The sequence below is a fragment of the Streptopelia decaocto genome (assembly GCF_964273445.1).
Source record: "Streptopelia decaocto genome assembly, chromosome: Z".
Classification (NCBI taxonomy): Eukaryota; Metazoa; Chordata; class Aves; order Columbiformes; family Columbidae; genus Streptopelia; species Streptopelia decaocto.
The window spans coordinates 30,159,525-30,447,882 of NC_138657.1; the positions used below are offsets into that span (position 1 = coordinate 30,159,525).

The 288,358-nt window shown below is 39.6% G+C and overlaps 6 protein-coding genes across 24 annotated transcripts; 2 read left to right on the forward strand and 4 right to left on the reverse strand.

Moving 5' to 3' along the window:
- Positions 1-17,056: 17,056 nt before the first annotated feature.
- On the reverse strand, positions 17,057-97,361 carry AGTPBP1 (ATP/GTP binding carboxypeptidase 1). Of its 9 annotated transcripts, none has more exons than XM_082075395.1 (27): positions 97,267-97,361; positions 81,285-81,416; positions 80,194-80,264; positions 76,134-76,264; positions 75,515-75,582; positions 75,052-75,115; positions 74,540-74,686; positions 74,135-74,266; positions 71,218-71,311; positions 70,031-70,068; positions 68,301-68,509; positions 67,673-67,850; positions 65,554-65,651; positions 64,418-64,534; positions 55,495-56,204; positions 51,743-51,826; positions 51,377-51,463; positions 51,141-51,289; positions 49,506-49,593; positions 48,665-48,809; positions 45,117-45,270; positions 44,233-44,413; positions 42,626-42,755; positions 42,148-42,279; positions 40,314-40,490; positions 34,640-34,800; positions 17,057-20,483 (listed from the first exon to the last, which is right to left on the reverse strand). In XM_082075395.1, exons 3-27 carry the CDS (start codon positions 80,223-80,225, stop codon positions 20,306-20,308), a joined length of 3,684 nt encoding a protein of 1,227 aa, XP_081931521.1. In that variant the 5' UTR covers positions 80,226-80,264; positions 81,285-81,416; positions 97,267-97,361; the 3' UTR covers positions 17,057-20,305. The 9 variants fall into 9 exon arrangements, with proteins under 9 accessions (XP_081931521.1, XP_081931519.1, XP_081931520.1 ...); XM_082075393.1 differs by lacking the exon at positions 97,267-97,361 and adding an exon at positions 91,500-91,687; XM_082075394.1 differs by lacking the exon at positions 97,267-97,361 and adding an exon at positions 91,221-91,373.
- A 1,635-nt stretch (positions 97,362-98,996) lies between these two features.
- NAA35 (N-alpha-acetyltransferase 35, NatC auxiliary subunit) lies at positions 98,997-130,477 on the forward strand. 4 transcript variants are annotated; one of them, XM_082074761.1, is made up of 23 exons: positions 98,997-99,114; positions 100,542-100,694; positions 101,679-101,712; positions 108,260-108,374; positions 109,408-109,482; positions 110,717-110,884; positions 111,726-111,792; positions 112,484-112,527; positions 113,133-113,183; positions 114,017-114,100; positions 115,911-116,025; positions 116,515-116,693; positions 117,763-117,822; positions 118,856-118,962; positions 119,197-119,263; positions 120,816-120,914; positions 122,184-122,362; positions 124,204-124,340; positions 125,727-125,794; positions 126,040-126,180; positions 128,477-128,599; positions 129,429-129,509; positions 130,126-130,477. In XM_082074761.1, the coding sequence occupies exons 2-23, from the start codon at positions 100,571-100,573 to the stop codon at positions 130,183-130,185; spliced, it is 2,178 nt and encodes a 725-aa protein (XP_081930887.1). In that variant the 5' UTR covers positions 98,997-99,114; positions 100,542-100,570; the 3' UTR covers positions 130,186-130,477. The 4 variants fall into 4 exon arrangements, with proteins under 4 accessions (XP_081930887.1, XP_081930886.1, XP_081930888.1 ...); XM_082074760.1 differs by having other exon boundaries at positions 99,008-99,110; XM_082074762.1 differs by having other exon boundaries at positions 99,022-99,110; positions 100,553-100,694.
- A 1,773-nt stretch (positions 130,478-132,250) lies between these two features.
- Positions 132,251-167,266, reverse strand: GOLM1 (golgi membrane protein 1). 4 transcript variants are annotated; one of them, XM_082074767.1, is made up of 11 exons: positions 167,109-167,266; positions 161,610-161,656; positions 158,992-159,164; positions 156,633-156,812; positions 147,377-147,431; positions 146,262-146,364; positions 141,404-141,542; positions 138,437-138,566; positions 137,428-137,706; positions 135,259-135,372; positions 132,251-134,911 (listed from the first exon to the last, which is right to left on the reverse strand). In XM_082074767.1, the coding sequence occupies exons 3-11, from the start codon at positions 159,118-159,120 to the stop codon at positions 134,847-134,849; spliced, it is 1,194 nt and encodes a 397-aa protein (XP_081930893.1). In that variant the 5' UTR covers positions 159,121-159,164; positions 161,610-161,656; positions 167,109-167,266; the 3' UTR covers positions 132,251-134,846. The 4 variants fall into 4 exon arrangements, with proteins under 4 accessions (XP_081930893.1, XP_081930890.1, XP_081930891.1 ...); XM_082074764.1 differs by lacking the exon at positions 135,259-135,372; XM_082074765.1 differs by lacking the exons at positions 135,259-135,372; positions 167,109-167,266 and adding an exon at positions 165,105-165,123.
- Positions 163,378-172,057, forward strand: LOC309450937 (uncharacterized protein; the record flags this gene model as incomplete). The annotated part of the gene is made up of 3 exons (XM_082074181.1): positions 163,378-163,451; positions 166,883-167,550; positions 171,950-172,057. The coding sequence occupies 3 exons, from the start codon at positions 163,378-163,380 to the stop codon at positions 171,991-171,993; spliced, it is 786 nt and encodes a 261-aa protein (XP_081930307.1). The 3' UTR covers positions 171,994-172,057.
- Positions 172,058-192,033: 19,976 nt separating this feature from the next.
- On the reverse strand, positions 192,034-198,356 carry ISCA1 (iron-sulfur cluster assembly 1). The gene is made up of 4 exons (XM_082075115.1): positions 198,182-198,356; positions 196,640-196,693; positions 194,824-194,929; positions 192,034-192,490 (listed from the first exon to the last, which is right to left on the reverse strand). The coding sequence occupies exons 1-4, from the start codon at positions 198,311-198,313 to the stop codon at positions 192,342-192,344; spliced, it is 441 nt and encodes a 146-aa protein (XP_081931241.1). The 5' UTR covers positions 198,314-198,356; the 3' UTR covers positions 192,034-192,341.
- Positions 198,357-201,870: 3,514 nt separating this feature from the next.
- TUT7 (terminal uridylyl transferase 7) lies at positions 201,871-236,666 on the reverse strand. 5 transcript variants are annotated; one of them, XM_082075669.1, is made up of 29 exons: positions 236,566-236,666; positions 233,986-234,512; positions 227,521-227,693; positions 226,839-226,955; positions 225,652-225,829; positions 225,236-225,324; positions 224,100-224,151; positions 223,311-223,380; positions 222,322-222,448; positions 221,454-221,573; positions 220,646-220,777; positions 219,734-219,914; positions 218,241-219,367; positions 217,965-218,115; positions 217,165-217,251; positions 216,216-216,316; positions 214,893-214,950; positions 214,065-214,168; positions 212,981-213,070; positions 212,777-212,890; positions 212,591-212,668; positions 210,903-211,080; positions 210,153-210,200; positions 209,946-210,037; positions 209,353-209,468; positions 205,313-205,635; positions 203,348-203,424; positions 203,107-203,170; positions 201,871-201,993 (listed from the first exon to the last, which is right to left on the reverse strand). In XM_082075669.1, exons 2-29 carry the CDS (start codon positions 234,479-234,481, stop codon positions 201,929-201,931), a joined length of 4,608 nt encoding a protein of 1,535 aa, XP_081931795.1. In that variant the 5' UTR covers positions 234,482-234,512; positions 236,566-236,666; the 3' UTR covers positions 201,871-201,928. The 5 variants fall into 5 exon arrangements, with proteins under 5 accessions (XP_081931795.1, XP_081931796.1, XP_081931792.1 ...); XM_082075670.1 differs by lacking the exon at positions 203,107-203,170; XM_082075666.1 differs by lacking the exon at positions 201,871-201,993 and having other exon boundaries at positions 202,000-203,170.
- Positions 236,667-288,358: the final 51,692 nt, after the last annotated feature.

Genomic DNA, 288,358 nt, shown 5'->3' on the forward strand with positions numbered 1-288,358 from the left:
CTAACATTTTATGGACAGATCCAGAATGGAGTAACATGGCTTTTCATTTTGTGAAGAGTTTTTGTATTAGCCTCACTTCAAAAATCTATTTGCATAGTGTTGACATCTTGTTTTGATTACCACAAAGGACATTTTTTCATGCAAGTTATTTTCAAACTTTCTGTTAAACTTGTAAAATTTGCCATCAAACAGAAAGCCTGGTTCGTGTACAATCACTGTCACCGAGTCTGTTTTCTGTTGTACAAGGAATCTGGCTCATGAAGGGCTGAACTGAATTTCAATCTATGTCTGGGAAACACAAGGATTAAGTAACACAAATATTCTACAAACATTGTATTAATGTGATAACATGATTACTTTCACATTAGATGCAAACTCCTGTGATTATGATTTTTCCCCTTTATTAATAAAGTCCTGCAAAGATGTTATTTGTGTCTATATCTCATTGCATCAGATTAGTATGTTAGTTTATGCCTGTGAGTCATCTGAGTGAGTTAAAATGATACTGCTTCTGTGAATGTTCTTGAAGAACAGAATAATAGGAGCCTGCAGGGAAACTTGATGTTCATAAAAGCCTCTAAGTCAAAGAAATGTACTGGTGGGCACATCTTAAAATACTTCTCAGCAACACTGAAAAGCAGTACTTCACAGAAGGCAGTTTTTTATTCATTGATTTGGTAGAACAGACTAAAACATCTCCAAAGAAGATGGTGAAGAAAATCACACAGCCATAGTGCAAGGGGCATCAGCTTCTATTTGCAGTTATGGTCTCATTTTCTTCCTGGTTTCTCTTGCACACACAGTGTTCAAACTTAAAACTAGCCAGATTTGCTTTGATAAATAAATATATACTCCATTACTTCCTTCTGCTTACTTCAAATAGCCTGTGATGAATGCCTGATATTAACTAAAAAGAGAAAATAAAGAGGTACATCTGTCAGAAAAAGGAGGTTATATAACAAGAACTACGTGTGGTTTCATGCTAGCGAATGTGTCAGGTAGATTGCTGGCCAGCTGTATCTGGGATCTCAAACCTCCAGATTTGTTTTTGTAGGCACACCCTCTTTTTATTGTCTCTCCTTACACCTGCACAGTAGTCAAAGTTCATCCACCCAAAAATGAGGTTGCAGGCATTTCTGAAGTCTTTGTTGGCTGCCCAGATCTGCAGTCCCGAGACAGAGCGAGGTTAGTATTGGTATCTGAACTCAACAATAACCATCACTAATAACCCTTTGGTTTGGGGAACATTCTCAGTACAAAATCATAATCAGAGCTGAAGATCAATGCATTGCAGTGTACATTTGCCAAGTAGTGCTGTCCATCTGCTGGTTATCAAAAAACCCAGCAAAATGAGAAAGTAATCCATAACGTAGTTTGACTGCAGGTGGACCAGTGTGTGTCACAGACAGATCAAGGTAGTGCTCTTAGGAAAACCTAAAGGCTGAAGCCTCTTGAATTTGGCCTCTTGAACACAAGGAGCAGCTGCAGCTCCTATACATGCAAGCAATAGGCAATTCTGGCATTTTTCCCAACTATTTGAGGGAACATTTCGCTTCCGTTTACCATAAAACTAACAAAATAGTTATAGGGAGAATTTTGGGCTCACAGTAGGCTACATCTATTGCCACACAAATTTTAATCCTCCCTAACAAACTCAGCCTTGCTGTTTTTTCAGCTGGGTTTACATAGCTAAGAGTGAATCACTGGATTCAGTTCATGAGCTGACAGGGAGACATCAAAAAGGGACAGCAATTTACCTAAATGTCAGACGGTAATCAAGACTGTAATTGCATTTTCACTTCTAGACTGAATGGATCACATACCTCACTGGATTGAACATCTGTAGTGAAATCCTGCAAATGGGCAGGTGGAACAGCCAGCTTCCGCTTCAAAACCTGTTTGTGTAGACCTTCCTTCCTGGCATCAGATACGGTTTGCTCTGGAATCCCCTGACCCAAGGGCGATATTAAAGTAGCTGCTAAATGAGGGACAGAGCCTTTCCACCCGCTCAGGTCATCCATCACAGATAATTACTACATTGTCCATAAAATAAGGTTTTTCTATTTTTCATTGCTCTTACAGCTGCAATGTCACAATGAGCATCTGTGACTTTCCTACATTTACTGTTGAATTAGAACAGCAATACTGCATTAGTCAGTCAGGAGAAGAAACATTATAAAAGAGAATATTAAACACATGCAGCAGGAATTATAAGAAAGACAAGAAAATTAATGAGGATATACATGTCCTAAATGTTTGAAAGTATTTATATGCATGGATTATAGAGCTCTGTGAAACAGAGATCCAATTCCATAGACTCACAGAAGCCATAGTAACCTTGATAATCCTTTTCAAAAGACAAATACTTTCAGCAAGTCCTGAAAAATATTTTCTTAGTGAGTTTAGAGCAAACGGAAGCAATTCTTGTTACACAGAACATCCAAGTAACCAGGGTTTTCCTTGGTGTGTGCAGTTGTTTTATGAATTATGGCTCAGACAGTACGATATCTGCTAACTGATAGTAAAATAAGTTCTGCTCTCATGAGAAACCTTAATGTAACATGGTAGGGTTACAGGATATTGCTCAGGCCCAGAGCACATTGCATTATGGAATGTAATCTACAAAATTTCTTCACATGCATTAGTATCAAGCATTTGCAATTTGGTTTATTTCTCAGAGAGCGTATCTGGCAGTTTACTAGATTAACTTAAATCTTTCTGCAGTGTCCATTCTAGTCAAAAAGAAACACTGACATTTTTATCATCTGCTGTTGTCTCAGGTCATGGTATTGCTCACACAATAGCTGTGCACAGGTTTCACTGTGCTGGTCTCCCCATTACAGTGTTAAGTCCAAAAATGAGTAAACAAGAGAATGTTTCAAGTGAAACAAGCAGTTACTAGGGTGTAATCTGAAAAATAATTAAAGGCTAGTAGAAGAAAATATACACTCAATGAGTGTTGAGAAGGTATGGCTTTGAGCCAATAACATTAAAAGAAAATGAAGCTAGTGAGTTATATTTGAGGTGAGAGAATGTGGCACTTGAGCAGAAAACCTGAATCTGTATCATAAAGTAATGCTTTTACAGCACAGGATCAGACTGATACCATTCTGACTGCCTGCTTCTGGTGCCCCACAAGGACAGCAGACTTTAAAATGCTTCCCATTTGTGAGAAAAACAGAGCTGGTTCATAGAGTACTGTAAATGGTGAGGATTGTTCAGATGCACATCCCAAAATAGAGTAGGAGGAGATTTAGTGCTCCTTCTGCTACCCCAACATTCCTGATCTTTGGCTCTCAGCATTTCCTGAGACAGCAGGACACCCCTTGAACAACTTCGCACCACGCATGAACAACTTCATATTGCACAGAGCTCACTGCAGACCTTGACTTTCCCTGGGGACGCTGGCTACTGCTGGACTAGCAGCAATCACGGCCTGAGGCTGCCCCCTAGGCACCAACAGACCCCTGCACAACCATACAGACACCAGCCAGGCAGATCTCCAGATCTTCCTCATCAAGGGAAAACTTTTCCAAGCAGTGATGAACAGCAACAGAACATTGCTCTTTGAATATGTCTTCCCTACAAGAGTTATGAGCGATATGCAACTCCCCAAGTTTAAGAGCAGGATTCTTGGATCCTAGTGCACTCCACACAAGTGAAAAACCACTTTGCACCTTGCTGCCATTTCTGCAGGCTTCACTCGCAGCCGAGATGAGCTGGGCTGGGGAAAGTCCTGCAGAGAACATGCAGGGTCGGGGTGGGGGAGGTAGTGCTGGGGAACTGGCGGTGCCCATCTGCTCAATAGGGGTCTTTTCCAAGTCAAGGCACGGAGTTGCAGCACCTGTGCAGCAGAGGCACTGGGTGGGCTGGGGAAAGCTGGGAATGAGGAGCTGGAAAACATGAGGTTATCCACTAGAGATGCCTCTCAGCACTCAGCTCTGAAGACCAGTTCCAGCTCCCAGATCAGCCAGGGTAGCATGGGCTTGAGGATTTCTGGGTGGTCCCAGAACAGGGGAACCCAGATGCAGGGGTGGAGGCCACCCACTGCAGGCCTGAGCACCAGCCATGCAGCCTGTGGCTGGGAGGCTGGGGGAGGATGGGGGATGTGGACGTCCATGAGGTCTCCCTGCCCCCTGGATGACAACTGATGGCTCTGCACGGGGGATGGAGTTGACCTCTGACAAGTCATCATCTGCTTGCACCGAGATCACCATGAAGCTGGTGCAGAGGGGACAGTCAGTTTTGATCCCTGCCCACACCAGGATGCTACTGCAACAGAGCTGGAGAAGGCATGGCATTACGTAGACAGTGTTGTCCTGGGTGTCAAGGCAAACAGGGCAGTGGCAGTCAAACTCCGCGTCCATGCTCACGGTGCACTGAACGGGCAGGGAGAGGTGGGAATGAGGAGCTGCTCCCCCTTGCCAGTGCTGCAGCAGTGCGTGTCACCTTGCAAGGGGAGGAGAGGCCATGGTCATTTGCTGGCCCAGAGAGGGGTGGAACAAAATTCTCCTGACTCCTCTGCAGCTCGGACATTTCGTGTTCCCCCAGGGAAGGGCCAGGTTCTGGCTGTGTCACAGGCAGCTCCCTGAGCCCCAGTGCCCATGTCCCACAGCCACCTACCTCTGCTGCTGTGGGCACACCTCCTGCACACCTGTTTGAACCTGACGGAGCCGGGGCAGATCGTATGACAGTTCTGCGATGGGCAGTGGCAGCCGCTGTCAGCAGCTCCCAGAGCAGGACACCAGCACCAAGCCAAAGCCTTGCTCTGCCCTCCAGGCCTCACAAGACACACTCAGCTGGAGTAAGGATACAAGATATCTGGACATCCATATTGGCATCCATATTGGACATCCATATTGGCAGCCAGGGCTGCGTGGTCACAGTTGATTGCTTGAGGATATCACAGACCGCTTCTCCAGGCCACCGCGATGGGCCATCCTCACCACCACCGCTCGCCCTGGCAGCAGTCCTGCCCCAGCACACGTGACTCTGGCTTCTGCAATGATAAAGATATTTTACTTGTTACAAGCAACACAGAAAGCAAAATCCAATAATGATGCCCTTTTTAAGGACTATCTCATGACTTATGTGAAGAAAATATTTCTGCTGTATTTATCAATTAAGGAGACCTAAATTCTCTTTCAATATACTATATTGTAAATTATTCAAGTGTTCTCTGGAAATATTTTTGTAACAAGGAACTGTAAAAATAAAAATCGGGTGTTCTGTAACTCAAGGGTGTTGAATACAGAATAAAACCCACCTCTTTAGTACCCCTGTACTCACAATGGCTTCTGTTCAAAAATCCACGAGGAAGATGTGTACATGCTGGCATAGATACTTAGATGTATCAAAAATTAGGTGTTTTATGTCATGGGGCAGACAGGTTCTGCTGACATGGCACAGTCAGCAGTGCACCCTGGCAGCCATGAAAGCTACCTGCATACTAGGCTGCGTTAGTAGGGCTGTCAAGAAGGCAAAGGAAGAGATTGCTGCCCTCTGCTCTACACCAGGGAGAAGGTATCTGAATTTCTGGCTCTTCCACTGCAAAACAGATTTTGCCAAACTGCGGAAAATGCAGTGGAGGCCACTAACATCATAAGAGGGCATAGAGCACATGGCATATGAGGAGAGGTAGGAGGTGCTGGGCTTGTTTAACCTTGAGATGAAAAGGCTGAGAAGGATCTTAGAGCTGCCTTCAGGTAATGGAGCCATAGCAGAGACAACTGGCTGGAGGACAAGAGGCAATGGCCCCACATTGGGGCAAGAGAAATTCTGATTTTACATAAGAAGCACAAATTTTCACCATGAGGTTAAGTGCTGCAACCACGTAACCAGAACAGCAACGGAGACTTTCTCTTTGAGGAATTTCCAAAGCAGATGAGGTCCTAAGGAAATTGATGCAATTTTGAATTTGACCCTGCTTTGAGGAGGAAGTTGGATTAGAAATGTCCAGAAGTCCTTTCCAGTCTGAATTATTCTGTAATGCTGTGATGCATTGAATGGTCTTTCACTCAAACTTTATCATCCATTAAGGTGCTTATGTAGAAAAGCCATCAAACATTCTAGGTTATGCAAACAGGTAATGTGAAATGTCTGCAGAGGGAAAAGTTCTAGAGGAATAAATGACTTTAAATCTGCTTATTACCTCAAGTATGTCATCAAAGGCCTAGGTAGTACCCTGTAGGGAAAGGGGTTAGGTGGCATAAAAATTCTGTTTCCCCTAAAATATATATTAGGCAACAGCTGCATTAAAGTAATTTAATATGTATCTGTGATTTTTGTGCCTTTAGTATAATTTCTGTAGTTTCAATCTGACCAGTTTCTTGTTCTGGTTTGCTTTCAAAACCAATTTCTGCACCCAGAAAATTACATAGGTGTTTGTTGAACCACTTGGATCTAACAGAGTAAAGGTGGTAAATGTCACAAGAGAGCTTCAGGTTGAATTCTGCCATCATTTGAAAGTTGGCTGGGTTGAACCTGATCTTTCCCACAAAACTGAGAGGGAAACTGGCTAAAAAAAAAAAAAAAAAAAAAAAAGAAAGAGGAAAATAAAAGTGTTCACACCACCCCCACCCCCAAACAGGTAATTGGTTTGGGTCAGACTGCCAAAGCACATTGCACAAGAGCAGCTCTGAGTGCTTCCCTAGCCTGAGGAGTGCAGTAAGACCCCTCAAGACCCCTGAAGGCTGCTGCACTCACACATCACCTGGTCTCCAGAGAGAGCCTGTCTCTACCAGAACCGCAGGGTTCTCCTCCCAGCACAGACTTCTGTCACTCTGTGCAGCCCCAGCACGGTGGGGCTGACCTGCCCTCGCTGTTTTCTACCTGCCTACCCACAGAGCCTCACCCCGCTCTGCTCTTCCCCACGTTCCTGCTGCGTGCCCAAGGCATGCAGGGTTACCTCTAGCCCTGCCATTGGGACCCTGTCATCTCCAAAGCCCCAGCCCAGCTGCCCAGGACATGTTTCCCCAACACCTCTCTCCACATGCCCAGCTTGCTGTGCACAGGACCTGGCTGTGGGCAGGCAGCGTTTGCCCTCTATGCCCTCCATCACAGCCCCACTGACACCGTATCCTCTCCCAAAAAGGATGCCATGTGTCCTCTCTGGAGAGGGATGCCGGCACCCGGCCCAACACAGCCCCCCAGAGCACTGGACAGCTTATGTTGCAGCATCCTCGAGGTGAGAGGACAAAGAACATGGCTTTGCACTGTGGAAACCAGCTCAGAGCATGACTGACATCCCTTAAATGGAGAAATCCACTTGCTTTCTTCTTTTTTATACTTTTACTTTTCTGTATAAAGAGAGTACTAAATCAAGTATCTTGAAGGAGGGAACTTGGTCAAGGGAAGTATCCTGTAAACAGGCCGAGCACTTTACAAATTCCACTATTTCAATTGTCACCTTCTATACTGGGTAGTTTATGTCTCATATGTCTCAGAAGACTTCACAAGTAAAGCAAGTGCTTTTTTTTCTTTAAAAATAATTTTAAGATTCTGTCCAGGACCTAAATTCAGGACAAAGAACTTATTCTGCTTCCACTCAGAACACCATTAACAGGATGTTGTATCCTCTGCAAAACTGGGAAAAGTTGAGGACAGCAGCTCTGGAGTTTTTTCATTATAAAGCCACACATGGTCCCAGTCTTGGTTTTTAGACATGCTGAATCACCGAAATGCTGTGTTCTATATTTGCATATCTTCTATATTTCTCGGTTATTTTTAGCAATTTCTGTAGGGAAAAAATAGATGAAATATAAGCATTTAATTTTTCATGTTCACATTACAAACATCCCAAGTTTAATTCTCTCTCTGTGGTCAGTTTCTAGGTCCTGAATGACCTTTTTTTTTTTTTTTTTAATTTGTGACATTCAAGACAGCTACTTGATCTATTTGATCTTTCATAACCTCAATTAGGATGCCAAACAACAAAAAACCCTTCAAGTTTGCAATCCTCCTTCTGCTTTCTAGATCTTTGTGTCTTCCAAAGTCTGTGGAAGGACTGAGTACCCCTTTTTGCTTTGACATAAAGAGCAGACAAGAGTATGAATATCAGCCTATATGAAAACCTTTAAAATAACAGCAATTTATGTTCAGACCAAGTAGGGGATTTAACATTGGAGGTGAGTTTCCTTTTGGCACGTTACTGTTTTTTTATTCTGCTTTAAACATAATTATTTTGCATACTTTCCTTTGAAAATAAGCACAAGATAAAAACAGATGTTAGAATTCTTGCATGGAGATATTTTAGGGAACTTTGAGCTTTTTTATTATGTAAATAATCTAATAATATTTTACAGTTACCTGTCAAAATGTCTGTGTGCTCTACATATGTTAATACAAAGATGAAAAAGTTCTTGTCAGATTTTTTTTTTCTTTTTTCAACAAGTATAAGCTGATGGAATCATTTGAAGACACTGAGATTGAAACAGTATTTGCTGGTTGCTGGAGTGCAGTGAAGGACCTAACTCTATGATCCATATAAAATTGCATTAATGTAGTAATAATGCTGTATTCAAGAACTCCAAAGTTGCCTGCACACAGACTCGTTCAGCCCCCACGTGCTTTCAGTATAAACTTTGCTTTTTCCTCACATTTATGCCTCATTCACTGCGTAAAAGAGACTGTTCCCTTAATGGGCAACTCTCTGATATGCTGTTTCATCCCTGTCGTTCAGTGCAGGACCTGCTGCCTTATTAACTTCACACTACTCAAAGTATTCTGAAACCAAAACCCTCAGGTTCATCACAGGACTCTTAGAGACAGATTTTTTAATAAAGCGATGCTTGTCATTGTATTTCTATTTAGGAAACTCAAAATGTTAAGTAAGAGAGTGGGGGTTTTCCTCCATTTTTTTTAGGTAGGACCCGGAGTGTTGAGAATTCAAGGTGCAAAATAACTACAAATGCTCAGTGCTCTATGAGAAGTGTGAAGTATTACACCCCATCACATTCATTCAGAAGCAGCTTCCACTGTTTTCAACATGCATCCTGGTGGCCACGGGTCAGGCATTCAGAAACTGACACTCAAGCCACTGAGACACCAGAAGCAGGGACCTGGTGAACTGCACAAGGCAGAGGCAGCAGCAGGCCCCACGTCTGGATCTTCAGGCTGGCATTAACAACTGAGGTTGTTTTGGTGACTGATCTGTGCTTTATTTGCCACACAACTCCCGTGATCAACACAGAAGAGCGCTTCTTACTTACCTAAGTCTCACTTATGACCTCTAACTCATTTCCACACCACTGCTTCATATTTTTAATAGGCATTAAATATTAAATTAAGTATGAGTCAATTTTTTAAGTTGTTTCTACAATCTGCCTAAATTTAAGTTCTCATAAGTTTCAATGTAATTTTAAACAGGCGTATTTTGAAATGCAAAATTATGCTCAGTCGATTTTTAAATTCAAAAGCTGTATATAAGTCTCTACTTTTTGCAAGAGGAGTAGAGAGCATATTCTCCAAAATGGGAATGTTCACCTGCTGAATACAGAGTAGATTGCAAGACTAGCTGAGCTCACTAGTTTTCCTGCTCAGAAGTTCAAGGTCAGACATCAGGAAAATAAAAAAAAAAATAATTTGGAACTGCGACCACTTTTTTGGAGAATAATAACACAGGCAAAAAGGTTAAAGTCAAGTCAGATAAACTATGTGAAGTGTCAGTGCAGAGACCATGATATGGCAGAAGCGAAAAAGCTGGTATAGTGCTGCCCGCAGCATCAGGGAATTTGCGGATACACGGCAAGGCTACCATACGGTCTCTGGTGACCACTCCTGAACAGGAGCTGGTGACCCAGAGACCACTCAGAAAAAGCTGTGAGAATGAATCCAAGTTTAGGAAGATGCTTTACAGGAAAACAGCCCAAAGGAGTGCAGTCCACTTGCTTCAACAACGGAAAGATTGAAAGATGACTTCCTTGTAGTGATTTCTGAACTGTAAGCAGGCAAAGACAACATTAGATCAAGTGCTGGATATCAACAGCTAGATATACTCAAACTAGAAAATGGTAATTTCCTTGTCAGTCATCAGAAGTAATTAGCGATTTAAGAAGTTTCCTTGGGATTCGGTAGCTCTCAGAGTCTAATACAGGGCTGTACTACAAATACTGCTCTCGGCCACCACTGACAGCCTGGGACAGGAGCTGCTTGATGACCCATTATGCAGCATTAATGAAAGTAAGGTATAATAGCACCTCTTGTTCTTAAAATCTATGAAGTTTCTGCTAATTTGCAAGCAAATAATATGAATTATATTTAAAAACAGTTTCCAAATCAGCTCTTTTGAAACTTTACTGCATGGCCTCATGCCACTGTCCCGAATGTTAGAAAAAATGTAATAATGCGGATCTTCCAGGTCTGTGAAAAACTGGAAACTCACAGAACTTGCAGGCATTTGAACAGAAAGGAGGGAAGGATGGATTTGTGCTGTTAGCTGTCATTTCTCTCCCTGAGAGCATTGCTTCCAGCTTGGAGGCCAAACTACTTGAGTGCTGCTGTCCTGTCTTCCATTGTTTTACCTGCTTAGATTCCTACCTGTTAACTCCAAATTCATGGTGATAGTTCACTGGCATCATTAGCACATCTGTGAAGTCTTAACAGGCATCCTGGACTTTTACTGGCATGTGACTGTACCCATGTCCACCCAGAAATACAAGATGCAGACTGTGGCCATCTGTGGTCTCAGACACAGCGAACAGGGAATATTCAATATAACAGAAAAACTGTATCACGAGACTTTCAGAGGGATAAAACTGATGCAGTGCTTCAAGTGAAGATATTAAACAATATTGAAAACAGCAGCGTCTGCATGCGCTATGTAAGCCTGGTCAGTTAATAAAGGAGAAAAAAGAACCCCTATTTTGCTGCAGGGTTTTAAACAATCTCTGGATGCTAGGTGTAATTTTGTTCTGGCTGCATTAGCCAATAAATGGTTCATCATGTCTTTCCTAGAGCTGTCAACACCGGCCGATGGCAGAGATGAGGTTATAAACCATTTCTGGGGTTCAGTGGCACAAGTTCTATGTCTTTTCCAGTCTGTGAGGAAAGAAAACTGCTGAACTAAAAATCATGCCAGTATAGAAACATACTGGACTTTTTTTTCTATAATATGGGTAACTCTAATATCACCTCATTCACAGGTTAATCACTGACTATTCAATAAATGTAACAATGAAAACAAACCAGAGGAAGAAAATACAGAAAAACTTGATTTTAACGATTCCTGGTAGCATTTCAGGGTCAATATCTATTGAAGGGCATCTCCTTCACCAGTTCATATAGCCAAGGCCTGCCTTATCATTAGAGGTATCCACTCAAAAAGAGCAGAAGAGCAGTCACCAGGGAAACACAATATAAATATGACCTTCAGCTGTCACTCACAGGGCTGCCTACAAATGCTTCTGCCTGCAAACAAGGAGCGTTTTCTTTCCTCCTCCAGCACTGCTACAGTATGTAATCTTCTACTGTTTATTTGGCTGTAAGAGATTAACTGGCAGCCAGATGTGTATAGTGAAAATAGTGGAATTTAGGATGCATAAACAGAAACTCTGTGTAAAAATACGATACAGCTTCTCCTCAGAACGGTCTTGCAGCTTTGAAACATGCCGCACTGCTGGATGCCATATGGACTACTTTTTCACTCCTTTACAAGCTTTCTCAAGGGATTATTCTAATAACTGGCATCATGTGGGGATGTGAGTCTCTTACATATGTAATGCTATTGGGCAACGCATTCTAACTGTACTACCAGTCATCACAAGCTTTTATTATAGCAATCAATATTTTATACCATTACATGATGTAATATAACAGTACTTCCCAATTTACAAACACTGGGCTGGAAAATGGTACGTTTCTTCTGCAGTATTGACCTACATTATCAGTGAAACTTTAAAGGCCATCACTAAAAAGAAAAAAGGAAGAATGGGCTTGGGTTTGCGCTTCGTGTGGCTGTAGCCTTGAAGTGGCAGGTGGTCTTTTGTAGGAAATAGTACCATTTCTTCTGTCAGTATATCAAGAAAAAGAATTGTTCCTGTCAAGACAATACTGAAATTTAATTAGATTAAAAATTAATTAACTTGAGAGCCTGAATTTTAGAAATTCAGAGGCTTAGTGATTGCAGAAATGATAGGGAATTTGTTGTACTTAAACTGTGTCATGTCCCCCTCTCCCTTTCTTTTGAGGCATTAAAAATAAGTACATTTAAGCTATTAGGATCCTCTTTGCCATATCCTTGATTTGTAATACCATAACCCCTTATCTACCTCTTTTGGTATGGCTTAAATTCTTAGCTCTTAGAGGCATATAGAGCCTTTCATTTGGCAGTAAGAAAATACCTTTCCAAACTTCCTGAGAGTTACTCAGCCTCCCGCAGACACATTTGGTTTAAATGTCTCTTCCTGCACACCCCAGAGCTCAGTCAACATGTAAGGCTTCCTGCATTTATTCTTTCCACCCTCAAATTTAACAAATATTTCTGAAGTTTTTTTAAGTATTCCACTTATATTTTTATATTCCCATGAGTACCTGCTAAGGGTGAACGTAAATTCTTGTTATGTAGATCACTAAATTTAACAGGGATAACTTGGTAGATGGATCCTGGTTTTAAGGTGATTCTAAGTTATAAGAGATTGGGACATTAACGATACAGCTGGCAATAATTAAAGATCAGTATGAATATAGGAGGAAGAGTGGTAGAAATAGAACACGAAAGCCATAATCTAGAAATAACAATTACTTGGGAGCCCTGTCCCTCCTGCCCACAGAACCACATGCCCAAGGATCCTGCTTCTGCAGACTGGCAGCTCTGCTCCAGAAGGGTCAAAATTTTGTATGATTCATCCAGAGGGGTTGATCAGTAATTGTAAGACATGTTATGACCATTTTTTTTGGGTTCATTTGTTCACACGTCTTACTGTGGGTGCAAAGAGATGCTACAAGCAGGATATACGCAACATAAAAGCATAAAGCAATTTCTGAGTGGCTGGCATGCACAAAAGGCAGCTGGGATTTAGTGAGCTACTGGGCAAGATGCTAGTGTGGCGACTGCCCCAAGAAGGCTTTGGGGGCCTGGTGGGCATTGGTCCCACAGGCAAGGTGAGCTCCTGTGGGATGCTCAGCCCCACGGAGAGGCACCTGCCACCCATGCACTGGTGGCTCAGCCCAGTGGCTCCCACCCAGCTGCCCTCTGTTTTTCCTCTAAGATTTCTAGGCTGGTGTTTTCTTTTCTTAAATCCTTGACCCATGAATGATGTTATCTCAACAACCCTGCTCCTGCCTCCAGCATTACCTTCCATACTGCTGTGTCAGCAGCCTGGCCACGGGTCAGGCAGTCCATCAGGACTCCAGCACCCAGCCAGCCCTCGTCATGGTGTGGAGGGAAGCTCACTGCAGGGATTGTGGAGAAGGACTTTCACAGGCTGCCAGAGAGTTTCTTGGGCCCCATTTGCCTCTGCTGTCCACAGACTAGAAACAAAGGAGATATTTCCTGTGTTCATCTTCCATTTTCCTTCACCGCTGATAGGTGCTTTGCCCATAGCCACCTTGCCCTGGTGGACAAGCCACAGATGAGGGTGGTCGCTTTCAAGCACTTGCCTAGGTAAGCCTCACGATTGTCAAGTCATAAGTTATCCTTCTCTCCCTCTCTCTATACCACAGAGCACAGCTCAAAGGCAGAGGAAGATCTGCCACAAATCTCTAAGGTCTGTGAGGCAGACACAGCCAGGTGAAGAGCATTAAGGTGAAGACTTCTTCTGCTGTGAATTAGCATTTTCTCCTCAACACCAGAAGCTGCATGAGACAGTATGCCAAGTGACTTGGCTTCTTATAGAATTAGCTAACCAGGAGCTGCCTCTGCTTGAATATGTCAGAATTGATCTTCCCAATTAAAATATGGTTCCAGGTGCCTAACATAAAGGGGTTTTTATAGTTAATATCTTCCTGAATACACTGATTCCAGTAACATTGATCTGAAAAAATATTACTTTGAAATGCAGTCTACAGCCATCCTAGACATCCTTTGGACAAAAGAAACAAGTATCTGACATACTAAGTAATGAGTGACTGTATTTAAAACAGTTGACTGGGGGCTTCTTCTTTCATTCTGGAGCACAATCAAAGTGTACACTTGGTAACAGCAGAGTTTCAGGCAATCCTGAATGATGTGATTCATAACAAGAAAGCTTTTGTCAATGGTAAGGTCAAACCCAAAGGAAAACGGAAATGTCACTGGCTAATAACATAAGCTAAAGGACTGGCTTGACCAGGCTGGATGCTTTAGAAGAACAGAGTGACATAGAGCAGGTGTGGATTAAGTTGAACTCGTGTACGAGTGTACACAAGCACAAGAGCTGCGTAAATTGAACTTGTCCCTTTTGCGATTATACACGAGCTCTAACAGCAGGATAACTGTTGCAGAGAACCTGCAAATTTTCCAGCAGTCTTCACAGGACAAAAATCCCCAGGCACACGTTATTTTGGAATACTGTCTGACCCAGTTAAGGACTTTTCATTTGGCAGTGTATTGTACTAAATTAAATTAAGTGGGATGCTGGATCAAAGTCAAGTATTAAAGCAGACTGTTGGCTGAGGGTTTGTGCAAGACACCCATTCCAGTTTGCCTTCACAAAATTTACAACTGAGCCATTTTAATCTGTGGGATCAGCTGGACTGCTTATATCATTCATAAGATTTATGTAAATATGGTACAATTAAGCAAATATTATAGAACATATTAAAGATCATCTGTCTTCCTTACGCTGTGCTTCATGACTTCTTTATGCTGAAATATTTACATGTTAATTTTCTTTTGTGGACAAAGTGAGCATGAATGCAATGCTGCCATCTGAGAGTGGTTTATGTTGCCTTATAAATTAGTCAGAGAAGACAACAGTTCTGATTTAACCCTGACAGGCTAAGTGAGGCTTACTAAGGAGTGTGATCTGCAACCAATCAAGGGATGAAAGACCACCCCAGTGCGAAGCAATTCAACTCCAAGAGCCAGTAGCCTCCTAGAGCTGTTTCAGGTGCCAAGGTTAAACACAAGCAGACCTCAAGCTGTTAACGGAACATGGGCTGTGTGACACAGATCTTGGCTTTAGCCTGCATGACCTTTCCCAGCTGTCTGGAAGGCAAACAATCTTTGCTTCATTTTCAAATTTGAGGGGGAAACTACTCTCATGCCTCAGACTTTCCTGGGCTGTGGACCTACACGTTCCAGGGCAAATGTCATTATGACCTTGACAGCTTTTCTAATGAGATTAGAATTCACCTTGAGACACCTTATGCAGATTAAGCATGAAGTCTTCTACAATAATATTCTATCATTTTTAGCATCCAGTTGCATTTTCATGCAGGATGTGGGGGGGGACAGGGGTGTGGGGAAAGAGTAATAGAGTCAGTTATGCTCTAAATATGCAACAAGCAAATCTAGACCTTTTATTTTGAAGTGAGTAGGAGAACAGATAAGTAAGGGTAGTCTGGGGTTTCAAAAAAAAAGGTAATAAATTGTGGAGATCCTTTTGCACATTTATTATCTTACCTTTGTAAGCTTGGAGGAACAGTGCAAAATCCTGTTTCAGGTCATTATAAGTGAATCTTTGCACTTCATCTTAACAGCAGCATTTCATGTATGGAAGCACTGTTGTGGAATTTTGTTAGTTAGGTTCTTTTTTATTTAGCATTCAGTCCAGTGAAAATTTATAATAGTGCTATATGGTGCTGCTAGTTTGAGTAAGTGTTCTTCCAATCTCCCATGAAAAATGATGCGTGTTTAACCCCATTCCAAGGGAGAAGGGCACACACTAAGCACAAACATCTCAAGGTGAGAAGGCTGCACAGGGAGCAAAAAGCAGGAGCTGGTTGACATTTGGTAACCACATAATTTAGATCAACAAATCCAATGATGCACTGTTTCCTTTGTTGCTAAACCCATAATTTTCAGTAATGATTCTTTTTGAACCGCTTCAAAAGCTACACTATGATGCTTTTTTTTTTTTTTAAAAAAAAAGCGCACCTAACTTTTTCTAATAACAGAAGAATTAAAAGGTTGTCTTTCATAGTTATGAAGTATTTTACAGGGACTAAAAAAATTCTATATATGATACTATTAGTAACAGCTAAGCCACCCATAATTTCAGATAATGTATTCTTCACTAGATGTCAAAGCTGTTTGGCATTTCATATTTTGAAGCTTTTCTTTCAAAGCAATCTACATTTAGTTTATTTAAGCAAACAAGATGCAAGGTCACATCTCAAATGATTTACATTCCAAAGACCTTAGAAAATTAAATCAAAGAAAGATATCCTTAGACTTATTTAAGAGTCACTATGACTCTTGTGCACCCTACAGTATTTTGGACAACAGAGCTTGTGAAGGAAGTTGTTCAACTTAAACTAACGTGACAAATATATTAAGTAAACTTCATATGTATTTGCAAAAGTGACACTGGTGATTCCTAGTAACAACTTGCTCTTTACACGCACCTCCATACAACTAGAAGACCTGGTTTTATCTTAAGCTTTCCCTCAAAAAATTTGTCTTAAATGTAAAAATTGCTACCGCAAAAATAAAGATAGTAAAAATAAGTTAGTCCTCAACTGCAGTGTGAGTTGAATCATAAAGGGATGACTTACTGAAGACGGAACTTGTGCCTTTCCTAGACCAGATGTAAAGTCTGTTAGCTGTGCAGGAGGGCAATACTCTCACCAAGAGACTCTCCTCTTTGGTGTGTTCTGCAACACTCTTCATTGTGGTTCATCCAAAGTCTTCATAAGTTTTGCACAAACAGAAGAATATTAAGCTTTTTAAGAGAGTTATAATTAAATCCAGTAATATGCAAATGGTATTCTAAGCCTACAGCACACTGACTTTGACTTGACAGAGAACAAAAATATCCTCCTTTCTGAAATGCTAAGCACCCCCCCAGTTCTTATAGGTAGGTACATCACTGCAAATGCTATGATGAGAAATCCTTTAAACATTTCTAACCAATAATAGGGAAGCAAAGTGAATGTAATTAATTCTTTATTACATATTTTTATTAATAAGGATTGTTATTTGGGGCATGCATAATACCACTGCAACAATTATATATATCACAGCATTACAACAGAGACTGAAACCTTTAATTTCTTGCATTTTGTGAACAGTGTTTACTGCTACTGCAGTCCTATTTGAGACTCAGACCTGTTCTCCCTGATAAGTCAGGCTGATAAATCAATCCATCTCCAAAAATGACCAGGCAAGATTTTGGCACAAACTGCAGTCTTAGCTGTAAGTTACATTACACCAGGGGATGTCACCAGTGAAGACACAATACCAACATTTGTGCTGCAAATTGAATTATACCTGGAAACAAAATAATTCATCATCCAGCAATTATTTAGAAGCAAGACAGTAAATAACACAGATTTAATTATTGTTTATAATCTTATTTGTTGTTATTACTGGAAAAAGATATAAGAATACCTTCTTCCCTTATACAGAACCAGTCATGCTTATAGTAAAAAGCATCATTTGAAACCAGAAATGCATTGGAATGCCAGTGCATAAAGACAGTCAACTGTCTGGGATAGGCTGTGCTGGATGAATGATCTGTGTCAGTTCAAGAAGATGCCACTCTTTGCAATCTGATCTTCCCATTTATTCGGGGTGAAGGCCCAAGTAACAGAATGGAGCACGTGCTCAAGCCTCGGATATTCCATTCTCAGCTAAATACTAGACTTCCAACCAAAACAGATAAGAAGGAGATACTGGGGTGTGTTTGCCAACAATGGCAACATGTAACAGAGAAGGGATAAACACTGTGAAGCCACCTTTGAACTGGCATCCCCTTGAGCACGAATGGAGGTTCTGCCTTTCAGAAGGCACAATAACAAGAGCTGCAAAACTTGTAAGAGGTTACAAATGAAAGGCAAAAAGGCTTTTGCATTTTCCATAATGGGTAGGATAAGGACAAAGTTTCACTTTTGCATCGCAACTGCACTGGTGGAAGTTCAGGCTCACAACGGCTCGACTGACATCTCATCTAATCAAACGCATACATCTAATGTAATGCGTAAGTGCATTAGACTCTAATGCACAAGTGCAATGCTCTTGTTTTAGCAAAGTGCCTGTTATCCTGAGACATTATGTAAGTCATTCATAACTTCTTTGCATCAACTAAAAGCTGTAGAAGACATAAGAAGAACATATATGCATATTTACTCAGGCTGAAAAGATTATTTTGTACTACTAAGCCACAAATCTAAGTCTTTCTACATTTCTAGTCTTGCCTGTAGTATGAAAATAGTGTTCCAGGATTAATATAGATGCATATGAAAACTAAGGAGAAATGCATAATGGGGTAAACTAACATGTGACATCCTGCACCCCCTGAAATTTAAGTCAAAATTATTTATTTAAGGTACTGAAGTACAAGTCCTTAAGGATGAAATCTTATTTTTACGTGGATAACTAGCATAAGACTGACACAGCAATATGAGCATGCTGCATTGCTCTCAGTGGGCTGACTTAAAACACAGTCCAAATTTTGTGGCAAGGTTAATCCTTCCATTTGGCATTCCCAAACTCCTCTACAGTTCAACTAGGTATTAAATTAATAAACTTTCTTATTTATACTATGCTGTTCACAGAACACAACGAATGATAATTTTTGCTGGAGAGAGAAATTTATAAAAGGCAATAATGTAAATGTTTACATTATACACTTATATCCCCAAACTGCACGATTATTAATATAAAATCCATTAAACAAAATACAGTAGCATACCACGAGGGATAAAAACCCTTCCCCAGATTCAGAATCAAGATGGTATGGACAGGCACCAACAAACAATGCTGCATTAAAACAGCAGATCCTGGTGAAAATGTATCTCCTGACTCAGAATCACTGACATAGTGAATTATCTTCAATTGCTTTTTATCCTTCTACCAAAGGCAGCCTTCCCCTCCAAAATAAAGTTTTATATGCAACAGTAAACAAACCCAAAGTTCTCGTAAGTTAAAAACCTGCTGTAACTTAAAAGTGTTATTCTTTATGCTCTTAAAGCCCTTGCACATGCAGCAGAAAATGAATGCCACAATTGGGTCACGACAAGTAAAAATCATTTTGCAACAATATTTTTCATTGCAAAACATGTCAGTTCTGTAAACAATGGGGTACAACTTCATCTCTATATTAGATCTTGTTCCAAGCAGAGGCAAGAAGCAATAAGGATCAGCAGATGACAGGAGAAGTGTAAATCCCATGCCTGACAGTTTGACTTTAAACATGAAGAATACGGAATCACACAGTAATTATTCAGGCTGGGCGAGACCTCTGGAAGTTACAGTGCTATTTTCTTCTCAGAGCAGGGTTAACACTGGACTGAAACCAGGCAAAAGATGTTAAAACTAAAATGCACCTTCCCTCTTAAAGCACTTGAATTGGGTATTTAGTTTATGTGCCCCCAGTAAAGTACATTCTTTTTAACTACATGCATATTGGACAGGAAAAACTGAGCAACTGAATAGCTGAACATACATAAGGTGTATATACGTAAACACTTCTTGTGGTCGTGTACACTTAAAAAAAAACCCTTTCATATTAAACCATGCCTATTTTATGTGAAATAGTTTTATACAAGTGTGTATCCACAGGCTGCATTTGTCACTCTGCAAAATTCCTGAACCGCGAAGAGACGTTATGTGTTTTCACCTAGTACTGTGGCAAAACTATATAATCATCAGAAACAAGAAACAAGTGCAACAATTCATACATCACTTTTTCATTTTTAATTTAGTTATTATTGAATGGTTCCAGAGCAGGCACTACATTACTTCAAAACACTGTCAAGTATCTTTGAAATAAAACTGAAAAATAACCTCTTCACTTCAGTATACATACGCGCATATACACACACATACATAAATTAATTTAGAAAATCTGTACATACGTGTTTTTCAGGAAGCAATTCAAAGAACCGTACCACAAAGAATTAGTTTCTGTACTCTGACACACCACAAATTATAACTCATTTTTCTGAATATAGTGTTTAAGGACACAAAATGCCATGCGGTGCTATTTAGTAGAAAATGAACTGGTAAATAATCTATTCAGTGCTAAAACAAAACACAGACCTCCTTAAATAAAACAAATGCAAATTTATCGGAAATCAGAAATACTTATTGTCCTTGAGTTAAGCAGGCCCCAGGTACTTGTGTTTCCTTAAGCCTATATCCCCTTAGTAGACAAGAATGAGGAAGTATTTGACTGTGAAAATCCAGAATACTTTATTTCCTATTACTGGCTGCAAAGATGGTTCAAGAAAGGAATATCCTTGTTGAATCTGAGTCTGAAAGTCCATCTTCTTGATTAACTGCCTCGTAATCACCCACATTTTCAGCTAATTCAATGTCTTGATCATCATTACTCTCTGCACTGTAATCAACTTCTTCAAGGAAACGAGGCTCATCTTCATCCAAAACGTATGTAGTGGGGCTATAACGAATAAGAAATTGCATTAATATAATGAACAAGAAGTTACGTGATTTATGTTAAAAGTTTTACTTGGAACAATACAATCAGACAATGTCCCCGTCTCTTATCCTGACATACCATAATCCAAAAATTACCTCAGAAAAGAGGTGGTTTACTTGAAATTGTGTTGATTTTTTAATTGCACTTAAAAACAGCTGGGACCCAAAACCACATTTGTAAGACCTTGAACTAATTAGTCAGTCATACACAACTCATTATCCAAATGTGCCGTGACAAATGAGCTACACATTATAGACCTACACTAATGGCCTGTAAGAACTTCATACAAATATAGCAATATCAGAAGTTGTTGCAGAAGGGTACAACTTCATCAAGAAATAGCAGTAGCTATAAGGTATAAAGAAACTCAAAACCAGATGTGAGTCTAAAAATTCATTTGGGAGATCTCTGTATTTTATTAAAGCACACATTTTACAGAAAAGTTTTGTAAGCAGTTATACTGAACATTTCAGAGACGACAAAATAAGGAGTCACATTTCCACCTACAACTAAGTTCATTTATGAATCACCTGACTCATCTCAGTTCCTCACACACTTGTATGCTGCTAAACTTTAAATGTTTATGTTAAGCCATGCAGCTCAGAGGCACTGGATTTATGGAACTGAGGCACTGCCCACAGAATGGTCTATACCCTTGACTAATGGCCTCCAAGAATAAGAGGACTAACACCTTTAGCGTTAGCTGGATAAAGGTTAAAATACAAATTTCTGATCTTCTCACTTACCTTGGACACAGAAAGAGAAAAAAAAAAGTGTTTTCCAGACCCAGTTTTACAAACATACCTTTGGACATAAAAAGCTATCTGCTTAAAAGCACTTAATATTCCTAAGTACTTCATAAGTAATTTTGTATTCAGGTGAAGTCCAAAGGAGGTTTTGTAATGCATTTTACCTAATAATCAAATCATATAGAACTCATACAAAACAGTGAGAATGTTCTTATTGAGAAAGATCACAGGGTACTTGCAGAAATGTTTGCATATTAATTTTGATGGATCTTGTCTTACGGCACACAACAGCCTAGCTTGGCTGTGGCTTTATAATTAAAAGGATTAATCACTGCTTCTTTCTAAAGGTCTTTTAGGAGCTTAAGTGGACCATCAGAAATCCGCAGTGCAATCTCTACTCAATATCAATACTTTTCACAGTATTCTTCCTCTACCTGTAGGCTCAATGTCACGCTACACTGTAATGTTTGTGCTGTTGACAGTTTAATTCAAATATTGGGAGAAGAAATGAGAGGAATTGTTAGTCCCAGCTTAGAAAAAAAAAAAAAGGACATAAGACCTAAAATAGTAAGAAAATAAATTACCAAATTTCAATTCAGTCATGGTCTCTGGATTTACATTTAAAACAATCTGTATCATGGTTCAGTAAACAAGCTCATACTTACTAAGCATGTAAAAAGGAATGCCCTAGAAAATTAAAAACTTTTAAAGATTATTTAGGCTATAACCAGGGCAACAACCCACTACATCGGTTAATGAACTGGGTGTTCAAAACAAAACTGCTTCCATTTAGGAGAGAAAAAGAGTGAGGAAATTAACCTGTATCTTTGGTAAGATGCATCTTTCATTTTACAGGTGGGGAACTCAATATACTATAAGGATACACATTTTGCATGAAGAACCTGTGGAAGAACCTGCAAAGGGATACAATTTTTCTGTGTTTTCATCCTGTGATGGTTTCTGCCCTATGAAGTCACTACCTACCAACACTTCTTCTAAGAAAAAAAAAAAAGGAGGGGGGGGATGAAAGTTTAAATGTTTCATTTATTTAAAGAACAAAATGAAAGGAACTTCACCAAATATATCACATTCCAACAAGTGCACAGCTTTCTTGCAATTTCTATTTCTAATCACTTAACACAGTGTGCACAGAGCTTGACTGACACCCAGGCTGATCAGTGAGAATATTCCATCCCATTAGCATCATGCTTCATATTTAAGAAAAAGTCAGATTTTTTGGCTGCAGAGACCTGATCCAGTTCTGCTCTGTTTTGGTTGAATTCCATTTGGGAGTTCCTTTAGTTTCGCCTTTTGCCGTTCTGCTGTTTTGCAGTGGCCTCTGGGCCTTTCTGCCTTTTTTCTTTGTGCTCCTCCCCACCCTCCAGATCGGCTGTTCAGGACCAGGGTGCTCTGTCTGGGACTGGCTTTTTGGCATGGACAAGGTTCATGAGAAACGGCACTGAGTATCTTTTATTTTATATTCTATTTTCCATTTTGAAGATTATTATTAGTAGTGTATTATTTTGTTATTTTATTAAACTGGTTTTATCTCAATCCACAAGTTTCTCCCTTCTTTTTCCAATCCTCTCCCCTCCTTGGCAGCGGCGGATTGAGTAAGCGACTATTGTGGTTGCAATTGCTAGCTGGGTTTAAATCGCAACACTGAGGTATTGATTTGTTAGCGTTTGTATGGGAGGAATCCACACTGCAATCGCAGGATAGACTGTGTAATTCAATTCATGGGAAATGGAGCTATTAAATCTGAATGTTGGCCCAATATTAACTAATAATTCTGAATAGTGAAAGAGAAAACTACAATGAGCTATGTCAATGACAAATATTTTATCAACCACTAACAATAGGATATTAATGCATTACAGTAGGCACTTATAAAAATTAATGTTAGTGAGGTATAATATAGAACAGTAAAGCTCTTTAAAAGTTCTATCCACTCTTTGTCATTATTGGAAATTAAACTCACATAGCTGACCCAATTAAAAAGAAAGCAACCAAAAAAACCTGTTTAAGGAAAAAGCACAGAACCGGACACACAAGCAAACCACATAGTTCATCTCTTCAAAGTGGCTTGTCAGTTCATAGGATATGTCCTACTTCATAATGCCTTGAAAATCAGACAGGTATATGTATTAAATATAGACTTTTCTTTCATTTGTACAAATTTATTTTATTTATTCACCTCCGTGTTAGCATGTAAGCATACCCCTAACTTCTAGAAGTTCAGTCACTGTGCAGTCTTGAAGACAGTATGTCTGATGTAACACATTTTAGACATTTCCTCTGGCATGCGTACATTCAAAATTCTCAACCAAAACTGAGTGGTGTTTTCTATGGCATTTCCCATTTAGTAAAATAAAATAAAAATTAACATTATAAATTACTTTCTCTGTTCAAGAAAAGTACCATTACTTCGCAGTTTAACATGAGCTAGCAATCGCAACCATGATAGCCACTCACTCACTCCCCCTCTACACCCCCAAATAGGGGAGGAGAATCAAAAGGGAAGGGAGAAATTCATGTATTGAGATAAACACAGTCTAACAGAATAACAAAATAGTACTAATATACCACCACTACTAGTAATATATATATATATATATATATATATATATATATATATATAATGGAACTATAAAATGGACTAGTGGATTATAAAAAAGATACTCAATGCAATTCCTCACAAACTCGGTCTGTGCTGAGCAGCCAGTCCTGGGAAGAGAGAGCACCTGAGTGCTGAACAGGAGATCCCAGGGAGAGAGAAAAAAAGAGGCCACTGCAAAATGACAAAAGGGCAAACTAAAGGAACCCCCAAATGGAACTCCACCAAAACAGAGCAGAACCTGAACGGTCCCTGTCTCCCCAGCCAGAAATTCAGCCTCCTGAAATACAAAGCATGATGCTAATGGTATGGAATACCCTCACTGATCAGCCTGGGCATCAGTTAAGCTCTGCCCCATCCATGCCCGCCTTCCCCGCTGCCTCACATCTGCAGACAGAGAGTCCAGAAAGACCTTGGCTCCTGGACCACAACTAAGATATCAGGAAGTTCTTACATTCTCTTTGTTCCAATCCAAACGCACTGGAAAGTTACTTAAGAAAAACATTAACTCTGTCCCGGGTGTTCTCTTGTTGTTCTCAAACTAAATCCAAACAATGACGGTGCCAGCTACAAAAAGGGAATGTTTCTAACTACATGAAGAAAATTAACTTGCTTTCAGTCAAACCAGAACAAATTAGAGTAGGTGAACTTACGTCATTTTCAAAGCTACATAAACCTTTAACACAAAACTGGCTCTGATCACAGTATCACAGTATGTTTGGGATTGGAAGGGACCTCAAAAGATCATCTAGTCCAATCCCCCTGCTGGAGCAGGAACAACTGCCTCTTAGCTTTCTTAGCTTTCTACTACCTTCCAGGGCAATGCAACATGATTCTCGATAATTTATTATTGAAAATAAATATTGTGATTACAATTACTAACATTATTTTTTCACATTCCCGTTCCTGAGTCTTCATTCCTTACGTAATGGTATCCGAATACTTTGTATATTCAAAGGAAAAACCTGTGTCACATACAAATCACGTCCATTTGCCTTCACATGTTTTCTTCTGATCTAGCAAATGTTAACTTTGGATATTTAGCTCTCCAGCAATCTTTATTCTAAAGGTTGTCATGAATCTGCAAAGTGTAATTATTACTCTCCTGTTTTGTTGAGGCTGGGTCACAAGAAATGTAAAAATCAAAACAACTGAAAAAAATTCTTGCTGTTTAATCAAATTCTTTATTTGCCTCCCTGCCGCTCCCCACCCTCGGCATATGTTGTGACAATATATTTTTAGCTGCCGTCATGCTGATTCTATGGATTTTAATTTCCTAACTTTTCCCTTGGGCTGTCTCTAATTAACTTGCTCAATAATTCCTCTTCCTCTACCCCTACACCTCCCGCTTCTCCTTTTAAAAGGAAACCATTATTTTTCTCAGGTTAGCAGAAGTTGTTTATTACACAACTACAGTTCTGTAATGTAAGGGGTGCCATAATCTGTGTATTTTCTTTGAAGTCACAGCAATTAAAAGAGAGTACAATATGAAAACCTGAAGTTTTGAAGACTCGTTTACCTAAACGACAAGTTATAGGTAAAAAGATGAACTCCTGATTAACACACTTTATACAATACTGTGGTCATCATCCCTTTCATTTAAGGAAAAGTATTTTCTACATCACCTGCCATTGAACACACTGCATTTAGGAAGGAATACAACTTTTTACAATTACAATATCTTGCTATGTTTTTTCTTATTTATATTAATGCTACAAACATATTAAAATATACTATGTTAGTGAATAGGTTTATTTTTTCAAATTAAAATTGTATTTGTCCCTCAAATGATATACTTGGATTTTTCATTATCCATATGACTCAATTACAGACAAATTAATGCACAAGCCAGATGCAACCATGACCAATTTCAATCCCATCAAGATCAGCAGTTTTCTGAGACTACAGGGGAAGTATATACATTTTAAAACTTTGAAAGAAAAAAAATTACAAATATTCCCTGCCAAACTATGGAGAGTTGCAGCTACTTGAGGAGCTGGGAAAGGAAGGAGAGAAAAAAAATGAACAACTAATGATTCCTTTTAAAACCGCATTTCCAGGGGTGGGAAGATTGTAGAGGAGAAAAGACAGTCAGGAAGCATCACAAGGGAACTGTTTCTTCATACTTTTCCTTTTAATTTCCCTTTATGATCTACAGTGTCTTCTAGGGATCAGCAATGCTGCTGCAGTAGGCACCTCACACATGCGGGTACATGTGCCATCCCCTTTAGGAGCTCTTCACCTATGTGTTTTTCCCAAGTAGTAAGGATATTTCCTCAAGGGAATTTCCAAAGCTAAAGAGAAGAACAACATGTCCAACTCTTTTCTAAGCCATAAAAGCTGGGTATCCATATCCTCACTTTTGGAGTTAAAAAATTTCACTCCACAGCTTAATAAAAAGTAGTATTAGCACTTTCTTTGTGCTGTTGCCCTGAAATAGTTCTTGTGAAACTCAAAACTATATTAAATTAGTTGGATTCAACAATCGTTGACTGTAGTCCACACTAATATTTGCATCATACCACCAGGAGTGGAATAAAAGCTTGAAAGACTGTATGAAGAATATATAACAACTTGTTCATCATACTTTGTTTCTCTCCTATATTACTAGTTTCCTTATTTTTCCCTAAAGAAGTCAAACAGTACTCTGATGCTACAGCCTACACAGAACCAAAACAAATCACTTCCACTTGGGTCAGAAGAAGGTCTTGGTGCATGGGCACTGTCACCAGGCCCACCAGTAAAATTCTGGGTCTTATTTTTGATAGCTTTTTCTTCCAGCCTTGTGAAAGGGACAAACAGGACAAAAGTTGCAGCATAAAATGACTTATTTTAAACTAAGCTGTACTCCTTTTAAACTAAGGTACTGGAAGGAAGGCAAATAAAAGCCCAAATGCTTTGAGAGTAGCATGCAAAAAACTTTTACTCCCAGGTGAAGGGGATTAGGAGTATGCAAATGTCTGGGCAAAGTTATTAAAGAGTTATTAAGGGGGAGAGAAATAAAGTAGGACAAATCCAGTTTCCTTCTGACAGCCTAGAGAAAGACCCTTTGCAAAATCTTGGACACATTCTCACCGCATGTACCCCCCACCACTTGCCCCACCAGTCTGATGTCTATTCTCAAGTGTAAGACTAAGTGCAGGAAATGGATTTTTTATCAGGTTTTTTCTTTCCCACGGCTCCTTTTGGCTGTCGTCTTTTTCTACCATTTTCTAGACATGCTGGGTCCCAAAAGCTCAGTCTGCTTCTCTGCTGTAATTAAATGAAATTAACAAACAAAAATACACCATGTTCTAGAACACACCAATAAGCCTCAAAACAATCAATGAAATGACTAGAATTTCCAAAAAGAGGTCAAGTTATTGCGCAAAGGATAATTTCAGTAAGTCCTAACATTTAGGCTGCAGTCATGTGTTTTTGTTTCAGTGCATACAGACCCTATCAAACCTGTCAGCATAACAACTATAATTCTTACTACAAGATCAGTATTACATTTAGTCTAATCTTTTCCATTTGGAACTTGGGAGGAAACATTGGCAAATGGGTTTGAAATAATTAAAGAAAAATAAAGTGTCTAATTCATCACTTAAAATGTTAAAGTGCACTGCCAGAGGGAAATAAATCTACTTACTGCTTTATTTTTCTTTAGTCAAATATGTTTCAGACATAGTTCAAAATGAACTCATGGAAACTCAGCCTATGTGTAATGAAATACAGGTGGTATATTTTAAAATATTAACATTTACTTGGTCATTTTAAGTACAACCAATACAACTAAAATGAATTTGAGAAACCCTCAAAGTGCTTCTGTGTGTTTAGTCTTGAATGTTTAAACTTGCCTGCTCATGCTCTGAAGCATTAAAACTGTGGTTTTGTATGAAGCAACATCAGTAAAATCCAAAATATAAAGGAAATAACTACAATCATTTGTTGTCTACTCTAATATTACAGAGACATTACCACTATGTAAAACTACTCTTTCATACTTCTTATTAATGAATTTTCTACCTGCATTTTCTGTGAGTAGCTTCTCATTCACCTCTAATGTTAAGTAGTGAGCTGTGAATCATGTAAGTACAAGGAAAGTATAAGCAGTACTTTTGTTATAATAGAATAATGGGAGTGCAAGTCTGTGCATATAAAGCAAGGAATTATGTGACTGTCTTCTGATCCATGACTGCCTCTGAAGAGAAATAAAAATTAGCTTTATAAATTTTACTAAACAGAGGCTCTTTATATATTCCCAGCACTCAAGTGAACAGATACCTAATAAATACATACCTCAGCTGATAGATATTTTTAATATCTTGCCTAGAGCCATGCAGCAACACTGAAACTTCAGCACTTTGGATATAAGGATTGAATGGATACATGGATGAGAAATGGACAACATACTGCACAGACTGGGCATACATGTTTCAAGAGGTGTAAATAATAATCTATTTTTAAAGCAATAAGAGATAGGCAAAATTAAATTAAAATATATTTTCTGTTAATTACAAAGAGAGGGACTTCTGCTGCACAGAAAAAGCAGACAGTTCCTTATGGAGGTGAGAGGGCAGAAAGGAAACCCTACCAAGCAAACACTTCCTCCAAACAGCAGTGAGGTCTCATGCAGCCAGGTAGCCCAATTCCGTGCTTCAGCTGTAAGGGTACCTAGAAATACCAACCACGTGCTTCACTACATTTCATTATCATTGGACTGCGAAGTGGAAAAAAGAGCTCAAGAGTTTGCTGAGCCTTATTAGGTGTCACTAGGAGCTGGTACTCATCGTATATCTAAGGAAATGAGTTGTAGCCTTCTAGCAAACTTCTGGAGGGCCTCTCAGACCCCAAGATGACAAGAAAAATTACTATTACGGAACCTGAGTGAACTGCAACATCTAGAAGAAGTGACCAGTCTTCTTTTTCACTGTACAAGGGAAACAGAGCATCATTTTGAAAACTTGTTCAGTGCTCATATAAAAATATGCTTCAATAGAACATAACCTCCTCCCCCCAGCAAACCCCAAACAAACTATGAAAGACCAGGCGGAAATCCATGCTGAACCATACTTTGGCTGTTAAAAACTGAGTATTCCTCATGCTTTCATTTTGAGAAGGCAAGATCTCAGCAATACCTGTCTACTATTTCCTCATCCAGTACATCCTGAGACAGTACAAATTACCAAACAACGACCGTGCCAGCTACAAAAAAGGAATGTTTCTAACTACATGAAGAAAATTAAATCACGTTCAGTCAAACCAGCACAATCCCTTTACAAAGAATAAAAAAAGATAATGTGCAAACATATATGATTATAAGACATTTTTACTGCTAGTAGTGGAGGTACTGTGAACAAAATTATAGTTTCTTGCTTAAGGAAAAATGATGTACACACATGGCTTCTAAGGCACATTGCACAGATATAAAATTATAAAAAATCAACCCAGTTAGTTGCACAGCAAATGTCTGTTATGCATAGACATGGGTCATTTCTGTCTCAGAAGGATACGACAGTAATAATGAAAAAAATTATCTCTTCATATTGTTCTAGATTTACTAGAGAAATATTTTGCCAGGCTAAGTATTAGGTGCTAAAATATTTTCCACTGTTTCTAATTAGAGATGATTGCGTAGTTAATTTTGGTTAAACAAATCTATCTAACAATGCACCAGCAGGTACAGACAAATCAGTGGCTGTACATAAGGCTGCCATAGTTATGCATAAAGTTTAAGAAAATTCACCCTTGAAAAAAAGGGACAGTGTGATATTAGGTCAATATTCCAGTAATGAAACTGACAGGAGTACAGTTTGCACTTTTCTCTGAAGAACTTTCCCTTTTAAATGTCTGATTCCACTCCCACTTTTTAAATAAAAAGCATTTCCATTTAATTCAATTAACTAAGTCTCTGTATAAATCATTATGATTATCAAATCACTTTTAAGATGGAGTCAGAACGTATAAAGTCAGGTACAAATACATAGCATATTTCAGTTTCAATGCCACATTTTAAAGACAAGTTGTTGGAATTTACACGTTTAGTTTTTCCATCACAGAATCTCACATACTTTATAAAGTATAATACTTTATATTTATAAATGTGCACTGAGAGCAAGGTACCTATTTTCTCACTTTATGCTACATATTTATCTATTTTAGTGTTATTAAAGTACATTTATATTAATAGATATATACTTACTAAATTTAAGATATAAAGCTATCAGACATTAGCAAAATCTAAAGTGTTAACAGATTTCTTCAATCAAGTGCAATACTTCCTATGTCGATGTTCCTTATCTGATAAAAAAATGTAACTCTAACCATGCACAGAATCTGATTTTTTCCGTGATCTTCATTTCTTTAGCACAGAAGCATTTAGTTAATACCCTTCACCATCTGTAGCAGTGTAACATGCAAAGCTCAAGATTAGGGGAAAATACTTTTTTTAACTTTTTCTATATAAAAATTAAGTTTCAAAACACTGAATGAAGCTATTCAATGTTCTCTCTCCAACTTACAATTTGTCTTGCTGTACAATTACTTTTGCAATTTTCATGACCTGGTCTTTTGAGATGGAGACTGAACCTTCCTGGTTTTTTAAGTTCCTAAGTACCAGTTACCTTCCTCACAGAACAGGATTATAAACAATCCCATGTACAGTCTCAATAATATTTACTTTATTATGAGTCTTATATTATTTTTTATCTATGCTCACATGTGCTAAGTCAACTACATTATGTCTTTGCAGTAGTCTGTTATTATTGCTTTCAGTAAATCCAGTATAAAACAGTCCCCATGCCCCTCTCTTCCCCCAACAAAGCATAAATTAAGTCAGAAGCAGTTTTCCCAATCTCCAGCATGGTCGGACTTCACATGCAGTTTACATGCAACTCATTTTGGTACATAAGAGTTTTTCAAAGAAGTTGATCAACTTGTGTGCAGACTAACTATCGAAACCCTGTTCAGAATCAGACCATAACCATTACCTTTACTGTAAAGTTTAGTTTCACTGAAAGTGGAAAATCTCTCGATAAATGACTGTGCTGATGTCCTGGTTTTGTCAAAAACAAGACCGGTTCTCTTTTAGTGATTTTTCTTTCAGCTAAGTTCTTCTAGGTGGCTGTACTTTTCTGAGTTTTAGCCTGCATATTTTTCCTAGGATGCTGTACTTAGTGCTGATAAGAGACCAACGGAATGCTGAAGAAGCTCGTGTTTAGATTTATTACTACGGTAGATAAGAAAACACTGATAAGTTTTCCCGCGTTCTATAGCGAGAGGTGGCGTGTTTGAGGAGGGGTGGATGGAACAGGTGACTAGAACTGACCAACGGAAGTATTCCATCCCATATTCGTCATACCCCCTATATAAGAGGGTGATCACGAGGGTCACTCTCTCTTCGACCACGGCCGGCATCCAGAGAGGACCCTGCCTGTCTGCCTGTGATCTACAGGCCTCAGGCCCTGCATCCCTGCAACCAGGTTCCAGTTTGCTGTGAAGTCCCACCCATGACTTCCGGGGGCCTGAGCTGCAGCTGCTGGAGCTGCCAGCTCCGCATACCCATGCTGGAGTGACACCAACTCTACATCGAGCACTTGAGATTGGTTTTGTGTATTTTATACATATATTCTCTATTTATTAGTAGCATTAGTAAAACCCTCTAAAACTCTCCAACTTGAAGTCTAAGTCTCTCTTTCTTTCCCTTTATCTTTCTTATCATCTTTCCTATCTAAAGGAAGGGTGGCGGGAAATGAGGGGATAACAGGGAGCGTCTGCCACGGTTTATTGCCACCTTGCCTTAAACCTTGACAGCTGATCTACTGAAAGGTTCAAAAATATTAGAAAACATTAACTCTGTTCTTAGTTTAACATAAGAACTAGCACCAACATTTAAGCCAGGCACCAGTGCTTCTTTAACACAACTGCACCTAATCGTCTACTGTTTGCAGATCAGTTAACCAGAGCGCTAACACATAACCAATTGCTTCTGCCCCCCACTACCCAGGAAAGGTCAAGAACTATATTTGCATTTCTCACTCACTTTCTTCAAATGTCCTTAGAACTGAATTTTTTGTGCATGTGTTCATGTAAAGCCGTATATTAGAAGGCTGACTGGTACAGGACTCCTCATCCTTTTTTATCCCATTCTGACACAAAAGTGTTTCTGATGTCTTTAGCTCTCCAGCAGATACTATGGACTCATGGATAACATTCCTCAATTCAAGAGGTGCTATTTTAAGGCCACTCCATCATGAGTAACATTAACAAGCTGAGAAAACCAGCACATAATGATTTGCCAAAGCACAGCCACTAACTACCTGTGAACTGGGATGCTAACTTTCTCCAGAGAGACAACATAAAATACAAATTCTGTATCTGAGGCAGCAATTAGTATCAAGATATGTGGAAATCTGGGTCTGTTTCTCAATTTCACACTGATTATTAATTACTCACAACCACATCCTGATTCAAAATGCTGTAATTGAAGTTTAGTATTTAAAAATATACATTTATACTGAATGTTTGTTCTACTAAAACTGACAATGATGTAACACTTTTGAATGGGAAAAATATACTCTTATTAACATATAATAGTAGCTGCAAATGAAAGAAAAAAAAGTAAAACTTTAAAAAACTGGACAGTATTATAAAGAGGCATAACATGTCAGTATTAAATTTTGAAGTTCAGCATGTTGCCCCAGTGCACACAAGGAAGTCAAGAAAGCAACACATGCCTACTGTTTAGAGGCTATCTACAGTAGCTGTCAAGTGAAACTGTCTTACAGCCAGCCTGTATTTATGGATTAATTTGTATTTACAAAATTATTAAAGAACATATGGCAGAAATGCCAAGGCACGAGTAGCTTGGCTGTGAAAGTTCTGAGGGAAGAGAAATGCAACTAGATCATGATGTTAAAGCCTTGTATTCTCATTACTTAAACTAGCACTCCAATTTGAAGCTGACCACAACACCAGCACTCAGTGTCTTTTGAGGACAGACTTAAAGACTGCCCCTTCGCACAAACAGCTGAGGTGGGAAGGGACCTCTGGAGGTCATCTTGTCCCACAGCCCTGCTCACACAGTGCCACCTACAGCAGCTTGCCAAGGATCACATACAGAGAGCTTTTGAATATCTCCAGGTATAAAGACCCCATATCCTCCATGGGAAACTTCTTTCAGTGTTGCAGCACCCTCGCAACAAATACATAACACCATCATATATGTATATACCATGCTTAAATTTGCCTCCATGCTTAAATGGAGTTTCCTCTATAGTTTGTCCTCATTGCGTCTTAACCTGTCACCAGACACCACTGGAAAGAGCCTGGCTCTCTCTTCTTTACAACCTCCCTTCAGGTATTTGTACACCTTGATAAGATGCCTTCTGAGCTTTCTCTTCTCCAGACTAACAGTCTCTGTTCTCCCAGTCTTTCCTCCTATGGGAGATGCTTCAGTGCCTTCATCGTCTTAAGGGCCCCCCACTGGACCCTCTCCAGTATGTTCATGTCTCTGGTACTGTGGAACCAAGAGTCTGAAACAATACTCCAGGTGTGGCCTCATCAGTGCCAAGGAGAGGGGAATAAACACACCCCACAACCTCCTGGCTGCACTTCTCCTAATGAAGCCCAGGATATCATTAGCCTTCTTTGCAGCCAGGGCACATTGCTGGCCCATGTTCAATGTAGCATCCGCTATGACCCTCACGGCCTTTATCTGCAAAGCTGCTTTTCAGCCCCCAGGATGTACTAGTGCATGAAACTGCTCCTCCCCAGGACTTCGTACTTCCTGCTCTGGCAGGGGGATTGGACTGGATGATCTTTCGAGGTCCCCTCCAATCCCTAATATTCTGTAATTCTGTGAGTGTGTGCACACTGTGGAGCATTGGTCTTGTGTGGTCATACAGTAATAACAACCCCAACTGGTATATCAAACCTCTAGTTTATTAAATATTGCTGGAGTACTGACTGATTTGGAATTCACCTCCCAACCCCCCACTACAGCTTGCATTGGTTTCTGTAATTTGGTTGCGGTTTTGGTTCTGAATTAAAGGTGATTTAAGCTTATTATTTGCTTGGAGTTGCTTTGGGGTTCCTCTGTGACACATGTGGATATTTCAGTGAATTATATGAAAGGAAATTAGCAATAGTACACATACTTTTGCAAGCCTAGCTAGAGCTTTAGAATTGGCAACTTAATAAGCTCGCTACTGATCAGATACATTTCTTTTGTCACCCAAACCTTATTTCACATCTTAAACTCTTTAAATGTTGTTATAGATCTCTACCAAAGTGGAAAAAGTTTGAAAAAAAAAAGTTTGGAAGAAAAACTTAACAGTTATTACTGTGCTTTTAACTCATGTACTTTAAGCTTGTCTAAATACATTTTTAATACTATAGACAGTAATAATAAAAATGTTCTCAGAGACAATTGAGACCTAAGACCTACTGAGTTATACTGCATATATAACTCTCTGATGACATTAAAATTGCCAGTGTTTATCCCAGCAACAAATGTGACACAGAGTCTAACTCCATATTTATAGTTTTCTTCAAAAGTCTGAAGCAATTGAATTAACACAATAGATTTCATATATATATATATATATATATATATATATATATTCAGATTGTTGTTACACTAACAGGTCACAACACATGAACATGATTTTTGACAAGTACAAGAATATTTTTGAGAGAATCTTTACCTCACTTGAGAAATTGATTTTTTTCCTGAAAAAAAAGAAGTAAATATAATAAATGTGTACTACCTTGTCACTTTACAGCTCGACTCAATCAGCTCATTTTCAAGATCCAACAGACTAGAAGGCAGATCATATTCCAAAGGTGAGGACATTCTTTTTAAACGCAGCAAGCCAACGCAGAACTTTGCTCCCATCTCTTCCAGTTCTCTTGTCCCTATCTGCAATCCCTAATTTAAAAATAAGATTTAAAAATACAAAATAGGTACATGCAGATGGGCCCACATATACTGTAGAATTACTATTTAAAACACATTGTTATTTTATTTAATATACACTGTTGCTTTAAAGACAGAACAAATAATAACTGTAGAGTAAACAGAAAGGGTATCAGCAAAAATTCAGAGAATAACTACAAGATTCCTCTAATGCTGAATGGACATTTCTGGACACATTCACATTTCTTTGGAGCTTCCTGGTCTATTCATGTAGCACATCAATATTAACAGGGCTTAACCCAGTGGTATTGGTAGAGTGACAGAGATCGTGTCCAAGTTTGCAAGTATAAATGATTTTTAAAACCTGAGACAAAATTTACAAAAAGGGATTTCAAATGTAAGATTCTTCAATGTAAGTTCCATCAGAATGAAAAAATGAAAAAATGAGTTAATTTATATTGTAGCTGTAATCAACCTAATTGCTATGTTCTGACACCTAAATAAGACTATTTAAGGCAAAAAAGTTACTCCTTCACATAAACTTCTCTTCCACTCCTATAAGTTAGAAGCTACATGTGTTAATTCTGAAAGCATTTATTCACTCATTTAGTAATTAAAAATAACAAAGTATCAAGAGCCATAGCTGTTTTCTAACTTGAATGACATATCAAGGCATTCTCCTCTGCAAAGAGTATTTAGGAGGCAGAAATTATATAATATTCTCCAAGTTTACTTATGTGATAAAGCCTCCCATCAGACAATTCTACACTTTTAACTTAGCAGTGTGATATGTAGGGACAGAACCTCTGACCTCAACTACTTTATGAAAAGAGAATGATATTCCAGAGTGATCCTGAACAATTACGGAATTGGCTAGTATTGACTGTACATACATTAACAGATTCAATGTCACAACCCAATTCAATCTCACCCTTCGCAAATACTGTATCTCAGGAGAATTTCAAAGGATTTTAGTTTGGAACTTCCTAAGCCTCTTAAGGTAAAGGGTAGTTAAAAAGAGTTTTGACAAAACAAGCAGGGAACATGAAGAACCAGGAATTGAAGCTAAATCACCAAATAGAAAATACATGAAGCCAAAAGAATGGAGTAGGATTTTTTTTACTAAAAGCTAAAAACCAGACACGTATATGTTGCCAAACTGACACTGTATTTTAAAATGCAAGTTTTAAAAGAAAGTGTTATGTTGCTCTAGAAATGGTACAGTCTGTACATTCTTCAGGTACTTTTGTTTTGAAGATACAAACACAATAAATGGCAAGCTGGATTTTATTTTTCATGTGAGTTCTTTTTTTTCCTCTGTACTCTTCATAAAGAAGGTGCCTTTTAGTTACAAAAAAGCTAAAGTTACATCCACTATTCTAAACAGTGCTGTCTCCAGAAAAATGGTGCAGAAGAAACCTGTTAGCAGTGAACAAGAGTTGGATATTTGAGTATTATTGTTAATTGTAATACTACTTACCTCTTTTATAATGCTTCTGTGCTGTAGGTTTCAAAGCACTTTATTAATAAAGGAAGAATTATCCTCACTTTACAGATGGAGAAATGTAGGCAGAGAGGGTTGAAGCGATTTGCACAGTGTCTCACAGCATGTCACTGACCCCGCTGGGAACAGAAATCAGTTCTCCTCACTCCCAGTGCAGTACCTTATCCACAGAGGCCAATTTTTTGATTTTGTTTTGTATTTGTCTGCACGTCATTAACATTCGAAGACCCCAATCATAGCTGGGGCTCCACTACGCTAATCACAGGAAGACACAGTCCCTGCCCCAAAAAGATTAAAATAACATTAAGGACAAGAGGCAACAAGTATGCAGAAGAGGAAGGAGAAGGGTAACAGTAGTTTCACTGTTACACAGATTACTAACGTGCACAACTTGATGGTTCAGAAACTTTTCCAATCATTGTCTACATCTGTTGCTGAAGAAGTTATCGTTAGTTGGCAGATTCTTCATAGACAGTGTAATAGGAGTGGCTTTAAGTCGAAAAATGGCAAGAGTACAGTATGAAAGTGCAAAGACAGTTGTTAGAAAGATATATAGCGTGTGCATGTTCTGTGGCTGCTATTTTCAGCACAGCAGAAAGAGGATGTAACTACAGAGAGACCTAAATGGATCATATTGGAGGTGGATAAATGTGAAATGTTTGGATGATAAAGTCTGAAGGGTCTACATACTTGTAGGCAAAAGCCCATGCCAAAGTCTAGATTGGCTTCTCTAATTTCTTAAAATCATAATGGAGAATGCAGTACCACACAGCTGCCAAATACCAAATTTCTTAATCCACTGTTATCCTTCCATCAGCCAAATCTCTTCATTTCCAAGAAACAAGAGACACAAATTCTATTTCAGGAAATAATAATGAAGAATTGCCCTAAATGAGAGACCTGAGGTGAAGTTAATTTTCACTGAAGCCTTAATTACACTCCTCTTTCTTGATCTTCTAATCACCTTCATCTGTTGTTCTAGTAACTCTAACTGTGGCCTATTGAAGTTCCTTAAGTCTTACAATCACTTATTTCAAGCACAAGTTACCTGGAAGTAGCTGCTCTTTTTTTTTTTTTTTAAAAAAAAAAAAAGCACAAAATTTAATTCCTTTTTCTTTATATTTTATATAACTATCTTTCTTTTAGATAGTAACATTTTGGATGGCTGGTTGAAGTCTTCCTTACTAAACATTTCATGAAAACATCTTCATGTGAATGGAGCATCTTGGTGATGAACTTTCACAGAATCATAGAATTATAGAATCATTTCAGTTGGAAGAGACCCTCAGGATCATGGAGTCCAACCATAACCTAACCTAACTCTAGCACAAACACATGTCCCTAAGAACCTCATCTAAATGCCTTTTAAACCACCTCCAGGGATGGAGGTGTTGCTACCTGAAAGCAAAGATGGAAAACAAAGGCATAACAGACTGTGACCTCAAGTTGAGAGGAATATTCCTGTAATATGTACTCCATAAATGACAACAGCCATAGTAAGATTTGGAGAAGTCAGTTAGACAGTATAACATCTTGTTCTTCTGCCTTCTTATTAGGCAGAGCCTACAAAGATGTGATCATTTTTGAGAACTCAAAATCCAGAGACTGAAGAATCATGGTGATGAAGTTGATTGACTGAATTCTTGTCTCCTAAAGTCTTATCTTCATGTGCATCATAAAATTGCCAGATAACAAAAGCTTGATTAGCTTAAAAATTCAATAATACCCTCAAATGTATTAATCTCCAATTAGGAAAGGAACTGGTTTCAGTTTTCAAGTGGTCTGAATTATTGAAAAAATTGTTCTTTTGTCTAGCATCTTAGTTATCCCTCTATAGCAGATACTGGAGCATCTTTTCATCTGAATGTTTGCTGTTCAATACCGTGAATCCCAGATGACTGAGTAACATTTGCTGCTCTACAAAGGCCCAAGGCAAGCAGTTAAAATAAGATTGCTTCCACCAATAACTCTGTCACCAGGAATCCTAAATTCAGGTAAGAATTGCTAACTTCAGTTCAACAGCTTCCTGGCTGGACAGTCTAGCATAATCGTCTGAGTAAAATGAACGAGAATAAAAAGAAAAAATGATGTTCTGATATTATCCAGCTTTTGCAAAGACTCAGCATTTCTTCTACAAAGAACAGAATTGTTCAGTAATACTCTTTGTACTTTGAACAAAATTCAGCGATTATGTCAAACCAGAAGAAGGCTGGAAAAGTGCTTCAGATCTTTAGATGATACATAGCCCAGACCCTCAGATCTGAATTGTCACGTCCTTTTGGGTGGGAAGTGGAAAGGAAGGAAATTTCTACAGTTTGACTCCTGTGTTTCAAAATAACATATTGTGGTACTAATTAGATGACGTATTTCCTAAGTTTATTCACAGAGTTCCTTGCCGCGTTCTCTCCATCAGAAAAAAAAAGACTGTGCCTTTTCATGTCTTTGACCTTCTCATTGGAGAAAGGTTTCTCTTTTCCTGTCCTGTCTAGTCACTTAGGCCTCTTGGATACATCTTCTTAATAAGTCTGAGCATTATCATAGTGAAGAAAAAATGAAAAATCTTCCTGCATGTTCACAGGATGACTAAGACCTCACAAATTGTTTTATCCCAAATAAAATGAATGTCAGAACAGCAGTTTGATCTCATCAGCTAGCTTATATTACATAGAAGAATGTTCTTCCGAGTAAATGATTTTTCCACAGAATTCAGCCATTTTTTTTACTTCTTTACTGAAGAAGGGTTTTGCAGGTTAAGTATCTTGAAAGTTCGTCCACAAAACATCTTCAATTCACCTTTCTTAAGAACTTTCTGCAGCAACACTGCTACAGTGGTGAAGATTCATGTTTAAGAATATTCTGGAAGTTTCAAAATAAGCAAGTTGGATGAGTTATTTTTTAAAGCTCCATAATGATATTATCTGAGGAATAATAGAATATTCTGACAATAGCAGGAATGCTTCTGTTGTTAATTCACCAAACTTACTTATTCATGTAGTAGTTACAGAAATTCCTGCCAAAATATCTGTATCCCTTCTGTCTAGTGAGATAAGCATGGGTGTTGCAGCATACATTAAATATATCTTGTTCCAACTTTTTTTGCTCCTGCCCTGCCTGCCTGCCCCCCACACCTTGATCCCAGCCTTGTGATTCTCTTTTTGTGAAGAACCTTATTTGAGGATTGTGGTCATTTTCTTGATTAGCATTCCTAAATTCTGTTTTCAAGCAGAGGGAACCGTGACTTCTTCCATGAATGTTGATTTTAAAACTTGCTTCAATTTGTAGCTAAATTTAACCCAGTGACTAAAGTTGAAGATCAGACATTAGGGTGGTTTTTCTCCTTTTTTTCCCCTAAGAATATTTTATTTGAAGTAAGTTTTTTACTAGTGAGATACTACAAACTGAATCGCCATGTGTTTTCAAATATCCAGCCCTGTTAACACTTTGGAAGGAGACAACTTGAAAGCAAGTTTGAAGTCAAGAATACAAACAACTATGATGACTTCAGAAATGGGTAATTTGTAGTCCTGGTAATCTGAAAGTATTTTGATTCATGAGCCTGTTTCTGCAGCTACACAGGAAAATTCTGTAAGGGACACTACTAAATATCTGCTGAAGAACCATGAACTGCCACGGTGAAGTCTGAAATTGCCGCATGTAAAGAAATTTTTATTCTAGTATTGACATTTATTACTAGTGATTTTAACAATCTACTGGAAAGAACAGTTCTGATTTTTTTTATTACATGCATTCATATGTGTTACAAGGAATAATTAATGTTTGTCTTGTTAAAACAGCCAATACACAGAACATACTTGTGGGGTGGGTTAAGCGACAGATGAAGACTATTCTGCAACCTATGATATTGTAAAATACGTACTTTCACTCTAACATTAGTGTACACAGATCTTAGAAGAGTTTTAGAAGTTTAAAGCAAGCAAGCACGTGGCGTTATAGAACAAGATAGCAATGCAAATGGAAGAAACTATAAAGCAAGCACAGTTTAATGGTTATATTTTCCTACCTTATATTTGCCCTGGTCACATCCACATAATGTGCTTTCCATTGTGTAGCTCCTTTGTACTCCTATCTCTCTCCACACAACAACTCGTGCTGTTGATTCCTTGGACTTTTCCACTACAAAGCTGCAGCTGCCCATGCAGAATGCTGGGGCAGTTTGACTCAGGATCTTGGGGAGTGCCTGCAGGACAAGAATTTTGAAAACACTGTGACTATTTTATTTCACTTACAGAAGCAGGAGGACACTTGGGGAATATGCAATCACAAACTGTTATCAGAAAATTCTGCTGCAAGTTCAATTAAAAGAATAAGAATGAAAACATTTTTCCATCTTGAGTTTTCAAAACCCAGTGTGTTCAAGTGACAACAAGTTTGCTATCTCCTACTTACTAAAATCCTCTATTTCAGCTTCAACCACTAAAACAGAGTGTTAGTCATGTGGGTAAGGAGCAGGATACAAAAGAATTCTTCAGGTGATAACCATCTCCTCCTAATTCACTGAGATAACTTTGCTAAACTAAGTGTACTACACACTCCATTTGATCCAGTTTTAGACCACTTCAACAATCCAATTTTCAGATTTAACACAGGTAGTATTTTATTAATATGTAAAATTCATCCAAATTCAGCAAAGCACTAGGTGCATATTTAACTTCAAGAACATGAATCAAAGTTCAATATAACTGTTTACACCATGGCTTTGGAAAAAGAAACCATTTTGCAAATGTATGTATCTGACTAATGCTAAATGACTACATTCTCTCCAGCTTTTACTTGCATCAGTTAAGCCAAATCACATGACCACTTTGAATTCACTGTTTCAATAGCATATATACCATTATTAGTGTAAGCTTGCCCAAATATTTCAGTTCACCTTTTGAAACCAAAAGGCTTTTCCCCACAACTCTCATTGAGTATTGTCTTCTACACACTGCAACAGTGCAGCTGAGGTGACAAAACCCCACATAAACATGTGGAGCAGCAGCCATGAATGGCACCAGATTCAGAATTCAGGAAATGACACAAGAAAATCAAGGAGAGAGAGAACTTTTGTAAAAGTGAACAAGAGTTGAGAAAAATCTGAAAGCATCTGTACTCGTTTCCATTCACAGATGCATAGCAAGCGCTTTAACGTGCATTCACATGCTTTTCAAGTTTAACTCTGCATCTCCTCAAAAAAAACACGGCCTTTGGAGGCATTAGGTTGCACAGATTTGCAGTTGCCACAAGGCGGCAGTGGAGTTACACAGAATAAAGAGGCAACAATTCTTAAAATCTTTCGGCATTTTTGAAAGCTTACACAATGCAGTGGGTGTTGTTTGTGCTAGTTTGTTATCTATATATATTACAGGCACATGTCTTAACTACACATCTTTATAAGAGGAACTTTGCCTATTTCCATACACAGAAATGGACATTTCCCAGAGCATTTCAGTTTTTTATTTTCTTGCTGCTAGAATATTGTTTGCTATGCTTAAATGGCTTTTTTTTCATTCAGTAACTGCAAATGCACAGAAGCATATTTTCCATGTATTTACTCTAACAGTAATGTTGAACAAAAAAAAAAAGCATATATTTGTACAAAGACGCCCCTGCCCCCCCCCCAAAACACTCTACTAGCATCAAATCCTTAGCTGTATTAGCGCACAATGCTTAAAGCTTTTTTAAATACTTTGAAGTACACTCATGAACTAAAAATATTTCATTCTAAGTCTTCTTATGTTATAAGGTCACTATGTGCACAGAATAATATCGGGAAGTTATCTGAAAAGTATATTACAAAGTGAAAAAAAATACATATATTTTACAAGTGAAAAAGATACAAATGTCAAACTTACCCTGTAACCAGGGTCTTCCATCACGTCACAAGAGGCAGCATTAACATTTGTGTGCCACATTGTCTCTTTGACGCTGCAGCCATACATAAATACATTCTTTTTACGAGAGTGACCATGATAATCACAGTAGACCTATAATAAAAATGAAGGCAAGGCATACAGAATTAACATCTTATAAAAGTAATAGAAGGACAAATAAAAATTTTTATTTGTACTACTGAAAGTTCCAAAGAATGAGGAACCTATATAATTTACTTGTGTGTTAAGACAGAAAACATAGGATTCATCTCAGGAAGGTATAACCTTCTACCCTAGCAAATGCGACAATTTTAGATCTAAAGGTTTGCAGAAGACTGGTTCTCCAAGTCAAATTTAACTGTGGCACAGTTTAGAAGACCATATTAAAATGTTTACTTTACAGACTAGCTACACAGACAAGGTTAAAAAGATTCAGAATTGCTTACACACATATACTCACCAAAGGTAAACGTTTTATGGCAGCCAGATATTGCAGTAACCCTTTAGCATGGTAAATAGTGGGATGCAGATCTGGATTTGGATTTTGCCACTGCCTGTTTAAATCTTCTCCACTTAAAGAGCAACGGTGGCTATTGTGGGGGGGTGGAAAAACGCATCATGTAGTCTGTATTATCATACTTTTAAATAAGCCTCCCCCCCACCTCAATTTTCCTTGTCACCACTGCTTTTTTGGAAGGAGTCTGGTAACAATAAACTTCAGTTTTCTAACATCCCAAACAATGGAAGGGTTTAAGGTTTTTTAAGTTATGTTACACAAAACCTAAAAATAAAGTAGCTTCTTATATGAAGTCAATTGTAATCTTGCTTAATTGCTGTTGAAACAGAAGTGTTGTACTTCTACTCAACTTCTAGTTCAAAATCAGTAATTTCGAATATATGCTATCTCGACAATTTTGGTGTCTTGACCTCTGTAATACAAAAACTAACGTCAACCAGAAACCTATGACTTGAAATATGAAGTTGCTAGGAGACAAGCAGCTGTGAGAAAAAAAAAAAAAAACAACAACAAACAAACAAACAAAAAAAAAAAACCAGCAAACAGATAAACATCATCTCCGTATTCAGTCAATTATCAGCAGTAACTTTAAACTTGCAGAAATTTGTGTTCACACAGTCATATTTGGTACATTTGTCTTTATATTGTGTCTGTTTAGACAGATTTCTTAATTGTCCCTGTACTAAGCTTTCGCCTGTATTCAGAATGATTTAATTCCAGGTGTTATGTTTTACACATGTTTTTACATATATAAAGATGGGGTTTCATTAAAATCCATAATTGGTTTGATTTTTATTATTTCGTTCACAAAATCTTCCAAAATAACCACCAATAATTACATAAGAAAGAACTGTAAATTCACCATTCCAGAATTTCCATATCATATGAATTCCCTGTAACCAAGGAAATATAGACTTCTGAATGCTTACTTATCACAGTATCAAAAGGTTCTGAAATATCCCTTAAATTTATTAAGAAAAGTGGTAGCAAGTGAAAGAATTACCATAAATAACTTTAATTAAATCAGGATATTTTCTTACCCTTTCTCTTGCACACCTATTAACTTTCCCCCTTTTAATAACATTTCACAACAGCCATTTCCATAACATCCTGCTAAAAACTATAATATAAGAAAGAGAAAAATTACATAAAAAGCTTTATCAGATACAAGGACTGTTCTTTTTCATGAGAACCACAAACTTGTTCAGTTTTTCCTCAAAGAAGCCGTGCTGTTATATAACACTATACCTACCTAAGACTGTAGTTCAAAGAGACAATTAAAATGCCATGTCAAATCACATAGGAATGTTTATCAGCCATGAATAAATAAAAATGCATTTTATAAAACTGAAATTCATGGAATAATGCATCTGCCTTTAAAAAACAAAAAAAAAAAAGGAAAAATCCTAGCAATTCTGGAAGTGGGTTTTTTCATATTAAGTATATTGCATTTGTATGTTGCTGGGATTAGTGTAATTTTTTTTTTTTAAATAACAGATGCAAAGACTCAGTAGTACAAGTTACATATTTGTGAGTAAACTTATGCTTACTTTCCATTGATGACACCATCTGGATTGAGCATGGGAATAATTTTGAAAATGTAAGATTCTCGTAAACATTGGGCACTTGGATTATTGCTCATAAGGTATTCCAGCGTTCCCTTCATAACCCAGCTCGCATTAGTCTCTCCAGGATGTACACGAGCAGAGAGGAAAACATAAGGACGATTCCCTAAAAGAAGTACAGAAGTACAGTTTGTTCATTGAAAACAGGCAATAGCCAGCCTCATTTATTACAAGGCAAAATACAGTACCAGTATTATTGATAGAGTGTACCAGTGTTATTGATAGAGTTTGCCAGAACATTGTTATAAGGACAGTTAATTACATAACTCTCACAATGGAGCTCTACATTCAATCAATTATACAGTCACAACTAGTTCAAGCCAACAATTATGATGACTTTGATGCCTTTTTTCCTAATAGCAATACTGGGGTGGAGGAACAAACCAGGAATGTTGTCATAACTAAAGATCCTTTCAAATCACAGTAGCTTAGATATCAGCCTTGTGCAAGATTTTTTGGCAAGCAAATAACCTGAGCATTTGGAGAAAAACATTACTCAGAAACCAGGTATTCTTTTCGAAGAAGTGTTGTCTGCAAAATGTAACATACAAAAATATCTAGCAACTGATTTAAAATATATTAATATATATTCTCTTATATATCAAGACATAAATATCCTTATTTGACTACCACAAATAAATATTAAATACAAAGTAAATCCTGAGTATTGATGCCTCTTAATTTCATGAAATTCATTAACCTTGTTTTACATTGTTATTTTTACAATGCACAACAATTACTAATATTTTGATAACAGAGAGATAGTTTTACGTTATTTTCAGATGATGACAAAGAAAAGTCATACTTACTGAACTGACAGATATGTTCATAGTAATTGGACTCTGGCATGGCTGTAATAGTGACTAAGGGACAACTGTTGCCAGCCAAAGTCTCACAGAGAACATCTTGCCGAAAATATATCTGTTGAGGGTTGTGCATAGATTCCAGCTTGTGAAGGTGCATCTTCATCCCAAAAATAACAAAAAAATACTTCAAATCTTTTGCAGTCACATACCGCAGCCTATTCCACACATACTATTTAATCAATCTTTTTGTTTTTCTAAACAACGTTCAAGTTTCCATCATACATGAAATAGCATCCTTTACAGCTCTGACTGACTGAATACTTCTCTTTCAGAGTCTGTTTTTCAAACTGCTTCAAGAAGATGAAGGCACAGAAGGAACATTATTTTCTAAAAGATGATACTGTAAGGGTATGTGGAAAGTAAGAACCTCTGCTTCATTAAGGTTATCTGATTAGGGACTTTCTACTGCAGAAGGGGATAACAAGTAAATGGAGAAGCAACAAACAGCAGAGGGAAACAATCCTGGCAGACCACCATAGCAAAGACTGAAGTCTCCAGTCTCGAACTGACGGGCCATTAAGAATCTACAGGCAAAGCTTTGGAGAGGGGTACCGGAGGGATAAGGAGAAAACAAAAGGAACAAAAGGATTTGGGATATTCTAGGGGAGCCTGTGGAGCTACACAAAACATATGCACCTGATCCTTACAGTCTGCTCTGAGCTACCTCTCTGTGCAGCCCCACTCCCCATCCCATGCATTCAAGTGCTGTCTGGACTAGGTGTAACTAACAAGACAGGTGTGAGTGGATTTGGGATTGGTAACTGGAATAATCAAAGCTCTCAGCATCAGTAGCTGCAGAGGCTAGAACTTTTGGGAGCATCTCTGTTGTCACCACAGACTTTGTGTCCAAATTGCCACCTACTATTCGCATTGAAGTGAGTGGACTTGGTGCCAGCAGCTGGAGCCGTAGGCAGTGTTGGCATACTTCGTTCTGTGGTGTCAGCAGCAGAAGCAAGAGGGGATGTAAGTGCCAGCTGCTGGAGTGGGTGAGGGTCCTGGTGTCCAGCCACTACAGCAAGAACAGTATGGGTCCCAAAAACTAGCTAGTGGTGTGATAAGGGTGAGTGAAGCAAGGGAGGGTGTCTCAGCACCAGCACCTACAGTAGGAACAAGGGTTACCATCCCATGTGCCTGGTACCAGCTGTCAGGGGTAGCGGGCAGAACAGGCCTCTTCCCTGACACTAGTGTGCATGGAGAAGTGCATGTGCAATTTGCCAGCAAAATTCAGGGTCAATTACCCAGCAAGTGTGAGGCCCCAGGTTGAGACAGGAGTATCAGGTGGGCAGAAAGTCCATGCTGGCATCTGGGAGGAACCACAAGTGCAAGAGTGCCTGTGAAACAAGCGTGTGAGTGCACACATCTGTTTGATAGTGACCATCAGGCTGGATTACCCTGCAAGTTGGATGCCTGCACAGCAGGTAAGAGAGACAGGGATCTAGGCAGGGGTATGGCATGGATGGGCCACGCCAGTCATCCACAAATGTGTGTGTGCTTGTTATTCTAAAGAGTGGGTGGGTGTGTACTTTTGACTAGTGAACAGCAATACTTATCAGCGGAATACTACTTGGGTGTCTGCGATTACCTTCTAAGCAACTCTTGATAGTGTTACACATGGGTGCTGTTGAAGGCAGCACCTTGTCACAGAATCACAGAATCGAGTGGGTTGGAAAAGACCTCAGAGATCATCGAGTCCAACCCTTGGTCCAACTCTAGTCCGTTTACTAGATCATGGCACTAAGTGCCATGTCCAATCTCAGTTTAAAAACCTCCAGGGACGGCGAGTCCACCACCTCCCCGGGCAGGCCATTCCAATGCCTGACCACTCTCTCTGTAAAGAATTTATTTCTAATATCCAGCCTAAATTTCCCCTGGCAGAGTTTAAGCCCATGCCCCTTGTCCTATTGCTGACTGCCTGGGAGAAGAGACCAATCCCCACCTGGCTATAGCTTCCCTTCAGGTAGTTACAGAGAGTGATGAGGTCACCTCTAAGCCTCCTCTTCTCTAGACTAAACAAGCCCAGCTCCCTCAGCCTCTCCCCATAGGTCTTATGTTCAAGTCCCTTCACCAGTCGTGTTGCTCTTCTCTGGACCCGCTCCAGCACTTCAATGTCTTTCCTGAACTGAGGGACCCAGAACTGAACACAATACTCCAGGTGTGGCCTCACCAATGCAGAGTACAGGGGAAGGATCACTTCCCTTGTCCTGCTGACCACGCTATTTTTGATACAGGACAGGATACCGTTGGCCTTCTTGGCCACCCGGGCACACTGATGGCTCATGTTGAGCTTCCTGTCAATTAGTACCCCCAGGTCCCTTTCTGTCTGACTGCTCTCCAGCCACTCTGCGCCCAGCCTGTAGCTGCAGGGGGTTGTTGTGACCAAAGTGCAGCACCCGGCACTTGGCCTTATTGAACTTCATCCCATTGGAATCAGCCCATTTTTCCAGTCTGTCCAGATCCCTCTGCAGAGCCCTCCTGCCTTCCAGCAGGTCGACACTCCCTCCCAACTTGGTGTCATCAGCAAATTTGCTGATGATGGTCTCAATCCCCTCATCTAAATCATCAATAAAGATGTTAAACGGGACTGGACCCAACACTGACAACACTGTCTGGACCCAACACTGGGGAACACCACTAGTGACTGGCCGCCAGCTGGATGCAGCCCCATTCACCAGCACTGTGCATCCAGCCATGATGGGGTGGGGCGGCATGTGCAAGTGCATGTGTATGTGTCTCTCTTTCTCTCTCTCTCTTTGGGATACATACTCATACTTGCTAGTGGCTGAAACTACATGCAAGGAGTAAAGCAGCAGTCATGGTCCAGCAGCCTGGAACAGACACCCCCAGGTCCTTTGGCTGGGCTCCAGCAGCCAGGCAGGAGGAACCACCAGGCCCCAGCGCTGTTGGAGGCAGCAGCTGCTCATAACATCCCTGAACAGGTACCTCTCCCAAGTGCAAGCATGGCTTAGTAAAAAGCATCATTCAATGCTTTTGCACAGGGGCCACTGAATCCTCAGTTCGCTATTACTGCTAGGACAGAAACAATCAAGAGACATTGTAGACAAAAGTTTTGCTTAGTCCTAAAAGCTTCACAACACTTCTTTGGCCAATTCATTATCCTAAAAAGGTTTCTAATTGTCTTAAATATAGTAACTTGGATAGGTCAGTTATGAAGAGGTATATGTAGAAAAGCAGGATATGAGTCATTTGACTCAAACACAAATCTTTCGTTCAATTAGCACTGTTTCCAGTCAATTATGAATTACGATGCCCAGAAAACCCATTTAGCCTACAAACAAATATCAATTTTATTTTTCCAGGGACTGTTCTTTAGAACAACTTACACATTTCACCAGTCTAAACACTAATATTTTATGAAAATTCTCCATTTTTACAAGCATTTTGATCTTTATAAAAATAAATTAAAAGAATTCACTTGTGAATGCTTATGTTTCACATTGCCCAAAATATGTAACAGATCATAATCTTCTCACCTTTAAAGTTGAATATGTATATGGATAATGGTAAGCAAAGTAGCAGACATCATCTTTATGCTGAAAAGTCACTGTGAATGTAATTGTGTAATAAGATTTTCCTTTCTGACCTCCAGCAGCAATTGAACTTCTTGAAAAGTGATTCCTAAGTGTAAAACAAAGATAATAAACACATTAGAATGTTCTTTATTAAGATCATTGATTATTCCTGAACACACATTATAAGACCCAGGAAAATTTTTAGTGATTGTCTTTCTTGTCTGCTCACATCCAGCTTAAATACACTGGTTCCCACCATCAGTAAAGATACTTCTTTATAGCAGTGATACACAATCATTCATATTGGAAAAAGGCAAGTAAACAAACCAAACAACAAGAACTACAACAACAAAGAGGAAGCAAACAACTGTTGTCCAAGAAAGGTAATGTGTGGATATGTTTTATCACCTTATTCTGTGTTCCAGGACTGCTCTACAGTGATTGCACCACAGAATACAGAAGCCTAATTACAAGCACCATGTGATCAGTATTACTGGAAGTCACTATTAGGATTTCAAGAAAGCATGCATATATATGTTCCCCTAAAAGCTTCTCTGGAACAGTATGCAATTTCTGACAGAAGTACAGAAGATGAACAGTATAAATGTGCTAAAAAAGTAAGACTCTATATATCTTAGCCACTTCTGCTAATCTCGGTGGTAATCCAGGAAGAAAACTCTGTTTAAAACTGAACTACTAAAATAGAATTATCAAACTCAAAAGCAAATATTTCTCCTCAAAAATTGTACCTCATACTAACCTTCAGTGTAAGATTTGCTGTATGTTTGACTGGTGTACTTACTTATAGTAACAGATATCTGTCCCAACACGAGTCCAAGATGGTCGAGAATTTAATGCTTCTTGAACAGAATACATGAGGGGCTGCATACCTTAAATAAAAAATGCATCTCACTTTAACACTTAACATCAACCATCAAGATCTTAGCAGTAATGGACAACATCAACACTTACATGAAAGTCTCTGAACTATCTATACTCATTAACTTGCCATCATGGAGTATATTTTCATGAATGTCTGAGTATTGTACACTCTTTCAACCAGGGGACAGAAGATTCTTCCCTATCTCCCCTCATCACGTCCAAATTTTCAGAAAATAACAAATTAAAGAATAAAAAAAATCAGATCTACAGAAGACCAAAAATAAAATGTTTAAATGAAAGATGTAGTTACCATGAATGGTAATCTACAAGAAGTCTTGGGTCCTCCTACAGCCAACTCACCATTACGAAAAGGATTCAAAGAGAATATTAAAAAATGGATATTACCACCCATTCGGCTGGATAGCTGCGAAAAAAACTGATCTCTAAGGACAATTTTTTTCTAAAACAGTAACTCTTTAAAACATATATTTTTGGAGACTATACTTACATCGAATACTTAATATTTAGTTGGAGTAGAAAATAATACATACTAATTGAACATTGTTTACTAGTTAAATTAGCCAAATATGTTCAAATTAGCCAAATATATTCAGTGATTCAGTCAGTGTACTTAAAAAAAACAAAAGTAACCATCAGGTAAGTATATGCAAAAATGAATTAAGACCTAAACTGACGAAGATTAGTAAATATTTAAAAGCATCTTATTACCAGTGAAACTACCTGATATTCTTGGATTTTATCAATGTGAATTGTACAATTATGAGAAAAAAAGAGAGTATGCTGTTACTCTGTCCTAAGAGTTTGAGGTTGAGGTGGGAGAGGCAAGCTTCTCCTCCTCCTTCCTAAAGAACAAATTTCAGAAAACCCAGCAAGAAAAAAGAAACAAAACAAACTTCACAAAATAAATGGTTTTAAGCTGAATGACACATACACTCCATCCGCTTCCCAACAAGTGGAAAATAGGCATATTCAGTAAGCCAGTACTTTCGGATGAGGTACATGCAGCAAACACTACTCGCAGGAGACTGCAAGGGTCACCTACAAAGGCCAGCATTTCAAAGGACACTTACTTTTCCTTCTCAAATAATGTGCCTCTCTTCCCACCAATAAGACAAAACTATTTGAGAATGCCTCCGCTCATTTTCACGTCTGAAAATACACCTCTATTCAGAAAGCAATTAATGGCAGCTGTCATTCTTCTTGCACATATATGCATCAACAGACTTTGATGCTGTCCCCCTGACAATGGCCTTAGAACAAAGTTTAGCTGCTGCCACCAGTAATTTCCTTCTGCTTTGGCCTGACTTACAACAAAATATCATTTAAAAACTGGCAGCCAGGGTTGTAAGACATTTTTCTTCTTTTTAACGGAAACTTGTCAAAACATTTTCTAGTAATACTATTAAAAAAATAATCTGATCTGACAACATGAATATATTACTGATCCTGAGGCAAAGGGAAGGAAACAGCTGAGCTGTTTAGCACAGGTATTTTTCTACATATTTCTTCTCAAAGTATGGGAAATGTATCTTACCGTAGTTAAATTGACTGTTTGACTTTTCACAGTTAATGATGTTAAACCGGTAACTGATGCCAGTTTTCATTCCACTGACTTCAAAGTAAAACCATTGATGATAATGATTGCTATTTATATCTGAGTTCAGAATTAGATCATACTCATTTCTAAAGATAAACAAAAACAAATAAATGAGTCTTTTAAAAGCAGAAATAAAGGCCTTATGTGTGAAAAGAAGAGCTGAATTATCTTACTTTCTGATCTGAATAACTTTGCGCAGGTTTCCAGATTCAAATTTGGAATTAAACTTCAAAACATCTGCTTCCTCTGGTACTGAACAGCTATGAGCAAAAAAAGGGACCAAAATGAAAAAAAAACAAACTTAACTAGAACAAACTCATTAAGTCTATTTTAGCCCTCACTTGGTAATTCAGAAATTATTTTGAAGCTTCCTCTAAATACAGCCTGGACAGAAGAAACAGTTACATCAGATGAAACTTTCATTGAAGTCTGTCAAAATAGTACTGCTTTAAGTATTGTAACACAAATCGTGTCACAGAGGAAGCAGAACAGGCTTAGAAAATGCACTGAGTATTTTTTTCAGAAGGGTAAAAACTTACCTGATATTATCAAGGTCATATACAACTCTGTCTATAATGTCATTTTGATGAATCAGTCTTTCAATATCTTGAGAGATTTTTGTCCTAAAATAAAAAGCAGAGTTCCCATTTAAAATGTTGCATACTGTTTTCAGTCACAAAAGAGGAACTACCTCATACAAGAACATTGACATGAAGACATTGGGACAGATTTTCAGAGAGATCTCAGCCTCAACCCCACTTATGTGCACAAGCTGTAAGTGTACTTAAGTTTGAACACCTGCATTCACAGCTGACTGAGTCCAACATTTTTATGTGGGGGAACGGAGTTTTCATGCACACAACCCACTGGGTTTTATCTTATGGAAAAAAATGCAACATTTCATACTTTATACTAGAAGCAGGAATTACTCAAACATTACTTATATTAATACTTAAATCCAGGACAGCACTTGGTAACATTAGTAACTTACACGAGTCCTACCATAACTAAAATTAAAGAGTTTTAGAAAGTAGGCCGTGCAGTGAGTGTGTTAGTGCACTAGCTTTTCACCTCTGGAGATCTAGGTTCATTTATCGACTAGGTAACAAATAAGAATGAATTTGGTGATGTCAGCCAAATGCCAGGTGAATGTTTATCCAGATCATAAAACCATTGCACAACTGGCAGTATCTAGGTCCTGGTTTGGAAAAGTAAGAAATTGCTGCAGTTCAAGAATGAAATATAGTAGCAGAGCTGTGTTGAAAAGCTTGCACAGCACCTGCAATAAGAAGAAAAGGAAGCAGATTAACAATGAAAATAGAGGAACAGAGTGGCAAAGTACGTTCAGGCTGGAAATTCTTCATTTAATTAAAATAAATATTGTTAACAAATGAGAAAAAGAAGGTAAGTGCACAACTCCAGTGCCTTGTATTAAATCAAAACTAACTAGAAGAGAAAACAAGTCATGACTCCAGTGTACTGACAGAATTGAAAAGATGCTGACACACCACAATCTATCTGATCAGGTTCAGCTCAGGGCAGAACTACAGATTTTTGATCTTGCACTTGATCTTACACAACTCCTTAGATCTCAGTATGCCTCAGGTCTAAGGGGTCGTAAAACTTCCTGTCATCAGAGGAGTTTTGCCAAGAGAAAATCCATTAACGAATGTGAGGCATTCAAATACCAGAGCAATAACCAATGTAGACAAAAAGAAAGAAGAAATAGTTTCAAGATGCACACAAAAAGGAAAGGTAGCACCAGACATTTTCAGATCCAAAATAAAAAAAAAAGGGGGGGGTGGGGGAGGGGTGCGGGGGTGGAGAAAATAAAATCTATTTTAAGATAATTAAAGGAAAAAAATACAAAACCAACACTGTTGATGTGCAGCTCTGTGCTTATAGATTAGTCCTTTGTAGATCCTGATTTACCTCATGATCACTTTTAAGTGTCAGATGATCAGAAAATACTTAAAGTGACTAGAAAATACGAAAGCGTGCAGCAAAAAAACAACCTAAATTTTTAAGGAAAGGAAAAAACTAGGAATTTAAACTCAAATGTGCAGGGTATTGAACTATATAATAATTCCTTCCCTAAAAGGTAGAATGATATAAACCACTTCAGTTATTCTCAATGACAATAGTAATTCAGTGAAACATTTGGAGAAAATTACATGTTACTAAATGTAAACAAAAAACCAAAACCACTCCAAAGCACGAACTCAAAAGCACTGCATCTCTGAGCATATTGCGAGACTAAATCTCCTACCAAAATTCCACACATTTGTCTAATAAAAGTAAAAAGAAAAAAAAAAACACAACCTAACTCCCCACCTCGGCTCCCCCCTAACTTTTTCTTAAATTGTAATTTGGATGGATGGATGAAGGGAATCATTTGTTTTTTAAGAAAGACTTAGCTGATAAGCAGTAACTACTTACATTAAGGAGAGCATAAATCCCACTGAATGCCAAAAATATGTGGACAGAGCCTTAGAAGACATAAAAGCTTCTCCATGTCCCCCTACCAAACTCATTTTCACCACCTACCTGTAAACTATAAATTTCTAAAAAGATTAAGCCCTCTTTAAAAAGGTTTCCTTTTCAGAAATTTGTTACATTGCAGTAACAAGACTGAGTCATTTGTAGAAAACTGAATTCTTAGAACAGTGTGCCTTTAAAAGGTGATGCAGGATTTTTGATTGAAGTTTAGCAGTATTACCTGATATTTCATTATTGTTTCACACAAGACCTAAGAAAGTTACTTTCAACATAGAAAAGACAACAAAAAATAAAACATTTAAAAGTTACACTTAAATATACTCTAGAATTACCTTCGCAGTTTAGAAATCAGCTTTATGTATAGCCACACAAGTACTGTTTGTTGGTTAAAAGTCAGAGTTAATAAAGTGCTTTATATACACAAGAATAATGAGCATTGGAAATACAAATTTTATCTGACTTCACTGAATCTCACTCAGAATTAATTCAGAATTACTAAGTGCTACAAAAACATACATGAAGATTTGCAAGATTTTCTTAAAATGCAGTTCTTAGGTGATTTCTGACTCAAGACTATCTCCCTTCTGATTCAGCTGAATGTATTTAAGAAATAAGCTTATAGGCAAGATTCTTCTTCAACACTAAATGGTGTTTTCTAGTAACAGTATATTCAATACGTTACTAGTGTTTCAACACTTGATCATTTCAGTAGAAAGAACACTTTTTTACAAAACTGGTGAAACAGCCAAAGGATTTTTAATTATACCACGTAAAGACACTTAATCTCTTTATCATTTTAATAACTAAATGTAAACATGAAGAATCTTATGAAACTGGTTGAAGTATGAAGCTGAAAGCATTTAGTCTAATAATTAAGCTAGTGCTAAGTATTATACCTACTATTATGCATTCTGCTAACATGTTCATTTGTCTTCATAAGTAACTTACTATCCGTATGAGTCAGCTTGTCATACCACCTCTGCAAATTATTCTTAAAAGTCACATCACCCTTCCTCATCTTCCAATATGTCACAGTGAAGAAAGCAAATAGGTGCTTTTGTTGGTTTGTTTTATTTTTCATTCTGTGTTTATTGCGCATCATTCTGCAGGACCTAACACAAACTGAATCCTCAGCATTTGTTACCTCTAAATTCCGTTATACTGCAAACACTAAGACAAACACTTAAGTGTATTAATTTTTTTTCATTTTTCACACTACATTTTCCTGAAAGACAGCTTTGTTAGAACAGCAATGAGAAGAGCTGAAGTACCTTTAAACCACTAACTGTCCAATCTTTGCTAAGACTTGAAGAGAGCATTCAGGTTGGTGGGTTTTGTGTGTTGTTTTTTGTTGTTGTTGTTTCCTTTTTTTTTTTCTTTTTGTGTGTGTATTTATTGTTGTTGTTGTGTTTGGGGTTTTTTGGGTTGGGTTGGGTTTTTTTGTTTGCTTTTTGTGTTTGTTTGGTTTTTCATTGTTGTTTGTTTTTTGTTTTTTTTTCCAAACTACAGAATTGAGATGGGAGATGGTGGGAAGGCAGAAAGGGAGACTATAAATTAAACAGTATTTAGAAGCTGAATTACAGAATTAGCAATTACAGAATCAGATTGTGTTCTTGTTTATGGCTCTGCATCGATCAATTCCAACTCACCTACCTTCAAACTGCTTCAAACTATTCAATTAAATAGTTTTAGACACCAAAGTAAATATTGTCTATGTGCCTGTTAATCTTATCCTAAAGATTGTTTCTCAAGGGAACAAAAACTACAACAAAAAAGGAGTATGGTAACTCACCTCTGCACTCCATATGGCCTTTCCAGAATAGGCTCCTTAAATGGGGGTGGAATATGGCCAAAATAATCTGGATAGGCCACTTCTGAATATTCAGGAATAGACTTTGTGTTTTTTACCATTTCAATATAAAGATCACAGTCATGAACTGGTGACACATCAGAAACCTCAAGCATGACTTGTTCCCCAGATGAACTAGATGTGGAATCCTCCTCCTCTGAATCCACTCCAGCGCAACAGAGTTTTCCCAGCTGGACAGATGATCCTTCAAAGAGGCTACTTCCACAAGGCGAAACATGTTCACAAGGTTTACTACAAGCAAGTGTGGTAAGGCTAGCTTTGCTTTCCTTCTTTATCACAAAACTTGTACCATAGTACTGATCATTTTTCGCATTGTTCTGCAGACTGATTCTGTCCAACCCTTTCACAATTTCTTGGCTTAGACACTGGTATGACGGAAGCAGGTTTCTTTCATCATTTTGCTGATGTAAACTACTGTCTTTGATACTATCTTTCTTTGGTAGTTCCAGAAAGGCTGGCCTTCTGTTGTATTCCTCCGTCAATAAAGGATTGCTCTCCTTCAAAGCAACTCCTTTCATTGACTGCTTTGCTTCAGTAGGGTGCTCCTCTCCTGCGGTAGGAACAACAATAGGCCCACTCATATTTGCATCAGGTACAAAAGGCTTTGGTTCCTTGGAAACTAAGTCACATTCCTTAAATAAAAGAGAAAAAAAAATAAAAATAAAAAGCTTCATTTGAAAAAGTAGTAAACCGTTCCTAAAGTTTCATTCATATTAGAAACCTTTCTCTTTCATTTTTTCTGAGGTATGTTTTGCAAAAATTCAAAATAAGTGTAATTTAAAAAATACCAGTTATTATGTTTTAAGCTTATATAAATCTAGCAATAAAGTTTCAGCTTTTCCAAGAAAAAGGTGTCAAAGCAGTAAACAAGTACATAATCAATAACAAATTATCATGTAATTCCCCAGCTATTTTAACCAACTACTTTAAAGAACTGCACAGCATTTAAGGAAATATCTAATGCAATGAATCTTTGTCAAAAGTCTTGTGTCCTTTCTTACCATTTTGCTTTCTGCAGTGCACAATAATCACAGAATCACAGAATTGTTTAGGTTGGAAAAGATCTTTATGATCATTGAATCCAGCCATTAACCTCACACTACAAAGTGCACCTCTAAACCACATCACATCTTTTAAACACCTCCACAGATGGTGACTCCATCACTGCCCTGGGCAGCCTGTTCCAATGCCTGACAATGACTTTGGTGAAGAGATTTTTCCTAATATCCAAACTAAACCTTCCCGGCAAAATTTGGGGCCATTTCCTCTCACCCTGTCACTTGCTACTTGGGAGAAGAGACCAACACCCTCCATGCTACAACCTCCTGTCAGGCACCGGCAGACAGCAACAAGGTCTCCTCTCAGCCTCCTTTTCTTCAGGCTAAATAGCCCCAGTTCCCTCAGCTGCTCCTCATCAGACTTGTGCTTCAGACCTCTCACCAGCTTCAGTGCCATTCTCTGAACTCTCTCCAGCACCTCAAAGTCTTTCGTTTAGTGAGGAGCCCAAAACTGAACACAGGATTTGTGGTGCAGCATCATCGGCAGGGGGACAATCACTTCCCTACTCCTGCTGGCCACACTAGTTCCAATACAAGCTGGGGTGCTGTTGATTTTCTTGACCATCTGGGCACACTGCTGGCTCATTTTCAGCTACCTGTTGACCAACATCCCCATGTCCTCCTCTGCCAGGCACCTGTCCAGCCACTCTTCGCCCAGCCTGTAGCGCTGCCTGGGTTTATTGTGACACGAGTGCAGGACTTGGCACTTGGCCTTGTCGAACCTCATAAAACTGCCCTCACTCCATCAATCCAGTCTGTCCAGATCCCTCTGCATGGCCTTCCTACCCTCCAGCAGATCAACACTCCCACCCAACTTGGAGTCGCCTGCAAGCTTACTGAAGGTGCACTCAATCCCCTCATCCAGATCATTGATAAAGAGATTAAACAGAACTGGCCCTAATACTGAGCCCTGGGGAACACCACTCGTGACCAGTAGCCAACTGAATTTAACTCCATTCCCCACTGTTGGAGAATGGCCAAGAGAGAAAGGGCATGAGACCCTCTCTACGGAGAGGATCTCTTCTAGTTAACATGAGTAGGCCTCAGTTAGCATGAGCTGAGCAAGGGTGGGTGAGAAGGTATTGCCTGGGAAAGGCCTGCATAAACAAGTCTCACAGTCTCAGGAGGCAGCTCCTGAGAAAGTCCTGGACAAACAAGTACCAGGAGGCAGCTCCGAGATAACGAGGGAACTCACATACCAGGGGGGGCCACAGAAGGGGATGGACTCATTATGTATGTTGGGATGGGCTCATTATGTATGCTATCAAATCGGTATCTGACAAGTAGGCATAGTTAATAGAACTGTTATAAAAGCTTGCGCTTGTGTCAATAAAGATGAAGCATGTTTATCATCTGCATCAGATGGCTGCATTTCTTCCTCCGTCGCCGTAGGCCCGAACCCATGCCGGGGTCTTGACCCCCGACATTTGGCGCCCGAACAAGCCGAACAACGGACCTAAAGGTCGAACAACGGACCTGAAGGCCGAGCCTGGACCTGAAGACCTAACGGGGACTTAAAGGCCTAAGGAGGACTTAAAAGGAGAACTTAAAAGGATTAACGGGGCGACGGAAACGACAGCGGCGCCAGAAACAGCGACTGGCGGGTAAGAGCGACCGAACACTGTGCTGCGGTGTGTCGTCTCCGAGGCCTGAACCGATTAAAGTTCGCTGCTGAAGGGCTACTAAGGGGCACTACAAAAAAAAAGAGGTATCGCTGTAAGTAGTTCCATAAGAGGATACATAAGAGGATACATAAGAGGATACATAAGAGGACCGTGCCAGTAGTAGTATGGATAAGGGCGGCACGGAAAACGGGAACATGAATTTAAAAGTAGCCCTAAATCTTTTACAGTGCTTTTTAGGAAAGCGATCTTTTACGGAGCTTTTTAGAAAGCGAGGGGTCGATAATAGTTGCGTTAAACAGCTAGCTGGTCTAGTAGCAACAGGGAGAACTAAGGGGTGTTTTCAGGATCCTGATTTATTGTTTGATGAGGGAGAGTGGATCAACGGAGAACCTCAAAGGATTATTAATTTGGTGCAGAGGCATGGGAACTGTGTTGTGGAAGGCAGTAAGTCACCGTGAAAGATGAAGCAATTAAAACCTGAAAAGACTGTTATGAGCATTAGTGATTCAAAATTTGAACTTTGGGACAATATAGAGCAGAAAAAATGGGATAGAGTCAGCAATGGAAATCATGGGACTGTCTTAGAAGATCTTAAGGCTGAACAATCTGCTGCTGCCGGAATTTTTGCAGCGTTGCACTCCGGGGCGGGGGGAGGAAAAATGCCGAGCGGGTGGCCTCCTGTACCATCATCTAACAGCAAGTCCAGGAGATTGGAGTCGGACAACTTATTCAAAGACCCTGTGAAAGAGGAGAATGCTAAAGTCGTAAACAAGTGTACTGTCAATCCTTTTACCAATTTTACCAGTCTGCTTTTACTGTCTTTCAACCCTCTAACCCCTACGAGAGAGCAGAAGGAGTCGCCGGATAAGAACTGGGCAAAAGAACTCTGTGAAAGGTAACAGCTATAGATCATTTAGGACAGAACTATGTGGATTCATTGAAAGAGGCAGGTATCTTACAACTCCTGGAAGAGACACTAATTGATACACCGCAATCAGGGTCCCAATAAGACTTACATGCAATTTATTGACTATCTCCAAGAGGCCGTCAGTAAGCAGGTTGAAAACTTAGATGCTGAGGAAGCACGAGTGTTGAGACTGGCAGTAGAGAATGCTAATGTTTGCTATCAACATGTTATTTGCAAGTTTTACAGTACGTATTATGTGCTTCTGTGTATTGCGCCTCTTTGAAAATCAAGCAGCTTGTCAGGAATGTGCGCTTCCCCTTCCCCTTTCCCCTTCCCCCCCCCCTTCCCTCCCTCCCTCTTTTCAAGGTTTTACTTGCAAGATGGGGTCAGGAATAGTTGCTTTCAGTTGTGTTCCTAGAAGATCAATGTTGGAAGGTGTTTTAAGGCTTGGGAAAACATTCGGAATTGTGAGGAAGGAAGATCTTGTTAAATGTTGACATCGGTGTTTGTTGCTGTATAAGTTAAATGATTAGGAAAAGTGTCCGGAGGATAGAATCTTGTTGCAATTAATGTTGTTTTTGAGGCCAGCAGAGCAGGACAGAATAAATCCCTGCAAGAGGTCGTTAAATCATTTCGGACAGCTGAGAGCGTTAACTGATAACACACAGGTCACAGCAAACTTGTTAAAGTCTGCAAGATTCTCTCCTCATTAACTTGTTTTCTTTGAGGGTATCTGTTTAAGTATGTTGCAATTTTGGTAGGTCTGTGCTATATGGTATGATAAGTTCGTACTCTGTTAAATCGTGAGAATCCATTGACTCAAAATGTGCATTTTGTGATGGTTCGGAAGATCATGAGTGATTTGGTTCCTTGCTGCGTGAATGTGGTCGTAAAAATTTTGCGTGTAGTAGCTGTTGTTTTTCTCTCTAGCGTACTAGCCTTATTCCAATATCCAGACTTGCGCAACTCTGTGACAGGCTGTCTCTCATCTCGGTACACTAAATTTGGCTTTTTCATATGCACATCAAGTAAAGAATCCAGGTTTTGGACTAACAGTTATAGCGCACCAGATGAGACACTGAAAACAAAACAAAGCAAAAAGGAAGGCCTTGCCCGGTTCAGCTCATTATGATGGCGGGGGGGCGAGTACTGATGGGGGTCCAGCGCGCACTGACTTTTTTTTGTCAGGGAGACCCAGAGGTACCTCCACCTGCCTGAGCAGTGAGCGGTCCAAAGGTGCAATGCAAAAATTGAGGTATTGTCTTCAATTAGTGTAACTGTGATCTATCTGCATATTTGACCTGGGTATTTGGTTTTCACGTCTGAGCTCAGTATTTTAATTTGCATATTTTTAATGGGAACCGGTTCCATTGCTAAAATTCCGCCTTGCTTCACCTTAGGATTGCATCCTTACACATTGGAGTACTTGCTTAGTGTTAAAGTGTTAGTGTAAAGTGTTAAACTCCGCAAAAAAAAAAAAAAAAAAAAAAAAAAAAAAGTCAAACTTGAAATGATACTTTAAATGCTATAATGGATGTGAACTTGGTATTGTATGAAGTTATGAAGTTGTATTTAAAGGTTGCTGGAATATGAACTGATTTGGATCTAGGACAATAGAATAGTGGTTGATGTTTATTGTGCTGGTTTATACTGTTTTTTAACATCTCTAAATCGTAAAAGGTAAATGGAACTAAGGAATGTGTAACTGAGAAGTTTCCCAGAGCCTCCTACTTCGTACCAGCCATTATGCCAGCTGCGTGACCTTGGTTATCTCTAAACTGCAGCACGAAGAGACAGAAAAACAAAAATGGAAAAACCTGGCTGCCTGTTTTTGAAGCAGTGAAAAGGGGGGGTTCTCCCCCCGCACTGTGGTGATGTAGTACTGAATGGAGCAGTCCGAGGATGCAGTTTGAGGTTATGGGAGAAAACGTAAGAAAGGCTGTTTTTTGAGACAAATGGAATGCCAAATTTGGAACAAAGTTTTAATACATGTATTCTTATAGTTGCCAGAAAGTCCTATACCTCTCTTAGGTTAAGATTTGTTAAGTAAATTGTAAGCTCAAATAACGTTTTCTGAGAATTCTGTTTAGTTGCATGGCCTACAAGAAGCTGCTGGGATGGTACGGATCTGCTTGCTGCAAGTGAGACATCTCCAAGGAAATTTCAAATGCTATTAACAGCCAATGTTGCGATAGAACAAACTCTACACTGATAGATCTGAAACAGGACTTCAATCTGGTAAGGGAAAGCAATATCCAATAACTATGACAGCCAAAATGGAGTTAGGAACTTTGAGGAATGAATTTATGACAACTTTACAGGCTGGCTGCATTTGATTGGACTTGCAGATTTGTCTATTTCTAGCTACCACCTAGAAACAACCTGTGGCTATTGTGGGACAGTATGATGAGATTGCTAGCAGACTAATATACCAATTGTCACTCTGATCAAGAAAATGCAGGGAATTAATTTAAGTCTTAATAGGCCATGATCCTTTTGTCATATATGTACCATCTGTGAAACATAATTCTGATTTCTTTAGTTTGTGATCTATGTCTTTATAAATTGCACTAGCTGGTTTTCTTAACAGCACAGTTTTTGGCATGCATGTAAAATGTAAATTGCTGCAGAACCCAAAAGTCTTTAACATCAGGTCATAGGTCATACTTGTATTTGGTCTGATCTTACATACTTGCAAAGTTTTTATTGCTGATTCTGGGAGGTGTGAAGATAACAATTGGCATCATTCTGTAAAAATTATTGAAGGCTCAACCTAATTGGCAGAACTTGGCACAGCTTTAAATTACTTAGGGCTTTTAAGGAGGAACCTCTAAATTTGATTTGTGATTCTGAGTACGTAGTCAAAATCCAACGCACGTATCTGATTCTGCACTGTGCTTTTGTTTTAGTTTTGTTCCTTCTTAAAAGAAAAAGGGGGCAGAAGTAGGGAAAACATCACAAAAACAATTGTCAAAAGCATTGTATGTGATGAAATACTTTGCAAGTGTGACCCAAAACCATGCTAAATCAGAAAGAACCTACATTAGTTATGGTCAAATCACTAGTCAATGAAAAGGCCACATCAATTGATAACCTGGGGGAGAGGTTGTGCTTGTGTCTTTACAGATCAAGGGCCGCAATGGTTGCCAGCACGAAACGTGAAACCTGTGTTCCAGCTGCTGTGTTTTGAATGCCTGCACAGACAAAGACTAACATGTGGAGTATTTTAGCCAACATGACTGACCAGGACTCTAAATGCCTAACTACGACATCTACGGTAAGACCGTTCTATATATGCTTGGTTGGCATCGCCCTTGATGACTACAGCAGCATCACACAACTGTTTCAAAATAGTGGTCAACGTAAAGGCATTGCAACAAACTGTAATAATACCAACATGGCACTTTGGATTAATTGTCTCCTGGAAATAGACATTGAACCACAGGAACTGGAATTGCTGGGATTTGTGCCCATGGATGCTTGTATACAGCTGGTTTGTAAAAAGTGCCAGGACAATATGCTAAAGCATGGATGGATAAGACTGCAAAATATTAATGCTACCCTTGGTGACTATAGAAAGGAAACTCGATGGTGTAATGCCTCACAGAAAAATCCGAGGGATGTCATTGATAGTGTGGAACAGACTGTATGGTGTATTCTTGATCTATGAAGATAGAGCCTAACCGGGAATTCCTTCTAATGCTGTTGAAGGACTGTGTAATTTGGGACTATTGACTCTCTTAACACCCAATGTTTCTATGATAATAGGTCACAGAAAGGTGATACGGGAAAGACACCTTTTGCATGCATATAAGTCAAAATGTGATGATAATGTAGATTTTTGGGGGTTAAGGTTAAGGGTTTAGGATCACTTGTATCTGGTGTTGGCACAGCTACAGCTTTAAATATTTTAGAAAGTTAGGATGTTGGCTAGTTAAGCAAACTAACAGAACTTCAAAGGCTTTAAGTGGACTTTTGTTAGATGTAGATTCTGTAAGACATGCCACACGGTAGAGTAGAGCTGCGACAGACTTTTGTAATTGGCTCAAGGACATGGGTGTGAAGGATGTGATGGTCTCTGCTGTATGGATCTAAAAGATGAACAGATTTCAATCCATAAGGAAATTCAACAACTTATGGACCACTCACAAAAGGATATGGGGTTTTTCAGTCTAGAAAGTTTGACGAACTGGCTGGGACTGGAAGGATGGGTCAAAGACCTTTTGCAAAGTCTGTTAGCTATTGTGATTATTGCAGTTATTAGGCTTTTGTGTTTAAGCTGTATTTTATCCTGTATTAAGAGAATATTTGAGCACACGTTAAGACAAACTCTGCTCATCCTAAAAGAAAAAGGGGGGAGATGTTGGAGAATGGCCAAGAGAGAAAGGGCATGAGACCCTCTCTACGGAGAGGATCTCTTCTAGTTAACATGAGTAGGCCTCAGTTAGCATGAGCTGAGCAAGGGTGGGTGAGAAGGTATTGCCTGGGAAAGGCCTGCATAAACAAGTCTCACAGTCTCAGGAGGCAGCTCCTGAGAAAGGCCTGGACAAACAAGTACCAGGAGGCAGCTCCGAGATAACGAGGGAACTCACATACCAGGGGGGGCCACAGAAGGGGATGGACTCATTATGTATGTTGGGATGGGCTCATTATGTATGCTATCAAATCGGTATCTGACAAGTAGGCATAGTTAATAGAACTGTTATAAAAGCTTGCGCTTGTGTCAATAAAGATGAAGCATGTTTATCATCTGCATCAGATGGCTGCATTTCTTCCTCCGTCGCCGTAGGCCCGAACCCATGCCGGGGTCTTGACCCCCGACACCCACAACTCTTTGATCCTGGCCATCCAGCCAGTTTTTTACCCAGAGAAGAGTACACTCATCCAAGCCATGAGCTGCCAGTTTCTCCAGGAGAATGCTGTGGGATACAGTGTCAAAGGCTTTACTGAAGTCTAGGTAGGCAATATCCCATATCCACTAAGTGGGTCACCTTGTCATAGAAGGAGATCAGGTTGGTCAAGCAGACATCAGAAAACAATTTTCCTTTATATCTTCACACAGACCCCTTCTCTGATTAAAGGAACCCATAACATTTTACTAAACAGTTCACTATATAGCACTCTCATATGTAGCTCTAGAACTGCAGACTCTCACTTTTTGGCTAGAGGAACTACCCACTCAAAAAAGATTGTCAAAGTGTATTCCAGAGTTAACCCATCATGATGAGGAACGCCCTGGGAATGATATACTTTACCTGAAAGTTTTCTGAAAGTTCTGGGAAAAACTGCTCATACATTTTCAGTTCTTCTATGGGTCTTCCCAATTCCTGTCTAGGTTTCAGTTTATCGATATCAGTCTCAATATCATCATTCTGAAAGAGCACCAGAACAAATTAATTTTCCATCCAGAATAAATGAACTTCTGAAATAATTACATTCACCTTTTACTTCTGACATGGTGATGCTTTAAAAGCTGAATATCACTATTTGAAAATTACCTAAACTGCATCTTTCACCATGAAGGTTTAAGCAGCTCAGTTTCATTAGCATGCCAATGCCTCCATTTCACCAGAAATATTAAAAACATCTCCATTTTCTTCCTTTCATCCAAGTGTATGATGCACAGACATCAGACATCAGACTGCATTTCACATATGTCTTTGCATAATCCAACTACTGCAACCTGGAACACGGAGATTTCATCTGACTGCAATGACAAAGGAATAACTGTTTCTATGGAAGATACTCCCCTCATCAGGGCTCATGAGAGCCTTGAATAATATTTATCTTTCCAGTCCAGGGACAGGCAATTCAGTTCACTCCTGAATATATGTAACATAAAAATACAGAATATGGCAGTCCTGACCAAATGTCCTTTCATGTCCTGACTGGCAGCTGGAGTGCAGAACAAGACCTTCTCAAAGTGATACAACCATGAAAAGTCTTATCTGTACCTCTACAGTTTGCTGAACTTCAAAGCTACCTTACTGAAACACTGACCTAGTCCAGAGTAATGGAAAATGTCAGAGTAGTTCCTACATACTGAGCAGCTTAGGTGGGAATAGCAAGCGGAGAGAAACACACATCAGCAACAGAACACTGCTAAAAGAGTATGCTGTTCTGTTCCACCATACTCCAGACACACCACGTGTGAAGCAAACAGATTTTGATAAAACTCTTGAAGAAACCTGAATAAAAAAGGCTGATATTTTCAAGAAGTATCCACCATCCTTAAATTTCATTAGTTCTTTTTTAGTTTTAGAAATTGCCCTGAAAACCTCCTCAAGGTCCTTTTAACACTTAAAACATATGGCTGCATACATGACTCAAGCAATTTAAATAAACTACTGTTATACGTGAGTTTTGTGTATTAGTTTTGTCTCATACCAACCTTAAAATGTTGGTCCTTGTCATCATCATTTTCGGTTTCAATTTCTGATTCTGTTTCAGCATCGTCGTTATCATCACTTTCATCTACTACATCATCCACTATGGTACAAAAAAGTTGTGCAAGGCAGATTATATATTTTCTGCAATACATATCCTCAAAAAATTTTTCTGTGTTCTGGGTTTATTTTCTTTTTTAGTTACCACGTGAGAAAACTGTGTAAACCAGCTAGTAAACATTAATTACTATTACCAGATCTACAAAACAAAGTGCTTGTTTGACAATACGGCAGACTCAATTTATTACATTTCCACTCAGTCTTAAGTCAAAACAAAGATTTCTGCTTTAAACAAAAGAAAAACAAAAAAACACCAAATACCTCCCCCTGCCCCCAAAAAGACACAAAGAAACAAACAAAAACATCAGCAAGACAGATGGACATTAAAAATACTTCAAAATGTGAATGTGCCAAGAACATCTCAGCATGGCTTGAGGTCCACAAAAAACAAGATGACTAATACATTTTTCCAAAGTAATAATGACTGTGTAAAAAAAAAAAAAAACACCAAACCCTCAAGTCTCAGCAGCATTTAGTCATATGAGCTATTGGCCCAGTATCAAAGAAGAGTGGGACAGAGCACCCTCTCTACCTTTTTTGGCTTGCTTAAACGGGCCCTAACAATTTAAAAAAAAAAAAAAAAAAAAAAAAAATCAATCTGAAACATGTCACTGGACATTCAACCTGTTAGGAAAATACTCAAGAGTGGTCACTGCAACTGCCTAGCATAGACAGGTTGGGAACTTCAGATTATCTCCAAAGCATAAAGCAAGATGTTATTTTTCAGGCATGTGGAACTATTTGGATACTAATGATTAATTTCTACTAGAGTTAGAGACACAGTACACTGAAGGATCTAAGACTTCCTCCTTTTTCAACAAAGAAAAACAAGAGGAAGCAAACTGTTACACGTGACTAATGAGAACTGGGCTATCTCCCTAGTATGTGGAAGTGGGCATTAACTGGTTATTCTGACACAGACTCTGCTCATTAGTGAAAAATTTTATCTTTTTCTGGGTATCTCATGTAGTCTGAGTGTCAGGGTTTTTTGTTATGTGTTCTGAAAGAGTGTTTTCCATGCAGGAAATTTGCTGATATTCACTTACGGATTACCCAAAATACTGTAATAAGTAGACGTTTAATTTCTGTGGATTTTGGAACACACTTCTGAATCTATTTTCTATTTTGAAGACAAAATGAACTCATAACACCTGCAGCTTGAATCTGACCCATATGAACCCCAATCAGACAGCGGTCTTCTTCAGACTAATATCACATTTTGCTTCAGGAGATACTGCGAATAAGAAGATATTATCGAGTCTGACTTTGCCTCTTAATTTTAGAGTCACTTTCTAACAGCAACTTCAACAGTTGCTTACACACGTACCAAGCTGTTTCACCGTATCTGCAAATGCGTTAACCATTAATTACCCAAAAAAAGAGAAAGGTGTTCACAATAGGATGAATTTATTTTCTACAAAGCACCATAAAAATGCTTTGCAGACAAGTGCTGCCTGAGAGACCACGACAGTCCAAGAAGACAGCTCTACTTTTCTCACCATGCAAATGAAGGAATAACCACAACAATTTTAAAAAAACAATGCTTAAAATGGCACATGTTAATCTGAATTCACTACATCCACTTTACCGAAGTGACACAGAAATCAAAGAATATACGCTCCTGTAAAACAGGATGTACCTATATTACATTTCACATAGGAGAACATATACGGTGAGTTAAAAAGAGAGACCATTAAAGTTTGTAGACTAACATGTACAGTTTGTGCTCTACACTTCAGAGTTTGAGAAACACCATGTTTTAGTTCCGTTTTTGTATTTCATACCTTGGAAAAATAACTATATATGTGTAGACAAAATTTTCATCAGTTAAAACCTAACATTAGAAATTAGTGCTCCACACTAACAGTCGCAGACCTTGTGCTAGCTAAAAAGAGTCTCAGAATCCAAGTTTTAGCGGAGAACACAAAAAATTGCTATTAATTTCACCTCACATAAAGCAATGTTAGACATACTCAAAGACAAAACATTACAAAATTACCATACCGTCAGGAGGCAAATTGTACAGCTGAGCCACAGGACCACTGGTAGGAATAACTGGGAGTTGGAAATGGAAAGCACTTTTAATCGTTGGTAAAGGAAGACGATTTTTAGGAAAACATTTTCTCATTATTAGGCTGGATGTGTTGACAAGGGGATCAAGAGTTCTTACTGCAAGGCACTCCTATTAACAGGAAAATAATTAAGACAACAGAAAAGTATCTCTCAAACTAATAAACAAATGACATTTCTTTTACAGATTTCTAGAATTCGCTAACAGCAAAGTATTTTGTTTACAATAAATTTTGTTAGTATCTCCTTTGAAGACCCGAAGAATTTACACCAACTCAAATTCACTTTTTTAAAAAACCCAAGCTTCTAAATAAAAACACTCCCCTTCAGTTTTTCTAAATTATGTTCAACAGTCCCTCCCAGAGATAGTCACAGCAAAATAAGAGCAAATGTGAATTTAATTCTGTATTCTTTCATTCTGCTTTAGTCAAGTACAGAAAATAATCCTTACCCCATAATCAGGAATGACCACGAATATCATAAAATAGCAAATTTGAGGTCAGGATGTGTTTTTAAAGCCAAAGAGGCAAAAACAACAAAAACAAAACTGAGATAAACTTACTTGTGAAGTGTTGTAAAGAATTTTCATCCCATTGGCATCAATGAATGCTTTTCTTCCCAGTTTGATACTTGTAACACTTTTAATGCACTGTAAAACTCCTTTACGTATCAGCATGTATCTGTGTCGACTATCATGACGGTGCCAATCAATATAAATCGTTAAAAGCACCTGCACATATCCTTTGTCTACTGCTCTCCTGGCATTTGTTTCTTTATAAAAAAAGTTAGGAAAGAAAATTAAAAATTGCCCACAGACTTCACTACTGTTTTCAAATAAATGTTAAAATTATTATTTTTACTCAAGTAACTGAATTGTTTCATTTTAAGTAGCATTTTAGTCATGCTTAGCAGAATTTTACATTAACCTAAACAGAAATGACTGAATAACTGAGGCCAGCAGTCCACACTTCATTCTTCAGACCAACATTGCGTGTTATTTTCATGGTTTGCCAAAACAGTGCGTATTAGACTTAAAGTTAATTGTAAGATACCATCAACTAGCAAATTTAAAAAAAAAAAAAAAAAAAAAGCGTACCTATCTCCATGCACACACACTGTGTGTAGAAACAAGATTTGAAACAAACTTCTTACCTACCACTTGTAATCCATACAGTTTTGCAGCAACTATAACTCAAATTTGATAACTCAAAATACCTCTACCCCAAATACTGGGCAATCAGTATGACAACTGGACTCTACACACCAGAGATCAGTGTTTTTACAAAAAGATTAACTTATATAAAGTGTAGGAAGTTACAATGCCGAAACTCTTCACAACTGGATAAGACATATCAAACCAAACACACAAGAACTCCTGATTTAAAGACACACTTTTTCAACATTTCATTTCTTTCCCCAACATTAAAGTTGCCAATTTACAGAATACTGACATTAATTTGGAAATATTTCTTTCCTTAAATTTCCCGAGGAGAAATTCCAAAAATCAGTAAATACACAAATCTGTAAGACCAAAGTATCACACTGATGAAACATAAAAAACCTCAGCATCCTGTAATAATCGGTACAAAGTTTCCTGTCATTTGTCTGAAATGGTTTTCTGCAAATCTAATCACGCCTCAGTTCTCCTCCAACTCCACTAAAACTACTAGGAATGCTGTATCTTTTATTTAACTGTTTGGAAAGAATGGGTTTTTAATTGCCTTGTCAGTTACAACACTGGTGCAAAATCTGCAGAGATTACATTTGTCAGAACCCACTGCTGCGAGCCAAGATAGCCAATGTCTGGGAACAAAGCATCATTTTGTTACCCTTGGTTCCACTTCATAACTGACAGACTTGTCATTAGGTCCCAAGACGCAGTTACTCAAAAATGTACAGAAACCCTGTATTTTCCCCTGCAGGTATTTTCAGATGCATATATAAAGAAGATGCACCGGAGTTAAGCTATCACTATCCATTATTGAAGGGCTGAGGTGAGTAACTGTGAAAAGTTATTTCTCCGCCTTGCATCCGGATCAGTTCCGCAGAAGCAGTACAGCCTTTCTGCTGCATAACTGAAGAGACAGTAACTAATTATTAAACATATATGTATATACCACACAAATCTTAAAGAACCAGAGACTGCAGATAAAACTGTAGCCTTATTTCTAAATTTCCTAGCCTTGATTTTGTTTTGGTCACAGACTTAATATTAGTTTTATTCTGTGTATATGTATACACGCATATATATATCTCAACTAAACAAACAGTTTCTTGTAGTCAAACACTTACTTGATTTTAGCAATGCAGCAAGTGTGTCTAAAGCAACCCTGTCAATATAACAAGAAAAGTCAAAACAACAACCAACCAGTAAGCTTAATCTACAACACTGTGAAGCTATACAAAATATTTACTGCTAACAGTTTTATTTGGCATCTATTCTCATGTTTCCCTAGGTGCACTGTATCAGACTTTGCTTTTAGAATTTGATTTTCCTAAAATAGCATGCATCTCCACTATATTTGAAGTTGGACAGTGAAATTTAAAAATATCAATGCAATGGCTTGACAAACTTTCAGCCTTTTCAAAAAAACCACCATAATTGACAATGTTTATGAACCATACTCAATGGATGAGACACTTCTGAAACTCCTGTTTTTATATTAGCAGCAGAATAAGTACTTCCACAAAGCAAAAGACACCATTTTAGAAAACTGTAGGTCAAAACTGGCAGCATATGGCTATATTGAGGAGTAACGTTAATCAATCTGTACTACAATACAGGATTAACAGTGTAGGATTTTTCTTGTACACAGAGATCTTGCCTCAGTTAACTCAATATGTACAACTAGAAAATGTATATATAGTTATTTTTACCCTGTTTGTAAAGATAGGCTTCACGCATCTGATCTTAGACCATAAACAAGGATATCATGATTACTCACATCATGGCATAGATAGTTCACATGTCTAATTTTAGCTGGGGCTTAAACAGGCAGGGCATTTTTTTTAAAAGATACTCCAGTGACCACAAATACTAGATTTAGATAATATAACACTATTTTTTGTACCGAAATTAGAATGTGAACAACATGAGATTATTATTTTGCTAACCAGATGAAAAATTCAGTTTTCTGCAGGTATGTACTTCCAGAAGATGGTATTGTATAAAGGGCTACCTCCAGCTAGATCCACTTATCTACTTTTATCCTAAATTCACTTTAGAAAAAAGAGAGGGGGAATATTACAGACAAAAAAAAATAACATTTATATTCTTTTAACAGTACTAATATTTTGTGTTACTCAACTGGGTAAATTTAAACTATCAGATTTGTGGTTCTCCTTCTCACCTCCTTTCACTTCAGCTTTCCAGTTATGAGTTGCATTCAATTTATCTGATATTAATTCTTCATTTACATTTAAGTTTTGAAATGCATCTATGGTTTTTTCATATACTATATTAAAGAGACCTTACTTACTTCATAAGGCTTGTGTTCTTTTTACTAAAAGGGCCAATGATCTTAAACATCAGTTCTACTACTCCATTCTTTCCCAAGGACACTGCATTTACAGCTGTAAGAGTTAAAAGCAATCTGTTTTAAGATAATGTAATAAGAAAAGCAGAAGAAAAAAAAAAAAAAAGATCAATATACTCAAACTAAAATCCATGAGATTTAATTTTGAAGTACAAACCATGTTAGACATGTTTGTGCTTTAACACATACAATGACAAGCAGATGCTGCTCTGCACATAATTAGTATGATAATCAAATTCTGATAAAACTTGGAAAAGACCAAAAAAAGCCCAAACCTTTACAAATAAAATAATGTACTGCTTCCAATGCTTGCTTCTGCTCTTTTTGTTGGTAAGATAAACTAGAAAAATAATTTCCTTCTAAAAAAATATCACTTTTTATCAAGACAGCAGGGTTTCTAAAGCTTCAAGTCTAACAAGTTCTATGACTTGCTATTATCCTTCATTACCAGGATAAACAGGCACATCCACCAAGATTTGAAAGCCAGGTGTTCACTGTAAAATTTAGAAATGCCATTGGTATAAGCTTTCCTGAGCTACATTACGCATGTATGTCCTCAGAAAAAAAAAATAAAAATAAAAATAAAATACTTGAAAGGGAGCAAATTAAAAGAAATGATGTTAAGACCTACATTTAAGAAAAGCATTCTAGTTGTAAATATAGCTGACGTCCAATGCTCATTGAAAACACAAACTGCTGAAACAGGCACAGAAATTCAATTCCTGACTTGAGTTTAGCCATATGCAGTCCTAACAAAGAAGGAAGAGAACAACTAATAATTTAACTCAATGTTTCTATAGACATATCAACAACAAAAGGGGCGCTAAGGAGAACCTCCATCCTTCAGTGGATGCATGGGGAAACATAGTGACAGAGGACAACAAAAAGGCTGAGGTACTAAATGCCTTCTTTGCCTCAGTCTTCAACAGTCAGAACAGTTGTGATACACCGCCCTGAGCCAGAAGACAGGGACAGGCAGTAGAATGAAGCACAAATAATCCAAGGGAAAATGGTTAGCAACCTGCTACACCACTTGGACAGAGACAAGTCTATGGGATCCATCCAAAGGTACTGAGGGAGCTGGCAGAGGTGCTCACTGAGCCACTTCACATCATTTATCAGCAGTCATGGTTAACCAGGGAGGTCTCAGTTGACTGGAGGTTGGCAAATGTGATGTCCATCTACAGGAAGGGCTGAAAGGAGGATCTGGGGAACTACAGACCTGTCAGTCTGACCTCAGTGCCAGGGAAGGTCACGGAACAGATCATTCTGAGTGACATCACATGGCACATACAAGACAACCAAGCAATCAGTCCTGGTCAGCATGGGTTTATGAAAGGCAGGTCCTGCCTGACCAACCTGATCTCCTTCTATGACAAGGTGACCTACTTAGTGGATGAGGGAAGGGCTGTAGATCTTGCCTACCTAGACTTCAGTAAAGCCTTTGACACTGTATCCCACAGCATTCTCCTGGAGAAGCTGGCAGCTCATGGCTTGGATGGGTGTACTCTTTACTGGGTAAAAAACTGTCTGGATGGCCGGGATCAAAGAGTTGTGGTTGAACGGAGCCAAATCCAGCTGGAGGCCAGTCATGAGTGGTGTTCCCCAGGGCTCAGTATTAGGGCCAGTTCTATTTAATCTCTTTATCAATGACCTGGATGAGGGGATTGAGTGCACCCTTAGTATATTTGCAGGCGACGCCAAGTTAGGTGGGAGTGTTGATCTGCTGGAGGGTAGGAAGGCCATACAGAGGGATCTGGACTGACTGGATCAATGGAGTGAGGCCAGTTTTATGAGGTTCAACAAGGTCAAGTTGAAACAAATCCTGCACTTTTGTCACAACAACCCCAGGTAGCGCTACAGGCTTGGGGAAGAGTGACTGGAAAGCTGCCTAGTGGAAAAGGGCATGGGGGTTTTGGTTGACAGGTGGCTGAACATGAGCCAGCAGTGTGCTAAGGTGGCCAAAAAGGCCGACAGCATCCTGGCTTGTATTGGAACTAGTGTGGCCAGCAGGACTAGGGAAGTGATCGTCCCTCTGTACTCAGCACTGGCGAGGCCACACCTCAAAGCTTCCACATTTTTAAAGTATTGAGACTTCATGAATTACATGTGCTCATGTGAATGTCCTAAAAACGTAACCTTATTGATCATCAAATCAGTTCTCTTGGAGGAATGTAGTTATGTTTTCCATTTCTTCCACTTACTTAAGAGGCTTAATGGCCATTTTGAGCTCGAAGGATAAACTTAAAGAGCACCTGGCAGACAGCAGAGATACTACAAGAACCACACTGTTTTCATCAACTTCCTACCGCCTGCCCAGACAACGAATTAGACTCTTGCAGTACACTATTAGTCCAAAAGTAGGGCACTTCAACACAAAAACAAGGAAAAGGTTAAATAAAGAAAAAAAGTATTTTCTCTGTGAACCAAGTTTTAAGTTAACAACCAAGAACAAAATAAGAAAAAGCAAAAAACCCATGAATAATAAGGAGAACAATTATTTAATCTGAAGCGCTTTTGCAAGCACAACACTAGCATTTTTTAATCTTAAAGCATCAGCATTTATGCAAATTAGATTACTCAAAATGTCGCACATCCAATAGCACTGGTCAAAACAATCTCAAATATATATAAATGTACACACACACTGAACAAAAACCAAAGATACACAAGAAGTACAAACATGCTTCACAGCTTTCATTAGAATTCAAATAATTTTATATGAAAAGCAAATACTCAGATAAAAATAATTACTTCAAACATCAAACATTAAACAAGCACTTAGATCCATTTTTTAATCATATCTAGGTAAAAATTTTCATATCACATGGGAAAGAAAATAATTATCTGCAATACTTACAGTTAGTTGAGTAAACTCTTAATACTTGAAGACATGGTAATACCAGCCTGTGGTTCTGTAAATTCTGCCTCACTAAATTCAGTGGTATGTTTAGGACACCATTAATTCTTGCTTTCATGCCAATCTTTTTGTCTGACATGAAAGAAATGCAAAATCAATCACATTAATTTTGAAATCATTATCAAAATATAAAAAATAAATCAACTGTGAATTCTTTCTACTGATAATGTCAACTCTGTGTATCTTCTTTTCATAATTCTTTCCTCCCCTCTATTTTACTTCTCCTTTTATTCTCCTCTACCAATTTTGAATACATGGATGTTTATAAACCAGAATTTTTTTCTTAAGTTTCAAGTATAAAACTGTGAAGTGTTAAGCAATACTACTTAAGTATATTATCATCACCTTTTGGACCAATTTTTGCAAGAAGGGTATGAAGAAGCACCATTAATTCTTCGTTTAGTGGAGAGTCTTTGCTAGCAGTCAACAGCAGCTGCAGTAAGATCTGTGTCCCTCCTTTAGTGACCAAGACGCTTGCTCTCCGACCACCACCTAGAAATTAAAACTCAACTGATTTCTCCAAAGCTAAAGAACAACTAAGTACCTAACCTGTAGTTATCATAAAGGAAGTCTTTAGAACAGCAGTATTTTCTTCATATGTGACTATACTATACAAAAAAATGCTGGACTTAGACTCATAGCAACATAAATTGTTTGCATATAATCATGTGAAAGATTACCTCAGTCTTCATGATCTTTTTATTCTGTATATAAATCAGCTTTAGCAAATGTCAGAAACAAGCAAACAAACAAAAAAACCCACCACCAAACACATGCATACACACAGAAAAAAATCCCCAAAGGCTGCAGAAGAAAACAGGAATACAATCACAAATTGCTTCTTAATGAAAACTTACCAACTGAGACTACCTCAATGAGAATATTCAATATATTTAGAATAGTTTGAGGATCTTTTGTATTCTGCAATAGAAACCACAGAGATTTCTTTGCTAAATGTAGAAGTTGAATACAGTGGTTTAAATACTTACAGCTCAAACAAATTACCACCACTAAATTAAATAGAACTTAAGATGTAGCCACCCAGCTAACCATCCCAGTATGAAGCCTGAATGAACCACAAAACCAATTAAAATCAAGTTTGTAGCATAGCATATTAATTAGAACTGATAGTCACCAAATCATTTCTTAAAATATTTAAAAATAAAGGGATAGAAATTCTCAAAGACCATATCAAATCATTACACTACTACGAAAGTTTTGGAGACTAGCTAGGATAACAACATATTTAATAATATGGAGCCCAAGGATAAAAGGAAAATCTGCCATGTACCCATAACCACAAAAATTAAAAGGTTTTACCTCTAGGGTTGACAGAATGACGTCTATACCAGTGGAGCCCTTAGAAGTCATCTCCTTCCTGGTTTTTTCTGCCAGCAGGAAAAAGATAATTTTTCTTTTAATATATTAGCTTGAAGGAAAAAAATGTGTTCATATACAGATTGATCAGAAAATCTACACTGCAAATAATAAAACCTATTAAAAATTGCAAATATGTACATAAAACTAAAATACATAAAATACTTAAGTGATTTTAAAACTCATTTTTGCTTTCACTTGTTCAACAATCTTGTCATGCCCTAGGGAAAAAAAAAAAAAAACTGTAAAGAAAAAAATCTCCAAGGAAGCTCTCTTCCAGTTACTTCTGCCACTCATATATATGTGAATACACACATATATATACACTGTGAACTATTACTTAAATTGTAGCTGATGATACAAAATTTACTCAGTGTAACCAATACCATCCCAGATAGCACTGAACATGGCCTTAAACAGGTGTTATCAACAATCAGGGACAAAACCAGATGGAAAATCAAGTTCACCAAACAGAAACAAAAATTAAAAGTCTAGCAAGGAAAAAATACAAGAAGTAAGGCTCACAAGGAAAACTACTGAAACCACAAATGTAGACATTTACCTTGACTCTGAACCAGATGAAGGATCTTTGAGGTAACATATCTGGCATTGCCTCCTTCTCCTGATACAGAGTCCAAATTGATCTTCTCCAGCTGTGACAGCAAAGATGTAGTCCGAGAGCTGGCAGAAATACTACAAGAAAGATTTTTTACATTAATTTTTCCATCTAGATCAGAAGAAAAAATAACAACAGAAATCCCATGTCAGTAAGGGGAGTGGTTAATGTGCCTTCATATTTTATCTCTATCGGAAAAAAGTCTGAATTTTCCTTAATTCTGGCAAATTTACTGATTTTGCAAAGCCTGCATTACAGCAGACTAATTATATACAACATCCTCAAGAGTAACTGTGAACAGAGAAATCAGTTGCAGCAAATAAAATCCAGATACAGGTACAAATGTTGTTTACCTATGTCAATTACCATAACTTACATTTAGTATAATTTATCTTAAGTATCAGGATACTGTATCAAACCTGTCATTCTGGCCACAAGACTGCTTGTCTTACAGGCTGGTGTTTTGAAGTGAAAGAAAAGATTATCATTCATAAAGTGAGCAAACCAGCAACCACCAGAAGAAAAAGAACACCATTTTGAAGAAAAAAAATTGTAGGATGTCCAAAGCTATCATCAGAGTCTGGATTCACTTTGTACACAAGGTTATTTTGGTCTGACATAAAATTGCCTTGAAAATGTATTTTAATATAAGAAACAATTTCAAACCTCATTTTCATATACATAGGTAGACTGCAGAGAAAGAATAAATGTAAATATTTACAGTATTCAAAATAAAGTCAATCTAGAAATTGTTTTGTTTGCTCTCCAGTTTTAGGTTATAACAATTATTCAGAATAGTCTTGAGATTCACATTCCCACATGAAAGTAAGTTTTAGATAAATGTTTAATATTTGAATTATAGTCATGTAATTAGCTAGAGGAAATAATGGTTTCCAAGGATTAAACTATCTTGGCTTTTCACTTTTGTAACATTAGAGTCCCGAAATAATCAACACTTATTCATATTAAATACATACTGTTCTGACTATCTGCAATAAAACTTAAGTATCTATCATCAGTTTTATAAATACCGTCCGTTTTGTTTATAACAATGAGGAATTATTACTCCATAATATATATTTTACATCTGTGTAAAGGTTTCACGCTTAGAGTTAACTCTACTAAAATAATTAGTTTAGATGTGGACAAAAATGTTAAAATCAAGGAAAAAAAGTAGATGATGGCAAAGGATGTATTGCTGTGAAAGTAAATTGGTATAACAGCTGCTGAGGAAACTGCTTCCACCACTTTTATTTTTCCGCACTGACATCTAAATAAGAAGCAGAAGCAAAAAGTAGTTTTGGATTACAGATACTTACAAGATGCTAACATCAGTAATAAGAAATGGTTATACTTACTACAGAACTTAAATAAAAATAATTTTATATTGTGAAGTATATCACCTTTGCTGTTATTTGATAGGTTATGATTTTAAAGCATCTTTCAGTGTAAAATAAATCTGTTCTGGTTGCTGAAATACTACTTCTTTTGTAAAAGTAAAGCATCATCCCTACAAACTCTTCTCATCGTCCATATGTTGGTAAAGCTTCGAACACATATGTTGTATTTTAATGCCACTGTCTGGCTCATGGGACCTGTTACGCTCTCATATATGAAAAAACAGATGCATTTTCAAGAAAAACTCTAACCACCTTTGACTGTTGGCAGCCTCACACATTTGGTTTGTTCTTCCACGATCTTCTGTGCAAAGAAGATAAAATCATTAACCTACAGCTACTCAGTTTCTGCTCCTTGACTCCCACGGACACAACCGCCAGGTTTGCCATCTCTGTCTTTCACTACTTAACCCAAATCTCACGAGTTCTGAAGGCAACCATAACTACTATCCTGGAAAGGATTTAGACTTTCTTTGAACATCCTAAAGTAAAGTTTACATGGCTTATTTGATGCCATAGACTGCATGTCTCCGTAGGCATGAAACTCCTTCTCCATCCTATACTCAAACGCCATAGCTCAAAATGCCCCTCACACCACCACCTCACTTGCAGAAAGGAAGCTTGCCCTTTCTCTCGACTGTTGCCAAAGTATATAGCATGACTCTAGCTAACCAGAGAGCTTTGTGGATTTCCTTGTTCTCTGATTAGGAAAGCTATGAGTAGATATAGAGGAAGCAACTGCCCAGACAGTGAGGAACATGGGACTTCAGGGGTTCACACTTGAAACAGAACTCCCTCAACAAGAAAACATCTTCTCAAAGAAAATTTCCTCACTGCAGGGACATTTCTTCCAGTCCCATCAGCTCCAAAAGGGTTTAGGCATTCTTACTCTGGTTATGAAGAAATGCTAGATTCACAGCTCTCCATTACTCACTGTACACTACCTCCACTACACAAACGCTATAACACATCATTACACCTTTCTAAGTGCCTGCTCACAATGGTAACTCTACTGTGGCTGTCATGGCAGCTCATAAAAACTCAGTTACGTTAGAATAGTTTTTGGCTATTCGTCTTGCAAGAATCCTCCCAAAAGATAACAGTCAAATGAAGTAATCAGAAACCATCTGTTTCCCCACTGCACTTCCTTCCTCTGAAACAGCTATTTGCAGTTGGTCAGCACACTGACATACCAGGAAGCATCTTCTCCTACAGCAAACAGGCCTCCTGTATTTCAGTATGCCACAGACAGCCTTTAAAAAACTACTTTAAAGGAGACGGGCTTCTTGGGAGTTTGTTTTCATTTTATTCCAATGCAAACGATTTCATTTTTTTTTTTCCTTGACCAGTTCCACAGTTACCAAATAATCTTTAGATAGCTGATACTTTGATTAGTCTAGAGGTATTTCTGTACATTAAATTCACCATAATTTATTCATGACGTAGGGAACAACTGTTTTGAATTGCAGGGATGGAAACTTTCATTTTAATTCAATAACCGAAGAAGAATAAACAGCACTTAAGTAAGCACTCCGCAACTATCTAATATTCTTTGTGATAGTGTACTTTACATATTATGATTAGTAGTATTTCCAAGAATAACCATTGCTGATGGAGAGTTTGACTTCGCTCATCATAATGCCCAAGGAATTAACATGCCCTAAGTAGAAAATGTAACAGCGTAGTTACTACTTCTTTTGATCCGTCTCTCAAACAGGAACAACCAATCTCTGATATCAAGCTGTTCTACTGTTAATGTTGGCAAAAGCAAAGATGATTCTACATGCAAGTATTTAAATTCAAATTTTAAATCCATACCAAGGCATAAAATGAATCTGCAGTAGAGCACGTCCTTCATGAAAATTCATCCACTCATTTAGAAAATAATTGGTATTTCAGAAAACTAAGACTGCAGCCAAAATTCCCTATTTTGCCACCTTTGGATTGCTTTTTTTAAAATCTGATCAGATGGTTTGATTTAAGAAGGTGGTGTAACCTGTGCTAGCTTAAGAAAATAGTAAGACTGAATTTCAATTTTCAATAGACTTTCAATAATTTCCTGATGCTTAACAGACACGTTGCCTTCCATAGCTAATCTCATAACTTTTTCAAATGTTTGCTAAAACAAGGTATCATTAAAATAGCAAAGCAACTTTTCAACTCTTGAAATCTTCCATAATCTCATTCTTTTTTGTCCTAGCTGTGTGTTGGATTCCGGGATTGTTGGACAATGATATAAATCTTACGACAAATTCATGGTTCTTATACAGTATTATATACTTGTCCTTTAATTTCTTCAGTAGAAATAATTTTATGTTTTGCCAATATTTGCAAAAAGTTATTAACTGATAATTGTTTCAATTAAATTTAATGTATGTTTTATCTTCGAACATGTTGAACTAAATTCTTTCAATTTAAAAAGTTATTTATTAAATTGGAAGCTACTTTATAGTAATCAATATTGACTCCTTCAGTGTTCCAGGACATCAACTAACACATTCTTACTGCGGACCCATACATTATATTTATCTTATTATTAAGATGAAGACTGTTTCTTCACAAATCTCAAATAGTTTGATGTTGAGAAGTCACTATAGGTTTAAATTTACCTTTTTTCAGATGATGTTTTTAGTTTGTTCATATCGGAAATCTGATTCTTCAAATCACCATCTCTGATAACCTGGAAGATATTAAATAACTACAAATTATCAACATCTTTTGTTCTTTAATGATGAAACACTACTACTATATTTCATGTGTCTACACTAGAAATACTAAATACGTTAATTCACATTGGTTACATTTCTGACACTGTCACAAGCTGTTCGCTCTTCAGTCTATTTGACCCAGTTTTTAAAATAAATTCTTGCAATATAAGGATGAAGTATGATTATGCTTTATAATTCAGTCCTACCAGACTCAGAGAGTCTGATTCTCATAAAACAGAAATTTATATCAGTTGCTTAACAGACAATATTTTCATGTCTGTGACAAAATCTAAATGAACAAAGCTTTTGCTGAAGCTAGCAAATACACTTCTTTAAACTTACTTGACAATGTTGTGAGATGTCACAACATACTTATTTCTGACTGCCATTTCATAACTAGGACTAGAGGCACAGTGAGAAAGATGGAGTGTTTGGTGTTCTTATTTAAGCAAGACCTGAATACATTTCTTGGACACAAACCATATCGTGCTAAGGACTCAATTTTCCTATCCTTTTAAGGAGTAGTGTCCTCAGGGTACACTGCTTCCTCAAACAGTGCCTCCAAGCAATTAGGATTGCAGTCTACAGGACCATTAACTGAACCTCAGCACTTCCATTTGAGATCTAGTATGAATGACAAATACTCCCACTGTAAAAAAAAAAAAAACAAAACAAACAAAAGCAGTGTTCTCAAACGGCACAGCGGTTAGTTTCAAGGTAGAACACGGAGGAAAGGGAAAAAACAATGTTCAAAGATATGGATGGTGAGAATGAAAACAAAGCACTTGTTCTCTTGGTATATACAGGCAAGAAATTCAGTCAAATACACACACAGACCACCCCTCCCCCCAAGAGAAATCTGTAATACTTCTCAAAAATCCTTATTGTCAGTACATAAAATAATCAGGGTTTTATTACTGGTAAATTCCACTCTGCCATTGCTAAAAGCCTAAAGCAGATGAAGTATGAAGCAAGCTTACTTCCAGACTTACCTGAAAGCAGAACCTTTTCCCAGCAGCCAGGAAGTAAATGCTCGGCTTTTCCCAAGAATTCCAGCTTGACTCAAGTTAACAGGTGTCCTAGATATGTCCAAGTACCCTTCAAGTGTAAACTATCTTGACTTCCTTTAAAGAAAATGAATAGTTACAAGAGAATAGCTGTATCCACAACAATGCAGGCAATTTCACAAATTATAAATCTGGATTATTCAAACCAGGCTGCAGGTCTTACTGGGGGCAAAATATTAGATTCAAGCAGCCAAGTGCCATTTTGCTTGCAGCGCTGACCCGCTGTCAGCGAGATGATGAACAGTCTGCTAGTGCCAACAGTGTGTACAGGTTATAGTGTACTGAACTGCCGTATAAGCAGAGCCAGCTACAGAGCTGAACTATCTTGAACTGCAAGGTCTTACTTTCTTTTTCTCTAAATTCACCACAAAGTATTTCAGTAAGCATCAAATGCTCTAGGTCAACGAGAAAAGACAAGCAAAGAAGAAAAAGCAGAAGAACATCTGCAAAAAAACCTAGAAGGACCAGTGAGAAAAAGAGATAGAAATGCATATATAAGCAATCCAGAGCACGGTGGTGGAACATTTATGCATACTAAAGTAATAAAATCTCTCTTTAATATTTTATTAGGTGACGCAAAAGCGACTTCCAAACTATTTTAAAAACTTCTAATATTATCCTTATTTTGAACAAAGGATTAATAGAAAGGTAAAGGCAGAAGGTGCGTGGATCTCAATTCAAACATACTTTTAAAACACATTTAATGCCTCTTGCCTGCCAGTGGTAGTAGAGCTGAGGGTAAATTAGCATCAGCTTTTCGACATTTAAAAGACAAAAAATGACATTAAAAGAAAAGAGCCTCAGGTTGGGGGGGAACAGAGGAGAGCAGGGAGTGTCGACTAGTTAAACTTCAAGCTGATGTATGCAGGATTCTGTGCAATCTCTCCCTGCCTTTTCACATTGTCTGTGCAATGTTATACCCTTCATCCTCCCACCTGCAGAGGGGAAACAGGCAGCTCCTTCACAGGAAATTTCTCCAGACAGGCAAGGTTCCAAACCACAAAGCTGCACTCACTGCAATAATGCTACCAAAACTAAGATAAATTAAATGGACTTAAGGAAGTTATACATACTTTTCACCTTTTCACTTCAGAGAAACAAAGACATGCCTTATGTTACATGTATTTTCCTCCCTTCTTCGTGCATTCTTCGTCACTAAGCCACTGACTCACCTTCTCTTCTGATCCATCTTTTCAGCCCTATGAAATTTTGCCACTCACTGGCAAAGGTCTTGGGAAAGGGCAGGGGATACCCCCCAATATTGACCTTTCATGTAAGTTTTGGCATGTGCTGAAATGTAATGGAATAATACGGAACCCAGGCTCCTGCTTCCTCAATAATTACTCTAACCACAAAGCTACTGCACAAAACGGCAAGCACTATCACAAAACATTCTTTTGCTCAAAACAATGGCTGAAGAAACAAACTGGTACCATTTCGTTAAGACATCACATTCAAGCATGTCTATTAGGCATTACTGGGAGTGCCTGATCGGCTACAGAGGACTCATAAGAACATCATCTTCCTAAATATGAAGCCAATTTACATGCATTAGAAGATGCATTAAATGCTCAGCCTCCCCAAGCCAGCAACAGTCCTGGTCAAATATTGTAAGAGGTTTCAGAGGAAATTTTACTGACACAAGATGGATATCCACCTGCATGGCAGGGGCAGGAAAGGGGAGTTAGTAATTATGTTACTGTGCTCTTAATTATCAACACTAATACTATTCTACTCACACAGGTGACTGGACCTCAGGGCCTGTGCAAGAAAACATGACAGGATTATGACCAGGGTCACAGAATCCAGATGTCACTGTCCTGCTATATAAACCACCTCAACTCTAGTTCTTTCATGTGAGTGAAGAGACTTCTAGATTTGGGCTTTTCTTTACTGAATGCCAGGTTTGAAGTTTCCTCCCTTACTGCAACCCCTGAAGATCACACATCAAGTACTTGTCCAAGCTCTTCATTAGGGACACCAAACAAAACCCCCTTTTTTCCTTGATCTCACCTATCCGTATCTGATCCACAGTCAAAACTGGCTCCTGATTCTTCCAGAAAGCAGTGTCTCAGTCCCATTTTAGGCATGCATTTACTTACTGCTTTGGGGAAAGAGAAACTTGAAATGCAATCTGTCTCAAAAAAAAAAAAGAAAATAAATAAAAATCAACTTATCTAAAATCAGGCCAGTGCCTGTCCCACTTCCCTTGTCTTCTCTCCTAGAGAAATCTTTCTTTTATTTTCACACAAATATTGGGAACTTCATACCATAGTAGAAAGCCACCTAATAATCAAATTTACTCCCCAACATCTACCTAATAATGGAAAGAAGGAATTAAAAAAACCCAAATGCTACTAACCAAATACGTTGCATGCAGTGCCACGTAGCTCTCTTTGCATCTTCTTTAAGATTCTGGTATTTAAACTGATGCATGTATTTCCGAGGAAAGTGAGCATACCCCTTACTTACTACAAACCATCCAGGTGGAATTTCTACATGCTCCGAACAATCATCTTTAAAAAAACCTGAAGAACCCAATTAAACTCTGCACAGTAGTGCATGGCTCTACTGCACCAAAACCTGCAGTTAAGTGTATTCACTGTAAATTGTTTTCCCTTTTATTTCCCATTAATCTCTAATGGACAGCAAAGACAGCAGGCATAAAACCAAACTCCAATCCCCACTCTGTGATAAGAGGCACAGTCACCATTACAACATGTCAGTGCTGAACACTTTCATTGCCATTTTTATAACATCACATCCAAAAGAAATTCTCATATGTTAAACACACAGTAACCTCACAGCTGAGTCTCAAAACTTTTAACCAACAGCAGCTCTGCTTTCATGGTTGCACTTTTTTTTCTTTTTGTTTTTCATTGAAACTGGAAGTTTCTAATAGATAGATTTAAAATATATATCTATATTTGGGAATTACACCGGATTGTCTTGCCATCAAGCCCATTTTCATGCAATGGAAAATCTCCTCAAAAAGTATGTTTTCAAACAACCGCCATGAAAGACAAAACTACCAGTATCTGGCAAGCTAGTGGCAGGCAAAGGGGGCAGCCCCACTCAGACAGGACAAAATGACTCTGCGACAAAACCAGCCATGTTCAGAAACAACATGTATATAGCACACCTGAGAAAGCCTGAGGCTGAAAAAAACCAATGTTCATGGTAAAATCCCGCCATTAGAACCCTCTCAGGGAAAATAAAGATAATCTGTCTGCTACTGAAGCTGGGAGACATTCTCAGTTTAAATAAACAGAATTCACGTGCTTCAACTGACAAAAACACTTCAACATGGAACATGTCTGTCTTGGAAGCATAAGTGTGACTAAAACATTTAAAGTATTTTTGTATTTTATTTTCTTAAACCTTTCCCCAACCCCCAAACCCCCTTCTCTTCACCCCTCCCCCCCAACTAAAAAATAAATAAATAAATAAATAAATAAATAAACAAAAATAAATAAATAAATAAATAAATAAATAAATAAAATAAAGAAGAAAGCCAGGAAAGCCAGAGACCTCTGAAATGTTAATATCAGGACATTCCCACTTTTCTGCAAAATAGTTTGTAACTACATTCCAATGAAGAAAGATCTTTTTATCAAATGAAAATAGAAAAACCAAACACAAGTATGGATATGCACAGTTTACTCATACTATTGAATCCGTTCTACTTCCAGTATATTCTATTATCTTTTTATTTTCTTGAAACTCATTTTCTTAACTAGCATACTTTATATATCAAGAAAGGCCTATTTTTTGAGTCTGTTCACTATATATTAAAATATTTTATGATCATAAATAAATTACAAAAATCACATAAAGATATATTCCTGAAAAGACAAAACAAAGTTTCAGTTTTATTGTGCATATCTACCATAATAAGTCTGCAAAACCTGTAAGATTGTTCATCTATATATATTTCCACATTTTGCTTTGTATCCAAAGCTAGATGCATCCCAAAGGTGTTTTCAAAGCCAGAGCACAGACTTCACTTAACTCATCACGATACTATTGATTTGAAAGGTTAAAAAAAGTAACCAGGAGCAAGTAAAAAGGAAGGAATCTAAAGTTCAGATGACAGAATTGTGTCAAAAAGCAATGAATTAAAAAACCAGAGAAATTAGTATGAACTGGGAAGAAAAAAAGAAAAAAAAAAAGTAATGATTTAAAAATTCATAAACGCTAGGCAGAAAAAAAAAAAAAAAAAAAAGGAAGCTAAATCAAAACCTTCCACTGGATCAGGAGACTGCATTCATGGGTATGCTACCTCTTACAGAAGTACATGTGGGTCCCCCCAGTCCCAGTGCAGATTCAACCAGAAGCAAACTGGCCTAAGAGGATATCATTTCATACACCCCGAAGTCTCAGAAGCTGTCCATAGGTCAAAATACTCTTTTTCAAGACACTGAAAAAGTCTGTTTAGACACAACCATATAAAAAGACTACAACATTCTTTGGGCTCTAGGCAATTGTAATCCCAAAATACTACTTGTGGTTTACTTTTTAAACATTTAAGTAAATTGTTTGCAGGAGCAGACTATTTACTATTTACCTAAGTAAACAGGCCCTGTGTTCAAAATCTAGGATGTGCAGCAACATCCCAGTACCAAATAGCAAACTACCCAGAATTCTTGTAGAGAGCAGGTCAATATCATGACAACCAGCATCCTAAATATCCCTGCACAATATGGAAAACTGCAGTATGTTACTTGAGATTACACAAGAAACATTCACCACGACGGCACAGTGCTCTTCCTTTGGCAGTAGTAAGAACCAGTCACTGCTACTAACACAGTGGTGCTGCCTCCATCTCATCTTCTTGTACCATAAGTAGGACAATCAGCTTAACCAAAACATGAGACCTAATGTTAGATTAAAACTCTCACAGACCACTTCAAGATGCCAGTTATATGTACAAAATGCTTCGTATCCTGAAAGCTCAATCCACAGTAAAACACAAAGACTTTGGGTATCTATAATCCCAGTTTAAAACTCAAGTGATCTAAAACCTGGGGAAATCCTCCAAGCTTCACAACTAAATTTCAAGTTGGCAAATCCTACATTGTACTCAACCACAATCTAGTAAAGAGAACACATATACATAAAGAGTTATAACTAATGTGGGAGTGAAAATCTGTTTTCTGAAGTTGCCTCTTCCTAGCCCAGTTCCTGAACCTTCTTCTGAAAGCACTGGGAAGCAAAAGCATAGACTTCCCACCCCATCCCAAATCTGACTTAATGGGCATCTCACAGGAACTGAAGTCCCAGCCAACAGCCCAGAGAGAGAATTTTCAGTACTGGCTGTTTCTTAAATTAAATTGTAAATTAGGACAGAATGGTTTGAAGTACACACTAAACAGTTACCTCTTCCTAATACTTCAACATGCAGCAATACAAAAAGCTTTTAGTGTCATAAAAAAATAATACGTACCTACAATACATTAAAAGTGCTTCTTCTATGAGAAAAAGTTTCTTCAAGATACTAGAAAAACTACAGATACTTGTCTTCCAGATGGAATTGTAAGACTTAATGTGCAAATGGCAGAAGATAACCGTTTATTCTATGACTAAAGCTAAGCAACTCCTCTGAGTAGGAAAAAAAAAAAAAAAAAAAAAATCTAAGTTTTTGCTGGAAAAGAGTCTGATTTTCAAACTCAAAATAAACTGAAAAGGCTAACAACCTTTGCTAGCCAAACAAAAAATACTGTTGAAAACCAGGTACTGCCTTTTCCTTGTACCTTTTGCTATAAATATTTATAGTAGGAAACAAAAAAAGTCAGTTGATTAGTTTAGCCACTGCTGCATTATAGCACAGTACTGACTTTTTGATGTGACTAGATAAACTGCAGTAAACTCCAGACATTCAAAATGACATACATAAAGCTTTGCAGCAGGCTGAAGCACCAAAGCCCTGTACAGCAGCTTGCCAACTATGTAATACAGCTGATTACCACCAGTACACTGTTATGGAATAGACTACCTTAGATTATTGAATTATTGGGTATACTGCTTCTTATAGAAGTTGGTTAGAAAATGCTTATATAGAATTCACTCAGCATAAGTAAGTTTGCTTACTCCAACTTTTGAAGGCTGTGAAACTTTAAACTTTCTTCTTTGCTAAGTAGAAAAGTCTTCAAGCTAGAAGACAAGGGGAGCTGCAACCCTGGAGGTAAGCAAAGGAATAGAATGGTGTCTAACAGAAGAATATTTTGGCTGTTGTCAATAACTTATATTCTCCACCTACAGGTACAAAATAGCAACTGGAGGTCAGACCTATAATTGACAGCCCGCCTGACAAAAAATATGAGACCCAATGAAGAATGGGAAACCCCCAAACGCTAATTTTGCAGTTGGTTTGGAGAAACGTGCAAGGAGTGGGGGCTTGGATTGTGGGGGTATCATTGTCCAAGATTTTCCCGGTGAGTGTCCCTCTTCAGGAGTTCCCCAGCTCAAGCAGCTCTATGCTGTATCTTGCAAATAAACTAAACCAGGGGAAAGAAACTTCCCTAATGCCACTAACCAGAAAAAGAAATTCTGATACATGTAGCCAAGAAAAATATCTGTAAATATTTAATAGTGATTCCCTTTAAAAAAAAAAAAAAAAAAGGAGAAAAAAAAAGTCATTGGGAAAAGAGCAAAATAAGAAAATGACACTTTATTTCTTGCCTGAAAAGAAGCTCCTAGAAAGTTACTAGCGTAGCAAGTGTAAGGTTACTCCTCAAGACATGACAAATTTGCCATCACCAGGCTCACAGACTATCACGTTCAAAACTTGCATGATTTAAGCTGACAGAAATAATGCAAAAGTCAGCTACTTCTTGCTCAGCTAGCATAACCCTTTTCATCAGGCAGAAGGTGAATGGCAGAGGGAGGAAGAGGGAGGGCAATAAAAATAGCCAGGAGGGAAAGGACAATCATAGCAGCAACAAAGCATTTCTCTACTCCAAATACTGAACAAGAACTGGAAACCCAGTAACTTTCCCCAGCTCTTGGAAATGGTTCAGCGATGCAGTGCTAAATGTCAGAGGTGCTTTCCAGCACCTAACCCAGTGCTTCTCCTTTGGCTTACACTGCCTTACACTGTCTTGACGGCTAAGGTCAGTCTGTAAAGAAATCAACCCAAACATCTAAATTTGCTTATAGTTCACCAGGTGGGTTAGAGCAAACTCTCAAGCCTAGTTTTAATCCAGAAGAAGAATAGAGGAATAGAGGAAAAACTGTGGCTCCATGTTGCAGATTTATCCTCTCAAATATGCTTCCAGCCCCTCAACCTCTTTAGCATGCAAAAACACAACCATCTTACAATCCATAAAACTTTCAGCAACAAATTCCCCTTCCGAAACCTTTATTTGTACCATTTAGCTTATGAATTATACTTGAAACAATTAAAACAGTATTACCTTCATCCAGTATGCAAAACCCTGGACATTCTGCTTCTCGTAAATTTTAAGTTTTTTTTAAAGACATGCTGAAAATCAGTAAATGCCTTTTAACACATGAAGCTTTTAGGATGACAGTTTCAGAACTGTCACCTCTGCAGCTGTTGCAAAAGAACGGAAGGATGTTTGAGTGCTTTCCTCCTCCTCCACTACTGCATCTTTCTACGTCTAACTGTTACAAAACTGTATTTCCAAATGTGAACTGTGCTGAATTGTCCATGTATCCAGGGCACAGTTCATAATCTTCTTGATGCTTAGCACAGGATATTTGACAGTTAAGCTGTGGATAGTGGCAGGGCTTGAAAACATACCTAAAGACATACTGCCATTACAAATCTCTCCTAAGCCCTCATCAAAGCAGCTGCCTTGCTCAGCGCTCTCACACTCACTCCAAAAATCCTCACTTGCCCTCTAAGTCCTTTAAGTTAGAGTTTAAACACTTCAGTTACTGCAGTTCTATTCCAAAGCCAGGGTGACCTGAGCAGCATTCAGTTTTTTCAGACATAAGCAATTCATATCACAGTAGCCATCTCCTAAGAGCAAGCAGCTTGCAGATACGGAATTCAAGGAGGAGTTTCAACTAACACATCAAGAGCCAAAAAACAGGTGGTTCCCAGCTATGTCCTGCAGAGTATCACCATGAATTTTAAATACTGTGAAGTCTCTAATCATAAGATACATTGCTGACAAGTTGTTGAGTGACAAGCTGAATGTCTGCCCTAGACTAAAACCTAAACATGAGGTGAAATAGCAAGCTCCTTCTGTAAGCCAAGAGACCTTCAGACAGCGTTCTCCTCAGTCTTTCCTCTCTAATGGAGCTTCTCACACATAATTTTAGGCAAGTTGCTCCCAGCAGCAGTAAGCTAACTAATATAAACCAGCTGCTTGTGTATGACCATCTACTACCAAGAAAACTGAATATTTTTCCAAGTTCAAAAGCTTCCATTTGGAATACAATTTGTGAATGTCTTGAATATGAAAACTTAAGTTTCATATGAAAACTGCCATCTCCAAAACCTGAACCGAAAGCTACACCTGGAATCAAGTAGCACTTCACACAAAACACAGATCAGGTATCACTTCACACACTAAGATTACTCCTTGGTTTGCAATACTTGCCTTAAAAACAAAAAAAACCAACCAACCAAACAAAAAATTTACAGGAGAAACCTATTTTTATGAAGCTTTCAAAAGCAGTAATGTACTTCCCTTAATTTAGGCTGGCATAAAAAAATATCACAATAGTGAACTGAGACGTCAGAAATAACAATAAAAAATTGTTCTGCTCAAATAGGGGCACGTGATAAAACTATCTTGACATTGAATAGGAAGGTCTCCAGAAAAGGATATTATCTTGCCACTCCCCAGCCCCCAAAATAAAAAGATACTCCAGCACAGACTTGGAGTCACAGTGCACATAATGAGGTACAGTCTCCAGAAAAACTCTTAGGTCACAAGTATGATTTCATTCAAGGATTACCCAGAAGGTGGGGCTATCCCATCAGCAGTATCCTGTCACCTATCATATGCAGCAGTGAAATACACACTGAAAGCTACCTGAAAAACAAGGAAGCCTTTTCATGAAATATAACCTATAAACACAGTTCACACATGCATTTCTCTAAAAGAACATCATCAGTGGAAATACATCCGTTGGAAAACTACTTTCCTCATGACAGAAAAATAAACACGGAAAAATCAACATTCATAGCACAAGGCAATACAGAAGTTTCATACTGTTTTCAGACCATACAGCTACATAGAAGAATCTCATCTCTGCCCATAATATACCACGGAAAACTTACAGCTGTAACTGTACATAATAAAAGCTCATCCAGGTCAGGATCCCTGAATATCTGACACAGCTCAATGTCTGAAAGCAGTTTATGCTTAAGAAAAACACTATCCCACCCTGTCCCTCAAATTCTCTGTCAAGCATTTGAACTGACACCTGCAGAAATACTTGCTATGCTGGATTTCCACAACTGTAAGAGAGGGCAGGAAAAAACCCAGAATGTTAAGCACTCCTACCAAAGGAGCGTTAAGCTAAAGAGATGTTGGGCTGGCTATGTCGCATGGTACACGAAGTGTAATTCCAGCCGCCGCGTTTTCCGCGCAGTACCCACACGAGGTTACGCCGCCCGGGAGAGGAGGGGGCCACACAGCCACGGCGTTACGAGGCCAGCGGGACAGGGGGCCACCCACAGCCTTTCCGCTTCGCCAAGCATAAAAGTTTCTCTGTAATGCCACCTCGCACAGCCTGGAAGCGCGTCCGAACGCACCACGGATCGCACCGTAGAGCGGGGACAAACGAACACACCCTTCGGCCACCGGCAGGCTCAGTGCCACTAAAACACCGGCTCACCCGACGCACCGGCCAGGCCCCGAAACCAGGCACCGCTCCTACCGTAGGGCCCGCAACCACCTCCGCAGGTGCGAACACGCAGGGCGCGGCTCTCCGAGGGACCTGCCGTGCCCCTGTGGCCTCACGTACACGCGCCGCTCCCCGCCAGGGCTGGGCCCGCCGCCCGGCACGGGGAATTGGCGGCACGGGGCTGGCCGCCGGACCGCGGGGCCCCGCCCCGGCCCACCCCACTCTGCCTCGCCTCAGCCTCAGCCCCGGCCCCTCCCCGCGGGCGCCTCGTCTGGCCCTGTCCCCGCTGCGGCGCCCCTCGCGGGGCTTCACCTTGGCGGCAGCCGCCGTCCCGAGGGCGGGGTCTGCCCCGCAGGCCCCCTGCGGGACGGGCGAGGCGGCAGGATGGGTGCCCCTCGCCCCGCGGCGCTCAGGCGGGGTCGCCGTGCCGCGCCGGGGCGGCGGCTCCGCGCTGCGCCTTCGCCCTCGTCATGCGAGCGGCGGCGGCAGGAACCTGCCCGCATCGCACCGCAGCGCGTCACGGCCCCCGCCCCGCCGCGGCCTCGCGCAGGCGCCCGGCGCCGCCCGGCCTGTGCGGCAGCGCTACGCCGCCGGCCAGCGCAGGTCGGGGAGCGGAGGCGGCGGCGGCAGGGCCGGAGAAGGCTGCGAGGGGAAGCTGGGCAGGCCCTCGCCCGGCCACGGGCGGCCTTCCTGCGGCCCGCCTCACATGCGGCGCTACGGCGGGCCTTCCCTGCGGCCACCGAGGCGCCTGGCAAAACTTAAAAGAAACAGCCCTTGAGTGAAGCCTGGTAAATTGAAATCCAGTTCACATATAATTTCTGCCCATGATAAAGGCACAGTTCCTAACAGAAATACACAGCGTTCCTTTCCCGATAACATTGTGTAACAATGGACTTACCCATTCTAATTCTTATTCAGTAAAAAGCAGATTTAAGATCCTTTAAATTGTACAGACTTTTATTCACATTTCCTTTCAAAATACACTTGGCTACAGCACTTGCAACTACTGTCTTACACACAATTTCTGGTATCACAAAGATACTAGGAAGTTTTCTACTGCCCAGGAAGTAACTGCATATTGGGGAAGTTGGCAACTTTCCCTTAGGGCTGATTCACCTGAAGAACGGTCTACAGTTACTGCTTGTTACTCCTTTAACTCAGATGGTGCTACAATGTTATAAAGTCCTGCTTATCAGTACCTTCCCAACACAGAACAAAGCTGCTTTCCTGGCAGAAACCACATAAGTTAGGAGCAGGGAACCACTTTTGCATAGCTGTGACAGGCAGGAGATACCAGTCCTCCCATCTGGGTCTGGTGTAGCCAAACTGCATCTGTCATTTCTACCCATTAAATCAGGAAAGTCAACTAGAGTTATGGTGGAGCTACTTCAAGTTTCAAGTGGTATAACAGAGTTCTTAGTCCATCATCATATGCACAAATGCTTGATTATGTTTTCTGAAGTCCCCTTCCCAACATATTAACATGAATGGATAGGAATAATTACGCCATATAACCAGTCATCCTGATTTTATTACTGACTTGGTATTTCTCCAGTGAATAATGCAACATTAATTATGCTTCCTAGAACTTGTAAACCTATGGGTTACAATCAGAAAATACAAGTATATTTGGAAGGAGATCCCTCCCTCTCCTACCTTAGGTTACTCCAGTTTTCTACCATGAACTAGAAGAATGCAGGTGAACAACACAGGAATTTATCAGCACACTGGCAACAGGTAGGAACAGTCTCACTTGTTTCGTAACAGCAGTTACATTGGACAAGAATTAAGAGAGAATACTTTAAAACAGCAAACAGTACAGCTACAAGTTTTCCGTGTAGTTCTATTAATGGAACTGTTTTAAATGCATAACTTTGTCTAAAGCAAAGCAAAAGATGTGGAATAAATTCAAGTATGACTCAGGCAGAGACAAAAATAGTGTCAAGCAGGCTCTGGCAAGTAAAGAGCAAATAAGGAGGGTGTAGATAAAAATCTCTGTTTTTTTAAATCTGAAGTCCAAGTCACTTAAGTTAGTTAAGAAAATGTTTTAAAACAGCTCTGTATGTGTCTTGGCACATGAAAGAAAAAATAGGTACAAATGTGAGAATTCTCTACTGAATAAAGAACATACAGCAGTAGATAAAATTATTTTAAGACTGGCAAAAAGTGTAATTTAATTTAAGAAAGAACAAGTGATAGAAGTGATAGTAAGGTGCCTAATACAAATACTTGGTTACTGAAACCCATTAACTTTCCTCACTGTTAGTGTAAACACAGAATGCAGAAGATAAAAGTTTTCTTTTGGGTGGGAGATGGGGGCTGCAATAATCTTAATTACTTCACCTAAAGGATTGTTCTATGCAGAACTCCTGTTTTTACTAGCAAAATATCTGCTTGCGGGAAGTTAAAGTTCATTGATTGATTGAACCTAGGGTTTGTTTTGTTTTGTTTTGTTTGGGTTTTTTGGTAGATAAAGTGATTCCAACTTTAGGATTTATTTCTACAGAGAAAAAGTTTACCTTTAGAAAACTTGACTCTGGTGTACAAATGCAGTAGCAGGGCCACTGCTGTTCTTATTTACGTAATAATTCTCTCAAATTCAGATGTGGTTTACTTACTGCAGAAATCTGCCCCAGCTTTGTTTGGTTTTGAACACATTACTGTGTGCAAAAGTGAATAGTTTATCCATTGAAACTTTTCTAAAGATATACTTAAAAGTTACATTGAACAGAATGCAACTCTAAACACTTATGTGATGCTACGAAGTTAATATAAGGGTTCATTTTTCTTTTGAATATTTCAAGTATAATCTTTGACAGGCACACAAGACTAAAGTAAACAATCAGCATTTTATTTAGCCTGAGAAAATAACTAATCTGTGGTGTTCTGCAAATAAGATGAAGGCAAATTATATTGCCGTTAAGTGCAAACCTGACAGGGAGCCAGGTACCCTTCCCTGCAAATAGCAGCAACACTAATACTGTCTTGTGGAGCAGAACAGGTTCCACAAAAAACGAAGTCTCTGATTTTGGTATTTGTAAAGAATTCAACCATAGGAATATACTTCTTAACAGGACAATCCAAGCACTTAGAAAAAAAGTAACAAATATATGTCAATCTACACACAATGTGGAAAGGCAAGGACCTCAGAGGTGTCCAGCATAAGCTAAAAAGGCAGCTTTTATGCTTACACAAATCATATTACATTAAATATGCTGATGTTTACACAGACAAACAAGTTTTCAAATACAGGCTCCCCACTCCCAATGGCATGTTTATAGTCTGTGAAACTAACATTTTCTACTATGCAAGCTGTACAGTGTGACTTTCAGGATAAGGCCATACAGCTAAAAAAATCACAAATAATTTTAAAAGTTAATGGTTATCCCCTCTGGGAGCAGGAAAAGCAAGGAGAAAAGAAAAAGTTCATCAATATATTTTAATAGGTAGCAATGTATAAACATTATTAGATCTTATCCTTTTCCTTTGTAAATATCACCTGGCTAGTTGTTGTTCCCTATTAAATCTTAACCTGTAAGTAGTCAAGCTGCATTGTCTCTTTCTATACTCCTATGCACTGAACATATCCAGTCAGTTCCAGACAAAGAACACTGCTATCAGCTCTCCTTAATTTTGAAAAACAATTACTCCCTCATTTGAAAGCAAACACTTGTCTCTACATACACACTGGAAAATTTATTTTTGCCTTTTTGTCTCTAGATATGCCATTCCTCCTTGACTATTACAACACTTGGTACTTTTCCAACATAGCCTCTGTTCTTCTTCACCTTTGAGAAGATCTTTTGTGCTCTATTACGTCTGTATTTCAATGCATACAAAAGCATTTCAGTTTAACATCACATCTGTGGTTCACTCAGCTACTTTTGCTTTTGTACTACGAATGAAATAACCCATCAATATTCTTTGCACAGAGTAATTCAGATGTATAGATTTGTACCCTGGTGGATATTTTAATCTAAGTGTTCTGGGGACTGGGTGTGGGAATGAGTGGGTGTTGTTTTTCAGTGCAAGAAGGGGACAAATTTCTAAAGCGATGCACCATGTTTCAAAGGCTCACACCAAGTCCACCACTTTTTTCCAAATACCTACTGACAATCATGTTTAATTTATATATGCAGGATATTAACAGAAAAATAACCAAACACCGTAACCAAGAGTGAATTTCATGTGCTTCAGTAAACAAGAACCTCCATACTCACAGTTAAAAACAAAACAAAACAAAACAAAAGTGTATATCATTTAATTTGCGCACTAAGAGAAATATGTTGCTATTTCTTCATGTCCTGACTATGATCATAGGTATTTTCAGTTATATCAGTGCACCAGATTTTGACAGTTTATATTATGACAAAGCTGTCAGCTAAGTATTATAAAGCTGCAAACTGGGGCAGTTTTTCAGGTTGTTTTGTTTTTAGATAGGCCCTTAATCTGGAATAGCTTGTGGTAAATTCCTTCATATACAGAGATCCTATCCTCTTCCTTTGTCATTATCACCTGGCTACTCACTGTTCCCAATTAAGTCTTAACCCATACTAGTTAAATCTGCCTTGCCTGTTTCTGTACTCCTATGTACAGGCACATTAAAGAACAGCAAGAATTAAAATAGACTTTGTCCCAGCTGAAGGTCACCTTCATTCTATTTATGAAAGTATTTGAATACCTTTACCTCTCCATTTTCCTTTTCTCCCTGTACCTATTACTTCCCTTAATAAGGGCATGCAAAGAAACAGTAAGCTCCTGAAAAATGAGATGTACTTTAAGCAAGGCAAAAGGTAAAGAATGATCTTCAAAATGACTACGAGATACCTGCTTCTTGGGGGGGAAAGCTAACAAAGTGACATCTCTTCCCACAATGAACTTAAGACACTTCTTGAGGGAGAGGAGGGTTCTCTGTGTTATTCAGAAAATGCCAAATGATAAAATTTTGTACAAACAGGTCAATGTGTAACTTTACATGCCTAAGATTCTTGGTCGTTAGAGGAAGAAAGGATACTTACCTCTTAAATCTATTTCAATTTATTTAGCATGGTTTAAGAATAGCATCCAGAGAATACATTATAAACATAATTTATTGGTAAATTATATTTTTCCATTTGATTTAATTAACCTTTGTGCACACAGTACTTCAAAGACTGTAGATGCCTTTTTGCTTACATTGGTTAAGATGCATTTTACAGGATTTTTTTTTTCTTAAGCAAACAGTAGAGGAGAAGTTTGCTCATTTCTCCTCTCCAGTATACTTAACAAATTCATAATGCTTTAGTATGGGTTCCTGCAGTGTAAAAATACACTTTGTATTACAAAATCATACAAAATAAATCAGTACCTTCAGAATTAATGTAACATCACTTTGGAAAGACAAAAATAGTAGGCAGTCAACTGACTACATCCTAAACTGGTACATGGTTAGCTGACTTTTTTTAAAACAAAGCAGCCTATTTAAGTCAAGTATATGATGAAGTGTTCTTACTGTATTACAGGAACTCCATAATTAACACTGAAGCAAGTTTCTAGTAATTCTTACATTTAATCTATTCCCATTTCACCAAGAAGGAAGCACACAACATGGTCTAGGCACAACCACCAAGAATTATCTGAAGGTTGCTTTTCTTTTCTGTTTGCTTAGCCTTGAGGACTACCTTGTGGATCCCACACATGTGTGCATGACTAAGAAAAAGAGGGATACTTTTGTATTAAACACCAGTGCATTTTAAATACTAATAACTTTTATAATCTGTCCCCCCAAAAAAATAACTGTGTGTCCAGAATCTAAAAATAAGTAAAAAGCCATTTTATTTCTCTGGATGTTCCCATGCAAGTGTCACATGGACCAGAAGTTAGATCAGCTCTTCACAGCACTGTCAGTTCACTTAATTGTATCGTGTCAGGTTAAAGTGCTTTGATGTTCTCAAAACAAAACATCGCAGCTTAAGGGTTACTGCAGTGAACATGTGCTAACTTTTTAAATTGCTATGCTTATTTCACACACACACATAATCAACCTGCTGTTCATTTTTGATGTCTGGTATTTTTGCTAAGAGAAATGGTAATTGCTTACAGTTAGTTATGATGCATCCTTTGGTCTACTGAGAACTGGACTGACATCGCCACGATTACTTCACAAAAACCAGCTCATAAGTGCTACCATTCAGCCTGCACAGAAACACAAATAGGTATTTGCTAACAGACACATTTGTAACAAACTTCAACCATACTGCCTTTTCAGAAACTGATTTTCATTCAACATTGGGGCGTTTTGTTAATTTCATAGTTAAATGATTATTAGAGATTATTATATGGGCTACAGCCCTTCTCTCTTGAAATTAATAATTTAATTCCCTAGAAAATCAGCAGTCTTTCTACAGAACAGACTGCTGGTCCAGGTATCACTGTTTTCTGTATTAAAGAAGATACACTCAGCTTTCATTTACAGATGTTTTAACCATTATCAGGTTCAATAATAATGATCTGCTCTTTGCTATCATAACCTTAAGATTATAAGATATTATGTACGGCTGCATATCACCCCAGGAATTACATGTAAGTACAGTGTAGCTGTGAACCACCAGACATTTTAATAGGCATTGAACTAAAGACAATTCTTCCAGATGAAGTAGGTGCTGTCATCAGTTTAACAGAAGCTCACACCGAGTTTTCTCCTCTTGCTTTCCTCCATGTACAAATGCTCCGTACTTTGAGCACGTTGAATGGAAAGGGTGATGGGTGAAGTTAGCATTTTAAGATCTAACTACTTCCTCCTAACCTTGGAGGCAAAATCTACTTAAGGTAGCCTCTGCTTTGTTAGTAAAGCACATAAACTGCTGTCCTTTACGCTGGTGATCTTTGGCAGAAACACCTGAAGCGTTCTGTTTGTGCATTTTGAAAAAAAATAATGATCAAACCCACTGCCAATGGCTCTAAAAATATAGCTCCTTTATCCATTTTATGCCAGCTTGTTCCCCCGTCCCCGCCGCCCCGCCCCCCAAACGGAATAACCAGCACATCTGAGTAAACTCTGCAGAGAAACACTGTTATGTAATCTCTAACAGATATGTTTAATTAAAACGGAGAGGGCGAAAGGAACGGAAGGAAACGGCTGACATTAAAAAACAAACAAAATAATAATGATATTAATATTAACCCCCACCATTCAAGTCTGCTTTCAATTCGACAACTCAAATTCGGCAAACTGCCAGAACGACCGGCCCGGCTGCACCACGGTGGCCCCTCCACCCACGACCGCCAAACCCCGCAGCCAGCCCTGCACCTCCACCAAGCGGACCGGCACCGGGCTGCGACCAGCCGGCGGGCACCGCCAGGGACCGGACTGAGGGCGGGCACCAGCCGCCCGCAGAGGCGGAGCCCGGCCACCGCTAGCAGCGGTCCGCGACGCCGTGCGGGACAGACCTAGAGACGGGGACTCTGCCGTAGCTAAGAGGCTGAGTCCCGCCCGCCTGCGGCGCCACAAGCCGCCAAGCCTCAGGCCGTTCATCAAGCCTCCTTCCTCCCAGCCCAAGCCGGGCGCAGTCGTGCTCCTGCTCTGCGACGACACTCCCACCGCTTTCCCCGGGACTCCCCACCCGCCTCTCCCACACAACGGGGCGGCTCAGGGCACCCTCACCGGCACCGAGCTCAGCCCGCTCCTCCCGCCAGGTGTAGCGGCCGCCGCCACGCGCCCTCCTGCCGTTGGTTGCCCCGCGCCCCGGCCCCCGCCGCGCGCCGCCGGCGGTGACAGGCGCGTGCACGTACCGGCGGAGGGGGCGGGGCGGGGCGCGGATGTGCCCTGCGGCGCGTGTGCGCCTGCGCCTTGACTCCGGGCCCGGGATCGCGGGTTGGGGGTGGCGGCGGCGGCTCAGGCAGGCGCGGAGTGCGTGTGGGAGCGGGCCGGAGGCGCGGGACGCGGTAGGTAAGGCCTTCGGCCACGCACGGCGAGGGTGCGGGGAACGGGGCGATGAGCGACCGCCTCCAGCCTCCCGTCTCGCCGAGGCGCCAGGCAGAGTCAGCCCCACAGAGGGAGAGAGGGCGGGACGGCGAGGCGAAGAGAGACCTCGGGGGCGGGCGCGGCGCCGGTGACCCGCGGTGGGCAGCCGGGCGGCCGGGCGCCGCGCTGGCCCTTCCCCTGTGCCGAGGCGAAGAAGTCGCCTGGCCTGTCAGCGGGCAGCCGCTCGCTGTGCCCGGTGTGGGCCACGCTGTAACCGGCCCCGTGCTTTACCATGGCCCTGTGGGCAGCGGGGCTGCCTGGGCCGGGGTGGCGCCGGGTTTGGGGACAGGTGACTTGCGGGAAGAGGAGAGCTCGGGAGAGTCTGTCAGTGCTGGCGTTAATGGCTGAAATTCAAACGTGATTTCCGTTTATTTTTATTAGCTCCCCACGTATTTCCTCACCACAGCCCGCTGAGCTTCGCAGCACCTGCGGCCTCTTGCGAACGGTGGGGTGCTGGCAGGGTGCGAAGGGACTGCTGGGGCAGCGTCCAAAACCCCTTCCATCCCTCACACTCCTTTGTTTTCCTTAATTGCCGGTGCCGGGAAGGTCTCGTGTCACGGGGGCCTTTGTCTGAAGCTTCCGTGGCGGCTTCGATGAAGCTGTTGAGAGCTCTCCGGGCTCGTAGGTGTCTCTTGCAAGATCCCCGATGAGAGGAGGCTGAGCATTGCTGTTGTCTCACAGGCAGAGTGGCTGGAAAAACATAAAATTCTTCAGGGCAGCCCCATGCATCACGAGGTTGTGAAAGCAGAAAAACAGTTTGAAATAACTAGCCGGTGAAGTTTAAAAATTATATTCCAATCTGATGTTGCTTGATGGTGCTGCGTTAACCTCCATCATTTTCTGCTGAAAAAGTCAGAGGAAACATGCCCATTTTCACAAATTTGTTTGGATACACATTGCATAAATAACAAATTTGTTTGTGGTCTGTTTTTCAGTTCTTCCCTCTTTTTAGTTCCTTTCACAGGGTGGTGGGGGAACATGCATTTCTAATACTGTGAAATAACAACAAACAAAATTGTGATATGCATGTCTGTTGTAAGAGAGGGTTTTGTAGTGTTGTTTACCATTGTATTCCAAATTTGACAGCATGGACTTTATTATGGCTCAGTACTGCTAAAGTTTTGATGTCCTTAGTTTTCAGGTTTCATAGCCCACAACCTAGTTGTAGAGAAAATGTGAATAAGAAAACTTTTTTTTTTAATAATTATTATTAATAAAGTTTTTGGGGCTGTTTTTATGTAATGGTAGCTGTTTAAATGAAATCAAATTAGTTAGTCTCTCTCACCTGATTCTTGAAAAGAAAAAAAATTACTCTTATGAAGGACTTTCTCTAATTTGTGTATAATATGCAGTGTCTCTGCAGATTTAAAGGTGTGGTATCATGGTTATGAAAGCTTCAGCCGAAGATGATGATGCAGGATGGGAACTCGGTATGCCTGACAAGATGGAAAAGAATCATACAAGCTGGGTAGATATAACCCAGGATTTTGAAGAAGCTTGCAAAGGTGAGTTGTACTGCTTGTGTTCTGAGAAAACTTAGAATCATTTGGAGGACTAAGCATAGTTCTTTGGAGTGTTCCAAGCAGTAGTCTGGCCCAGGTTCAATCTCCAGCTGAATGGACTACATCGATATTGTGTTTCCCTGTGTTTAGCTTGGAAACATCAGAAGAACCTCACCTTCCTTCTTCTCTCAGGTTACATTAATTTTTTTTTTTTTAAAGTAATGGTTTTTTTTGTCTTATGCATTTTTGAACCTGCTTTATGTCTTTGCAAAGACATTTTCCTATCTCTTCTGTCAAATGTCAACCTGATTCATCCATGCAGAATCAACACTGTTTTTTTCCTGTATGTTTTTGGATCTATAGGGTCCAATGATGTCCTCATTTAGTTGGTTAGTGCATCGTTTTTCATCTTTGAAACAAGGCTTTGTGGTTATTAGATATTAGTGCTGGTTTACTGTGACAGCAGCCTTACTTTTTCAACTGATTTTATGATGACACTAGGGAAAAATAAACCTAAAACTGCAAATTACTACACAGAATATTACATCACGAGAAACACAGTTTAGTTATGCTACCGAATAGTTAATGTATATTAGTGATATACTATTTATACCCATCAAATATGTCTAAAGGCTTCAGCAAGTGTTTCAGTAAGCATCCCTGGGAAAAGTTAGACAGCTGCATAAAGCAGCACAGAAAACTGCTGTCCTGTGTTCCAGACTATTCAGACACTATTATTTGGTAATGTGAAAATAACAGACAGGAATGAGGAAAGACTGTGAACAACTGGACTTTTTTTTTCAGACTTGCAGTCATGAAAGTGCTTAGTAAGTGAAAGCAAATGAAGGTGGAGTATAAATATCTGCCCTGTTTCCCACACCTTGTTCTCTCTTAGCATAAGACAGTTTGTTGAGTGACAGAACTATCCTGGAAAAGTTGTACTAGAAAGGTGATTGTAATTATTTGTTCTGATCTATTCCTTTGTAGAACTGAAGTTAGGAGAATTGCTTCATGACAAGCTGTAAGTATGCCTGTGGGATAGTTCTGTTTTTTAGGTGGGATTAGTGCAAATATATTAATGTTTACTATTAAGTCATGCAGTATCATCTATACTTTTTTAACTTTTACTTTAAACAAAATAGTTGAAGCATTAAGAGTATAATTTGTACTCAGCAGTATGTATATCATGCACCTGTATGAATTCTGCACATTTCTCATGGTGCCTGTATAACATTACATTTTTGGTTAATCAATGTAGAAGTTTATAGCACGTCTTACGATCAGTGGTGTTGACCCTACTGAACTATTTTATGCGGACATTTTTTTATAAAAACATTCCAGAAAGACAGTAAACTATTAGATTTTGTTGCCTTAAGTGTCACTAACATGTTTAGGAAAAACAATTCATGTGCTTTAATGGAACTCTTAAATGACATGCTAAAACAGAAACTGAGAACTTTACAGATTAAGAAAAAATATATTTCAAAAAAACCCATGTGCTAAGATCTTGCTGAATTCATTAAAAATGATGTGAGATTTAATATTTTGAAGATAAAAGTAAATTGTTTAGCCACATGAGTTTCTTCACTTGCATAAAGAAATAAGTGCTTATTTAAGGCTAATAACTCAGAGAACAGAAGCACACTGCTAAATGCAAACCTGCTTAAACACCTGTGGAAGGATGTCACCGAGCAGTTAGTAGAATCAAAGCACATTTTTGGAGGTATAATTTTATACATGAGAGCATTTCAGAGCAAATATGCTTTTCAAAATCAGAATGTGCTGCACACATCCAATTCCCACAAAAATCCATATATGCAGATTGAGTCCTGAAAACCAAGTTTTTGGATCTAATCACTTTATGCTATTCAATAATGTTAGCTATTATGTCTTGCAGTGTTAACTCTTGCAAATCATGCAATTGTTTTTGCAGGGCACTGGCTAAATCCTGAACCAGGCCTTGCACATTAGCTGAGACTGTTCTTTGGAGGTGCTGTTTTACTCAATTTTGCTCATAAACACTATGATTCAATTTCAATGGTATTACTCTCATTTAGCACTCTGATAACATATAATACAGGTTCAGATATCAGTTAAGGAGATTATGTCGTGGTTGAGACGGACAAACGACATAGACCAAGTTCTTCCAGGATGAAAGTAGTAGATGCCATTTATTGCCACAAGTGTATTTTTATACAGTTTTACCAATTCATGTGTCTCTTCACTATTGGTTACAAGTTACAGCACTAACATCTCATTGGTTAATTTTTCTATCATCCATGTTATTCTTCTATCCCCTTTTCTCTCACGGGTACATCTCTCCTCTCTCCGGATACTCCTTTACTCCCATCCTTCTCAAGGGTAATTCTTAATATCTTCAAGGCTGATCTCTACTCCCATATTTTCTGTCAAGGATTCCACAGACCCGCTGCAGTTTCCCACAGATTATTTGAATACAATAACATAAAAATAATTAGGATCCACAACATGCATGTGGTCAGTCACAAGAAACAAAACTAGAGGCCTCTTACTTCAGGGTACTCACAAGAAATAATCACTCGCCTGGGTTAGGCGAAGATTCATTCAAGGATACATCCAGTAAATAACCACTCACCCAAATGAGGAGGTGAGGTGCTCTCAATCCCAGGAAGTCTCTTTAGACGGTGTTCCTGTCTAAGGAAAGGGCTCCAGTTTACAGACCTGCAGCTCTGAGAGGACCACTCAAAGGGCGTCTTCGGCGGGAACCCCGTTTTATAGTCAGGGCAGGTGTGGCTGTGGGCATTACAACATAGTCCAGAAGCTTCACAGCTTCTCTGGGCACCTCCTTTGTTGAGGACCCTGTCAACTGACTGAGGGTCTTACCCCTCCTGTCCCACCAGCTGGTAGAGGTGAAGTCGTCCTGCCCTGAGGCAGAGGAGGATGTGACTGACAGCACCTTGGTACCACCCTAGTGTGTACATGGAGACAGGCATAGTGGGGCACCAAAGGTTCTAAAGAGCCATCAGCCTCCTCATTGAAGGCTCCAGATCTCAGGGGAATGTGCAACTGCCACACAATCCAACCTGTGACCACAGTCATCTGACAGACTGCTTTGGAGTGGTCGTGCAGTCACCTCTTGCCTCCAAAGTCAAAAGGGGGCATTCTATTGGTGAGTTTGAATGCCCACTGTGGATCATCATACCTTATGTGTCATTTTCCTGTTATACATTTTCATTACAAATCAACCTACAATAGAATTGAACAATGCAAATTACAACAATTACAGTTATTAACAAATATTGGAGAAAGCTGGTTAGCCATACTAATAAGGAAAACAAATGCATTGAAAGTTTTTTCACCAGTTAGTCCCCAGTCCAAATAACGTAAATCTGTATCATTCTGATAGGCCAGTGCCTCTTCCTTTGGTCTCCTCTGTTTCTTTGTTGCCCTCTGCTGCAGGGACAGATGCTGTATCTCCGGCATTAGGTCCTGCGCCGTGTTTGTCCAACTCATAGTCAGGTTTAACACATTTTTGCAGGAAGCCACTTCAGTCCTGTTGAATGAAGAACATGCACATATCCTCTTCCCCAGATGATTAACTCTACAGGCCTTTGCCACTGACTGTTATATAGGGGATCCTGATACAAAACCTTTGGTCTCTGAGATAATGAATCTGGAACACGGAAGTGTTTGTTCACTGCTGTGATAGAGGAGGGAGGCGTAGCATGCTTCAAAAAGTTTGAAATATGTATTGCATTGTCTAATTGTTCCTGAGGTGTCATATTCCCCCTTTTTTATTTTAATAACATCTGTTCCAGCGTGGAATACGCCTGTTCAATAATAGCCTGTCTAGGGGGAGAATGTGGAATAGCTGTGACATGCGAACCACCCCATTGCTATAAAAAATATTGTGTGGATCTAGCAGTGTATCCAGGACCATTGTCAGTTTTAATCTGATGGGTCATGGCCTGTTGAGACCTGAATCCACTCTTTGTGTTTTTTGATCAGAGTAACAATCAATTCTAGAAGCTGAGTAATAGTTTTATGGAAAGTATTGGGGAAAAAAAATCCATTCCAAGTATATCAGTCTGTTAGCATTCTCATCATACTGTCCTACAATAGCCACAGGTTGTTTTTGTGTTGTAACTATAAATAGACAAATATGCAAGTCCAGTCGAATGTGGTCAGCCTGTAAAGTTGTCATAAAGTTGTTCATCAAAGTCTTTAACTCCATTTTGGCTTTTGTATTTATTGGATATTGTTTTTCCTTACCAGATTGAAGTCCCATTTGAGTTCTATCAGTGTAGTGTTGGCTTTACTGATATTTTGTCTGCCCATACTATTGGAAATACAGCATCCAAAATTTCCTTGGAGATATCCTGCTTGCAGAAAGCAGATCTGCACCATCCAAGCATCTTCTTACGGGACATGCAACTGAACAGAATTCTCAGAAAACATTATTTGAGCTTAGAATTTACTTAACAAATCTTGACCCAAGAGAGGTATAGGGCTTTCTGGCAAATACAAGAATTCATCTGTTAAAAAACTTTATTCCAAATTTGGCATTCCATTGGTTTCAAAAAATGGTCTGTCTTTCTTTCCCACAATCTCAAAAACTATCATGGTGAATTTACTAAGAAGTCTCTTACAACTAGTTACCACAGAATAAGTCTATTAACAAATTTTTGGTTTAATTTCCCAGTTTCATTAGAACTACGGATCTGCTTGGGATGCCTTTAAATTTCACCCTCAGACTGCTCCATTCAGTATTACAACATCGTTGCAGTGTCGGGGAGTGAAAAGCCCCCTTTCACCGCTTTAAAAGTGGGCAGCCAGGTTTTTCTTTTCTTTTTTTTTTTTTCTATTTTCTTTCTCTTGCTGCAGTTTAGATACAGGCAAGGCCACGCAGGTGGCGTTAATTGCTGGTGCTAAGGGGGAGCTGCCTGCCGAGTTTGTCTTGCAGCTTGACACAGGCCTGAAATTTATGTTCAAGCACTACAGCACAGGCCTGGGATATTTTGCTTGTTTTATTTTTCCATTTCACTCCAGCCATAATACACTCTATATGCAAGTCTAATTAACTGAGCAATAGTTACTCCTCAGCCCCCTTTACTGTTTGCAATGTCTCACAGATGTCAATAAACAGCATATTAACCATCAATCCATTCTTTTCATTTTTCTAGATCCAAATCAGTTCATATTCTAGCAACTTTTAAATACAACCTCTTCCAAGTTCACATGCACCATAGCATTTAGTTTTATTTCCCATACCACCAACTAGCACATAAATTCAACGCGAATCAGAGTTTAACAACTTAAATTCTTTTCTGGTCTCAAAATCATTAGATAACAATAAGAGCAATTACTCTAATGTGTAAGGATGCATCCTAAGGGGGAGCAAGGTGGTATTTTAGTGGCAGAACCAGTTTCCATTTTGTAATTATCTCCCCAAACAAAATTCTTTTGGTACCAAATATAAATACGCAAATTAAAATACTGAGCTCAGATATGCAAACCAAACACCAAGTACAAATATACAGCTGGATCACAGTTACACTTATTCAAGGCAATATCTCAATTTTTGCATTGCACCTTTGAACTGCTCACTGCTCAGCCAGGTGGAGGCACCGCTGGGTCTCCCTGACAAAACAGGTCAGTGTGTGCTGGAGCCCAATTGGCGCCTGCTCCCCGCTGCCCTAGCAAGCTGGACTGGGCAAAGCTTTTATTAGTGTCTCCTCTGGGGTGATACAACTGTTATCCCAAAATCAGGATTCTTGGTCCGGTGCACATACAAAAGAGCCAAATTTAGTACACTGAGATGAGACACAGCCTATCACAGAGTTGTGCAAGTCTGGATGTTGGAATAAAGCTAGCATGCTAGAAAGAAAAGTAACAGCTGTCACACACAGAATCTTGTCATCACATTCATGCAGTAAAGAACTGAAGTACTCACAGTCTTCTGTATAATCACAAAATGTACATTTTGAGTCAACGGATTCTCATGATTTACCAGCCTGTGAACTTACTGTACCATGTAACAGGCAAAGACATATTAAAATGTAATATGTTTAAACAGATACCTACAAAGAAAACAGGTTAATAAGGAAAAGCATCTCGCAGAGTTCAGCAAGTTTTCTATGACCTGTGTGTTATCAGTTAATTCTCTCCCAGCTTGTTGAAGTTCAAACCATTCCACCTGTAAAACTGTCTGAAATGATTCAATGATCTCTTGTAGAGTTTTTTTTTGGTCCTACTCTTCTTGCTCTAAAACAATATTAATTGCAACATAGTGTTATAATTCAAGGGTCTGTTCTCTGAACACTTTTCCCAAACATCTATCTTACACAGCAGCCACCATTGATTGTAATATTTCATAAGATTTTCCTTCCTCACATTTTCAAGTGCTGTCCTATTCATGAAGGGGTTACTGTGTGCTGTATAAGCGTCATGAAAATCAGGCAAAGGACGTGTTGAGGGCAGAGTTTTAGCCTCCTGATCCAGCTCCTCACAAATTTCTGCCTTATCTTTACACAGCTGGGATGGCATTAATGATGGATATAAAACTGACTATTTTTTGAGATCTACAGAGCCTGACTCAAAAGGATTTGTGCTGTCAAGACTCAAATCATTAGCAACCTGCTCATTTGTGTTTTTCTGTCCATCCTCCCCTGTTTGCCCTTGCATTATTTGTTCTGCCGACTGCAACTGCGATAGTGCAGAGTACACAAATCTCCAAGTTACATGCAAACCATCGGGGACTGTAAAACCTGAATTGCTTTGTGCATGTAGATGTTCCCCGACCTGTTTCCAAACATTACTGTCAAATGTCACCTCACTCAGAAACCAAACTGTATAATCTGTTCAAGGCCCTTTAGCTGGAACTGCTGTTCCCACAATGTGCTACATACAATATTTTTTTTTACGTAATAAAGGCTTGTGCAGCAATTCTGATTAATATCATATGTACCAGAGATGAGGCACTATATCCCTTCTTCTGTAGGTTAGTCTGCATTTGGTGTGGTTCTCTTGAAAGCTTTTGTGCCTTGACTACGAGTGACCCATTTTCACATGCAGTATGTTTTTTTGTATCAGTTTTCTTAACATGCTCATTTTGAACGAAGTTGCTATAGTCAATGTGTATTATTGTCAGTCTGTGTCATACATATCGTCATTCATTTGTGGGGGACATACCTTACTTGGGGTTTTGAATGTAGCGTAGAAAGAACAGCTGGTTCAGTTAATATCAATTTGTGATCTTTAAAAAGATTTTGTGTCATTATGTATAGAAACAAGTGTTCATAGATTTAGTAATGGGATATTTAGCTCAGTAGTATTCTTCAGCTTTAAATAAAAGGGCGAATAGTTTTACTTCTACGCATATATTTTCTTAACTTGTTGAGAGATGCTCAAACTCCTGAAAGCCATGATCTCTGAAGATCAGTAGTGATGTTAACATACTGTACCTTTTTGTCTGTGGTCAGAATACAGTGTACTCAGTTTATCATCATGTGTTCTTTTACGTTGTCTTGTTAAGACTATTTTGTATAAAAAAATTACATTTAGAACTTTTTTTTAATTGGTGTTCTTAGTTTTGGTCTTTTTGAAGCCATGTCTGCCATTGAAATGATGGATCCCAAGATGGATGCTGGTATGATTGGAAACCAAGTTAATAGGAAAGTTCTTAACTTTGAGCAAGCTATTAAGGTTCGTATGACTTTCCTGGTTTTGGCTCCACTGTCTGTAAAAGTATGATATAGTTTTATCAAATTGCAGTTAAGCACAACTCAGCATAACTAATGTTTTCAGTCTTTACTTAAAATAGATTGGTTTTATTTTTTATTTTTGATAGTTAAGTAAGAAATAGCTTGTGATGTTTACCTTTTCGTTACTTACATTATCACGGTGACACTAATTCTTCCAGTGAAAAGTACTGTGAAATTGTTGGGTATTGATTCCTTATATAAATACATTTTTAGAAATGTTTTTTCAAGTCACCATGTGCTTCCTCAAAGCACATTATATTAAAATGTTTTGGTTAGTCCCTCTATAAGCTGAATGGAAACAAGCTTCCTAACAGAAGCTGAAAGTAACACTTCATGAGATTATCCGTTCTTTAGCATTGAACAGAAGCTGGCTAATTTAACAACATTGACAGTACAGATTAGCTTTTGGTGCATGGTCAAGTTAAATCGGTGGAGACAGGTTGAAAGACTTTCTATTATTTTGGAAAAAATAATGCACTCACAGAGGAAAGAATATTTTTTACGATAGACCTTGTTTTGAATGGACTCAGAGAATTATGTGTAAAATATTGGCTAATTCATGTAGAATGTATGCAGAATTGCATACATTGGACAAATAAAACTTTTTGGTCCTGACTTTGGAGGCAGTAAAACTTCACAAGTATCTGCAGTGTAAAAAAGCAGTCTTCAAAGAATGGGTCCTGCATATTATTCCTTGTTCAGCTTTTGTTATGATTATACATACTGTTTTGTGATTTAAACATTGACAGTTAACTCTTATTGGCTACTCATAAATCACAAATTTTATTTTAGCTTTCTCTTTGAGCAGCTTTCCAGAATTTGAGGCACATAATGAAGCTGATCAGTAAAGCGAATGGTATACATGTGTTCTGAAGTCTTAACCAAATTATAATTTCCTTTTCAGCTTTACAAATAATACGTATTTTGCCTATAGGCTTCCATAGCTTTTAAGTTTCTTTTCTTTGTTTTTTAAGGATGGCACCATTAAAATAAAGGATCTCACTTCACCTGAGCTGGTAGGAATAATGGATACATGCTTTTGTTGTTTGGTAAGAATTTATTTGCTCTTAATATTAGATTTTTTTTGCCTTCAAAGTATAATATTTTCTATCCAGTAAAAAGAAAACAAACAAACAAAAACAAAACCAGAAAAAACAACCAGTAGAACTCAAGAAAAAAAGATTCATCGAACACAAAATATATACTTATATTTTAATGTCCATGTAGATATTTGCATTGGCTGTTATAAGAGGTATAGTTTTGATTCTGGGATTTTTTATTATAAGAAATCATTATGGAGGAGAACCGGTAGCATTTTGAATAACGTAAAAAGGTTTTATAATTTGTGGTTTTTACATGTATGGTACCTGGTTGCCTGCTGTGTATTGGTGTTTGTGTTGGCAAGTGAGCGTGCAGTAACCTACAGTACTTGTTGCTCATTTCTCTACAGCCAATATTGATTGAGCTGATAGGGGAATTTTGAAGAAATAAAAAAAAAAATACCTAAATCGATGTGGAAAGGAAATAAGTGAATTATCAGTTATTTGTTAATTGTTAATTGTGATATTTTCTATTTATGTCTTAATTTCATCAGTAAACTACACAAATTATTTTCAGTTACTCTCTAAAGTTACATCAATAAAATTAGTTTGCTTTTTAAAACAACAGGTAATATTAATTTGGTCAAAAAAAATGTGTGTACTTGATCTACATAATTCATATTCTTCCCCTCCCACCCAAATACTGACTTTTTTTTGAAAAGTGAGAGCAGCCATATTAAAAATCTGATCCTACTGTGTTTTATGCTATTTCAATACATAAATGATGGTTTAAATTTCTGAAACTTTTCCTGTAGCTTAAAGCATCATAAAAGCAGTAGATAGAGGGATCGTGAAAAGAAGCTCTAAGTTGTAGAAAAAAACATGCACAGTATTGCTGAGTTGTTTCATAGCCAATTGCATTTTTCATTTGGTATTTATATAGAGGAACCTTTTGAATCTGATGGTCTCTTAAGTTAATATCTTGTCTAAGTCACAGAGATTAGACCTGAACACCAGAATTTGATAGTGTTCTAGGGTTTAGTACCTTACTGCCTGAAACAGCCAGCAGATGGATAAAGGTTAAAGGCTGAGAGAAGTTCTCCTTCCCTTCTTTACTAGATGGTTGCTGTGATAGGGACTTCCTTAATGACTCTCTGAAGCACAGTAAGATGAAAAAAGAATGTAGATATAAAAATGAGGACTTGGATGTTATGAGTAAAACATTTAATGTTCTTTTCCCTAGATAACATGGTTAGAGGGACATTCCTTGGCACAGACGGTGTTTACTTGCCTTTATATTCATAATCCAGACTTCATAGAAGATCCTGCTATGAAGGCTTTTGCTCTAGGGATCCTGAAAATCTGTGATATTGCCAGAGAAAAAGTTAACAAAGCTGCTGTTTTTGAGGAGGTATGTGTTTCAGTATCTTCTATGCAACATTATACATAGGTTCCATAATGCAAATAAAACAGTGTATTAGAGAGATTTATTACTGTTTGATTCAAGGATACTGTAGGAGCAGCAGTTAATCCTTCTAAAAGTATTAGACTTGATCTCTTTAAAATGTTTTCTTCAATGAAGGTGTTGCATGCTCTTTTCTGTTTTTTGCTCAAATATTGGAGTTACATAAATATTTTACTGAAGAAGCAATGCAAGTCTTGTGTCAAATGAAATCAGTTTTACTTGAGGTTTTCTTCCTGTTCATTTTTTTTTATTTTTCTACTTGGATAACTGTGACAGTCTTTTATCTGAAGTGTTTGTACAGCAGTGGAATCAGAGTCTGGTTTTCTGTGCCGAAGCAATTTTTATTTCATCAGAGCTTGGACTAGTCCCTTCATATTTACTATATCTAAAATTGATTAAATAGTACTTGGCATTCATAGTTCTTGTAACATTTTGATAGGGTGACAGTTGATGAAAATATGAAGGGCATACTTGTATTAAGGATTTATGCAGAAAATAATTACACCAAGCTGGATTTGGGCTGGAAAGTCACCCAAACCAAGGTGTATTCAGTTATACAGAATGGAACCAAACTGTTATACTTTATGTAGTTAAACAAAAACACCCCAAAACAAAACAAAGAAAACCACACCAAAAAAAAAAAACCCACACATGCAAAAACAAACAAACAAACAAAAACAACAAACCACCACAAAACAGACAAAAATAAAACTCTGGAGCCCAACTGGAAAATGTAACTACTGCTCTTTATATTTCACAACCTACTGCTTTGATTTTTATTTTTTAGGAAGATTTTCAGTCAATGACTTACGGATTTAAAATGGCAAACAGTGTGACAGATCTCAGAGTTACAGGTACAGTTTGTGCTTTCTGTGTATCTGTCTAGCTAGTGTCTTTCTCTCAACCAAACCTAATGAATTGGTACGAATCTCAGATGTTAAGGTTTTTTATTAGTCCTGTGAAAATTGATGGCTTGGTAAAAAGAGAGATCAAATTATTTTTCCTTGAAGAAAAGGTTCAGCTGTTTATTTGTGAAATGCCTGAGCAAGGAAAGTGCATTTAGCTGTGCCAGCCAAGTGGCCACATATGAGCTCATCCATGACTGAGACAGATAAAAACCGTTGGAAAGTGCATTGCTTGAATTCTGCTTCTCTGCCTTGGAGCTTGTTGTGATCTAAACAGATTGCTTTTGAGGAAGAAGCAATCTAGTAGTTCTAAAGCTATGGCTACATATGTTGTTAGGTATATACATAAGTATATATTTTAATACACTTTTTGATACATACTTGAGCTTTCCCTTGAATTATTTTTAGAAAATTTGTGAACACTTAAGCTTTGGGTCAGTCAGTCTATATCCTGATATATCTATTTTTGCAAGACATCTCCACCATCAATCACAATAATATTTTTTTGTCTAATCTTTGGCTGATGGGTATGTAAAACACTTCAAAACTTGATTTTTCCTGCAAAACTTTTTTTCCTCTGAGTAGTGTAGGTGTACCTAGGAATGCTTCTCAGCTTTTAATTGTGCTGTGACTTCTCTAGGTATGCTAAAAGATGTAGAAGATGACCTCCAAAGACGAGTGAAGGTATTTTTCTCATGTTTTTCCTGTAAATTATACTTCAAATTTACTTAACATAGGCTTGGGGGAAGTAGTTGAATTATGAAGAATGGAGCAGCTTTGTCTTTTAATGGTGGCGTTTTTTTTTAAGGACTGCCACAATGGTTTGTGTAACATGCTGGTAGTTTGCCTTCTAGCTAAAGATGCTGGAAGTCTTCAGACCTTTCCAAATTCTTTAATAGTTGCTTCACTAGTAGTAGGTGGAAGCATGGTGTAGAAGGTAACACTATGCGGGGGCACAAAAAACGTATGGATTTCATTTCTGGCTTTTGTGCAGATATACTATGGGCTGTTAAAGAAGTCACTTAATCGTCCTTTACTACGGTTTACAATATAAAATATTTGTACAATTTCCTTATCTATTTGCAGAGTGGGCTGAGATAGAAGTCATTGCTGTAGGAGAGTGATGGATCATTCAAGTACCTAGATGATATATTAAGAGGGTTTGAAATTGAGAACTGATTTTTTAGGGTTATTTAATGGGTGGATATTCTGGAGAGGGTAAAGGGATTTTATCAGTAGCTTCCATTTGCAATTTTTAATAAATTATTTGAAATGCCTTTACTTTCCAGAGCACTCGAAGTCGACAAGGAGAAGAGAGAGATCCAGAAGTTGAACTTGAAGTAATTAATTGTTTACTTTTTTCTGGATTTTGTGGATTAGTACATCAATACTTTAATCAGTAGTTATCAGCTTGTGAGACATGTGTCATCAGTGTTGCCATTACTGTCATATCTGAGCTACTCTAAACATGGCTCTGAGCATATACCAAGCTAGCAGGTAGACTTTTGTGCTGCCATTCTGGATTGTTGTGATTGTTCTGGATTGATCCCAACAGCAGAATAGTGGTGCTTCTGCAGTTCTGCCATTCATGTGCCTACCTCTCAAGAAAAAGCCATTAGCGAAGTAGGTGGTCTTATCTGTCTTCTACTTTCTTCCCTCAGTTCCTTCCCAGCAGCTTTTAGTGGTGCTGGCAGCCTCACTGTCCAGGGAGAAAGTAGGAAGAGAAGGTGGAAGCAGTGTAGCTCCTTCCAGAAAAAGTGATAATTGAAGTAGTTGATGTGGTTCGTTTAGAAGAGTGTGAGTTTCCTTTACTGGGAAAGGTTATTTTCTTCAGAAACTATTTTTAACATGGATCTTCAAAAAAAAAAAAAAAGAAACGTTGGTTTAATAATTTCTAGTTGTTCACTTAAGCTGAGGTTTCAATGGTATTTGCATAGGAGATAGCTATACAGTCGGTGATTGAGCTTTACCCAAAGTATTGTCTTATTTTTTGTGTTAGTGCTTCTCTGACAGCAGTACAGATTTCTTCTACAAATTTGATAACTTTTCTACAAAATCATACTAGACACAATATTTTTAAGACTAGGGACCATGCCTCAATAAATCAATTTTTTAATAAGTTTCAGGATTTAATGTGTATTTCTTAGTAATATGCAGTATATTTTTATGACAGCATCAACAGTGTTTAGCTGTGTTCAGCAGAGTCAAGTTTACCCGGGTACTGCTGACTGTTCTGATAGCATTTACCAAAAAAGAGGTACGTTCATTTGGTGTTTCTGTGTTCGCATTGTGATCCTGTGAATTACTTGTTTTTCATTCTCTAAGGTGAAGCAGTTATTCTGTAGCTTCTGTAGATTTGAATTGATGTTGCTGCAGATAAAGTGTTGGATAAAGCCTTACAGTGGCCACCATTCAGTTTTTGTTCATTTTTAAAGAAAACACAGAGAAGGCTAGTAGCTGACATTACTATGACCTTGCAGGGAGACAGAATTCTATTTATTCTAGAACACTTAAAGAAAAATATTTATTAGTTTTGAATTACTCTGTTCACACCCATGAGCAAAACTTTTCTTCCTTGAGTTCAGTCCCCTTCTGTGGAGTTACCTGACAATGGGCAGTGTTTTTTTCCATCTCTAGAGAATTGTTAGCTCTTCCTTTTGTGTGATATTGAATTTTTATCTACACTATTTTCATCTGAGAAGGGGAATATAATAGCTTTCCATGCAATTTGCCTGTTTTTTTTAAAGAAAAGATTTCCTAACTGTTGAGTGGGAAAGGAACTACCTGTTCTAGGATAAGAAGAAAGAATCACATGAGGCAAAGATGCTTTTTTTCAAGAGCTTTGTCTTTATACAAAGATAAATATCTGTCGCTTGGTTATTGTTATTTCCATTTACATAAATAAATAAACATTTTTCTTACTTAAGTGGCACGGACTCTTTCCCACATATTTTGCTGTCAGAGCAGCTGTATACAGCTGCTTGATTAAATTGAAAGTGACGTGTATGTATCACTGATAGACATCAGTGTTGGGGAAAAAGTGATTGGATGGTTGAGAGTAATTGCATTCTGAGTATAGCCATTAGTTATATCAATACACAAACTGACATAGAAGTGATCTACACTGACATACAGCCAAATTCTTTGTGAACTGCAATGAGTTAATAATCTGTGCAAAATCAGATTATCTTAGTGTCGCTAAAGTCAGATTACTTAAAGTATAAGTTATTTACATCATGGATTACTTTGATTTGAATTAGATATGCTTAGCAACTTATTCTTTTAATAGATTTGTGGATGCTATAATACATTAATGTGTATTACTCAGAGCTACAGATCTTGTTCAGCCTCTATTAGATCTTCAGAGGTCTTAAACATCTTCTTTTCTAAAAGGAGTCAAGTTTAATTTGACTTGAGATTTCAAATATTTCAAGTTCCATCAGGGACTGTTAGTCCACTGTTTTTTAAAGTAAGATTTTAGATTTTATGGAGAGCTATTTTAAATGGTACCCAGTTTGCTAACACATCTGGAGTCACAAGACATAAAAAAATTCAGCATGTCAGCAGATCATGAAACAAGATTTCTAACAGACATCTGGTGCCTTCTAATGTTATGTAGTGATTTCATTTTAGTCAGTAGGTTGTGTTTTGTCTATATTGTCAAGAATTCTACATTTTTTTAGTAATAGGATTCTTTTCTTCTTTGCAGTTGGAGTTCTGCCTCATTTGGCAGAAGAGTTTTGTGGCCTTTTTTGCCCACCCTGCCCTCTGTCCTCCAAAAGCAAAAGTAGAGGACTTTTGTGTAGTTTATACTCAACTTTCAGTCATAATTGTTGTTAAGGCTTATCTTATAGAACAAACAGTGTACTACTACTAAATGTATATATAGGTATGTAAAATATAAAGAACAATTTATTGCTCAAAAATCTGTTTGTTTGGGTTTTTTTTCAGAACTGGTTGTCTACAAACTTTAGAATCTTGATATTCTTTTTTTCTGATACTAGCATTAGTTCTATAGTCAAAATATGTTGAGTCATAATGTGAATAACTTGTTACCTGCCTTTCAGACAAGTGCAGTTGCAGAAGCTCAGAAACTAATGACTCAGGCAGCTGACTTGCTTTCTGCCATTCACAATTCATTGCATCATGGTATCCAGGCACAGAATGATACCACTAAAGGAGGTATCACATTTTAAAATTTTACCATTTTTTCCCTTTCTTAAATATGCCATGTTGATAAACTTTAGTATCTGCATATATTTCTAAAATAATTATTATTTACTTTGAACCTGTTAGAGGTTTGCATTGTTTGATCCTAATTTTATTTCACTAAATGATGATTCTCTGGAATACAACAGTGTTGCTTCAATGCCAGAGATAACGTGAACTTTTAAGTAAGTGTATTGCACTTCAAATCAGTGTATATGCCATTTTAAAATAAGGAACACAACCTCACTGTCTGTACAGGTATATGCTGAGGTGTTGAGGGTTGGGTTTTTTTAAATAGCAATCATTGTCACAGTTGGGTAGTTGGTGTCTCTGGAAGTTAAATGTTAGTTTAAAAGTTCATTTTGGCTAATTGAATAATTTGTATTATACTTTAAAGCTTGAAGTGAGTTTTGAAAACTCAGCTAATATGCAGCTTTTCTCTCTCCCCTCCTCCATTACTAGATCATCCTATTATGATGGGCTTTGAGCCTCTTGTTAATCAGAGATTGCTGCCACCAACTTTTCCTCGATACGCAAAAATAATTAAAAGGGAAGAAATGGTCAATTATTTTTCCAAACTAATAGACCGAATAAAAACTGTATGTGAAGTAGTCAACTTGACTAATTTGCACTGCATACTGGTAAGCATAAGTGTTTCTTATTTATAGCCAAAAATAAGATCTTAAAATGTAACTTGCAAAAAATCATTCCATATACACATACTGAGCTGTGCATATGAATCTTTTGGTGTTTCTCATTGTTATGTACAGTTTCACAATTTGCTGTTTTTCCTGATACTTAATAGTTTTCTTTTTTTGGCGAAGACCTTTTCTCCTCTCAGATCTCCCATTTTTCCCTATAACCTGTTAAATAATTATACATGTTAATGGCAGAGTCCAATCAAGTTGATTTCCTTGTAATTCTTTATTTGGTTGAAGAGCTGCATCTACAGTAGCAGAACATCATTCCTTGCTATATTAATGATTTTTTCAGCTTCAGTAAGCAGTATTCTGCATATGTACCTGTAACACGAGAGAACACTTAATACATTTTTGTTTAAGCATGTAATTCCCTGAATAGCTATAAAGTGAAGCACCTTCTTATGTTATTTCCTGAATAAGTGTTTTTCTCAGTTACTGCCTACATTTATTAGAAGACACTTAAATGCTTGAAAAAACTCATTACCATATATGTGTTCACTGACTGAGTGAAGAGCCACAGATATGTCAGTTTGAAGATCAAGGAAAAATCTTTGGTCTTCCTCTTCCTGTTAAATTGATTAAACTAGTGTTTGCATGAAGCATCTGGCAACAGTTAAACATTGTGTTTTTGTTACATACCTGGTTCAGTTATGTTGTGATCTTAACAGTTTAATACTACCTTTTTTTCTACGCTATCATCCTTCTAATTATTGCATCTGAAGAAGAAAATTCAGAAACTTTTTGTTCTGTTCAATTAAATGTAATTTCAGAAAAAAATAGAATTTAGCTTCATAACGTATTCTATTTTGTTCAAATTATTCATGCTTTCTTACAAGTTGTATAAGCTATGCTGTGTGTATGTATGTGTGTTTATGTGTAAGAATTACAGGCATATTTACACAATTGCGTATGTGTGTATATATAAAAATGCAAGTATGTGTGTGTAAATATATATTAAAAAATTGGCATATTAACCTGAATTGTCTTTTTTTTCCTAAATGTAAATTAGGATTTTTTCTGTGAGTTTAGTGAGCAATCACCATGTGTTCTTTCAAGATCACTGTTACAGGCAAGTCCCAATCTATGTCTTTGAATAAAATACTTCTGCATTCATTCTAAATACGGATTCATAATCTTGTTTCAAATATTTAAATTATTTGTGTATCACTTACTAAGTGGTAACAAATTTTCTGGAGATACTTAACTATTAGGCATATGGAGGCTTATATTCTGATCTAATTTTTTAAAACATTTTAAAATAATGTTGCTTAGATCATGTTAGTACATGCCAATTAAAACAGGAAGTGTTAAAATATTTTTTCTGCCATAGAAGTGGGCCTGTACATGCATTTTTGTTCTGTTCTGTGCTGCCTCAGTTTGGGGCTGTTGTTTGTATTCATTGTCCCTGTTTGGACTGAAATTCGGGTATAGACTGCCTCTATTGCTACAGCAGTAAAACTGATGGTTAGGGCAGAACAGGCTACTACTTCTCACTGCTTCATTTAATCTTGAAAGTATAGAATATAACTTGGCAAGTAAAATGTTTTCATAGCCTGTGTGTGTTCTGACTTTCCACTACATGTGTTTGTGCAATCCCTGTGGATGCCTGACAGTAGAGTTTTTTCCTGCGCCTGCTGGGGAACCATGTAGGAAAGGGACACACAACTTGTGGAGGAGAATGAAATGAACATCAGACACAACCAATGAAAGCTGTAGAATCTATAGGGGTAGAAAAAAGCCTGCATTAGTCTGAAGAATTACCTTTATTTGCCTCCAGGGAAACCACATAACCTATTTTATACTGATTTCAGAAACATCTATCTGGTTAATCACCTTTAAAAGTCCAAGAAATAAAATGATTTTGCATGCATTTTCTTATGCAAGTAATAGGGCAATAATGGCGATACCGGAGAAATGACAGATCCTGACATGCCTCTATTTCCGAGTCTGTAGTGTTGTAGCTAGCTGAAACATTTTATTCTTAAAGCAATCTTACAAGTTTCTGATATAAAATATGTACTGTAAGAGCTGTCTATTGATAATTTCTAAAACATTGCTTTTAACTTAAAACATGTTTTTAAAAAGCACATTTTCACTTTCAGACAACTTTTCTGGTAGATAACAAGAAGGTGTTTGGCACTCACCTCATGCAAGACATGGTAAAAGATGCTTTAAGGTCTTTTGTCAGTCCTCCAGTACTTTCCCCGAAGTAAGTGGATCTTGAGTTTACTTACATGTGTTTACATGTCTCATGTAAAAATATTTCTGCCTAAAAAAATAAGGACAAACCTATAAAGAATATATATACATTTTGTACTTATAAGTGCTTAAGTATGAAGGAGTGACTCACTGTTGCTGCACTCATGTTTCTTTTTTAATTTTGTGGTACATAGACTGGTGACATTTATAAACATATGTATGTATGTGGATATTTTTCTTTTAGGTGTTGTCTTTACAATAGTCACCAGGCGAAGGACTACATTGATTCCTTTGTGACACATTGCGTTCGGGTAAGTGTTCATTCCAATTACAGCATCTCTGTGTGTATATGAGCACTTCCAAGATTTCCTTGCTTTTGAAAATGAGACCAGTTTTTTTAGATACATGACATGACGGCAAAATTGCAAAAGTTGACCATTTAAAGAAATGGTAACACTTTTTAAAAAGCCAGTATAATCATTGCTGTTTGTTTTCTGTATTATGCTTCCAGATATCTCACTAACATTTCACTTTATTAGAAATCTGCACCTGCTACCTCTTTAAAGGGTAGCTTCATGTCACAGGAAAATGCATGCACTAGTAAAACCAAAAATATTTTTACATTCTCTCCAGTTTGAAATGTTTTAATGTTGTTTTAAAAAAATTAGTTATTGAATGCAGCACAATGAAAATATAAGAAAATCATAAAATAATAGAATTATTTAGGTTGGAAAAGACACATAAGATCTTTGAGTCCAACTATTAAACTAACACTGCCAAGTCCACCACTAAACTACGTCCCTAAGCACCACATCTATGAATTTTTTAAACACCTCCAGGGATAGTGACTCCACCACTTCCCTGGGCAGCCTGTTGCAATGCCTGACAACCCTTTTCGTGTAGAAATTTTTTCTGATACCCAATCTAAACATCCCCTGCTGCAACTTGAGGGCATTTCCTCTCATCCTGTCACTTGCTACTGGAGAGAAGAGAGCAACACCCTCTATGCTACAACCTCCTTTCAGGTAGTTGCAGACAGTGATAAGGTCTCCCCTCAGCCTCCTTTTCTCCAGGCTAAACAGCCCCAGTTCCCTCAGCTGCTCCTCATCAGATTTGTGCTTCAGACCCCTCACCAGCTTCATTGCCCTCCTCTGAACTCTCTCCAGCACCTCAATGTCTTTTCTGTAGTGAGGGGCCCAAAACTGAACACAGGATTCAAGGTGCAGCCTCACCAGTGCTGAGTACAGGAGGACAATCCCTTCCCTAGTCCTACTGGCCACACTAGTTCTGATACAAGCCGGGGTGCTGTTGATCTTCTTGGCCACATGGGCACATGGATTTAGGCATAAGAAATATCTCTCTCACCCCAAACATTCTGTTCTGATCAGATTCCTAAAGATGCTTGCTCAATTTCAGGTTGACTTGTGTGGAGGGAAATGGGCTCTTGCATCTTGATGGGCAGTGAGCATAGGCTGAAGCATAGAAGGTTCCATCATATGAGGAGAAACTACTTTGAGAGTGACAGAGCACTGGAACAGGCTGCCCAGACAGGTTGTGGAGTCTCCTTCTCTGGAGACATTCATAACCCACCTGTACACATTCCTGTGTGATCTGCTCTAGGTGAATCTGCTGTAGCAGGTGGGTTGGAATAGATGATCTCTCACTTCCAATCCAAACATTCTCTGATTCTGTGATCACTCAGAGAGCTTGCTTGTCTGCTAGCTTGCACTCCCTAAGGAGCCATAAGTAACCCATCTCCTCATATAGATGTATTAAACAAGTGCCTAAATCAACAGAATAGTACTTCTCCCATAGCTTTAAACTTATGTTGAAAATTTCAAACTACACTCTTGTTTCTTTCAGCCGTTCTGTAGTCTGATTCAAATCCATGGACACAACAGAGCTCGTCAGAGGGATAAATTGGGTCACATTCTTGAGGAATTTGCCACCCTTCAAGATGAGGTAATGTCCTAGGCAGCAGGCCAGCAAATTTTTCTTTCCAGGTGTATTCCTACTGGAATGGAGCATGTGGGATTAGATTTTAGATGAATGAAGTGACTCCTTTGTCCTAAAATTTTTAGGACAAGGATTCCTAAAATGCAGACTGGGAAGTCTGTACTATGCATCCAAAGACTTCCTGTTGGATCTATTGAACTAAAAGATGTTGCGTTTTTTAAGATTAACTTTGTCCAGTAAGTAGACTTCAAGTAACCCTGCTATGATATCTGTAATTTACTGGCAATTCCCCTGCTTTTAGTCTCTGTTCTGCTTGTAACTGTCGGTCTACAAGATGTAGCCAGGGAGAGTTGGGTGAGCCATGTTTACCAGAGACCTTTGAAAATTCTTACATAGTCTTACAGCTATGTAGGATGTAAACTGCAAAATCTAGTAACAATTTTTAAAATAAATGTAAATTAAATCAACTGATTTTGAACATTTCTGAAGAACAGGAAGTGAAAGATTACAGGGAATTATTTATTTCCACTTGCTGGAAATGTATTTCTGCAGCGGTGAGAGGCATGAAATAACAATATTTTCCAAGAGGTGCATGCACAGGAGAACAGGCAAGGAACTTGGAGCTGGGGAGATTTTGTGGTCCAGGTTCTCTCAAGATGGTTTTGTTCAGAGTTTGTTGCAATACTGCAGCTGAGACACTGTTTTCACTTTGTAACAGGTTATATGGGTTGGTTTGTTCAGGACTACTGATAATATTCCAACTGTGAGAGACTTTATGTCTTCTTTACAATTACTTTTTAAGATGGAACTGGCTTTAGCAATATTTTGATTTCCCTGGTGGGCCACAGTGTGTTTCTTGCCTGTTAAGCTCATAAATTAAAAAAAAAAAAAAGCCAATATAACAAAATTAATAACAGGTTGTGATGGGTTCTGAGTTTCAGTGCTCATGTGACTGCTAACAATCTGTATAGAAATACTTTTAAAATTTTAAATTTTAAAAAAACTGATGTTATTGCTGTATTACTGCATAGATTATTTGTGGGTTTTCTGTGCAACAGAGTTTACTTATGTGAATAACTTTCCAGTTTTCTGACAGTTCTAGACTATAGAAGTGGCAATATCTGTAAAGACATATTTCTGTCTTTTAATCTGGAGCATGGTTTCACTGACCCAATTTGTATTCAGTTTTTAAGAGGTTTTTTTTCTGGCAGAACTTGGATGCTGTTTCCGTCAAATGTTCTTCCTTCCCCGTTACTGTCCTTTCTTTTTCAATAGGCAGAAAAAGTAGACGCAGCACTGCATAGTATGTTACTGAAGCAGGAACCACAAAGGCAACATTTGGCTTGCTTGGGCACCTGGGTCCTCTATCATAACCTTCGTATTATGATACAGTATCTTCTGAGTGGCTTTGAGTTGGAACTTTACAGTATGCATGAATACTACTACATATATTGGTAAGAGGATGCTTTATTCACAGGTGTTGGAGGGGGGTGCTCTCACAGAGCTGTAATTTCAAATATTTACATGAGTGAATTCAACTATGCTTTTTTAATTTCAGACTTGCTTAACACAGTGTTTAGTTTACTTATTCCTTAAATTACAAGTGGAAAAAAAATCTGTTGGGTTCATTTCTACAACTTTTATTTTTTTTTAAATAGTAATTCACTTTCTATTTAGCTTTTTAAAACTGTCTTCTAATGACAATGAATGAAAAATATGCTCATTTTGGCATACAAGAGAATGCAGGAGGAAAACTGTTTATTTTATTCTTTTCTGTCTTTGTAGTACCAAGACCAACAGTCTTGTTGATCTCAAGTATTTTTAAAAACATCTACTGAGTTTTAAGTTGTGAGTGTAATCTGACGGCTGTCTAGGTAAAAATAACAGTTTACTCTGAGTACATTTGAAGTTTCAGTTGCCTGTAGTAAAGATGATTGCACTGTTATGGAGTCAAAATACTTTTTTTTTTCCCACTTCTGTTCACATTAATTATTTTTCATAGTTGGTGGGTTGATCCAAAAGATAAATTATTTTAGATGGTTCATTTTTTGATTCAGCATTAAAAATTTGATGTTGAACCTTCCTATGTTGAAGTGCTTCTACACTTACATATTTTGGGGGGGTATACTTAGGTTTTGTGGGGGTTTTTTGTTTGTTTGGGGTTTTTTTAGTTGGGGGGGGTTGTTTTCGGTTGTGATGGGGCTTGTTTTGGTTTTTGTTGTTGTTGCTTTTTTGTTGTTGCTTTTTTGTTTTGCTCTATTTTTTTTTCCTGTAAAGCTAGCAATAAACTGTTATTAGATAAGCTGTAAGCCTTCTTTCTGAGAGATTAGACTGAACTTCAGTGCCTCTCATTGTGTTTCTAGGCTGTTTCATTAGTAAATTAATTGAGAAAATTAATATTCCATATAGCTACTAGAGATGGCAATATTCTTTAAGTAATACCTCAATAAGTAATAACAAGCTTTCTGTCAGATGCTATTTTTAGCTGCCCATTTTTCTGCCACCATTTTAATAAAATCACTTTTGATTGAAACTGTTGTGTCAACTGCTTTATCTCCTTACTCTTAAGTAAAGAACAAAAAAGAGGACATTTCTGAGAGCAAATATGCAAAGTAATAATTATTTCTCAGTAACTTTTCTTCTGAATTATGACCACTTGTGAAGTATTATTTCTTCCTTCATGTGCTCCAGATCTGTAATTTCTCCTCTTTTATTTTCCCTATTCCTTTTGAGTTGAAGTCAGTCAAGAGATTTATTTGACTAAGAAATAATTCTTAAAGATTTGTCTTAAATCTTGTAGAGTTGCATGTGGATCTCATGTTCCTGTGGGCTTGGTCCTTTTATTGGCTTTTTAATGCTTGAAAAAAATCAGTAATAACCTTGTTTCTCAAAACAGTAATTCCTAACAAAAGTAGAAAGATATTAACATAGTATCATTTTCAAAAATGCATCATTTACAGGGGGAAGAATTCTTGAAAAATCTGATCTTATATGGGATTTGAAATAATAAGAGGCTTAGACTTAGTAAACATATAAGAAACTTGCATACCTTGAGCTGTCTGTGGTTGAATCTGTATGGATTCTTGTTTTGGGGAGTGGGAGGAACCAAAAAAAAATGCAGAACACATGTTAATCTGTTGATTTCAGCCATGCAAAACAGGGTTTTTACTACCCTAAAAGTTGTCCTTTATCATTGGTTCTTTGAGTAAACAACTTGGCATTCAATGAGGATGTGTGCATTATGAATACATTTTCTACTGTCATATGCAACAGCTACATACTGTTTTTACTGCAGGTATCTGTCAGAGTTCCTCTATGCCTGGTTGATGTCAACACTGAGCCGCGCTGACAGCTCTCAAATGGCGGAGGAGAGAATAATGGAGGAACAACAGAAGGGTCGTAGTAGTAAGAAAACAAAGAAAAAGAAAAAAGGTACCTAGGTGTAGAGTATAACTCAGACTTCTTGTTTTCTCTTCATACAGCCATGTAGAATTAAAAATCAAAATTTATAGAGTCAACACAACACTGATGTGGGTAGGAAAAATGTCCTCAAGTTTATGAAGGCTAAATGTAAAACTTTATAACTAAAAAGGTCAGTCACTGTGTAAGAATTGCACATTTATTTATTTATTTTTAAATGGGTCTTTCAGAAAAAAGAAGCTTATTTATATTCATAGCTTCACCAATCCTGTTATATGTTGTGTCTTGTGAGATATAATTAACAGGTCCAGAGCCATTACTTTTGAAAAGTACTACTTTTCTACAGCCTGCAATTACTCCAGAAGTATGGGGCTTTGTGACTGTAGCTAGATTCAAAGACTAAACTTTCAGTGTATTTCTGTAATTTCTGTTTGGCTTCAGAAGGTGTTCAAGCACGTTTCTTAATTTTACAATGTTGAGTTGTCCCGTTTCACTTCAGTGGTAGTACCGTTGTGTAAAAGCCCCTTTAGAAGCTTGTGCTTTCTCTGATGTATATGCATGAGGGAAAATGAGAATTTCCCTTCCTATATCATAGCTTTCTGTCTCTGTGTTCAGAACTGTGAGCCGGCTATCAAAAAGGCATCCAAAACCAGTGTCTATATGGCATTTGGTACAGATTTGTCATGCCTAAGTGACTACTAAGATTGTAGTATGTTGGAGTGATCTTGCAAATAAACAATGTGCAGAAGCTCGCTTTCACTCTTTGCTATTCTTTCTTTTTTGAGTGCTTATCCTTGTCTTCTTTTCAAGGGATACAATTAGATGTGACCAGCTCAGGGTCATAGCAACTAAATTCCCTTGTCTCTAGAAGTTCAAAAAAGTAGTACTGCATTTTATACTTTTTTAAAAGGTGCCAAGTATGATGCAATCTGGCACTAGTTAAACACTGGAAGTGAAAGGGGAGCTTAAAGAATGTTATCAGAATAAAAATCTTTCTTATTAGGATAAAAATGCTTTAACCTTATAGTCTTAGAAGTTAAAAAAAAATCCATGAACTAAGCAAACAAGTCTCTCAACTACCAGTTTTAAATTCTAGACCATTGTTTAGTGTTGTATAGTGCCATGCTAATGCCATGAACTGTCTGGACCAGTTTATCTTACTGATGGCAGTATGGTATTCCTGTGACTGCTAACTGTGTCTTTGAGATATTTTGTGTAATCAGGAGCCAGGTGAGCAGAAGTGCATGTCCATGCTTTTTATGTTCAGTTTTCTTTCATTATTTTAAAACATGATTGAGAATTATATCACTTCCTGAAAATGTGAAAGAACTGTTTCCTTCTGAAATTAATATGTGTACTTACGTTGAATAAAAAAAATATTTTGTCTGAAATTTGCAGTTCGTCCTCTCAGCAGAGAAATCACCATGAGTCAAGCATACCAAAATATGTGTGCTGGGATGTACAAGGTAATTTATTTGTGCTTGCTGAACAATGGCTTTAATTTTTTGTAGTAGGAATCAAGCATACATTGCATGCCTTTTTTGTTTTTAGTGGGACTGGAAATTATGTTCAGGTTCATAATGTGATATGGTAAATTCTCTACTATTTTTCTGTCTTTCCAGTTATAGCTAAGTCATAACTTTCATCTTGCTCACAGCAAACTATGACATAAAGCTAGCACTTTTCACTGTATTTATTCTTTCCCATTTAGACGATGATTGCGTTTGACATGGATGGCAAAGTAAGAAAACCCAAGTTTGAACTGGACAGTGAGCAAGTTCGATATGAGCACAGGTTTGCTCCATTCAACAGTGTTATCACACCACCTCCAGTGCACTACTTGCAGTTTAAAGTGAGTAACCTTGAAACATGGTGCCACTCATGCTTTTATGAAGGTCATTTCCTCACCTACTGTAGACATTGTTTTCATTGTAAAAAAAGCTTTTACTATCTCAAAATTCATATCGAAATTTAAGTCAAAATAGCAAGGAGTTCTAGCTTTAGTTGTGTGCAGGGAAAATATATTGCTTTGAATTCTTACTAAAATTAGACCTTTAGATATTTAAAAATTGAACTGATGGTGTGGTTTATGGGATGCTTGGGTTGGTTTACATGAAAATAAAATCTCTTCAAATTCTGTTGGCAGACTTTTGGGCTGTGGCTATAAAGCAGAATGCTTTTAGTACTGCTGTAAGCAAACAGGAAAATGAAACAAAAGTAATTTTGAGTGTAAAATCACAGAAGTGTTGGTTGGAATGGACCAGTGGAGGCTTGTCTTGTCCAGTCTCCTGTTTGAAGTAGTTGTATAGATCACATCAATGCTGTTTTTGTTTAGCCAAGTCTGAAAAAAATCAAAGGATGGAGATTTTCCAAACTCTTTGGTTAGCCTGATCCAGTTATTTTTCCTGGTCCCTTTAGTCTTTGGATAACATGACTGAGGTTTACACTAATCACCTTTTTTCCTAATGTCCGCTCTGAATTAGTTAAGACACTATTTGTGACCTCTCCTCCCATTTTGTGTTGCACAGGTTTGTCTTCTGACAACTTTGTAACTACCTTTCAAGTAGCTGTAGGCTGCTGTTAAGCTTACCCACTAGTGTTCTTGTCTAACTGAAAAAGTCCAGGTCCATCGACCTCCCCTTGTGGGTCACAGGCTCTAGGCCCTCAGCCATCTCCAGATCACAGCATCTTTCATAAACTGGGTGAGTCACAGAATCACAGAATGTTAGGGATTGGAAGGGACCTCAAAAGATCATCTAGTCCAATCCCCCTGCTGGAGCAGGAACACCTAGATGAGGTTACACAGGAATGTGTCCAGACAGGTTTTGAATGTCTCCAGAAAAGGAGACTCCACAACCGCCCTGGGCAGCCTGTTCCAGTGTTCTGTCACCCTCACTGTGAAGAGGCCTCTTCTCAGATTTAAGTGGAACCTCCTGTGTTCCACTTTGTACCCATTGCCCCTAGTCCTACCATTGGCTGTCCCAGAAAAGAGCCTGGCTCCATCCTCGTGACACATTTATAAACATTAATGAGTTCACCCCACAGTCTCCTCTTCTCCAAACTAAAGAGACCCAGCTCCCTCAGCCTTTCCTCATAAGGGAGATGCTCCACTCCCTTCATCATCTTCGTGGCTCTGTGCTGGGCTCTCTCCAGCAGTTCCCTGTCCTTCTTGAACAGAGGAGCCCAGAACTGGACACAATATTCCAGATGTGGTCTCACCAAGGAGGAGTAGAGGGGAAGGAGGACCTCTCGACCTACTAACCACCCCCCTTGTAATACACCCCAGGATGCCATTGGCCTCCTGGCCACAAGGGCACAGTGCTCGCTCACAGTGCTGGCTCAGTGTCCAGCACTGGATGCCATATTTCAGATGTTACAGCACAAATATTGAGTATAGGATGATAACCTTCCTTGGTCTGCTGGCCACACTCCTACTGGTATAATCCTATATGAGGTAATAAGGGCACCTTATTGACTTGTATTCAACTTGGTGTTCACAGTAATGCTGCTACTCATCCAACTGGTTATTCGCCTCTACTGATTTTAGGGTTATTCTGCCTCAGGTGCAGAAACTTGGGACATTTCTTGTTAAACTTAGATTGCTGGTGGCTAAACTTAAGGTTTCTAAAGGTCTGTCTGAACTGAAGCCGTACTATTTTGTATGCCAGTCACTCTCCCTAATGTAGTGCTCTGAACAGTTGTAGTGGAAGTGACTTCTTCCTTGTCATTGAAGTTTTTTATCTGCAATCAAAAAAAAAAAAGTTTTGAACAGATTCAATATCTCACCTGCTGTAAAGTTGATTTGAATAAACAACATCATATACTTTTTTTTTTCTCCTATTTTTTCTTGTAATTTTACATCCTGCTGCGTGGCACTATTAAAGCAAATGAATGACAAGTTGTTCAGGGGAGGGATTGTTTTATCAAGAGTATGAGAGGCTGATTGCATCTTGTGGCACTGTAAAATAATCAGTAAGCATTGTAACTGTAGTGCTGCTTGGTAGTTTTCAACTTCAGTATTTATTCTTAAAATATTTTTTAGTTGACATAACTTTTTTCTTGAGCATTTTTTTTAATTAAGGTGATAAAAATATAACTTGCTGGCGGATTATTTTAATATATATTTATGTATGTCTGTAACACACCAGGAAATGTCTGATTTGAATAAGTACAGCCCACCTCCTCAGTCATCAGATCTCTACATGGCAGCTAGCAAACACTTCCAGCAAGCTAAAATGATTCTTGAGAATATTCCTAATCCAGACTATGAGGTAAGACTGGAATACTGGGAAAAGGAGTATTTGCTCATAGTAGAATAACTTTGTTTTCAGCTGGATCTCCTTGAAATCCAAAGTGTACTTTGTCAAAATGCTGAGCAAAGCTGAGAGCTTCAGTTCAGGAGTTAACAGGGGAGGGTAGTGGCATCTTACACAGTGGCTTGTTTTAGTGCATTAGGTAACATAATCAGGGTTGTGCTCACTGTTCCAAAACTTCTCCCTTCTGTGTGCCTTATATGTTTGATAGCAACTTAGTTCCTTCTTGCATGTTGTCTTCTGGCCCTGTTCTAAAAGCCTATCAGTTTTAACAAGAAGGTGTCACATGCCTGTCTCACTCAGCTGGAATCTGGTAATTCACAAGTACTCCTGAAAGGTGGGAAAATAGGTTTGAATGTTTTCAGGCTGAAAAGAGGATTGAGTCTCATGCTTGTTTCCTGCAGTAGTTTGATAAATGAATTTCCCGCTCTCGTTATGCCACAGTGTTGGGGGTAGATACCTGGAGTCTGTCTAAACCTCTGTTTAGATTAGTGCCTCAGAATTTGCCATAGTTTGACAATTTTTGAACTTAAGCATGGAAAGCAGTGGTTTATGTGGTCTGTTGAATAAAAAAGTGACTCTTAAAATCAATCTCCCCTTCATTAAGTTTCATTAGTCCAGCTGTTACACTTTAAAGCAAATCCAAAATGCCCTGATCTCTGCTATTAAACTGATACTGTAAGAGACTGCTGTATTGTTAGGGTATGTGAACATGTGAGTATTACCTTTAAAATTATTTTGAGGTCATATGCTTTCACTTGAAAACTTGTTGCTGCTTTGTATTTAGGTGAATCGAATTCTAAAGGTTGCTAAACCCAATATTGTGGTCATGAAGCTGCTGGCAGGAGGCCACAAAAAAGACTCTAAGGTAAGAAAATGCCAGTTGATTTGAATGTGAAATTTACTATTACACGCAACACTACCACAGATCTCTTACAGCTGAATGAGCAGGTTCAGGCCACAGTTACTCTAACTCCTGAAAAAAATGGGAAAGTAACTTAATCCATTTTTCCCTTGGAAATAGTTTGTTGCAGTTATTTAAATATGGAAAACTCTTGCTTCTAAATGTTTTGGAAAAAAAATTGGGAATTGCGTGAGGGATAACGTACAAGTACGGGTGTTCCTCAAGAGCAGGAAGAAGTAATTGGTAGCAGCATCTCAGCAGCTCATGTGAACACCCGTGGGAGAGGGCTGGCTGCCAGGATAGCGGGTGCCATGTGGGTCACAGGCAGGAGGTGGCCTTCAGACGTGCCGCTGAAGGAGCACACTGGAGAGGCACACCAGCACCCTACAGCTTTGTGCCCATCACTACCGGAGGATGACTGGCATATCCAGAAGTGGGTCGAAATATTTTTCAGATATTAACTTAAGGAGCTAGGATTATTTTTCTTCAATCTTCTGCTGCTTAAAAGTCTTTTCTTTCTATCTGCAGGGTATCCCTTATTTTGAGATTAAATTCAATGTTTAAAATATTTTCTTTCTAGGTTCCTCCAGAATTTGACTTCTCCCCTCATAAATATTTTCCAGTTGTGAAGCTTGTTTGAAAGGCAAGAGATTATTGTTAGGATACCTGAAACATACAGATACCACCTGTAGGATGGAATATCTAGTGCTGCACCCAGACTAAGAGGAATTTCCAGGGTAAAAGTACCGTTACGTGGAATATTTGTACTCTGCTTTCTTTACGTGATCTGAATGATAACTGCTGCTTAAGTGGTTTGCATGGTTTTACAGGTGAAGCAGATTTTAATAAGTTGTTATATTGAAAAATGTTGTACCTGAATTATTTACACATTTTGATCATAAATCACATTAATAAATAAGCTCTGACAGAAAGTGGTAGTTTGGTGATTTAATAACATTTGGGACTGAACAAAAATAAAACAGAAAAGCCTCATGTCTTCTATGCACAGCTGAGCTACTGAAATTTGGCTTTGAACAAAGCCACTTGGAGAGATTGTGAGTTTCCGTATTTTTCACTTTGTTGCATCAAATTTGCTCACTTTGCAAGTAGAAAGACTGAATTCTTTTCTTACCAAGTCCTGCAAGCTAAAACAATATAGAAATTGAGAGCAGGTGGAAACTAGTCATTTATCTCCTCCTGCACTGAATTTTGTGACTTTTATTTTACTGAAGTAAATTGTCTAGGAGGTATTTTGTCTCAGATGTAGAACGCCTTGGAGCAGTGGAGTAAGTTACTTCTAGTTGCGGTTTGTTCCTTTGTCTTTATTCTTCACCCACTGGAGCATCTGCATAGCTAACACTGTAACAGCCACTAGCAACACAGGAACATAACACACTAGGAGTCTATTTTAACTGTTCTGCAACTTTATTTCAATCCTGTGTTTGCTTTGCCATTGCAAAGCAGGGATTGCTGATTTGTTCCATTGCTCAGTCAACTCTTGCATGACCTTCATTGTCTTGCTTTAACTGCGATGCTGATGCTGGATCCTAGTGCCTTCTGTAATGCTTGATACAGGTAGAAATGCCAAACAGGAGAAGCCCCAAACCTACTCTTTCTTTCCTGGAACAGTTCTTCCTCCTGCATATGTGAAATAAGAGGTCAGCTGTTGCATTGATCAACCTTCTGTTACAAGAGGGGAAAAAAGCTTAAGAATCATAGAACATCAGGTTGGAAGGGACCACAAGGATTATCTGGTCCAATCCTTCTTGGCAAAAGCACAATCTGTACAAGATGGCTCAGCACCCTGTCCAGTTGAATCTTAAAAGTGTTCAGTGTTGAGGAATCCACCACTTCCTGAGGAGATTATTCCAGTGGTTGATTGTTCTCTCTGTGAAAAATTTCCCTCGTGTCCAATCAGAATCTCCCCAGGAATAACTTGTACCCATTAACCCTCATGTTTTCCACATGGCTTCTTGTAAAAAGGGAGTCTCCATCTTCTTTGTAGCTACCCTTTAAATACTGGAATGTGATGCTGAGGTCTCCCCTAAGCCGTCTCCCCTAAGCTTTCTCCATAGTGAGGAGTTTGTAACTCCTTTACCAAGAAAGACATTTGTTTGTGTTTCTCCTAATATATAGTTGTACTGTGGAATAACACCACTTCAACTCATCACCTAAGCAGCAGCACTGCTGAGCTAGAGCTGAAAAACAGTGAAGAAAGTCTAAAGTGGAACACCAACTTGCCTGCAAGCAATTCACAGTTTCTTGCAATAAGCAGGAGTACTGCCCTGAAGACATATGTTTCCTCACTTGGCTGCATACCATTTTATATGGTGGCTTATCACTATTAAAACACTTCAATACTTCTCTGTAGTTGTCAAAGGAATGAAAATCCTAGAAAGTGTAGATGTAAAGATGGCAAACTGGTTCTAGTGCAAGGCACTGAGAATTATTCTGGCTTTTGCTGTCTTCTTGTAAACAATCACAAAATTTTTTCCTGTCTTAGAAAATATTGAACAACATGACAGCAGGCCATGGACAGCCTTCGGTATTTCTCCAACAGAAGCAGCAAGTATAAGAGAAACCCATGTTCCACGTGATTTAGAGAACTAAAAACCAAAACAAACAAAACCCCACACAACAGGAACAATCACCTTTCCCGTTTTCATTAACATTAGAAGTGGATGAACTATACAGAATAAGTTAAATACACAGTAAGGAATATTATTTTTATTTTAAAATGTTTATCTAAAATGTATCAGGCTTAGTTTTTAAAAACCAAGGACAAGTGTTATTTTATCCCCAAGATCATTACAGCAAAGGAACCTTCCCTGCCTCATGCAACTAAAAATTATAGTGATAGACAACACTACATAATGTAAACCATAATTCCAAACGAATCTATTGTTTTGTTCAACTAAAAAGTCATTTAATTTTAAAATTCTATATAGCAGATATACAGACAAGACCCTTGTCTACTAGAAATCTACCACCCTAGTTACATTCCTGTAGCACTTGAAGCCATTGAGAATAAGGTTGTATTCCTTTATGCTTTTGAACAGCAGGTTTCCTGACCCCTCCTGTCAGAGGTGTAACAAGTGTGCTCAGTACAAAGGTGGTCTTGTTCTAGCTGGCTAGTGAGAAACCCAGTCAGGTTTGTACAGAAATACAGGCAAAACAATCCATTTTAAAAGAATTCTCTAGCAATATATTAATTACCTTAAGGATTTTGTTTGGGATTTTACCAGGATCAAGTTAAAGTCATTCATTCAACCTGAATACAGTGTTTCACTGTACATTTTATATAACATACGTTCTTCAACAATCACTATTAAATTCCTGATTAACATAATCTCACCTATAAAACTGTTTGCAGATTAAGTAAGTCCTAAGAAAATACACCTTTTACTCAAGAATACAGGTAAACATTTTGATGTTAAAACATGCCATTATTTGGAAAAAAAACCCAACAACCTTAATAGCCCAAGTTTCCCAATACACATCAGTTAGAAGGGATGCTTATACCTCCTTTTCTCTCCTGCTTACAAGCATTTGTTTTCCCTGTTATACTGACTAGCAGCCCAGACCAGTTAAGTCCAATTGAAGTAAAAGACACAGGGTAACCAAGAGCTCAATAATGGAAGTCACATGGAAGCCACATACGTTCTCAGAAGAATTCAAGTTACACATGGCAAGTCTGTCAGTGATCAGTCTTTAGGCTTAACAGGCACCATCTGACTTGAGCTCTGCCTCTCACTCTGACAACTAATGCTCTCTTCATACACAAAACAACCAACCTGCCATTTGCATATTTAGGCATCTCAAGGTACAGGAGCTGTAAACTAGTAGGCTGAGGAATGAGACACCACAGAAGTTGTTACAAAATGAAGTGCATTAAGACAAAGCCAAGACAAATTAGTATTTTCTTAAGTGAAATTGCTAGTTGGGAAGTTAGCTGTATCTGTCTGCTCCTGTGCTGTCTCAACAGAGGTGGGTTCACACTCACAAAGATTGCTCCAAACACAGGTGTCAGTCTTGAGAACAGATATGAATACAACCTTAAAACCAGCTGGGTACATGTACACACCATGCAGGCTGGACTGCAGTTAAGGGTGCCTTAGTGGTAGTAGAGAGTATTTCTAGGTTATCACAAGTAAACTAGTTTCTAGTTTACATTCAACAAGTTTCAGAAAAGAAAAAGACTACAGAACACTAACAACATGATGCAACTTCCTTAACATTATGCATAACACAGGACTTCACAACAACTACAGTTTCCCCCGTGGGAGACATTGAGATGTCTGGTAAATGCATGGTCTGGTTTACCTTCTTCAAAAGCTTAGCAGAGAAGATCAGTCACTTTGAGCAGCTGAGATGATTGCTGTTCTACAAGGCGAGAATATGCCTTTTGACTTTTTAGCAGAAGATAGTGGCTGGGTGGAGTAAAGGGTAGTTCTAGCACACCATTTCAGATGGGTTTTGTCGCAAAAAGTTTAGGAGTTTGAATTTTTATACTCTGAATGTGTATAAGTTAGCCATAACTGAGCCATACCATAGTACTGGTCTTGTGAACAGCAGTCCAACAAAACTTTCAGAAAAATCTTCCTGCTAATCTCTTAAGAAGACACTATTGTCAGAATATTATTTATTTTTTTTTTAAACTAAAAGCTAAGAGCACAACCAGGACAGTGTTTCAGCCTGGTTACAGATAGTGTAAGCTAGCAATTTCATTTAGGAGGCCCAGGAGAATGTATCATACTGCATAATATCTGAGGACTACAATCATGGTTTCTGAGTCTTATCTACATAGCAGTAAAAAGGTGCCAGAAGAGGCACAACTGCAGCATGGGCCATTCTTCATCCTTCCCATGGCTTGTCAAGGTAACTTAGCTCCTCTTAAAAATAGGCTGGGGACCTACCTACTGCATTGCTCAGGAAAGACATCCATGCTTGGTAGTGGAGTCTTTCTCATCTACCACCAATCCACACATATTATAGTATGACTCTGCAAGTTGGCAGACTTCAAAGTTACTATGTTTATTGCTAGTTGGTGTCAATTTTATAATTGGTAGGAAGGAGAGAGTCATTGCAGAAGTCAAGATGCTTTAAAACAAGCCTCCAGAGATTTAAGATTATTTTTTTCACCACTGAAACAGTACTGAAACTTCACAAGAAAATACCACTTCGTTTGGGCACTTATTGAAGCCTTGAGAAGATAATCAAAACATTATCAGATCACTTTGCTCTTATCATTGCTGCAATTATATGAAGAGGTGACTAAGTTGCATCATTAATCTCATTTCTTCACAACCTCTGTCGTTCTTCACCATGCTCCAATACGTGGTTCTTTGTATCTTCAGAGTTTTGATCTAATTAGGAAAAAAAGAAAAAGGTACAGAAATCTCTTAAGAGGCAGAAGTGACAGTTCTTCATCTAGAATACAGCAGGAGACATTCTGAAAAGACTGTTAGGTACGGTATAGTAAAGCTACAGATACTGCCCCTCCCCACCACATGTTAAACGGTGGCTTCAGTGATGCTTTTAAGAAAATAGGTCACACTGTCAACACGAGGGAAAGCTCAAAGGAAAAAGGGAAATCAGCTAGCTATGGCTGCTATAGGATACCATGGAAAACATAAGCTTAAAATTTTCAGCATGTGGTACTGATGACAGGTTAAAACTTCTTTTATTATTATTTTTTTCTTTTTTTCTTTTCCATTTTCAATCCCTGCAAGTGCTGCTTGCTTGTCTGTTTCTGATTCAGCTTCATTATCATCTACATTGTAATCAACATTCTTGTCCTGGTTCAATGCTTCATATTCCTGTTTGTCTAGAAAAACATTAAAAATAATAAGTTTTATGGTATACCTTAATGTCATCTGCACACGAAACAGTTACTGTAACAATGTTCAACAGAATTTACTTTGGTGCTGAATGAATTGCTGTTTAGAGTAGGTTTTCGTATTATTTTTCCATTTGGACTGTTAAACTTCAGAGCAGGTTTTGCTGTAAATCTTTTCTAAAGAACTAGATAAAAGACAGAAACTTCTGGGATTTTGAAAGTGTAATAAAAAATTCAGCCAGCATTCAGATGGACAAAAAGGAAAAGCATTGAACAATTTCAGAATACATTAAAGGACAGGCTAAGGAAGAGTAAAACCTGAAGCCAATGCTGAAAACTTGACTGTGGTGTTGCTTTTAAATATATTGCCACCACCACTAAAACATATCTCGTCTTCCCCGCTTCTTGTTTTAATTTGTCCACCAAGTGGAAAGCTGTGACCATAGCATAAAAAAAAATAAGTATTTTATGCTAACTTGACACAAAAGTGCTTTGAGATATTTTCTTCACTGAGTCATATTCATCTCAAGCAACTTTTATGACTATTTTAAGATTTCTTTATATAGAGAGCTCAAAACTAAATGGAAGCATTATTTCTGATTGCCAAACTACTACTCTTATTTTTCAGTTAACTAGCTAGGAAAAAACATAACAGCATAGAGGTATAAGCAGATGCAGTTAAGAGAGATCGGAGCCTCTGGTTCAGACCGCTCTCAAGCCAAGCCCTCTAATTACTAACTGGCTGAGAAACAGGCTTGAAAGTTTTTTGCCTTATGTTGTCCATGTTCAGACCACCACATCAAACAGATTTTTACAGTTACAGACCCAAAGGTCTCAAACTTTTAAAAGAAGCTTTTATTGAAAGAGAAGATGCTCAGAAATGTGGAAGAATTCTTTTTCTACCTTAGGCTCCTTTGGCTACAAGGAAGCTATGCAGTAAGGTATGGTATTTTTGTTGAACAATCAAGCCTGAAGAACATCCTACTAGTCCTTCCAGCTCACAGAAACTCTGACCTTTCCCAGGCTACATAACAGAGCTTCAACTTGCATAATTTCAGTGGTTTTTTTACCTAATCTTTCTGCTATTTATTTCCATTAAAACAGAAGCAATTTAGGTAACTTTTATTCACATCTCTTTGGGGGCAGCCTGCTCTGGCCAGCATCTTTTTGGAACAGTAAGGAAAATACTGCTCTAGCAATGCAGATGAGATTATTTATCCCTGCCAAGTTATCAACAGTGTTAACATCATCACTCATCATTCTATGAATGCATTCACTAGAAAAGCATAAACAGCACTTTTGGGGGCATTATTTCCTGCTCTGACTGTCGTAAGGCTTCTTCGTGATTACTCTGAGCTAGTAGGTCCACCTGAGACCAAGTTCCTCCAGACAGGCAGAGGGATGTCTAGGTTCTGGTCATGTTTAGGCACAACATCAATATTCTGCTGCTCAGTGATGTAGAGACACGTGGTTCTGGGTCACATGTGGTTGATGCCACAAACTGGCACCTTTGCAACTTCTGATCTGCAGCTTTGCAGACTCACAATAATGAACTTCAGATACCTGAAGTCTTAAGGCTGAGCTTGACTCATGCTAGCTTATTTTGAAATAGGGACACAGCTAGCATTTACACACTGACACTATAAAAAGTCTGCAAAACATCAATACCTCTCATCAATGCTTTGGATGGTTAACACCTCATCCTTTGCAAATGCATCAGATTCTTATAAAGCTGCAACACCAAAAAGTGGGGCTCATTTCCCCACATGCCTTGTACAGCCAATGGAGAGAGAGACTGGAATGCTACCACAGTGACGCAGAAGAACCCAGCCTGGCAGCTCCATGCTGCACAAACAAAAGCCTCCAGCTTTACCCATGTCTGTAGCAGACTGCTGGGGACTGACTACCCTATTGCGTCTCACACTAAGCTTTACAAAACCTCATACTGAGTCCGGCCAGCTGCCACTACTGTTGTAGAAACCGTGCTCTACTCCACATTTCCATTTCTTTACTGTTCTTAACGGTACATGACATGTTACCAACCAGGCTTTCCAGGGGGTGAGTCATCCTGCTTAGCATTGTAGTTTAGGAGCTGCTCCCTCTCAATTTCCTCACTGGCAGCTTGCTCTGCTGCCAGCTGTAGTGCATCTTGCCCCACCACCTGTTTCCCATCTTCAGATTGATTCAGCTCCATCTCTGAGATCTCCTTATGACCCTCAGCATCCTTGAGTGAATCCTGTGGGTTTTTCAGGTCACTTGAAAGCTTCTCCTCTTCTGCCTTAGGCTCTTGTTTTCTGATGTCAGTTGGGCCCTTTATTCTTTCTGTGAACAATAAAAATGATTCTGAGTAAAAAACCTCATGCCTTTCAGTGGTGGCACATGCTGAAAGCCTTCAATGAATACTGCTTTATCCTTGACATTCAATTCTTGTTTTACCTGTGAAAGAGTATCTTCCAACTACATCAGTTCCAAAGAGAAATAAGATAACCCATGTTTTTGCTATTAGGAACAGCTAAAGAATGAGATTTGTAGAGTCTACTGTGACATTGTTTACTGTCAACAGATTCAGACTTCTACCTACTAAAAATTTTGGTATGTGCAGTTAATAAATTAGGCAGGTGAAACAAGAAGATTAAATAAAAAATGCAGTGTGCTATGTAAGCATCAGGTTTATGTGTTTTACTTCTTGTTACTAACTCCATAGGGAGGACTAGCAGGCTAGATGTGCCAAACTTAGTAAGAAAGTAAATTTTAAATGTGTTTGCAGATCATTTCTTCCAAAAGCAGGGTATTTAATGACGAATATGACTACAGAATTGTAAATATTTGTATTTTCCTTTACATGTAGCATGTCAATTACAACAAAACTGAGCCAGTAGGAATGCTGGTAATAAAAATGCTTGAATAGATATTATACCTCCCCACAGCCTGAAAAATGATTAAAGTTCAGTCTACTGGTGTCACTTCTTCCATCGTAATCTTGTGTACAAAGATGTTTTTTAAATGCTTGATTAAATGTTCTTAATTAGTAAGATAGTGATTTTCACCTCACCTTTAGCCTCCATCGGGTCTACCTTTTTTACTGTAGGTGCTGTGTTAGGTATATCTTCATTGGGTTTCTGCTGTTCCAAGTCGGCCTGCTTGATCTCGGTTTGCTTCAAAGCTGGCAGTTGAATATCAACCTATATAAAGTGAATGTACATAGACAGGCATTGGTCTATATAACCAGTAGATTTTGGAAGGGAAGTAAAAATCGGGTAAGAATTCAGTAGGGGAAAAACAATCCTAACACACTGTGAAATGTTTGGACTGAAATAAGGTGATGGAAGTACCACACAATCTTGAGTGTGCAGTGATGTTTCTATATAACAACACAAAACACTGGGAGAATTTAACACACCACCTTCAAATCTAATTGCAGCTGTCAAAGAGGTTACTGTTCTTGGTTAGCACTTCACAAGAAACACTACCTATTATTCTCCAAGGGTCACAGAACTGTAACTCCGCACATCGCTCCACTGTTGCCTTGCTATTGTGTCAGAGTCAGCAGAGCAACAAACAGATGGCATTAACTACTGTTAGTAATCTACAGGGACAGGTAAACTGAGTTTCGGCATAATAAGACTTCAACTAAGGAAGCCTGTACAAAACTGTTCTAAAACTATGTTGAATGCAGGATGAAGAGAAGAAAAACTTACATCAACAAACTAGACAAGAGTATCTCTTTAATGTGATGTAGCTTACTTAAGAATGTATTAAATACTGGTACTAGACTGCTCTCAGCATCTGGCCTGCTGGAGGATTAATGACTAAGATGTACACCGCCTTGAAGATCTTCCAATTTAGCAATTAAAATTCTATGTACAACTTTTACTCATATTAGCATTTAATTGGCTGAGAGCTATGTCAATTCAGTGCACACAAACACTAAACATTAAATGTTCCTGGAACCCACGTTGTGCTATACCAGCTTTGGTGCAAAAAAACCAGACTGTTATAAAACTGTTTGTTCTATGGGGATTTTTTGGTTGGGTTTTTGTTTTGTTTAAAAAAAATAATCAAAAGACACAGAGGAACAACAAACATACAGACATGTGGAGATGTAAATCTTTTTATAGCTGGTACTATACAAATGAATAGGAAACCTTACGGTATAGAAAGTCATATGGTCAACAGAAAGTTTGTTACAATTTCTGGTAAGACCATAGCTACCCATTGTTCTAAGCAGGTTAATAAAACACTAGGTTGTCTCAAGTCTTCACGCAATTATTTGGAAAATGTCTGCAGAAAGAAGCCGTTAAATAACCAAGAAGCCGAAGTTGTAGAGGATTTGTAGGACATAATTACTTGGCTGTTTTGAAAATGTTTAAGCTCAGTCAAGGCCAGGCAGAGCTCAAGACTTTGGGTCAACACCATGAAGTCCAACATCAACAACAAATAATCTATCATTAACTCTTCTAAAAGCTTGAGAAGCCATTATTACCAGACTACTTGGTTACTGCAGTAAGGATATTCAGAAGAACTCTGTCTTCCGTCATGAAAATAAAAACGCTGTATTTAAAAATGCTTCTGTTTTATAAATAATTCAACCTCTTGAGGTCACTCTCTACAGCTGAAATCATCAGAAACTGAACATAAGACCATTTTTCACTTTATACTGGGCATGAATTCTTCTGTGAAAATACAGAACATTCACTTAATAGCAAGAAATTATCTCTTAATTAAATGTGCAAAAGCCCCTAAGTTATATTACCTTAAATTTCTAGCTCTGTCATTTTTAAGGACGGTGTCAAATAAATTAAAATGGTGCATGCTGAAAATTTAAGTGGTTGTATAAAAACAAAATAATTGGAATGTGTTGTGTATTCCTCAACTGAAAAGTATACATCGTTCTTTAAAATACAGAGCTGTAAGAAAAGCTGCATATTTACCACCCAACACTCCATGTTCTTCCTCTGTTTTATTTTAACTCTGATCTTTCCATTACATAAGCATGTACATCTTACAAACAGCAATCATTCCAGCTAAAAATGCTGGGTGAAAACAGAGATTTCCTCAGGGTCACCTTGCACTAACGATAAACAACCCAGCATTTGCAGAAGCAAAAAGTTGGAATCCTGTGCAAACGAACAACTGAGAAGGCTGCAGCCTGATGTACACAACATCGTCACAGATACTAGGGAACGCAAGCAGACAGAATTTATTTAGGCTGTAGCTATATTAGTGGTTATTTCGTCTGCAGATTAAAAGGAGAACAGGGAACCTGCCCTGCCTAACCCACTGCCCACTTTGAGTAAAGATTGTCTCCGGCTATGGGACTTGCTACAGGAGACCGAAATTGTCCTGTAGGGGTGCTTCAGCCAAACTCCTCAGGTGCCTTCTGTGATTATTTCCCTTCCAAATTGGAAATGGTAAAAAAAAAAAACCCTCAGACTACAAAACAAAACACACTTTCTGGTGCAAGCAATTGCAATGAAAATGTGCTCCAAAGCCACACTAGAAATTAAGTTGACCACCCCTCTAGTATGGTTTTCCCCACGTCAACTTTCCAAATAGTATTTTCACATCTTGACATTAAACAAGATACATATGTGTGACAAACAAATGATCATCTCCAAATAATGGGCTTTTTATTTACTTATTACTATATATTTACTATTACTATATTTTTTCCTCAACGGACAAAGCAACTAAGTCCTTTAATGAAGTCAAAGGAGCGGTGAGCCAAAGCTCAGCAGTGTTAAATATACTTTAATGGGCTCCACACCGCTCCCAGCATCACCTCTCAAATTCTGCCCATCTCAGAAACACAGTGATTAGGAGTCTCCTGCAGGACCTCTGCCTTGCTCTGTCCTTGGAATCACTCAATTTTCCATACATCAGAAACATTCAACAAATATGAGAAAAGCAGTGCAAAACTTCAGGAGATGGGCTGATGCTAGTTGAAGACAGCAGAAAGGTAGAAAACAACTTAAGAATTGCAAAGAAAAATATTTTTAAGAAATTATCCAAACCATACCTGGCCATTTTTTTTTGAATCTTCTGATAAGTCTGTGTTTTCTTGGATTTGTGCTACATCACCACCCTTTTTTGCAAGCTCATCTATCCTCTCTTCACATTGTTCTTTTATTTCTTTCATCTGATTGATGCACTGTGACCTGAAGAAAACATGAACAAGTGAGCAGTTGTTAACTTTCATCCACAATCTTCTAAAATGTTCTTTTGTAAATTTTTTTTTTTCATTTTATTATTTTCTTAGTTCTATTACCTGTGCTTACATTTGACAAGTCAACAAGAAAAAATGGGATGTTAATCTAAGTATTCAGGACAAACTCATGGTGCAGGCGGTCCAAGTTCTAATGGAAGAAATTAATTTAGACTGCTTTAATTAGACCAGTTCAACAAGCTAGGTGAATTTTCTTGTCTTTTGCTAACGAGTTTCAGTTAAGTCAAAATAAATGTTGATCCCTGAAGCCTTTCTTAGTATGGAAACAGAAATACAGATGTAAGCCTTGATCCAACCGTAACAAGGATGAGCAGCGGTGGGTCTGGGTGGATCCTGATGAGAAGTGCATCACACTAAAGGAAAATGCAGTGAAAAATCATCATCATGGTCAGCACCCCCTGCACTGTAGAGCGTGCCCAAGGAACAGCCTTGGTGGGGGAGCACTCTGCTTCTCTTCCCTGCTGGACCCAGCAACAAAGGAGTCTGTTAAGGTTTTTTTAACTCTTTTTGTCTTTCTCCCCTTTGTTTTTTTCCCCACTCCAAGGTAACATTTGAGTTCAATGTATACCACCAGATACAGACCCTGAAAACACATCCTTCTGCATGCAAAGCCTCCCTCACCTCCCGTGAACAACCAAATGGTCAACATACTGCAAGTTTTACCTCCTCCTCACTAAGACAGAAGGGGGATTAATTTCTGAGCCTGGCTTTCGCAGAGTGTTAATAACCCCCGTGTTACAGCAGCTCCTTCAGACAGGCATGTTCCAGTTTCTCAAGCTGCAAAAAAGGTACTACCGAATCCAAGGAATTCTCAGGGCACGTGCCCTCTATGACAGCAAGTCACCAGTTTTTGTTGCACTTTCGCCCTTCTCCACCCACACCTCCCTTTTTAAAAGCAAAAAATCTGTTCTGTAGTTCCGATCCAGAAGGGAAGAGAAATGGTAGGCAGATATGCTATGAACTGGCAAATTAATTACCTTTGTGAACTGACAAATTAATTACCTTTATTACCATTTGTTCTTGAGAAGGCTTTATTCTGAAGTCTGTTTTTGCTAATGCTACTACATGGAAGAGTCATCAAAATAAAAAGTGCTTCATAAGCTGGTGAATATCAGAGACAATAAAACAGCATTAGGTTTGAGTTATGCACACATTCACTAATTTCTAGGAAATAAAAGAACATCAGAATTGCCTACACTTCAGTTTGCAAGCTTGAGAAAGATGCAGTATACAGAAAACCTGAAGTTGGAGACAGAGCAATCTTTCATAAATGCTCTTTCGTCCCACATTGTGCATGAAAATAAAGTTATTATCTGCGTCAAATCCTCATAATTTTTAATTCTTTATCTGTGAAGGAATTCCCTTCTTGTAAAAGTGCTTTCTGGAGATTTTAATACTTATGCATACAACTTTTGAAGCACAAGAACAGCACTAGTTTCTCCACCTCATCCCATTGCTATGACACACTTCAAATGGGCAAAAACAGTGCTCTTAAATTCAGTCTCCATGTGTGTTTTCTCTCTTACAAGGTTACACAGAGTTAGTTTCTGCAATAAACAGCTCACCTGCGCACACACAAAGGAGCCCAAGTTATACCCTCCCCAACTGTTCCCAGGCCCATCACAGGAGCCATCAGCCCATCCAAGGCCCACGTCCATGAGCCCAAAGGAGCACAGAAGCACAAGGGCAACAAGGAGCCTAAATTGCAGACCTGGAATAAGGAACACCGTGTCCAGACCACCTCACAGTCCTAGGGCTGCCCCAGGTCAGACTCAGCCCCTATGTCAGGAGTGAAACCCATCAAGATGAGTCAACAGGACCAAAATGTTGCCGGACCAGGGCAGGGGACACATGATGGGATGCAGATGTAGAACATGTCAGGATGGCACAGAAGTTATTATGGGACCAAAGGCTGGGAAAGGGATGGATCTCTAGCAGGAACGAGCACAAGAAGAGAGACAAACAGGGGGATTAAGAGTTGGTGGCATGTAAACAGTCAGCTCTTGCTGAACAAGCTCTACTGCAAGCAGGCAGCACTGGGCACCGTGTGCCCTAAGTGTATCTCCCTAAGTCAACTGCTGAGGAACATGCACTCCTTTTGCAGACTATAGCAGAAAACTCATGTAAATCCTAACCAAGCTTGCTCCAAACAAATGCTAAGATGAAACTTCAAGACTTGGGCATGAGAAAAACAATTCTTTTTGTGCTTTTGAAGTTAACAAATTTTGTTCTTATGCTTTCCACACACACAACTGATTTTATCACTGTCCTCAGTGCAACATCTGATTGTTTAAAAAGAGTGATTTACCATGTGTGCAGTTAGAAAAAGGCATTTGACTTCTGTCACCTTTTAATAACATTTTCAATTATATTATAATACTCTCTCTTCATCTCTCCACTGGACAAAGTGTACTTGATACATAAGGTGTAAAACTGTCATCCATGCAACTCCAAGTCAAAGGAGGAAACACTGGCATAGCACAAAAGCAGGTCTAGTGCCCCCTCCTGCCAAGGTTTACTGAAGATGAGCAGAGGGGCAACACGTTGTTTTACTCCTAATATTTGAGGGGAGGAAGGAAGACAGATTAAAAATAACATTTTGAGTGTTTCTAATAATACTTGTTTTTCTAGGCTCATAACCACTTTGGGAAAAGGTTATTTGTAAGCATTTAAAATTACACTATTAAGTAAGCATTCAGTAACAGCAAAGAGGAACGTGTGTAACCAAGTACGATCAGTCTGTTTCTACCAACTACCAGAACACAACGCAAAGTTAGTAATGTAACTTACTACAACAGTGCAATATTAATGTTCCAACATCTCCCCTGAAGGTACGCAACAAGTAACAATTAAAAAAATATATTTATATATCCTCCTGCTAGAATTGTGTGAATGCTACAGGATGCTCATGCTATAAATAATTCCACCAAAAAACGAGTGCAAATTTTGTTTTCCTCAGTTGCATAGCCACAAAAAAAATCCAGAAATAGAAAATGAACACTTCAGTGTTATTCAACAAAGTGAGAGAAAAAGTGTAAGTCCTGACTGTTTCTACACCTACCCTGACACAAGCAAACCCATCTTCACCAAGGTAACTTGTTAGCTCTTCACCTTGAGCCAGCCTTGGCCCTGGAGCTGTACCCTCCAAATACAACCCTCTTCTGCTAAACAAAGAGGGATTCTTTACAGTACACTCCCACGAGCAGGGATGCTCTGTCAGCAATTTCCTCAATGGAGCTATACTTGAAAATATTTCACCAGACATAGGCAGTAAACCTGAGTTTTCAGAAACCAGACTCACTGCATTTTCCTTCTGTTACTTCCCCATACACACATATCAATCCAGTGCTCCTAGGATGCACCACTCATGTAGAGCATGACTGTATGGTGCATACATACACCTACAGATCCACTTATTCTTGCTGATCTCAGCCTTATAAAGAAGATGCTGGCAAATACACATTCTAACTAGCAAAGAATTATCAAGAGAAATCCAGGAGTACCAGCTCTGTCATTAACTAAACAGCAAAGTGATGGTGCTTAACAACTGTGGTACACAACAAGCATAGAGGGAAAGAGTACCTTAACAGACACCTAAGTGCAACATGGCTTAATCAAAGTTTGGTACAAACTTAAGTCTCCAACTTCCTTCCACTTTTCTCCTACAAGTCCTAAATTATTAGAACTCCAACAAGACGATCCAACTGGGTCATCATTACTAAATGAGTAATAATGCCCTAAAAAAAAGAAAAAAAAGAGTACACAACCAACTGGTAACCTGTAGATATCCCAAAAGCTCTAATATTTACCCTTAATTCTTAAGCAGAGAAAAGAAGAAGAAAGAATTATTTCAAGTTTGGCCTACAGAATTCATGTTCTTTGATTGCCACATTGAGATTTTAGTTATCATTCCTACAAAGTCTGGCTAAAGAGTGGCTCCTGGACAAATACTTATCACTAGAGCAATTATATTCTTGATGGAAAATTCTTATGAGAACATGCAAACAGCAAATCCTGTTGGTTTTCTACATCCACACACCAGAGGGAAGACACAAGAAGATGTGAAGACAGGTAGAGGGAACAAGAACATTATTGAACTGAAAGAACCCAGGAGAAATTCCTAGAAATAAGAAAAGTGTATAATAAGTGTAAGGATACTGACAGGCATTTATGTTCAGTTATCCATGTCTCAACAAGAAACATGACCAGGTATGAACTGTAATGCAGAACACATGGCTCTGACCACAGCTGTACCAGAAATTTTCTGAGATCTCCAGCAGCTCCATGAGGTTCAGCTTCTCACTGGGTATTCCTGTATCTTAGTTTTTAAACTTCTCCAGAGTTTAGCCTCATTGTGTTTCAATTTTCCCCCAAACTTAAGAGTTGAATGAGAATGCTACCTTTTTCCTCCTGCAATGGAAGGAACATTAAGAAGTATGGGAGAAATCTGTGGATACTGAGATGCCGTGCGTTGCAAGATCTGTGCTCTTCTCCAAGATCAACTGTGAGCAATTTCAGAACATGTCAGGTTTTATTTTCTCCTTAAAAATGTGTATTTACTAACAGCACTACAGCTATCATAAGAATACTCCAGGTTATAAGCAAGTCACTTACAACTCTGGAAACCATCTTTCAGAAAGAACATACTTACAGGTCATATGAGAACTTCTTCTCAAGGTTGGTCTGGTTCTTCTGAAACCAGTAATAATCTGTCTGCAGCTTCCCATATTCTTTCTGTAACTTTTTCAATTGTTCTGACCAAAACAGGATTAAAATATCCATTAAAATACACATACACATCAATACCTACACATATTACAACAGAAGTATCGAAAAACAAATCAAGAGTAAGCATGCTAACGCTAACTCCACCCCTCAGGCTCACTACATTTTGTACACAAATGCATAGATAATTTTTGCATTTATTCATCAAAGATGCACAGGACTGTCTAAAAATAGGCTTTCAGCCTAACATATTAACAAAACCAGTGTAACACAGATTTTTTACCTCCTTTTCTTCATAAGGAATATTCTAACCTGTTTGCAAGCCCTTGCTCTGCTAAGTTTCAGTTTAGGAAATCTTTAGGTCTGTGAAATACTAATCAGAACATAATATAAAATGGTATTAATGTTTATTAGCCATCTGAAGACAAGCTTAAAATGCTTCCCTCAGAAACAGAGGCATCTATGATTTAATTTTCTTCCTGATCAAAAGCTGCGTGTGAGGGCACCAGAAGAAGGCACCACAACATATTTACCTTTATATATATTTATAGAACTTAGGATCTGCTCCCAAGGCTTCCTAAGAAGTACATTGCTAATCACAATTTTGAAGCACCAACATGAGTAGAAACAAATTAGACCAAGTTTTCCTATTTAATAGAGGATTTGATGAATTCCCCTAGTGCTAAATGTACAAAGCAAACACATCAGGGACGAATGCAAGAATACGCTGCAAAAGGTATAATGAAGAATAAATATATTAACAATACACATAGAAGCTAATTTTATCCTCCATTATTTTATATCGTAAGGGTCAGGAGTCGTACATCAAGCACTACATGGACAAATCCTACTGCTGAGTCGGATTAGTCTGACACTTCACTGAACTGGAACTATGCAGATGCAGGATCTAAGTCGCCACAGTTCCTGTGCCACCTCTGTGACTGGAACACGGCATCCTCAGAGACAACAGAAAAATGCAAGTGTTAAAAATAGGTGGCTTAAAAAACAGTGTAAGAGCTGCAGAGAGGTATCATGCCATACCTCGTAGATCCTGGATCAATCGTTCATTTCCTGTGATGTTTCTTATCAGCACTGCCTGGAAGGATCAAAACAGAAAATAATGTTTTAATTGTAAAGGACCTGTGTCACCATTAACACTATAAACAACACCAACCAAAGCACTTGTAAGAAGATCTTTTCTTTATGAATACTGGGTTACAACCAAACACAAAAACTTTTAGATGCTCCAGAGATTCACTCCTACAAACAACTAACTCTTGTTTTAACCCAGATTTATTCTGCTTTAATCTCGCAATTCCAGTCACAGTTAGATTTACTGTATTTATCCTTGGAAGGAAGAAAACACCATAGCACAGCTTGCTATCAGCTACCCTCTCACCAGGGAATGAATACACCTGCATGCAGGCAAGCATGGATGAGCTATGAAAGCATTAATCACAGACCATAAAGGAACTCTACAAAAGCACCGTGAAGCCCTTGCATTCCACTACTTTCCTCACTATCCTCTCCCACACTTTGATAAGAAGATGCTGGAGTGATCTTCTTCCATTCCCTCACTTCTCTCCCTCTCTCATTCTGAAGAGGCAGTCAACTTACATTTCATCTGTTCTTCCATCAGTCCTGCTCTACTGACACATATATACACATGACCCAAAAAACCTGAATACTGACAGGACTATGCCTCAATTAAACTAATTCCTGAGAGACACATGTCAGGCTAACACACATCCATATTTAACATCTACAAAGTCTGGTGCAGAAGAGTCTTCTTGAGACTACAAAAAGATGACATCTACTTCAGACACAATCCAGTCCAGCCTTAGGAGCACATTTCTTACATGTCACTGCCAACCTCCTCATCATCCTTCTCCCAGGAAAGCAGCCTCAATCAGGGTACATCAAGTCGCCACTTTCCACACATTTCTGCACAAGTACTGACGTGTACATACGTCCACACCACTTTAATGCAAAGAACTGCATCCATTCTGGCTGCCCAAGTGACCCTGAAACTCTGACAACGCTGTCAGTGCCTTTTTGCACAAAGACTACAATAGTAAGCGCTGGTTGATTAGGAAAAGCAAAGTGTTCAGTCAATCTGAGTGTGACAGCACACAGCAGAGGAGTAGATTTGTCTTTTTTTGACCCTTTAAAGAGTCCCTGCTCAAAGAGGTGGTCATTCCTACGTCAATGAAGAGGCAGCTGTTTTCAATCCAATAAAATAAATATTCCTACACCATTCTATACATACAGCCGAGTCATGAACACCACTGTGAAACCTCAACAGCAAAGGACCTGTTCCTTTGCTAAAAAGGAAAAAACAATAATAACAACATGAATAACAACATATACTTAGGATTGTTTAATACTTCTCCCTCTCCTTTCCCATAGGACAGGTGAAAAAAAAAAAAAAGGCTCCAGATTTGTTTTCACTGGTTTATCAGAGAAAGGAAGTTAATGTTTTGATGGAAATGCCACGTTTTGCTAATGCATAAGCAATGTAACCAGGTTGTTCTACGATTATCAGCCTCAGAGTTTCCAGCATTAGCCATTACCAGAAACTCTCAATGGACTAGAAAAATAAGTATGACACAGCAATTTTATGTTCCCACAGTTTGTTGTGGTGTGATTATTTTTTTCTTAACATGAAACACACAAATACCAGGACCACTTATTTGACAGTAAAGCAGACAAGTGTTAAATGTTTTGTACATTAGCACAATAGTAACTGTGATTAGCTGAAGTGAATAAAGTTATTTGTCATACAAAAAAGGCTCCTTAAATCACAACAAGGGGTGGGGGGGGGGGGGGGGGCGGGGAAGCATGCCTGGGTGTTTCTGGATTGCATACAAAACTTCCTTTTGCAAATGTCACACCTACCTCCTGAATATGTGCGTAAGAGTCCAGGAAAAGAACTCATGAAAATCTAGTTAGCTGTTTACATTGAGCAGGAAATACTGTTTAATAATTTACAGGACAGATCTCCAACTGCCATCTTCCAATCTGACTGCATCAATCATGTCAGGTTTTCTGTTCCTCCTTCTGTCATCCAAGCATTAACTAATCTTCACCTCATGGCTGTGACTTAGGCAGACATTATTTTCTCTTGTGGTTTTATGCAGGTCAAGAAAGCAAACTGCTGGGAAGCACTCAGCAAATACAGGCTGAAACTCAGTTCTACGAAGAAACATTTTAAATCTCATTCAGCACACAAAACAATACCTATGATCCCAAGGAGTGAGAATCCAGCTTTTGGAAACTCACAATGTATCAAAATCTGATCTTCTGTGACAGAGTAACTCTGTAACATAGAACCAGTTCATTATGTTTGCAAACATGGTATGTCTTCCACAGAAGTTCTTGTAACTACCACTGAGGAAAAGTCAGTCTCCTGATGGGAGTCAATGCTGTGGACAGCAGGTCCTAGGAAAACAAAAAATCAAAAGCAACACTGCCACCAGCAGTGATGGAAAAATCCTGCTGCAGCTTGACAGCAATTTTTTTTTTATTCACCACAGATACAGAAGTCATACTCCACTTAAGAAACACAAAAGTTAAAGTTCATGCTACAAAAAACAACCAAACAAAGCATAATGCAGGAATACCTGTGAGGAAACTTCGAGATAAATTATTTCAAAGCATATGTTTTGAGCACATTCGCTGAACTATTTACATGCATTTGATCCAATTAATGCCTTACACAGTAGTCTCCATAAACACGTTCATTGGAGGCATTACTATACTAACTCTTTCAGCATTTTATATCATAATAAATCAAGCTAACCCAAGCACACTGAACATATGTGCTTTCTAACACTGACTGTGCATAGTGTATATAAAAGCATAATGAGATATTGCAACAGGAAAAAGGAATAAAACAGCAAAGAAGTTGATGACAGTAAGCACTGGTTTCAGGACTAAAATCTAAGAAAAACAGGGGCTTTGCATTCACAAATAACAGCTCTCACAAGGAGAAACAGATGAGCCACAGCATCAGTAAATCAGGTCCTCAGAACCAAACCAACTGGGAACAAAGCAAGCTGGGAATGTAACATTTACACATGAAGAAACAAGCAGAAGCAAGCATTTATAATTAACCAGGGGGAAGAAGGGCATCTATTTCAGGATTAACTCAAACTCATCTAAATCCTTACTGCAAAAAGAAGGAGTTGTTCTGCCTTGCATGCCCCTAATTGCTCCCTACTACCATGCTGGTAGCACAACATAAGCCATATTTTGATTATCTGTTGCTCATTTCTTAATTGTAACTGGAAATTCCCATCCCTTTCTCTATTTTTGCAAATGTACATCCCTGCACACACCTTTCTAGTAACATACATCATCAATTCTTTTCCCCCTTTTTACTCTTCTTCTTCACCACTTTGAAATGATCTTCAGGAGTAAAGAAACTATTTATACTAGTCACAAAAAAGCTTTTTTTATTCTATGACATGAGATTAATGGCTAATTAGGTACTAGAAAGCGGGGGAAAAAAGTTCATAAATAAGATCCCTATTAAAATATTTCTCTTTTAGGTTGCTGCACAGTCATACATACTTCAGTGGAGGAGCACCAATTAAATCATGTCTAAAACAAATTTCAAGTCCAAAATGGAGGATACATTGTTCATTTAAATCTGTTTTGCACTGAACTGAATTCCAGTCAGAAATTAAAGTTTTTCCCATCCTCAAGAAAAGGAAAAAATCCCCAAACAAATAAGTTAAAAATAATCATTTTTAAAAACCACAAACAAAAAACACCAGAAACAAAAACACACCACAGCTTTTTTCCCAAAGAGTGATCCTGGTGAAGATCAGGGACTCAATTGTGTTTCACATCCTCTGCTAAAAGCAATCAACGCACTCTTTGTTTGTGATAAAGGACACATGCACCATGACATGGCACAGTTCAGACCTCGAAACTGAAGAAACCACTAGAATTGTTAAAAATTTCTTACACTCTCAGTAGAAGAGAGAAGTAGTTGAAACATGCAAGTAAATTACTTTTACTGGTGCAGGGAATGGAGAAAATTTTCCACGTGCAGCTGCAGGACTTTCAGGACATTGTTATATTTCATTAAAACCCAAAAAGTAGGCAGTGTAAACAAAACAGAATCCTATGATGAGAGAATCTTAATACAGAACCTGTACAGATATATGTACTATACCTTCTGCTTTCCTTTTTGTCCATTCATTTTGCTATGAAGCAGTTACCTCTCAAGCTCCACATACTCTAAATTTCTACTGCTAGGGTGTCTACAGTTCAGCTAGTCCCAGCCTATCCATTTACTTTCTCCACCATGTAAAAATATATTTTAAACAGAGGTAGTCTTCTAGACCTCTGCCGTTCCAGTTATGAGTATGCAGGATGATTTCTCTTGGCAATTTAAGTCATGGTACGGCAAGCAGAGTGGGGCACAAGGCAGAGCTTGCTTTTCCTTAAAGCCTTTTTAAAGCTAGAAGATACAACACAGTTTGGTCTAAAAAAAACACCAAAAACAAATGACACATAGGCACCTTTTCCTTTTCACAGCAGGTTTTCCTCTCTCTCCCTGCTCCCCCAACTGCCATTCCTTTTGAGTGGAGCCGACTCTCTGCATACCGATAGGTATTTTGTCTCAGAAGGTTGTGCTGGGAATTGAAATTTTCCCAGCAGGAGGGAAAGCGAGAGCAGCTGTGGCCAGTGTTAAAAGACACTGAGCAACAGCACAATGATGTGCTTCACATGTAATGTACAAAGCTTGGCCCCTCTCCTCAGTAAAACAACACGTGGGGTGGGGAAGAATCACATAAATCCAAAGAAAATGACAAACTACAAAAGCATGTTCTAGCAGTTAAAAATAAGAGAGATTATACTTATTGTTCTCCTGTTACACTCTTCAGAGAGACTATTGTGACTGTGTACATCCCAGAAGCTACGAGTCCTGAATAACAACCATATAGAATATTGTTCTTTAGAAAATTGCTCATGGATTACGAACAGCCCTTTTGCACTCCTGCTTCCTTATCTGTTGTTGCTAAGAGTTCACGTAAGCTCTCTTGATCTCTCCAGTCTATTTCTGTATGGATTTCCAGAAGACATTTGCTAAATCTACATTAATCCTTAAAAATTCAAGCAGGTTTTTTAAAAGCAGCCTGCTGACAGAAGTGTTTTATGCATACTCAGACCTAAGAGAATAATTATAACAAGCAGTTTCCCAGGATTACATTGCCTCAGTGGACAGTGAGCCCACAGTGTATTTCAGGCTCTGACTACCTCCTACCTCTATGCCTTCGTCCACCAAGTAGCACAGAGGCAGTACTACTAGAGGAGGCAAATTTAACTCAAAATGGTTACCGCAATGTCACCAATATTGATCTACACGTGGCAAATACCTTGTTGGTGTATTAGTTTGGTAAGAAGACTAATCAGTGGCATAATTATGCTGTATTTTACCAGCAGAGTAATAAAACACAGCCAGTAGAGAAGAACTGCAATTAAGATGGGTCTCAAATGCTACTTGAGAGTTGCTTTAGGTCAGGAGTCCAGATTGTGAAAGTTTGCTCCCATACAGATGTCTTCAATAAATACAAAAATCAAAATGTCTCCATGAAAAAGTGGGTGTTTTGAGACAGATCATTCACTCCTACACATCGGCTGAAAGGATTTTCATTTTTGTTTAAGAACAAGAAAATCCTGCTTATCACTCAAAGATCTGTCTACTTAGTTAAACAGTTTGTATTACTTTAAAAGCGAGTTGAGAGACCTGGGATTTGGATCTGCATTCATCCTTCCTGGACTAGGTAAATACTTGCTGCTAGTCCCCATGGGGTAAATAAAGCTCAGTTCAAGGACTAAGTTTCCCATAGCCAGAAAGGGTGAATTCATTACTTGCCTCCCAGGAATCCCAGATTCCATTGCAATCCACAGAGCTGAAAAAACAAGGATATATGTGTGCCTGTGTGTGTATACAAATATGTATGCACTTGTGAATATACAACACACTTATACATGGATACAGATACAGACACCAAAAAAAAGCACTCTGACAGTCTTCTCTTATATTCCACACCCCTCTGTAGAATAACCTCTGATCCAGGACAGCTGCTTGAAGTTTCTTAGTGAGGAGAACAAAGTTTTCCTTCTCTTCCCTGCTGTCATACAAGGAACATTCCTAAATCAGAGTGGATGGATCCATGCCAGCTTGGTGGATGGCATCTTTTGACAAACACATAGGTTCGCCATAAAGCAACACTCTACTCTTAATTCACTGACCTGGAAAACAAATATGTATGCAGAGTATTAGCTAACATGTCACAACAAGAGCAAACTTTGAATTTGCCACAAAGTGGTGCATAAGCACATACACACCCATCCTGCCACTTTAGGCTCCTAAACATTGCTCTTTTCCAGTCACAGAAAGCAGAAGACAAAAGATGAGTCCACCAGAGCACTTTAATGATTCCTACAACTTCATCTCCTGGGGTTTCAACAGCAAGCTTCATAGAGTATTCTGTCACTGGAACAACAGCGTTTTAGGGTGACGGACGGAAAAGCACTTACGAGGAAGGAACAGCTACACTCCATGTGCCCCAAAATCCACCTTGCCCAGCATGCTGTCTCTAACACTGGATGCCAAACGAACACCAAGGCAGCCATAAACTACAGTATTTTCCAAGCGGCAGCTACATCTGGTTGAGGAATGCTTAGAGCCAGATCAAACACCTTTTTATTGAGTGGTAGGGCAGATGTTCGTCCAAGGTTATCCAGTTGCTTTTTAACCCACAAAGACCCATTGCAACTGGGCATTATGGATGTCACACACACATGCAGCTTCAACATCTACCGTATGGAGAGCACTTCTTCTGCCCAGCCTGAACTACAACTTGCTGACCACACTTGAAGCCCATCAGTGGATGGAGAACAACCACGCCTTGTCTTTCCCAGCCACAAGAACTTTCCGGAACCATTTGGGATCCTGGACATGTCCATAACAATTTTCCTCAGCTGGCTCACCTGGATCTTGTCCAGCCTGTAACCTGTGGTTTCGTGTAAACTACTGCACAGCTTTGGGTATCCTCCTTGTTCTCTTCTGCATCCCTTTCCCAGCATCCCAAAACTCTATCAGTGACCTCCCCACACTACAACAACTAATCCAGTTTGTTTCTAAACTACTTTGTAACTTCTGCCTTATCATTCTCTCTTGTGATAACACTGTCTTACCATATAGCTGCATAATTTCTCTGTAAGCCATGTGTGCACAGACTTTCACAATTCCAGGCGTGAATGCATTAGTCTCCCTCCTCCTTGTCACTGACTCCTTCAGAAGGAAACTCCAACAGACTTTAGAAGCAGGCTTTTTTTTTCCAGAAGCCACTTTGACTCTTCCCCAGACTACCACATTCAGCTTCACGTCCAACAGCATTTTTGGTTTTGTAAAGTACTTCTTACCACTATTCCTGGCACAGATGCCAGATTTAATGGATGACAGCTCCTACATGTCCTCTAGACTCAAAAATACCACCACTACAAAAAAGGTGGATTGCGTGGTACCAGCTACGTTTGTCTGGTACCACCGCAATTTGAAGAAGAAAGGTTGCACAACATGCTTGGCAGAAGCAACATTTCATCCACCCGAGCTTCCTCAAAACTCCTGAGTGAGCTCCTGTCACCGGCTCTTGATGTCCACCCATCTGGCCAGCCTGCGCTGTAAACTCCGTGGCCACCACTTCCAGTTCCAGTGACTTTTAATACCTTTGGCTACCAGAAAGTCTACTTATGAAAAGAAAGCATAAAATGTATTTATCTTGTAAAAAAGACTGTAGAGTAAATTAAGCAAATACTTGGTTCTGCTTCCCTTTTTGTTACCTTTTTAGAATTTTATTATTTTTTTAATTCATGCATGGGCTTTCACTCTTTGCAGGATGGAATTGGAATGCAAAAAGATTCCAAAAGAGAACGAAGGGTTTCACCAACATGAAAGCTGGAGTACCTTCCCAGAGAAGAGTAAACTCAACTCCCACAGTACTCAGTAGCAACATCCACTATTAGGAGGCAGAAGTGACAAAATGCTGTCTGACTATCCCAGGGTATCTTTTAATAAATACATACATTATAAATAAATAAATTAACTAACTAACTATACCTCACCTTTTTTAAAGTATACACAAAGATTAAAAAACAAATACGTTATCAAAGAAATATATTTTTCTCAAAAGAGGTAAAAAGAATTGGTTTATTATTTCTTTTAAGACCTTGGATAAAAATGATTTAAAAATAAATTAAAAATATATAGTGCTGATGTGCCTATTAATGAAACAGTTCTGCCTTCCATTTTTATCCATTTTTCTCTTCCTCTTAGTCCTTCAAAAATTATTCTGGTGATATTTTCTTCATATACTGCAAGTTTTGAGCAGAGAACCGTCACCTAATGGTCAACCTTCTACCTGAAGAGCACCTGTTACCATCACCAGTTGTGTCTGTTCAGTCTGCAGAAAAGAATAATCCTGGAAAGCTGATCTATAAACTTCAGTCAAGATACTCTACAGGAGAACCAATAAACCCAGAATAAACACTCTCAGCTAAACCCTTCAGGCAACAGTGAGGAAAAGTGATATTAATGACTAACAGCCACACCTGAGGCAGCATTAGCAACATGAGGAAAACACACAACAAAATGGTTTGCAAGACACTACACAGCAGTGATTGTACACCCCACCATTTAAGTAGGTACGTTCATACTCTTCACAACAGACTTTGACCCCTCTGGCAATGCTGACTGCCAAGAGCACCACCACAAAAGGCTACTCAAACCTTCTGATGTCTCCCACTGCTACTGCGTTTTGGAGGCCAAAGGCCAAGTTGGCACAAAATTAGTAAAGCATTTAGAAATACACGTCAACCATTTATGCCTACAAGTATATACAAATATATATGAGAATTCAAATACATCTGTTGGTGCAGCTTCTTCTTTTCCTTAAGTTTTAAAACATCAGTATACAGGAAAGAAAGCCAGAGGCCCATGGTTGATCACAATGATTTACAGAGGGGGTAAAGATTTTATTCAGAAGCACTGTTACTTGCAGCTTCTAATATTTCACATATTATACGATGAATTTTATAATATGCATTCAATGCCCATTTCTAACTATTACACTATGATACATAAATTAAATGTTTTGCAACACCAACACTGACTGTATGCCCACCAGTTGGAACATTAGAGCAACCTTAATCCCTCACAGATACTGTCTTGGTAAATCAGAGTCTCACAGAAAACCACGGCTAGAAAAGGACCTACCTTCTCTTCCTGATGTGCTCTCTTGACATTTTCAATCTGAAAGCTGTGCAAGGACTGGATTTTGTCGATTTGCTGTCGCTGCTTCTCTAGTTCCCCTTGGAATTCGTTCTTTTTCATCTCCACAGCACCCCTCTCTGCTGCTGCCCTCTGGACTTTGACTTCCAGATCCATGATCCGACCCTGAGGAAAAGCAAATTAGCCAAAGCAACAGAATCGCTCCCCCTTTGTTGGGCTCTTTTCCAATACATTCAAGGAGTGACAAATTTCACAGAGCTAGCAATGCTAACATCATCAAAGTATTGTATCAGTTGAGGACACCTGCCACACACACAGACACACACACAGTTCTACATGAATTAACAGTACAGCATATTCTCTAGAGACTATCAAAATTTCAGTTAAAAACATGAGAAATGCAAAGCTGCCTCGATACATCAGCTGAAAAAAAAAAAAAGAAGACACCCATCCAAAAAAACCCCAAAACATTGCAGTCTGCAATCTTTCTGAAGGACAAGGTCAAATAATTTTTTAAATTTAATCCAGACAACTCTGAAGTCACTTCAATTCCCACTGTTGATCCCAAACTAACTCAGAGAGAAAACTAATCTCTCAAATCAACAAGTTTCCCTGGAAGACCTGGGAAAGCATAGAGGGAGGACATCACTGCCCAACTTTTACATAAACAACTGACATACGGCTGTTACACAAAGACACATATAAGCCAAAATGCATCATTCTTCTTGATTGCTTAAAGACCAGTGGCAATCAGAAGAAAATTCAACACCATCACATACTCCACATACAAACACAGAGACATAAGGTAAGGAATGAAGCCTGATGCTATACCACCTTGTTTCTTTTTTTCTTTTTAAGTATTGATTTAGTTTTGCAGGACACTGTTTCTAAACACTTCAGGTTAAAAACTGCTCTTTGGCAGCAAGGAAGAGTACAAAGACACAGGGGGTGTGAAGGGTGAGAGGGAGGGTCAACAGAATTTACCCAGGTAGAAAGACCTGGGGATTCCCAGTGGATCAAAATGTAGATACAACAAAAACTGTCCATCTTCCAAGACTCCCAAGAAAATGGACCAAATCTTCTTACACCACAGTACTCTGCATATTACTGCCCACCTACTCTGCTTCTCTGCCATACAAAGCGAGAGAATGGAGAGGGGAAGGAAAAAGATTTGCAGTTTATCTGGAAGAGCAAAGGAGAGTACTTACTCCACTCCAGTCATAATAGCTGCAAAGTATTGCCAACAAACTAATGGGCTGACAGCAAAGCTCCAGCAGTACTGACATAGCTACAACCTGCCGGTAGCCACCATCCTGAGGCCATTGACTAAAGGGAAAACACAGGATGATGAGAGCCCCAGAGGATGGGGCATCACACCTTCCACCAAGGAAAAGCTGAGACACAACCCTAAGCGCACAGCCAGAGGCACGTGTCCTGTTTGAATCGTGCCCACTGAGGTGAAAGAGGTCACTTCCTACAGCTGTCAACTTGGTGCCAAGATCAGCTCAGTTACAAAGTGGACACAAATTCAATGCAAAAACTGGGGAGGAGCTCTCATCAGCCATATTGAATCACCAGGTTGTTAGTTTTTAGTTTTGTGTGTTAAAAACAAGAAGGAAAAAAAAAAAAAAAAAAAAACAAACGAAACAAAACAAAACAAAACATATCCTGCATACATGGTCACAAAACAGAAACTTTATTCACATACTCAACTTCAGAAAGCATGCTCCACAAAGAATTAAAGTCCAAGCTCAACAGTCACAGAAAAACACAGTTACTGTCACAAAACTGGCAGACAAGGTAATTATTCCATGTAAGTTGTGTGCCCACTTTAGGAGAGGTTTCTAAGAAACACGAATTCAGATTTTTAAACACTGTTTCTGAACAAGCTAAATTTCTTTGTACTTGGTGGGAAAGTATGCACACATTCTTACGGGTCATGTAAGAAAAAAACCTAGGGAGATGAGCAAACTGCAAATGCCCATTCGAACTAAAAATGGAGTGCCAGTCTCAGCGTACAGTTGGGAAGAAAAACAGAGGATGGCATTTGTCACATCTGTAAACTGAAACAGCACAAGATAGCTGAATGCTTCGGGTAAGCAGAAATGACAAGTGTCAGAAATGCAGGTCTTCAAGTTTTGGACCCCTCTCACCCACAAACTGGCATTCCTCACATTCCCCCTAGCTCCCACTACTGATAAGCAACAACTGTAATATTTGTGAGAATTCCTACAAGAAGCTGAAGCTCCTGGCCCACCATGTGCGGGGGGAAGTGTCCTCCCTGTGGACTATGTTTATTACCCACACAAGTACAAGATGACATGCAGAGCAATAGGAAAGTTACCTGCAGATCCACGCTGCGAGAACTTGCAATCCAGTAATTAAAACCCAAAACAATGATGCACGCAATGAGCGCGGCCACGAGGAGAGGCGGAGACTTCATCCCTCTGCAGCTGTTTCCGAGCCCTACCATTTCAAGAAAAAAACAAGCCCAGAGAACCACAACAGTGTGGAAACCTGCAAATTAAAATGGACACATTATATTGCATCCTCCACTATGGCTATTTTATATATACAACAAAACTTTCATTGCAATAATGCAACACCTCTCACATGAAGGGACTACATCAAGCAAGGAAGGTACACTGCCTAGATATTTCCATCTGAAGGACAAAGAAAAGCCATCTCACACTACTAGCTTGTACATAAAGCTTCACACGGACTTGAATATTCCTAACGATATAATGAAAATCTGCAATAAACAGAATAAATCAGCCATCTTTTTATCATATATTCCACCCAAAAAGCTAATTAAGCAACAGTGGTCTACAGATAGAGGACAGATTCCTTGTTATCCTGTTTTGTCACAAAATAAACGTAGCCTCACTGTTTCAAGAGTAACTTACACTTCGCTTCCCAAACCTGGGGAGTTTCAACTTGTTCCTCCGATAATACTGTTTTAACTTTTTGGTTCCAAGTGTGTACATAAATAAATAAATACATTAGATCGAACCACAATACTTTAATACAAAAAATAGAAAAAAAAAAATAGCAGACACTCCATTGACTGTAATCTATAAACTGTATTAAGTGATGTTTGTTTTGATCCTCAACTGCTTTCTCTGCTCCTAACAGAAAATAAATAACCTTGCTTTAACAAACGAGCAGTACCAAGGGTACTACTGGTTGCTATTGAGACTTGGCTTGTTTATGAAAACAACCCATCTTATCAGAAAAGCAGGGATAAGGGTATTGCAATTCTGTTCTAAATAGGTCATATGCATCCTATGAAATTATAAAATCTGGTCTTCATGAGTGCAATAGCAACCAGTTCAACGAATCCTCAAGCTCCACTAAAAATCTTGGGCAGAGTTCGTAACATTGTTCTCTTGTAAACTTAGATCAACTTTTTTTCTTTTTGCACTCCTGCAGATGGAAGCCAGAAAAAAATGAGCACAGAACATCAAGCAGACAGCAAACATGGATGCATCACAAGACACTAACTAAATCTGAAAAGGGTACATTCACTATTAATATATTATACAGTCTCTCAATGTGCATGCTCTTAAATAAACCAACTTCTTCTCTACGGATACAATTCACAGGTTGTAGTGTATTTAAAAATTAATAAATAGTAGCAAAGCTCAAAGAGTTTGCATGTGGACCTACCCGGTAATCACAGGAGACAAAGGTGATGCCAGCAGTAAGCAAGTACCAGAAACGCTGATTCTGTTGCACATTGACTACATTAAGTCCTTCAACAGCTCATCTACACCTAAGTGTGCACAAGTGCCCTCTGCAAAATCATGTCTTTGCAGTCAATTTAAGATAAAAACCTCTTTTCTCAGCAGGGAGTACACAATACTGCCAGACTGGTGAAGGTTTTGAATCTGCTTGTTCATTTGAAAAGTTTGTAAATTTGTACGTATTTGAGAATAGGGTATATAGAGAGCCTAAGGGTAAAACGTGGCCTCCTGAAAACGCTGCCTCTTCGTGTACATATGCACACACACAAAATATAGACCTCCCCCCAAAAAAACAAAACCCAAACACAAACAACTACAACAACAACAACGAAACCCACGAACAAACAAACAAAAAATTATGTGGGTTTGCACAGGTCAAACACCCCAAGCTTGGGCTTCTTGCCTAAGGAACCTCAGCTGTGGAGCAAACCAACACATGCAGCACAGCTCCAGTGGACAACCATGGGGCCACATACAGCTGAAGTAGGTCAACAGAAAAAGCAAAGGCATGAAGAGGAACCATGCATTTTTGTTGTAAAGCGAAGAAAACAAGATACAGTAGACTAAAACACACACAGTCATGCACAAATTTCCAATACAAAGCTAAGAGTTGCAGAAACACGTACATCTTGCACAGACTATTCTCCTGCTGTGCCATCCTAAGAGGAGCGCCTGAGAAGTACAGAGCCAGAAGTACAGAGAAGTAAGCCTTCACCTTACACAGATTCCCTGAAAATCAAGAACCACACATCTCCACAGTGGTGACAATGAGAGGTGGAAAATGGGGATGATCAGCACTGCCTCATCAGTTAGGACAAGATAATGAATTTACTTTTGCTTACTAAAATAAAATACTACATTTCAAAAAACATACGATGGCACCTGCCATTAAGTCATTCATAACCTGTTCTTCACTGTAAGAGTATTAGTTGGTACACTTGAAAACATGGACTGTAATACACAGTGCACCACTCAAAGTATTACTTGAATAAAATAGTTGGCATTTTCCTACTGGCAGTTAGAAATAGAGAAAGTAGTCTGTGTTGTCAGCAGTAAGAACTTGCACTGTAATTTAACTACTGGATAAATATATGGGACTAGACCGAAAATTTAGATCGAAAATTTTCAGAGGTAAAGCAAAGGAAGAATGGTTAGTTCACTGTGCAGCTTAAAACACAGGCACAAAACCATGATAAAGGAATGGTGATACACTTACAGAGTACACGAATCCAGCAGCCTCAGCAACTCTTCTGCCGTTTTCAGCTATTAAAAATAAGCAGGCAAGAAAGCGTTGATTTCACTAAAGCATGTTTGACTTCAGTACATTGTTGTCTCTAGAAAATCCAGTGTTGTTTGCCCTTACATAATTTATGTTAATGGGGAACAGGCAAAAGGAAGAGTAAAGAGATGAAACACACGAAGCATCTTCTATCCGAACAGCACAGGTCCAAAAAAGTTGCAATGCTGATATTCCCTCTCTCACCAGTTTAAAAATAAAAACTGTTTAACTTTCTATCATGGATACACACACACACACATTTGGAGGGGAGATACGCAATCTCAGTCACTACATTTACATGAAAACGTATTTATACATGCTGTTTTCCAGGAAACATCTGGCTTGGCACAGTTATTTTAGTTGAAAATAAAATACATTTCTGATTTTATAAGTAAGAAAGTGATTTTACTGAACAAGAAGGAATCCATCTTTCAGTAATATTTACCACAGATGTGAAAATAAGATGCTGTATCACATGCATAATGTTCTACATTTGGTAGAGCATAAAATTCCTGACTTCTGAACAGCAGATTTCATCCTTCTGCTTTGCCAACCTAGCAGTGCTTCACCAAGCGGGAGATGTTTTGCATTCTGAGAGATTCAACAAATTAATATATAGCACACTTTTATTTCCCGCATAAATATAATATATTCTCAGTCTGAGCAATTCCTTCTTTTACTGTACTCAGCTGAAGGAGGATAGCTGGTATCCAGCAATCTGCCACTACAGATAATTAACAATCATGATTACTAAGTATCGAGACTAAGACATCAGAGGCAAAGACAGAGCAAAACAATTTGTGTACTTCAGAGTCCCAGAAGGAAAACCAAGTGTCTCTGCTCACAATGCCCAGCTCCATGTATTTGCATGAGACCTGCCAAGCATCAAAAAGCAGAACAGGTGAAGAATTCAAAAAAGCAGTGCACAGTCCGAGGGGCTGTGGGTGGGAGGTGGAGAAGAATTACAGAATCATTTTGGTTGGAAGAGACCCTTAAGATCATCAAGTCCAAACGTAACCTAACTCTAGCACTAAACCATGTCCCTAAGAACCTCATCTATACATCATAAGACTTCTTCTCCAGACTCCTCACCAGTTTCGTCACCCTTCTCTGAATTCTCTCCAGCACTTCAATGTCTTTCCTGTAGGGAGGGGCCCAAAACTGAACACAGGATTTGAGGTGGGGCCTCATCAGCATTGAGTCCAGGAGGACAATCCCCTCACTAGTCCTGCTGTCCACGCTAGTTCTGATACAAGCCAGGATGCTGTTGGCCTTCTTGGCCACCTAGGCACACTGCTGTCAATCAACACCCCCAGGTCCTTTTCCCCCAGGAAGCTTTTCAATCACTTTTCGCTGATCCTGTAGCACTGCCTGGGTTTGTTGTGACACAAGTGCAGGACCCAGCACTTGGCCTTGTTGAACCTCATACAACTGGCCTCAGCCCATTGATCCAGTCTGTGCAGATCCCTCTGTATGGTCTTCCTACCCTCCAGCAGATCAGCACTCCCACCCAGCTTGGTGTCATCTGCAAACTTACTAAAGGTGCACTCAATTCTCTCATCCAGATAACTGATGAAGAGATTAAACAGAACTGGCCCCAATACTGAGCCCTGGAGACCACTTGTGACTGGCCACCAACTGGATTTGACTCCACCACAACTCTTTGGGCCTGGCCATCCAGACAGTTCTTTACCCAGCAAAAAGTATGTCTGTCCAAGCCAAGATTTACCGGTTTCTCCAGGAGAATGCTGTGGTGTCAAAGGCTTTACTGAAGCCTAGGTAAGCAACATCCACAGCCCTTCCCTCATCCACTAAGTGAGTCACCTTGTCATAGAAGATCAGGTTGGTCAAGCAGGTCCTGCCGTTCAGAAACCAATGCTGGCTGGGCCTGATCACTTGGTTGTCTTGTATGTGCCATGTGATGTCACTCAGGATGATCTGCTCTATGGCTTTCCCTGGCACCGAGATCAGACTAACAGGCCGGTAATTCCCCAGATCCTCCTTCTGGCCCTTCTTGTAGACAGGTGTCACATGTGCAAACTTGCAGCCAAGTGGGGCCACTCCAGTTATCCAGGATTGCTGATAAATGATGGAAAGTGGCACCTCCAACAGCTCCCTCAGCACCCTTGAATGGATCTCATCTGGCCCCATACACTTGTGTCAAAGTCTCTTCTCCCCTGCCTGCTTACCTGCCTACCGACCGCCTACTCCACCACACAGCCAGTGCTTGGTGAAAGCCAGCCTAAAGTCAGGGCAGTATATGGAGATCACATGCAGCTGGAGGAGCCACTGAAAAGTGAAGGCACATCTTACCTGGAGGTCTTTGCCTCCAAGTGAGTACAGAGCCTTAGGAAAACCCCTTTTGAAAGACAGGGCCATGACCAGCAACAAAAAAGAGGGAGAAAAAAAAATGACGAGGACCTGAGGGCTACTGGACAGTGCTGAGAAGACACACAAGCCCACTCCAACCACATCAGCTGACAGGCTGTCTGTCCCCCAGGCAGGGGAAACCTCCTCCCACCAAGGGATCCCCGCAAACAGACAGTGGTGCCATCCTCATGTTTGGCAGACTCCTCAGTTTCTCAGTGAGATTCTGGAATAAATTACCTGTTTTTTCAGATATTGCTATGAAATTCCTAAGTCTGACTGCTTGAATAAAAATATACCAGCTTAACCAAGCAAGATAATCAAAACCTCTTCCATTGACAACAGTTAGTTAGTTATGCTGACACATGACTAAATCAGACTAAAACATACTAGAAACCTTTTTTATCAAAAAAAACCCGAACAAAACCAACAACAAAACATGACACGTTTCAAAAAGTAATTCTTAAAAGAGTGAATCAGAGAGCAAACACCTGTGCGCCCAGTCTTTCAAAAAAAGGTGGTGGTTTGGGGGCAGGTGGAAATGGAGAATTGTCAAAAATGAGCCAAAACCTTTCATTTTTAGTTGTATATGTGGTTAACATGCAGTAGCAATCATCCTTGAAATACAAATGCAATTTTTCATTCTCACTCATGGCTGGATGTTACCCACAAGTACTATCATTCACAGTCGCATGGTGAGAACCTGTTACAGCCAGCAGCAACCTTTGTGCTTTCAAGGGTGCACTGACTGGCTACACGGGTCAGGAACTGGGTCTAATACACTGTCATAAACCACCACACACAGATTTCTTATCATTGTCTGCAGCAACGCTGTTTGCAGGTGCGTTTTTTTGCAAGTCAAAAGAGGCCAAGGAGTTTCTACAACAAACTCAAGCCTGCTGACCACAAGCTTTCTCAATACTTTCCACAGGAATTTAAATAACTAAAACAAAAACCAAACACAAACAAACACAAACAAAAAAAAAAAAAAAAAAAAAAAACCAACAACCCACAACCCAAACACACACACAAAAAAAAACCCCACACACACAAAAAAACCCCCACCTCCTGAAACATCCAGCAACAGCCAGTTTTCAAACTTCTGTACTGGTGCACTTCAAAGTGGCAACCACCAAAAAAAAGCCCCCCAAAAAAATTCAAACACTGATGCCACAGGATGTCACTGAGTCACTGTTGCCCAAACTATCAAGTTAAACTTTTCACAGGAACAGGAAGGGTAGAAGCATTTGAAGCATTTACACCACAACATGTTCAGCAACTGCACTCTCATCCTTCTCAGGAATAACTATCATTTGATAACTAAATCCAAATCATAGTTTTTCCTTCTCTAATGCATTTTAAACTAGAAGTTACAGACCAGAGAGAATGAAAAATAGGGTGACTGTTGTTACCACTCATCCACTAATTATTTTTCAACTCAGGAAGTCTCTCTTCTTTCAAATTACTACTTTACATGAAGCTAGTAACCAATTACCCACAGTATCCTGGCCTTTGTCCGATTAAAGAGACTTACAAGTGTGTAGTTGAACAGAGGTTCAATGTAGGCATTTGTTCTGATGAAGGAAGTTAGGTAACCAAGAGTAACTTGACAAAGTTTTCCAAAATACCCACACAAAGTTTCCAGACATGCTGTCTAGGTGTACTTGCAGACGATACTACTACTGCCTGAAAATACCGCATATGAAAATAAAATTAAACAAGCAAACGTATACACCAGAACAATCTCATCAGTTAATCAGACACTTCATTTCTGTTTACGACAAGATTTTGTTGTTTGTATCTTTCCCATGCAACGCGGACTATCTTGTTAGGATCACAGTTAATAGGACATACTCTCAATCTTGAAAAATAAAATATTTGGCAACAGTGTACAGTAAGTTTAGATATGTGGTGAGAAAATGACAAAATAGCTACCATCTCCCCAGTCCTGCAACACTACACACATGGTTTCACTGTAAAACACGCACACACACCCCCTAGAAAAAAATCAACATCACAAATAGTTCTTTACGAGCAAAGTGCTGTTAAGATGTAAGAGGAAGGGCCATTTTAAAAGACTCAAGCTAAGAGCAAGGTTAATTAAAAACCTGATCATCTACTCCCATCTTTTAAGTCGACAATGGAATCCAAGAAAGCAAAGCAAGATAAGTCCTCTGGGTGCAGGAAATAAACACAATATTGATGGTGTACCCAACAGCTGAGCCAACATTTCTGAGGAGGTGGGGGAAACACTTTTCCAAGCAGAAGTGGGAATGCCTCTGGAGGCACGAACTTGGGAAAGGCCATCAGCCACCCCGGCGGGGTAAGGACACAGAGACCCCCACAGCCGCGTCTGCCCGCCGGAGGGAAAGCAGCGAGCCGGCTGAAGCGGGGCTGCCCCTGAAGGAGGAGGGGGAACAGTTTCAGGTCACAGCCCGGGTTGGAAGGGACCTCGACAGGCCATTCGGTCTGACCCTTCCCCGGAAGGGGCACCTGGGCCAGACTACCTCACCCTGTTGTGGCCCCTTCTGATTTCTAACACCGCCGTTGTTCCTACCTCCGCTGGGAACTGTTTTGGGCTCAACACCCTCCTCTCTGTGCAAAAGACCCAAAGAGGGACTTGATAGAAGAAGTAATATAATAAAGCGCTACTACTATCAGACACGCACGCAAGCTGAGCCCACACGAGCCGCCCCGGAGACGGGGAAGTTCCCTCGGGACGGAGCCCGCCCGGGGCTGCATCTTGCCGCCCGCTCCACCGGCCCCACCGCCCGCCTCCCGCCGACACCAGCGGCTGCCGGCCCGCGCCGGAGACGCCGGTCGCCGCCCCCCGGCTGTTGAAGCCGGCCAAGCCGAGCCCGGCGGGGCAGAGCCAGCCAGGCGGCGGCAGGCCAAGGCCCGCGGTCCCTCACGCCGCGCCGTCCACCCGCGCCCGGCCCGCGCCGGCCCGCCTGCCTCCGCCAGCCGTCTGCCTCAGTCGCCGCAGCGCCCGTCGCGCCAGGGGATCGGACTCCGGCAGGCCCGGCCGCAACAGCCCCCAGCGCACCCCGCGGCGCCTCGGGCGCTCACCTCAGCTTGCCGTGCCGAGCAGGGAACCTGGCTGCCGGCGCCGCGCCTCCCGCAGCCCCCGGCGCCCGCCGCGAGGGAGAGGGGCGGCGGCAGGAGGCACGGCGGGCAGGGGAGGGGACGCGCAGGGCGCGGAAGAAGCCTGGCGGCCGCAGGGCAACAAACGCTGCCGGGCAGCCCCCACCCAGCCCCCGCGCCACCCCACGGCGCCCCCGCCTGAGACACCGCGGGGCCGCCCTGCGTCCCCTGTCCCAGCGGCGCCTCCGCCTCAGGAGCGGTCGAGCTGTGCGGCGGAGTCTGGGCTGCGGCAGAGCCGCGCGTCCACGCCTGCCTGCGGGAACCGCCGGGAGCAGCACCCCCGGCCCTGCCCGCCAGCCGGCCCTGTCCCCCAGCCTGCCCGTCCCCGCCCAGGAGCTCAGGCAAAGCCCCAACCCCATTAGCCGAGGTGAGAATTTCCAGTCCCGACCACAGGGCCTTGAGTTTCTGGAAAGCGACGTGTGGGAACGTCTGCGTGTCGGAGATAAGAGGCGAGTGAAATAAAACTCAGTAAGGCTGTTTTAATATTTATTTTTGACAGCCAGATGTATGAAGTGGGTATTTATTCAAAAATTTAAAAGTAAAAAGCAGCAACAAAAAAGTTAAGCAATGCATTTCTGCCATGGTTATTAGCTCAGCTGGACATCATCCACCATCTGGATCTGCATGTTGTCAGCTTCTGCTGATGTAACATGAACAGAGTAAAAGCAGAGTATAAAAATTGCTGCAACGGCAGTTGTGAAAAATGCGAAGGAATTTATTGATCTTTGATAGAAACTATTATTTTGAGATCCATTTCTTTGATGATATGGTAGATCTAACAACAACAAAAAAATTCCAACTGGACAAAGCACAAATTTAACCAAAGTGATCTTCCACATGTCTGAAGATAATGCTGAATACGAACCTTTTTCTAGTTCTTGAAGACAGTTTAAAAATTCTTCAGTGTAAGACCTGCACTTTAGCTTTTTCATAGGACAGATTTTTGGTTGTTGTGGTTTTTTTTTAACACCATAGCTTTGTCTAGCTCAGAAACAGATTTTTCTTCTGACAAGTTCAAAGCTATGTTGGATCATATCCCTCTAGTTAGGGAGATATGTGGTTTCCCAAGTGGAAGCTTTTTTTTTCTCTTCTTTTTCAGTTTTTAAGGAAAAATGGATCCTTCTTTAGCAGCCCAGCACAGCTTATGTCTAGAATTATAATTTGACTAGAAATAGGGTTTCCAATGTATAGGGAACTGAACTGTTTGTAGAGATTTATAAAAACACAATGAGACTCAGAAAAGAGTTCATTTGTCTTTGTCAGCATGACAAGAAGACATTAAAAATAAATACTAGTGCAAATATTCATTAGAAATAACTCTGCAAGCAGCAAAAAAAAAAATGAGGACTGTCTGCAGCTGGGAATGCTGATGGACTGATTTTGCCCTGTTTGCTTACAAGCAACTGAAAATGCTGGAGAAATAACCCCATTATTTTCCCTGGCTTATGAGGTTGCCTTGAGTAGAGGCAGTTCTGTCCAGAAAATGAGGGGGGAAGGGGCGGAAAGGAGGAAAAAAAATCACTTAGATACAGAAATGACTGACAAGACTCAAAACCTTATTGATTATCAAGCCGATCTTCAATAGAGTGAAGATTAATTCCAGCACTGTCTGCAGTATGGATACAATGAGAAGAAGTTAACTTAAAAAAAAATACAGCACTACACAGTTTACAAGTTTGCAAAAGTGATTCAAAGAACACATTTAAACACAGTGACAGAACTAGTTCAAAATGTTTATAAACAGTCATCACTTAACAGTGTTTCAGAAAACATCAGCGGCTGATACTGGCAGAGAGAAAGTTGTGAAAAGCTCAGATGCTACAGAGCAATGGTTCTTACATGAACAAAAAAGCTGCTCTATTTAATCTGAATAGCCATAATTTCTTTCCCTATTGATCAATACTTTAAACTACAACTATAACCAATCTTACACAAAAATTAGTAGAGCATGCAACATAAATAAAAATGTACCTCTATTTAAAAAATTAATAGCCATGTATTTTAACAGAGAACTAACAAAAATACATGTTTTTATCTTTGGACATAAACACAGTAAAGCAAAGAATTATTGAAAGAAAACCGCTCATTTTGGTTTAGAAGAACAAAATGGATGGCATTCAGCAGCCAGGCCACTCAGCGCAGTTTCCTGTTTGCTGCATATTCACAATCCTATGATGGTCTTTCAGAACTATATTCTAACCTTGCTTTGAAGCCAATAGAAACACACACCTACATACATTAATCTGCAGAAAGGCTGAGGATCTCAGCAAGACCTCTTGGGACCCATATTAGAAGCAATATACTTGATAAGGGGTTGTCTCTATGGGCATCACAGGGACAGCATGACCCTCATCCCAGGAGAGAGTTGACCTTGAGAAAGAAGCCAGATTTGCACTTAAAAAACACTACATATGAGGGCTGAGTGTTAGTGACTTACTGCTGCCTAAATGCTATGTCTGAAGAGCATAATCTAGAAGTAAAGCAATTTGCAGAGGGCTGCTGGAGATGGTTCGCTTCTACAATTTGTATCTGTTCCAGAGGTATTTGTGAAAATCAAAATTGCTGTTTAAACTGAAGAAAATTAGATGTTCTTCGAGAAAAAGGGATTAAAAGTACCCAAATCTATGTAATAGTTGTTATTTATCATTAACTTAACTGAAACCACAGCAATAGATGTGTGAGCATTGATTATACTTATATATAACTGGCGTAGCACTGAAACCAGGATGCATTCATGTGCAAAAAATTGAAAGCACATTAGTCAATGGTAGAGGAACAAATCTTGTTTTGTCTGTGTCAGAAAAATTAAAACTCATGGTGGTGCACATTTTTTTAGCATTGAGAGTTATCTCATGAAAGATAACAGTATTCAGCACATGCCTTTATTATAGGAGTTTTGCCATGTTTCTAGGACTCTGCACAGAAACTTCGTGGTAAGCAGTAGGTTTTGCTAGGTGTTAAAATATCTGTAAAAAGAAAACACCTGAGGTACAAAGTACTTTGCAGTTGATGCTATGGAAAAGTACATCTGCTTTTTCTTAAACTCCTGGACAAATAAATCAAGAGAGATAATCCATGTGAAAGATTGTTCTGAAGTGTGGGCATACTTTACTGTGGGAGGCTGACATATAGTTACTTAACTTGTACAATCTACAGCTTTTAGATAGTACCAGCCCAGTGATATGTGTCTATGCTTTCTGTGGTGTTTCTGATATCTCCATGAATGTAAAACACTAATGCTAACTGTCCCCGACCCCGTCCCCCCCAATACCTCTCTCTTTTCTATTTTAGAAAATATCTTCTGATTTTCCATTGTGTTTTTTTCATTAACTGAAGTACAAGGATGCTAATTATTTACCTTTATAACATATGGGGAAAGAGCTATACCATTTTTAAGTGCCATGTTACGACCATTAAGAAGGCATAGATCAAACCCTGCTTGATTAATTCAGGCCCTTCTGAAGGTTCATTGGCTAATTAAAGTGTATTACCTCAGTGGCTTGGATGCAGAGTACATCTCAAACACAATAAGTGTTTTCCATGATTCCATGCAATCTTGTGTGTTACCTGAATTCCTGAGTGCCTGTAAAACGTAGCTGTAATCACAAGATCTGTTGATCACGCAAGCAGCTGATCTCTTCCTTGATCTGCCCTGTTTAAACGTGTGTGAGACATGTGGATATAGCCTTTCCTTCAAATTCCATAGTTTTCTGCCTACTTGTGAAGAAGTGCATTTTTAAGTCACACTGCCTTGCAGTCAGAAGAGAAAAATAAATGTCTTACTATTCCTCTTCCATACTACAGCAGTGCTCTCACTTCATCTTTAAAAGACGCTAAATGTTTTGTTCTATCCACGGTAGTCAAGCAAGAAAGCATTGGTCTAGCAGAGACACAACAGAGTTTAAGAACTTTGATTTGAATCCCATCCCTGCCATTGGTTTCCATGCAGCCCCAAGCAAGTAATTTAAAATCTTAGGTTTGATAATGATTGTCTGTCTCATAACCAGGGAAATTATATAGAGCTGGTGTAGAGTGAATTTTGGCAATCACTTTTCACTTTTGTATATATATTACTAGTACCCTGGGTATTTTTTAATGAAATGAAAATCAAATGCTTACATACCATGTTAGCCATTTCCCTTACTACTATGTCATTCATGTGTATCCTGCCTTTTAAAACTCCTTGAACTGGTGGTATTCCTTGACAAGGATTTGTTTTTTATGAAAGCTTTCACAGCACTAGTACTTAAAACTTTGTATTCTTTCTTCTTGCTATGAAAACACAATATACACATATAAAATGATCAGCCATGAGAGCTAATGAGAAAAGATTGAGTCTTACAGTGATTTCTAAATACCGAAGAACTGTAAGAATAACTCAAACTTCTGGTCTAGATGAAGCAAGATTTAGGGCATTGTTTTTAATTCACCTTTTTGGTCACACAGAGTAGCATCGTAACGACAGACTTGTTCTGACTTTCCAGACTGAATGCATCTTACGCACAGCCCTCTCCCCGCACCTCCACCCCCCATTAAAAGAAAAAAAAAAGGATTACTTTACAGAGGTACAGAGGAAGCAAATGTAAGAGCCATTGTCTTGAAGTAGATCCTCATCTTCAGACCCTACACTCACACTGGAATTTAGCTGAAACTATGGTGTTAGCTGGGCATACTTTTTCTTCAGTAAAATCTTGTCCCTCTCAAAGCCAAAAAAGTATAGTCGCTCACTTGTTAAAAGCCAATATTTTATCTTGTGTCTTTTCTAGTCAGAACACCGTTTCAAGATCAGCCAAGGGGGAAAACGTCCTAAAAGACCAAGCGTGAAAAACAGTGCTTCACTGTGCTAAAGGTGCTGATCAAACTTTTTTTGACACCAGCAGACTTCTTGCTGTGCTCTTCACTTCTTCCTCTCCGAAGCAAACTGGGAAAGAGGGATTTTACATCAATAAAAGAAACTACACACATCTATGTCTTACCTAAAAGTTTACTACCATCTAATAGTAACTGAAAGAGATCTAAGTTCTTCGGACTTCCTTATCAGTCCTACATCCCAGCCTCTTTTCAGTTTTATCCTCTAGGATCTTGTGGCTTTTGTCGATCACATGACAGAGAAAGAGCAACTCTCAAAACGTTTCAGAGAAATAGATTACCTTGAACCATTTTTTATTTTCTAACATTCTTTTTCTACTAAATGATAATCTAAAACAATCCAACTCTTATTACCCTTTCATGAAAAAAAAAAATAATCAAACCAGAAAAATCCAAAACATCATTCTGAATCCCCAAAGCCACTGAACACAGTCTGGTAGAACGAGACTGTCACAACCAGTTCTGAGATCATACTCTGGACACCCATAGCTAAAGTAATGTCAGAAGATCATTATCAGCCAGCAGAAGCACAAAAATTGAAACTACTTGAGAAAGGCATTAGGCATATGTTGGTGAGAATTAGGTCAAATGCTTTACTATACTATACTCCACACAGCATCCAATGACGTTAAAGGTTTAACACATTCCTTTTTTTCCATATACTTAAATTGTCAGACATCTCTCTCTGCTCTTGACAAGTCTTATCCATGCAGTGTCATGCATTGCAGAGTTTGCGGATCCTACCTTTGAATGTGTGATTCTCTTGAACATCTGATCTAACCTGAATAAATGATGTTTTGTAGTCTAAGCATCCAAAAGGTTTATAACATTACCCAAAAGAATTAACATGAAAGCACAACAGGTTTTTTTTTCGTTTTCTTTTTTTTTTTTTTTTTTTTAATTCCGTTAAGTCAGGGCCGTGCCCCAAAGCTGGATTTATGTACAGTGCTTTGTATTGAGCTGGAATTCAGTTGCTAATTGGAAATGGGAGTAATTATGTGCTTATATAGGGATTAGTATTAGGTGGTATTTTCTACTTCCATTTTGAAAGAAATCCTTCTGAGAGCTCCATCTAGATTCCAACTCATCTGTGCATTTGCAGGGATAGAAACCTTCTATTTAGGTATTCACTTTGACAGGTTAAATCAAAACAAGACATTCACAAACAAAACAAGCAATAAATAGGAAGCAGAGAACACTTCATTAGCCTCTACAATGTTCTCAGAAGAATTGTCAGCTGAAATCTGACTGCACTCTTGCATGACTGAAGCACAGACGTTATCACAGATTAATGATAACAGGGGTTTTTTTTGCCTTTCCCAGCTTTTGTATGTTCTCACCGAGAAACCCTGGGTGCTGGCCCTGGCCATAGCTTCTGTAAATGGCACCACTCTGTCTTCTTCAGCTTTGCAGAGTTTGCCTTGACATATCAGTTCTCTTGCTTAACTGCACAACTTTGTTTAAGGAAAATGCCCAGCATGCTCTGATATGAGAACATACAACTTAATGGTAAGTCCAGGCTAACTGTAAGAATTACAGTTATGCAGGCTGGTCTTGTTAGAACAAAATCAACATTTATTTACCATCTGAAAAGGTGCTAAAATGCCACCTTCGCAGCAAACATGTTGGCTTGGAGAGCTGGGTATCTCTGCTGAGGATCCTTGTCAGATTATCTGTCAGCTTCGCTGCGTGACTTCGTTCTGTTCACCTCACTTCTAGGTCTTTGGTAGGTTGACAGCTCCCTTGTCCACTCTGGGAAATAGGTTTTTCATTCATACTCATTGATTAGTGTTATATTGCTCTTCAATACGGGTTGCTGCCATTTTCCCAGGGAAAGTACTACCTGCGGGCAATGGCTGTATTCAGTCTTGATGGTTCACCTTGGATACCTGTGTAGCCAGAACTCGGTAATTCTCTTTCTCTTCTGAAACAATATATAAAAGACTGAGTCCCTTATTTTTAACCTTTTAATTTCTACGTTTGTAAGCCAGTAAGAGGAATGCAATGCATTCTTTCCTATGTATATTGCACTGATGGACAGATTTTTGTAATACCAATTGCATATGCAGTAAACGATGCCAGATTTACAAGCATTGCTGCAACCTTGTGCATATATATACGTCACATAAACAGGTCACAAGCTGAACCTGTTTTTCTAGAACATGGGCTGCCGTTTGCAAAACATATGCCTAATTGACTGAAATTCAGGAAGTACAGGTTCTATCCTGCCCTCTGCTGTGCACAGTTAAAGTACCAGTCAATCTTCTCTATTCCTCGATAAGTCAGAACAATAATGCTTTTTCCACCTAATGAGGGCACTGAGAGGCTTAGTGTGTCTGGGACAGCACATGGCTAGTCCAATGTAAATGCATAAAACAGGGTAAAGTTTACAAAAAATCCCTCCAAATCTTGAATATCCACCTAGGAAGCAATGGTCTCAGTCCATATTTTCTTGAAAAACTGCCAGTGGCACAAAGCCGTGATTCTGCAGGGACGGACAGTGGTAACTAACGTGATAACTAAGCACAGTTTTAGCTACCTTTCCTCACTTCAGCTTACAGGAAGCTGGAACATATAAGGATCATTTTATCACTTTTTCATGCCAGGGTTTATGCTAGGTAACAGGATGTGGTAGACTGTCTGTATAATTACCTGTCAGCCACAGTATATAACTCTGATGGTGCATCTTGGTACAATGGTCTGCTCTCTATAAAACACAGGCTGATTTACACCTCTTTACATTAATTCTGCGCTACCTTGTACAAAGTACATGTATTGCATGTACAGGTATAGGGCAAAAAGGGAAACAATGATAGAGGTCACCTGAGAACTGCTAGAAGTACTTTGGAAATGAGGGTGAGAAACTGAGGATTATCCAGCAAGGCAAGGTATCTATAAATCCAGGGGAAGTAGCAAGACAAAATAAAAAGTATTTTCTGATGGATTTACAGAGGTTCAAAGCACAGTTTCATACAAAGGTGTTTGTATATGCGAAGGCAATGCTGTGTTTTCTGGGACTGATGCCTGTATGTGAACCTGATTTCCATCTGATGGGTCACAACAGGGAGCTAATATAAAATGACAGCCTTACCAGTGATTTAGCACCAAGACAAAGCAAAACATTTCCACTAGGGCTGCTGGCTAATCATCCGCACTTGGGCTGAGATTTCTGCCAGTATTAACTCACTGTCTGCATGATCAAATATTCTTTTGCCATCAGCAGCTCAAAGATGATATGTACAGGATGCCACTGAAATTAAGCAAATAGTGTTTCCAAGCTCCCAACATAGCAGCAAGATTAAGAATGCATCACCTTTGGAATGTGTCATGTCAACAGCATTTCTAGCTTTTGTACTGTTAAAATATGCATACCACAGCAAAGTCTGAAGGTTCATATTGGACACTGCCTCTGTGACAGCCTGATGCTTCTGAAAACCTGCAAGAATTGATACTGCACAACAGGCACACGCTTTTTTTTTTTTTTAATAACAAAACATCACTGATAATTGAAGGGAAAGAAATAACTAGCAAATAAAAATGCACTGTACGAAAATAGCCACCAGATGGTAACAACCACATAGTGTGGGTATCTGTTGAATTTTCTCAATTATACTGGATTTCTTAAAAGCATGAACACTGATGCATGTGTTACACATGTGAGCTCAACAGGCTGATCTGTAAAAATGCTACATAAGTTGTGAGGAACTGTTCAAACTCTCTTACATCAAAAAACACCAGTGAGAAACATCCTCCACAGTCACTTTGCTCCAGTTAGCACAACACATCCTTCATGTTCCTTCTGACAAACAGGTGAGACAAAATTAGGATGTTCACAAAAATCATCAATATGGTTGACGGTAGTCTTCAGTCAACTGGTTGCTGCATTGTCAAATGTTATTCTCTATCTAAAGCCAAGAAGCCTCTGGTGCTTACTGAACTCTTTTGCCTGATTGCTTCTGCATTAAGGTTGTAAAAGTGAATACTGTGCGGTAGAAGAACCTTTTTCAGGATATTCATCCACTACTCTGTGGTATTAATAGTACCCTCTGCTCACCAAAGCTATAGTGAGACCCCTGGCCTCTAGACTGTTCTAGGCAAATACAAAAATCTGCCCCGTCACATAGAAAAATAAACACAGAATTCCTAATCAAATACTGTAGTTCGCTATATTTCTGCTGACCCTGATTTACACAGCTACAGGGGCTGCATCAGGCTTCTTAGTCACAATCTTCCCAGACATCAGAAAAATGTAACATTTGGGAAACAATGCTTTACAAAACTGTGCATTTAAGGCAGAGTGGATCAGGCCTTTGGGGAGCTTCCCCCACCCTTTGTTTCCGGGTGAAGTGGGAGAGCTTACATCTGCATGGGTTATCACCATCAGAAGGGCAAAAAAGGCCAACCTAAAAAGTCTCACCAGCACTTGAATCCTGGTCCACCACCACCATAAAAATTACAGTTATTTTGTTTCTAGAACTTCCCAGCTCAGAAGGTGAGATATTGACAAGAAGGAAAATGCTAGATTTTGAAGAGTTCTCGGAGTCTCTGCTGGCTCTGCACAAAGGATGGCAATGCTACTTTGCTTGTCAAGTGACCCACGGCTGTGAAAGACTGACATTTTGCATCAGAACAATGAAATAGCGTTTTGGACCCTTTGCTTTTAAAGAAAGTAGAAACAATAGTTTTGATTTCTATTCTTATGAGGGAATTGCTGTAAATTGGCTGTCTCCAAGTTCTTTTTGGTCCTCATGCTCTTTTGGGTCTCATGTACCTCTTCTCTTGATACTGTAGTGGAAGCTGGTAGAGCTGTTGTGGAAACATATATCCTCCATGACAAGATCCCATCAGAGCCTCCACATTAAATTATGCTCTGTCTGTATTGCTTTGTTGTTTTCTGAACAATGATCATAGCAGTGGAAGCTGGAAAGTTATGGACTTTATTGGAGGTAATACATTGTTCCTTCTGCTACCTCCTTTTCATGACAGAAATTAAGCCATACCTGCACCTGTTCTCTTCAGCAGTGGCTACAGTTACCATTGAGAAGAGGTATTGTTTAGTATTATGTTCTATCTTTCCCCTGGAAGGTTAGATTTTTTCTTGGGGACTACTGATGCAAACAGAAGCAGTGGTGTAAAGTACAATGCTAGCACCGCTAATGATATAATTGACTTTGTATAGGAACAGCTGGCAAAAGACTGTTTGGAGCACCAGTATATCACCCATGGCACAGAGATGTGATCCTTCTGCTGTATCTGGGAAGAGGAAGCAGGACAACAGCTGAAACACAACTGTGTGTGGGTGCCTTGCTACCTTTTGCCTGCTGTGTCATGCTAGGGCTAACAATTCCTGAAGTCAATTCACGTGCCTTTGCACAGCCATGGGCTGCCTTGGGTCCAACAATAAACTGCACATAATCACCTTTTGTGAGCTAGCTGCCCTGCGGCACAGAGAAACACAGGTGGCCCAAAATAGTCCAGGAGCTCATCAGATCTGCGTCTCATCCACTGCTCTACCCCAAACAGCTCTTTGTGGCCACCCCTTTTAGAAGTGCATTCAGAGCTGGCCCTGATCCAGCATCCATAGGCCTTTATAGGTTTGAAGGCCCTAAAAATAATGCATTTCAAGTAATATATTCAAAGCAAGAATGTGACAGCACACTGGAGCATAGTTCAGCACAGACTGTCCCTCTTGGTGCCTCAGGAGCACTAAATGGGGGCTAATTGCATTGATCATTTCTCTTTCCTGATTGTATGAACATAATGTTTAAGAGTTTGGGATCAGCTGCACGTACAAGCAATTACAGACCTGAGAACCACTTCCCCAAGCTATTGCTGCCAACAGACTTGTGCCTGCCCCAGAATACTCCAGGATATAGCGAGGGTGCAAACATTCCTACTTATTTTCCAGTGGCTGCTCAGCAGTGCAGCAAGTCTGCAGGCCTACTGTTGGGCATGATCTGTCAGCCACTTGCCCTTGTAATATTATTCTCCTGTCTCACAAGGACAGAACTCTTCAAACTTTTCCCTTATGACAAAACCACCTTAGCAGGGAAAAGCAAACAAACAAACAACCCACCCCCAAAACCCCACACCAAACCAACAAACCACAAACAAAAAACCCAAACCAACCAACCCACCACCAAACAAACAAACAAACAAACAAACAAAAACCATAATCTCAAACATTAAAGAAAATAGGGGTTTCCAAGCTAGGCCTATAATACTTTCCTGCGTCAGCTTTCTGAGTGATTACCATTTCAGGAGGGAACGAGGGTCCAGGCTGCATTCAGGTGTTTCCATTCAGATTTAATCATCCACTTTGTCTCTACAGAAGGCAACTCCATGAAGCAATTGGAAGAAAGCCTAGCAGCCGTTCTTCTGTGAATCTCAGTGTGTGATTTGTACCACATCTTCAACTCTTGCCATGATTCAGGCTCTAGCATTTTTTTCAAAAACCTGCAGCCCCCTACTCTATTCTTTGCAGTCCCTCAAGAAACCAGAGACAGTGCCTTGCATCTGCATTACAGAGAATTTATGACTTTTGGTTGTGACAGTCATTTACATGTTTATGCTACTCTGGCAATGCACAGGAATTTCTACAATCAAGAGAAGTATAATTTGTATCTGCTTTGGGGCAGTGCGCGATTTACAAGGCATAATAAAAGATACAAAAGACAATAGCTGTTGAATATTATTTCCAGCTGTGATACTTTATGTGACCTTGGGAGAACAGACTCTATATTTAAAGTCTCCCTGCATATATTTATTCCTTATAGTGGCTCTAATGCTTTTTAGCTGGTGAAATTATTAGTTTTTGTGTGTGTATATGTGCAGCGTACATATAATACAACAGAAATGTTAAGGTACAGTGTCATATAAAACAAAGCAAGTACATTAACAAGCTAAAACAAGCAAGACAGAAATATTTAAATTTACACTGGGAAAAGAAAAACAAAAAGAATATTATCTTGTAAAAGTTTTTGAAACTTTCTCTTACACTACTGTGTTCATGCTCACCGCTTGAGTCGCTAAGTGCCAGTTTCTGAGAGCCTGGGACGGCCAGTGAAATCCCCACTGAGATTTCTATGTGGGAGCATGAATGCAGGAGAACACTGTCACTCTCAAGCATTGCTTAAAAAAAAAAACAATCACACAAGCTAATAAACAGTGGAAACTTGTTTCATGTCATAACAAATCATTGTATATTTTAACTTGTTAGATATAGCAAATCTGTACAAGGCAAATGGTTACTCCACCGTATAACAGAGGGAAACTTCTGCTGGATCACGACAGCCCTTCATGTTACTCTTAAAACGTAATGACAAAGCAAAATTTCAGTGGGGATTATAAAGCTCTGGTGGATATGGATCACTTCTTTCCAACATAAGAAATGCCCCTGGTTCTTTGTGTTTTACATATAATTCACAAAAGAGCCTGGTCTTCTGTTCCCCTATGGTATAATTTTATAGTGAAGCTGTGCTTCAGATGTGAGAAAAAAACAACCCACTGTGACACAGCCATTCCTAAATATGCAAGTCATTGCAGTACTGACCACCAAGCAAAGAAAACTGATGTTGCTGTGTTGTTAGATGAGGGAAAGAGGCAGCCTTAAAAGGACAAAATGAAGTCCTTTTTGCTTTATGTATTCCATTTGTTGCATGAGAACACACACCGTCTTTGTAAGCCTGAAACATCAGAGAGCTGAAGAATACTTGACTACAGTGACTTGAGGAGAGAGGTTTAAGATCAGCTTTAAAGATATGACTTCTAATCATCTTGCTGCATAGCAGGATTCAAAGACCTGCGTTGGACAGTGAGGCCTCCCCTGCAGCGTGCAGGCAGAGTGTGGTGAGCCAGCTCCAACACCCTGCGTGGAATTAAATAATGCGCTTCAGAATTGAACATCCAACATGACAACCATCTCTGAAAGTTAAAAATCCCACATCTTTTAATAAAGGTAACTACAGGTGAGGGGTAATAGCTCCAATGACTCCTCAAAAGGTGTAGCAGACACTGGAAGCTTGGAAAAATAGACTATATTTCTACTACACAGCTTTTGGTTACTTAGTTTCAGCAATGATGTTAGAATAATTTGTATTAAAGTCTTTGCTATAGAAACTACCACACTGATAAAAGCACAGATACAAAACACAAGTTAGAGTGCCTTCCTCCTTCTCATTTGCTTTCCTTCTATGGACTCCTCTGAAGACTTAAGGAATTTTACTTGTTTTAGTTTATCTGTGAATTTTAAGCATCATAAATAAATGAAGCCTATGCTGACCTCCTGGACATTATACAGTCTTTGTTGTATACCAGAAATTCTGTATTTCCTGCAAATTATAGACAGTGAACAATGACAATGCTACAACTGAAACACAATTCCTTTTGTTTTATAGGCACTTGTGCTAAGATCTATGCAAGCTTTAATTTACGTTACTTATTCTATTCCAGCAGCATAAATTCATCTAAATAGAGGTAAGGTTCACGTTTTAAGCATGTTTCTATGTGCAGAAGGAATCAGGGTATAGAGATTGCTTTATCATTCTGCAGATAACTTTGTGAGGGAAGGACACTCTCCAATGTCATGCCACCTTCAGGCTGTGATGCAGGAGTCTCCAGGAGCTAAGGCACCGTCTTGCCTTTGAGCAGTGCTAAAACACCTTATTTTTTTTAAAAAAATGAATTATTTCTGTAGCAAATTTATATTATTGTCCTTCAGCTAGAACCCTTTTGCACACTGTTTTTCAGGGGCTGTGCTTTCTCCCAGCAGTACATGTCTGGGGAATCAAGCTACATCTTCTTTCAAACTGAAATTCTAAAGTGGGGACAGCTATTGTCGGAAAATAGCCAGGATGCTCATTCGATAGTTATCCTTCTTATGTCAGAAGAAATCCATTTCATGTTTTATGGTCCTAATCCAAAGTTCACTGAAGCCTGGGGGTTTTCATTAATTTTTATGGATTTCAGATCAGATCATTAAATAACAAAACAAACAAAAATAACTACAAAAACACCAAACACAAAGTAGTTCTTCACCACCTAGCTGCCAGTCTCTTGAGTGGGGACACAATTAAAGCTGAGCAAAGTGGAACCCAGCTGAGTTTTCACTCAGCTTTTTCCCACACCCATTATGCATACGAGAATAACAGTTTACACCTTTAGAATAAATCTCAAATTCCTTCATAGCTCTCAGCCAGAGAGGACAACTAGTGGTGGGCAGCTGAGGCATCTTTGGCACTCTTTTCTCAGGTGTCTTCATAAATACCATCTGGTGCAGCAGGACTGCACCCATGCTTGGTATCTCATCCTTGAAGAAGCGACTGTTTTCATCTGCTGTGTTTAACAGCCACATGTGCCCTCAGGGAATAACGTATTTGCATGGTGAAGACAGAAAAAGAGCATCATTACCAGACAGCTACCAGCAGTGGTAACCTCTGAGTAGTTCGAAGAGAATGATTGTGGCTGGTCTGAGCACCTGGGAAGAAGGGGGTCTTTTTGGTGTGGCAACACCAGTACACTAACTGATTAGCAATGACAACCAGGCAAGCCAAAGATGTTGGTCCTGACACTTGGAGACAGGGTTGTGGGTTTGACAGAGAGATCTCCTTTGTAATCAGGACTGAGGGAATCCTGTCATAAAAGGGTTGTCTGATGTGTCAAAGAAGAATGAAAGAGGAGGGAGGAATACAAGTGGGAAATTTATCCCTGAAAAAAATCACACTGAAAGAGGTGCTGTTTGCCAGGCGTTTGGAAGCAATGACTGCTTCATGTCTGGCAAGAGTAGACTCTGAGAGAAAGTGTGATTAAAAAAAAAAATTAGATGCTGTTTGGAAAGAGCATAGAAGACAATGGAGACATAGAGAGAGAGAGATGGATATGGAAAAATGAGGAGAGAAAGAAATAAAAGGATGAGAGACAAGGAAGGACAGACTTGAGTTCCTTAGTCTGGACAAGGCACAACCTGATTAGGTAAGTGGGCTGATTAACCAGGAACATGCCTGCTCTCAGGATCACATCTGACCCAGGGATATCTCAACAAGCAGTTAACTGAACCAAGCTCTCTAGATTGGGAATTGCAGAAAAAGACATACTGCTTGTTATTTAAACAGCAACTTAACTATGCTCCTGCAGAGACAAAGAAATGCACCTACTTTGTTTGTCTGAAGGCTTGTGTTTCCCTCCAGCTGCTCCACATCCGAGGAACAGTAAAACACTTGGGAGAGTCATTTTGTCCTGCCGTTTTTGTACAGTGCGATGAGGTCGTGCTCTAGGCACAATTTCAAGCTACTGCTACAGTTTGAAGACTAATAAAAATAATTATAACATTTTAATTGCCTACAGCACTTGCACTTTTATTTACTTTCTCTACTGAACTGCAGTCATTCCCATTTAAATTTGTGATGTAGAACAGGATACGCAGGATAAATAGAGAAAACTGCTGAATCTCTGAAATTCAAATGAAGGGCATTGTGTGCCTTTCGAGTTGTTCCCTCTAGTATCCTGAAAGGTCTGTAATTTGCTTCTCTCAAAAAATGTTGGAACGGCTCTTTCCTCTTCACAGTTACCTTTATGTGATTCCCATTGCAGTCTCCTCAGATTGTGGAAGATCACATATGGTATTTCTAATACTGACAAAAAAAGAGTATTACTTATGTTGTCACATGAGTAATATGTTAACACATAAGTAATACAACGCTTTCTCTAAAATAAGTGGGAGTACACTGTAACAAGGCAAAACACTGACCTCTGCATGCTGTCATTTAAACTGATGTTCATGACCTGCCTCTTGCAGTGAGGTATCCACACTGATAAATGCCTACATTTTTGGTTGTTGTTTTTTAGAAAGAAAAATATAGGTCCAGTCCTGCTTCCACTGAGCTAAGTACAGAGATTTTTACTAATTACAAAGTCAAGAGGAAAAATAATTCACCTGTCATCATCACTGTTGGGCACTTACATTGCCAGTCTCAGTCACTATGCCAGAAAATGACGGGACAACAACACTTAACAACTGCATGCTCTCACAGATATGGGTTGCTGGCAGATCAGAGAAGACAGGTTTGTACTGATGCTGCCTATGTTGCATCTACTATTTGAGTAAAAAACATATCTTGTTCCAGCCATGAGGAACTGGATGCTATGGCAGTCTTTAGGTGCAGGCTCACCTATCCAAAAGCCTTGTAACAATGGGAAACATGCAGCCTCCTCTAGATTGTTTCATGGAGATCTGAACTTATATCTGACAATCCACAAGCTATATAAACTGGTTTAATTTTTCCTAGTTATGCAGGAAGGCCACCTAGACCCAGCAACTGGTGTTTTTCTTAGATGTGTGTACACACACACAAACACACAGAGAGTAACATATGAAAAATTGATACAAAGCCCTAAAGTACTTTGAAGTCATGAAGATGGAGGAGGGAGAAGGGGAGAAATATGGAAAGTGTTGCTTTGACACAGATTCTCCACTCTGTTGTTCAAGTAGGATCAAAGGTGCTCTGGTGTGGCAGCCTCTCCACACAGAATTGTCACAGTGTATGCAAGCCATTCGCTGTAGAAGACCCATAAAAAGACCCCTGTTACTACACTTCAGAGCAGATGTAGAGTTAAAAAAAGCAAGGTGCTGTTCATTTGAGAATCCAGTGCTTTGCTCACGTGAGGAGAAAATTGTTTGCATGAATTCAGCTCCCACTGAAATCCAAGCAAAGTTTCCCAATTAATTCAACATCACAAGCAACTCACAAACTTTTAAGTATTAACTACCTCTCTGCACAAGGGCCAAGTGTAACACATCATGGATCTGAGAGAGTTCCCAAATGCTTGTCATGATTTTGTATATGTTTTTGATATTTCTTGCAGGGTTTTGTGGAAAAATAAATGCTTGATGTAAATAAATGCAGCAGATCACAGAATCGCAGAACAGTTGGGGTTGGAAGGGACCTCTGGAGATCATCCAGTTCAACCCACCTGCTAAAGCAGGTTCACCAGAGCAGATCACACAGGAATGTGTACAGGTGGGTTTTGAATGTCTCCAGAGAAGGAGACTCCACAACCTCTTTGCGCTGCCAGTTCCAGGGCTCTAGCGACCTCAAAGTAAAGAACTTTCTCCTTATATTCAGGTGGAACCTCCTGTGTGTCAGTCTGTGTCCGTTGCCCCTCATCCTATCACTGGGCACCACTGGGAAGGGTCTGGTCCCATCCTCTTGACACCCAACCTTGAGATATTTATAAAGACTGATGAGATCCCCTCTCAGCCTTCTCTTCTCCGGGCTGAACAGACCCAGCTCTCTCAGTCTCTCCTCATAAGCACGATACGCCAGACTACTTGCCTGCTTTTGCTCTGATGAAAGATATTTTTCCATGTCCTCATGCTTCTATTATTTGGAAATAATTTCAGAGTGTAATATCTGATTTCTTATATTCAGGAGCTGTCTCTTGAAATTCAGGATCAATTATTTTCCTTCTTTTAATTTTTGTTCTGCTGCTTTTAGGTAATCCCATTTGTGCTGTTCTGAGACATCCATAGATACTTATCAGTACAGACTGCACCATCAGTAGCGTAGAAATCAAGGAAGTCTTGAATGTTGGCTAGAGACTTTCCTCTTTCCTGAAATATTGTATTTTACACAATTCCTCTTAACTGAAACATTTGTCTTGAATCAAAGTGGTGTAGGAAGGCAATTTTTGATGGAAAAAAACATAAGGGAGTGTAAGTTTTTGCAGTGGGTCACAAACATCTGCTTTTTTGTGCCTTCCAGCAACAGATATTTTTGACTTTGATTTAGACAGCTGTTTGACATCTTCAGATATGAAACTGTCTGGGGTTCTCATTCCTGTTCATGGTGATTGAGCGTTTTCCTTTGCAACATCTATTTGTGAACAGCAGCTACCAATAGGAAACAAAATCATTATTCAATTTATGCCAGGAAGATGAGACAAACTCTTTTTTTTTTTTTTTTTTTCCAGAATAGAAGCAAATGACAGTGACTGAAATTCCGTGCTCATAAATACTGAACCTGAAATGTTAAAGTGCTATAAATTCTGGTATCAATTCTTTTTTCACTAAAAAATAATATCAGTACAAATGTACTTGTGACTCTTAGCCTAGAATATCTTTGTACTCTGACAGTTCTGCTGTACATACGAAAGAGGACTTTGAGCAAATAAAAGGTTGTTGCTGTAGAGTTACCTAGCCAATCAGCCCATTAAAAAAAAAGGATAAAAGAAAGCAGACTACACAGAAAACCCACAAACTGCTTTTTACACTGTTACAATAATCACTTTAAAATCAAGAGAGAATGACTGTTCCATCTTGTCTGTGTCTTCTGGAAGCAGAAGAAGAAAAAAAGTGAAAATTATAGAGAACAGGATTAAAAGGAGAAAAGATGAGCAAGAAAAATACAAATGCCCAAGAAAGAGTCGGTCCCTTATTCCCCAGTGTCTAGTGAGCTACCCATGGTGCTTCTGTACTATGCATCACAGTACTTTGTTCACCAGAGTTTAAAAACTTCTCAAATATGGCTGGATTTCTCACTTTCCTTGTGAGATGATTCCCAAGCCAAAAGATTTCAGCAACAAGCTTATCCTAAAATACTAGATTTTCCTTACTTAGTGTCATTCTTTTTTCCCCTGGTTTCCCTTTTCCTGCCGTAGACAAGTCCCCTGCTTGCTTGCTGCCCAGACATCCTGGTAGATCAGCGTTTTCCTCTTTGCCAAGGCACACCGGTGCCTTCTCATCTCAGTTTCTGGGTTTACCTATTGTCCTTCCTGCTGTTGCTGTGCCCTCCGCTGAATTCATCTTCCTGCCTGAAAAAGTCGTGTCTTTCTGCCTGTTTTTCACTCTTGCCTCTGTGCTGGACTTGTTTTAAACAGCAGATGACCAGAGGGAATATTCTCAAGCTGGCGGGGCCAGAGGTATCAAGCAGAGCAGAAACAGAGCCACATCTTTCACAGTGCAGCAAAGCACCCCCCGTGCAAAACTCAGCTCTGGCGGTTCACACCAAACTGCTGTTTTCCAGGAAATATTTTTCCAATTCATAATAAACCATGGTTTCCATTTTTAGAACCGCGTGCATGCAAAAGCTTCTTTACAGCAACATATGGGCCTAATTATAACACAGGGCTGTTTTAAACAGTACAGCTCTGGCAGCACAAATTTCGGTAAGATGCAGGATAGCATCCAAACCTAGAGTTCAAAACCAATTTTCTGAGTCTTTTTTAAACTGCTTTGCAGTTCCACAGTGGGCCATGTCCATCAAAAGCGAGTAGCAAAGATGCATGTTACATGTTTAATGGTCTTTGGATTTAAGAGTTGCAAAAGCACTTTAATATTCTACTTTATTTGCAGAAACCAGAGGATCTTCATGAAAAGATTATTGTGGGCAGCAACTTATTATATCGTTGCAGCCGGTATTTGGGGCTCCCTAAGACATGGGCACATGATCACTAGTTCTTCTTGACAGGGTAGTTTCAGCAGATGAGTACACAGGAACTTCCTAAAACAACTTCAGCAAGATTTGCTGATGTTTGTTTGAATCTCAGTTCATAGCTCAAATAGTAAAGGCAGAAATTCAGATGTTTCTCAAGGGGACGCAATATGATTTCTCTTCTCAACAAAGCTTCCAAACAGTAATTGTACATTATCACTTTCTATATGCAAGTATTTGATTTTCTACTTATTTATTTTGGAGCAGTATTCATTACATATCTGCTAGAAATAAACGTTGACTGTATAATTCATGTGGCTCTCATTTGCAAACAGGAGGACAGCACTCTGCAAATCTCTTGTGAAAACAGAGGTTGACAGGAGGGACTAGTTCCTGTTCCCTGTCACCTACGTGCGTCATGAGATCCCACAACATCATGTTTGTTAGCACCTTGCCTTTCTTCCTTATTTGAATACTTGCTTATTTTTAAGCTTCTTATGTGAAAGGAAAACAAGGGAGGAAAACATAATTAACAACAAAGCAATATAATTTAAGCAGTTTTGCCGCACTCCATACAACTGTTCAGTATTTAATCAGAAGGACTACTGTGATTAGGAATGGAAAGTCTATGTGAGTGACTCACCGTGAACAAATTAAAGATTAAAACACACGGTTGATAAAGGAAGTGGCTGGCTCCAAATCCTCTGTACGAACTGAATTCTGCTGCTCAGGTTGTTGCAAATTTTTGAAGGCTGCCTTGTTTCATTAGCTAGTAAGGGGAACTTATTCCTGCTGTCTGGACTTAGCTTCAGTTAGCTAGAGAAGGTATTTTTCGTTAAAATCATATGCAATAAAATCATTGTGCAGTCATTAAAAATCCTAGATAAGTAAAGTGGAGGGGGTGAGAGTATTTTTGTTGCAAATTTAGACTATACTGTTTCATGAGATTCTTTGTCCTACTGGATTGTACCAGCCCAGCAAGGAACTTCCCTTACTCTAGAAGTTTAAGCTGACAGAAAAAAATTGGCAATAATTTGGAGCTGGACACAATATGAATGAGGTACATTAGCACACTATTACCAAGCGGTTGAATTGTGAAAAAAACCAATTCTTAAATAGACAAAGCTGGTCAGAAAGCTGTGCTCTGCTCCTCCACTGCTCTTCGCATCTTGAGCTCTTTGGCACTTTGCATTTTGGCAGTAATCTGCCATCCTTCAGAAGCAGTTAAGGGGGAACAGAACAGAATATAAAAAGGACCAACAGCACAGCTGAATGATAATTTTCATCAACATAAGCAAAAGTAGCCAGGTGTTTGGGGAATGAGATGGGAAACCTAGAACAGGGGTATCGGGAAAGGGGTGATTCACCCTGTGAAACGCCTGGACTGCAGAGACAGCAGGTGTCTGTTCCCATTAAGTGGCATTTCAGTGCAGCCTGTGGAGAGAAGCCAAGGGTGAGGGCCCTGCCCCTGGACAGAGAGGGTCTGTGAGGGCTGGGTTGCACGGCATGAGGAGCTCGGGGAGCGCTGCTGCAGCCGAGGCACCCAGCGGCTGGGAAGCGGCGTGTTGAGAGGGAGCATAGGGGATGAGGTGGAGACCTCTTGCTGAAGTGCAGAGGTTGCTCTTACCTTGCTGGAGCACTCCTTAAGAAAAATGCCAGATACTGCATACAAAAATAGCCATTCAAATGCTGCCCAAACACAAATGCATGTGGAATTGTGCTGAGTACTTGCATTTTTGCTCACCATGTTGAAGCAGCATATCTACATATTTGTTAAAAGTGGCAGTAAGGAATAAAGTGGGCCAAACTGCTCACTGTCTGGCAGACAAAGAGCTGTGCTAGTCATGACAAAAAATAATTTTTCAAGTACTCTTTTGGGGATTCTTTTGGGACAAACACAGAGATGCACACTCTGCCACATGAGACAACTCATAGAATCATAGAATGTCCTGAGTGGGAAGGGACCCACAAGGATCATCGAGTCCAACTCCTTTCCCTGCATATGACAACCCCACAGTTCACACCATGTGTTTGAGGGTGTTGTCCAGTCTCTTCTTGAACACTGTCAGGCTTGGGGCTGTGACACCTCCCTGGGGAGCCTGTTCCAGTGCTCCACCACCCTCTGGGGGAAGAACCTTTTCCTAATGTCCAACCTAAACCTCCCCTGGCACATCTCCCCACCATTCCCTTGGGTCCTGTCATTGGTTGCCAGAGAGAAGAGGTCAGCATCTGCCCCTCCTCCTCCTCCCCTTGTGAGGAAGCTGTAGCCACCATGAGGTCTCCCCTCAGTCTCATCTTCTCCAGGCTGAAATGGAATTCTTCTGGAAGAAGAGACTGCAAAATTTTAGTGTCATAAATAATTAATCTAACAATGGCCAGGCAGCCAGACTAAGCACAATAGTGGATAGTTGGAGGATTATTCGCACAGTGAAAGTGCTGATTTAAATAAATGGGAAGAATAATTGTTAACATTAAAAACCCCAAGCCCAAATGAAAAAACCCCAAGCAAACAGTAGAAGTGACTTATGGCAGATTGAATTTAACTCAAAAAAAAAAAAAAAAAAGTTTCCTTTATATTAAATTTCACAGTCCCATTACCTGTGTCTCATTTTTTATTTTGGAGTTCAAATTCATTTTGTCCAAACGTCTGTTGCCAGGATGACTTGCATATTGAACTGTTCAGTGTTTTCCTGAACATGTTGTCCTTGAGCCATTCAGAGAGAACTTTAAAATAGGGTGGTCAGGAATACTGACTTGCTGGTGCAAACAGGTGTTTTTTTACAAGTTCTGTAAAAACTCCAGCAGAAAGGTAACTGTGGTGCTTCAGCCTCCTGACTGAAGGATTAGGTTCACTCTCTCCAGCATCATGAACATGCAACTGTATCAACAATCTCTAGCATTTTTCCAAAATTTATAACAGGAAAAGGAAACAACTTCAGTGGCAGAAAGACTATACCTAAGGGAAAACTCAAAACGTGTCATAAACAGAGTACACTATAGTTTATTATTGCCATTACACACCACTGAAGTGGAATGGCCAGGAATGCCCATTGACTCTAACCCTCAAATTGCCCAGCCAATTGAAAACGTTTTGTGTCAGGAGTTACGTTGCTCAAAATCATAATCCTGCATTAAAACATACCACAACTACTTTTTGGCAGGTAGAAGCCTTCAAAGTAAGTATCTTGCCTGTTAACATTTTTACCCCAAGAATGGTGTGTCATGAAGTTTAATTAAGTCTATGCATTAACAGCCAACCCTTCTGGTATGCAAAAATACCTTCCTATACATAGTTAATTTGTATGTGTGTGATATGTTTCCATGCTACTCCAATGCTGTTACTGTTTGGAAAGGTTTAATATTTCTGAGAAGTATGAAATCAGGTAACCGTAATATTGTATGTCTTTTGTAATCCCAGCATACAAACGTATTCTCGCCCTCCAGTGATTATTTATTAATGTAAACAGAACCAGTCAAGATAGTAATATTTCATGCTCACCAACAGGCAATATTTATTATTGTAACTGATAACTCTACATAGAGTACTGCACAAAATTATAATGGACCAACCAACAAAACCAAATTTTGTGCAACTGTAAATAGCGCTTTAACAGAATTTCAACATGTTGTGCGTTAGGTGTCTTAGTAAAGTGACAATTCAGAGGATTATTTCATGGGAGCATGAAAATGCAAACTTTCATTCAATGCATGTACACAAAACAAAGGATTGCTATAGGTGCCACATGTCTAAACAAACCCCAAACCAGTCCCATCCCCCTCACCACCCCAAAACAAGTTAAATGAGTAAGTACTAGCACTCCTAGCAACTGCCAGCCAAACCACATTCCAAGTCTTACCCACTTGCGAGACACACAGAAATGCCATCCGAGGAAATGCCCTTAGCTTGGAGCTTTAGACATATCGATTCAGCTATATCACATTAACTGTGGTTTTTTTGTTTAGCAAGACTGAAAGAATTACAGGACTATAAATGCACTTAGCCAGTATATTCCCAGTAATGCAGGCATTACTATATAAATTAACTATGCACAACAATTGACTGTTGAAGGAAGTAGTGTTTTTACATTAAAAAAGGTGATATAGTATACAACAAAAATTCAAGCATTTAACGTTAAACCTTAGGTGTGGAAATTCTGACCTTCTGTTCCTGTGCACTACATAAAACAGACCTAGAATTATTTTTTTTTATTATTTTTTTTTCTTCCCTATACATGTATTTCTAAATGGCTTGGGTAAAGGTCTAGGCAGAAGGATAAAAATGTAGCTGCCATCCTACATCTCCAGCACACTACTATTCCAAAGTCCTTTACAGCATGTGGGTACCTGACCTCCAGGTTTTCAACATGCGGCCTTAATACTCTCAGATCACCCCCATCTCAACACCTTCTTGTCTTTGACAGCAAGATCTCTGTTGTCTGCTACTTTTTATTTGCACCCTTTTCACCAGCTGTACCCATCACTTGCCCAGGCAGACACTTCATCTCCTGTTCCACACAAGGGAGCAGCTCAGCTGCCCAAGGTCATCTTTGGACAATCAGGAAAGCAGGAGACAAAAGGCTGGAACAGCCCTTCTCTTCTACCAGCTTTGGGGGAGGCCTGGGCAGACATATACACTTCCACTTCTGCCTGAGCACCAGTGGGGGAAGTGCTGAAGACCTTGTTAGCTTGAAAAACACAGGTTTACAAAATTTTGGAGAAAGTTGAGATTCAAAAGAAAAAACAGCCCCCTATAAACATAATATTTTAACTACTGTCTAGAGTCATTTAAAACAACTATGAAATACTTTCAAATTTCAAATTATCAATGCCTTTTTCTCCTGGTACCAAGTTAATACAGGAGATAAACATAAACTACCATACCTATAGAGAGTTCAAGCTGTAACAAAATTAGTAGTAGACATGACTGCAAAAAAAGTGTAATGAAAAGTATAAGATTTCTCTCAAAAAATAAGTGTCCATAGCTTGTGGTGCACAGACAGCACATTCTGTGAACATGGAGAACCATAATCTAGAGGCAGTTCTACCAACTTCACAATTTAAGTCAAGAACAATAAATGACACAAATGTGAGAAACTAAGTCAGTGTGTATCCTACTTTAGTACTCAAGTGCCCCAATGTATTTTGTATTCTTGAAAATTACTAAGTACAGCAGAAAATGTGCCTTCTGCAGGGAATGGAACAGAATTAAAACTGGGTTAGTCCATTTTGAAGTATTTCTACAAGCAGTGTTATGGTAGCCTACCACTATATTAATACATGAACTTCTTTTTGGATTTCCTGGGATTTATGGGAAAATAGACCACTAGAAAACCCACACTTAAAAAGATGAAAGCACTAGAAAACTGCAAAAACAAAGCATCTACATAATCATGGTGAACTCTGAAGCTGAGGACTGTGTGCCTATGTAAAAAAAAAAAATACATAGAAATAGTTGTGGGGTTTTTTTTCCACCCCTCAAATCAACAACACATAAGCAATATATTATTTCGAATGGGCTTTGGATAGGGAAGTGTGAACAGAGTGGACAAAGAAAATGACAAAGGAAAAGAACAGTGACATTTTATTTGCTTGGCATGTGAAATTACAGAGATGTTACTACAGCACTTACTGTTCTTACCTTTTGGATCCCAACTCATCACAAATCACAGCATAACTATGTCAGTGGTAGAATTCAACACACAATATACATTTTCAGAATGATTTATTTCTCTTAATGGTATCCCCACTTAATGATATCCCCACTTTATTGCAGCCTACAAACCTGCAGAAAATGCATTTGCTTCTGAAAGCATAACAATAAGTGTTCTGGGGTGTTCAAAGTCCAATAAGTAGTCCTCAGATTTCAGATGTTAAAGCTTTCTCCACAGCCACATGTTCCTTTGATGTTTGGATTATTGAAGACAAATTCACTGGACAGTTTGTCTTCTACATAGTCCATTTCAGTGCCTAAAAGCGTCAGCTGTGCCTTCTTCTCAATAAACACTCTAACCCCTTGAAGACAACAAAGAAAAAGATAATTATATACATCAAAATCATCATTCACTTTAAAATTATCTTTTGATTAGTAATGAAAAAAACTGAATCTAAATATGAAGACTACCAGTATAACTTGGTTTCCCTGGCATAACATAGGGCACTTTCATTGCTGTTTTTGCCCATAAAACTCCAGCAACAGGGCAGCACTGTTACTAGTGTGTGCACATGAATGTATGTTTTGTTTGTTGGGCTTCTTTTTGGGGGTGGAGGACAGGGCCTGAATTTAAAACCATGATATCCAGGGAAACAAGCTGTAGAATTTGGGAACAAATTTCAGCTTCTGTACTTAAAGCCCACGCACTACAGTCAGTAATCCATTTCCTACCATTTTTGAAGTCTGTGCATCCAATAATATGCCCCAAAACCTTGAAAAACCAAACATTCTTCTCTCAAAACAATTATTTTTTTTGCTCTGCCAAATAGACTAGGTCTATATTAACTATAAATAATATTGAATCCTACAATAAGGCAGATGTATGAACTTTCAAAGATGTCACAGCCTTTAAGCATTAAGAGTAGTTCATCTCAGGAACCAGGAAGAGCTCCCTTTTCTGAAGTATACAAAGTATCTACCTCTCTGGAAAGTTACTGAACTTTAAAACTTCAAATCTGACATAAAGCTGTGTGCAGACAGCTTTAGCTGCCCACAGACCAGGAAATTAAAAAAAAAAAAAAAAGTAAAATTGTATCAGTAAACAGCAACAAGAATCCACTTACTTACATGAGAGATTGCTGGAAAACTGTTTCACCATAGTAGACATTGCAACAAAGCATATTACCAACGCAAGTCTGTGGGCAACTGAGCTGAATCTACACCCTGATGGGCTAAACCTAATGAAAGAGTTCATGGACCTGATCCCTTAAGTAGTCAGTTACTACCCAAAAGCCAGAAAATTTATGCGGGGATCCAAAGCCAACAGATGACTGAGTACAGAGCTATATAAAAGTCAGAGCCTTCACTAGATGTCTGTCTAGAAGCAAGCAAAAGAAAACAGAACACACACAGACACACTTGAAACAGTCTGGCTTTGGAACTCGAGATCTCTGACCTGACTGAGGGAAACTGATTTCTCATCCTTAAGATCCAAACCAGGAAATTTCTGCTGAAAAATGTGTTTTCAGCCCTGTAAAGCTAGAGCAGCTCCGAGTCAACAACTCCAGAAGCAGCTGAATTTGAAATCAAGAGGCACCTGCAGAATTAGGTGGCAGTCCTGATCTCACATACTCTGGTTCAATTTAAAGTTCCAACTAATTCTCTGTTTTAGAGAATAAAATTTATGAGTTTGTCACAGGTATTTGGAATATAGCTGGAAGACAGGCTCTGCCTAGCAGCATAGCTTCTGTAAGAAAATAATTGCAATATCCCACTTATATTCAAATCTCTTACTTTGCCATCAAATTAATATTCCTGAACATACTATACTTGAGTTCAGCAATGCCTAAAAAAAAGCTAAAACCACCCCACAAAAGGAACTCTAGGACCTTTTAGAAAAATAACAGAAATCAAAACACTGTTATGCTCTGTAAAAAAAAAATTCCCTATTTAACGAAAAGACCACTGTCAGAAATTTTTATAAAAACTGGAAAAATGTATAGAACTGTGCTGGTTTTGACTGGAATAGAATTCATTTTCTTCACAATAGCTTGCATGGAGCTATGTTTTGGATTTGTGCTGAAAAGAGAGATGTCTTCATTATCGCTGAGCAGTGCTTACACAGAGCTGAGGCCTTTTCTGCTCCTCACACCACCTCATCAGTGAGTGGGCTGGGGGGCCACAAGAAGTTGGGAGGGGACACAGCTGGGACAGCTGACCCCAACTGACCAAAGGGATATTCCATACCCTGTGACGTCATGCTCAGCCTATAAAGCTGGGGGAAGAAGGAGGAAGGGGGGGGACATCCAGAGTGATGGTGTTTGTCTTCCCAAGGAACTGTTACACGTGACAGAGGCCGGCTGTCCTGGGGATGGCTGAACACCTGCCTATCCATTGGAAGCAGCGAATGAATTCCTTGTTTTGCTTTGCTTGCATTGGTTTTGCTTTACGTATTAAACTGGACTATTTTGGTGGAGTAGAATCTGCTGTAGAGACTGCAAGGCTGTGGATTTTAACTAACTAGTTACTTCAAAACAAAAACTAAGATGACAACAATTCCCGTAACAGACGACTGGGTCCTCTTGCTGTAACTCATTATTCCAAGTAAGTTCTAACATGTACCTTGGCAAACCTGTAACAGGTTATTTTTTTCCCCCCCACCACAGAAGTTTGCTCTGCTGCATCAGAAACTCACCATCTTGAACTACTTCTTCATCAGAGTCTCCTTTTGATTTTGTATATTCTAAAGTGTAAGAAAGTCCATTGCATCCTCTTGTGCGAACACCTACTTTCACGCCTACCTAAAAAACCAAAACAAACAAAGAAAAACACCACCACATTCATTACTTTTTAAAAACCTATTCAGGAACACCAGGGCAAAAACCATGCAGAACAACAAAAAGCTGAAATTTCTTATTTTCCACTGCCTCAAAGCAGAAGTGAATTAACTTAACAGATTAAGAGGTAACATTTTTTTTCCTTTTACAAAATTGACTGTCAAAGTAAAAGCAAACATTTGTTACTGTGGATCAAGCCCTAAAGTGTGTTAAAGTTTTGAAGTAATAAACTGTTTGGACTCCTGTTGGTGCCTAGTCTCATAAAGACAGGCAAATTTCAAAGACACATACTTTTGGGACTTCCAAGTTTACTCAGACGCTAATGCAGGTGCTGTGTTAAGATTTTTGACAGTAATTTAATTATGAAGCTGTGAGACAAGTGCAGTTACTAGTTCTTCACACAATTCTTGTAATGACACCAGCAGAAAATCCACTTCAAACCAAAGTTTCAAAAAACGTAACTTGATTTCTTCATTACCTTTACTGCCAGTCTCACTTAAAAAGCAATCTTCTCCTTAAATCAAGTATGTTTGTTTATTACTGCTTTGACAGACCTTAAAAGTCAACCTAGTCATTATGATAGTAACATTCACAGTGTCCAACAATTCTGAGGAAAAGAGTATCTGTGTAACTATATGACTAAGAAGAGGTTTTAAAAGAACAGATAACTATTTGCGCACAACATTTCAAACTATCTGTACCATTTTCCTCACCAATGCTTCATAATTGAAGAGGAAAATTATATTGTCTATATCTGTAAGCAAGGTCAAGATAAAAACGTAACAAAATATATCACTTGCCATCAAGTGGGATCTCAGACAAACAGCATTTGATCTTTTCAGACTAAATAGCTTTCTTTACAGGAACTGCTACAAATAATGGGCTGGAAAATGCAAACACCATTTATAGCAAGGGGATGACTGACCAGCTAAGCTGCAGGCTTACAGCATCCTTAGGATGGTTTAAAACATTAGAACAAAGAGTCTAGTTAGTTGCAGGTATACAGGAAGCAAAAGAAACAATGGGCCTTTTGTGAAAGTTAAAAAAAGAGATATTATTCTTGAAATACTTACTGTAAAGGAGAAAAACTAATGTTTTTTAATGGCTAGAAAGCAAGACTCCATGTGTTTTTCCCCCAGAAGAAAAGATGACAAGCTCAATCATTTATTTTGAGAAATACTGATAACTTAATGAAATACACTGTCTGGCAGCCTTCCTAAGAATTAGATGTACAATGGGTATGAATCTGCCTTTTATTATTATATACTTCAAAATGACAATTCCTACAGGAACTTAATTAAAAACATGTTCCTATCAACAACTGAAGATCCCTTTCCCTACCATAAGTCACTGCTATGTCATACTAAAAGGCTTCAACGAAATATAGCTCAAAAATATTCTGGAGCTTAAATTTTTTCACTTTTATCCATTTCAAAAGTAACTGTACAGTGAAATGTCATTACAGTCTGGTATTTCCTGCATTTCATTTTAAAAAGAAACAAAGCTTGATATATAAAGAAGCTTATGCATTCCCCTCAAAAAAAAACATGCCAACACCGCTAATAAACACCTCAGTGTTTATTTTAAACTTCCAAGTTAGCTAGAAAAGCTTTGCGACCATGAGCTGTGCTAATACCTTAGCACAGTCTACAGACTGGCGCTGTTTATACTTACATGCTCAGGTTTATCTTTAAGAAGCTCTTTTATCTTCTGAACAGCTGACGGGGTCTGAAAAACAAAAACATACAAATCAATTTGAGTGTTTTTTTGTTTGCAGTGGGTGCTCGCACATACTAAAGTGTCCAACATACTTAGTTGGACTATACAAAATTTCTATTCCAGCTATGCGCACTCAAGTTTTCTTAGTTTACATTTGCCTCTTATCTGCTAAGTCCACCTTCAACGTCAGCCACCTGTCAGTGTTGACTAGCCCGTGTTCTACTTGAACCCGATGGCTGATCTGAAGAAATGCACTCTGCTGTAAAACAGATGACTGCTGAATCTAATCCATAGAGAACACAATACCTCTTCACTCCCATCCTCACCCACACTACCAGAAAACAGATAGCTCAAGAACTGCAGTCCTTAATATTAGGATTTTTTTTTTCTCCAATTCTGCAGTTCTGCTCTTCTGAAAATCTTTTTGCATACACAATACAAATAGAAATCAATTAGTCACAGAAGTATTTATGGCCTAGTCCTATCTTCTCACTAACCTAGAGGGGAACTGTGACTTTACAACAGATAAATTCACTGTTCATACAGCTCCAGCTGCAGAAATGCAAGAACACCACACAAACACAAGAATTTCTATTATATGCTTACAAGTTTTTAAGATTCTGAGAAAAGTAAAAGCACTAGTAATGTGAAGTTCCTACCAAAAGCAGACTTAAACACACAAAGCAAAGTACAAGCACACTTACCGTAGAAAATCATTTTCTAACTACGGCTATTAACCTGCACTTGTTACAGAATCGCTACCGAACAGACTGAACTAGATGCGCCCAATTTGCCGCTGCTCTGAGGGAACCGACTGTACTTTCCGCTGTATTATCCCCAATACCGCCGCTAGTAGCAAACGCGCTTCCTCAGTGAACAAAAAATACAGTCTCCTTGGCAACAATCTACCCGTCAGCTTCTCTAGATAAGGCTTTCTTTTTTTTTTCTTTATTTTTTTAAGAAATACACTTCTTGAGTGGCTGTGCAAAAAGGCCCGAAGGGACCGCGCTGCTGTTCCCCTCCTCCCGCTGCCCGCAGACGCTGCTGCGCACGGAGCCGCGGGCCCTCGTCTCCCGCGGGATCAGCCCGACGCCGCAGCCCCCCCGGAAGCTCCCGAAGGGGTCGCCGCCCCGCGGCCCGTTCCTGGGAGCCAGCCCCGCCGCTGCGCGCAGCTGGCACCCGCCCAGGGCTAACGGCGCCGGCCCTCGGCCGCGACACTGCCCGGGCCGAGTCCCGCCCCCGGCACGGCCCGACGCTGCGGCGCCGGCTCGGGCAGGCAGCACCGCCGACTGCGCGAACAGGCCGGGCGGCCCTTCCCCGTCCCGCCCCGATGTCACCGGCGGCCCCGCCGCGGCTGCGCAGCACCTGCCGCGGGGCGGGCGGCAGAGGCCCGGCAGCTCGGCCCGGCCGTGGCGCAGTTCTCCCCCCCAGCCAGGAGACACGGGACACCCGGCACGCTGAGCGCTCCCCGCCCGCGGCGGCAGCAGCGACACTGACCAGGGTGAGGGCGGCGCGCGTAGCCTGGATCTTCCGCTTGCTGACGGCGCGCACCGTGGCCCTCACCACGGACGAGGCCGACGAGGCCATCGCCCCCCTCCGCCCCGTCCTCTGCCCTCTGCCCTCTGCCATGGGCACCGACGGCGTCACGCCGTGACGTCTCAGCGCACGGCACGCTTCCGGCGCCCGCCCCTATTGGGTAGCGGTCCGTGATGGGCGGGCAGCAGGCGCCCCGCCCCGCCCCGCCGGGCGGTGCTGACGGGCGGTGCAGGGGCACCGGGCCAGTCCCAGTCCCAGTCCCAGTCCCGGCCCCGCAGGCCGGAGCGCTGTTCCCGGAGATAAGCGGCACGCTTGGCCAGGGCGGCCGCAGCGGGAGGCCCATGAGCTCACAGTCCCCACCCGCGGGACATACGGGTGAAGAACAGGGACGTTTACTGCGATTACCCAGACAAGCGTTCCTGTTCAATAGGAGGCGCTGGCACCGCAGGCACCGTGTGCGGACTCGTCTCCCGGCGAAGCCCGCAGAGCGCAGGGACCGTGGCCGGCATGTCTGTCCCGGGTGACGCTTCCTCCCGTGCCCCGGGAGGGCCCTTCCCAAACCGCTCCCAGCGGCCCGGGGAGGTACATGTGTGTGCGGGGGGACCCTGACAGCCCTGGCACCGAGACACTAAGCCCGTTGCTCTGAAATGAGTTACAGCCGTGCCAGAAGGAAAACAAGGACCTGTTCTTCATTTCCTTAAAGATGCTAGATAATACTTTAAACCGGCATTTATCTGTATTTACAAAGTCTGAGCACAAGCAACATGTCCACATTTCATTATTCGGGGCTTAGCCATTTTGAAGAGCTTAGTAAACGTGCAGATTATTTTCTTTTTTGCATACATAATCATGCCACTACTCTAACGAGGCACGGGACTTACACCTCAAATGCAGAGACGGCAAGTGTATTTAAAAAGTTCTGTTTCCTTCAGCTACACGAAATGTGCCTTTCACACACCATTCCTGCAACTTGGGCACACCTCCTCGCCTAAAACACACCCACTTGGAGGTGAGGAGGCTTAAAGGTACTACCAGCCTAAAGCTAAGTCAGTGGTATGTGTGCTGGGAGGAGTGAAGCTTGTGCATGAAAGAAGCAAATACCTTCTTCGCCATTCACAGTCTACCACACAGGCGTGAAGCGCCTTACCTTCTACTTAGCCAGGACGCTTCGCTCTTCAGTCCCCTCTCTGCTGAATCAATCTCAGCATGAAAGACTGAACATGGGCAATAAAAAGTCTTTTTTCTAAAGTGCTTTTCACCTTCAGTACATTATCAAAAGAAGCTAAAAAGCAAAAGTCAGCATTAGAATCTAAATAGTTCAAGTGAATAATAAGAAACATTATTGATAACTTTATTAGTATAGGAAAAAATATTTTCTTTGCTAGCAAGCTCCCATTCTAAGTAGCTATTTCAAGCCTCCAAAAGTTACTAGTGAAGATCATCTTTGATGCGGTTTGTAAAATTAAATACACTTTGTGCATTAAATACACTTAAATACAATTCTTTAATGGATGAGAAAACCTGGTTTCAAATATAGCTATGAAACAAATATCACCATAAAATTAAATTAGGGGAGATGGGTGCATGTTAATCTAGTAGTTAGGTAGCTGAGATTAAATTGCCTGTTGAAGACTTGACAGTTAACTTTGTTGCATACCTGAGAGTTTTGTCCTCCTTTATTCAGCACTGGTAACTAACTACTCATAGCATAAGACATTTCCAGCTTTGAAACAGGCACATAAAAAAATCTGAAATTCCTGTGAAATATGACAATAGCACTTTAAAAAAAAAAAAAAATAAATTTAAAGCAGCACAAATAAACCGGGACTGAGTATAGAGGTGGTTCAGAAGAGGTCTTTTAAAGTATTAATTTATTAAGAGGAATTTAGTTGCAAATTATTATTTTGATTTATTACTACTAGTTTTGATACTGTTCTTTTTCTATAAACTTATTAATGCAGTGTAGCCTTTCAGAGGGTTTTGCATGTGGAAAATGGCTTCTCTTGAAAATATACTCCCATAAGGCAAACAGGATCTTGGGTAACAAGAATTGTTATGAAGAACTTACTGTTCTTCAATTTCAGTTTTCAATCCACTTTACAACAAATTAATCCAGCAGATATCTATGCCTCCTCAATGGTGTTTATTCTGTATCACATATCATTCTGTAAATTATAACTCTTGAACTTACTCTTTAAACAAACAAAGGGTTTATTACTTACTGGTTTAATGTTGTAATATATAACCCAAGTTTGGGGGTTTTATTTTAGGGCTATGAGATTAGTAACTATATAGAATTTGGAGTTGCGTAAGGAAGCATGCATGCAGAAGGCATGTCAGCCTTTCTTTTTTTGGAGGATACGAATGAAAAACTACAAGAATGAACTTATTTTTCACAGAAAAACTGACAATTTCATATGATGAAATATGCTATAGAAGACAAAGTTGGAATTATTTTGTTTGTTGCTGGCTACGATTTTGCTTGAAATATGTTGAGGAAATAATACACTTTTTCTTTTTTTGAAAAGTTGCACATCTGTAAGTTTAGAGATAGCTGGCTACAGATGGATGGAAACAAATGCAGGAGTTAGGATCTGTAAGACCACTTGGCAATTCTAGCTTTGAACTTTAATAGAAATAGATGAGTAAGGGAAAAAAAATGACATTTCTAAAACCAGATAATTCTAATAAGGTCAGAAATACTGAAATCTACAATGTAAGAAGAAATACGGAAACTTAAGTCTGATTTTTTTTTTTTTTAATTTATTTCAAAGTCATAAATAACAGTGGTTTGAATTTTACCATGTAACTAATTATTTCCTGAACAAGATAAGACAGTACATTACCAGCTCTGGAACGACTTCAAGTAAAGCTCAAGTTCATACTCCTCCTTAAATTATTGGCTGGTACAAGGATCCTCTTCACATTTTATGAAAATGGACATGTGTTTTCCCCAGTTGCCAAATATAATACCTCTACACCTTAAAGCATTTTTGTTTGTATCCCCAAGGCTTTGAAAAAGATTCTTAGCAGCATCAAACAGGACTGACCTGTTTCCCAGTCTTTTCTCTTGTACACAAGCACAGCAGCAAATGAACTCCCATGTCACAAAACAGAAAAAAAAATCACAAGAAATCTCAATGGCACGGCTTGTCCAGAGATTGTTTTACATATGTTTACTACTGCTTATGTTTTCAGTTCTCTACAGGAAAAAAAACATAATGTAGCAGTCTACAAACATTTCAAACACTTTTACACAAGGATTCAGTAAACAATCAACATTAATAAATATTATTTGTGCCTTCAAAAATCAATTTTTGAAGAAAATATAATGTATTTGGCTTGCACACAATTTTAGTGCATTTTAAAATGCTCAGGTGGAACAACAAAACCTTGAAAACAGTCCATTTTTTGTACCTGACCTTTTCTATATGATTTACCTAGTAAACAAATACAAAACATCATGGCTTTCTATTAAAATGCTCAAATAATCTATTTAAGAGCAAGGTCCATACTGAAATCCATAGTTGCTTGTACTAGCAAGTTTAATGAAAGATGGGTGTTCTATTTCAGATTAAGTTGAAGGTTGTCTATGCTGCTGTCCTGTGAATCCAGATGCTTTAGCCAAAGTTTGTTTGTTTGTTTGTTGGTTTCTTTTACATGAATGAAGTGCCTGTATAGGAATTGAATAGTGCTTAGGATCCCTCATTATTCTTGTTGGGTCCTCTTCTGTGAGGCTTTTCCCTGAGTCATGTATTTGCTGGAAAGGCTGCCTAAGATTGGGAGGAAGAAAGCATCACTCTTTACAAGTTTAAAAAAAGAAATAAAAGACAAGACAAATCAGCTGAAACAATCAGACAGGAGAAAATTACTGTTAAGATAAACTATAATGAAAGCACACATAGCTCAACTTCAGATCATTAACTACTGGAAGACAGTAGGAAATATTAAAATACAAAATCAAAAATGAGTATTTTTTTTAACTAAATACCTAATGACAAATCACTTTGTGTTTAAAATCCCCAAACTTAAAGTTGAAAAAGTCTTGCAGTGAAAACAGAAAATTCTGCATCTTCAACAAAACTGAGAATTGAATTCATTTAATTGCAGTTTATTTTTCCAAAATTTCTAAAGACTACTTATGTCTGTCTTCAGGTGCCCCAGAAAAGATTTATGTATTTTATGAAGAAAACCCAAACTGCTAAAAGGCTTGCAGAGATGCACTAGAAACTCAAAGTAATTAAAAAAAAAAAAAAGAAAGTTGCTTTAAAAATCTTCATGGTCTCTGTTAATAAAGCGTGTGAAACTACTGTAAGGAAGATGCATTTGTAACCATGTGTCTCACACAAAACATCTCTGATCCAGAGAGAGTACATAAAGGCCTTTATATTATCATCTGACTGCTACGTTGAAGTGTAATTCTAACTTCCTTGCATTTTGGCAGCTTGGACCAAGGATATGCTTTGATAGTGTCTCCTAAGTTAGTTGATCATGTGGAATTCTAGACAATTACTCAGAGGAAGCCTCACAAGAAAGCACTTCACATGTTGTCCCTGAAGAATTACAGAACTCCATGTATGCCAAAACAAGACAGAGGAGATTGTTAAAAACTCACCATATCCTTCTGCAAAATAAATCTACCAGAGTTATAGACAAAATACACAGAACTGACATGCCTAGCTTTGCTTTCAAAACAAATTTGAAAAAAATGCACACTTTTCCAGGGAAAAAGAAGTGGCCTCACTTCAGAATTATTTAGCAACCTGCCCATACTGCTGCTGTGTTCAGCAAATTAGGTGGTGTTCCCATAAGGACTGATGGGAAAAGCAAGTTAAAAATACATCCTTTTACACAGAATTTGTGAGCTGTAATGAAGATATACATACCTGACTGTGGACACAAAAATACTTTCCCTTTTTGTTTCTTTTTTTCTTCATGGATAAGCACTCCCTATAAACAATGTATATGCATTGATGAATCAACAAAATTCAATTATGGCATCGCGCAATAAAAATAAATTAAAAGGTTCTTCTTGAAAGCATAATAGTGCTATTTTTCCTTTCTTCGTATGGACTTTAGAGCATTTAAAGGGAAAAAATTCTAAGAAAAGCGACATGTGGTGTCTACCTGATTTAATCGACCAGCATGTTTGGCAGCACTGGGTAAAGAAGGGGATCCACACAACATTTCTGGTTTTGAACCACCTGAAAAAAATAATAATGTAACAAAAACTTGTTAATTTTAAACTAGTTACTATTTCAGGTAAAAATACCAAAATACACGTAATCTACCTTCATAGTATGAAGATGGTAGGACATTGCTATTTTGCTCAGTTTTATGATGTGGGAAACTTGCACAATGAGGTGAAATACATCTTTAGTTAAGCATGTAAGTTAGGAACCTACACTAAAGTAAGCTCTGCATCTTCCTCCAGAATCGGAGGGAGACAGGGAACTTCAGAGAATGAATGAAGATAGAGTGATAAGTTAATTGTCCATAATCTCATAAAATGTTTGTAGCACAGCAAAGAATGAAGCCAGATCTCTTAGGTTCAGTTGTTCATAGTCCTCTATTCAAATAGAGAGAACACTTTAAGGAGTAAGCAAGCAAGCAAAAAAAAAAAAAAAGAGAAAGCCCAACCTACAGCAACTCTTTTCAAATTCAAATACAGTAATTCCCAAAATATAGATAATAGACAAAAACACCTACTCCAGAATTCATTATTTTAGACATTTTTACTGTACAGACTCAGCATGGTTCTCACATGATGTCATAAAATACACCAATGTTGCTGACTATTAAGCAGTCAGGTGTACTCCCCTTCACACTGGCAAATTCTATCATGGCAAATGGAATGGTAGAAATAAATCATCAACGAGACACGGCCAAAGAGGAAGAAACTCAGAAGTTAAATTTAGACTTGACACACACTTTCAAAAGGCCAGACGCTGAATTAAATAGGGCTCCAATTGTTAAACATCTTTTCTGTCCACTCAACACTTTCAGTGGCCTATTGAACTAAGAACACTATTTATAAACACCTTGAAAGTTCTGAATATATTTGCATTGTTTTCCTCCCACTCCAGCACTTTGTTAGCACAGTCTTATGCCCTCTTCCACCAATTAAAGCTGATTAAGAAGAGTCTCCTCTCTAAGCCAGACAGAACATTTTAGCTAGTAGAGAAGAGCTGGTATGAAATTATATTAACACAAAGGATTCCTCTTTGTTACTTTAAGAGGCCAAGTCATGACTGATCTGTAGAGCAAGTTTTTCCAGCACAAATTTTAATGCTCCTAGATTTACCTATGGGGAGACAATAACACTGTGTTCCTTTGGAAGCTAACTAAAAGTACCATTCACTGTCTTTAGGAGTCTCAGTTTTATTTTAGCATAATTTTCCTTTACAACACAGATGATGAAAGATCTGTGTTATCTGAAAGATGACGCAGATACTGCTAAGCAAGCATTAAATAATTTCATTCAGGTCTGTTGGACAGGATGTGGATTTGGGGACTTTTTTGTAGGTGTTTTGTTTTGTTTTTTTTAAGCCAAAGTTGCAAACTGACGCCATGAAAAATAACACAGCTTGCTGTATCCCTCCAACTGCTGAGCTGCCAGGAACATTCTTCATTTTCTTTCATTCACAATATTCTACTTCAGCAATCTGTACACTTTCATGGTGACTTTAGAGTCTTTATGAAATAATTCTGGTTTAGGTGATGTGAAGAGCGGTAAGTCTAGCTTTTGTTGCAACTATGTTGTACTGAAGAAGCAGCTGTAATGTGAAATGTCAGCAAACTCTTACATAGTGAGGAAAATGGAATGAATTTCAACATATTAGAGACTCATACCCTTTCTATTACAAGCATCATACCTGCTCAGAGAAACCATGTCAAATCTCTTGGGATACAGCAAATTTCTGAAAGGTAGGTGAGGATGAAGAGAAAACTGACTAAATGTGGCAACATTTAAAAAAAGACACAGCATTTATATGATGCTGTTCAAAGTAAAAACCTTACCCATTAGTCAACCCTGTTAAAAATACCAAAACCAAGCTGTGTTCAAACTACTCAGCCTCATCAGTTTCATACCTGCAGCTCCTTTATACTGTGGGCATTCCTTTTTAATATGCCCTTCTCTTCCACAGATAAAACAACGTTTTTCTCTTAAGTCTCTGTCCTCCAGGCGCTTCCACTTCTCTGCTGATTGCCTGGGACTCTTTTCTCTTCCAGTTTCCATGACTACCCTTGCTAGTTTCTGCTTTGGAGGTGTACATAGATGCAGCTTCCCTTCCTTGACTGAGCACTCCTTGTCTGTTTTAATCTGAGCTCCTTTGTCCTGTTTCATTCTTTTCTCCTTGCTTTCTATGTACCTCTGGTTTTTGACATCTTCGTGATCACGATGCCTTCTTAGCCTGCAGAAGGAGAAAAATGCTGCAGAGTTCATAGGCCTTGCAAACACGCACAGAGTAAAAAACAACAACCAATCAAACAAAACCAACCCTCCCCCCAAAAAAAACAAAACGCCACAAAACAAAGTGCTGTCTACAGACAACAGATGTACTCCATGTATTTCTTCAGTGGATAAAACTGAATTAATGTACCTGCCCCTTTGAGTCTCCTACCAAACAGTGCTACACCAATGTAACATATATTTAACTTCACAATTCAATTACAATACAAGCCTAATAATTATATCTAAAAATTGTAAACACAACAGAAAATCAGGGTGCTAGAGTTACAAAGACAGCGGAAGAAAATAAACATTGAGCAAAATGCTAACGAAGTGTAAAAAGTAGATTTTTTTTTTTTTTTAGTTCTTGTACAATTCAATCAGAAATCTCACTTCCTCCTCCTGAAACTGTGTATATGCACAGTATTTCTGAAAGTTTCTTCTATGGGACAAGCTTCTAACATTCTGCATGACTTAAGGATCGAGCAGTGGGAAAACAGCTACTACTGCTAGACTAGTTTTATCTAACTTCTTCGTCCATGACCTAGAGAAGGAGACATCAGTGAAACCTCCAAGTCTGCAGATAGTAGGCTCTTTTGCTCAGTCAGATGCAGTGCTAATGGCAAGCAACTTCAAAATAACTCACAATACTGACGGAATGGGCTAAACAATGACAGATTACCTTTAAGGTGAGCTTCTTGTTTAAAAGGGGAAAAAGGAAGGTCCACGGAACCACAGGCTGGTCAGTCTCACCTCTGCCTAGCAAGATCATGCACCAGATATGTCCTGGAAATTATACTAAGGCACATGAAAAATAAGCAGGTCACTGGTGACACCCAACATGGTTTCACTAAGGGCAAATTGTGCCTCACAATTTGGTGGCCTTCTACAGTGGGGTTACAGCATTGGTAGATAAGGGAAGAACAACTGATGTCATCTACCTGGACTTGTGCAAAGCATTTGATACTGTCCTGCACAACATCCCCATATCTAAAATGGAGAGACACGGATTTGATGAGTGAACCACTTGGTGGATGAGGAACTGGCTGGATGGTCACACTCAAAGAGTTGCAGTCAATGGCTCAATGTCCAAGTGGAGACCAGTGATGAGTGGTGTCTTTCAGTAGTCTATACTGGGACCAGTATTATTTAACATCTTTGCTGGGGACACAGACAGTGGGACTGAGTGCACCCTCCGGAAGTTTGCAGATGACACCAAGCTGAGTGGGGTGGTTGATAGCCAAAGCGAAGGGATACCATCCAGAGGGACCTTAACAGGCTTGAGACATGGGCCTGTGTGAACCTCATGAACCTCATGTAGCTCAACAAGACAAACGCAAGGTCTTGAAACTGCATTGAGGCAATCCCAAACACAGATACAAGCTGGATGATGAGTGAATTGAGAGCACCCATCACCCAGGACTTCTCCCTGTGGTAAATGACTTGAGGGTACTGCTGGACGAAAAACTGAGTATGAGCTGGCAGTGTGCACTCACATACCCAGAAAGCCAGTCTTGGGCGGCATCAAACATGCATGACCAGCAAGTCAAGGGAAGTGATTCTGCCCCTTTACTATGCTCTGGTGGGACCCCACCTACAGTACTGCTTTCAGCTCAGGGATCCTCAGTATGAGAAAGATATGGACCTGTTAGAGCAGGTCCAGAAGAGGGCCATGAATATGATCACCGGGACAGAGCATCTTCCCTTTGAGAACAGGTGGAGATAGTTTGGGTTGTTAAGTCTACAGAAGAGCATGCTCCAGGAAGACCTTATAGCAGCCTTCCAGTACTTCAAGGAGGCCTACAGGAAAGATGAAGAGGGACCATTTATCATGGATTGTAGTGACAGAATGGATAAAACACTAATAACAGGACAGAAGAGATAATTTTGTTGCTACATAAAACCATGGTGTGCCTACATCTGAGTACTGTATGTTGGTCTGGTCTCAATATTTTAAGAAGGAAGTAGTAGAGTTAGAGAAGGTACAGACAGCTAAAATGATGAAGAGAGCAAGTGTGCAAGGAATAGATATTAAAAAGGCCAAGAATGTCCAACCTGGAAAGAAGCTAGGGCGTGAACACAATCATGGCTTACAACATCATCAAGGCAGTACCGTTATTAACTAAATCCCACAAAGCTATACCTATGGAGCACTTACAAACCTAAAATGAGATTGGCTTTAAACAGATGAAAGAAAGTACTACTTCACACATGAGTTAGCATACTTATGGAACTGGTTGCCATAGAAGATTAAGGAAAACAAGACTCAGGTTCCGAAAAAAAACAAACAAAAAGGACAAAATTAATAAACAACTCCAGTCCACACCACGAGTAATAGCGGACCAGGGCAGGTATATGCTTTAACATCTCTTACACAGCAACTGCAGATGCTGGCAGGATGCATGAGAAGAGAGCAGAGAAAACAGCCTGCTAGTTTGCTCTGTAAATGGCATCTCCCATTGCAATGGCTGGACAGAGAACTCAGATGTATCAACTGCCCCATTGACTTTTACTTTAATGTTTCATAGAACACAGCTGCTTACGTGCAATGAACTGAGGTTTCACTCCAGAATGCAAGATTAAAAATCCACTGCATTTTGAGACAGCAGTTTAGACAGTGAACAGACTTCGGTAACACCTCCAGCTTGCTTTGTTTTGAAACTATCACCAGCTACTGTACTTGCAATTGTTGAAGTTGAATAAATTCCAAAATTAACAGTCTTAACAATGTAAGTTCACAATTCTCTATTGTGTAGCAGAAAGGCTACTTCATCCAATCAGATGTAAGTAGCTTTTTAGCTACTTATATGAAAGTGCAGGTTATTTTTTATTACAGCTTTTAACACAGACTCTAAACTAAGGTTAGATTTTTCCATTCACTTTACAAGTGGGCAGAAAGGCTTTCAAGATTTTGTTCTCTTCAAGTTTTATTTGCCAATTTTCACTGTTACAGACAGTAAGTCTTTAAAGAGCTTTGTCTTAACTAGGAAAAATACCAGTTTTAAGCTCAGACAGTTCATAATACAAAGAGCAGGAAGATCTGTCTAGCATTCATTTGTTACAGGATGATAGTTGCTGAATTTTGGACATCTAGTTACTCAGGATGAGGAAACCTTGTCTTAGATGTAAACCAGAACATTGTTCTCATGCATGTGTGTAAGAAAGTAATGCTGTGACATTCTTGTCTTGCTTTTTGATAGGAATTGCATGATTCTGTGAATATGACAAAAATATGTCATGCTAGGAGCAGCAGGATTGTAGAAATAGAAGCTATTAAATGAAAATATTTAAAAAGCTTTCATGAGTGCTTTTCACAACACATAGCTATTCAACTCTGGACTTTGATTCTCTTTGATTACTGCTCTCCTATATACCGAAATGCACAGTCAGCATTACTACCTTATACTAAGTAGTTTTGCAGCCTTCTGTGAAAAGCTTCTGTTAAAAACCACTAAACATGATGCTGGCGAAAGCTAAGTAGTGACTCAACACAGACCAAAAATTAAAAAAACCAAAACCATCCACCACTGCCAAAACTGGTATTGATACATTTTCATTTCAACAGTAAACAAAATAATCTGCAGCATGTACAAGTTTTGCTTTAGCATTACTGTCCTAATTTTTCTTCTACACAAACCTAAGGAAATGTTCCACACACAGCTGCCAAAACTATACTCACTTTCTTCTCATGGGACAGTCTTTCATGAAATGGCCAATTTTACCACAAATTCTACAGCATCTATCATTTGGTGCCAATTCTCCTTCTGTTAGTACCTCTGGATCAAAAAAATACTCCTGAAAAAGAAATAATGCATTTAAAATGAAAATCCATACACTTGGGAATAAAGACAGATAAGCACATAGAAAACAGCAGTTAAGAGTCACCAAGAATAAACCTTGTGTGTGCAGCTGAACTCTTGAAAGACTGGATGGGACTAACCGGCCACTTGCCTCATCTTTACAGGCAGTCTGATGACCACCAGCTCTGCCAGCTCTTTCTTAAAACTGCAGTTTTAAGAAGTGCTAAGCTGGTTTTGACAGGGACTAAAATAAGCCTGTACAATGAAGCTCTGACTCGATTAGTATTCTGCATGTTAACATATTTTACATGCAAACAACATGAAAACAGCACTCAGTAATAACTCCTATAAAGATTTTAGAGTACTATTGAAACTTAAGACAGAAGAGCTTAAAGAGAGTGTACCTATACTCCTGCAAGTAGCAAGTTACACACCTGAGAGCATGTACATACTCCTCTTAGAAGCAACTTACCATTTTTGATGGATATTCTTTAGGAAACGCTTTTACAGGGGTACCAAATATCCTTCTGCCATTGATAAAAGCCTTCATTATAAAATTTGTCACTGAGGAAGAGGAAAAAAAAAGAGAAAACATAATTCAAACATCAAACAAGACAGTAAAATAAGATCTAAGACAAGATCTTCACTTTGTACCCAGATTTGTTAACAGGAGACTTACTTTTTCTTGACAATCCAGCTCCAAGATTGTGGTTCAAATCAAACGGGTCTGTACAAAAAGCATTACAGGCATTACTCAAGATCAGGGCAAGATCAGCAATGTATACATATGCATGAACAACCCAAGGCAGCTATTCCCAAGGCAGAATTAATATACTGAAATTTAACTGTTTGCCGACTTACTGAAAATAAATTAATTCCATGGACAAATGATGACAGCCGTCCAGCTCTGAACTGACTGAAGTATCATAAAAGAATAAATTGAATGTGCAGGCAGGAGTGTGGAAATTCTTCCCATGAAAGTCTCATGGGCCAGCAAGTGGTTTAGAAAACATTTCTAAAACATGTAACTGAATTTTCTTCATAAAGACCATGGTGTTACTTAGTGTAATACATAGGGTTAAATTAGTCATGTAAATATGGAGTCAGCTAAACTTAGTATTTGTGAGAAAACATCAATGGCATTACAGCTGATTTGTTTTCCAAAGGATTTGGGTAAATATTTTTTTCTGTCAGCTACTGTCTTCACAGAAAGTATGAAGCATGCTTTGCAGCTTCTTTTCAGTAGGAGGAAAAAAAAAACCCTATGAATAAATTTTTAGCATTACTGAAACTCAATGGGAATTTTGTGATGAGTACATAAGCAAGTAACAATTCATAATCTAGTAAAAGAAAAATAAATAAGCCTTGTAGAAAGACCAAATTTTTCATGTGGGCATTAAAGAAATTCCACGTATTCATGTGCTTTTACCTTCAATTACTATGTATTTGGAGGTCCACTGCTTCTTGAAGGTTGTAAGCAGATTTTTTCTCCTAATGCAGATTACATGGTCTTTAAAATCAAATTCTTCTGTGTAGAAACGGAGCAATCCCAGCCACAGCTGCCCAACAGATTCAGTGTTTTTGCCACAGTCTGGCCAAACAACTGACTGAAAATGACAGAAATATTTTTACTTCCAGTACTTACATTAAGCGGAATGATTTTCATAACTTGGAAACTTAAACATGTCAGTCTAATTAAAAAAAAACCCACAATTCAGTTACACCAGCATACTTCCTTTGCTTTCATAACTGGTATTAATAATCGCATATTTGTTTAAAAATATTTTTTAAAATATTAACAGCATAAGCAGAGAACTATAAAACTTCTCTAACATTAGGTTTTGCCAGTTATAAAAAATAATTTATTAATTCCCTTTATGTGTCTGTTTTATACAAAATCATTCAACAGGATTAACCAGCTATGACTAGATGTGCAGCTGGTATTTGTAGGAGTTATCTCCACCCATTAATGTGACACACACAGCAATTAATCATCATTAACAACTTAAAATATTTTAATCTGTTTTTTTCAGATTTTGCAGAATTTTTTTTCCACATACGAATTACAACAAAGGATATTCTTAGATCTTTACAGCACGGGATTGGGATTTTCAAAGCAATAGCTACTCCACTTCCATTTCTATATTCAGCCACCATATGTGATTGCCTTGAGGCCTCCCTATTCTTTGCAAAACAAAGGCCTCACTAACGGTGTCTGTTATGCCTGAAACAGCTGGTTTTTTGCAACTTCTGAAAGGAATAGTCAAGTGCTGTGAAGACAGAACTCCTGTCTGTTCCGTGAGGTCTTTGCAAAATGAAGCCATAAATTTCTGAGATATAAGCATTAACAGTGTTTCTTCCTTAAGGCCCACTCAAGGCCTCAGTCCTCATTCCTGACTAACTGGGCTGGAACCAAGATAGGGTCACTCAGCAATCACTGAGTAATAATGAATCACCAGCTACCCCTACAGGAAAAAACGACTCACTTTCAGGTGCTTTTGAGACTATCAAACTATTTTCCTAGACCACCAACTTATTGCTAGAACAATCTCCTTAATTAGCAGGAGGAGTGAGCAGAGGGAGGAGATGAGCCACCCTCTCCTATCTCGAATACAAATGGACTAAATTATAAAAACTACTCACTCAGGACAACGAGTGCGTGTGCAGCATTATTCAAGTTTCATCGCACTCATACCATGAGTGCTACAGAGATCGTTGCTGGATTGACAGACCCTTGGAGTAGCAAAATCTTACCTTCTCATATCTTTCTCTCTCTTTTCTCTCTTAACTTTATTCTGGGCACCTAAGGGTAATATCATTTTGAGTTTTGTTGTTGAAGACTTGTTTAGTTTTATGACACAGTTGCAAACTTCTGCCAACCACTATTTGCTGTAATTCTGCTGAGGTTTAAGTAAATTTGTGATTTAAATGAACCCCTTGAGTAATTGTTGCTACTATCGTTTACTGCACAGAGTATTCAAAAGTTAACTCTGCCCTCACCCCACTGAATGTGACAGGACACCATTATTTGAAGACAATGTTTCTTAAAAGGAACTCTTTTTAATTTGCAAAGCTACAAGTAACACCATTTCAAGTTAACCTTTCTGATTTACTCACCAACTCCTCTATCTTATCAAAGAAATAAACGTTCCAGCCATCAACTAAAATTTCAGGTTTTTTTGGTTCTTTGTAGATCTGAAAGCATAATATTAAACTCATTAGAAGAGCCCTTCAGATTCAACACTGACATTCTTCTGGCCAATACTGTGTACAAATATTGGTTTCTTTCTTGATATACTGTACCTCTTGAAGAACAGGGATGACAGGTGGATTTCTCTGTTGAAGAAAATAAAGCACCATAAGAGTATATGCATAAGAAGAAAGGCTACCTCGAGATGCATCCCCAATGTCACATATCTAGAAAAAGAAAACACAATTTGTATATTTTATGGTTATAATCTCTTGCTGCAGACACTACTGCTTCTAGAATGTCTGAAATATACATACCTTTGTAAAGACTTTCATTGTGTAACACAGATATTTTACTCTAGGATCAATAGCTGCATATGAAGACAGGAGTCTTGTGTTATGCAAGGCCTATAAAAATAAGAAGTCATACAGAAAATACAGGCGCTCTGAAGAAATGAAGGAATAAGCTGAAAACAGGAAAACCAAAAACTGTAATTTGTGTGCTCAAGAAATACAGATGGAAAGCCCTGCGTAGTAGAATGTATATTGAGAAGGTATGCATTCAACGATGAGGGTATCCCTGCTCTGTCTAAAAGCTGATCGACATCCTTAATCTGAGCAGAAGGTGGTACAAAGCAGCATTTCCGGAACAGGACTTCAGAAAGGGAACCATTCATATACTACTGCATTTTCAAAATATTTGGTAGAAGGTAAGTTCTTGAACTAAGAGATTTGAAACATGAGAGCTATCAAATGGCCCATACCAATGTGTAACTTCAAGAAGAAAACTTTCAGGCTTACTACATGGGTGAGGTGTCTTCCTCAAGACTCCCCTTGAGCTCATACAAAAATTTCAGAAAGCTTAATACTTGGCACTAAAGCTTACCTGCCTTTGATGTTTCAAGGAACTGGGTTTTGAAACCCAGCTCAGAAACATTGAAAAGAAAAAAACCCCAAATTTGTTTTAAAAATATTTGACCAAGAACTTGTCTTTTTTGTAAATACTAACACATGTTCCAGTTCAGGCAAGCTGGGTTCAAAAATCATTATTCCAGGGTTCAAGGCTAAGCAAGGGCTATGATGGGAAGTGGGGTGTAGAAAAGCTGAAGTTATATTATTTTGTCTTTCTCATTTACAGAAAAAGCCTAAATGACTATTTCTTACTATTACTAAAGAACTCATATATTTTCTTAGAGAACTGATAACTCTGAAGTCTTAATTGTGCAACTGACTCCACTCACAGTCAAATAAAAAAAAAAGTTGTTCCAAATCTAAAACTGCAATAAGTAATTGGAAGCAGTGACTACTGAACCTCAACAAAACCATCACTTCTATCTCAAGAAGCAGACCCACATTCTTCTGTTTAAAAAAAAAAAAAAGAGAGAGAGAGATAACACCTTACCAGAGTATTATATAAACTGATGTCCACTTCAAGACCACTTCTGATATGGAAAAATTTGACAATTGGAACTTTAGCAGTTGTTATAGGCAAGACATTTTTTAAACCTAGGATGAAATGTTTAATTACTGAATGACTGCAATACAGTTATAACAGTATTAAATGCTCTACTAATAACTCCCAAGTGTAGTAAAAAGGCTAACAAACAAAATCTTAGTTGATACCAAAACTGTATTTCAGTATTTTAATACTAATTTTAGGCATTTATCAAACATGATGAATCTACTAAATATACTATATACGAATATACATTTAGTCCTCAAATAAAACAAAGAACAACCTAAATGTTACAGAAAAATAACCTTAAGAGATCATTCACAGTTCACTCCAATTAAATTAATGTGAGATTCACCAAAACAAGCACTATAAAAGGATAATTTCTTGTAGAAAAAAACAGAACTATCATTACAGACTTCTTTCAGCTTACCTTTTACCATTAGCTTATTAGGCACTGAAGATACAAATACAACGTAACTACTAACTTGAAGCCTCAAGCTTTAACTTATGGCTTGTTCTTGTGCATCTAGGTTATAAATATACTACCTGTCCAATTCAGATGTGGTCCTATGACATTATAAACTCACAGACCTACATGTGCAAATAAAAATATATCAAAGTATTCACAACATGTAAATTCACTCTCACTAACATTAAGCTCTTCAATATAGCTTTATATTAATGATTTTCGTCTACAGTGCCATGGAACATTCGCACTACAGCAATTGAAGTCACATGAACAGAAGCATTTATTTTAATTTTCAAGAAATTTACCTGACTGTTTCTTGAGAACTTTTGCTAAATCTTCAATGATTCTGATGCAATCAAGTCCCTAAGACATAAAGAAAAAAAGTTGAAGGTTGTATCTGCTACAAGTGTTTCAGGCAAACCTTTTATTACGTGGCATTAAGCTTAAAGCTGTGTAATTAAGAGTTTCGTATTATACAGAATTATGTGAATACCCAAACTGACTCAAAATAGCACTTTTAAAGTAACATTAGCTAGTATCTTAATATAGGCTTACAGAAAGTTTATATTAGGCATAAAAAGATTGATATCCTTTTCCACTGTCTCCCACTCTAGTTGTTTACGCTACCAAAGCATGTAATTTACCTGCACAGCTAGTGCTAGAAGCAATGGTAGTGCACAACACAGAAGAAAACTGACTACTAAGCGTTGGTCCTAAACTCATGCCTGGACCAACAACAAAACCCCCTAAAATAATCTGCCTTTGTGGCATCTGTGTTCTTCTCCAACCTGAGACACAGCGACCCCGGCTGTACATACAGACTGGGCGACAAGACGCTGGAAAGCAGCTCCGCAGAGAGGGATCTGGGGGTTCTGGTTGACAGCAAGTTGAACATGAGCCAAAAGTGTGCCCTGGCAGGCAAGAGGGCCACCCGTGTCCTGGGGTGCATGAAGCACAGCATTGCCAGCTGGGCAAGGGAGGTGATTGTCCTGCTCTGCTCTGCACTGGTGCGGCCTCACCTGGAGCACTTTGTGCAGGTCTGGGTGCCACAGGATAAAAAGGACATAAAGCTACTGGAGAGTGTCCAGAAGAGGGCACGAACTTGGTGAAGGGTTTGGAGGAGAAGCTGTGTGAGAAGTGGCTGAACTCACTTGGTTTGTTCAGCCTGGAGGAGACTGAGGGGAGACCTCATGGTGGCTACAGCTTCCTCACAAGGCGAGTAAAAGGGGCAGGTGCTGATCTCTTCTCTCTGGCAACCAATGACAGAACCCAAGGGAATGGTGGGGAGATGGGCCAGGAGAGATTTAGGTTGGACATGAGGAAAAGGTTTTTCACCCAGAGGGTGGTGGAGCACTGGAACAGGCTCCCCAGGGAGGTGTCACAGCCCCGAGCCTGACAGTGTTCAAGAAGAGAATGGATGACACCCTCAGACACATGGTGTGAACTGTGGGGTTGTCATCTGCAGGGACAGGAGCTGGACTCAATGATCCTTGTGGGTCCCTTCCAACTCAGGACATTCTATGATTCTATGATAACCCAAAAAGCTTTTATAAAGTAATGCATTTTTTAGACTATATACACAATATAACCATAAAATTTTGCATTTATTAAAGATCTTTTCAATCTACCTCAGCAGTTTCCAGCCCATCCATTGTCATACAGATATCAAGGTCACTTTGTTTGAAGCCAAAGCCATTTTTTGAAGAGCCAAACAAATTCAGCTTGGTTCCTGTAAGAGATGTGATGGGTTATCGGCACATATCGGCGCAAAATCTCAAATTCTATGTAGCTTCCAAACACTGCATATCTTTTGATGTAGGCATTAAAACATTATTAGCTTGCCATGCTGCATCAAAACTTCCTTTCTTATCAATTTTGCTGATGAGGAAAAAATCTCTAATTCTGTTTCTCATATGAGCAGCCTGATAGATCCAGAAACAAGTGAGGTTTTCCAATCATTAAATCACTAGCATGCAGGTCCAGCCCAAAATCTGATAAAATATGTAACACCATTCTTTACAGAGATTTTCAGGGTAAGGGACCCATCTGTCTATATAACAGACTCCCCCCAAAATTCCTTCTGCTAATTTTGAAAGACTGAAGTCCAAGTGTTTCTAAGAAATCCAGAAACAAACAAACAAATGTATTAAAATAGCTAAAGTCTGCAGATATGTATTTTAAAACATTCCAAACCCAGTAAGTTTCAATAGGAAGGATTACAAAAAGCTTGTTTTTTGTAAAAGCAGATACAACAAGAAGTCTGGCTAAAGAATAAGGCTAAAATAACAATTACAAGAAACCGTTCCACCACTGCTTTGATTGTTTTCTCCTTAATTTGCCATTGTTCCTTCCTACTACTGTGTTGTATATATGGCTATTCCAAAAAATACTTAAACCCAAGCCTTAAAAGACTTAAAACAGAAATTAATGTAATGAAATATACCAATGCTGAGCAACAATATAGGTTAAATGTTCAAAACTAAGGTGTTTATTATGCTGATTTGATATGTTTTCTTGGAAAACACCCAAATGTAAACACAGAAAAGTATAAATATAAAGCTGGAACTGCCTATTTACCTGGAAAATCCTGTCTAATAAAGTTTTCCAAGTTTTGTCTTATATGTTCCCGAGCCTGATCCTCTACAATGTTTGGAGCAAAATCACCTAAAATTAAATTTAAAAAAGACAACGATTCAGGCAAACTGACCTGTAGAACGAGTCAACAGCAAAGATTCGAATGAAAAAATGAGGGGTTTACAGGAGGGGAAGGGGAGAGAAAAAGCAAGAGAAGATTCATATGTGAAGGAAAGAAAGCAAGGATGAAGTAGAAGAGAAATACCTGTTCAAAGAAAAACATTAATTAGACAAATAATGCATTTTGTCTGGTCAGAAATGGCGAGAGAGAAAGGAGGAAAGTTGGGTCACTCTGAAAAGAACAAAAGTGGAGAAGTATTACAAAACAGCATTTTGATTCCATTTTTTCTAGAACACTGAAACTGTTTTAGTAAACACTTTGTTTACTAAAAATCATAAGTTAATGAACAGTCACGAAATCTGAAGTAGCTAAAAATGTAAAAGCATCAGTCAAAAAATTCACCCAAAATTAAACTCTCAGAAATTATATTAAGATGCCTAAACAAGTTATCAGACAGCCAGTGCATAGAAGAGAAACCTAAACATTGTGTATTTCTCTAGATACAAACTAGTCAGTAGTCCTATTAAAGCCCTTGCAAATCTTAGATTTGTATCTAAGAGAGTTGGATGCAGTGTAGCAAATAAATTAGTCCTCTTTATAACACCATCAGTCTGCGGGTATTTCATTATTTTTTGCAATTCTTTTTTTACTACACAACAATATTCAAATGAAAAAAACTTACGGTAACATTGGACACAAACTTGATCTAGAATAACTGAAAATTTGGGTGTCAACTCAGGCAGTGGGTCAAGCTCAATTTTCTTGAAGTCTTCTGGACAATCTCTCTTTAAATGACCTTCCCGTTTGCACAAGCTACATACTACTGTAGGAGACTGCATGAACAGAAAGCAAGATTGGTTTTAAAAACTATGATGCTTTTATGAATTTGAGCAACACTTTCATATAACTGATAAGAGAACATAAGCAATATGTTTAAGTTCTGATACAGCTTGCTTACCTTGCCTTTTGTGAAAGCTGGTTTACTGAATTCATAAAACAGTTCAGATTCTAAACACTGTTCTGTTGCTGTGTTCTCTTCAAAAAGGCTTCCCTTCTCAGCAAGATCCTCTTGACTCAAGTTGATCCTCAGAAGTCCAGCCACATCTTCATCGAAAAGTTTGCCCTCATATTTATTGGAGATGGAAAAATCATCTTCTTCCTCTGACAGTGCATCATCATCTCCAGAGGCAGTGTATGTGTTATCTAGTTCATCTCCAGCTCTTAGGATCACACCATGCTCTCTCTGGTTTAGATTTGGTTCTTCCTCCTCATCATCCGAGTTAATAATCTGCGATATATGACTCCGCGTTGAACATAGGAATTTTTGGGGGTATTCATCCAGTTCATCAGTACCTTCAGTGCTCTCCTCATCACCATCGATCTTGTCATCCATTATACCACTGCACTCCAAGCCAAACTCATCACTCTCTGTAAGTGCAGAGTTTTGAAAACCTTCTAAGTCTGAAGTACTACATGTCTCAATATCATGCTCATTCGCTGTAACAGGGAGATCTCCACTATCACTGTCTTCATCTATTCCCTGCTCAGTAGTCAAGATATTATTCCACCTTCTTTTATGTTCGTCATGTTCTTCCTCCTCTTCTTCCTCTTCATTTCCACTCTCTGTCTCTTCACAACTCGGTTTAAAATCCTCATTATCTCCAGAAATAACCTCCTCAATTATACAGTCTGAATCTTCATGGGTAATTCCCAAATTACTTATATCATCAGCCAGTTCTTCTTCTGTGAAGCTTTCTGAGCCATCATACGGTTTTGAAGGATGAATTCTATGTGTCTGGGGCACACCTGTAGCCTCCTTTATACAATCTTCCACTACAGTCGTGTTTGTTCTACCATCCAAGTTTTGCAACTCAGAATTTTCATGCTTTATAGCATCTTTTCCATGGTCCGGCATTTGGGATTTATCCTCATTGGCATGCAGAGATGATTTTTTGCTCAATTTTGCATTTTTTTTGTGAGGCAAGGCAAAATATTTGTAAGTTGCTCTCAGGCAGTGAAGAATATACTCATATACTAGCTGGCTGTTCAGAGTTCGTGCCACATTCCTTTTGACCGAATATGGGTCTGGGAGAAAGAAAAAGTGGATTAGCAGTGCAGAAGTTAAACTCTTCAAAAAACAATACACTTACATCCTTACAAAATTTGAATATGCTACTGTTAGTTACCCTAAAACGTTGTGTAGGAACGTAAGATTTATAAATTGTGCTGAAAACAATTTTTAAGTCCATTTAATTACTTTTGATAACGTTAAAAAATACCCAAGAGAAATATTACGTAAATTGATTTTTTTCAAAATATATTCTACTATATTATTGGCAATCATAGTCCCAACGTTGAAAAAAATTATGTTATTAGACACCATGTCCATAGCTGAGACAGTACCCTAGAAAATTAAAGAAACATTTATTTGAACTTTTTCGTTATATATACCTTCCACAGCAATGCGCTTTTTAGGCCAGTCCTTTGATTCACGAGACACTGCTTCTTTGAGTCGTATACTAATAACCAAATCAGCCATATTGAACTCCAAGGCATAGAAACGAAGCAGTTCTACCCAGAGCTGACCCACAGGTGTAGAACACTGCTGTCCTGAACCAAATACTAAGGGAACCTGTCAATTACAGAAGAAAATAATAATATTTAATGCACAGGTGTTTAGCTGTTTTTCACCCGTAATGTGATATTACAGAATTCATAGCTGCTTCTATACTGTCACAATTGCAATAAAAATGGCAGTTAAAAAATTGGAAGAGATAGTACAAACTCAGATTATAAAACTTCAAAATGAAAGACTGCAGCAATGGTAAAGAATAGCATCGATGATTAATAATAATTGCTTACGTAAGTGTTTATGCTATAATTTATAAATTTCCAAGGAAATATCACAACTAACCTAATTGGACAGAATGGATCACGTAGCCTATTTTTTAGCAAAGCTTAAGTTGTATTGTTAACTGTCATAACATGCAATTATCTAGTGATACTGTTCTTGCAAAGTTCTTATAAATAATTTGTAAGAATAGTTCAAAGCAAAGAGGAAGTATTTTTCATATGCTTAATCTAATTCTGAGATAAAATTGCTTGAACTCTATAAGCTATATTATTCTCCCCTGACAGATTAAAACCCAGTGTCTTATGAAAGAGTTTGAAACAACACCTAGATTCCTGCTAGCTTCTTAGCACCAAAGGGTAAGCAGAGTAAGTGTGGTATCAAGCAGTCATGAAATCTCTTAGTTGAGCTCATGGTTTCGCAACATAGGAAACAAAAACAGAAGATGGTTCTTTTTTTGAGAACAGCAATGACTGCTGGGCTACTACAGAAGTAAATTAAATGGTTCAGACCTTGCCCCTTCTAGGGGAAGTTTCTTCTGGCAAATCAGAATCATCAGTGGGGTTATGCTCCCAAACCACAGCATCATTCTCGATTTCCTTCAGATTAAAATTAGTTAATTTGTTTAATGAGAATCCTCCAATCTAAAGGAAACAGAAAAGGAAACATACAGCTAAACATCACATGAGCTTTAAATCTTTCCCCCCATCTCCCCTAATGGCAGTAATCCAAACTAAAGGAGAACAAATGGATGCCATGAATATAACACCTGAGTTGTGTCCTAGAGAACTGGATTCTGGATTTGCATCCATAATACAACTCCTGATATCAAGATGGGTTTCAGCCTCTAACCCCAAGAAATACATGCTCTAAACTCCTAGTCTGATCCCTCAGGCAGATACTGCACCAGTGTGATGTACAGCTGTGGTCTACATTTTGAAGAATTAGATGTCAAAAAGAAGACATTGTTTTGGAATGTAGTTATGTGAATTCAGAGTCCTCAAGAGTCTCGAGGAAAGGCTGAAGAAATGAGGAATTACACTGTCCATTACCAGGAAGTGCATTATTCAATGCCCAGCTCTCCTTACTCACAAAAGGGGAAACAGAGCACTTAATTAAATGACTAGGATTGTGAATTGCATCCTTACAGCCAAGCATAGACAACTGAGGTGTAGTCTGGCTGAATTCACATTCTTTCAAAATTCCTGCAGAAATGGCTGGCTTATGGCTTGCTCAAAATAGCAACAGGTTGACAAGTTACACACCACCACGAGTGATTGGTCCTCTCATTCCTACTATTCACTGTGTTAATACACATACCCACGATCCCAAATAGACAGGTAGAAAAGGCTCTTTCCTCTGTTGCAGAAAGAAAATAACCATTAAAGCGAACACATAAGGTGACAAGCCTCCCTCTTCAGGATGATCAACACAGCACAACTGTAAAAATAAATTGTGCAGTCATTAAAGTTTTGAATGGTATCATCAAAAACTACTATTTTAATTGCTGTTCAGTAGTCTGTCACATTAAATACTGACAGAAACTCAGACATCTTTGACCTCTTGTGAGATGGACTTTGCTCTCAAGGCCTGCATATTTACTGGTGTAATGTTATTACCACAGTATTTTCAATGTTAGAGCCATAGGATGCAGACTGGCAAAGCAGACAGCGTATGGCACATCTGCAAAAACGATGACTCATATTACATAAATATAGTACAAGTAAAAAGTTTTTCAATGTTCTTCTTAAATCATATTTCAATTGCAGGCACACAAAGTCCTGGAATAAGATATTTTAATTCACATAAAGTTTTTATCTATATCTAGCAAAAAGCAGCTTTTTCTTTCCTTTTTTTCCTGTTGGATTAAGTTTAGGGGTAAACTGGTGACTCCATTTCATATAGATTACCCTGACTTGTTTGGTAACAGAGCAAGATACTTAACAGTCTGCATGCCACTGGCTGAAATTTAAAATTCCACTTTTGAAATTTCATGGAAAATCATAACAGACACATTATAGTTATACCATTTCTAAAATTTACAATTTATAAAAAAATTAGATACCCTTTTTCCAACCCTTTTTCTAAAGACAGTTTCAACAACTGTTTTCTAAACACTACCAACAGTCTTACCAGCATAACATCAATGTTCATTCAAAGTTTACAGGGGAATACAAATGACTCTTACCTTTGCCCAGTACCTGAAGGCAATCACTAAAGGTACTACAGTAGGTTCCAGTTTTCCAAGTGTAGCCAAGTGGTTTGTTGTCAGACAAGCATTCTCATTCCCTGCACTCACTTTACAAATAAGGCCACTAAAACCCAAAAAGAAACAAAGTAAAAGATCTTGGAGGTTTTGTAAGAACAGCCATGGTTCAGATGACATCTCACGTGACAGTGTAGTAGAAGGCTGTAAGGAAAAGCTTAACAGCCTCTCGTATCTACATTAGAACAAACATGGAAAACCAATTTGATTTATGATTAGGTTGAAAATACATGTATTACAATTTTCTGTAAAAGTGTTTTCAAATACAATTCAAATGTAACTATTTGTTTCTAATGATATTAATTCACTGAACTAAAAAAAATACGGTACTAATTTCCTTCACAAATAAAAACCATCTTGCTGTACCACACCCATCAGAAAACAGCTTCCATGCTGTTTCCACAGCACAAGAAACATTTTCAAGCAGTGAAAGATCAAGGTGGCAACAAAAAATTGGTAATATTTCTGTAACGGTAGCTCTTTATGGAATGTTTCATGAATCCTATGTGATATCTATTAAATGGGCAAAATAAAATATTTCACTTTTTCTCAAGATGCTAGTATAGCTAAGCAAGCTGATCTTGCCCTTACAGAAATCCATAATTTAATATGGCATCTACATTACCTATAAGGAAGAAAGTTTCTGCTTAAGCAGCTATCCCAAATGGAAGGGTTAGGGTACATGCTGGAAGCCGTAATGGTTGAAGGGATTGGGAAATAACACAGCCGAGGACAGAACAACCCTTACCCTCTTATTCTAGGCTAGGAATGACTTGCCCATGAGTGTTAGTTTGTGTTTCAAGATCCATGGAACTGTAATAATTTAGTACAGAAACGTCATTTTTCAGATGTTGGTATATATAATTTACATTGCTATACACTATTAGAACACACAAAGTGACAACCGAGACCTTTGCTTTTCTTTGCACACCACCACTGGTATTCTAGCATGGAAATCTGCATCAACTTCCACAAAAGATTCTAGTGAGGAGAAAAAAAAAGAAGAAGCCATGTTAAGCATAGTGTTGACTAAAAATACGTTGAACTGGATGCAACTACAGGAGTACAGCTAGAACCTCAGCTTCTTAATAAAACGACTAATTTCGAGACAAATAACTCAGTACATCCAATAAATTAATCCTGTCACTCTTTCAAAGCAAGGTTTTCGTATATGATGGGAAGAGTACGGTCTATACTCTAGGACAGCCACTGTCAAACAAAGCATTATGTCAGTACTAGATAGAAAGAAAATACCCAAGTTTATTTTTCCCTGGTAATTCAGAAATGCTCTATGTATGAATTAATAATTATAGGAAAAGAGACCACAATCTGAAAGCACATTACCAAGCTTCTGATCACATGCTAGAAGAGTTTAGATTACTTTCAGTACTATACGTGTCTCATAGAGCAGTCTGGGGAAAGAAAGGCAGCACAATCTACCTGAAGTTTAATGACATCTTCACTTATAATGTAGAATAACACCTCCCACTAGGAACTTCTCGTATCAACACAAATGAGACTTCAATAGTCATAGAACTAAATACCAAACCAAAGTTAGTTGTGCCAATGTATTATTTCCTGCAGTATTTTTCAGTCTCTTTCTAAAAAACCACCATGTGGTTTACCTGTTCAAGTGCGGAATTCAAAAATACTAAGCAGTAATAATTTAATGGAATTGAGAAGGCAGCATTTTTTCTTACCACTGTTCTGGAGACTTTCTTGCACGAGTAATAGAACATCTGGTTGAGTCACCTGTCAATAAAAGCAATAAAGCTGTTTTCATAGCTGTCAAAAGTGATTTCCCACAACTCAAAAAAAAATTAAAATATTGTCCCTAGGCCACATCCATTTTTGCTTCCAGAGAGGGCAGGAAGAAGGAACAGCAACTGAGAAAAACCTGCTCTTAGTCCTTGGTTATCACTAAATTATTTCAAAATTAACACAAAGTCCACTATTTTCAAGAAAAAAAAAAAAATCCTGGAGAAATTTTAAGTAAAGCTATCTTTACCCCTATCAAATAATTGGTTAGAGAAAGAAAATAAAACAACAGAAATATTATTCCAGTGTCAATGAATATGATTGTCTTCTGACATAGTGGATCTACCTCACATCAAAGACTGGAACCATAGCTTTTTTCCAACTACAAGGTCATTTAAAAAGATGGACCCAATTTCAAAGTAATTTCAGTTTGCAATTGAGTACATCTTTTTGAAACACCCTATATATGCACTTTATGAACTTGGATCATTCTTTTTCCCTATAACACCTGCATCTTTGTTTCCTAGAGGAAAAGCTAAATTTTAACTATGAGACTACCAAATCAACTACAGCATAAGTATGGAATCAAGAGGTTTTCACAGTCCTTTATTTATTTTCCATGTTCAAGCACAAAGATGTATAGAGACAACTAGCATGACACATCAAGACGTTAAATAACTTCACCTATAAATTATGTAAGATGGTTTCATGGCTTAAAAATAACCTAGCAACCAAAATCTCTGGTATTTACACATTGGTACAGAAAAACATCATGGAAGTGCCATTTAATCCAGCTGCAAGAGAAGATATAATGATCTGTCTCATAGGACTGCTAGGAGTACAGATGTTAAAGTGTTTTCAGTTTTTCAGAAGGAAGATTTGATAAAAGACAAAGCCGTATTATACTGCCTGACCATCACTGGTGTATGAAACAAGGAATGTTATCTTAATGTGGTAGCTCTGTCTTAACGCATTTTTATCTACTACGACACTGCAAGTTATATTTAAACTCTCATTTACATAAAGGTGCAAGCATTGAAAACCACTTAGACATACTTAAGTAAATGGTCTTACTTACACTGGCAGGAAACTGGATATCTATGTTTACATCTGAAGTTTTGAAACCAAATCTGCTATAGGATGAGCCATACAATCTGAATGAGCACTCTGCAATGATAAGAATGATACTGCATTTACACCACACCACCAAATCAGTAGCTACTTTACATCATTCAGTAGATCTTAAATCCATACCTAGTTTTGGTAACAACAGGAAATCAAGAAGGATGTTCCAAGAGCACAGAACTGTGTTACTAAGTCCTGCCTTCTGTGCTGTTCCTCGTTAAAGGCTTATAATGAAGGCCAAATGACCTTCATATTTAAAATTTAGCTAGCCAGTTTTTAATTAAGGTTTCACTTTGTGAGCTGTACTGTTTTGTTTGTTTGTTTTTAAGGTTGCCACTTCTAGAATTTAAAACAAATTGCAAACAATACCTGGCAATTTTTGACGCAGTAAGTTTTCCATCATTGTTTTAATGTTGAGCCTTTCTTCTAGATCTTCACTATTTAAGCCAAACTCCTGCACTACATTTTCAATAGCAACACCAATGGCTTTTATCTGGGAAGGTGTTGGAGGAGGCAGAGCTGTCAGCAGCTGTTCTTCTTGCTTTTCCTTTAAAGATAATAAGACTGATGTTTTAATGATTTTCTTGAGGTGCTCAATATACTGGAATGAAAGCCTGCCAACTCATCCCAAGTAATACCACCACAGGTTTTTCCGGATAATGGAGACAATTGGAAGCAAGAACATCAAGAAAGTAACTCTGACAGGTATAAAGAATTAGATATTCCAGGAAACTTCAGTAATGTGCAGAGGTACATATACATGTATTTGGAACATTTAAAAAGTCATCAATTCTTTCATCCCCTATGAAATGGGAAAGGGCAGGAGTTAAAGAGGAAGAAATAGAAAACCTGCAGAAGACAAATATTTTTGTCCATTTCAAGCTGAGAAAGTAGAAGGAACAGAAGACATTTAATTTGAAAAAATAGGAAGTAAAACTGAGGTTATGCTGGAAGTTATTTTGATATTTATGTTCAAGATAAAACTTCTTCCTTGACATATAAACAAGTCTGTAATACTCCATAGTTCATTTACAGAATTTCTGAATTGAAATCTTCACCCTGACATATAGGCTATAATTTCTAACTCTACCATACCATGTATATTTGCTTCTTGCTCTGGACTTGATAAAAAACCACTCTTCATTGCTGAAATAAGCCAATGAAATATAAACTAAGAAGAATACACATAACCAGTCAACAAGAAGAGTCAGTTGGTAGAGTTTTTTATTATACTTCGGTCACCAGTAACAAAATATTACTGAGTTATACTTGAAATGAGAACTTCTTTCAATAATAATAGGCTTGAAAAAGTACAAATTAAATTCCAAAGCTGAGGGCAGAAGCAAAGTCCGGTTCCCAGGTTTACTCTTTTTACCAGTACCACAAAGAAACAGTTTTAAAGAAGATTCAAACATGGTTAAAAAAACAAAACCAAACAAAAAAAAACCAAAACCAAACAAAAACCCAAAGCAAAACAAAACAACAAGCAGAATGATCTTGGAAGCAGTGCAGTTTCAGAAATCTGTATTTTATAGTTTTTCTTGTCCTTAACTCACCTTCAGGTTTTTCTTGTGTCTTTTCTCTTTAATATGCTTATGAGCAAAAGCCACTGACTCAATCAAAACATCACACAGTTTGCAGGTGTATTTTGCTGATGGGTAGCTTCGAGGTTGCTAAAATAAAGACAGTAAAAAACCCTAAAGTATAGAAAGATATTACTTTCATTTCACTCAATACCATTGCAAACTTGAATGACTGTAACTCTTAAGTCCAGAAATACTCTCTTTAACTTCCCTAACTCCCTCTTCACAGTAAAAAAAATTGCATATCAGGTATAATGCCAGAAGAGTGGTAGTATTGGGTCAATCAAGGCCAACACCTTGTCTTTTACAGTGGAAAATACACAGTTCCCATGGAAAAATACATTGACTGGACAAACAGACAAACTTTTCTGGTCCACTGCCCCAGCATCTAGTGATTTGATTTTAATTCAGGAACTAAAGCAACTGCCATTTTTTGTGCTTGCCTTGCTGCCAAATCAAGATTTATTATCGTAAAACCCAAAGGATAATCTGCCTTCTCTTGACAATTCATTAACAGCACCAATTTCATACACTACATGAATTCTACAACTAAACTTTCTAGCTACAGGCAGATAAAATGCTCAAAATGTACGTTTTATGTTGTATTTACAAACAAAATAATACGAAAGGACTATACAAGTAAAGACAGTGGCACCTTCTTCAGTCTGTAAATGCAGTCTCGCTTCAATCGTTCTTCGGCTTGCTGCAACCCTAGAAGTTCTTTTGCCGACAGCACAGATTCGTCTATGACTGGATCATCCACTTTCTCTTGACTGCACTCATCTTTTCTAGTTCTTGATCTTCTTTGTTGCCTAAGTTTCTTCATTTCTTATAAAGAGTTATGAGAGCAAATAATGTCAAATAACTTCAGAGTACCACAGAGCATTTTCTTTTTTCTTTAATTACCACTCGCTAATGGGCGAGTCAAAGATACAAATCGTCTAACTTGCATAGTTTCATGATCTGTTCTCTGCAAGTCTGACAATAGCAATATTGTATATATTTATATTTATGTCATAACATATAGTACCTTTGTTTCGAACTACCTAAAACCATTTATTTGTCCCATTGAACTCACCAACTTCATTTAGATAGCTTTGTTAAACTAGCAAAAAAGCCCGAAACTAAATGCAATAGATTTCACTGCCCAGTTGAGACATAGCTGTATGTCATTATAACGAAAAGGCAGAATATATCCTAAGATGTCAGGATGTCTAGTCAGGCTTAGGTAGACGAACAAAATAGAAAGCAAACTGATCCATAGACCACTATGAATATCACACAACTAGTGAGTGTAAGATGATCTGAATTACTTGTAAGAGTTAAGAGCACTACGATATAGTACTGCCATGGCTTAGCTGACATACAACCATTTATTATCACCAGTAATAACTGCCTGTTAATGTCACTTGTCTTTCAATTAAACCAGCATATGGATCAGTATTGCCTTCACATTATTAGACAAGTGAAAACAAACACACACATCAACCACTATTGGTTATGTAAGTCAATAAATAATGAACTTGCTAAGTATTTGTACACATTGCTTAATAAAGCTGTGCAACTGGCAGAATAAACATGCTTAGAAAGCTTGTTATGTTTACAACAAAACCTCTGTAACAAATTAATTTGAACACCACTTCTACTTTTACACAAATTTTGTCATAATTTTGAAGCAGGAATTGCTACTTATCCAAAGAATACCTGTAAAAGTAATCTCAGGAATTAAACTACTCAGGCTAGATTTTCACACATTACTTTAGATCACATCTTACCTTCCATTTGAATAGCTATACAGGATGTCCAGATGCATGGAATTTCTAAAGTTCCTTGCTCCTGAGGCCAAAAGCCCCATCACAGCATGAGGTTTGAATATGCAATAATAATAAAAATGAAGAGAAAACACAACTTCTCTACCAAATACATTTACAAAGTTTCTCTCCTGTGACCCCAATTTTTGTCTCTAATAACAGGCAAAAGGGAAACAATCTGGTTGTGTATTTACAACTAGTTGTTTGATTCGGTTCACTAAATAGCATGCCTGTGCTAACGTTGTAAACAGGAACAGTGCAAGAATGGTAATATAATTTATTTCAGCAGCAGCACGTTTATGCTGGAATAAACTGAATGAGGCTTAATAGGTTGCAGGGACAATACTCCAAAGGAAGCTCCAAGGAGAAGAAATAGAAGTCTGAGTCTCTGAACTTTACACACCTCTTCCATTTTCCATGGTGACTTTCCTGCTCAAACTCTTAAGACTTTCAACAGTCATTTGACTACATTTTTACTGATCAGTGTAGACTGAACTTGGAGAAAATGTGTATTAAATTAACATCTCTGAAGGAAAGCACATGACAACTACCTACTTACCAATTACTTCTGTAACCACGAAGTAACTTAAAAAATTACAAAGTAAAGAAATATTTCTAATATTTGGTAGTTATAGTAGTGACAATCTTATTGTAGCTTAATCACTAAATGAAGTAGTAGAGGCAGGTTAAAGTTAGAACTCCTGCAAGAAAAAAATCAGTGCCTCAGAGACTGAGTAGACTCCTTCATTATGAGCTACAGTAAAACAGCATAAAACTAAAGAAAAGGGATAACTGCATGAAAAATTTCAAGTAAAAGAAAGATGTAAAATAAAAATGGTTAGTAATTATTTGCTATGTGACATCAAATTACAACTTTTGAAGGAACCTCAAAAGGTGAGCTATACTGTGCCTGTGCTTCACTGCATGATGAAATGAACCTTGTCAATCCTGAGCAATGCTCACCTAACCTGTTTGTACCCTCAGGTACAAACTCCATGAGCTGCCCAAACAACCCCTCCAGTACCTCACTAGCTTTACCATTGGAAACTTTCCATTTCTTCCTCATCTGAATCTTTCTTGCTCAACTTCAGGCCCATTGCTTTGTGTCCGATCTACTGGGAAGATGCAAGCCAGATTACTACATCAGCTTTTTAACACCTTTCTAGACAGCTGAAGACTGTTAGCATGCCTCCCTATCCTCTACTTTTGCAGAAAGACTGGGGATTGTTTGCAATTCATGTAGTTTCTACTTTCTATGTGCCCTGGCATTCTTCTTGCTCTTCTTTGGACTGTTTCCATTTTATTCATTCAAGTGGGGTGCCAAAGCTGGATAGAGAACTGCTATTAAATTTACCGAAGACTGACAGAAAAAGGAGTACTTCAGGCTGTGAGTCTGTTTCTGTGCCTCACAACACCACGATGCTGAATGCTCATTATCATCTTCTGATACACTATGATTTCAGATTCTTCTCTGAAAAAATACTACTTCATAACTTCTCCTCCTTTATTTGTACAGTTGACATTTCTACTTAAATAATGGCACTTGAATATATTTCTTTTGTATTTTATCCTCTAGGTAGGTCATTTATCCAGCTGTGCAAAGTTATTTTATTAACCTTCCTGCTTTCTGCAGTCAGTTCCTATCAGCTCCACAGCCTATTCAAATTTGAAAGCACACAATTAAAAAGCATGCTGCCTTCACTCATCATCAGAATAGTGTGATAAATATCAAACAGAATAGAATTCTTGTAGATGCTTGCTGAATACTCCCTATCATTTTGACAAAATCCTTGGTATCTTCTGAGTATAGTTACCTAATTAGCTCTGCAAGTCTCTTGTATTAATTTAATTTATAGAAATTTCCTCTAGTTTACTTACAGGACTGTCACATAAGAGTGTCTAAAGTACTACAGTACTAGTATTACCAGTATCTACCAACTGCTTCTCCCACATCCATAGGGGACTGACCAACCTTTTAAAGAAATAAATTAGAAGGACTTAGTGTACTTTTTTCTTGACAAATCACACAGAATCACAGAATGTTACTTAGTGGAAGGTAGCTTGAAAGATCATCTAGTCCAAATCCCTCGCCGGAGCAGGAACACCCAGATGAGGTTAGGCAGGAATGTGTCCAGGCAGGTTTTGAATGTCTTCAGAGAAGGAAAATCCACAACCCCCCTGGGCAGCCTGTTCCAGTGCTCTGTCACCCTCACTGTGAAGAAGCTTCTTCTCACATTTTAGTGGAACTTTTTGTGTTCCAGTTTGTACCCATTGCCCCATGTCCCACCATTGGTCGCCACCAAGAAGAGCCTGGCTCCATCCTCATGACACTCAGCCTTAATGTATTCATAAACATTAATGAGGTCACCCCTCAGTCTCCTCCAAGCTAAAGAGACCCAGCTCCCTCAGCCTTTCCTCATAAGGGAGATGCTCCACTCCATCATCTGTGTTGCCCTGCACTGGGCTCTCTCCAGCAGTTCCCTGTCCTTCTTGAACTGAGGGGCCCAGAACTGGATACAATATTCCAGATGGGGTCTCACCAGGGCAGAGTAGAAAGGGAGGAGAACCTCTCCCAACCTACTAACCAACCCCCTTCTAATACACCCCAGGATGCCACTGGCCTTCCAGGCCACAAGGGCACAGTGCTGGCTCATGGTCATCCTGTTGTCCACCAGGACCCCCAGGTCCCTTTCCCCTACACTGCTCTCTAATAGGTCATATATTTATACTGGAACCTGCGGTTATTCTTGCCCAGATGCAAGACTCTACACTTGCCCTTGTTATATTTCATTAAATTTTCCCTGCCCAACTCCCCAGCCCATCCCTGTCTTGCTGGATGGAAGCACAGCCTTCTGGCTTGTCAGCCACTCCTCTTTTTTACCTTTCAAATACTTATAGTAGATTACACTGTCTCTTCAAGAATGGATTCCCAAGATTAAAGTTGCATACAACTTTTTGAATTCCACTTTCCTAGATGCCAGTAGCTCACTCTTCCTGAGTAAGTTCTCAGGTATGATTGCCACTGGTTCCATAAATCCTCTTCAGTGAGTTCCTGAAGTTTCACAGAACTAAGTTCATTACACCCAGCAAATTCAAGAACAAACTTGGGAAAGGATTCTACTCTGCTCTCTTCTCATCCAAGGTTAAGCCTACGTGTGCAACTTCAATCAAGGAGAAACACAGGGCAACTGTTCACAGTTTATCTTTTAGTGACAGTTGATATAAAGGACATTTAATTCCTGGACTTCCTGGTATCAACCAGCAATAGCTTTCCTTCTCAGCAGGGAGATCAATACTGTCTTTGGTCCCCAGTCTCAACTAAAACAAGGCAGATTTCTTGCTAAAAGGCAGTTGTTCCGTGCTAGCTGCACCTCATCTGTGCCTTGGTCTTTCTTATTTTATTTAATTATGTTCTTTTTCAAGCTCCCTCTTTCTGCTTTTATCTACTTACACTCCCTTCTGGTACTCACGTTCAATGAAGATCCTACGATACTGATCACTTTATCCTTCTGTAGTCATTTGGAAACATACTACAGTCTTGCATGAGGTATAGAAAACAATACTACTTATAGATTTCAAGAAGTTTGGATGTGATTGGTGTCCTGGATGCCTGATTTACAGATGTGGATTAAGAAATTGATCATAATTACTGTACTAGCAATTGTTATGTTGCAACGTGTGACCAAGTGCTATGTTGCAGCCACTAAAACAGTTTAGAAAAGGTAGGACTCATCTGATACATAGATGTATGCAAATAAGTCCTAAAGGGGAGAATTGTAGCCAGTATCACTTAAAAGAATGAAACCTGCCAGAAATTGCAATCTGCTCCTCTAACAAGATAAGAGTTATTTGTGAAACACCTAATCACAGAGACCTCTGATCTTGCAGCTTCAGACCTTTTGAAGCCTGTACAATTAGTTCATTCTTGCTTTAACACATATCTCGAGACAGAATCACAGAATGTTAGGGATTGGAAGGGACCTCAAAACATCATCTAGTCCAATCTCCCCTGCCGGAGCAGGAACACCTAGATGAGGTTACACAGGAAGGTGTCCAAGTGGGATTTGAATGTCTCCAGAGCAGAAGACTCCACACCCCCCAGGCAGCCTGTTCCAGTGTTCTGTCACCCTCACTGAGAAGAAGTTTCTTCTCAAGTGGAACCTCTTGTGTTCCAGTCTGAACTCATTACCCCTTGTCCTACCATTGCTTGTCACCAAGAAGAGCCTGGCTCCATCCTCATGACACTCAGCCTTAATGTATTCATAAACGTTAATGAGGTCATCCCTCAGTCTCCTCCAAGCTAAAGAGACCCAGCTCCCTCAGCCTTTCCTCATAAGGGAGATGCTCCACTCCCTTCATCATCTTTGTTGTCCTGTGCTGGATTCTCTCCAGCAGTTCCCTGTGGGACTGTGAGATAAAGTGTCCTTTAGCTGGATTTTGCTCATTATATGCTAAAATGATTATGTAACCAATATGCGAATGTGTAACCAATTGTCTCTTTAGGACAGCCATGAGTAGTGATAAAATTTCATTTATAATGGCCATTACTCTTCTTTTTGGTATGCTGGCTTTATTAAAGCATCCAGACTTGCACAACTCTCTAATAAACAACGTCTTGTCTCTCTGTGCTACAATTTGCTTTTTTTTTTTGCCTTTTATTTTATTTTTTTTTTTTTTGGCACACCAGGTGTCAGAACCCTGCTTTTGGGACAACACTCCCTTAGCCTGTTCTTTCTTGCATTTCAGTACCAAGGGCTTGTATTCTCCTTATTAGTACCAACTGCCCATAGGGAAGTTCAGTATTCATGGAGAAATGGTTTTGTGTTATTGCTGTATTACTGTTGCTAGTATTAAGTTCTCATGATACCCACAAGGAATTGTTTTCAATCTTTGTTAATATATGTTATTACAGACCTCACTGGTGGCTCCAAAATCTTACGATGTATCAGCCTAAGTGAAACATCCCTTATCAACCTTGACAGATTCAAGCAAATTGTACCTGGAAAACCACAAACAGGGACACTACACAGATGTACAATCTACTTACTCTTACCACTTACAAACTCACAAAGATAACATAATTTATAAAACAATTTCTGAATCATTTGCTGTAGCAATTTGTTTAAAGTGCTGCAGTACAGTACAGCTAGCAATATATGTATATATACACAGTGTAGCTTGCAATATATGACAGAACAAAAATGATTTTTTTGCTTTACAGTGAATCTTGAAATTTTACTTTTCACTAACACACAGAAAAAGCTACTTTACTGGTTAGGTAAGTAAAAACAATAAAACATTTTGATTACCAAAGCTTCTTTGCTGCATGTCTGGCATATCTTCACCCATGAACTCTTCCTGAAGCTGTCGTCTTGCATTTCTGTTTCCAGAACCTTCAACCTCATGAAAAGAGTCCTTTCTTGTCCTGCTGTGCACAGGAATCCGGGCAACAGATCTGTACTCTCTCCAGTTGTCAGAAGTACCATGGTGGTCATCAGATACCCAATTCTTAATTTGGTCTCTTTGGGTATCATTTAACTTTGACCCGTGACCGTAAGTTGCGTTTTTAAGTGAATTTGGGCTACTCAAAACACTACGTGGCCCTCGCCTGGGACTGCTTCCATAGTGACCTAGAGCTCCCTTCCTCTTTTGCAGGCTGGTATCCATTTTATTGCTATGGCCATTTCCATATTCATCCATGACTCGGTGGTCTTTCTGTAAAGGACTTCCTTTCAATTCTTCTTGATGCAAAATCTCCTGTTCCTTATTTTGTCTGGCAAAGTAAGGTTTTGCAGCATCTCCCATGGTTATTGCTGTTCAATTCAGCGACTCCCACCTAGAAATTAAAAAGTTAAAGTTGTAATTTCAAATTAATCATGTGATAAACACAGTTATTATTTGTTGTGGAAATCTCAACAAGCAAAGCCCTGGCTCTGTAATACCATTAAGGCAAGAAAGTCTTGGTGTAAAGCATAATTTGTTTCAAGCAACCAAAAGGCAGTTCAACACCGCTAGGTTTCTCCTCTTAAAATATCCAACACCTATGGATGGTTCACAATATGCAGAAACAGCCTATGGCTTTTTTGGCATTAAGGTCTAGACACCTTTAGGACAGACAACTACTTTTTAAAGTCCACATCAGAGCCATAACTCCATACAGGAAAGTTTTAAAAGAACAAAGGAACTTGGTCACATGTTGAATATGTAGGAGGCAATAATGAGGATGGCCCCAAAGCCATTCTAAATCATCTGAATATTCCCCCTTCCCCACAACAGACACTGTTCATCTTGTTAAGAATGAAAATTGTGATCAGAGGAGACAGATGTAGACTTTGAGTAGCAATCCATCTGTCAGGCAAATCTGATGCAATGATTAAGAAGCAATGCTGCACTGCCCAGTGCAATCTGCACATTCTGTCTACACCACCATTCCAAGGTCTCGCATTACTGGGTATTAAGCACTCATATTTCACACTATTTTAGTATTCTCAAAAACATCTGGGCTACCAATTTGCTACACCCCCACTTGGTCATATCTATATACTTACAGTAAAATATTTCCAGGGAGCTATAATTTCAATGTTAGCACAAACCTGTGTGGATTTTGAAAGGGGGGGTTACCTACAAGAGACTGGCTAAATATATGTAAGCAGAAGCAGTCACATGAAAAATTAATGTTGTACAATTTCAATAAAGCCACATACAATCAAACAAAACAAAACAAAAGGTTTTCACTTTCAAAAGACATGTATGTGCTTAAGAATGTAGGGAAGACTGTAGGGCATTTACAAGAAGCACCTAAACAGCAGGTAATGCCCTTCTGTTGCCTTTAATATGGGAGTAGGATACCTGTTCTTCTTAAGGGGTTTGTTTGGGGTTTAATTTTTTAAAGCTCTGCAGCCCCCAAAAGCACTCTTAGCCATCTCCATGTCTGCTTTCTATAAGTTGAGGCTTTTAGTGTTTAACCTCCTCTCAAGCAGAGGAGATTGTTTTGCTCTTGTAAGTGACAAAACAGTCAGATTCCTGTCCTAAAGACCTGAATGCATAGCCTGTTACATGCAACTGTGGAGAAGCAGCCATTCCAGCAAAGAGCTGGAAAAAGAGCTTCAAATGGCACGAACTGAACTTTCTTCCTATTCCACGAAAGAAACTGCTCTCAAATCCGAATTTCACAGTGACCTAAAAACAGTCATCGCCAGCAGCAACACCCACACCCAGCCGCCAGGCCGGATGACGACACGCTCCCCCACTGGCAGGGCGCACCGAGGCGAAGTTCACTCTCGCCTCCGGATCCCGACCATCCCGCGAGCCGCTGGCCTGCCCGGAGCAGGGGGGACTGCCCCATGGGGGTCCGCAGCAGCGCCGCTGAGGGACCACTCGGCTCTCTGCAGGGGCAGGAGCAGCGAGCGGCGCCGGCCAAGTCGCCAGCGGGACCCAGAGGCGGGTGTTAGGACACTGGCCTCCACCACCACCACGCAGGAAACACGCCACGGGGACCCCGGCTCCACGCGGCGCCCCTTCCAGTCCTCCCAGCAGTTGGCGAAGGCCCGCAGGCCCCCAGCTCTCTCCCACCTTGGCCCCAACCCCGAACAAACGAAGGCCCGGGGAGCGGCCTGGCGGAGGCCGTGGGAGAGCCATGCGGCCGGTGCAGGGCAGCGGCGGGGACTGTGGCGCATCAGCCCCCCGCCCCGCTCGGCCGTGCCCCGCCGCCTCAGCCGGACAGCCCGCGGGTGGAGAGATCGGCGAAGGGGCGGGCGGGCCGCGGCCTAGGCCCGAGAGGGGGACGGGAAAGGAGGCACAGGGGCGGCTGAGGGGGAGAGGGCGCTGGGGGACACCGCCCGCTGCTGGGGAAGGCCTTACCCGGCCACCACCCGCCGGGAGAAGGGCACTCACCAGCCGCCGGCCCGCCTCCTACCGCCACCCCGCCATTGCGCCGCGGCGGAAGCTACCCCAACCCCTCCGGACGGCCGATCCGCCCGGGTTTTCCGGCAGCCCGGCCCCGCCCCCCGGCGCGCACCTCGCCGGGGCCGCGGCCGGGCGGGGCGGAGCCTGAGTGAGAAGCGTGAGGTTGATCTATAGGTTAAACTCGGTAGCGGCCGGGAAAGCCGTGTGGGCGGGAGGACACTCCCAGCAGTGCCCTTCGCCGCTGCCCCAGCCCGTCTCTTCGCTTCCGGCCTCCCACCCGTCGCGGAGCGGGGGTGGTAGTCCCCGTATCCCAGAGGGCTGTCCAGGCAGAGTTCTGGTGGCGAAGGCGTTATGTCACGGCCAGCCCTACCAACGCAGAACCCACCAGCTGGCGTGGAAATCTCTTCCCCGTAGCTGGGGGAACACGGCAATTAAGGTTCTGTGGAACCCAGCTAAATTAAACAGGTGCAACGTGTGTGCTGCAGCCATCTTCCTGGAAAGACCACAGTAAATAAAAGGATTGGCAAGAGCAATCGCAAAACCAGTACAATAAAAGCAACTACTGCAGAATAGTCCCTGAGTATAATGTTGGTTGCCTCTCCATGCGTGCCAAACCCAACAGCGTGTAGCCCGCGTGTGTCGTGGAACTGACCACCCCACTCGCAGCAGCCCGTGTTCAGAGCAGATCGCCCACCAGAAACACAAATTACAGGCAGAGGGAAAACCAGGAGCAGGCGGGAAAGCAGACACATACCCAGTCTCCTGTAGATTAAAAACGTATTCTCTTACCACTAAATTACCCTTCTCACTGAATTAAGTGGGCTGTGTGTTTTGTGAATATTGCTTGCTCTGGCTCAGCGTTTGCCTCATACAGCTTCCTTCTGTTTCTGCATGCCCTCTTCATCACCTAATCACAGCTATTTTAGGAGGATCTCTTCCTGCAGCTCTTTTGCATTCATATTCATGGAAATGTGCTCTTAACTCACCTCCTGAGACGGTCCTTACAAGAATTCAACTTCCATTCCAATCCAGGCTTCCTGAGCAAAATGTGCACAAGTATACGTATTTTGAAGGGAGGTAAATAGTAGAGACTTCCCAAAATTATTCAAGCTACCTTTCAAAGGCAGGACATTGTAACTTTTTAGCCTAGTGCTTTGCATCACTACTTGGGAGTTATTTTTGCCTTCCCCTATACAGCCCCTGCAAAACAAGAAAAGTCTCCTGGCAAGATGCTCTATGGAGAGGGTCTGGCGTGAAAGGATAGCTTAACTAACAAAAGAAAACATTGCTGTGAGCAGATGTGGCTGGGGTGGCACACAGAGGAATGTTTCTGAGCCCTGTCTTGCCTCCATCTTCCATCAAATTGTTTCAACAGCTGCAAACTCAGAACATTTCATGTCATATTGACTACGGTGGGTCAAACAATGTTTGATTTTAAGGAAGCACATCACTAGTGCACCTGTGCAAGATTGTCTCAAGTTCCTGTCATTTTTATGAAACCGGAATTCCTGTTGTTTTTATTAAACTCCAAGATTAAATTTTAGATTTCAGCTAGATAACTGGATACTCAAATACTAGCATTTCCTATGATCAGACAACTACAAGAGGAAGTGAGCTAAAAGGGTCAGATGTACTCAATGCACGTGATACTTGCAAGACCCAGACTTTCATTAGCTGAGATTTGTTTTTTTCTAAATAGGTAACATGAAGATACAATAATCAGCTTTGCAAGAAAAAGTAAAGTTAGCATAGTGAGTATGAATATGCTGAAATAAGAAAGAAAATTAGCAGATCTTGCTAAATTTACCTGGAATAAAAGAAAAGAGAGAGAAATTGAAAAATATTAAAAGAATCCAACTCACTAAATTAAGTAAGATGAGCCAGACACAGATAAATTATAAGACTGAATTTGAAAAACACATCACAGTATTAGGCATCACAAAATCATATTTTATTTTTAAAGAGATATAATATCTGGAATTTATTGAGTACTAGTTTTGAATCTGCCACAGACTTTTTGCTCCATCTTAAGCAAGTTATTACATTTCCAGTTTCTCCATAACTACATTACTTAGCTCAAACAAGTACTGGTTTTGTTTGGTTTGTGTGTGGTGGGAGTTTTGTTTGTTTAGTTGGTTGGTTTTCTTTTTGGGATGTTTGTGTGTGTGTCTGTGTGTGTTGTGGGACACATGCTGTTTTCCTTTTGGAAAGCTTGCTCAGCAACAAAAAAAAAAAAAAAAAAAAGAAATATTCTGTGGTCTTGTGAGACAAACTGGGCCAATTCAGGACCAGAAACCTGCCACACCAGTGCTAATGAGCATAGGATTACCCAGGCATAGGAGTGGTAGGAAGCAGAGGTGGAGTGCCTGTTTTGACTGTGACTCAGCCCTCTCTTGGAGCCTCACCCCATATCTGCTGTCTTTGTCACCTCAGCATTTCACTCTTGCAACACTCTGCAGCTTGAAAAGCTGCTAAGAAGTACTGAAAATGTTGCTACTTGTCTCCAACGGAGGGTTGCACCACTTGCAGGTAAGTCAGAAAAGCAGTCTGACAGTTATTTTTAGGTGAGATTTTCCTGAAGACAGTGGAGCTGACCCATTTACACCTCAAAAGGTGTAGTCACTTCCACCATTGTAAGCACATGTGTTGCATCCCTTGCTGAATGGCCTGATGTGTTATGGGCCCACTGAGCTATAAATAGCTCACTCTTATGTTCCCAGTCCAGATCCATCTAAACCACTTCAATTCATAGAATTGTAGAGTCATAGAACCATAGAATCATAGAATCATTCCATCATACAATCATAGAATGCTTTGCATTGGAAGGGACCTTCGAAGGTCATCTATTCTACTCCCCTGCAATGAGCAGGGAGATCTTCAGCTAGATCAGGTTGCTCAGAGCTCCATCCAGCCTGGCCTTGAATGTTTCCAGGGGTGGGGCATCTACCACCTCTCTGGACAACCTGTTCCAGTGTTTGACCACCCTCACTGTAAAAATTTCTTCCTTGTGTCTAGCCTGAATCTCCCCTCTTTTAGTTTAAAACCATCTCCTCTTGTCCTGTCATAACAGGCCCTGGTAAACTATCTGTCCCCATCTTTCTCATAAACACCTTTTAAGTACTGAAAGGCTGCAATAAGGTCTCCCTGGAGCCTTCTTTTCTCCAGCTTGAACAACCCCAACTCTCTCAGCCTGTCCTCACAGCAGAGCTGTTCCAGCCCTCTGATCATTTTTGTGGCCTCCTCTGGCCCCTCTCCAACAGGTCCATGTCTTTCCTGTGCTGAGGGCTCCAGAGCTGGACAACAGGACTCCAGGTGGGGTCTCACCAGAGCAGAGTAGAAGGGCAGAATCACCTCCCTCGACCTGCTGGCTACACTGCTTTAGGTGCAACCCAAGATACGATTGGCCTCCTGGGCTGCAAGTGCACATTGTCAGTTCACATCTAGTCTTTCATCCAACAGTACCCTCAAGTCCTCTGCAGGGCTGATCTCAATCCCTTCATCCCCCAGCCTGTACTGATACCAGGGGCTGCCCTGATCCAGGTGTAGGACCTTGTACTTGGCCTTGTTGAACCTCATGAGGTTCACATGGGCCCACTTCTTGAGCTTGTCTGGGTCCCTCTGGATGGCACCCTGTTCCTCAGGCATGTCAACTGCATCCCTCAGCTTGGTGTCATCTGCAAACTTGCTGAAGGTTCACTTGATCCCACTGTCTATGTCATTGCTGAAGATATTAAACAGTACTGGTCCCAGTACAGACCCCTGAGGGACCACTACTTGTTACGTGTGTCCATCCAGACGTTTTAACATTGACCACTATTCTCTGAGTATAAACATCCAGCCAGTGCCTCATCCACTGAATAGTCCACCCCTCAAATCCGTATCTCTCCAATTAAGAGAGAAGGATGTTGCAGGAGACTGTGTCAAAGGCTTTACACAAGTCCAGATAGATGGCATCTGTAATCCTTCCTTTGACTATTGATGTAGTTACTCTGTTGCAGAAGGCCACTAGGTTGGTCAGTCAGGACTTGCCCTTGGTGAAGCCATCCTGGCTGTCCACCATGTGCCTTAGCAGAGCTTCTAGATGGATCCATTCCATGATCTTCCCAGGCACAGGGGTGATGCTGACAGGATGGTAGTTCCCGGGGTCCTCTTTTCTACCCTTTTTAAAAATGGGTGCAATATTTCAATGTTTCCCTTTTTCCAGTCACCACTAGTCTTCACCTGACTGCTGTGACTTCTCAAATATCATGGAGAGTGGCTCGGCAACTACCTCAGCCAATTGCCTCAGCACTCTGGGGTGTATCTCATCAGGTCTTACAGATTTATGTATGTTCAGGTTCCGCAGGTGGTCACAAACCTGATCTTCTCTTACAGTGTGGGGGCCTTTGCTCCCCCAGTCCTCATCTTGCAGTTCATCCACTGGAGAGGTGTGGGAACAGAGGCAAAATGTTGCTGAGTACCTTAGCCTTTTTCTTGTCTGTTGTTACCGGTTTGCCATTCTAGCAGTCTGGTCCACCTGCTTGTTGCTTCAATGTTCTTGAGTGGCGTGACTCTTGAATATGTAAGAATCTATATGACGTACTTTTACAATCAGATTCTCCACCCAAGCAGCAATATCTTGCCACAGTTCAGCAGGCCATATGGGTCTACCTCTGCTCTGCTTCCATTGCTGTAGCCACCCCCACAGAGCATTTGCCACCATCTATGAGTCAGTACTGGCCATTTTTCTCATTAAGCAATATCTAAAGCCAGCTGGATGGCTTTCACCTCTGCAAACTAACTCATTTCACCTTTTCTTTCAGCAGTTTCTGTGAGTTGTCATGTATGACTCCACACAGCAGCTTTCCACCTTCAATGTTTTCTGATAATACGAAGGACCCATCAGTGAACAAGGCATATTGCTTTTCATTTTCTAGTTGTTTGTCATCCAGTGGAGTGTCTTCAGCACAAGTTACCTCATCTGGTGACACCCTGAAGTTTCAGCTCTCTGGACAGTCCATGATGACTTTCAGGGTTTCCAGGCAGTCGGGGTTTCCCATTCAAGCCCATTGTGTGATTGGAGCAACCCATTGACTCCACATAATATCAGTTGTGTGACTTGTAGAGGGTAAATCCAGTCCAGCACTGGAAACTGAAGTGCCGAAAGGAGCTGTGCTTTGGTTCCAACAAATTCTGAATTGGCTCATATTCTTTGATATTCTGCTAATTTTTTTTTTTTTTTTTCTTTTTTTTTCAGTTGGAGTGTAAGGTGTGGGAAAGCAAGATGTGCAGCTCCAGCCACCTGGATGATAAAGGAAGATCAATACTAACATGACCATCTGGACGGTCAAAGAAATAATACTAACATAATTAGATCATAGCAAAATAGAAAGGGCCTTGAACAAATCGTGTTGAAGTACGTTTTTCATTATTGTAAGGAGTTATAGCCCAGACTCGTGAGAATGGTATCTCGAGCCAGATAACTGCCCCCAAGTGCATGGGATGTGTGAATGTCCTTGGGCCTGGGCTGTGAATGAGTGAGAATGTAATTGAAACAAACATAACGTGAGTGTGGTGTGTTTTTAATAACAATTATTGGCAAAACATCTTAGGTAACATCTTAGCCCGTATCTGTAAATCCTGTAAATTGTCAATGGCTAATAAAGGCCTCAGCCTGGCTTAGCTCTCTGCTCTGCTTGGCTTGGCACTCCTTCCTGAACAAGGTCTCTGTATGTGTGTGCATCTCTGTCTGCATCCTGGTGTGTGCTATTTCTAGTCACCACAAATGGTGTCGCATGCAATTGTGTGACCCTTGGAGGCTGTTCATTGAGCAGTGTGTTTGGTGGCAACCACACAATCCGAAGGCTGAGTAAATTTTATTTGTGGCCACATTAATCCTTACGGTATTAATAGGGACCAGCGGTCCTCATGGAATGAGAGAGCTGCGGGATTGCACTAGTATGGGGCAAGCCGCTTCTCAGGAACATAAATTGTATTTGCAAGTTTTACAGCAGATACTACGTTTTTCTGGGTATCGTATTTCTGAGAAGCAGGTCGCTTCGCTCCTGGTATGGGTGAAAGAGAATTGTGCTTGGTTTCCAAGTGAGGGGATGTTTGACAGTAAAATTTGGAAGCAGGTTGGGGAACATATACACACGCAAAAGAATTCAGGTCTTGCAGTCCCCGATGGTTTGCATGTAACTCGGAGATTTGTGTACTCTGCGCTATCGCAGTTGCAGTCGGCAGAACAAATAATGCAAGGGCAAACAGGGGAGGATGGACAGAAAAATACAAATGAGCAGGTTGCTAATGATTTGAGTCTTGACAGCACAAATCCTTTTGAGTCAGGCTCTGTAGATCTCGAAAAAGAGTCAGTTTCACATCCATCATTAATCCCATCCCAGCTGTGTAAAGATAAGGCAGAAATTTGTGAGGAGCTGGATCAGGAGTCTAAAACTCTGCCCTCAGCACCTCCTTTGCCTGATTTTAATGATGCTTATACAGCACACAGTAACCCCTTCATGACTAAGACAGCAGAACACAAAGGGATTATGCAAAATGCTGTGAAAAGGCTATGGAGCACTGTGATTTTTCTTTTGCCTTTCCAGTTATTTACAAACCATAACAACCACCAGAACATGACGGAATACTTGTACCTGTGTATTGCCTTTCTGAAAATCAAGTAGCTTGTCAGGAATGTGAGTTAATTGTTTTATTGGTTGTTGTTACAGTTGATTCTTTGTGATATTGTTTGTATAAGTGCACTGTAAGCCTTCTCCCCACTTTTCCTCACTGCAAGATGCTCCATGCTTCCCCCCTCCTCCCTCCCTCTTCTCATGGTTTTTACTTATGAGATGGGGTTGGGAATGACTGTTTTCAGTCGTGTTCCTAAGAAATTAGTATTAGGAGGTGTTTTAGAACATAGGAAAGCACTTGGAAATATGAGGAAGGAAGATCTTGTGAAATATTGTAATTAATGGTGGCTGCTGTGTCAGTTAGATGATTGGGAAAAGTGTCCGGAGAATAGAACCTTGAAGTATAACACTTTGTTGCAGTTAATATAGTTTTTAGAACAAGAAGAGTAGGACAAAAATAAAGCTCTACAAGAGATCATTAAATCATTTCAGACAGTGTTACAGGTGGCATGGTTTGAACTTTAACAAGCTGAGAATTAACTGATAACACACAAGTCACAGAAAACTTGCAGACCATTCTGCAAGATACTTTTCCTTATTAACCTGTTTTCTTTGTAGGTATCTGTTTAAACATATTACATTTTAATAAGTCTTTGCCCGTTACATGGTACAGTAAGTTCACAGGCAGCTAAATCATGGGAATCCATTGACTCAAAATGTACATTTTGTGATTATACAGAAGACTGTGAGTACTTCAGTTCTTTACTGCATGAATGTGATGACAAGATTCTGTGTGTGACAGCTGTTACTTTTCTTTCTAGCATGCTAGCTTTATTCCAACATCCAGACTTGCGCAACTCTGTGATAGGCTGTGTCTCATCTCAGTGTACTAAATTTGGCTCTTTGTATACGCACTGGATAAAGAAACCTGATTTTGGGATAACAGTTGTATCACCCCAGAGGAGACACTAATAAAAGCTTTGCCCAGTCCAGCTTGCTAGGGCAGCGGGGAGCAGGCGCCAATTGGGCTCCAGCACGCACTGACCTGTTTTGTCAGGGAGACCCAGCGGTGCCTCCACCTGGCTGAGCAGTAAGCGGTTCAAAGGTGCAATGCAAAAATCGAGATATTGCCTTGAATAAGTGTAAGTGTGATCCATCTGTATATTTGAACTTGGTCTTTGGTTTGCATATCTGAGCTCAGTATTTTAATTTGCGTATTTATATTTGGTACCAAAAGAATTTTGTTTGGGGAGATAATTACAAAATGGAAACTGGTTCTGCCACTAAAATACCACTTTGCTCCCCCTTAGGATGCATCCTTACACACTAGAGTAATTGCTCTTATTGTTATCTAATGATTTTGAGACCAGAAAAGAATTTAAGTTATTAAACTCTGATTCGCATTGAATATATGTGCTAGTTGGAGGTATGGGAAATAAAACTATATGCTATGGTGCATGTGCACTTGGAAGAGGTTGTATTTAAAAATTGCTAGAATATGAACTGTTTTGGATCTAGGAAAATTAAAATAATGGACTGATGGTTAATATGCCATTTATTGACATCTGTGAGACATTGCAAGCAGTAAATGGGGCTGAGGAATGTAACTATTGCTCAGTTAATTAGACTTGCATATAGAGTGTATTATGGCTGGAGTGAAATGGGAAAATAAACAAGCAAAATATCCCAGGCCTGTGTCAAGCTGCAAGATAAAATTAGCTCCCTGGCAGCTCCCAGGCAGCTCCCCCTTAGCACCAGCAATTAACGCCACCTGCGTGGCCTTGCCTGTATCTAAACTGCAGCAAGAGAAAGAAAAAGAAAAAAAAAGAAAAGAAGAAGAAAAACCTGGCTGCCCACGCTTAAAGCGGTGAAAGGGGGGTTTTCTCTCCCCCCACAATGCAGCGATGTTGTAATACTGAATGGAGCAGTCTGAGGGTGAATTTTAAAGGCATCCCCAGCAGATCCGTAGTTCTAATGAAACTGGGAAATTAAACCAAAAATTTGTTAATAGACTTATTCTGTGGTAACTAGTTGTAAGAGACTTCTTAGTAAATTCACCATGATAGTTTTTGAGATTGTGGGAAAGAAAAGGAAGAAGAAAAGGAAAGGAAAGGAAAGGAAAGGAAAGGAAAGGAAAGGAAAGGAAAGGAAAGGAAAGGGAAAGGGAAAGGGAAAGGGAAAGGGAAAGGGAAAGGGAAAGGGAAAGGGAAAGGGAAAGGGAAAGGGAAAGGGAAAGGGAAAGGAAGACCATATTTTGAAACCAATGGAATGCCAAATTTGGAACAAAGTTGGATGGTACAGATCTGCTTTCTGCAAGCAGGATATCTCCAAGGAAATTTTGGATGCTGTATTTCCAATAGTACGGGCAGACAAAATATCAGTAAAGCCAACACTACACTGATAGATCTCAAACAGGACTTCGTTCTGGTAAGGAAAAACAATATCCAATAAGCATGAAAGCCAAAATGGGCTCACAGCTAATGCCATTTAGCAGACTGCTGTTACATATGTCTCATCTTCCGCTCATTTGAAACATGTACATGTTTCTATAGATACTTTTTCAGGTATGTTTTGTGCATCTGCTCATACAAGTGAGAAAAGCAGAGATATTCAGCCTCACTGGACCCGCTGTTTTGCTATGCTGGGAGTGCCACAACAGATTAAAACTGACAATGGTCCTGGATATACTGCGAGATCCACACAATATTTTTTACAGCAATGGGGTGTTTTGCATATCACAGCTATTCCACATTCTCCCCCTGGACAGGCTGTTATTGAACAGGTGCATTCCATGCAGAAACGGATGTTATTAAAACAAAAAAGGGGGAATATGATGCCTCAAGAACAATTAGACAATGCAACATATGCTTTACATTTTCTGAATTGTACTATGCCTCCATCCTCTATCACAGCATTGGACAAACACTTTTATGTTCCAGATTCACTATTTCAGAGACCAAAGGTTTTGTGTCAGGATCCCCTATATAACAGTCAGTGGCAAAGGCCTGTAGAGTTAATCATCTGGGGAAGGGGATATGTGCATGTTCTTCATTCAACAGGACTGAAGTGGCTTCCTGCAAAATGTGTTAAACGTGACTATGAGTTGGACAAACACGGCGCAGGACCTAATGCCGGAGATACAGCGTCTGTCCCTGCAGCAGAGGGCAACAAAGAAACAGAGGAGACCAAAGGAAGAGGCACTGGCATATCAGAATGATACAGATTTACATTATTTGGACTGGGGACTAACTGGTGAAAAAGCTTTCAATGCGTTTGTTTTCTTTATTAGTATGGCTAACCAGCTTTCTCCAATATTTGTTAATAACTGTAGTTGTTGGAATTTGCATTATTATATTCTATTGTAGGTTGATTTGTAATGAAAATGTGTAACAGGAAAATGACACATAAGGTATGATGATCCACAGTGGGCATTCAAACTCACCAACAGAATGCCCCCTTTTGACTTTGGAGGCAAGAGGTGACTGCACGACCACTCCAAAGCAGCCTGTCAGATGACTGTGGTCACAGGTTGGATTGTGTGGCAGTTGCACGTTCCCCTGAAATCGGCACTCCTTCCTTGAACAAGATCTCTGTCTGTGCGTGCATCTCTGTCTGTCCTAGTGTGTGCTGTTTCTAGTCGCCGCAAATGGGCTTCAGATCCCCTGTATCCCCAGCTCCAAAACCCCAGGGTTGACCTCAAGTTTTCCCTGGTGTTTTCTGCCAGAGGGTCCAGGTGAGGCCATTATCCCTAGCTGTGGTGTAGATCACATTTTTGACATCTTGTCTTGCCTGGACTGACCCAAGAGCTACTGCATGAACTTTCTACTATTTAATTTTTTCAAAGGCTTGCTGTTGCTCAGGGCTCCATTCAAAGTTTTTCTTCTGGGTGACTCCATAGAGTGGATTTATGATGAGGCTATAACCTGGGATATGCATTCTCCAAAAACCCAGAACACCTAAGAAAGCTTGTGTTTCATTTTTGTTGGTTGGTGAAGACATAGCTGTTATTTTGTTGATCCTATCCATTGGGAGAAGACAATGTCCATCTTGCCATTTTATTCCTAAAACCTGGATCTCCTTACTTTGCTTTATAGCAAAACCAGCTTTCAAAATAATCTGGATTATTCTTCTTCCCTTCTCAAACATTTCCTCCACTGTGTTGCCCCATGCAATGATGTCATCAATATACTTCAGGTCTTCTGGAGCTTTACCCTGTTCCAGTGCAGTGTGTATCAGCCCATGGCAAAAGGTAGGTCTGTGTTTCCACTCTCGGGACAGTCAGTTCCAGATGTACTGGACACCCCTCCACATTAAAGCAAAATGTGGCCTGCATTCTGCTGCCAAAGGGACTGAGAAAAATGCATTAGTGATATCAATGGTTGCATACCGTTTGGTGACCTTTGACTCCAGTTCCTATTGGAGTTCTAGTGTGTCTGGTATGGCAGCATTAAGTGGCAGTGTGAAGGAGTTTGACAATGGAGGAGTTTGCCTTAGTTGATGAGGACTGGATTAGGGAGCAATTAGGCAATCTGGACATCCATAAATCCGTGGGTCCAGATGGGATGCACCCATGGGTGCTGAGGGAGCTGGCTGAGGTCATTGCTAGACCACTCTCCATCATCTTTGCCAAGTCTTCGGAAATGGGAGAGATACCTGAAAACTGGAGGAAAGCAAATGTCACTCCAGTCTTCAAAAAGGGCAAGAAGGAGGACCCGGTTAACTATAGACTGGTCAACCTCACCTCCATCCCTGGGAAAGTGATGGAACAACTTATCCTTGGTACCATCTCAAGGCATATCAAGGATAAGAGGGTATTAGGGGCAGTCAACATGGCTCCACCAAGGGGAAGTCATGCTTGACCAAACTCATAGCCTTTTATGAAGACATAACAAGGAGGATAGGTGATGGCAGAGCAGTGGATGTGATCTACCTTGACTTCAGTAAAGCATTTGACACAGTCTCCCACAGCATCCTCGCAGCTAAACTGAGGAGGTGGGGTCTGGACAATTGGGTAGTGAGGTGGACTGCGAACTGGCTAAAGGAAAGAAGCCAGAGAGCTGTGGTCAATGGGGCAGAGTCTAGTTGGAGGCCTGTATCTAGTGGAGTCCCTCAAGGGTCAGTACTGAGACCAGTATTATTCAATATATTCATCAATGACTTGGATGAGGGAACAGAGTGTACTATCAGCAAGCTTGCTGATGACACCAAGCTGGGCGGAGTGGCTGACATGCCAGAAGGCTGTGCTGCCATCCAGCAAGACCTGGAAAGTCTAGAGAGTTGGGTGGGGAAAAATTTAATTAAATATAACAAGGGCAAGTGTAGAGTCTTGCATCTGGGTGGGAACAACCCCAGGTCCCAGTATAAATTGGGGAATGACCTATTAGAGAACAGTGTAGGGGAAAGGGACCTGGGGGTCCTGGTGGACAACAGGATGACCATGAGCCAGCACTGTGCCCTTGTGGCCTGGAAGGCCAATGGCATCCTGGGGTATATTAGGAGGGGGTTGGTTAGTAGGTCGAGAGAGGTTCTCCTTCCCCTCTACTCTGCCCTGGTGAGACCACATCTGGAATATTGTATCCAGTTCTGGGCCCCTCAGTTCAAGAAGGACAGGGAACTGCTGGAGAGGGTCCAGCGCAAGGCAACGAAGATGATGAAGGGAGTGGAGCATCTCCCTTATGAGGAAAGGCTGAGGAAGCTGGGTCTCTTTAGCTTGGAGAAGAGGAGACTGAGGGGTGACCTCATTAATGTTTATAAATATATAAAGGGTGAGTGTCACGAGGATGGAGCCAGGCTCTTCTTGGTGACAAGCAATGGTAGGACAAGGGGTAATGGGTTCAGACTGGAACACCGGAGATTCCGCTTAAATATGAGAGGAAACTTCTTCTCAATGAGAGTAACAGAACACTGGAACTGGCTGCCCAGGGAGATTGTAGAGTCTCCTTCTCTGGAGATATTCAAAACCCACCTGGACACATTCCTGTGTAACCTCATCTAGGTGTTCCTGCTCTGGCAGGGGGATTGGACTAGACGATGTTTTGAGGTCCCTTCCAATCCCTAACATTCTGTGATTCTGTGATTTATTCAGGTCCTGATAGTCCACTGTTAGCCTCCACTCTGTTAAATTTTTGCACTGGCAGTGTGGGACTAGTAAGGGGTGAATGAATCTTACTGATTACTCCTTGACTCTCCAGTTGCTGGATCAGCTTATGGCTGGGGACCAGGGAGTCTTGACTGGTGTGATATTGTTGCCAGTGCACTCTTACAGTTGTGATTGGCAATTCTTTAACCCACAGCAGCCTCGCCACAGACAGATGAGGGAAGCTAGACATCTGTTTAATCTTCTCCAAACTCAAAACTATACAAAAGCTAACTGGTACTGTTTTGGGTCCTTGAAGTACTCTCTCCTGAGGTAGTTTATGCCAAAGATACATAATGCCTCTGGACCAGTCATAATAGGATTCTTTTGCCACTCATTCCCAGTTTAGCTTACCTCAGCATACAACACAGACAGTTGTTGGGATCCTCCCATCACTCCAGAAATACAGATTAATTCTGCCTCTTTGTAACCTGATGATATTAGAGTACACTGTGCACCAGTGTCCACTGGAGCTTTATAATCCCATGGGACCAACTTGCCAGCCTATCATACCCACACAGTCCAGTAAACCCAGCTGTCTCCTCCACCTGGCTAAAGGTCCCTCTGATTCTTGTGAGAGTCTTCATTGCTTGATTTTTATAACTGAAAAACAGACGTCCTTTCGTCAGGGTCAAAAGTATGATAAGCCCTACTACTCTGACCAACAGATACTGGAGCAGTAATTTTCCTGAATGGATGCTTTTTGGCTGTTTTTTTCCTTGCAGTTCTTGTACCTGAGCTTCTAGTCTCCAGTTAGGTTCACCATCCCACTTCCTTGTGTCCTCTCCCTCATCATGCAGGAAGAACCATATGGTAGCAGGTGGTGTGCACCATGAGTGCCTTTCCCTTGAACAGAAAAAGCCTGACTCTTAGTAGCTGAGACGTGGTTGGTGTGAGTGAGGAAGACCTACCCTTCTTGGATTGCTCAGGTAAGTTTTGGGTCAGTTTCTCCACAGCTGAGACATAGACCCGTAGGAAAGAAGCAAGACTATCTTTATATTCTTGGAGTTGTCTGGCCAATCCATCCATATTTGGTGCCTCTGTGTCTGTCCAGGTCATTATCACCAGGATATTGGCATATGTCATCAGTGCATGTCATACAAACTTTCACCACATGGACCACATGCACCAGGTTTCATCCTGGTCTTTGGATATCTGGTTGTCATCCACATTCTTATAGATCAGCTCTACCATGGCTAATTCCCTCAGATACTAGATACCTCCCTCAATGGTTGTCTGTTTGCTCCAGGGATTTGCAAATTCTTCCTTCAAGGGATACCAGTCCTTCACACTTGACAGAAGTCACCACCAGAAGCTGAGGTCTCCTGCCCTTTTTCCTAATTCCTTTGTCAACAGCCTCGTCCTTAGCAAGGGATGCTAGCTGCCCGGCTTCCTTACCCTGTAATTCCTGACTATTGACCCCAATATTCCAGCATTGAGGTAACCAGCTGAGAATTTGCTTACCTTGTTGACATCTAAAATCTTTTTGCATACCTTGCAGCTCACTTAGCAAAAGGGATCAGATGGCTTCTGTCTCATTTATGATCTCAGTTTTTTCCTCCTCCTGTTCTTGTGACTGTTGTGCTGCAGAGCAGGCTGCCTTTTCTGATTCTTTCTCTGACTCCCTCTTAGGAGAGGCTTCTTCATCCCTTGCTAGACTAATTGACTTCTGCTTCTATTGTTTCTCTTTAGTTATAGGGGCAACTTTTATAGTCTCTGGTTTATCCATGGTGTCTGTTGGTATGTTTTCAGATGCAGAGACCCTCTTTTCTCCTTGAGGGTGCTGCTCAACACTGAGCAGTGCTTGGTTGGTGCTGGCCAGGCCCCAGCACACTGCAGTAGTTGTTCCTCTTCAGTGATAGTTGTTGTTCAGGAGTGAAGCTCCAGACCATTGGAGGTGAGAAGTTTTCTAGATACCTGCCCATATTCTCCCACATGCCTTGTCACTCATGGCCACACTGCCATGGGGCCTGGGTCGTATTCCTAAGTAGCTTGTTAACCTTATAAAAAGCCAAAACAACATTCCTAAGAAGATCCAATATAAGTATTTTAACTGCCCAAGGATGTTCCAGTTACTGAGAAGTTATTGTAATGAAGAAAAAAGCATCATAGAAGAAGGTGGTGGAGGCGCTGTTCTTTATTTCCTCCAGAAAAAACCTCTCAGAGGGAGAAGTATAATTGTTAATTGTCTCCATGAGTTGGTATCCAAAGTACAGTAAGGCTTCAGTACAGAGCCCAAATACCAGATACAGCTCCAGGCTAGTGTTTTAATAATAAATTTCTGAGGCAAAATATCACGAAGCACTACAGTGCACAGCAAACTGCAAAAGCCAACACCGTTCTTCAACAATAGAGCATGGCACAGATCAGCTAATATTGAGAACTGATTAGTCAATATCAACTGTTAACATATAAATCCCTTCTGATACACTCTGGTGAAATCTGTTATTATCTAAAGCCCCTTGTGCCCCACTTTAGGCACCAAAAAGACTGTTGTGGTTTAACCCCTGCCAGCAACTTAGGCTCACACAGATGCTTACTCACTACCTCCCTGTGGGATGGTGAGGGAATCAGAAGAGTAAAAGTGAGAAAACTCCTGGTTTGAGATAAAGATAGTTTAATAACTAAAAAGTAAAAATAACAATAACAACAGTGATAATAAAAAGGAAAACAGGGGAAACAAACCCTGAAACCACAAAGAGATAAAACCAACCAAGCAAACAAGAAAGGCAAATTATATAGATGCAAACAGTTGCTCACTGCCAACCAACTGTTGCTCAGCCAGTCCCTGAGCAGTGCCCCCCACCAGTTTTGTTTCTGAGCGTGATGTCATATGGCATGCAATTTCCCTTTGGCCAGTTCGGGTCAGCTGTCCCAGCTGTGTCCCCTCCCAATTCCTTGTGCCCCCCCAGCCCACTTGCTGGTGAGGTGCTGTGAGGAACAGAAAAGGCCTTGACTCTGTGTCAGCACTGCTCAGCAATAACGAAAAATTCTAACTCCATCCCAGCCAAAATCAGTATATTTAGTCAAAATCCTGGATGTTCACAACATTTTGATTGAGATGTTCAAATATGGACTTACTAGCAGAGAGCAATCTAATGAAAATCTCCAGGTGTTAAAAATGCTTTAGAACTAGTCAGAAAGGGCATAAAGTATAAGGCAGAGAGGCCTTACATCAGCTGTGTCTTTACATCTGGGAGCCTACTGGGTAAATGCATGCAAACCCTACCGTAAGCTGCACCTCGAGACTGGGACAAAATACTGTCTTAGAAGCTAAAAAACCCCTGCTGACCTCAAGCCCCATACAGTGCAGCTTGATTTCTGCTCACTAGATGGCAGCAGATTCAAAAGAATGGCCGAAAAACGCGCTCTGAAACTGCCCGTGAAAACAGGGTTTTCACTTACGCAGTGAAATAAATGTGCGGTAGTAAAATGTGATTAAAAATCTAGGTAGTCTTGCTAAGAACAACGGGGGAGGAAAAATGAAAGCACAGGCTACAGTCTGGTCTGGGAAGGGGAATCTTCTGCCACAGTTTCCATCCAGCTTGTGCTGCGTCTGCCCTCCCAGGCTGGGGTTTCTGCTGTTCCCCAGGCTCGCTAGATTAAAGCTCATGTGCCTGTGCCTCCCTGTGCCACATCCAAGTGCTTGTTCTCGGTGGCAATTGCATCTGAGAGAATATTTCAGAAAGACTTTCTTATTCTAACATACTTTCACCTGAATACTTTCTTTGCCCTGAAGCACAGAGCCTGTAAAAAAAGAGGGAAATATATTTAGCTGACTATCTTCATTGTCTTAAAAAGCTCTAGATAACCATCATATTTGATCTTTCATTGAGAATGGATTCAGTTGCCTCAGACTTACAACATGCCTATACCTGTTATAAAATGGGTAACTCAAGAAATAAAGGACCTGAGGAAATATTTAATAAATGGAAATGCTAACAACTTCTGTTGGCATAGGTAGACTGTCAGAAGAGATGTCTGTCCAGGAATGTGGATCTGTAAACTTCATTCCAGTTACCAAAGTTTGTCAATACAATTGTCACAGAATCACAGAATGGCTGAGGTTGGAATGGAATGGACTCCTTGAGATCATCTAGTCTACTCACCTCTCTCAAGTAGGATCAGCGGCAGCAAGTTACTTTGGATCATGTTCAGTTGGGTTTTGAGTATCTCGAAGGATGGAGATGCATGTACTCTTGTATGGGATTGTTCCTCCTCAGGGGCAGGACTTTGCATTTCCATTTGTTGAATTTTGTGGGCTGATTTCTCCATCTTGTCCTGGACCCCCTGGTCTATCACCACTAGGAACTGGCCTCCAATTGAACTTCACATCATTGATCACAGTCCAAAAGCTAGAAGGTGAGAGATGGGCCAGCCTTCCTAGCAGAAGTTTACACAGCAAACCTGTAGTGCAATGTAAATCGTGAAATGTTTCACACACTGGTACAACTTGCACTCATTCCCCTCATGAAATAAATGATACTGGCAAGGGGACCTTCTAATCTGCAGCATTGCGTCTGCAAGGCTTTTGCTGGCATAAGCAGAAGGTGTGATTTTTCCATGGCACAGTGGAGCGTAAACCAAGTAATGAAGCCTGGTTGTGACGCTGTCCCATGGCAGACATTCCAGGATATGTGCTCACTCCATAAAACAGATGTCTCCTACTCTCAGAGCAACCAGGGGATTTTGACAAGGTTGCTGATGTTATGGAAAATATTAAGCAATAATCCCTTCCATCAACCTAATTCCCAGTTCCTGAGATAGCTAAAAATGTTGTAAGTCTTTTATTATAGTGGATAGTTTTACAACCCCCACATGTTTTTTAGTTCCCTGGTTAACAGATTTTTTGAACACTATAATAAATTAGAGGTACAGAACATGACTAGTTGCTCACTGTGAGAAATTCTTGTTGTAAAAAGTATATAGATAGTATTGAGTTTCCTAATTTACTGTTTATAAGAAGCATTACTTTGTGAAAATAATTAAAGACTTTCACTAAATACAGCCTAGCTACACACAGGTAAATATACATATATGTGTGCATATATGAATATGTAAATATAAGGGGTCACATACTCAGTTAATTTGAACTGATGTGTTTCTGTTGACTTCAAAAATAGAAAATAACCACAATTCAGGAAACAATATGGACCAAAGATCCTCTTACGCCAAGATTTTCTCAAGATAATTGCCTATAACACCTGGGCTGTAAAATTAAAAGCTGTGCACTGTGTGTAGTCAGAAGTACTGGTCTTCTTCCAATTCAGTTCCTCCTGCAATCGGTGGTGGTGCTTTGTATGTCTAAAAATCAGTCTGGCTATGTAAGACCTGTGTGTTACCTTTAGGTATATAAACAGAAAACGTTTGCTTAAGTTTAAAAGTAAACCCTTGTTATGGCTATGCTTTTTTACTATGGGTTATTAGTAAGAAGCTCTAGGCAGGTGAAGAGGAATAAGGCTTTGTAATTTTCTTCCATTTGGGGGGAATTTCCCATGGTTTTACTCCACAACCCACTTTTGTAGCAATAACAAGCTACAGTTACACAGCAGGACAAGACCCAGAATATTATTCAGCCCTGAACAGTATCTTCCGTGTCACGTAGCAGCATGGCACAGGTGTAGGTGAAGGGACCTGTGTTGGCTGTGATCCCCACGGGCTCATGTCAGGACCTGCGCTTCATCCTATGCTTTGTCCTGTGTCAGCGACCCCAGCGGCAGGACAACACGTCTTCCTGCAGCTCCAGCTCCCATCCCTGGCTGCTCTGGATAAACAGGAAAGGCCAAGCTTTCCAATGCAAGCTTGTTGGAAGACAGATGCTGGCTGCTCTGTTTTTGCCGGAGGGGCATGCAGAAGGTTTTCAGGTGTCCATTGGGAACAAGCACTACCTCTCTGCTGAGGCTGCCAGACGTCTGAAAATCTAACATAAGTATCTAAGTCCCCAGAATCTTCCCAGAAACCATTTCAGGCTGGAGAACAGGACATAGCTGAAGAAATCAAAGAACAGTTCTGTTTAGAGGTAACAAAAAGGAATAAAGAGAACTACTGAATAAAGTAACTTTCTTGGACTAGTTTTCCTTGTGAGTCTATGTGTTCTTAAGAGCACAGCTGACATGAGTAAATGTGGTTTTAGCTCCAGTCAGCTTTAACTATACACTGCTGGCATTTGGAGAATTGTTAGCATCATTATGGAGTGGTTTTCCAAGCTGTGGAGACACATTATATCGACATGGAAGAGGTCTGCCTTCCTCCTAAAGGAAGCAGGACAATAATTACACATAAAAGACAAACAAATCTACTGTGTGTGTGTTGGTTTTTTTTTTTTTTAATTCTTATCAAAATATACCTCATATCACATCCAGTGCTAGAAATATGTTGCATTATATTTTCACATGCATCAAGTTATTTGTATTTAGGCAAGTTTAAAAAGCCCTTTGAGTACATCAGGAATGTAGGAAGATGTAAATATTTCCGAAATGGGGAAACCAGGGAAGTGGACAGTCTTAAGTCAAAAGCTTTAAGATTGCCTTTCTGATGTTAGATTGTTAGATATATGTATTAGAGGATTATTTGGAAAGAAACAGTGAGGTTTTGCCTGGACATATTGATACATATTGTTATTTATAGTTTCCAAGAAAGTGTGTAGGCAGTTTGGTTGCCAAAATCAGAGATGCAACTTTTTACACAAAACAATGCCAGGTTTTTTTATATATGTATCTAGTACATTTGCCCTTAGTCTGGAGCAAATCAGTTCTGCCTTTAACAGTTCCTTTGTGACAAGTAACAGTGAGACAACATTATAAATGAACTCAGAGTGGTTTGAGGCTTCTCTATAGCACAGGGAAAATTGAATTTTGCTTCTCTACGGGTGAGAGCAGAAAGAGGGCAGAAAGGTGAGGTTTTATGTTAGTGGTAGGGCTGGTGCTGGGGAGGAGGATGCAGGTAGGGGAAGAAATTTGGGAGGGATGAGTTGGACTCAGGAGAAAGGGGCTTAGAGGAGTGCCTGTTGGTTTCAGGGGGCTATAGGACAGGGAAAGAGCGATGAGTGGCATTTCAGGAAAATTTTTCAAGGAACATGGCCAAAGCTGCAGAGAGTTATGTCTGAGAGAGGTGAGAGATTTCTGAGGCCCTGCGATGACAGGCACTCAGGCAGTAGGAAGGTTGTCAGGTTGTCACACTCTTCTTTAGTTATCAAAGGTGGGCATGGTCACAGCCAGTGCAGGCAGCTGGGTGATGGTGGAGGCAGGGCCAAGACAAAAAGCCTTTTTGTCTGGGAATGAGGCTCCCTCATTAGCACAGACTCCTCCAAAGCCACATTTTGCTGTTCTTCATGGCTTCAGGTGTTTCACTGGTCTTTTGCCGAGCTGTTGCTTAATATCTCTTTGACCCTTTCATGCCTGCTGGGGATCTGCAGGAGGAGTGGGAGCAGTCAGAGGGAGGAGACTACACTTCTTAGCCTCCTCTGGAACATCTTGCCCACAGAACCTGATGAAGTGTGCCTTTCTTTTGTCACTTCCTCGTACTTGGATGGAGACAGGTACCAAAAGGAGCTTGATGCTTTGGCCAGGGGCACCCATTTTTAAGGATATTTCTCTCTCCTTCATCTTCCTCTTGTCTTCCCCAAATCTGCAACATCAAGCCACTTCCTAATTGTCTGATGCTGTTCCTGAGGTTTTTAGCTTGTATTAATAAATAAGCTAGAGCTCAAAGAGAGTGGATAAGGTTTTTTATCGCATTTCAATCATTAACAAAACTCTCCCCAGCCACAAATTTATATTGCCCCAAACAAATTTTGCTTTGTAGTAATCCCAAAGGCTATACTTAAGAAGAAAAGAGCCTTCAAAATCTTTATTAAACAATTATATGATATCCAAATTTTGAATACATGAAATCTTGAGTACACATCTATTCAAAATCTTGAAATTACAGTCTTGCATATATATCTGGAAGTTATTTGAAACACAGTCATGTCCTGATACCCTTTATGCACGTTGCATTCTAATCTGTAGTATTTCTATTCTGTTGATGTGATACTGTGGAATAAAGTAGGCTTCAACAAGAAAATGAACTGGTTCTATTTGGTTCTACACAGTATTTCACTGAAATTTCAATAGTTGTACTAATAATGAGAAATGGGCTTGGGCCAGCTCTCGAGCAGATGACCAGCATCTTTATCCTTTGTTTGTCTGTGCCGGATCTGGCTGTGTCTCTGGGAATGCTTGTGTGTCCCTATGTGTTTTTGTGTTTGGGATCATGCAAGGGTATGCTGATGATGGCAGCTTGCTGCTGCCATACCACAAGAGGGACACAAAGGCACACGTTGCTTTCTGGTAGCCCCTGTGAGCTTGAAGGATCCTTAGCCTCCAACTTGGGTTTTCAGAAAGCAGATTATTTTCTTTCAGTTTTAGTTTTCAGGAATTTTACTACAACTCACCTATAAGCTTCCCGAGGGAAAGTCTGAGAAAGGCTCTTATGGAAAAAGGCTGCTTTGGATAACAGATGACTTTAAACAACTGTGTCATGGTTGCATAGTGCACTGAGAAAGGCTGTGTGGCATCTAGACTGATAGTTGCAAGTCATGTGAAGACATTAGGATGAAGGCATCTCTGCTCATGTATTATACTGTGGGTGCATACAAGAGTCACAGAATCAAGAAAAATATTAAAGAAAATTAGCATCTGGAATTTTCCCTTTATTAGCATTTTTGAACATTTAGCCAAGAAGACAATTTCAGATGTGATGAGACAGTTTAATAAATTAGAGGAAAATCTTATTAAAACAAAAATTGGTCCATAAATACAAAAAGCTGGAGACACTCTGAATTATACCACTTTGCTGCTGCAGTATCTCACTGTTCCTCCAACATCTCTGCTGTCTCTGAAGTGTACACTGCATGAGCAGCCAGGGCATCCCTTCTGAGGCGGTGAAAAACATATTTGATATGGGCTAGTTTGTTGTGGAAAGAGCAGCACTGCCTGGATTTATGCTGCCTCAGTGGCCTCATCAAGTAGTCCTGAGAAATATCTCCCTCAGCAAAGATCTCAGATGCCTTCTCCTTTGGGACTGCCTACCCTTGTATGTTACACTGTGGCCAGGAGACGTGAGAACAGGGTTATGTCCACAGGGCTGACTTCTGGTGCCCATATACACTATTTTAGTCAATATAAATAAAATATATGTTTTAATTTTTACAAGAAGAATTTCCAGCACGGGGCAGGGTGAGGGTGGGGAAGGGGAGGACAACTAGGGATTTTGCTGCAGTGACAGCTCCTTGTTCTTCAGCTGAAAATCTAATGCTAGTGAGTGGTGATGTGGCCATTTGGCATCATTGCCAAAGACAGAATACTGTAATATTGTGCTACATCTGGGTAGCACCCTCAATCTGAGATCAAGTTGAATTACTAGTGTTAACAAACCAAATGTGTTCTTGGATGAGGAAATAGAGTGTTATTGATGATTTACTGATAGGGCAGGTGGGCCCAGGGAGTGATTTCCCTGAGGTCATGAAGTGATCAAAAGCAGGACCGAGAGCCATCCCCTTCTAGGCCAGGGAGGAGAAGAGGTGGTCTTCTCCACAGCTTTGCTCTTTCCATTCTATTTTCACCCTCCAAGTCACCCACTGAGGCTGAGAGGCACAGTGAAGCCATAGACATGCTTCAGATATGCATCCATCACAGAAGTACTGCAGGGACTGTTCTTTGTCCTGTACTCAGGATGGGCGATACCGAATTCTGCCCAACACAAGAAGGCTGCCAGAATTCAAGTTGTATTTTCACCTCTGTGTTGTATACAGGGACTATACAGTATAAAGTGCAATGATAGACTGACATTAAAGACAGTTCCCTTCCCTCTCTGCTTTTTCTGGCAGCAGCCGAACATGCACCGACAGCACACCTTCCATTACTAATATTTTGAAACCTAGAGCAGGAGAGTGCCTCAAACCGCAGCCTTATAACGTAATGAAGAATACACACAGCTGGAGTAACAACCACATAATTATTTAATTAGTTTTTGACAGCTTCAAATTGCACAGGCAAAGGAATGCATGAACCACACATGGAAAACTGCCAGCAAAGGTTTTACACGTACACAGATGGTTTTAGCTATTGTAAGTGTAAAGCCAGGTTGCTGTACTTTTACTGCAAAACCTAATAGCACATCATGCACTGCAGAAGTTATATCAGGGGAATAAAAATGGCATATGTAATTATTCCTTCCCCATTATGTCAGAATGTTGCTTTTGTTGTATTTAACTTCCCATAACCAAACGCCAGGAGACAAAAGATGGGACTATTTTAGTACTAATTTAAGTAATCTGTAAAGTAACAGCTTTTTTTTTTTTTTTTTTTTTTTGGCTTAATAAGCTTGAATAAGCAATTATAATGCCACTAATTAACATTATATATCACTTTCTATTTTAAGGTCTTCTTACGGATATGTATTAATTAACACCTCTGTTGGGAAGTTAAACATTGATATTTTTATTTTGCTAAAAAAAGAAGAGTGAAGCTCAGAGAAGTGTAATAATTTGCCAGAGGCCACAGTGTGATTCAGGGAAAAAGAGTCATCGAATTTCCTCAGTTTTCATTTAACTCTGAGGAGAGCTAGAGCAAGAAATTTCAATGTAGAAATGAAGGAAAAATAATTGCCTGCAACAAAATGGATGAGGAGGGCACTAGCATTAGTGGCAATCTGTCTTTGGAAAAATAGATTATTCCAAAGGGGAAGATAATAATTTAGAAGTGAAGTGAAGCCTAATGTACTGTAAATATTTGCTCTTCTGCTGCTGCAAAGCCAACACCCATCTCTCAAGTCACTCCAAAGTGTTTATAATTTCCATGTGTTGCGAGCCTCATGATTTTATATTAGAGGGGAAGTGATTTCTCGTGAGTGCACATAATTAAGGCTAACAGTTAAAATAAAACATGAATTAATTCAAAACTTCACTCTGCACTCTAAATGAACACAAATGTTGTCTGAGGTTTAAAAATTTAAGTCCCCCTTTTTTCCACATAATTGTAGTTTTCATATTTTCCAGCCTTTGCTTTTTATGGTTCTGGCTGGGATAGGAAATGCTAAAAGCCCACAAGAAAAGGCTATTCCCATAGAGCCGTGTAAGATATTCACAACAAAAACCTAAACCATGTTGAACACATGTGGTTTCAAGTTTCACAAGAAAGTCAAAACTCAGACTCTGTTGAAGTTTGTAACACGGTTTGACTGAAACTGGTGCTTTTTTTTCAAGCAAATCTGGTCAGACTCCTGGTTCTGACTTGAAACCATGTAAAATTTGCAGTTTGACAGGGTCTGAGAAGAAGTCTTGGGGCCTGATCCTGCTGATGCTTTGAGGGGGACTTGCTGTGTATGGGTGGTGGGTGGAAAAGATGTCAGGGCTGTGCCCAGCTGGTGGGAGGGTGGCGAGGGCATCAGCTGGGGCTTCAGGGCTGTGAAAACAAGCACAGCCTTGGTGGGTTTCCTGATGCACAGAACTGTAGCTGAGAACAGTTGTGTGGAAGTCCTGTGGCTCACAGCTGTTGTGGGAGATCCTGGAGAGCTCCAGCACACCCCTCAAAGGCCATCTTGCTGCATCTTTTCATGTACTCCCAGCATGAGCCTGAGAATAGAGGTTGGGAGACACCAAATACTTCAGGGCTGTATTCACCACTACCTTACATCTATAGGGTTTGTGTGGATATCATTGCAGCCACAGGGAAAACACAGCTTTATGTTACTTACAGAGATCTCTTTGACTAAGGAAATGAAAGACTGTGAAGAAATACTTAACACCTGTGGTGAAGCCATGCACACAGAAATCCTAGGAAAAGCTCATTCCTGTTAAGAATACTTGCTTCACTGTCCTGCAATAACACACTGGAAATTAGCATCTAAGAGGTACACACTTTTTAAGAGGAAAGAGTCACTTGCTGATGCTGCAACCTCAGTCTCTGGAGATGCATCAAAGTAAAAATTATGAGCTAAATTCCAGTATTGCAATGATGGATATCAGAGCAGATTTTTTTTTCTTGTGTATTCCTAGAAACATCTTTAGCTGAGTTATTAATACTACTGTAAATTATTGAAACTGAAAGGCTTTCAAATCAACCTTACCTTTAATTTTCTCTGCTGCTAATTGCTCTTCAAAATTCTGTCACTGTAAGCAATGAAAATAGGCTAGAAAACTTATAACCAAGGTTTTAATAATATGACTAAAATGGAATATTACCTTTACAGACAGGTTTATTTCTTATCTCATACACATAGATACCAATACATTCTCCCACATATATTGCTGTGTTTGGGAATACTTAACTGAGAACAGAGCAGATTGTTTCTGAGTACATGGAAAAACAGCGTATGTCTGTTTATGAGGTAAGACCTCTATATCAGACTAATGAATACTGAGCATAGTTTCCCTCTTTAATGATATTTTGAATGTGTAGTTTTGTGAGTTCAGCACAGTGAGGGCAATAGTTACACTCACAAATAAAATATATGTCTTTACAGCTCCAATTCTTCCATCTGCACTCACTTTGATTAAGCATAAGTCACTGGGTTTGTTCAGTTTGGAGGAGATTAAGAGGAGACCTCATTGTGGCTACAGCTTCCTCACAAGGGGCAGGCACCAAACTCTTCTCTTTAGTGACCAATGACAGGACCCGAGGGAATGGCAGGAACATGTGCCAGGGCAGGCTTAGGCTGGACATTAGGAAAAGGTTCTTCACCCAGAGGGTGGTGGAGCACTGGAACAGGCTCCCCAGGGAGGTGTCACAGCCCTGAGCCTGACAGTGTTCAAGAAGAGACTGGACAACACCGTCAGACACATGGTGTGAACTGTGGGGTTGTCATGTGCAGGAACAGGAGCTGGACTCAATGATCCTTGTGGGTCCCTTCCAATTCAGGACATTTTGTGATTCTAAACATAGGTCACTCCTGTGAGTGATAATTGTTTATTACCCTGTCACTATTTTTAGTTTTTTTTCAAGATGCCTGTGTTTCAGCTGTAAATGACGTGATTTGCTAATAAATCTAACACAGCATAATTCTGCTCTGAATCTTACCAAATGTCCACAGTGTGCAACTTCTATTATTTATGCCTGCTGTTGTTCCTCTTAATAAAAATACTAAAGGAAGCAGACACCATCTCCACCAACCTGTCTCTGCAAGATTCAGCCCAACCACATGTTGATTTTGTCTAGAACCAGCTGAAAATCTCCCAGATGACTGTGAGTGACGAACAAATGTCTTTGTGGTTTCTGCCATGATGCTGTCTTATTGTTCAAAAAGAACTTGTGGGAAACACCCCTGAAACAGCCTTGTTTTCTTTTAACACCACCCTTTCCCCTGGTGCCTCCAAGAATCACAGAATCACAGAATGTTAGGGATTGGAAGGGACCTTGAAAGATCATCTAGTCCAATCCCCCTGCTGAAGCAGGAACACCTAGATGAGGTTACACAGGAAGGTGTCCAGGTGGGTTTTGAATGTCTCCAGAGTAGGAGACTCCACATACCCCTGGGCAGCCTGTTCCAGTGCTCTGTCACCCTCACTGAGAAGAAGTTTCTTTTCAAGTTTAAGTGGAACCTCTTGTGTTCCAGTTTGAACCCATTACCCCTTGTCCTACCATTGGCTGTCAGCAAGAAGAGCCTGGCTCCATCCTCATGATGCTCACCCTTTATATACTTACATTAATGAGGTCACCCCTCAGTCTCCTCTTCTCCAAGCTAAAGAGACCCAGCTCCCTCAGCCTTTCGTCATAAGGGAGATGCTCCACTCCCTTCATCATCTTTGTTGCCCTGCGCTGGACTCTCTCCAGCAGTTCCCTGTCCTTCTTGAACTGAGGGGCTCAGAAAGCAGAAAGCAGCTGAGCTTTGATGTTGAGACTGCTGGCAAGTTATCACTGCCCTGCACTGCCAGTCCATCTGCATCTGCTTCTAACGTCTTCCCTTGGTTGCAAACTCCTTGCTGCTTAGGCAACAGTGTCCGCACTGCAACAAGCTGTGAAGCAACATCTGCCGCCTCATGGAGGTCCACTCCAATGTCTTGGTCACCTTCACACGTGCCCAGCACATGGGGCTTATTTCATGCTGAGCGCTCACCAGCTGCACATCTGGTTACTCCGTCCCTTTGCAGGTGACCACAGATACAACATGAGCACACACAGAAAATGCTGCAGGGGTGTCCTGAGGCTTTTATGGGGTGGAGGTGACTGGTAGGAATGAGAATTGTAAATGCTTCTCTGGGCTCTGCTACTTGGGACAGTAGCCTGAGAAATTCACAGCGTGTGAAAACTCCCTTTTATTCATAGGACAGTAATCATCTTAAATGTCTTTAAGAAAAGAAAATGTAGGCGAGTCCAATTTACTTCACCATGGCAGAGTGGAAATGGAAAATTCCATCTGTTTTGTTTCACCAGCAAAATTTATTTTACACTTATGCTGCAATATTTGTCAACATATTTGTAACAAATAGTGAAGAGTAATTCAGCAAGTGATTACAAAAACCCAGGAGGGGCATATTTTGTTTAAAATTTATATTAATTTGTAATGATTGCATTTGAGAATAGCAATATTTCTGTTTGGAAAGTTTCTTACTTAATTCTAAGGCTAAGTTATGCTGAATTGCTAGTATTTAACAATAAGATCAGTAGATCTTAAAAAAAGAGAGAGAAAAAGAGAGAAAGCAGAAGCTGCTGTGGATACTGCCAAACCACTTCTCAGCTTTGTATAATCAAGCACATGGGCCAGTTTCCCACCACAAAATCAGTATAAATAGTTTTCCAAATTGCTTAATTTTTTCTGGTCGTTTCCACCCCAATATTCTGATGGCACTTTGATAACCTATGAAAAATCTTTAAAAAAACTTTCTTTCAAAAGGAGATTTAAAAGTGTTTTGTTGCTTGTCTGTGCAACATATTTTTTGTATTACTTGATGCTGTATCAAAGGTCCTGGCATGGTACTGGCATTCTCTTGCTTCTAGGAAGCCTGATTCTCTCTCCTTTCCTCAGGCTGACCAGCTTCTCACTTGACAAACAGCTTCATTCACTTCAGCAGCTTAGTGGAATTACACACCACAATCTTACCTTTAACAGTAAGTGTTTATTATGTTGACTGGTTTCTTCCCCCTTGAAATGAATTATCACTATTTCATAGATTTTTCCACTAGGAATTATTGTGTGGAGTTCCACATTTAGTGTCACTCCATGCTTGAAAACTATTTGCAGTGCTTATTTTGGATTACAACTAAAGAACAAGTTTTGATTGAAAGAATGGCTGTGACCCAATCATTAACTACCATACATGTCAATCTGAAATGATGGAAATAATTGCCATTGACAGTTTTACTTTGTAGAAGCCTATTTTCTTCCCTTCAGAAACTTGTTTTATCTTGGTCTACTGGAAAAAGTGAACAAACACAAGGAAATGCTTTCAAAATTATCAGCTTCTAAAGAACACCAGTAATCACTTTGCATAATCCACATCTGGGCTCAATCCAGTTTTCCTTAATTAGCTACAAACGCAATGCCTGCTGCTATGTCTCAATTTTTCACTGCATGTGCCTATTAAAGTGGAAAATGAACTGGATTCTCAAGTTAAAGAATATTACTTAGGTAGTTAAGTGGATTTAGAAACTATGGCATTCTTTGTACTATAAATAGTACAAAGGTGACTATTTTTCAGCTTTTACAGCCAGGGCACTTCCATTTTGTGAAAATCACAATGGCTACATACCCTAGAAAAAAGATATTTAACAGGTCAGTAACCAGTAAATCACACACAAACATTTAGGTCTTCTGTTCATCCTGTAAATACAAATATTATTGTAAATATTATTGTAAAACAGTGAGTAACTATAGCTTCTCTCAGCCTGAAGTCATATGACTGCCTTTCATGTTTCCCTTGTTAAGGCTGGACGTGGTATTCACATATATCTTAAAGCCCTTGCTGCATTCATATTGAGGTGCTACAGTTATCTGATCCTCACTGCTCCAGAGGTGATGCTGTTGTCCAAAGAACAGGAAGATCAAGCAGGTAACTTGCCCTAGAGTATCCCATTGCTCTGAGATCTGAGATAAAGAATACAAGAAGTCAGATATTTTTCTTGCACTGGGAAAAGAAAACAGGTCCTCCTGAAACTTCTGTTGAACTTGTTATTAAAGGAGGATGTGTCCTACTAAATATGCAAGTCGTGTATGAGTAGCACGGATAGATGAATAGCATCTTCCAGACATCTACCATTACTAGTTTTCTCCCCGTGTCATTCACGTATATACACATACATATATATACACATATATACACACATATACATATGTATTGCGTCAAGTTGCACCAGGGCAAGGTTTAGATTGGATATTTGGAAAATATTCCTGGAAAGGGTTATCAAGCATTGGAACAGACTGCGAGGGAAGTGGTTGAGTCACCATCCCCGGAGGTATTTAAAAAGGGTGTAGATGTGGTGTTTAGGCCACAGTTTAGTGGTGGACATGGCAGTGTCAGGATTATGGTTGGACTCAATGACCTTAAGGGTCTTTTCCAACCTCAACAATTCTGTGATTCTACGATTCTGTGTATCATTATCCAGTCTCAACATCCTGGTTTTACCAATGATTGCCCAAACAAGAAATACAAGAGTGTCCCTTGGTGTCTTCTTGGCTGGAGAATGATTTTGAAGTGCAGCACCACGACCCCTGGTGTCCGTATTGCCATCTCCATCCCCCAATGCTCTCTATTCTGAGCCTGTGCCAACCCTTGAAAAAGGAAAAATTATCTGCCTTAGAACTTTTTTTTTTTTTTAAATTCAAAGCTGCAAGGGAAAACTCAACAGAAGTTAAAATTATTTCCTATCTCTTCCTCTGCTTTCTTTTTTCACTCACATTTTTCCTCATGGATGCATTGTTAAAGGCATGATCCAACCCTTAAACAAGCCAATGGAAGCCTTTCCAAGTGCTTGAGAATATGATAGATCAATATCTAAATGGAACTGTAAAAATGGTTTAAAAGCTGATTTTGCTAAAGGAAAACAATGTAAAAACATTTGGCACTTAGACCAAGAAACATGGTTGCTAGGTTTCACTTTGATTTCTGCATCCCTGGGAACAAATCTGGCAGGCCATGCTGCTACTTCAGCTCCAGTCTGCAACATGTGGGGAGGAAACACAGCCTTCAAGTTCAGGTCTGTGTGCATGTGTCTGAGGATCTGCTTCACTTCCCTCCTGCTCCCAACCCACATGCACCATGTGCCTCTTTGTGAAGATGGACTCAACACTGTAGATACTTTGCCATGGAGCAGTCCCTCAGTACAGAAATGGCTTAATTTGAATAAAATAAACCATTCTTTGAATCTTTCCCTCCCTGCTACCCTAGGCCTGTGCAAACCTGATGAAGCTCTTTGAAAGTCAGTGGTGTTATGTTGCTGTAACTACAGTACAATGCTGGAGGGAGCAGCAAGTCATGTTCTCATCTTCCATTGCACAGAGGCAGCAAAGTGGCTCCAAAGGTTCCTAAGGAAGGAGCATGGACACAGCCGCCTCCACTGCAGCTGCATGGGACAGATGTGAAACGTGGAAGTTCAGCTTGAAGGAAGGACTCTTAAAACTGAGAATTTGGAAGATGTTTCTATTCTGTTCCAAAATAACTTCTTTCCCCACTCCCATCCCCAAGATGTTCTTCCCTGTCTTTCAGAACTCAGAGCACACAATAATCTCACACTTGAAATATATGATTAAGAGATATCTGATCTCTTCTTGGGTGTCATGGAACAGCACTGGTGCTTTGACTAGAACCAGGCTGATTTATATGAGTGGAGGCTTTTGTTGACTGTGACTATGCAGAGCTTGGCCCCTGGCTGCAAAAGTGTGCAGAAAAATCTGTTTCAAAATACGCTGTTCAGCTGCGTCAGACCCCATTTACTAGTGACAGCAGCTGGGACTTATGCTTTTCTGCTTTCCAGAATGTGCTACTAAGGAAATGAAGACTAAAATAATTTCTTCTGTTCAGATTTTCAGTTGGTTCTCTTAGGTAAGATGTTCTTTTGGAAATATTGTTTAGTACTACCCACAACTATTTCCAAATTAACTAAATTTGTTTTCTAAAGAAGGATTAAAAAAAAAAAAAGTTAACAACAAATTGGAACCTTATGGACTATTAAAACTGTCCTCTAGAAAGAAATGTCAGCATGATTGATATGTAGAAATTCTTTTTAAAGCCATTAAAAAGCTGTGTTCCAATCCTTGAGCTCTTGGGAGAAACCTCGCCAAATTGCTTCCTGTTGTCTAATTTCTGGAAATATCCTGCCCAGAAGTGATACAACAATAGAATCATGTCAGGAATACAAACAGCAGGTGAGCCACATGCATCAGGGATTGTGGGGGAAATGGCTTAGTTTGTTTGTTATTCAAACATTTTGTTAGGTAAGAAGATGAGAAAACAATAGCTGGAATCTCTAGATGCTCCAAGTAAATCACTCACCTCCCAAACATTACTGTGTCAAGGACACTAAATCCCATGCGACCTTGACGACCCAAACATACCTGACTGAACTAAAAGTAGAAAAGAAAAATATATTAAAAATTTAGTTGGTAAAGAGAGAGGTAATCCACTGTAGTCATTAGGTGATATTTCAGTTTTGATGAAAAGCTTTTACTGTGAAATACACACACACAGGGGCCTTGGTGTCTCTCAAAAATTTCATGCTATGTTGATGCTCTTTCTTTGATTATACTCCTAATTCAGCAAATATACCAAAGGCAGCAAGGGAATTTTTCTGAAAGCCCCAAAACTGCTTGGCTCAATTTGTTCTTGAGACATAAATGTGAATTATGCATGCTTGTTCCTACCTGTGAGCTGGTTGGATCTGATGGCAGGCTGGGAGTGCAGCTGTGCCAGCCTGGCAAAGTTACAGCAGCAGCAGGCAGCTGCCTCATTTTCTGGCTCCCAGCAGTATGTGGGTGAAGAAAAATAATGTTAGCGTTTGGCTAACATCACACGATGGTTTCCAAAATATCAGTTCAGCAGGCTTCTCTCATCCAACAAAAATGGACTCTCACTGGGTATTAGCAGTAACACACACACCCCCACACCCATAATCAGTGGGTGTAAAATGTGAAAAGGACTTTTGCCAGGGAGCGTTCAGATCCAGAGCTGTGAATGGGAACTGCATGCTTGGAACGGAGGCATGAGAACACTCTTGCTGTTTGCATCCTTTTGTTCCTCTGACATTTTGGGATTTTGTGTGGGTGTGATGACAAATTTCCCCTAAAGCCCGTAGAACCAAGTCACGGGTTTCAATGTAGGCTACTGGAGAAGGATCACCCCTCAGAAACACAGCTGTGGGGAAACAGAGAGCAAGCCCTGGTATGTGCTGGAAGGACTGAATTGTACCCAGACCCCGCTGGCTCGTTACACTCAAAGTGAAGGAAGCGGGGAAGCACTTCAGCCCGCTGCACTGCTCTTCCCCCGATACATCCCATTGCCACGGCTGCTGCCACTGCTGGCTGCTGAACAGCCCAGAGACGCCCTCTCCAATGTCTGAAGGACATGTGGAGACACACATTAGCACAGCTTATAGCTGTACAACTGCATTACCATTTGCACAAAAGCATGTTGCTTCTGGCTTGCACTGAGCCATAGCATAAATGAAAATTGTCTCCAAACCACTGAAGAACGCTGGTCCAGGAGGGTTTGTTTTGAGTGAGCCCCACTGACAGCAGCATCAGGCTATGCATGTGGCTTCACGGACAACTTCAGAGATGGTGAGAGCAGGGGGATTGCAAAGGTAGACAGACACATAACAGTTTAGCTGAGAAGAAACTAAGCCAGAAGTCAGAGTGAGATTTGGGGATTGTAAGTCTGATAACCCAGCTTGGACCATTGTCCCAGGGAGGGTTGTGGAGCAGAGGGCAAGGAAGGGAGAGCGTGATGCCATGGACTGTCACCCGAGTGATGTTAGTGCTGGAGCACTTGGTGAGTTCAGGGAAGGACAGTGAGAACGGGACGTTTTATCTATTATCTACTCATTACTATACCAGACTTTGCAAAGAGGTAAAGAAAGACACGTCTCAGTTATGGCAATATTTCCTGTTCTAACTGAACTCCAATGTAATACCATCAAAAAGTGAGTTAGGGGATTTGGGTGAGTCTCAATCATCAAGTGAGGAATTTCACATCTGAGATTGTCATCTGTCAATACCAGGTAGACTATAGATCTGCAAAAGAAGAAAGAAAAAATGCCGCCAGATGACCGCAGATGGAAAAAGAGTAGAATTCAGTTGCAGTGGATTGGGCTGCTGTATTTTAGGTTTGAAATCTGTTTTCTCTAAAAACTTCCTTAGCCCTATGGAAAGAAAAGTCTGCATCTTGTCCTTTCATGATGAAAAAGAAATTACTTTGGATTTAAAACCTCAAATAAAACATGTGAAAGGAACACAAATTTAGAGCAATATTGCCGTATAAAAAGAAAACAATCTGTTATGATGCAATTATATACCTGAAAGTTTTTTTAATCTTAGAACTGTTCTTCAGCATACCATTCCCAGATACATATGATTGTACTGATATCCAGAGTTTTAAATATATAATCCCTGGTATATGAAAATAAACATAGACCTTCCTACATTTTAGGTCGTATTATGTTTTGCTTAGGCTGGCAGAGGAGAAAAATAAAGGCAGAAAGAAGAAAATGGAGAAGAAGTGACTAAAAAACTGAAAATAAACCACTAAGTAAACAATAAATAAAACCCCTGTGACTTAGAGAAAAACTGAGAGTGGAGCTTGATACGAAAACAATGGAATCCAAAGCTATGGAAGAGAGTCTTCTTCAAGTTTTCTCCCTCTGACAGTTTTAAGGTAGAATGGCCTTTGTTTTCTTTCAGTAGGAGGAAGAGAAGATTCAGAAGTTGAACCTTCATCAGTGTCCCAAAGAGGGTGGTGGGCTCGGGAAAAGTTCAGGCTGAGGAGGGTCCTTCTGCCCTCTGGGAAAGCCTGCCTCCACAAAGTCATCGCGTCATGCCCATAAATTAGAATTATGCTTGCATTGATAAGAAATCCAGACTCAGGCTTCTAAATGCATGGAGAAAGAAGCAAACCATCTCTAACTGTGGTAGCAGTGATATAATGTAAATGTTTATGACTAGGATTAAGATACTTTAGTATTTATGGCCTAAGTACAGATACATTACCTACTCTCCAACCTACTGGACAGTAACTGCTGTTTTTGTTACCTGTTTGACTACTTTATTCTTGATCTCTGTCATAAACCTCAGATGTATGTCACCTGGAACTGTTCAGATGATAAATCTGCTTCCACTTCTTCTCTTCTAACACCTCCATCTTTACAGATATTCATTGCTATTACTAGTGAAGAGCTGTGCCAATATCTTTAGCAGTGAAGATTAATGCAAAGATATTGCATAGCTTCTCATCAATATCTTCATCTGCCCAAATTACCCTTTATAGCCTGCCTAGTCACCAGACCTCTGCCATTTTTTTTCACAGGTTCATTGATTCAGGTACATCTAAGTTATCTGGTAGTGTTTGTTTTTAAGCCTTACGCTATTTGCCATGCAAATCCAGCTTAATCCTTTTCTCTCCCAGATCCTACTCTAATTTACATTCTTGTTTATTGACTTCATCTGTGTCAAATTTCTAAATTCTGAAGACTTTCTCTTTTCCTCAAAGAACTCTGGTGCTATCTAGTTACACTGGTAAAGTCTCTTGCCTCTCTTGTATCCTTTCTTATTTGGTGGTGCGTAAATTTTATGAGTCTCAGTAGCCATCTTGTATAGCTAAATTACTTTTTGGAGTTTTACTTCCTTTAAGTAATCAATCCTCAACCCTTTAGTGAAGGCTTCTCTTCATAAAATATTGTTCCTTTCAGAGTCCTTTTCTGAGTATAAAACCTAACTATAACAGCTGTGCTAGACAGTTGCATGAGTCCTCTTCTTATATGAATTAGCTCTTATATATTTTAAGACTAAATCAAAACTATCTTCACCTTCTGCTGCAAAACTCTTCCAAATAGCATGTACTTAGAGCATTAAGAAACTGTGTGTTTACCTTTGGGGCCATTTGGGGAGACTGTAACAGCAGACCACGGAGCTCTGTTATGAAGCCAAAAAGCTTCTAGTTAAAAGGCCTACACCCTTACGTGATTGAAAAACACTGCCAATTTTGCTAACGAAGAAACTGATAGCAGTCTCACATTGTTCCCCACCATGTGGAGCCCATGCTGGAGGAAGACAAAATCCAGCTGACAGAAGAGAAGCAGTGGGACAAGAAGATGTGAGGTTGTTCTCTGTGCTCCGAAGCAAGCGTGCACACCCTCTGTCTCTGCAGCTGTGAGCGTCCCCTTGGCTTCATGCTGTCTTTATTCCTGCTCACCCCATCCACGGCAGCTTTGCCAGCAGAAGATTTGCAGCAGCAGGTAAGCTGCTGGAGGGGCTGGTAGGACCTCCTGCTGTGGGTAGGGAGGCTCTCTGACAGCAGCTTTCCCTCACCCTATCCATGAGTTAGCTGTCTGCTCTGTTTTCCTGAGTCATCTTCTGTTCCCCTCTGCTCACACACATGTCAGCGCTGCCATGGCCTCCTGCTCCAGCCAGATCCTGTCTTGGTCACAGGCCACATCCCAGCAATCCCACTGGCTTCCCAAAATGCTTATGCTGAGTCTCCATGCCTGCATAGCTCTAGCTCCACACCCCACTGCCCCGCTAGGTCCCCTCACTCTCTTTTGAGCCTCTGTGTGCGTCCTGTCGCAGCCCACATGGCCAAAGACCAACCACATCCCACTCTGCCTTACAGCATTTGTGCCTACTGCCAGCTGCCACTGGGTTATCTCTTTTGAAACACCCATGTACTTGACGTGCCAGGACTTAGCTGGCATTGTGATTACATGCAGCAATGAATTACAGCTGGCCATTATAATTGCAGATGAGCACACTCTTTCTGCAGAGGCTCTGTTTTCTTCAAGCAGTGATGGATGGAATTAAATCCTTCTGTCACCACCTTCTAGCTAGGAGGGAGGAGGTCTTGACATGTCTTCCACTGTGGTGGATTTGCATGCAGATCTGGCTGCATGTCAGAGGAAGATTGTGGAGGCCCTGGAGCTAATGCCCCTGTTAATTAATGGGAAATCTACCCCCTAGGTCTTCTATCTGGCTTCTTGCATTGCTACTGACAGACATGAGCCGTAAGCTTGGGTTCCTCCCCAGAAATCCATCTAGGTGCTTTGTGAAACTAGCCCTGTTTTTCTTCCTTGTTGTAAGCAGATGATTTAGTCCAGTGGTGCACAGGAAAAGAGCAGGTGCGTTCAACCTGGTGTCCAGGTTTAGAAGTTATATAGCTCATTTTGCGTCGCAGACCTCTTGGAGGCTGGGGTGGTTAAGAGCATGAATGAATCTCTACACAAATCTTGCTGGTTGCACTTAAATGTACCCCCATGGGCTGCATTTTTCTTGTAAACTTAATTGCCTGAGATTAGGGTCTATTTCCTGGCACTGCTGTTGAGGTTAGAAATTCTTTTGTACCTGAAAACCTTTTGCTTGGTGGTTCATGTCCCACCTGCAGAGAGTCCGGGACTAGTGGTGGCAGAAGCAGCTGCTCTTTGCACTGGTCCCGGAGGTGCCCTTTGGAGAGAAGAAATGATGCAGGTGGATTCAGAGGAGAAATCCCAGCACCAGGGACTATCTGGCCATTGGGAACCTGCTGGGATGCCTGTAGGTGGCAGGAAGCACCCACCCCACTGCTGGGGTGATGCCACAGACACTGCTTGCCGCCGCAGGAGTTTATGAACTTGTAAGAATATAAGTGAGGGTTATTCTGTGGTAGGAATTACATTTTAAGAGTTGCTTGTCCACCAGCAATCTCACTGATGGGCCTCGACCACAGGATGTGTTTGCTCTGCACCACAGGCTTTCGGTTTCATGCTAAGGTTAGCCACTAAGCCATTCCCTTCCTTTCACCCTGGGTAATACCATCCAGGGTTTGCTTACCTATGTAGCAAGAAGAGGTTTACATGTTTTTGAAGCAATAAACTCAAGCTGTAGCAGGCAGATATAATGAGCACCACATAAAACAGTTGGAATTTGGGTGCCTGCTCCGCTGGCATGCTAAAAAAATGTTGGTATGAGCTTTAGTGGATTTGATTTCAAGGCACAAGTCAAAAGATTGGATTTTTTTTCCCCTGGCTGCAAATTCTTTACTTGTCTTTACCCCAATGCATGTTACCGATGAGCACCAGAACATGTCCCTCAAATGGGCCTGAACATTAGAGTGTTCACTGGAGAGTGTCAAAATGCTTAATTGAATGTACTGGGTGTGTACTGATGTGGTTGGGTCCAGCTGCTCTGACCAGAAGTGAAGACAAGGCTGCCTTTATACCCCAACTAACCTTCACCTTCACCTTCACCCAATGACTTCAGCCAACTATTCAGAGACTGACAGAAACCCTTCACTCACATAGGTTTTTTTTCTGCCCTTTCTGTGTCTGCATACACCAGTAGAGTATTCTCCCCAGGACAGGTCTCTTCACTGGATGCTTTGCACGTAGTCTCAACCTGTGCTTCAGCTTCTTCCTGAAGAACTCCCTGCCCTAGCAGGAAATACCAAGCAGATGATGCTGAGCTACGTGCTGTGAGGAGCTCTGCTTTATCTGCTTTATTTTTCTGCTGTAAATGTCCCTTTGGCCATCGGCTTTAAGTTCTCTTTTCTCCCCAGAGCATGACAAAGAGGACCTCAGAAGGCCTGTTGGCTCTGGCTCTGGGTATTTGGTGTGGACCACGTTACGCAATATAGTTCCATGACATCTGAAGACACATTTTTGGTCCATTTCTTGGTACCATAGTTAACATCCACATGGGGAATTCTTGTTTGAAGAACAAGAAGCAGTATCCTAATTTCTAGTTTTTCTGTGACCTCACTCAATCTGAATGGTGTCCAATATACCTCCAGCCATGTCATCTACAAGGATGAAGGAACCGGGTTTTTTAATGGTGGCACAGGTTACTTAGGTAAGCTACATATTGATAACATGAAATCTTCCTGACAAGTAAATCATCACCAGAATCTTAAGAACAATAATTACTGCTTAGTTAGAAAATAATATTCTTTTCATTGCACCTGTCATTTGAATGCTATGATTATTCTTCAAAGTGATGTTACAGAGATTTCACAGAATCACAGAACGTTAGGGATTGGAAGGGACCCTGAAAGATCATCTAGTCCAATCCCCCCACCAGAGCACAAACACCTAGATGATTTCAGATGGAATCAATAGTAGTATTATGCACCTGCAGAGTGATTCTCAATTCAAAGAGCTTTGCCAGCATTGATTTGGCCTCCCAGCACCACTGCCCAAGCAACATCTAGATGAACTAATCCTGTTTTTTAAGTTGTTCTCAAGTCTGCAAAGAACCGAATGCTAATGATCCTGCTCAGTTTACCTCCTCTCTTTAACCATGAGGCAATCACTTATTCATTCCAAAAAGCCTGAAATAAAAGGTGCTGGTTTTGAGTCAGAGGGGAAAGTAGTGCCTGTGTTTTCCTCTGTACATCTGGGTGTAACTAATGGATTCAAACCTAATGCAATATCAACTCTGATACATAACTCCTTAGTAATCAGATGTTCGTGCTGCCAAAAACCAAACCCCAAACCATATGCATCTTGATCTGTCCTGTCACCTTTATTTGCTCTCCATCGCAGTCATTGGTCAAGATGCGTAGCTCTGATAGGTCATGAACTTGTAAATAACACAAAAATGTTGCAAGTTGTATTATTTTTTAATGTTGCTGTTGGAATTCTCAGGGATAAGTCCCTAAATTTTGAAGGAAAACTCCAAGAGCACAAATAGAAATTTTGAAGCACAGAATAACATGGTCTGTAAGTTAGTCTTCATTAACAAGCACAGCGTGTGATACAAGGCAGCTGCAGGGGAGTAAAGCAAGTTCTTGACTGTCTCTTCTATCACATTTCATAGGAGCATTTAGTTTACAGTAGATTAATGTCCTAACCCCTTAGTTTATTAGTGTGAAACACAATCAACCCTATGTAATAAGATTAGACAGTAGGAGCTTAAACCAGTGCTAATTTTTAATCAATTTTCCACCAGTTAAAACATATGATGAGAGCTAGTAGACTGGAAACTGAGTATCTGTTCATGCATCATAGAAGAGTCATCCTCATTTTTCACAAAACCGATCAGTTGCAAATAAATATTTCATGTGCTTTACGTTTTTGTGCTGCTCCACTCAGATCTGGGTTCTTAGCTTTAAGAGGATAATAAAGCTCAAACGGTTGGACAACATTACCGAACAAGACTCAGTAAGATCCTGAGATATGAGAGGTCTGATCTGATTACTCTGCATACAGGATTAAGAAATGATGGGCAGGAAACTTCAGTTTCTGCTGGAGACAGTATTGATGTTGCCAGTTGTTCTCATCAGTAGCTCTTTGTAAAGAATGACAAAACACCCAATGACTTCAGCCGACTATTCCTGAAACCCTGGGGTGGTAATAGGAAATTTTCACCATTGCTTAGTGTTGCATATGATCTGATTTCTACTGCTTGTGAGCTTTGTCTTAGACGGGCTGTTACAAAATCAGGATTTCAGCATGCAATGCTGACCACTGCATGCTTCCCTGTCATCCATGCTCAGAGGGACGTGTTCGTGTGATGGAAGTCTCCTGTAACCTTACTATCAGGGGGGAAGATGTCGTTTTCTATGAAGTGCATGAGGGACAAAAAGCTAAATCTCTTATGTGTAATTGAAAATTCCCTGCTGTAACTTGGAGAGTAGAGCTTGCTTAACATGAGGTGTTACAGTTCCATGAAGAGTGGAAGTTAGCTTTGCATAGTGGGAAACCACTGTGGCTACATAATAGTCCCATTAAATAGGATTGCATGTTGCCTTGAATTCTCATATAAAAAGCAGTCTCAATAGGAAATCTATAATTTTTCCCAGTGGCCACGTTTTATCAAAAGCCTTCAGTATAACAAGGAGCTTGTCAACAACAGGAAAGTAATTTTGTCAGTTGAACATGCTATAGAATTAAAGGATTAACATTTTCTCTGAAATGGAATTAAGAAACAGAAATGGGTCTGGAGTTAACTCCTTCATGGTTAGATGACTGGCCAGGGATTTAAAGGTGTAAAATTTCATTGGGTAATGTGCTTTTTGGCTACAGCTGTGTAAAATACTGCTGTGAAGATATTTTGGACTGAAATATTTGGAAAAATTTTCTGTCAGAATTTTGATGGAAGGAGACTATTAGAGGAAGAATGATGTGAAAACCTGGAAAGAGGACAAAGAAACGTGTATTTTCCAATCCAGCAATGCTTCAGTCTCCTACTGCAGACGGTGATCGTAAACCCATACACATACTCGCTGGCATACGCGTTTACCTAAGTTTGAAAATATGCAAATGCAAACTCTGAGAAAATACACCTTTTCAGTTTTTACATATTCAACATGGCAAGTCTCCAGCATTTCATAATAATTCTGTGTAACTCATTATTTGGGTAACAAGCATGTCTGAGCATCAACCTCTTGCATGTGGATTTCTGGGCCTGCCCAGAACACCCAGACACCTGTCAGTCCTGGCAAGACCATGTGTCTATTTTGTTACTGCCTTAGTTATGGGTTGTACATACTGAGACTAATTTTATTTTTCTTTTTCACAGGACATTAAAGCTCTTGAAATTATCACTATTGTTTTAGCGAAAAGTATGGCATGGAAACACATGTATTTTTAAGGTGAGTTTCTCACAAATATTTTGAGAGATTTTTTTACGCACAACTTTGTGTGTCCTGTAATAAATTGCAGGATTAACCACTGAGCAGCTATTAGGAGAAGACTACATGCATGTTCCTGCCCAGATTACTGTGAACAGCTTCTGTTTCCTCTCACTTTTGACTCTTGGGATGATGCAGTTCCCCTGTCACTGGACGAAGGACACTGATGGGTCATACCATCTGCACAGGCATCTCATGCTATCACTTTTTCTCTCACCTCTCTCCTTTGCCACCACTGATGTCACCACCCTTTCTTTGCCACCACGGTTCGTGACTTGAATGATATCTTGATGCCATCTTCTGCTTTGCTTCTAGCCTTACTTTTTGCTTGATTTATAGCCCTTGGCTATACCTCAGCTCTTGCAGCTTCCTTCACACTGGAAGAGGCACCTTCTTTTTCTTTTCTCTCTGCAGACAAAGCTGTGGTCAGGACCTTCCTCAGCTCTTGCTGTGCTCTCTGATGCCTCCTTATGTCCCACCCATGCAGATCCCTCTGTCATATCACCATGGGTCCACCGTGGGTTTCTGTACATCACAGGGTCCGTGCTAGCTCTGAATGGGCTAGTTTGGGGATCAGGAGCTGTTTAGTCATAACAGTACAGGGACAATTCTTGTTATTTATCCCTGCCCCACTTATGCCTGGCAACATTTGTGCTTCCTTCACGACTACCCTGGGTGTCTTTGCATGGTAGTTTATTATGCCGCAATGACACACTTTACACTCAAAATGTGTAGTTTTCTCACTCGAGGCTTGGAGAATCAGCCTTACTGCTTATTCAGTGGTGTCCTTTACTATTGCATGTCTCCCACTCAGTTTGCTCTATGACTTGTGACTGACATGCAGCACCAAAAACCATGAAAAATATTCTCTGTCAACTCCAAATATTTTTAGAAGATTGTCATGAAGCTGGAAAGGTGAAAAAATATATGTCTTTTATTTGTGGAATGAGACATTTTATTTAATCCTTTTTTTTTTTTTTTTAAGATTTCAGTGTCATTAAATAAAACCAAAACTGAAGTAAAGTTGGAAGACTGAATTCTGAAATTATCAAAATGCTTTAAGTACATCTGCTGTCTTTGCACTAAAAAAGGCTCCAGGTGTAAAACTCCAACCAGCCATATGCAGCAGCAGAACTGATTTGTGTGTCTGCTTGTCATGGAGGTGTCCCTGCTATCCTCTGTCCCCATCACTAAGTATGAAACACCCGCAGCACAGTTTTAAATGGTCTTGGCTTTCCCTCAAGCCTTTGCCTCAGACTAGCTTCTGTCACAATGTCTGAGGTTAAAAAATGATAGCTTAATAAACAGTAATTTTACAAACATTTTGTTTGTAATGTTTTATCTTAGCACAACGCACTTGGTGTTTTCCATCAGCCCTTTGCAAACACTTTGCAACAGGGAAGGAGTCTTTGGAAAGAGCCTATTGGTACGACACTGTAATTTAAATGGAAATATCAGACTAATTTATTAATCTTTCAGTTCCTTATCACCGAGTCAAATGTAGGCTCAACATGAATGGAAATCACAGCGTGCTGTGCTCTGCAGGAAGGCATGGGTGGTGGGACGGGTGCTCACACACATGCTCAGAAACACACATGCTCTGCTGCTTTGCAACACTGCAGGCTTTCCATGAACTGTCTGTGCTCCCACAGCAGATATTTCATTGTATTATAGAATTGTACTATAAGAACTGATACTACTGGGGGAAGAACTAAAACCCTTGTTGATTTCCTTTTTGGTAAACCTAGACCTGCATACTTCAATAAATATAGAGGAGCCTAGCTCTACATTCTTTCTGCTTTTACATGAGTAAAAATAATGAGGCTTTGCAAGAAAATTATAAGCTTCTGCTACCTCCTTTCTTTTCAATAAGGAGTTCTAGTTGTTTTAAAATCTGAAAGGAGCCTTGGCAGGTAAACAGACCTCACGTTTCCCCATTTACTTGTTTGGAGAACCTAACTTAGCATTAGAAGACTGTGCAAAGAAAGGCAAAGAAAAAGCAACTGATATAGTTTGGGAACAGTTAGCTGTTTATTCTGCTCTGATCCATATTTTTTGTGCAGAACTGTGTGGCTGCTCTCTTCTAAATCTGAGAGAGCCTGAGGGTTTAAAGGATAGACAGCAGTTTGGCTTGGCTGTGTCCAGACAGACACAGACAAGAAGGATTACCTGTGCAGTGCTGATGCCCTCTAGATAGGTGATTAACACAGTGCAAGATAATTACTTTTGACATCTCTCATTCCTACTTTGAGAAAAACAGAGCGATGGTCTGGTGCAGTCGTGTATAGATCACGATCATGTGTCTCCTGACACTGCTGCAATGTTCCCTTTGCTCTCATTCATCTCTCATTAAAGCCAATCAGAAATGTTCTGCTGACTCTAGAGGCAGCCAGCTGAGACCTTACTGTAAAAAGGTCTTAGAAAGGAATTGTGGCATAGAAACAAGCCAGTCCCAGCACCCCTGGTTTTAATGCATTTAACGCTCAGTGATTGCTACAGCAGAAAATCTTCCCCCAAGCTTTGTGCACGTAATTGATAGGCACGGTTTTTCAGCATGTTGCGCTGCTGTTCTGAGCTGCTTTGTAATGCAAGAAGGAATAGTCTTTTTTTTTTTTTTTTTTTTTTTGCTATAAAAATGCCAGGATCTACTTCTGGCAGGCTGGTACTGTGAGTAATAGTTCTGGTTAAGTCTCTAACCAGCAAACAGCATCAGGTCAGTCTCAGCAAACTGAAAACCAGCTCTATCAACAGACTGCAGGAATTTACATTGGTGCTTACTATACTCAGACATGAAATAAATTACCCATAATGCAAGTTGTTCTCTCCTGAGCTTTGTGGCTCGCAGTAGTGCACACCATTCCCAATTTGAGCTGTGATAGTGCAGCTGTGCACAGTGCAACCACACTGCCAAAAATCCTGTCTCGGATGAGGTCTCTGATGATCAGTGAATGTGTCTGGGGAGTGGAGGTCAGTGTCAAGGCCTGACCATGTTCCATCTCTCAAACTGAGGCTCTTTGGCTGGGAAGAGCCATCATGGAGAGGCTGGATGCAAGGGCTGCCCCTCTGTCCCCAGGGAGCTGCAAATCATCAAGAATGCTTGCCCCAGCCCTGCGCCATGGCTGTGGACCACTACCTCTTGTTCCAGACCCTGATCTGGACCTGCTGCTGTGCCCTGGAAAAGGTCTGGAGATGCTGTGGCAGAAAAAGGAGACTCTCCTGGCAGGTCTGAAAAACCACCAGGATGCATTGTAACAAAATCCTTGGGTGCAGGTAGTGGACCATTTCTGGTGTTTGGAAACTGTTCCGGTGACTCTCACATCCTCATGAGGAATGTTTTTTGACATTGCAGAGATAGAGCATGCATTTTTAATGTCAGCTTACCACTGGTACATATTGAGCATAGCTTTCTTTGGACTTTCACCTCACCACAAAACTATTAACCTATATCCATACTGAGACAAAACCTATATTGATGAAACTGTTCAAATACACTGTAATCTAGGACTACTTGAGAATAAAATGGTTTCAAAGTGGCTGAACTGGCCAGGGTTGATGGGGCTAAACCATTAGTCCACATTGACTGGTAAACTATACTGACCCATTTTAGTCTAGGGTAATTCCTTCTGGTGTTCACAGAATCACAGAATGGCTGGGGTTGGAAGGGACCTCTGGAGATCATCTAGCCCAAACCCCTTGCTAGAACCCTTTTAACTTCAACAATTTTAAAACAAATACAGATTGAGTCTTAGGAGGTGAGTTCTACCCTAGAACTAGGATTTTTCAGGCTCTGAACCATTTTTTAACAGGAAGCTGCTATTTGATGAAGTTAATTTAAACAGCTAAAGCATTTGCTTTCTGCAAAGTTTTTGTGCTGAAAGTGAAAACTTGAGCCTGGTAGGATGGGGGGAAGGCTGGTCCATCTCTTCCAATTTGGCAATCTCAAAACACTTTTAATCAAATGGAATTTTTTTCTACCTCCTCACTGGAAAACATTACCCTTTTCTTTCACACACCGTTAAAAAAGTTTCTGCATTGCAGTGATGCTTCATGGAAATTGTAGTTCAGCTGCCCCATGCACCCTCCCATCTGTCAGGACATTTTGGTGGCATGTGTAATGGATACAATCACCCCATTGTACACCATGAGGGATCAGTCAGATTACAGTGCAAAGTCAAACCATAGTCAAATGGTTGTCATGTGGGAGCAAAAGAGTCGTACAACTGAAGCACAATTTTCTGAAAGCCACAGAGTCTGACCACAGTTTGTTGTCAAACTGCTTCCAAATGAAAAATTCCTTCCTGGTTCAACATGCTGAAATATTTTCTGTAAGTTTTCCCAAGACACGTTTTCAGTTCTGTTCAATGTTTGCAAAATCATGTAATCAGCTTGGTATTTTGAAAAAAGGGAAGTGGTTGCCTGAAACTAGTTCTTAAAAAAAATTTTAAAAAGGCAGCTCAATCTATTTCGTAAAATGGCAACCAACTGTTTGGATTAATTCTCCTTGAATCTTACAAGAAACTCTTCTTTGATCTGGCAAGTTACACTCATACTTCATAGCAAATTATCCTTCCAGTAAAGCATAATTTATCCAGGTGCAATACCCATCTTGAGACCCAAGCAATATGCAGAAAGAGATACGGTGAACTCACACTCTGTACTGAGTTATACTAGAGTATTAGCTTGAGAAAAGAAAGATGTGTTCACTAACCTCAAGAAATTATATCCTCTGCAAAATTTAAAACTCAATGGATACTTATCAACAACTGCCATTTTGCCTGTGTAGAAAAGGAACAGTTACATCACATATAGGTGAATTTAATCAATTGTACAGTAAAGTTGAAATAGTGGAATCTCTTTGTTATTTTATGTTTTAAGCTTAATCTGGCACCTCTAGTTGAAAACAATATTTTTAAACATTGCTCCTAATTATTAATATAATACACATAATGCTACAAAACTATGCTAATAACTTCTTAAATATTTATACTATATTTACAGTAATTTATCTTTGCATTTTTTATTGAGTTTATGTAAGACAATCTCCTCTAGGATATCTAAACAAAGCATCTAATCTATTAATTGAAGCATTTTAGAAGTGCAGTTTACCAAATATAACCTTCACTTTACTGAACCCTCTGCCATGTATTTGATCTATTATCCATCTCTGAAGGGATTTGACAGTCTCTGTGGATGAAGGACTAGCACAATGATTCATAAAATTGTGTATTTTTCCAGGATGGTTCCCTAGGACTGCACATCAAGTGTGTTATGTGGCCCTTGGCCCTCTCTCTCAATGTTACTCAAGACACTGACCCCCAAGATTTGGCTGAAGCCATGATTTAAATGCACAGCTGGTGCTTAAATCTCAAGAACATTAAGTAAACATTAAGTAGAACATTAAGTAAAACACCAAGAGACTGTAAAGCACTAGGAAAAAGCAAAGTGCCTTCAACAGAATCAATTCACGCCACATAGGAGCTGTACTTATGCCTTCCACCCCTTGGTTTTTGTGGTTCTTCTCTTCCTTCTGGCAGTTTCTGCCCAGGCACAGAGATCACAGGTCTGGCATCCTGCTTTGATGGTGTTTGTCATGTGTCCCGAGGACCTATGGATCTGTGGCACACTGCTCATTCAGTGCGGTGCAGGGGGTACTGCTTCATGTGAACTGCATTGGGTAAGCACTGAGATCACAGGATGTTTACCCGAAGCATATGAAGCCCTGAAGCTTAGATTATGCAGATAAGAGATCAGATCAACTGATGGCAGCGGGGCCTGCAAGAAGAGACATGACTGAGTGACAAGATATGCCCAGAGCTCTGCACCACTCTGACATGGGAGCACTGTGACACATGGGAGGTGACACACCATCCCCTTGCTCTCTGTTCCCAGATGTGTCAGATGTGATGTAAGGGCTTCTGCCCCGACACCTGCAGCACAGTTTTATGATGAGAAAGGTGCTCTGCTGGGACTCCAGGAGCCTGTTCACTTGGTCCTGCTGGCACATAACAGCTAAAATGAACAAACCACTGGACAATAACAATAAACAAATAAGGTGGTTCAAACAAGAATATTATGGAAATCACAGGTGATGCTCATTGGTAATCAAAACTCAGAAATGGAGGTATGTGATAAGAAAAGCTAAAAGTGGTAAAAAAAATCTCTGATGCATAAGGTTGGTTAAAGGGAGTAATTCTAGAAAAAATTCTCACTGTGAAATGGTCACTTAGGATGCCCAGAACGGAAGAGGATCATTCAGCACTGTAGCTTAAAAGAGCTTTTCTAACCTGCTAATGCTGATTTTCTTACTAACCAATCCTGAGAGACTAGCAGAGGACTGAAAATTCTGATTTAATGCCAATATTTTAAAAGTAAATAGGATAACCATAGTATGTACATAGCTAGGTAGCCTGGCATAGGTGTTGAGTGAAGTTGCAGAAAGGTTGTTACAGCAAATCATTTGAGATAGTTTTTTTGATAAAAGGCCTCGTAACAGAAGCTTGGTGTCTCTTCTGAGGAAATTTGATGTTTGAGAAAGATAACAGTGATGCTATCTTATCATGATCATGATGATTGTGTTTCACCATTGTGTTTTGCCCAAAGCAGCCCTAGGGTTTGTTCTGTGATACTGTAATATCTGAAACGCATGGAGACTGGCAATAGCCATTTAAGCAGTTTGATAGCCCATCGGCCAGTCTAAGCTCTAATGTCTTTTAAGGAGGAAAACAGGGACTATCAGCATATTGTCCAAAGTCCTATGGAACTAGATCTGATACGCTTGTGTCCTATAGTCAATAAGCACAGTTAGGATGCTGCAGAGTCTACATTGTTAGTCTTGCACAGGTAGCAAAGAGAAACAGTAGAATATTTGACTGAGTCTCATTTAGTGTGCAGATAAAAGAAACACATTTCAGATTTAGCATTATATTAAAAATAGATTATATAATAGACATATATTCAAAATTAATTGAAAATAACTGAAAACAGAGAAACAGTGTGCTAGAAGATCATTCCCAGTATGCTTCTCAGAGATCTGATTTTGGCCAAAAGACTTTTTCAGTGTATGGGGAGAACTCATGAAACCAGTGCTAGTGAAAGTGGGAAAGAGTACAAAAAGTGGCATTTGTAAATGCTTACAAATGCTTACATCATCTATATGTACATGGAATGCTTACATCATCTATATGTACTGAGAGAGTCAGTTGGTGAATAGAGTAATATGTCAGTTCTGGACCATAATTCTGGAAAAACAGTAAGGATAGAATATGCTTATAAAATATGGCACTTTACTCTGTGGATTAATCTGAAAAACACATAAAAATAACATTAGGCAGCCCATGAAACATGTGGTCTTAGGTAATATAACAGCTAAGTTTGTGAATGACATCCTTCATTGCAGAATCAAGAGGCAATCAAAATAGGAAAGAGGGTATTATCTCTGTCTTCAACATGAATAAGAACACTACCAACTACAGACCTTCTCCTCTCTGCAAAAAGGACACTGAGAAACAGGACTGTGTTCAGAAAAGCTTTATAAGCACAACTTAGGGTCTATAAAACATACGTGACAGATTAAGATTTAAGAAACTTAGTTTATTTTATTTTTCCAAGAGAAGATTTGGAGGTGAATTAATTCCAGCCTAGAAATGCTTACATGGAAAAATACTTCAGATAATTGCAGACACTGATTTAACAGAAAAAAGTCATATTGAGATCAAGTAGTTGAAAACCGGTATGAGACAAGCAGATGAAAAATGAAGTGCAAATCTCTAAAAGGGAAACTACTTAAGCTTTGGAACCATCTGGCTATGGATGTAGTGCATTCTACCATACCTGATGTTTTTAAGTCATAAATGGATATTTTTTCTAAAAGATATACATAAAGCTCAAACAGAAAATATAATGTCAATGCAGAATTATTAGGCAAGGTTTTCCTGGCTTGCAAAAGGTAAGGGTGTATGATCCTAATGCTCCCTTTGAATGTCTGGCTCTTTCCATTGGCCACATGAATGTGGCAGTAGTATAGCTAAAGAGGATCTATGGTTAACTGTGAAGCTTGAAGGATCCTCTAGGTCAAGTTATTCTAGAATTCTATCCATGTTGCCTATACAGCATTTTACAAAACATTTTTAAACAGCTGCTCTATATTTCCATGGCAGGACCAGCTGAATCTCATCAGAAGCAAGATATGACCCTAACATCAGTTATGACGACCACTCTAACCTCATGTGATCGTGTTTCCAACTATTGGGCACATGTGGCAAGCCCTAAACCGCGATTCACAGGCTTCACGCATGAACTGTGAACTTTAACATGCTGAACTCATAGGAGCCCCCCAGACATCTCTAATGTCCTTGAATTCAAGATATCTCAATATAACCCACCAATAATAATGAGAAGCACGTATAATATAATGTGTATGTATAATAAACAAATGCACGTATAATATAACGTGCTCTGAGCACTTTTGAGAGACAGATGAGAAAGTACTCTGCAAGGCTATACATTGGTGGGTATATACATGAGCTACAAATACAGGGAGTGATGGAGTAGAAGTTATATGCTTGTGGATTCAGAGCTGTGATTTCATGGCCAAAATACAGAAAATCTGCAGATCTCTGCAAATCCCTAATTTTTCCTGCAGTTTTGCTCTTCCTGTGTTATATAGACAGGTGGTCTACAGCAATCATATATCACTAAAAATACCACAAAGCTGCCTTTGAATGATTCAGATCCAAGTAATGCAGTGACTACAGCCAAAATCTCCCATCAGCAATGCCCTGTCCTCCTTGCCAGATGCCATAGCTGTCCCCCATGGCTCCCGGTAGACCCATTTTCCTTCTGATAGGAGCTGATTGACTTTATTCAAGTCCACCCTGCCTCACTGTGGGGACATAGATGGGATGGTAACAGCTGATCCAGACGGGTCAGACATCACCCAAAAGCTACCTGGAGCAGCTGCTGACGGAGGAATGACTTGGGGTGAAGGGGAGGACAGGGCTGCTGGGGGGCCAAGATAGTTCAATGCAGCTCTGCTGATCACTGGCCTGCTGCCTTCTCTGGGAAGACTAATTTTTTGCCACTGAAGTTGTAAAGTCACCTTATTTTCTCACCCTTCAGGGTGTCATGTACCTTTTCACCCTTCAAGATGTTGTTGGTCCTAGCTGCAATGTGACACATCCCAGCACACAAAACAACCTGCCAGCCATCTCCAAGGAAAGCTTCCATAGGGAAGCTACATTCCTTCAGATGTTAGCCACCACAATTACTGTTTTCTAAACAGAGAATTCTTCACCTGCCCTTTAATCAAACGAAACTCTTTATTTGAAGAAAAAAATCATCCAGGGTGTTCTTTACTATTTTTCATCCCAAGTATTTCTGCTGGGGTTTGTGAGTGATGACTTGTTCATTCTTGCTGTCCTGTGTCAGGTTAGATCATGTCTTCCAAAAGAGCAGTCACCTATAAATGTGGGGTATAAATCCTTGAGGAAGGCTATTTTTCTGTTGAGCCTGTAACTGGAGCTTGTTACATACATTAACAAGATTTTATTTTCGTTTTTGTTCTCTGCAGTGGACACTTACCACTGTTATCTCAGCAGCCTCATGAAGCATGTTTGACCTGCCTGTTCCCTAATTGCCTATCGCTGAACATAGAGATTCCTGATTACAAAGAATAAGAAACCCTCTTAAAATCCAAACCGAACTATTGCGCTTCTGCCTTTGGATGTTTTCAGTGAGTCATTTCCTCTTCTTTTATTTTATTTTGTGGTTTAAAGACACCATGATAGGATAATCTGACTTCCAAAAAGTAACAGCAAAGTAGAGACATGGTTGACGTGGTCTAGTGCTGGCCATAACCCTGCTTTGAGGTGGAGATTGGACTCGATGACCTCCAGATGTCCCTTACAACCAGCATTTCTGGAGGTCTGTCAACCTAGGCTAAAATATATCAGTGGAAAAAATCAAGTGGACTTACTGAGGGATGACCGTCTTGAGCCAACCTAGCTTAAAATGAATCTATGTTTTAAGTCACCTCTCAGAATGCAGAAGGAACAAATGCAATTTTATTTCCTAGGATGAAAAAGCAAGGTGGTATGACAGAGCTGTGTAATCTGTTCCTGTTTTTTATCTAGAACAGGTTTGCCAGATTCATGTCAGAAACAGTTTACATGGGTTTGCAGCTCCTAAAGTGTGGACATGTATGGATTTGAACAAATCCAGTTTCTCCTCACCCAAAACCTGTTTTGAATCCAAGGCAAGGTTCAGAATCGGTAGCCCTATGAATATTTGAGTAAGTTAATCTTACACAGGATATGGCCAATAATATATAGTGTAGTTTAAGAAGAAGGATTATGGAAGATTTTGATGGGAAAGACTTTTGAGAACCACTAATTTCAGCCATGAATTCCTGTTAATTAGTTTCAGAAAACTAAGTTGCTCATACTACGTTTGGATGATTGATGTGGTGAAAACTGTTGGTAACTCATCAGTTGTACATCCTTAACGCCTTCTCAAGAGTCTTATGTTACTTGGCTTGGCACTTTTCCATTTATTGGTAGCAGTCAGGCAACTCAAATACATTCCTCTTTCATCCACTTAAACTGCTGTATGGGATCAAAGCCAACTAACGTATCAAGTTAGGGCACAACAAAATATAAAAATAAGTCTTGTATTTCTTCTGCTTTTCCTGCAAGATAATTTTAAAGGTGTGGCACTGAGAGTTAGGGCTTCTGTGGTAGAAGAAGCATAAAATGGTGTTGCTTAATGCACTGAGTTCCTAGTATCTATGCAAAGAATCTAGCAAGAAAATAAATCACCCATTGATGATTTATACCAGCATGAACTGGTGATAGAAAAAGAATGAGGTGAGAATCAGGCCCATACAACTTCCTTTTTTGATTCACTTGGATGAGATCCCAAATGCCCACACACTTAGGCATGATTATCCTCAATTTGCCATTTTGTGCAACTTCATTTGGCCAGCTCCATATTTAGCAGAAACTGGAGATGTTCCACCAAAGTCCTATGGAGAAAGCCAGATGATCAGAGCTCCATAACACAAAAGAAAGCTCAACACTTATTGGAATGTATAAAGAGAAAACTCCCATCTCTCCCAAAACTCACATTAGAATCTGGAAACTGTGCTAAGGATTTAATTTAGCAAGTTTCTTTCACAATAGCCTGCTCCCCATGAAGACAATAGTGTCTTCTATCATTTCATTCAAAAACCACTCTTTTTTTTGATGCTG

Bases quoted from the DNA above. Each gene is read 5' to 3' on its own strand.
- AGTPBP1 (XM_082075395.1), bottom strand. From the start codon at position 80,225: ATGAACAAACTAAAAACATCATCTGAAAAAAG. The intron at 51,827-55,494 runs GTGAGTTACCAT...TTTTTATTTTAG, and splicing joins AGGCCATATGGAGTGCAGAG to GACAAAAATCTCTCAAGATA. The intron at 51,464-51,742 runs GTAAGTTTTTAC...TTTTGCTCATAG, and splicing joins TATGACCTTGATAATATCAG to CTGTTCAGTACCAGAGGAAG.
- NAA35 (XM_082074761.1), top strand. From the start codon at position 100,571: ATGGTTATGAAAGCTTCAGCCGAAGATGATGATGCAGGATGGGAACTC. The intron at 111,793-112,483 runs GTACAGTTTGTG...TGACTTCTCTAG, and splicing joins GACAGATCTCAGAGTTACAG to GTATGCTAAAAGATGTAGAA. The intron at 120,915-122,183 runs GTAATGTCCTAG...CTTTTTCAATAG, and splicing joins TTGCCACCCTTCAAGATGAG to GCAGAAAAAGTAGACGCAGC.
- GOLM1 (XM_082074767.1), bottom strand. From the start codon at position 159,120: ATGGTAGGGCTCGGAAACAGCTGCAGAGGGATGAAGTCTCCGCCTCTC. The intron at 147,432-156,632 runs GTAGGTCCTTTT...TGATCCTTCCAG, and splicing joins GAGCACATCAGGAAGAGAAG to GCAGTGCTGATAAGAAACAT. The intron at 135,373-137,427 runs GTTGGTAACATG...ATGTTTTTCTAG, and splicing joins CTCACCCCCTGGAAAGCCTG to ACAAACAGGAATATGAAGCA.
- ISCA1 (XM_082075115.1), bottom strand. From the start codon at position 198,313: ATGGCAGAGGGCAGAGGGCAGAGGACGGGGCGGAGGGGGGCGATGGCC. The intron at 196,694-198,181 runs GTCAGTGTCGCT...TTTGTTTTTCAG, and splicing joins CGCGCGCCGCCCTCACCCTG to ACCCCGTCAGCTGTTCAGAA. The intron at 192,491-194,823 runs GTGAGTTTCTGA...GTTGTCTTCAAG, and splicing joins TGAAGAAGTAGTTCAAGATG to GGGTTAGAGTGTTTATTGAG.
- TUT7 (XM_082075666.1), bottom strand. From the start codon at position 234,481: ATGGGAGATGCTGCAAAACCTTACTTTGCCAGACAAAATAAGGAACAG. The intron at 212,669-212,776 runs GTACAGTATATC...TTATGCTTTCAG, and splicing joins TCATCCCTGTTCTTCAAGAG to ATCTACAAAGAACCAAAAAA. The intron at 211,081-212,590 runs GTGAGTAAATCA...TGTCATTTTCAG, and splicing joins TTGATAAGATAGAGGAGTTG to TCAGTTGTTTGGCCAGACTG.